The sequence below is a fragment of the Hemiscyllium ocellatum genome, chromosome 23, assembly GCF_020745735.1.
Source record: "Hemiscyllium ocellatum isolate sHemOce1 chromosome 23, sHemOce1.pat.X.cur, whole genome shotgun sequence".
Lineage (NCBI taxonomy): Eukaryota > Metazoa > Chordata > Chondrichthyes > Orectolobiformes > Hemiscylliidae > Hemiscyllium > Hemiscyllium ocellatum.
In genome coordinates, this window is record NC_083423.1 from 4,084,360 (window position 1) to 4,372,717 (window position 288,358).

Sequence of the window (288,358 nt, forward strand, 5' to 3'; positions counted from 1 at the left end):
TGTACTCTAGCTCTTCCTTTTAGTATTAGACACTCTCCCTTTTTAATCTTTATATCTTTGTTTTTGTGTAAGTGTGTGTTTAATGTCATATTGTGTTATTTTTCTCAAAATTAATAAACTATAAAATTCCTCTTTCTTTCACTCTGAATTTGCAACTGCACTGGCATTGAAATATAATATAGCCACATGCGAAAAACAATTTATAATCTTTGTTTTGCCACCTGAGCGGTTGAAAATGAGGAGCGTTAATTCACCCTTCCTCCCCCAAAACTATGTAAACAATAGCAATCAGACAATTCTGTGACAAGGATTATAGCACAGAGGCCATGAGTTAAACAAGTCAATAATAGTCTACAGGAATGGAGTTGCCATCTTTACTTGGTTTGTCTGATATGTGACCCTAGACCGACATTACATGCTTGATTGGTAACAGAATTGGTAACACAAAAGTGATGGTGGCCTAGAGGTATTATTGCTGGACTGTTGATCCAGAGACCCAGGCAATGTTCTGGGGGCCTGAGTTCAAATCTCTGCCATGGCAAAATTTGAATTCAATTATTAAAAAAATCTGGAATTGACAGTCAAAGGGTGACTATGAATTGATTGTTGGACAAACCAAACTTGTTCAATAATGTCCTTTAGGGAAGGATATCTGCCATTCTTACCTGATCTGGCCTGTATGTGATTCCAGATCCGCACAATGTGGTTGATATCTTCACTGCTTTCTGAGCAATTAGGGATGAGCGATAAATCCTGCCCATTCTTATCCTGTGAATAAGGTGGATCCCAATGACACCCCTCCCATCAGAATACAATTGCAAAATACCTGAATTGCGGTGAGAGAATTATTGTTAATCATGCTCTTATTCAAAAAATGGCTGAACTGTTGAAAATAAACAAAGAAGTGTTTATAACATTTCAGATGTGTAACCCTCTTCAGATCAATGAAGGGCAAGTTTTAATTTATATGCTACATTTCCACTAGTTGTAGTTTTTGCTCTAACGTTTTAGTGATTTATTACACTATTAGAAAAATCTGATTAGACTGCACAGTCTGTGTAACCATTTCAGACACATAAATCCACACTCCAGTTTCGATATGGCTTCGCTGGGACAATTGTCATTCACACAGCTGATACTTTGTAGGGAAGCAGTTAATGAGATGCTTTCTAGGTACCAGTGATCTTGCAGCAATTATCTAAATCAAATGGAATGAAAACAGAAGACACAACTTTACTAATGCAAAAAACAATTCAGTATCAGCTTTCAACCATTTCATCTTTCTCTTGATATATTACAGCATTGAATATTTAATTTTAGATACATTATAAATGTTCAGAGTGCTTTTGAAAAATGGTAAAGTTAAAATACATAAATATTCATATAATCTGCATGGATTTTTTTAAAACTAGGGACATTATCTTTGTCAAATAAATATTGTGCATTTTGCTTTCCTCTAAGGAATGCCAGAAAGACTTCCTGCTACCTTCACCCTGATTAGTATTAAATGCCCAACATTATCTGGTACATGACAAGTCTTGATAGTAGTCAGTGACAAATGTTTGACAATGAAAACTAAGGGCATCTTCCTAAGCATCCGGAGAATTTTTTAAGAAGTTCCAGAATGTCTTCGATGTAAAAAAACTTATTGCTTTCAGATCTCTTTCTTCATTTGGCTTTAAGCTGAGTATCCTGTTTATAAAGAATCAAATATTATGGCAAAATCATAAATCACTCCACCAACTGGTATAAATCTATAATTAACCTTTCACTCTATTATTAACAAACCAGTGTTTTCATTTATAATAGTACAGTGCTGTAGCAATCAATTGAAAATGAAGTCATGAGAAATCATAGTTGCCAATTTTGTGTGTGATAATGTTTTACAATCCCCATTTGTAAAGCAATTTTTGAATAAATTCATATTCTTAAAGTTGAATAGAGGCATGTTATAGAGCAAAGCATTCAATTGAATTGTTTATAGAAATTCATAAGAGTAAAATTAAACAAATAGACAGAAATGTGACCTAGTTTTTCTCATAGTTATTGTAAAGTATTGGGGGTAGAAAGGAGTGATTGTGCAGATCTGATTTAATAGGTGTGATTCAAATGATGTCCCAAATTAGGAAACAAATTCAAATGATTCTGCCAATTCATTAGAAACCCCGAGATTGAAATTCATTTTTGAATAAAAACCAAAAGAACTGTGGATGCTGTAAATCAAAGACAAAAAACAGAAGTTTCTGGAAAAGCTCAGCAGGTCTGGCAGCATCTGTGGAGAGAAATCAGAGTTAATGTTTCAGGTCCATGAACCCTTCTTGAGAACACTGAGGATCACTGGTCCTGAAACGTTAACTCTGATTTCTCTCCACAGATGCTGCCCAGCCTGCTGAGGTTTTCAAGTAAGTCCATTTTTGTCTTACATCTCAAATTTTGGTGTCATCTGCAAACTTACTAACTGTACCTCTTATGCTCGCATCCAAATCATTTATGTAAATGACAAAAAGTAGAGCTCCCAGCACTGATCCTTGTTGCACTCCACTGGTCACAGGCCTCCAGTCTGAAAAACAACCCTCCACCACCACCCTCTGTCTTCTACCTTTGAGCCAGTTCTGTATCCAAATGGCTAGTTATCCCTTTATTCCATGAGATCTAACCTTGCTAACCAGTCTCCCATGGGGAATCTTGTTGAATGCCTTACTGAAGTCCATATAGATCACATCTACTGATCTGCCCTCATCAATCCTCTTTGTTACTTCTTCATAAAACTGAATCAAGTTTGTGAGACATGATTTCCCACGCACAAAGCCATGTTGACTATCCCTAATCAGTCCTTGCCTTTCCAAATACATGTACATCCTGTCCCTCAGGATTCCCTCCAACAACTTGCCCACCACCAACATCAGGCTCACTGGTCGATAGTTCCCTGTCTTGTCTTTACCACCCTTCTTAAACAGTGGCACTACGTTAGCCAACCTCCAGTCTTCCAGCATCTCACCTGTGACTATCAACGATAACAAATATCTCAGCAAGAGGCCCAGCAATCACTTCCCTAGCTTCCCAAAGAGTTCTAGGGTACACCTGATTAGGTACTGGGGATTTATTCACCTTTATGCATTTCAAGACATCCAGCACTTCCTCCTCTGTAAAAAGGATATTTTTCAAGATGTCACCATCTATGTCCCTACATTCTATATCTTCCATATCCTTTTCCACAGTAAACATTGATGCAAAATACACGTTTAGTATTTCCCCCATTTTCTGCGGCTCCACACAAAGGCCACCTTGCTGATCTTTGAGGGGCCCTATTCTCTCCGTAGTTACCCTTTTGTCCTTAATGTATTGTAAAAACCCTTTGGATTCTCCTTAATTCTATTCACCAAAGCTATCTCATGTCCTCGTTTTGACCTCCTGATTTCCCTCTTAAGTATACTCCTACTTCCTTTATACTCTTCTAATGATTCACTCGATCTATCCTGTCTATACCTGACATATGCTTCCTCCTTTTTCTTAATCAAACCCTCAATTTCTTCAGTTATCCAGCATTCCCTATACCTACCAGCCTTCCCTTTCACCCTGACAGGAATATACTTTCTCTGGATTCTTGTTATCTCATTTCTGAAGGCTTCCCATTTTCTAGCCGTCCCTTTACCTGCGAACATCTGCCTCTAATCAGCTTTCGAAAGTTCTTGCCTAATACCGTCAAAATTGGCCTTTCTCCAATTTAGAACTTCAACTTTTAGATCTTGTCTATCCTTTTCCATCACTATTTTAAATCTAATAGAATTATGGTCGCTGGCCCCAAAATGCTCCCCCACTGACACCTCACTCACCTGCCCTGCCTTATTTCCCAAGAGTAGGTCAAGTTTTATATCTTCTCTAGTAGATAGATCCACATACTGAATCAGAAAATTTTCTTGTACACACTTAACAAATTCCTCTCCATCTAAACCCTTAACACTATGGCAGCCCCAGTCTATGTTTGGAAAGGTAAAATCCCCTAACATAACAAACCATTATTCTTACAGCTGGCTGAGATCGCCTTACAAATTTGTTTCTCAATTTCCCCTTGACTATTTGGGAATCTATAATACAATCCCAATAAGCTCGCGCAAACCTCCCTGCCAGTATATTTGTCTCCTTCTAATTTCGATGCAATCCGTCCTTCTTGTACAGGTCACCTTTCCTGATGCATTGCCATTGTGAGACAGTGTAGCAAGCAAGTGAGTTCTTAATCTCTTTCTAAAATTCTAAATTTGTTTGTCTTTCACATTTAATGCCTAAATGTAATTTACTATTGAAAATTCTAAATTTCATCCAAACTTAGGCATGGTTACAGAAACTATCTGATCACCTGATTCAAAGATGTTATTACACACCTCTGAAACATGTGGGACTTGAACGCAGGCCTCCTGGCCTAGAAGTAGGGACACTACCACTGCACCTCCAGAACCTTTTAGGCAGGTCTAGACAAGCTTTCTGTACTGAATAACAGCTGATGTTTTTAATTAACTAAACCAGATGAAACTGTTTTTTTTCTGTACATGACTTAATTGCCTCGTTAACCCAGAAACATACAAACAGGGACAATCCACTGCAATTTATCATGAAATACACAAACAGGATGGTGGCAATTTGCTGACCAAGGAACCAAAAAAGAAAAAATGCTGGAAAATCTCAGCAAGTCTGGCAGCATCTGTAAGGAGAGAAAAGATGTTTCAAGTCTAACTGACCCTTTGTTTAATTTATTACAGCATTCGCCGTAATTTGCTTTTATGCTGACTAAGGGATTTTGGAGAGGGAGGTACTCACTCCCTCTTCCCAACACTTTCACCGCCTAAGAACTGATTCTCATTCTACAAAAGAGAATAAATTAAATTGTTTGTTGCGAATCTGGTAAGATATTCTGAAGAAGATTCACACCAGACTTGGAATATTAACTCTGTTTCTCTCTCCACAGATGCTGCTAGACCTGCTGAGTTTCTCCAGCATTTCTAGATGTTTGTTTCAGGTTTCCAGCATCTGCAGTATTTTGCCTTTTATTACATTAGTTATGAACTAGTCTATTCCTAACATGTAAAATAGTACAGGAGGTGATAAGGTTGATTAAAAATAAAGGAAAGTAACTAAATGAATCAACTAGTTAAGTTGGTGTCACATTAGTAAGTCTGAGAACAGTGAATGCGTCTGAAAAATATGTTCACAGGAAATGAGTCATAGAAACATAGAAATATAGACATTGACATGTTGATGCACTCGAGAGACACACAACAAAGGTGATCTCAAATGGTACAGTCTTGCATCATAAAATCAAACATTTTATGGTTTTCACTGTGGATGGGAAGAATGTGAGAATGATCTTAGAGAGATATGAAAGATAATTGAAATTGGGAAGGCAAAATCCAGAAAATCATGTGACATTAGATTGTGAGTGTAAGACAAGACTCAAAATAATAAAAGGATCAGGTCAAATCAAATACGGCAGATGCTAGAAATCTGAAATAAAAACAGAAAATATTAGCGAAACTTAGCAGGTCTGGCAGTAATGAAGCAGAGCTTAAAAATGTGTTGCTGGAGAAGCACAGGAGGTCAGGCAGCATCAAAAGATCAGGAGAATCGACGTTTCAGGCATAAGCTCTTCTTCAGGACTTATGCCCGAAACGTCGATTGTCCTGTTCCTCTGATGCTGCCTGACCCGCTGCGCTTTTCCAGCAACACATTTTTAAGCTCTGATCTCCAGCATCTGCAGTCCTCACTTTCTCCCACTACTGAAGCAGAGTTAATATTTTGACTCTTCCTCATATCTGAAGAGAGATGGAAATGTTGATAAAAGGTGAAAAAGAGGTGGAGTCGCTGCTCTCCTTGGGGAGAAGAAAGGTGGACTGGGTGACCGCTTTGTAGCACACCACGTCCTGTCTGTCAAAAAGACCCTGAGCTTCCAGTTGCCTGTAACTTCAACATGCCACAGTGTTCCTGGGCCACATCTCTGATTCAGGCTTGCTGTAGTGCTCCAGCCGAGCCCAGCTCGGAAGAACAGCACCTCATTTTCTGCTTGGAAACTCTGTAACCTTTACAGCTTTGAGTTTGCTATGTTTCAGGCCTGAACATGTCCTTCCATGTTCTTTACACATTCCCCACATCAGGATTGTCATGACATGCATTGCTTTCAACACAGGCAATCCATTGTCACCTACTGAGAGTCCCCATTATCACCCACCTTGCTTTTCTTCTTCCCTGGCTAATCAGCTATTTCTTTGCCAACTACTTTCTCTCACTCTCTCTCTCTCTTTCCTGTGCTCTGTCTCCACCTACCTGCTCACTCCCACCCCATCGTCAACATAAACAACACCTTCTTCCTCAATGCTACCAGTTCTTAAGTAGTCACATTGGACGTAAAAACATTTACTCTGTTTTTATCTCCACGGGTGCTGCCAGACCTGCTGAATTTCTCCAGCAATTTCGGTTTTTGTTTCAGATTTCCAGCATCCCACAGTTCTACGTTTCATGATAGAGTTATATTTTGTGAAGAAAAGTGAGAAAAGCAAGTGGACCAAAAAGCGAAGGTCAGGGAAAAGTTAGACAGAAACATTAGAGGTCAAAGGTGCTGTGAAATAAAAGGCAAAGGGTTGTAGAGACGAAACCTTGGGTCAGAATGGGTGTTAATAGTAAAATAAAAGTCAGCTCAGACTGAAAGCAAAATCATGAATTCAACATACGGAAACCCAGATCACATTGACATGGAGGAAGGATATAAAATGGCATGGTGGCTCAGTGGTTAGCACTGTTGCCTCACAGTGCCAGGGACCTGAGTTCAGTACCAGCCTTGGGTGACTGTTTGTGTGGAGTTGCACATTCTCCCCGTGTCTGTGTGGGTTTCCTCCGGGTGCTCCCGTTTCCTCCCACAGTCCAAAGATGTGCAGGTTAGGTGGGTATTGGCCTTGGGACATTCCTATAGTGTTCAGGGATGTGTAGGGTGGGTTACTCTTCAGAGGGTTGGTGTGGACTTGTTGGGCCAAATGGCCTGTTTCTCCACTGTAGGGATTCTATGATTCATGGCCTGAAGTTTTTGAACTCAATGTTGAATCCAGAAGAAGGTGTACAGTGGCTAATCGGAAGGTGAGATGCTGTTTCTGCAGCTTGTGCTGAGTTTCACTGGAACACTGCTGATGGCCCCGGATGATTATGTGAAGATGAGAGGGAAATGGCAGGTGACCGGAAAGGTCGGGCCATGCTAACAGACTGAGTGGAGGTGTTCTACCAAATGGTCCCTCAGTCAGCAGTCGGTCTCCCTCACATAGAGAACACCACATTGTGAGCAGTGAGTAGACAGAATCATTATAGTCCTGCTCTGGTTCTGTTACCTCGTGCCAATCTCCTGCCCTGTCCCCATATCCCAGCACACCATTTCGGTCCAAATGGGGTGATAGATTTAAGACAGATGTCAGAGGCAGGTTCTTTACACAGAGTGGTAAGAGCGTGGAATGCCCTACCTGCCAATGTAGTCAACTCAGCCACATTAGGGAGATTTAAACAATCCTTAGATAAGCACATGGATGATTTTGGGATAGTGTAGGGGGCCAAGCTGAGAATAGTTCACAGGTCAGCACAACAGCGAGGGCCAAAGGGCCTGTTCTGCACTGTATTGTTCTATGTTCTATAACCCTCCAATGCCCCTCCTGAATGCTTCAGTTGAACCTGTTCACCCCACATTTCTGGGCAGTGCATTTCAGACCCTCACTATTCACCCCATGAGAAAGCTTTTTCTCCCATTCCTCTTGGTTTGCTCATCACTTTAAATCCATGTCCCTCTCAGTCTTGTTCCTTTTACAAGCGGAAACAGCTTCTCCCTATTTACTCCATCCAGCCAGCTCATGGTTTTAAAAACCACCATTAAATCTCTTCTCAGCTTTCTCTCCAACCTCTTCAATCTGTCACATCAAACAAGAAACTGGATGGCAGAAGTCAACAAATTGTTTCTCATGGAGAATTATCATGAAATTCTTCATTAAATAAAGACATGAGGAATGTATTTTCAGATACCAGAGAGGAGATACAAACCCTGAAATCAGCCAAAACAAATTGAATACTGCGCGATTTTACAGACATAGAGCAATGCACACATGCATTAAATTATCCATAAAACGATGGTTCCACTGTTGAGCTTTCAAATTGTGGATACTCAGAAAATGTGCTGAATTCAATTGTTCCTGTTGATGGTGTTATGTTTGACAGCTAGAGACAAAAAAAACTGCAGATGTTGGAATCCAAAGTAGTTCTTCCAGCCTTCTGTGTGTCTATTATGTTACACCAACCAGAGTTAGACTTTTTCTTACTTATAAGAAATTAGATAACACTAAGGCCTTGGAGTAACATCTCCCATTAAACTAGTTTGTTGCTTCCCAGTCCACTGTGAATACAGGAAAATATTCCTTTTGTATTCCGTGCACAGTACATTTTACTTCCTGAAAGTTAGTCAAAGCAATCAGGAAAGGACAATCAGGTTCACATGTAAAGGCTGTGCTATTTCAATTTCGCCAATTAAGCCATCTGTCTTATATATCACACAAGAATCACAAAGGCTTCTGCCACCCTTTGAAGTTCAAGTTAAATTTAAATCGTGCACAGATTTCAAGCTGCATATTATTTTGTTCCATTTGTCAATTGGTGATGACCGACAGCCACGCAATCCAAATATTTCTATTTTTCCTTCATTCAGCTGTGAAGGACATTTACAACAAGGGCTGTCCATTATCATGCAATAATTAAAGCATTGAACTATTTTATTAGTTATGTTGACAGATTTTCCATGGCTTTGCTTCTGAACCTCAGAAAATTCAAACAGTTTTCAGGTTGAAGTCGAATGTGTGTTCAACCAAGTTTTCTCTAAGAGCTTCCTTGAGAAAAATACAAACTTATTTTAAAAAGTGACTACAGAATGAAAGGCTTTGACAAAATGTATAATTTTTCCAGGATACTAAAGTAACTTTTATTTATTGTGGAACATTTAGTTTCCCTCCTCTGTTTCTTTCCTGCGCATTCTATTCCTGAAAGCCAGGCACTGAAGGTTAAACCTGCAGCAGAGTCCTCACCATTGTTCTGCCATTCTCACATTCCGATCACTTAATCTGAACTATCAACATCCTTTCTGTCCCAGCACACCCTCTCTTCTCCCACTATTACTTCAATGCTGCCCCCTGCCACACGTCACATTTGATGAGGAGTCACCTGGACTTGAAATGTTAGCTTGCTCTCTCTCCAGGGATGCTGCCTGATCCACTGTGATCTCCAGCATTTTTTGTTTCCGGCAGACTTCTCATACGTTTTATTCCCCAAGATTACAAACTATAAACATGCACTTTCTCACTATGAAAGTGTTTCTGTCTGTTCCTTTATATCACAGATAAGTGAATCCCCAGTTAATAAGCATCATCTGAGCTTGACATAACACTGAATGGTTGTACAATTAACAGAAGGCTTAATACTTGTCTCAATACTAGGTAACATCTTTGATAAGGTCCGGCATTGTAGCCTCAAGAGTAAAGTTAGATCACATAGGATTTGAGGAGACCTTGCCAATTGGATACAAAATTGGCTAGACGGAAGGAGACAGAAGGTGACGCTGGAGGATTGTTTTTGGACTAGAGGCCTGTGAGCAGTGGTGTTCCATAGGAGTCTTGCTGGGTTCACTGTTGTTTGTCATTTATATAAACTGTTGGATAAGAATTTAGGTTCGCAAGTTTGCAGATGACACCATAATGGGTGTTTAGAAGACAGTGAAGAAAACTATCCAAGATTGCAATGGGATCTTAATCGATTGGACCAAAGGGTTGAGGAGTGGCAAACAGAGTTTAATTTGGTTGAATGTAAGGTGTTACATTTTGAACAGGACTTATACAATTAATAGTAGGGCCCTGGGTAGTGTTGGTGCTCTGAGAGATGTAAGGGTTCAGGTACATAGTTCTTTGAAAGTTGCAGCACAGCTAGACAAAGTGGTTAAGAAGGTATTTAGCACACTTGGCTTCATTGCTCAGACCATTGAGAAAGGAGAAAGTGAGGACTGCAGATGCTGGAGATCAGAGTCGAGAGAGTGGTGCTGGAAAAACACAGTGATGCTGCCTGATCCATTGAGAAAGGAGTTGGGATGTCACGTTGAGGTTATTGAGACCACTTTTAGAGTACTATGTACAGTTCTGGTCAACCTGCTATAGGAAGGATATTATTAAATTGGAGAGGGTTCAAAAAGGGTGCAGGGGAGATTTACCAGGATATTGCCTGGACTGGAGAGTTTCAGTTACGAAGAGAGGTTAGACAAACTAGAGATGCCTTCCATAGAGTAGAGGAGATTGAGAGGGGACATGATTGAGTTATATAAAATTATGAGGGATAGAGCTAAGGTAGTCAGAAAGAAACTTTTCCCCTGGGCAGAGGGGTCAATGACCGGGGGAAGACATTGAAGGTCAGGAGGTTTGGAGGAGATGTGAGGAAAAGCATTTCCACCCAGAGGCTGGTGGGAATCCAGAACCCCCTGCCTGTAAGGATGAGAGAGGCAGAAACATTCATCAAATTTAGAAGTATTTAGATGTGCACTTGCAAGGCCAAGACAGTCAAGGCAATGGACCAGGTGCTGGAAAACTGGATTAGAATAGTTAGGTGGTTGTTTTTGATGGGCCAAAGGGCCTTTTTCTATGACTCAGGATTGCTTTGCACCTATTTTTGTTTGTACATTTTATTTCCAGTTATTTGCACATGAAGGAAGGCTGACTCCTTGAGTTCAGGACATTGTCGGACACACTTCAAGGTGGCAACATCGGGGAGGAAGGTAGAAAAAATTAAAATAAAATGCAAAATAACAAGGATTCATGCTCCCATTTTTACAGTTCAATATTGACACGTTATGTTATGGACAATTGAAATTTAACACCATCTTAGTATGAAAGGAACTTGTTCATACCAACCAAGTTTCCTAAATTAAACCAGCCCCACTTGCCTGCGTTTGGCCTATATTCCTCCAAACCTTTCCTATTCAGGTACCTGTCCAAATGTCTTTTAAATGTTGTAACTGTGCCTCCATCTAGCACTTCCTTTGGCAGTTCATTCCACATGAGAACCAGCCTCTATGTGAAAAAGATGCCCTCAGGTCCCTTTTAAAACACACTCCTCTCCCCTTAAAAATATACCTCCTTGATTTGAATTCCCCTACCTGAGGGAAATGACCTTTGCTATTCACCCTATCTATGCCCCTCATTGTTTTATAAATCTCGAAAAGGTCACCCCTCAACCTGCTACACTCCAGTGAAAAAACTCAAACCCTCTAGTCCTGAAAATATCCTGGACTGCGCCATCTCTCATCCTATCACATCCTTCCTATGATGTGGATTCCATAACTGGCGCAATACTTGTGCTTGTGGCCTACCCAATGTTTTATACAGTTCAAGCAGAATATCCCTACACTTAAACTCTTTGCCTCAGCAAGGAATCCAATACACCTTCTTAATCACTTTATCCACCCAATACCTTAAGGGACTGTGTACACCAAGCTCCGTCTAATTACTGCTGGTTCCCAGGGTCCTACTGTTTATGATCTTCCTTGCCTTGTTTGTCCTGCCCAAATGCATCTCCTCACATTTATCCAGATTGACTTCTTGTTGCCACTGATCAGTCCATCTGTCCACCTCCTCTCCAGCCTCCTGTAATCTGAAACTATCTCCTCACTATTTAACAACTCACCAATTTTCACACCATCCATGAACTTACTAATCAGTCCTCCTGTGTTCAAGTCAAAATCATTTATGTAAGCTATAATCAGCAAAGGCCCCAACATTGACGTCTGTAGAACCCCAGTGGACACAGACCTCCAGTCACAAAAATACCTCCCAACAATCACTCTCTGCTTCTTGTCACTTTGGATCTAGTTAGCCAATTTCCTTGGATCCCCTGGGCTACTTTTGCTATCAGTGTCCAATGCGGAGTCTTATCAAAATCCTTACTTAAGACCAAGTAGAATGCACTGACCTCATCTATGCACTGAGTCATCTGTTTGTGATCAAATTAGTCAGACATGACCCCTCTTAACAAAAGCATGCTAACCATTCTTGATTATGATTTGGAGATGCCGGTGTTGGACTGGGGTGTACAAAGTTAAAAATCACACACCACCAGGTTATATCCAATAGGTTTAATTGGAAGCACATTAGCTTTCGGGGTGACGCTCCTTCATCAGGTGATTGTCAATAAGGAGCATCGCTCTGAAAGCTAGTGTGCTTCCAATTAAACCTGTTGGACTATAACCTGGTGGTGTGTGATTTTTAACATTCTTGATTAATCTCTTTCCCCCCAAATTCAGATTAACCCTGTCCCTCAGAATTACTTGCAATAGTTTCCGAGGTAGACTGGCTGGCCTGCAGTTTCCTGGTTATTCTTTGCTCCCTTCTTGGACCACAGTATTGCATTGGCTGTCCTCCAGTCGTCCTGAAAATTATCGTCCCGAGAGTTTCTATTATGGTGCTTGCAACTTAAAGAGTCAAGCTGCCTTACACAATCTACATTGATTCACAGATGCTGTGTTATAGAATCATAGAGATGTACAGCACAGAAACTGACCCTTCGATCCAACCTGTCCATGCCGACCAGATATCCCAACCCAAGCTAGTTCCACCTGCCATCACCCGGCCCATATCTCTCCAAACCCTTTCTATTCATATACCCATCCAAATGCCTGTTAAATGTTACAATCGTACCAGCCTCCACCACTTCCTCTGGCAGCTCAATCCATACACGCACCACCCTCTGTGTGAAAAAGTTGCCCCTTAGGTCCCTTTTATATCTTTCTCCTCTCACCCTAAACCATCAATTTACTCGAGTGCTTTGGAGATGTAATGTTTCTTGTGGATAAAAGGGAACTGGTAAATGTATTGTACTTAGACTTCCAGAAGGCATTTGATAAGGTTACACATCCAGTCATTTTTTTGCAGAAAATAAATGCTCATGGGCTAGGGTTAACCTATTAGCATGAAGAATAGATTGATTACCATCAGGAACCCGACAGTAGGCACAAATGGACCATTTTCGGTTGGTAAGATGTAAGGAGTGGTGTACCACAGGGTTCAGTGCTGAATGTTTGCAATTTATATAACTATCTTGGTTGAAGGTACCGAAAGTATGGTTGCTAAATTTTCTGAACACACAAAGGTATATTTTGGAAAGTAAATTGTGAAGAGGCTATTAAGGAGAGTATGAAAGGATATAGAAAGGATTAGTGAGTGGACAAGGATCTGGCAAGTGCAGTGTTTAGTGAGAAAAAGTGAAATTGTCCATTTAGGCAGGAAAAATAGAAAAGAAGCATATTATCTAAATGGTGAGAGATTTCAGAACTCAGAGCCGCATGAGATTGTGTGTACTGCTGCAAGACATGTGGAAAATTAGTAAGCAAGCACATCAAATAATAAGTATGTTATCATTTATTGCGAGGGAAGTAAGGAGCACGCATTTCATTTCTAAAATTATAGAATCCGTACAGTAGAGAAAAAGGCCATTTGGCCCATCGAGTCCACACCAACCCTCTGAAGAACATCCCACCCAAACGCACTCCCCAATCCTATCCCTGTAACCCTGCATTTCCTATGGCTATTCCACCTGAATCTGAATCATTGTGTAGAGTATTGGTCTCTTCATTTACCCAGGGATTTAAACTTGTTGAAACTGTTCAGAGAAGGTTTACTAGACTGAGACGAGGAATGAGAGGGAAGCTTGTTCTACTAGAGTTTCGAAGATCAAGAGGTGACATGAGAGAAACAGAAAAGACCTGATTGATCCTGACTGGCTGGATGTGGGAGAATCCATTGTTAAGCAAAAAGAGAGATTCCTGTCAGCAGAAATGAGGAAGTTGTTTTCCTCATGGTGTCATGAATCTTTGGAACTCTCTCCCTCAAAATGTGGAGAAACAGATTGGGAAACAGATTTTGGAAAGGTGCAGAAGCCACGGGGTCGTAGTCATGGGCGACTTCAACTTCCCAAATATTGATTGGAAGCTCTTTAGATCAAGTAGATTGGATGGGGCGGTGTTTGTGCAGTGTGTCCAGGCAGCTTTTCTAACTCAGTATGTAGATTGTCCAACCAGAGGGGAGGCCATATTGGATTTGGTACTCGGTAATGAACCGGGACAAGTGATGGGCTTGTTAATGGGTGAACATTTTGGTGATGGTGACCACAATTCTGTGACTTTCACCTTGGTTATGGAGAGAGATAGGTGCGCACAACAGGGTAGATTTTACAATTGGGGGAAGGGAAATTACGATGCTGTAAGACAGGATTTGAGGAGCATAAGTTGGGAGCATAGGCTGTCAGGGAAGGATGTGGTGGAAATGTGGAACTTTTTCAAGGAGCAGATACAACGTGTCCTTGATATATATGTACCTATCAGGCAGGAAAGAAATGGTCGCGTGAGGGAGCCTTGGTTGACGAGGGAGGTTGAATGTCTAGTAAAGAGGAAGAAGGAGGCTTACATAAGGTTGAGGAAACAGGGTTCAGACAGAGCAGTGGAGGGATACAGGATAGCCAGAAGGGACCTGAAGAAAGGGATTAGGAGAGCTAAGAGAGGGCATGAAAAATTCTTGGCGGACAGGATCAAGGATAACCCCAAGGCATTTTATGCGTATGTGAGAAACATGAGAATGACGAGAACGAGGGTAGGTCCGATCAAGGACAGTAGTGGGAGATTGTGTATTGAGTCGGAAGAGATAGGAGAGGTCTTGAACAAGTACTTTTCTTCAGTATTTACGAACGAGAGGGACCGTATTGTTGAAGAGGAGAGTGTGAAACGGACTGGTAAGCTAGAAGAGATACTTGTTAGGAAGGAAGATGTGTTGGACATTTTGAACAACTTGAGGATAGACAAGTCCCCCGGGCCTGATGGGATATATCCAAGGATTATGTGGGAAGCAAGAGAGGAAATTGCAGTACCATTGGCAATGATCTTTTCGTCTTCACTGTCAATGGGGGTGGTACCAGGGGACTGGAGAGTAGCGAATGTTGTGCCCCTGTTCAAAAAAGGGAATAGGGATAACCCCGGGAATTACAGGCCAGTTAGTCTTACTTCTGTGGTAGGCAAAGTAATGGAAAGGGTACTGAGGGATAGGATTTATGAGTATCTGGAAAGACACTGCTTGATTAGGGACAGCCAGCACAGATTTGTGAAGTGTAGGTCTTGCCTTACAAGTCTTATTGAATTCTTTAGGAGGTGACCAAGCATGTGGATGAGGGTAGAGCAGTGGATGTAGTGTACATGGATTTTAGTAAGGCATTTGATAAGGTTCCTCATGGTAGGCTTATGTGGAAAGTCAGGAGGCATGGGATAGAGGGAAACTTGGCCAATTGGATTGAAAACTGGCTAACCGGTCGAAGTCAGAGAGTGGTGGTAGATGGTAAATATTCAGCCTGGAGCCCAGTTAAAAGTGGAGTTCCGCAGGGATCAGTTCTGGGTCCTCTGCTGTTTGTAATTTTTATTAATGACTTGGATGAGGAAGTCGAGGGGTGGGTCAGTAAATTTGCGGATGATACAAAGATTGGTGGAGTTGTGGACAGAGAGGAGGGCTGTTGTTGTTTGCAAAGGGACTTAGATATGATGCAGAGCTGGGCTGAGGAGTGGCAGATGGAGTTCAACCCTGCCAAGTGTGAGGTTGTCCATTTTGGAAGAACAAATAAGAATGCGGAATACAGGGTTAACGGTAGAGTTCTTAGTCAGGTGGAGGAACAGAGGGATCTTGGGGTCTATGTACATAGATCTTTGAAAGTTGCCACTCAGGTGGATAGAGCTTGTAAGAAGGCCTATGGTGTATTAGCGTTCATTAGCAGAGGGATTGAATTCAAGAGTCGTGAGGTGATGTTGCAGCTGTACAGGACTTTGGTTAGGCCACATTTGGAGTACTGTGTGCAGTTCTGGTTGCCTCACTTTAGGAAAGATGTGGAAGCTTTGGAGAGGGTGCAGAGAAGATTTACCAGGGTGTTGCCTGGAATGGAGAATAGGTCGTACGAGGATAGGTTGAGAGTTCTCGGCCTTTTCTCGTTGGAACGGCGAAGGATGAGGGGTGACTTGATAGAGGTTTATAAGATGATCAGAGGAATAGATAGAGTAGACAGTCAGAAACTTTTCCCCCGGGTACAACAGAGTATTACAAGGGGACATAAATTTAAGGTGAAGGGCGGAAGGTATAGGGGAGATGTCAGGGGTGGGTTCTTTACCCAGAGAGTGGTGGGGGCATGGAATGCGCTGCCCGTGGGAGTGGTAGAGTCAGAATCATTGGCGACCTTTAAGCGACAATTGGATAGGTACATGGATGGGTGCTTAATCTAGGATAGATGTTTGGCACAACATCGTGGGCCGAAGGGCCTGTTCTGTGCTGTATTGTTCTATGTTCTATGTTCTATGTTCTTTAAAAGGTGGTGGGAGCAGGGCCATTAAAGAGTTTTAAGGCTGAGGTAGATAGACTTTTGGTGAGCAAGGCAATGAAAGGTTCTCAAGGCGGGGGCAGGGTGGGAATGTGTAGCATTCAGATCAGCCAATGAGAAGATCTTATTAAATGGTGGAACAGGCTTGAGGGGCTGAATTGCCTCCTACTGTTCCTAACTTGTGCGTTTATATATTCATATGTTGTCATGTGTGACTAAGAATGTAACAAAGTGATAACCTGTCTAATTTGGAAAAAGGGGAAGTCATGTTGGAAGCGTCCAGAAATGATAGGATCTGAAGAAACAGATGAGCCAATGCGAGGACACTCCAACTAAATTTCCAGGGCATTGGAATGGTTCAGAGAACTAATCACATTATTGACCTGCTAATCTGTCTCTGATATTGAGCGGGAAAAGAGTCACTTCTGCTCAAGGAGTCCGAAGTTGAAATCATTGGAACATGGCGACAACAAGGACAAAATAGTCAAATTGTTCAGTCACCATGAGTAGGAGATAGCAACTGAAACCACAATCTGGCTGGGAGCCCAGGTAACATATAATCCCGGAAAAGATGAGGTTGTGGGGAACTTCCTAAATCTGTGGAGCCTCCCACATTAATTAACAAGTGAAATCATTGGAAACATCTTTCCCCCAGTGGAGTGTACAATTTCTGTGAAATTAATGTTAGAAAGGAAACTCCCTTGTCTAGATAATTTGCCTTCCACTTAATGGTTCTGGGTGACAGTAATGCTTTCGCCAGCTGTTAGAGTTGGCTTGACGATAACAACACCATCCTAGCAGATAGTGATCATCCAACTGGTAGTGTGCTACTTTTTACCTTGATTATGCGCGGTAATTCAATTCATCACTGGCATTGTTAGAAAACTCTTCTGGTGCTGCTTAAGATGTAATAATGATCAGTTCAACCAGAGCATGGCTTTGTCGGTTATTATGGTAGATTGCTTCTAATCAACCTGTTCAGAGATTATAACAGAACTGGAGTAGATGGGAGCTGAACCCAGATCTCCTGACTCAGAGGTAGGGGCTCTACCACTGTGCCACAAACTTGCACCACCACTCCCAAGTTGATTTCTGTTGACATTGACGTGACAACCTCCTGTGCACAACAAAGAAATCAGAATGGTTAGGCTGCCTTGGAGATGGCAGCTGACCAGCAGCAGTCAGTATAACTTCCATCATGTGTATGGCTGCCCTGTACACACAAACTCCAGAAAGGGAACAGAAGGGCTCCTAAGGACTGCTGACCTTGAGCAATGCTTTTGTTTGGTGCTAAACCATCTTCAGTACGGTGGACACAAAGCATCTGGTAATTCCAAGTCATAGGTTGATAACCACCTCAACACTAGAACATAGAACATAGAACCTTACATCGCAGTACAGGCCCTTCAGCCCTCAATGTTGTGCTGACCTGTGGAACTAATCTGAAGCCGATCCAACCTACATTATTCCATTCTTGCTCATATGCCTACCCAATGACCATTTAAATGTCCACAAAGTTGGCGAGTCTACTGGTAGTCATAGAGTTATAGAGATGTACAGCATGGAAAAGACCCTTCGGCCCAACCCGTCCATGCCGACCACATATCCCAAACTAGCCCACCAGCCCATATCTCTCCAAAGCCTTCCTATTCATATACCCATCCAAATGCCTTTTAAATGTTGCAATTGTACTAGCCTCACCACTTCCTCTGGCAACTCATTCCATACACACACCACTCTTTACGTGAAAACGTAGCTCCTTAGGTCTCTTTTATATCTTTCCCCTCTCACCCTAAACCTATGCCCTCTAATTCTGGTCCTAGGGAAAAGACTTTGCCTATTTACTCTATCCATGCTCCTCATAATTTTGTAAACCTCTATAAGGTCACCCGTCAGCCTCCGATGCTCCAGGGAAAACAGCCCCAGCCTGTTCAGCCTCTCTCTATAGCTCAAATCCTCCAACCCTAGCAACAGCCTTGTAAATCTTTTCTGAACCCTTTCAAGTTTAAAAAACTTTCCGATAGGAAGGAGACCAGAATTGCACGCAATATTCCAACAGTGGCCTAACCAATGTCCTGTGCAGCTGCAACATGACCTCCCAACCCCTGTACTCAATACTCTGACGAATAAAAGAAAGCATACCAAACTCCTTCTCACTATCCTATCGACCTGCGACTCCACTTCCAAGGAGCTATGAACCTGCACTCCAAGGTCTCTTTGTTCAGCAACACTCCCTAGGACCTTACCATTAAGTGTGTAAGTCCTGCTAAGATTTGCTTTCCCAAAATGCAGCACCTCGCATTCATCTGAATTAAACTCCATCTGCCACATCTCAGCCCATTGGCCCATCTGGTCAAGATCCTGTGTAATCTGAGGTAACCCTCTTCGCTGTCCACTACACCTCCAATTTTGGTGTCATCTGCAAACTTACTAACTGTACCTCTCATGCTCGCATCCAAATCATTTATGTAAATGACAAAAAGTAGAGGGCCCAGCACCGATCCTTGTGGAAGGAAGTGCGTTCCATGCCCCTACTACTCTTTGAGTAAGGAAACTACCTCTGACATCTGTCCTATTAAGAGCCATGGAATTGAGATGCCAGTGCTTACAGCTGGAACAGGAGTGAATCTTTTAAACATGCACCACAAGAGAACAATGACATTTGAGGTTCCCTCTGTAAGATTGCTTTCTCTGAGGCAGTCATGCTGACAATAAAAAGATTACTGTGTTGGGTGCTCCTTCCAAGTGTATGGGTTCTTTAGGGGCTGACCTGGTCTATACTTTTGTGTATGTTGCAAGTACTGTATACGTGCTATGTAATCTAAACAAGTTGAAACAGGTTGGTCAATTAGCATTTTGAAAAATGCAGTGCTAAATCTGCACAGTTGGTTAACTCAGTTTGCTGGACAGCTGGCTTGATTTGATGTGATTTGATTTTCTGTCACATGGACCTTGGCGGAAACCAAAGTGATAGTTTTCTTAATGCTAGAGGAGGTTCTGGCTTACATAGAAATATAGGACCAGGAGTAGCACCTTGACCTGTTCCCCCATTCAATGCGATCATGGCTGACCTATGACCTAACTCCATATACCTGCCTTTGGCTCATATTCCTTAAAGCCTTTGCTCAACAAAAAGCTATCTATCTTAGACTTAAAATTAACAACTGATGCAACATCCCCTGTCATTTGTGGAAGAGAGTTCTAAACCTCTCCCATCCTTTGTGTGTTGAAGTGCTTCCTAACATCGATACTGAATGGTCTGGTCCTAATTCTCAGACTATGCCCCTAGTTCTAGAATCCCCGACCAGTGGAAATAGTTTATCTTCATCTATCCTGTCTTTTTCTGTTAATATAGGCAAAACTTCAATCAGATCACACATTAGCCTTCTAAATTCTGGTGGAAACAGGCTTAATTTGTATAATCTCTCCTCATAACTTTGCCCCTGAAGTCCAGATATCATTCTTGTAAACCTACGTCGTACTTGCTCCAAGGCCAGTCCATCCTTCCAAACGTGTGGTGCCCAGATCTGCTCACAGTGCTCCAAGTGAGGTCTAACAGGGTTTTGTATAACTGCAGCATAACGTCTGCATCCTTATACTCCATTCCTTGAGATATAAAGGCCTGTATTCCTCATCCCCAATTTGATGTTGGAGAAGCAGCCTGCAAGGCATGATCGTGAGCTGGAGTCAAGGTTGGTGGCTGAGAATTAGAGCAAGGTTTCATCGACATACCTGTGGAGTTGGGAGAGGAGCAGGGTGTTCCCTTAAACAGCCCCAGTTGGAAACTCATCTTGACTTCAATTGAACTGAATATCCAGATTATCTTATTTTCGGTGCCTAAAATGATAATGCCCAGTAGATGCTATTATATAGAACATTCCCTCATAAACTTTGCATTGAACATTTTCCTATTATATTCCAGCACCTTTGCAGCAAACTAACAAAGCATGGCTTTACAGACATATTCATCAACATTCTTTTGACATTCCTAGAGCAGAAACCCAATTCAAGTTTATTGCAAACACTTTGTTCAGTCCCAGTGGAGTTAAAAATCTGTATCTGTTTGGGAATAAACACTTCCATTTATCGAGTAAGAAATGACAAAAGCCATATTCCGTGTGTCTGATTGGAAATCCTGGTCAATACTCATTACTGTAAGTGAACTGGAGTTGACAGAATTACAACATGAGTCTAGTCACCCTAGAAACACATTCAGTTCCAGTCCTATTATACACAGATTGTTCAGCAGGAATGACATAAGCTTGACTTACAAACATATTCATACAGCTTCCCTCATTTCACCTTGCACGAAGGAATTTTAAATGATCCTGATGATTAATTAAAAAGTAAACATTCACATCATTAAAAACCTACAAATGTTTAACCTCCTTGTGGTTTCCTCATTGTTGAATGCAAATTTCATTGTGACAACACTGAGCTGAATATAATTAAATATTTAAAGTATTTCCTTGGTTTAAGAAAATTGCAATATATTGAAAAACGACACTGTTTAGTACTAGCCGTCATTCCCTGTTATTCAGGGGAAAAAGGTACAGAATATCATGACTCAATTCTGTTGTAAGATTATCACTGAAGTATCAAATGTCAATCCACTGTCATGCAGTTTATATAGGGGCTTCACCAACATTTCTTGGGTAAAATGTTCTCTTATCTTTTAGCAGGGACCGTTTCTAAAATCCTAAAATTAAATAAAGTGAAGAATTAAGTTCAATGTGTGTTCAATACCAATGTCCGAATAGAACAGGTAAAACAAAAAAACTGTCTGAAGAACAGTCACTGGACTTGAAATGTTAACTGTTTCTCTCTCCACAGATTCTGTCAGAGCCACTGAGTTTCTCCAGCAATTTTTTTGTGTATGTCAGAATAGAACATTGGGTTGAGTTTTGGAAATTTAAATTATGGATCTCAGCAAAACAGTACACTGTTCATGCTAGGAATCAGGAAATAAAGTCAGAAAATGTTGCAACATGCAGTAGGCCTCTGAAATAGAAAAAGTGAGGGAGAAGATTTGTAGCTCGGGTGCTCGTTGTTGTGGTTCTGTTCGCCGAGCTGGGAATTTGTGTTACAGACATTTCGTCCCCTGTCTAGGTGACATCCTCAGTGCTTGGGAGCCTCCTGTGAAGCGCTTCTGTGATGTTTCCTCTGGCATTTATAGCGATTTGTACCTGCCGCTTCTGGCTGTGAGTTCCAGCTGTCCGCTGCAGCGACCGGTACAAATCACTATAAATGCCGGAGGAAACATCACAGAAGCGTTTCACAGGAGGTTCCCAAGCACTGAGGATGTCACCTAGACAGGGGACGAAACGTCTGTAACACAAATTCCCAGCTCGGCGAACAGAACCACAACAGAAAAAGCGACTTAAAAACAGTGCTTTCCAGAATTTATCCCAATGTAACTTTGCTTTAATGCTTCAGTCTTTGTGTGATCCCAGAATGAAAATTAGGAATTGGTAGAAGGGACTGGGTCTGGATTGGAGATTTGGAGCAGGTTTTGAGAGTAAGAGTGAGGGGGGAATTGGAGTTCAGGTTAATGAGCAGGGAGAGGAGAATTGTCAAGAGGGAAGAGTAGTTTGAGGTATTTTTTAAACAATTGTGGGAGGAGCAGCAATCAGGCCTCAGGGAGAAATGTATTATCCCATTGCCACCAGCAGAAAAGAACTGTAAAGATTAATGGAGGCCTCTCAGCTGTTAGAAATCTGTATTAACATTTCCATTGTAAACCCAGTATACCAGAAAGATTTCTATCCCAAACTATTAGCACAGGATCAGAGAACGTATTCAGACCTCTCTTCTTCTAGCCTGTGCTGGCTCTCTACAAAAGCAGACATATCTAATTCCATTCCCAATTCCAATTCTTTAATCATCACTTTTAACTGTTAAAGAAAAAATCAGGAGTTTATCCAACTTTCTTTTTTTTAGATTAGATTACTTCAAGTGTGAAAACAGGCCCTTCGGCCCAACAAGTCCACACCGACCCGCCGAAGCACAACCCGCCCAGACCCATTCCCCTACATTTACCCCTTCACCTAACACTACGGGCAATTTAGCATGGCCAATTCACCTAACCTGCACATTTTTGGACTGTGGGAGGAAACCGGAGCACCCGAAGGAAACCCACACAGACACGGGGAGATGTGCAAACTCCACACAGTCACCTGAGGCGGGATCTGAATCAGCCTCGGGCCATCCTTTCAGGTGGAACATTTTAGAATCTCTCTCTGTGTGAAATAAAAATCATGTTACGTTTGGTTCTTTCGTCAATCACTTTCATTCTGCAGCCTCTTTGCCAAAGGGAAGAGTTTCTGTAGACCTTTCCTTGACAGCCCTCATCACTTTTGTCAAAGTCCTGACAGGTTTTGAAAGTTACAGTACAACCATTTTGTTTTTAATTCAATGGCACAATGGAGTCCTTTGTGACTGGACTCCTGTCATTTGGAACTGCGTATTGGTTACTAACAAGTGGAGATTGTCATTCCACAATTCAAATCTGCCCCAAAATGTGGAAGGACAGATTGTTGTCCATCTTTACCAGATGCCCTAAAACAATTTGACATTATGTATTAAGTGTAATTGGCAAAAGAACCATTGATTTGGAGATGGAAGCTGAGAATGCCTAAATGTCCAGATGCCAGGATGGAACTTGACCTGAAGGAGAAGGCATCGTCTCTGCAGAATAACAGGAGCATTAGTCAGGTGACAGTTGCAAACTTTATTTCAGAAACAAGGGCAAACAGGAAGACCATTATTCAGTTTATAACCTGTGCCTAACACAACCACACCACAAACCACAGCTCATCCGGTTTCCAACTGTGTTGCAATCCATTTTGGTCTTTTTAAAAAAAATTACAAGCAAAATCTAATTCTCTATGAGTATGGTAAGTCAAACAGAATTACAGACTAAACCTACAATTGAATTTCTGATGTGACAGTATTGAATGTTTGTTAGAAGTGCACCATTTAAAGTGTATGGTGAACAATACCACTGTACTCCCAAGGTTGCTGGCTCCAGGACATAACGTGCTATTGTTGCTGCCTGTTAAAGCTCAGTTCTTTCTTTCTCTGTCTTGCTCATCAGTCAGTATTTTGCTGCTAACCCTTGTGTTTATTCTGCTTGTCTTCTCATTATCGCCTGTGGCTTTTGCTAAGCAGGAGCACTCACATGAAGAGGAGTTATCTACATTGCCAGATATGCCAGCAACAGTTAATGGGCCATTATCAGGTACAGTGCTCTCATCAACTTCCGTACAGAGTTGCTTCATTTGAATGTTTGTAATGTGCAGTTAGCAGATTGTTCCTCTTGCTTGCCAAGTCAAAAGAATGGATTATTGATTTTCAATATCAATTTTGGGACCTATGAATTCTCCCAGGGTGGAAATATTAGCCTCGAGATGGTCGAGCTTCTATCCCAATTAATAGCTTTGATGACAGCCTCCTCCTGCCACCTTAATCGGTTGGACTTTGATTCTAAAACGGGGAATTTCTGCAGGCATCTTCCTTAATCACCATCATTTTCTGAAGTTTGCATCACAGGCAGGCAGGGTGGTTAAGAAGGTGTTTAGCACATTTGCCTTCTTTGCTCAGACCTTTGAGTACAGGAGTTGGGACGTCATGTTGAGGTTGGACAGGATGTTGGTGAGACCTCTTCTGGAATATTGTATGCAGTTCTGGTCACCCTGTTACAGGAAGGATATTATTAAACTGGAAAGGGTTCAGGAAATATTTACCAGGATGTTGCTTGGAGACAGAAGGTTTGAGTTATAGTTGGTTTGGCTGGAACTTCTTCCACTGGAGTGTAAGGGGTTGAAGGATGATCTTTTAGTGGTTTATACATTTATGAGGGGTATAGATAAGGTGATAACTGTTGCCTTACAATGCCAGGGACATGGGGTTGATCCTGCTTTCAGGTGACTGTCTGTGTGGAATTTACACATTCTCCTCGTGTCTGCGTGGGTTTCCTCCAGGTGCTTCAGCTTCCTCCTACAGTCCAAAGATGTGCAGGCTAGGTGGATTAGTCATGGGAAATGTAGGGAGACAGGGATAGTGTCAGTGAGTGAGCTGCTCTTCAGATAGTTGGTGTGGACATGGTGGACCAAATGTCTAGATTAGAGTGGTGCTGGAAAAGCACAGCAGGTCAGGCAGCATCCGAGGAGAAGGAAAAATCAACGTTTCGGGCAAAAGCCCTTCATCAGGAGTGAAGGCAGGGAGCCTCCAGGGTGGAGAGATAGATGGGAGGGGGTGGGGCTGGGAAGAATATAGCCAAGAGTTTCAGGGCATGGTTGAAGAGCTTCAGGGCAGAGCTTCTTGTGGAGAGAGGAGGAGAACTTCTTCAAGGCAAGCATCCTTGCAAGAGGGTTACAGTAATGTTAAAATCAACTAGGCAAAAGTGAGGACTGCAGATGCTGGAAACCAGAGTCTAGATTAGAGTGGTGCTGGAAAAGCACAGCAGGTCAGGCAGCATCCGAGGAGCAGGAAAATTGACGTTTCGGGCAAAATGAGGTCATGATTGATTTGTGGCCTATCTCCATATACCTGCCTTTGGCCCATATCCCTTAAAGCCCATGCTTAACAAAACACCATCTATCTCTGATTTAAAATTAACAACTGATCCAGTACCCACTGCTGTTTGTGGAAGAGAGCTCCAAACCTCTCCCACCCTGTGTGTGTGGAAGTGCTTCCTAACATTTCTCCTCAATGGTCTGGCCCTATTTTCAGACTATACCCACTATGTTCGACAATCTGCAATCAGTGGAAATAGTTTATCTTTATCTATCTTTTCCTTTCCAGCTAGTATCTCGAAGACCTTAGTCACATTAGCACTTAGTGCTTCATCAGGCCTGTGGCCTAATCAATCTCCACAAGCCTTTCTTCTGATTCTCCATTGTACAATTAAAGGGAGAACATCAGATAATAAGGAAATTGAATGGATTGAGGCAATTTTCCCAGGTTTTCACAGCTCTTCTACAATTATGAGCCTTCTGGGAAAATGCATCCCCTCAGTCAATCCCACAACAACGTGATCTTGAGGCTATCGCATGATGATAACTTCAACTAAAGAGGAAGGAAAGAAATCCTGTGCAGAAAAGGAAGCTACTGTCACCTTATGGACTTTGACAAGTGGGAATATAACTGCAGGCAGTTTATTCCTGTGCCCAGTCAGCAACAGTGAATAGAGGAATCAGATTTTGAAAACTGATGATCCTTTTGCTATTGAGTGTGTCTCTTCAGTTCAACAGCATATGCTGTAGGCACAGGGACTCTTGTGGTGCTGTGGTAGTGTCCCTACCCCGATTCAGGAGGCCTGAGTTCAAGTCGCATCTGTTCCCGAGGTGCTATAACATCCCTGAACATGTTGATTATAAAACATCCACACCGTGGATCTGAAACCAATTACTTGGTTTACCAGGTAAAGTCCAAATGGGGGCACTGTTGTTAATTGAACCAATATTGAGCAGTTTATCAAACTGTTGTGAGCAAAACAGTGTATTCTTGCAGAATCTTTAAATATTTTTAAGGCAGAAGTAAATAAGTAAATTCTTGATGACCAAGGGGATGAAAGATTATGGGGTGATATGCAGGAATGTAGGGTTGAGGCTAACATCAGATGGGGCCTGCTGTGCTTTGACCAGCAACACATTTTCAGCTAACATCAGATGGGCCATGATCTTATCGAAGGGCCAAGTCGCCTATTCTGGTTCTTTGTATGTTTGCGTTCGCCACTCTGGCGAACTTGTAAAAGTCTGCAAAACCCAAGTGCAACATTTCAACAGCTTCTGAACGTAAATAGCACTGAGACAACTGAGCTTTGAATGTGTAGGCATTTAAGTAAAAATTCCCAGTAGTTCCAGAATAACGTTCAGGAGGAGGTGGGGACTAGTTTAGTTTGGGAACAAGATTCTGGATCAGTGGTACTGGAAGAGCACAGCAGTTCAGGCAGCATCCAAGGAGCAGCAAAATCGACGTTTCGGGCAAAAGCCCTTCATCAGGAATAAAGGCAGTGAGCCTGAAGCACGGAGAGATAAGCTAGGGGAGGGTGGGGGTGGGGAGAGAGTAGCATAGAGTACAATGGGTGAGTGGGGGAGGAGATGAAGGTGATAGGTCAGGGAGGAGAGGGTGGAGTGGAAAAGAAGATAGGCAGGTAGGACAAGTCCAGACAAGTCATGGTGACAGTGCTGAACTAGAAGTTTGAAACTAGGATGAGGTGGGGGAAGGGGAAATGAGGAAGCTGTCCACATTGATGCCCTGGGGTTGAAGTGTTCCGAGGCGGAAGATGAGGCGTTCTTCCTCCAGGCGTCTGGTGGTGAGGGAGCGGCGGTGAAGGAGGCCCAGGACCTCCATATCCTCAGCAGAGTGGGAGGTGGAGTTGAAATGTTGGGCCACGGGGCGGTGTGGTTGATTGGTGCGGGTATCTCGGAGATGTTCCCTAAAGTGCTCTGCTAGGAGGCGCCCAGTCTCCCCAATGTAGAGGAGACTGCATCGGGAGCAACGGATACAATAAATGATATTAGTGGATGTGCAGGTAAAACTTTGATGGATGTGGAAGGCTCCCTTAGGGCCTTGGATAGAGGTGAGGGAGGAGGTGTGGCGCAGGTTTTACAGTTCCTGCGGTGGCAGGGGAAAGTGCCAAGATGGGACGGTGGGTCGTAGGGGGGCGTAGACCTGACCAGGTAGTCATGGAGGGAACGGTCTTTGTAGAAGGCGGAAAGGGGTGGGGAGGGAGATATATCCCTGGTGGTGGGGTCTTTTTGGAGGTGGCGGAAATGTCGGCGGATGATTTGGTTTATGTGAAGGTTGGCAAGGTGGAAGGTGAGCACCAGGGGCGTTCTGTCCTTGTTACGGTTGGAGGTGCGGGATGTGGACGAGATGCGTTGGAGGGAAAGGTTAGCGTGAACTCCTTGGACCAAAGGGTCTGTTTCCCTTCAGTCTGACTCTACCACCTGTGCTGCCCCCAATTGGCAGTGGACTGTAACCTGTACCACTTACAATCTCATATCCTTGAGTGCCAGTGGTCAGAGTCCAGCACTATTTCCACTGTACTGCCCTGGGCTGCTGTCTCTGTTTGTATTATATTTCCTGAAGAGTCCTGTCTGTGCTTAACCCTGATAGACTGCAACACAGATACCACATCACCAAAGCAACAGACAGACACAAGGAGCAGGAATTTTCTGGCTGAGTAAACATGCAGTTACTTGTCAATAGAAACACGAGACTGTTCTGTAACAGACACTAGCCCATTCTGCTTTAAAAACAAAGGTCTTCCTTAGGTCAGTCTCAATATCTTCAGAGAGAGAATTTGCAGCAACAATTGGGTTTTGTTGCTGACTGGATAAATGTAATGGAATTGCATTGAATTGAATTTATTGTCATCTGTACCAAGGCACAGTGATCTTGTGATCAATACAGGCAGATCACAGAGTTCAGTAGTATAGATAGTAAACAGTGGCAAAAACAAAGACACAGGGACAGGTGAGTGTTAAGAGTTTGTGAGCCCATTCAATATTCTAACAACAGTAGGGTATAAACTGTTTCGAACCCGGCTGGTGTGTGTGTTCAGGCTTCTGTACCTTCTCCCCGATGGTAGAGGCTGTAGAAAAACAGGTAGCCCTCAAGGAGTGGGGAATGAGGATTCTGGGTGGTGTAAGGAAATGTTTACAACTGATTGCGTGGGAAGAACCTGGAATTCCAGGGCTCTACCTGAGAATGGAGGTGGAGTTATATTCAATTGTGGCTTGCAGAGGGGAATTGGCTATTGATCTGTGAGAACAGAATGACACAGAAAAGATGGGAGAGAGTTTGTAAAAATGTGTTTCTGGGATGGGGGCGTCATTGGCCAGCATTTATTGCCAAGTTAAGAGTCGACCACATTGCTGTGGGTCTGGAGTCACATGTAGGCCAGGCCATGTAAGGATGGCAATTTCCTTCCCTAAAGGACATGAATGACCCAGATGGACAGGAGTTACACGGTCACTTTCAGGCTATTTTTAATTCTCGATTTTTATTAGAACATAAAAACTAGGGTCTAGGAGCAGGAGTAAGCATTTCTGCCTCTGAAATCTTCTCTGCTGAAATTGGATTGAATTTGAGTTGAATTCAGATTACACCATCTGCCCTCCAAGCTACATGGATTTTACAGGAAGCTAACACAGTCACGATGGGCCGGAAAATCCTGTTTTGTGCTGAGACCCTTCAATGATACAGGAAGTAGGAATGGGAAAAGCTTTGAGGTGATGTATCAAACCCTTTGATTTGGACCCACTGCACAAATCACTAAAAATAATTTATCAGTTGGATATCAAACCCTCAGTCCTTCTACAATGGCTTGATCTCTGGTTTCAATTGTGATTTAGTACTACACATAAGCCATACAACACCTCTAAGGTCTATGTAACCATTACTAAAGTTACATTCTGCTGTGAAATTTGCTAAGTTGAGATGATGTTAATGATACAGTTATTGAGAGTGATTCAGAATGATTTAAGAAAAAATTGTTGTTTGCCAACGACCGCACAATGTTCAGCACCATTTGCTGCTCTCCAGATACTGAAGCAGTCCATGTTCAACTACAACAAGATCTGGATAACGTTCAGGCTGAGACTGACAAATGGCAAGAAATATTCACATCACACAAGTGCGTACCTCCAATAAGTGACAATCCAACTATTGTCCCATGAAATTCACTACATGTCCCACTATCAACATCCTGGGGATTACCATTGACCAGAAACTCAACGAGAGTCACCATATAGGCTACAGGGCGGCACAGTGGCTCAGTGGTTAGCACAGCTGCCTCACAGCACCAGGGACCCAGTTCAATTCTACCCTTGGGCAACCGGGGTTATGGAGTTTTGGTGTTTGTGGTGTCTTGGCTGTGTAGAGTTTGCACATTCTCCCTGTGTCTGTGTGTAAGGGTAGTCCAGTTGGGGTATGGATCTGGGTGAGATGCTCTTCAGAGGGTTGGTGTGGACTCAATGGACTGAATAGCCTGCTTCTGTAATCCTAACAGCAGGTCAGAGGCTAGGACCACTGTGGTGAGTAACTTATCCCCTGACTCCCCAGCACCTGTCCACCATCTACAAGGAACAAGTCAGGAGTGTGGTGGAATACGCATCCACATACCTGGATGCGGCTCTAATAACGGTTAGGAAGTTTGACATCAGCTAGGACAAAGCAGCCTGCTTGATTGACACTAACACTCTATAGCAACAGTGTGCATGATCTACAGGAAGCAGAAATTCACGGAAGATCCTCAGGTACTACCTTCCATGTGGAAGGACGAGGACAGCAGATATATAGGAACACCACCCTCAACAAATTTCCATCCGAGCCACTCACTAGGAAATATTTCAGTGGCGTTAGAGCAAGATCCTGGAATTCCCTCCCTCAGGGCATTGTGGGTCAACCTACAGCACATGGACGACAGTGGTTCAAGAAGGCAGCTCACCCCACCTTCTCAAAAGGCAACTAGGGACGGACAGTAAATGCTGGGCCCAGTCAGTGATGGCTACATCCCATGAATGAATAATATAAGACACAAAAAGTGAGACTGAAGCCAAATTAAAAGAAGAACATATTGGTCAGAGTTTGCCCCTTTCTTTGAAGAATGGAGGGCTGATGGGGAGCATGTTACATTGCAACAAACACAGCACCCACATCACTCAGTCAAGATGGCAGCAATGTTGGCAGGGCTGGGAGATGTCACTTGCCCGAGACTCATTTTCTCCCGCAAGGCTTCTTTCTTTTTTTGCCTTCTCTTTACTTCTTTTTTTTTTGTTTGTCTTTTCTATGGAGCGTTTTGCGGCTGGTTAGTTGGTGAAATTAGCATTGTAGCTAGAGTGGGCCGTGCATGGAATGGTGGCTCCTCACGGTGGTCAGTAGCGGCAGCAGCAAAGACAGAGACATCCTCCCGGCCTTACAGGCTGGTGGCATACCAGTGGTAAGGCTGTTCTGGTGATCTGGGGCAGCGGCAGCGGGTTTTTCAAGATGGCGGCAAGGTGATGTCGCAGAGAAGGGTGGCCGGTGCGGGACTCCCTAACCAATGGTTTTCCTGATGTGGAGGTGCCAACGTTGGACTGGGCTGGACAAAGTCAGAAGTCACATGACACCAGATTACAGCCTTCAGGTTTATTTGAAATCACAAACTTCTGGAGCACTGCTCCTTCGTCCAGTGAAATAACTTCACCTTATGAAGGAGCAGCACTCCAAAAGCTTGTGCTTTCAAATAAATCTGTTGGACTATAACCTGGTGTCATGTGATTAATGTTTTTTTCTGGATTTACACTCTGATCCCCCTTAGTAATAGAAAATCTTTAATGAAAACAACCCTTAAATCTTTCCAAAGTCTTGACTAAGAGCCTTGTTTGTGTAATTTATTTTCTCCATAATTTCTGGGTGTCCAGTTTATACTCCCTCAGGTACAGTGCCCAGAACAGACTCTGATTGCTCCAGCTATGGGATAACCAAGGTTCATACAAACAAAGCAGATTTCAACCAGATTTCCAAGAGTCATAGAATTCTTTCACATCCCAGGTTTTATTTATATCAGAAAATACTAAAAAAAAATCTGGAAAAATGATCAAAAATCAACTCAGACAAAACGTACACAGACAAAAATTCAGAAATCTGAGGTGCAAAGGGACTTGGGAGTCTGAGTGCAAGGTTCTCTGAAGGTAAACTTGCAGGTTGAAGGTAGTTAGGAAGGCAAAGACAATGATGGCATTTATTTTGAGAGGACTAGAATATAAAAAAGGGACGTACTTCTGAGGCTTTATAAAGCTCTGGTCAGACCACATTGAGAATATCATGAGCAATTTTGGGCCCTCTATCTCAGGAAGAATGTATTGGCTCTGGATTGGTCCCAGAGGAGGTTCATGAGAATGATCCCAGATGTGAAAAGTTTAACATATGAGGAATGTTTGAGGACTCTGAGTTTATAATCAATGGAGTTTAGAAGGATGAGAGGGGGATCTAATTGAAGTGTACAGAATACTGAATGGCCTGGACAGAGTGGATGTTGGGAAGATGTTTCCATTGGGCAGAGAGACTAGGACCTGAGGGCACTGCCTTAGAGTAAAGGGAAGACCTTTTAGAACAGAGATAAGGAGAAACTTCTTCAGCCAGAGAGTGGGGAATCCATGGAATTCACTGCCACAGAAGGATGTGGAGGCCGGGTCATTAAAAATATTTAAAACAGAGATGGATAGGTTATTGATTGTAAAGGGGGTCAAAGATTAAAGGGAGAATGAGGGTGAGCAACCTATCAACCATGATTGAATGGTGGAGCAGAGTCGATGGGCTGAATGGCCTAATTTCTGCTCCTATGTCTTATGGTCTAAGTAAACATGTTAACATTAAAATATACCCAAAAATAAAACAAAGAAGTAAAATTAGGGCCAATCAAGGATAGTAGTGGGAAGTGTGTGTGGAGTCAGAGGAGATAGGGGAAGCACTAAAAGAATATTTTTCGACAGTATTCACTCCAGAAAATGACAATGTTATCGAGGAGAATACTGAGATCCAGGCTACTAGACTAGGTGGGATTGAAGTTTACAAGGAAGAGGTATTAGAAATCCTGTAGAGTGTGAAAATACATAAGTCCCCTGGGCCGGATGAGATTTATCGTAGGATCCTCTGGGAAGCCAGGGAGGAGATTGCAGAGCCTTTGACATTGATCTTTAAATCGTCATTGTCTACAGGAATAGTGCCAGAAGACTGGAGGATAGCAAATGTGGTTCCTCTGTTCAAGAAGGGGAGTAGAGACAACCCTGGTAATTATAGACCAGTGAGCCTTACTTCAGTTGTTGGTAAAGGGTTGGAAAAGGTTATAAGAGATATGATTTATAATAATCTAGAAAAGAATAATTTGATTAGGGATAGTCAGCACAGTTTTGTGAAGGGTAGGTCATGCCTCACAAACCTTATTGAGTTATAGAGTCATAGAGTCATAGAGATGTACAGCATGGAAACAGACTCTTCGGTCCAACCCGTCCATGCCGACCAGATATCCCAACCCAATCTAGTCCCACCTGCCAGCACCCGGCCCATATCCCTCCAAATCTTCCTATTCATATACCCATCCAAATGTCTCTTAAATGTTAGAATTGTACCAGCCTCACCACATCCTCTGGCAGCTCATTCCATACACGTACCACCCTCTGTCCCTTAGGTCTCTTTACATCTTTCCCCTATCACCCTAAACCTATGCCCTCTAGTTCTGGACTCCCCCACCCCAGGGAAAAGACTTTGTCTATTTATCCTATCCATGCCACTCAAAATTTTGTAAACCACTATAAGGTCACCCCTCAGCCTCCGACGCTCCAGGGAAAACAGCCCCAGCCTGTTCAGCCTCTCCCAGTAGCTCATGTCCTCCAACCCTGGCAACATCCTTGTCAATCCTTTCTGAACCCTTTCAAGTTTCACAACATCTTTCCGATAGGAAGGAGACCAGAATTGCATGCACTACTCCAACAGTGGCCTAACCAATGTCCTGCACAGCCGCAACATGACCTCCCAACTCCTGTACTCAATACTCTGACCAATAAAGGAAAGCATATCAAATGCCTTCCTCACTATCCTATCTACCTGCAACTCCACTTTCAAGGAGCTATGAACCTGCACTCCAAAGTCTCTTTGTTCAGCAACACTGCCTAGGACCTTACCATTAAGTGTATAAGTCCTGCTAAGATTTGCTTTCCCAAAATGCAGCACCTCGCATTTATCTGAATTAAACTCCATCTGCCACTCCTCAGCCTATTGACCCATCTGGTCCAGATCCTGTTGTAATCTGAGGTAACCCTCTTCATTGTCACTACATTTCCAATTTTGGTGTCACCTGCAAACTTACTAACTGTACCTCTTATGCTCGCATCCAAATCATTTATGTAAATGACAAAAAGTAGAGGGCCCAGCACCGATCCTTGTGGCACTCCACTGGTCACAGACCTCCAGTCTGAAAAACAACCCTCCACCACCACCTCTGTCTTCTACCTTTGAGCCAGTTCTGTATCCAAATGGCTAGTTCTCCTTGTATTCCATGAGATCTAACCTTGCTAATCAGTCTCCCATGGGGAACCTTGTCGAATGCCTTACCAAAGTCAATATAGATCTCATCTACTGCTCTGCCCTCATCAATCCTCTTTGTTACTTCTTCAAAAAACTCAATCAAGTTTGTGAGACATGATTTCCCACGCACAAAGCCATGTTGACTATCTCTAATCAGTCCTTGCCTTTCCAAATACATGTACATCCTGTCCCTCAGGATTCCCTCCAACAACTTGCCCACCACCGAGGTCAGGCTCACCAGTCTATAGTTCTCTGGCTTGTCTTTACTGCCCTTCTTAAACAGTGGCACCACGTTTGCCAACCTCCAATCTTCCGGCACCTCACCTGTGACTATTGATGATAGAAATATCTCAGTAAGAGGCCCAGCAATCACTTCTCTAGCTTCCCACAGAGTTCTCTTCACAGGGTCTATAACACAATCCCAATAATTCCTATAAGCATGGCATTCCAACCGGAACTATATCAACAAACACATCGAGTTCGACTCCATCTACCACCTCTGAGAAAAAGCATAGGAAATGACATCACCACTGGAAATGACATCACCAACCCAAAGAAACACAAACATATAAATAGAAAGCAGGTATCATCAACAGGAGTTCTTTGAGAAGGTGACCAAAGAGGTAGATGAGAGTAAACCGGTTGATGTGCTGTATATGGATTTTAGCAAGGCATTGGATAAGTTTCCCCATAGTAGTCTATTGTACAAAATGCGGAGGAATGGGATTGTGGGAGATATAGCAGTTTGGATCATAATTGGCTTGCTGAAAGAAGACAGAGGGTCGTGGTTGATGGGAAATGTTCATCCTGGAGTCCAGTTAATAGTGTTGTACTGCAAGGGTCGTGTTGGGTCCACTGCTGTTCGTCATTTTTAAAAATGACCTGGATGAGGGCATAGAAGGATGGGTTAGTAAAGTTGCAGACGACACTAAGGTCGGTGGCGTTGTGGATAGTTACAAAGGATGTTGTAGGTTACAGAGGGACATAGATCAGCTGCAGAGCTGGGCTGAGAGGTGGCAAATGGAGTTTAATGCGGACAAGTGTGAGGTGCTTCACTTTGGTCGGAGTAACCGGAATGCAAAGTACTGGGCTAATGGTAAGATTCTTGGTAGTGTAGATGAGCAGAGAGATCTCGGTGTTCAGGTACACAGATCCTTGAAAGTTGCCACCCAGGTTGACAAGTTTGTTAAGAAGGCATACAGTGTTTTAGCTTTTATTAATAGAGGGATTGAGTTCTGGAACCATGAGGTTAAGCTACAGCTGAACAAAACTCTGGTGCGGCTGCACTTGGAGTATTGTGTACAGTTCTGGTTACCGCATTATAAAAAGGATGTGGAAGCTTTGGAAAGGGTGCAGAGGAGATTTACCAGGATGTTGCCTGGTATGGAGGGAAGGTCTTATGAAGAAAGGCTGAGGGACTTGAGGCTGTTTTTGTTAGAGAGAAGAAGGTTGAGAGGTGACTTAATTAAGACACATAAGATAATCAGAGAGTTAGATAGGGTGGACAGGGAGAGCCCTTTTCCAAGTATGGTGACAGTGAGCACGAGGGGGCATAGCTTTAAATTGAGGGGTGATAGATATAGGACAGATATCAGAGGTAGTTTATTTACTCAGAGAGTAGTAAGGGTATAGAATGCTTTGCTTGCAATGATAGTAGATTTAAGTGCATTTAAGTCATCATTGGACAAGCATATGGACGTACATGGAATAGTGTAGGTGAGATGGGCTTCAGATTAGTATGACAGGTCGGTGCAACATGGAGGGCCGAAGGGCCTGTACTGCGCTGTAATGTTCTATGTTCTGTAAAGAACTGCAGATTATAGAAATCTGAAACCAAGGCACAATTTGTTGGAAGAACTCAGCAGGTCTGTGGAAATTAAACAGAGTTAACATTTCAAATCCACTCCTTGTTTTCGTTAAAATATGCCCAATTCTTCCTCTACATGTCTCCAGGTTTTACAGCGATCACTCTACTTACATGAAACAGCAAGATTGCAGACAGAGTTGCACCTGAAAGACTATGTTCCATGGCGTGGGAAGAGAAAGATGAGGAAGGGAGATCTACGAGAGATTCTGTTTCTTGTTTAACTTCCTTTCCTTCAGGAAGTATTGGCACACTGCTCAGTGCTTCCCTTTTCAAACAGGGCAGACAGCTCATGTGGACACTCTCAGGAAGCAATGTGTGTTTTTTAAAAATTCATTCATGTCATGTGGGTGTCACTGGCTGGGTCAGTGTTTATTTTATATCTCTAAGAGTCAACCACATTGCTGTGGGTCCGGAGTCACGCGTAGGCCAGACCAGTTAGGAACAGATGATTCATTCCCTAAAGGAATTAGTTTAATGCATGTGCGAGATTATGTGTGCATTTGTGTAATTGTGTATGTATTTTTGCCATAGGTGCGTGTCTCTGTGGGTGAGACTGTGTGTGTGTTTGTGTAATTGTGTGTGTGTGTGAGACTCTGTGTGTGTGTGTGTGTGTGCTTGCAACCTTATATCGTTCACATTGCCAAGATATCCCCCTGCCAATTCTGTAACAGTGCCCTACTCAACCTTATTATAACAGCAGACATCAATCAAAACACCTGTTAACCTGCTAAATGCAAGGTTGACATAACATCCTCACCATAATTTAGCCCTTGGTATATAGGAGTCATTCTGGAAAATCTATATTGCATTCCCTTCCACTGTAATGGCCTGGGAAATCTATACTGCATTCCCTTCCATGATAGCGGCCTGGGAAATCTATACTGCATTCCCTTCCATTGCAGTAGCCTGGGAAATCTATACTGCATTCCTTTCATTGAAATAGCCTGGGAAATCTATACTGCATTCCTTCCCATGGTGGGTGGCCTGGGAAATCTATACTGCATTCCCTTCCATTGTAATAGCCTGGGAAATCTATATTGCATTCCTTTCCATTGTAATGACCTGGAAAGTCTATACTGCATTCCCTTCCATTGTAGTGGCCCGGGAAATCTACACTGCATTCCTTCCCATAGTGGGTGACCTGGGAAGTCTATATTGCATTCCCTTCCATTGTAATAGCCTGGGAAATCTATACTGCATTCCTTTCCATGGTAGTGGCCTGGGAAATCTATACTGCATTCCCTTCCATTGTAATAGCCTGGGAAATCTGTACTGCATTCCCTTCCATTGTAATGGCCTGGGAAATCCACACTGCATTCCTTTCCATGGTGGGGACCTGGGAAATCTATACTGCATTCCTTTCCATGGTAGTGGCCTGGGAAATCTATACTGCATTTCTTTCCATGGTGGGGACCTGGGAAATCTATACTGCATTCCCTTCCATTGTAATGGCCTGGGAAATCTGTACTGCATTCCTTTCCATGGTGGTGACCTGGGAAATCTATACTGCATTGCCTTCCGTGGTTGTGATCTGGGAAATCTCCTGCTTTGATATTCCCAGGTGGTTGGGGCTCTATTGAGCATTCTGCAGAGAGCTTCTGGTTATTGAATTATCTGCCCCCTGTACCACCTGCCCCCATGATGGTACAGCTCCACCATCTTGCACTCACGGACCAATGTGACTGCCCAGTTTCCCAAAGCCTGAAGCAAGAATTAAAATTATACTGAAGTTTGTGGGTTCCCTCATTACAATGTAAATGGTACAACTTTATTCTACCTCTTTCAATCCTTACCTGATGATAAGTGACGGTAGACAAAAGTGAGAACTACAGACACTGGAGGTTAGAGTCAAGATTAGAGTGGTGCTGGAAATGTAGAGCAGGTCTGGCAGCATCCGAGAAGCAGGAAAATCAACGTTTCATCAGGAAGTGAAGGTAGACCCCCAATCCTCTTTTCAACGTCTAATTGTTTCTGCATTTCTCCTCTAATCCCCTGAAGGTGATAACTCTTCTTGGGCATATAAAGTCATCGAATCAGAGATGTACAGCATGGGAAGAGACCCATCGGTCCAATGTCCATGCAGACCAGCTATCCTAAATTAATCTAGTCCCATTTGCCAGCATTTGGCCTATATCCCTCTAAACCCTTCCTATTCATATATCCGTCCAAATGATTTTAAATGTTGCAATTGTACCAGCCTCCACCACTTCCTCTGGCAGCTCATTCCATACACGCACCACCCTCTGTGTGAAACAGTTGCCCTTTAGGTCCCTTTTAAATCTTTCCCCTCTCATCCTAAAATTTTGCCCTCTGGATTTTGGACTCCCTTACCCAGGGAAAAGACGTTGACTATTCACCCTATGCATGCCCCTCATAATTTTTTAAAATTTCAGAAGGGAAAACAGCCCCAGCCTGTTCAGCCTCTCCCTGTAGCTCAAATCCTCCAACCCTGGCAACATCCTTGTAAATCGTTTCTGAACCCTTTCAAGTTTCACAACATCCTTCCAATAGGAGGGAGACCAGAATTGCACGTAATATTCCAAAAGTGGCCAAACTAATGTCCTGTACAACTGCAACCAACTCCTACACTCAATGCATTGACCAATAAAGGCAAGCGTACCAAATGTCTTCTTCACTATCCTATCTACCTGTGACTCCACTTTTAAGGAACTATGAACCTGCACTCCAAGGTCTCTTTGTTCAACAACAGTCCCTTTACCATTAAGTTTGTAAGTCTTGCTCTGATTTGCCTTTCCAAACTGCTGCACCTTACATTAATCTAAATTAAACACCATCTGCCACTCTTTGGCCGATTGGCCCATCTGATCAAGGTCATGTTATAATCTGACATAGCCTTCTTCGCTCTCACTACAATTTTGGTGTCACCTGCAAACTTCCTATACCTGCTATGTTCACATCCAAATCATTTATATAAATGATAATCTTTGTGGCACTCCACTGGTCACAGGCCTCCAGTCTGACAGGTAACCCTCCACCACCCTCTATCTTCTACCTTCAAGTCAGTTCTATATCCAAATGGCTAGTTGTCCATGTACTCCATGAGATCTAACTTTGCTAACCAGTCAACCAGGAGGAACCTTGTTGAATGCCTTACTGAAGTCTATTTAGATCATATGCACTGTTCTGCCCTCATCAATCTCATAGAATAGAATTGCTACAGTGTGGAAACAGGCCATTTGACCCAACAAGTCCACACTGACTCTCCAGAGATCGATCCCCCCCAGACTCACCCTCTACCTTCGCATTTCCCTAGCCATTCCTAACCTGCATATTTCGGACAGTGGGAGGAAACCTGAGCACTCGGAGGAAACCTCTGCAGACACAAGGAGAATGCGTAAACTCCACACAGACCCCCAAGGTTAGAACTGAACTTGGGTCCCTGGTGCTATGAGCTACCATGCTGCTCCTTTGTCACTTCTTCAAAAAACTCAAATCCGATTAGTGCGACACAATTTCCCACACTTTCCCATGTACAAATCCATGTTGACTATCCCAATCCCTTCTCATTCTGTTAGCATCAATAACCTTCTGGGCTGCAGGTGGGCAAGTGCTAGGAACAGCCATCGCCAAAGAGACAGACCAAGGAGATACATGGTTGACTCATTTTCCTCTTTCTTAAGTAATCCTGCCTTTCCTTGCTTTCTCTACAGACAGAAGTTCAAGATTGGGGCCACAGTGGGTCTCTGGTATCTCTGGTGGTTATCTATTGAGCAGACCTTTGACACCGTGACCACTTGGGTGAACTTGAAACTGTAAGGTGCACAGTGACAAAGACATTGGCGTGGTGGTGGATTGGTCAGATAGGTGGCAGATGAAGTTCAGTAGATATGGAGGGCAGGTCTTATGAAGAAAGGTTGAGGGAGCTAAGGATTTTCTCACTGGAATGAAGAAGGGTGAGAGGCGACTAGATACAGGTGTACAAGATGATGAGAGGCACAGAGAAAGTGGATAGCCAGAGACTTTTTCCCAGAGCGGAAATGGCTATCATGAGGGGAGAGTAACTTTAAGGTGATTGGAGGGAGGTTTAGGGGTGATGTCAGAGGTCAGTTCTTTATACAGAGAGTGGTGAGTGCAAGGAATGCGCTGTCAGTGGTGGTAGTAGAATCAGAGACATTAGGGACATTGAATTGATTGATGGATAAGCACATGGATGATAGTAAACTGAAGGGTGTGTAGGTTAGTCTGATCTTAGAGTAGGATACAAGGTCAGCACAACATCAAAGGCCGAAGGGCCTGAACTATGCTGTGCTGTTCAATGTTCTATGTATCAGGTGATACATTTTGGAAGGAAGAACATGGAGGGATAATAGAAAATAAGGTGTTTGACTCTGAAGTGTGTGTAGTAGCATGGAAACCTTGGTGTGAACATACATAGAGAGTAAAGGTAGCAGTACAGGTGGAGAAAGCAATTAAAGTGTACAGTTTCCTAAACTTTATTAAAAGGTGCAAGAATGCAAGAGCAAAGATGTTGTGCTGATTGTGGAGTAGGCATTAGTTTGGTCTCAACTGGAGTACTCTGCACCACATTTTAGGATGGATGTGAATGGATTTAGAGAGACTTCACACGAGGTTTACAATAATGGTTCCAGGGATGAGCATAGCTGAAAATGTGTTGCTGGTTAAAGCACAGCAGGTCAGGCAGCATCCAAGGAACAGGAAATTCGACGTTTCGGGCCAGAGCCCTTCATCAGGGCCGAAACGTCGAATTTCCTGTTCCTTGGATGCTGCCTGACCTGCTGTGCTTTAACCAGCAACACATTTTCAGCTCTGATCTCCAGCATCTGCAGACCTCACTTTTTACCCCAGGGATGAGCATAGGTCAACACAGATTGCCTACAGTGCGGAAAGAGGATATTTGGCTCATCAAGTCCACACTGACTCTCCAACCCACCAAGAGCCAACACCTCCACCCTATTCCCACATTTCCAACGGCCAACCCACCCCAATCTGCACATCTTTGGACTGTGGGAGGAACCCAGAGCACCCAGAGGAAACCCACGCAGACACGGGCAGAATGTGCAAACTCCGCACAGACAGTCGCCCAAGGGTGGAATCAAACCCTGGTCCCATGAGGCAGTAGTGCTAACGATTGAGTCAACCTGCCAGATTGGAAAAGTTGAGATGGCTTTCCTTTGGGAAGGGAAGGCTGAGAGGAGATCTTGAGGAAATGTTCAAAATAATGAGTGGTTTGAGCAGTGGAAACCATGAGAATGTGTTCCTGATTGTAAAAACCTTGAGAACATGAGGGCATGGATTTAAAGTAATTGTAAAAGAAGCAAAAGCGATATGAGTAAATACTTTTCCACACAGCGAGTCATTAAGGTTTGGAATGCCCTTTCTGGGAGTGTGGTTGCGATGGTTTCAGTGAATGCTTTTGAAAGGGAATTAGAGGATTATTTGAACAGGTATAATAGGCAGGCTCCCGGTGAAGTGGCAGGATAATGGCACAGGGTCAGATGCTCATTTGGAGTGCAATGGGCTGAATGGCCTCCTTCTGCACTGCAACAGTTCTCTGACTGGATAATAGTCACTGCTGCTTTCCATTAAATTTGATGGTCTGAAGTTTGACCTTAGGAGCCATGTTAGACACCTTCTTCTAGATTGCCAAGTGGCCCCAGCCGGAGGTGGACATTTGAGATACGCTTGTATGTTTGTTGCTACCTTTACTGAACTAGCCTGTCAACCATCCATCTCTTGCCAAGCTGCTGGAGAGGGCTGGACCAGTGGGGCCCAGTCTCCAACAGACACCTTCAGAAGAGGCGGGTGGGGGAGTGGTGGTGGGGGAGGGGGTTGCTGCAAACTGCAGAGGAAAGTGAGTAGAGGGAGAACCGATACGGCTCTTTTCAAGTAGCTGTCACCACTTAGTGTGGGCATTCCTGGGGATCAGGGAGTGCATGCCCACATTCTCAGCTTGTGAGTGTACAGGCCGATCCAAAGGGAAGGAAGGAAGAGAGGCAGCCACACTTTTGGAAAAGCAAGCAACACACTCAACAAAGGGATATTACAGCAATGAGAATGCATTGCCACTAGGAACATGCCTTGCTGTCTTTCTGATTTAGATTTGCTAATCCATCTCCTTTTGCAATTGTTTGAAGTCCTGACATGAATTAGAAGGAAAACACTTGGCTATGACTTTGTCAGATTGCAATCCATTAAAAAAAAGTATGCCGAAGTGGTCTTGGCAGGGTGTCACTTTACTACATAACACGTTGAATCGTTCCGTTTTAAGAGGTCATGGTCTCCAACAGGATGAGCTCCTGATCTTATCCAGGAGTTTGTGTGGGGAGATGTTTGCCAGATGTGGAAACTTTCTCCCCCAGCTCTTGCTGATATGTGTCACTGGGCGACTGCTTTCAGAAGGAGTCCTGTTCTGTTCTGGGTAAAGAAAATCACTGATATTTTGTTTTAGCCATTCATTGGTGCTGCTTAAATTTAAATATATATACATATATAATGAAAAGCAGCGTTTAACGAGCATGAGTGTTGATTGTTAAACACAGGTGTTGCTACTTTGCTGAAGAGATCTAAAGCAGATTACAACATTCATTTCATCAACAGCTGCAGCTTGTGCATTCCAGAAATACAAAGTTAAATCTGACCTAAAACATGCCTGATGTTGCCCCCTAAGATGTCAATGTAGACCTGTGCAACTAATCATAGGGGATAGAGTTCAAGAAGCAGCTGAACATAAAGAGGGAATACATAAAAACATTCATCACTGAAATAAACCCTTCATTTTCCGAAACAACTCAAAGGAAAATGGTCCTTTGAGACCAGGATGAGTGTTAAAAAGGAATTTGTGAAGGGATTGTATAGTAAGGGTATGCAGAACAAAAGGCTAAAGAATTACCGAAGGAAAATTAACAGAGAAAAGATGGGATGGCACTTCAATCTGACTGAAACTGTAAACCGTGGAAGAGAACAGCAATAACTGGTGAAAATACTCCGCACAGCATTCACCTTTAACACAAAGTTATTACTGCAGAAGGAAAGAATTACATTCCATTTACATCAAAAAACAATCAAATTCCCACCTCAAATTTCTCAATTAAATCTCCAGTCACCCCAGTATTTAAAGAACATTGAAGCATTGGAGGGAATGTGCAATGGATTTGATTGGGTGACATCAAACTGTGATTAGGACAGCACAAACAGCCTGGGTTACTTTTCCCTGAAAAGACATGGCTAATCGAGGCATTAAAACATTATAAACCATTTTGCTAGAGTATACACAGAGTGTTTCTCTTGTGAGGAAGAGAATAACTCAATGCCATCAGTATAAGAGAGTCACGAGAAATCCATTTGGGAATTCAGAAAAATGTCTTCTTAGAGGGCAGTGAGAATGTCAAGCTCACTTCGACAGAGTGTAGTTCGGGTGAATCGTACAGGTCACAGAAAAGGTATTAGATAAGCATGTGTCAACTGGTTAGATCGCTAGTGTGTCATTCAGTGAATCTGATTCCCATTCTGTCCGAGATAGACTTGGGATCAGACTCCTGAGAGGGAAGGCAATGGAATGTACTGAGAAGGGGACAGAAAGGAGCTCAGGGTGAGGCATCGACGAAACAAATTAAAACCCTGCTTCCAACAACAGCCACATGGAGAACGAAAGGCTCACAGGAGAGAAGCGAATCAAGCTGAACAAAGTTAGCTGAGGAGGTTTGAGCAGAGCCAATCAATACTGGGATAGATTGGCCAGGCGGGGTGCTTTGGTTCAGTGCTGTGTGTTTGATGTCATTGCATGCAAGTTCTATCTAGCGTTTTGACAAATTCTACTTAAGGCCAGTTGGTTGTAAGATATTGCTAGCTTGATGCTAGTATGCCACTTGTGTGGCATTATTTATAGTTAACATAATGATTGACTTTTACTCCAAAGTTGTAAGACTCTAGAATTGCAATAAAAGATCCACATAGTCATGGGTCAGTGCCAGTCTGTGTCTACGTTGAATGAATTCTTTGCTGAATCTGCAGTTAGGGCGCTGGAGAATATCCCTGTCCTTTGGGCAGCATGGTGTCTCATTTGTTAGCACCACTGCTTCGCAGCACCAGGGAACCTCGGTTTGATTCCAGCCTCGGGTGACTGTTTGTGTAGTATTTGTACATTCTCCCCGTGTCTGCATGGGTTTCCTCCCATAGTCCAAAGATATGTATTATCCATAGTGTGCAGGCTAGGTGGATAAGCCCTGGGAAATGTGGGAATGCGATGCTGTCTGGAGGTTTTGTGTAGGCTGATTGGCCTGTATCTGAGCTGCTGGGATTAGAGAGGGAAACAAATGTAACCAGTCATTTTACTGTATAATTTCAGTAAAATCCACCTCAACACCATTTTCCTTTTTAATCCCTCTAATGCTTAGTTCTAGATTAGACTTTTTACAGGGTGGAAACAGGCCCTTCAGCCCAACAAGTCCACACCGACCCTCTGAAGAGCAACCCAACCAGACCCATTCCCCTACATTTACCCCTTCACCTAACATTATGGGCATTTTAGCATGGCCAGTTCTCCTAACCTGTACATTTTTGGACTGTGGGAGGAAACCGGAGCACCCGGAGGAAACCCATGGAAACACTGGGAAAATGTGCAAACTCCACACAGTTGTCTGAGGCGGGAATTGAACCTGGGTCTCTCGTGCTGTGAGGCAGCAGTGCTAACCACTGTGCCTCCTTGCCACCCTCCTTTAAAAAATTCACACTGGCTGAGCTGGTATTTATTCCTATCCCCAATTGCTCCTTTCCCAGGGCCATTTCAGCAGGCAGTTAAGTCTCAAACTGTGGGTCTGGAGTCAAATGTAGGTCAGACCAGGTAAGGAAGGCAGATTTCCTTCCCAATATAGTCAACAATTTATTGACCTCTGTTCCGAAAAAATATTCAACAACATAGCATCCACAGCTCTTCAGTAACGGGGACATCCAGAGTTTCACACTCTGAAGAAATTTCACTTCCTCTTGGACAAAGCTCCTCATTCTGACACTGTCCTGGATGTTTCACCCGTGTAGGGGAAGACATCTTACCATACTCTGCCTTGTCAACTCCAGTATAAATTTTGTTTGTTTTGATTATATCAATCTTCTAGAGTCTACAAACTGTGAGCCCAGCCCATGCGATCTCTCCACATCAGACGGTCCTCTCATCTCGGCAATCAATCTGGTGAACCTTTGTCGCACCATTTCTAAGGCTGATTTAGAACATAGAACATAGACCCTTTGGTCCTCGATGTTTCACTGACCTGTGGACTTTTCTCAGCTCGTCCCCCTACACTATCCCAAAAACTTCTGTGAGCTTATCTAAGGATTGTTTAAATCTCCCTAATGTGGCTGAGTTGACTACATTGGCAGGTAGGGCATTCCATGCCCTTACCACACTCTGTGTAAAGAACCTGCCTCTGACATCTGTCTTAAATCTATTATCCCTCAATTTATAGTTATGCCCCTTGTACACGCTGATGTCATTATCCTAGGAAAAAGACTCTCACTGTCTACCCTATCTAATCCTCTGATCATCTTGTTTATCATTGCTTGGGAAAGGAGACTAAAACTGTGTGCTGTATTCTGGATTTAATCCCACCAAGCCCCCACACAATTTCAGTCAGTCTTCTTTGACCTTAGCTGGAATAATTGGAGACGAAATGTAGTGCCAAGATTAGAGCGGTGCTGGAAAAGCACAGCAGGTCAGGAAGCATCCGAGGAGCAGGAAAATCGATGTTTCGGACAAAAGCCCTTCATTTCCTGCTCCTCGGATGCTGCCTGACCTGCTGTCCTTTTCCAGCACCACTCTAATCTTGACTCTGATCTCCAGCATCTGCAGTCCTCACTTTCGCCTGACCAAATGTAGTGCCCCAACTCCCGATCTCATTGTTTGTAGCTTAATGCCAAGTGTGGCTTTATTAACCATAACTGAATCACTCACTGACAGCACAATTGGGTGCATTTTCACATGGTTTGGTAAAGCCAGTAGAGCTAAGGACACACTCATTATAGACTCACCTGGTTTTTATTCCAATACAATGAACAGGCCACCTATTCCACTAAACTACAAAAAAAGATAAAGATGAGGTTGACATAATCCTACCAGAGCATGGGGCTGCTCTCTTATTATGGAGAGACAGGGAGAGACAGAGATAAAGAGGCAGTGTGAGAGCGAGAGAGAGAGAGAGAGAGAGAGAGACAGAGATGAATGATGGTGGTTTAACCTGAGGGTCACCATGCCTTAGGATGAGAGGATGAGAAGGAATCCTTCGTAGTAACTTCAGCTGGTGAGCTGCATCCATACTGCATCATAGACCTGCTATCTAGCCACCTAAACAAACTGATCTCCAGGAGATTATCACTTGGGTGGAGAGGTGAAAATTCACTTTAGTGTTGATGGTAAAAATGACACATCATAACGATTCCAGATGCAATGAAAGATACAGTTAAGAACAAATTACGACTTCCTTCATCACACTCCCAAAGAAAACTGTCAAACTCTTTTTGCAAAAAAAAGTTCCCCTTTGCATTTTGCGTAATTCTAATTCTGTGAAATTCTTGCATCCAACTCTTAAGTGTCACAATTCAAAGTCAGAAGCCACACAACCAGGTTATGGTTCAACAGGCTTGTTTGAAATCACACGCTTTTGAATCAGTTCTGAGGAAAAGGACACTTGACCCAAAATGTTAACAGAGATACTGTTATCTGATGGAGGAGCAGAGTCCAAATAAACAGGATGAATTATAACCTGGTGTTGTGTGATTTTTAACTTTGACCACCCTAGTCCAACACTGGCTCCTCCACATCATCCACAGATGCTACCAGACCTACTGAGCTTTTCCAGCAATTTCTGATTTTGTTTCTGATTTACAATATCTGCATTTCTTTCAGTTTTTGTAAATGTAAGGACATCATGCTTCAAGTGTACAGGGCATTGGGGAGACCTCATCTCAAATATTTATCAAAAGAAGGATTTAAATGTATTGGAGATGGTTCAGTGGAGGTTTACAAGAATGAGATCTGGAATGACTGGGTTGCCTGTAGAGAAAATACTGGGGTGGGGGCATAGACTGGGCTTATCTCTCCTGGAGTTTATTAAAGTGAGGGGTAATTTTATTGATGTGTAAGATCCTCAATGGTCTTGTCAAGGTGAATGTGGGAAGGATGTGATCGGTCCAGAACTACGGGCCACGGTTTTAAATTAGGGGTCACCCCTTTGAGGACAGAGAAGGAGAAAGTTTATTTCTCTGAGTTAAAAAAAATCACACAAAACCAGGTTATAGTCCAACAGGTTTAATTGGAAGCACAGTTAACTGTGCTTCCAATTAAACCTGTTGGACTATAACCAGGTGTTGTGTGATTTTTAACTTTGTACATCCCAGTCCAACACTGGCTCCTCCAAATTATTTCTCTGAGAGTTGTCTGCTTCAGAAGACAGTGGAGGAGAGCTCTTTAAATAGTTTTAAGGCAGAGGTGGAGAGTCTTGAAATTTGATGATTTAATTGTCTTGCTTCTCTCTCGCTGTCAATATTCATTATTTTATCTCATTATTCTGCATGGAAATATAGTGTCTCATTGAACTGTTCTGTCAGTTTAACTCTTTACAAACTTTGGCTGAATCAGGGCAGACAACATGACTGATTCTGCAAATAATTGTACCTCTAGGAATAACTCTGCCTTAATATTGATTGAAGAGTACCTAGCACAGCTGACAAATATAATACCACATGACCTTTTGGTTCATTGCAAATGAAGCCTTGTTTATCTTAGTTTTTTGTACTTCATAACAGTTAAAAATATATTGTGAACTGAGTTGTGATAACACTCCATCAGAGAGTATCTGCAGAAGTGAAAGTTTCTTAGTTTAAAGGTTGTGAACAAACGAGTTAACACTCCCATTAATTCGGTACTGAGCCATTCTTATATATTTCCAGTAACTGAGAATAAAGCAGATTTATATAAATAATAAATGGGAAGAGCTCACTAGTTGGGAAAGAGAGCACGCCCTATTGAACTCAGGGAAAGCTCATATTTTAAATGTCAATTAAGAACCCATGGAAAAATAATTTTAATTATTAACAGAATTAATCTTGTTCGATATATATACAGGTCATTTACAAATGCTTTACACTGTACAGTGAAATGAAGATTTTACTTTATTCAAAACATATCCCACTTATACAAAGTTAAAACCAGGTCATTATTTTTTATCACGTCTCAGCATAACACAGTGATATTTTCTGGCCAGAAATGTTTGCACTATTTACCAGATGTTGGCATTGTCACAATCAGTAACATGCCAATTACCCTGTGCGGGGAAAGTCATTTTACTAGAAAAACTGATTCAGAGTTTCCTATTGAACTAATTAGACCAAACCCATCACAGTAATCCTCACAGACTGGGCCACTTGCCTGATCAAAGTTCACAGTTTACTAGAGGTTGCATGTGTTGCCAGGGAATGGGGATCATGTTGAAAACGATGACTAAAGCAGTTGTTTCCACTCAGAAGGGCAATCCAGTTCAGTGGAGAACAACCTTTCCAGAATACATACTTGCAGTACACAGCAAACCAACTGAAACCAACATCTACAGATTAAAAAAAATTCATTTACGGGAAAAGGGTCTCACTGGCAAGGCCGTATTTATTGTCCAGTTACGAATCAACCACATTGCAGTGGGTCTGGAGTCACACATGTGCCAGGCCAGGTAAGGATGAAGGCTGGAAGAGCACAGCAAGGCAGGCAGGATCAGGAGGTGGAGAAGTCAACATTTCGGGTGTAACACTCGAAAGTCGACATTTCGACTTTCCAAAATGTTGGTTTCTCCACCTCCTGATGCTGCCTGCCTTGCTGTGTTCCCTCTCCCTCCTGATGCTGCCTGCCTTGCTGTGTCCCCCTCCCTCCTGATGCTGCCTGCCTTGCTGTTTCCCCCTCCCTCCTGATGCTGCCTGCCTTGCTGTGTTCCCTCTCCCTCCTGATACTGCCTGCCTTGCTGTGTCCCTCTCCCTCCTGATGCTGCCTGCCTTGCTGTGTCCCTCTTCCTCCTGATGCTGCCTGCCTTGCTGTGTCCCTCTCCCTCCTGATACTGCCTGCCTTGCTGTGTCCCCCTCCCTCCTGATGCTGCCTGCCTTGCTGTGTCCCCCTCCCTCCTGATGCTGCCTGCCTTGCTGTGTCCCCCTCCCTCCTGATGCTGCCTGCCTTGCTGTGTCCCTCTCCCTCCTGATGCTGCCTGCCTTGCTGTGTCCCCCTCCCTCCTGATGCTGCCTGCCTTGCTGTGTCCCCCTCCCTCCTGATGCTGCCTGCCTTGCTGTGTCCCTCTCCCTCCTGATGCTGCCTGCCTTGCTGTGTCCCCCTCCCTCCTGATGCTGCCTGCCTTGCTGTGTCCCTCTCCCTCTTGATGCTGCCTGCCTTGCTGTGTTCCCTCTCCCTCCTGATACTGCCTGCCTTGCTGTGTCCCTCTCCCTCCTGATGCTGCCTGCCTTGCTGTGTCCCTCTCCCTCCTGATACTGCCTGCCTTGCTGTGTCCCTCTCCCTCCTGATGCTGTCTGCCTTGCTGTGTCCCTCCCCCTCCTGATACTGCCTGCCTTGCTGTGTCCCTCTCCCTCCTGATGCTGCCTGCCTTGCTGTGTTCCCTCTCCCTCCTGATACTGCCTGCCTTGCTGTGTCCCTCTCCCTCCTGATACTGCCTGCCTTGCTGTGTTCCCCCAGCCTCCTGCTTGGCTACTTTAGATTCCAGCATTCTGCAGTTTTTTTTGTCTCAGATCAGGTAGGGATGGCAGTTTCTTTCCCGAAAGGACATTAGTAAATCAGATAATTGACACATGGTCATCATTACACACTTAATTCTAGATTTGTTAAGAGTAATTCAAATTTCAGAAGGCTGCAACATTTTGAGAAGTATTATTCCAAATTACCTTCCACAACCACTGGACATCCCAAAAGACTTCTCAGCCAGGTGGTGGAGTTGAAGTGTAGCCAGGGTTGCATTGTAGGAAACATTGAAGTCAACTTTCATCACCACCGATGCTGTTTTGTGATATTGACCTGAAGATCAAAGATTTGCCAGGACATTGAGGTGAACTTATTCCCTACTTATGAACACAGAATATTTTTCATCCATTTGAGAGCAGCACAAGGAGTTGGCTAGCAGGTGCAGCAGGTAATTAAGAAGGCAAATGAAGGTATTGTGTCCTTCATTTCTAGAGGGATGGAGCTTAAAAACAGGGAGATTATGTTGCAGCTGTATAGGGTGCTGGTGAGGCCACACCTGGAGTACAGTCAGTTCTGCTATAATGCGGTAATTCCATTCTCAGGCAATCCTGTGTTATAAGACAATCATGTAATAGCAGTACCATTTAAACTAATGGGGCCAGAATTGCATTACAACTAATGCAGTCTTAGTTCACGCTTTAGAAACAGTGTCCCCAATTTGTCAGTCGTGTTACAATAAATCCGCATTAATGAAATGCACGTTATAGCAAAACGACCTGTACTGTGTACAGTTTAGGTCTCCTTACTTGAGAAAGGATATACTGGCACTGGAGGGGATGCAGAGGAAGTTCACTCAGTTGATTCTGAAGTTGAGGGGGTTGGCTTATGTGGAGAGACTGAGGAGACTGGGATTACATTCATTGGAATTTAGAAGAATGAGGGGGGATCTTATAGAACCATATAAAATTTTTAAGTAAATAGATAAGAGAGAAGCAGGAAAGTTGTTTCCAATGGCGGGTGAAACTAGAACTAGGGGCATGGCCTCAAAATAAGGGAGAGCAGGGTTCGGACTGAGTTCAGGAGGAGCTTCTTCACCCAAAGGGTTGCGAATCCATGGAATTCCCTACCCAGTGAAGCAGTTGAGGCTTCCTCATTGAATATTTTAAGGCAAAGACAGATTTTTGAACAGTAAAGGAATTAATGGTTTGGTGAGCGGGGGAGGGTAAGTGGAGCTGAGTCCATGAAAAGATCCGCCATGATCGTATTGAATGGCAGAGCAGGCTCGATGGGCCGGGTGGTCTACTCCTACTCCCAGTTCTTAGCTTCTCATGAAAATGAAGGGAAGGCTTTAGTTTAAGGTCTCACCTGAAAAATAACACTGTAATGAGTGCAAGACTCCCTCAGGACTGCTCTGGGGCAATCTCCTGGATTGTTGCAATCACAACCTGTAATAGAACTTGATGCCACACAGTCAGAGGTAAGTGTGCGTTGGCTCAACCACACCTGACACATAGTTGCTATGGATACAATCCATGTTCTCCCAGTGAACAGGAATTTTCAAGGGAACAATGACCTCTCCTGTTTAACCTTGACAGATAAGCTTTTTTGTTTAACTTGCACAATGCTGTCTACTCTTCTGTGAAAAGAATACATTGCTGAACTTTGTAAAATACATCCCATGGAAATCAAGTGAAAACAAAACTCCAAAAATATTCTCAATAAATTTTAAAATCCAGTTGTCAATAACAATGTGTCAGAATACTGATGGTTATATAGTGTAGACCAACCCAAGATGTAAACTAAACTGGCTCACTGCTACTGATCAAGTGACTACAACAGGAGAAAGTTTATACAGTGTCCTCTCGGAAATCTCCATACGATTTGATACATGTTAGTGTATGTACTTCACTTATCTCTTGTACACTTAAGTTGTATAATGTCAATCGAAAATGCTTGTGTTTCTTTCTTATGAACATATTGTCCAGCAGCTTAGGTGACAAGCACACTGAAAGTTTTTCAATTGAATGGTCATGTCTTGAAGGGGAGCAGTCCTTAGACAAGTCAAGAATGGCCTTTGTCAGCAAAGAACAAGAATAGGCCATTTGGCCCATTGAAACAGCTCTCCCATTCAACAAGTTCATGGCTGATCTGATTTTAAATTGAACTCTACATTCCTGTATATCTCCTGATAATCTTCCATCCCCGTGGTCATCAAAAATCTACCTACGTCTGCCTTCAAACTATTTAACGATTCTGCACGTACTGCCTTTTGAGGAAGGGAATTCCAAAGACTCTCAGCCCTCTGAGAGAAAATAAGTTTCCTCATCTCTGTTTTAAATGAGCATCCCCTTATTTTCAAACCAGATTCCCCCACAAGAGGAAACATTCTACTTGTGCATCCAGATTATAATCTTCATGAAAACTGACAATTAAGTCTAGTCTGCTGACAAATTCTGTCATATTCTTTCTAGGATCTTCACTTCCATCATTCTTTATTGTTGTCTAATGGGATTCATGTAATTCATAATGATACAACCAATCACATGACTCTGATATCAGTAAGAGTGATGACACCTGTCTTGAATGAGCAGATGAAGAGGGAGGTCTGTGACACTGCACTGGAGAGCTGCTGTGTATAGATAGAAATAAAGGCCCATTATAGAGCATAAGGATTTGATGAGCCTTACTTAGAGGATAAGGAGCAAACAGCCTTGGGGAATTTTCCCAAGCCCTAAAGCGGTAAATGATGAGTCATTTCAGCCAATATGGCAAGAACAGAAAACTTAGATTCTCATGTTGAGAGTAAAGCCTCCAATTTTGCATAAAATGTTTTAACAGTTAGTAGGAATCTTGCTAATGAGCAAGGTAGGGCCTATTTGCAGGCATTAACATCTCGCTTTGAAGTAATCTTGCCTCAAGATCACTTTGATATTTTCCAAGGCAGAGAGGATAAATGAGATAGTGCTAATTCCTAGCATAGATGTTAGGGCAGGTACCTGTTGACTCTTCCTGGTCTCCCTGTTGGTCAGCAGATTCCTCCCCACCCCCCACCCACATTAGGCACACTCCTTGAGCACACTCTTTCACCTATGGAGGTTGGCATCAGTCAAGCATCTAGGCATTGCACATCTCAAACTTCCTTAGGATACAGCTCAGCACTACAAAGCAGCACGTGGAAGGTCATTATGATTAGAATGCTGTTGTGAGGCTGTGTTGCATGCAGGACAGTCTCCCATGACAAATATTAGACCAAGGTGCACCCCCAGGGTTCTTAGTTTGCTCTCTTAGCGCTCACATCTTGCACCTTCTTGAATTCTTGCAGCACATCAGCCTTGTCTTACCCTTTTGTGCATTGCTGCCTCGTTCATAACTGAAAGGCTCACAGTCTTATCTTGCCTTCTCACACAGACCCAAAGGCAGCTTGTCACAACAGCATTACAATCAAAGGACTCATAATGAACTTGTAAGTGCTGCTTTGTAGTGCTGAGCTGTATGTTAAGGAGTTCAAGATGTGCCATGACGATATGATGAGTCTCATGTTTGACTGATGCCAGCAATGATCGGTCCATGGGGTTGATGTGTTTCTGCCCAGCAGTGTGCTTCATCAATCTCACTCCTGCTGCCTGGACCAGCAGCTCAGGTGACCCGCACACTGCATATTCTTCAAGCGAATGGTTGTGTCTTGAAGGAGATTATTCCTTATTCAAGTCAAGAATAGTTATTGTCAGTTAGTGTAGATGCAAACAATTAAGGGTATTGTCCAATTTCAGTCCAGGAGCTTGGACACCAAGGCTCCTCTAACGGTGCCTCCAACATCACTACCACCATCTATTAGGACAAGGGCATCAGATACATCATCCCATCCACATTCCCCTCGAAGCCACTCACCATTCTGACTTCCAAATTGTTGCAGAGGAATTTTAAAGAGGAGTCTTATTCCCGCGTTCATTGATCTCCTCGCCACGGAGCCTGGAAGACAGGAGATAGACTTTGAGACACTCCCTCTCTCCCAATAAAATACAGAATATTTATACATTCCTTGTTACAATGGTTACATGCAACATTAACATCAATGTGTGTCCCCTCCCTAGACATTTGCCAGCTGCATCATACTGGGTGGGTGTTGCTTGTTACATTGGGAAGCTGCGATTATTTTTCTGAAGTCAGAATGACAAAGTAATGTTATGCGATTGCTCCCTTACAATGTTATCTGTGCCTTTTCACAGGATTATCTGTTTATACTTTTGGTTATACGTCATTCATTCAGTCCTTGGTGTTTATATCATTCATCCTTCAATCCCACCCCCGCTAATGGGTGAGGGGTTTCTCTCTACTATTCACAGCAACTTGTCTAAATTCCATTGTATTAGTTTGTTAGTTGTGATTATAATTTCAGTGTACCCATGCTTATTACTTAAAAAGGCTTTGATTACGGTGGGATCAGACTTCCCCTTCTACACTTTACTAAATAACAAGTGTCCTTTTTCCCACAAAGATTCCTCTAAGGCACTTCATTATCTTATCTGGTTGCCATGGGTACGAAGGCCACATTCTGACTGCGGAAGCTACTGTGTCAAATAACGATTCGCCTTCCCCCATGGGCCACACCAACAGCAGGTTTTTCAGTGTCACTGAATCCTCCCTAATGGCAATGGGGGTCAACCCACAGCACATGGACTGCAGCAGTTTAAGAAGGCAGCTCATCCCCACCTTCTCAAGGGGGCAACTAGGGACGGGCATTAAATGCTGGGCCCAGCCAGCGACAACCACAGCCAATGAAAATGGTCAGCTGCCTGGGCCAGTCAGGGTCTTCCCAGTGGGTGCTGGACCACAGGCAGTCCTGCAGAGCCAGATGGAGACTCGCCAACTTTAAGGGCATTTAAATGGTCACTAGATAAACATATGGCTAACAATAGAATAGTGTAGGATGGATGGGCTTCAGATTGGTTTCACAGGTCGGCACAACATCGAGGGCCGAAGGGCCTGTAAGGCGCTGTAAGGTTCTATGTTCTGTATGTGGGAACTCAATCAGGATTTGGTCAGAGATCAGTCAAAGTCAGAGATCGGTCAGGGATCTGGTCGGAGATCAGTCAGGATCAGAAATCAGGATGAAAGGGAAGGCTGGTAGGGAGAGGGAATGCTGGATAACTAAAGAAATTGAGGGTTTGGTTAAGAAAATGAAGGAAGCATATGTCAGGTATAGACAGGATAGATCGAGTGAATCCTGAGAAGAGTATAAAGAGTAGGAGTATACTTAAGAGGGAAATCAGGAAGGCAAAAAGGGAACATGAGAGAGGTTTGGTAAATATAATTGTTGGAATATTAAGGAGAATCCAAAGGGTTTTTACAAATACATTAAGGACAAAAGGGTAACTAGGGAGAGAATAGGGCCCCTCAAAGATCAGCAAGGCGGCCTTTGTGTGGAGCCACAGAAAATGGGGGAGATACTAAGTGAATATTTTGCATTAGTATTTACTGTGGAAAAGGATATGGAAGATATAGACTGTAGGGAAATAGATGGTGACATCTTGCAAAAATGTCCAGATTACAGAGGAGGAAGTGCTGGATGTCTTGAAATGGTTAAAAGTGGATAAATCCCCAGGACCTGATCAGGTGTACCTGTGAACTCTGTGGGAAGCTAGAGAAGTGATTGCTGGGCCTCTTGTTGAGATATTTGTATCATCAATAGTCACAGATGAGGTGCCAGAAGACTGGAGGTTAGCAAATGTGGTGCCACTGTTTAAGAAGGGCGGTAAAGACAAGCCAGGGAACTACAGACCGGTGAGCCTGACCTCGGTGGTGGGCAAGTTGTTGGAGGGAATCCTGAGGGACATGATGTACATGTATTTGGAAAGGCAAGGACTGATTTGGGATAGTCAACATGGCTTTGTGCATGGGAAATGCTGTCTCACAAACTTGATTGAGTTTTTGAAGAAGTAACAAAGAAGATTGATGAGGGCAGAGCAGTAGATGTGATCTATATGGACTTCAGTAAGGCGTTCGACAAAGTTCCCCATGGGAGACTGATAAGCAAGGTTAGATCTCATGGAATACAGGGAGAACTAGCCATTTGGATACAGAACTGGCTCAAAGGTAGAAGACAGAGGGTGGTGGTAGAGGGTTGTTTTTCAGACTGGAGGCCTGTGACCAGTGGAGTGCCACAAGGATCGGTGCTGGGTCCTCTACTTTTTGTCATTTACATAAATGATTTGGATGCGAGCATAAGAGGTACAGTTAGTAAGTTTGCAGATGACACCAAAATTGGAGGTGTAGTGGACAGCAAAGAGGGTTACCTCAGATTACAACAGGATCTTGACCAGATGGGCCAATGGGCTGAGAAGTGGCAGATGGAGTTTAATTTAGATTAATGCGAGGTGCTGCATTTTGGGAAAGCAAATCTTAGCAGGATTTATACACTTAATGGTAAGGTCTTAGGGAGTATTGCTGAACAAAGAGACCTTGGAGTGCAGGTTCATAACTCCTTGAAAGTGGAGTCACAGATAGATAGGATAGTGAAGAAGGCGTTTGGTATGCTTTCCTTTATTGGTCAGAGTATTGAGTACAGGAGTTGGGAGGTCATGTTGCAGCTGTACAGGACATTGGTTAGGCCACTGTTGGAATATTGAGTGCAATTCTGGTCTCCTTCCTATTGGAAAGATGATGTGAAACTTGAAAAGGTTCAGAAAAGATTTACAAGGATGTGGCCAGGGTTGGAGGATTTGAGCTACAGGGAGAGGCTGAACAGGCTGAGTCTGTTTTCCCTGGAATGTTGGAGGCTGAGGGGTGACTTTATAGAGGTTTACAAAATTATGAGGAGCATGGATAGGATAAATAGACAAAGTATTTTCCCTGGGGTTGGGGAGTCCAGAACTAGAGGGCATAGGTTTAGGGTGGGAGGGGAAAGATATAAAAGAGACCTAAGGGGCAACGTTTTCACACAGAGGGTGGTGCGTGTATGGAATGAGCTGCCAGAGGACGTGGTGGAGGCTGGTACAATTGCAACATTTAAGAGGCATTTGGATGGGTATATGAATAGGAAGGGTTTGGAGCGATATGGGCTGGGTGCTGGCATGTGGGACTAGATTGGGTTGGGATATCTGGTCGGCGTGGACGGGTTGGACCGAATGGTCTGTTTCCATGCTGTACATCTCTATGACTCTATGACTCTATCAGTTAGGGATCTGGTCAAAGAGTGGTCAGAATCCGAGATTGTTTAAGGATCTGGTCAGAGATCAGTCAGAGTCAGAGATCAGTCAGGGATCTGGTTAGAGATTATTCAGGGTCAGGGATCAATTAGAGATCTGGTCAGAAAGCGTGACAATCTCATCGACTATTTCAAATTCAGCTCAAAGACGTGCAGGCAATGTGGATTGGCCATGCTAGGCTGACCATAATGTCCAGGGATGTGCTTGCTAGGTGGATTAGCCATGGGAAATGCAGGGCTACAGGGATAGAGTAAGGAAGTGAGTCTGGGTGGGATGCTCTTCAGAGGGTCAGTGTGGACTTGTTAGGCTGAATGGCCTGCTTCTACACTGTAGGGATTCTATGATATGATTCAATAGCAGACACGGAGCAGCGGAAACATCAGAAAGCTGGAAACTTGCATCTAAGTTCCACAATTCACAAACACACTCAGGTGACTTTGAGTCACTCACAAGGTACAGGAACAACGTGGAAAATAAATGTCTGCGTCGCTACCCGATGTGCACTGCTGCTTATTTCGGGTAATATAAGGATTTGAGCTGGGGGGAGGAGTCCTCGTTCCCCTGACCCCATTTACAACCTGCTGTTGTACTTTGCCAAATGTTTGATGTGGTGTGCATCGCAGTCAGGTCAATGGTGTAAATATATTCACTTAGGGCCACCCCAATGCCCTATTCGTCAGGGGGCTCCATGTCCCACTGTATAGAGGATGCTGTTCCAATGTGAGTGTGGCTGCAGACATTGGGATGATCCCATTACTAAGGAGCTGCTTTGATTCTGATATTGCCCATTGAGGATCATGGGAACTTCCCTTTTTGGATGAGGACATTGATGCTATGGTCGTCTTTGTGCTCATTAGAGTGAGAACTTCCAGAAGAATGGACAAGGAGCATCCATGTGTCCGGAAGAGCAGAGCCAGCAGTGAATGTGGAGCATCCACATGCTCAGGCAAAGCTGCCCTCATGATGCAGTGATAAAGTAGGTTCTCCACTGTCTCTTATTTTCCATGGAATGCTGTGCAGATGAGAGAGGGGGGGGTCACGGCTGTGTACAGTGCACAGAGGGAGCAGTCAGAACACCATGTCATGATGCCAATCATATCCGCAATGCAACATTTTCTTCCCGTGACTGCTGGGAGGGAGGCAATGTCTCCTGTGCGTCAGTTCCCCGTGCAGGCCAGCTCTGGGAGGGGGTGTGGCAATCCATTTCAGACCAAAGGTATCACTTTATCCTTGCATGCTTTGCTCTGGACTCAAGTGAACACAATGAGGGTAGAATAGATTTTAGTTTAGATTGCCTACAGTGTGGAAACTGGCCATTTGGCCCAACAAGTCCACACCGACCCTCCGAAGAATAACCCACCCAGACCCATTCCCCTTCTGACTAATGCGCCTCACACTACGGGCAATTTAGCATGGCCAATTCACCTGACCTGCACATCTTTGGACTGTGGGAGGAAACCAGAGCACTCGGAGGAAACCACGCAGATACGGGGAGAATGTGCAAACTCCACACAGTCAGTGTGCCACCGTGTCGCCCCAATATCTGATGAATGATGAGGATGAGCTTCAGTACAGCACTGGGGAGGAAATTGAGGGCATTCCTCAGAAGGATTATCACCTTCACATTCATACAGCACAGTGATATCATGCAAGGACTGCTCTGGCAACCACTTTCTCTGGATGTGAGATATGTCAGTTTATCATTGACAGTCTGAATATTTTGATGCTGCAGAGGTCAGTAATCCCTGTGTAATTCCATTAGCAAGGACCATTTACTGCATTGTTCTTCCTTCACTCTTCTTGTTGTTTAATAAAAGTTAAGGTTATAACCTGATGGAAGCCTTCACAACATCCAATGCTCCCTCGTTCCATCATGACAAAGTTTCATGGGTACAGTGGGGCGGCACAGTGACTCAGTGGTCAGCACTGCTGCCTCATGGTGCCAGGGAACTGGGTTTGATTCCAGCCTTGGGTGACTGTGCAAACATTCTCCCTGTGTCTGCATGGGACACCTCTGGGTGCTCCCACATTTCAAAGATGTGCGGATTAGGGTGGATTGGCCTTGGGAAATACAGGGGACAATGGGATTAGGGTATTGAGCTCCACATTCTGGGTCAGTGGTGCTGGAAGGGCACAGCAGTTCAGGCAGCATCCAAAGTGCAGCAAAATCGACGTTTTGGGCAAAAGCCCTTCATCAGGAATAAAGCTGAGCTCCACAATCATATGAATGGCAGAGCGGGCTAGAGGGGCTGAATGGCCTACACTTGCTCCTATGTTTCTACGAGTGCAAATGAAAAGAGAGGGAATTGAGTGATGTTGAGGAGGTAATGAGAGAGTGAATCGTGCTCAGTTGCTGGGAAATGGGGGTCTCGGGAGGCCCAGCAGGGAAGGTGTGGAACCTCTCTTTCTGTGCGGGGTGAGGAGATGGATGTTGGGTAGCCTTGTCTGCCTGATTAGAGTCAAAGTCCTAGCGGTTTACAGTGTGGAAACAGGGCCTTTGACACAACTTGTCCATGCCACCCAGTTTTCACAATTAATCCAGTCCCATTTGGTCCACATCCCATTCATCTACCTGTCCAAATGTTTTAGATCATTAAATTGTACTCAGCTCCACCACTACCTCTGGCAGCTCGTTCCAAACATTCACACACCTCTGTGTGAAACAAATTGCCCCCTGGACCCTTTTGTATCCCTCACCTCTCACCTTAAACCTATGCCCTCCAGTTTTAGACTCCCCTTCTCTGGGGACCAACTGCTGGCTATCCCCCTGTGGGCTGTCTCCTCCTGCAATGAGGCAGAATGAAGATTAAAATGAGATGAAAGTGGGCTGGCACAACCGGTGGTGAAGGTGTAGCTGTGGGAAAGCTGGTCAAATGGAAGAGCATTTGAAACAGGTTCATGATGACAGAATTATTCCGGTGTAGTAGGGGGCCATTCAGCCATCATTTCTAAACTGGCTCGGTGAGCATTTGGACACTGGGCCTGTTCCTGTAAGTCTTGCACATTTTTTTATTCCATATTATGATAACATCATCAAAAGGTACATTTTCAAAACAGATCTTTGGGTTTTTCAGCTGAATTTTGCAACAATGTCCTGGAAAATGAAGCAACATGCAACGCTATCACAACCGGATGTTGCAGCTGAGCCTTACTCTGGAAAATGGGGAAATGGAATTGCTTCAGCCTTTGAAATTCAAACAGTTGTCACCGAGGACAGAGTCGGATTGAGTGCTCCCATTCCAGCCTGATAAACATGCAAAAGAAACCACAAATGCATGATCATTTGTGTTTTTTCCGACCCTGTTGGAAGCAAACGGATGATTAGAATTACACGTGTCTGGGGAATACGAAATCGTGTTGTGTGATGTTGAATGAGAACGATTCAGGGATAAAACAATTAGATGATCATTTTAGTGATTTAATTTAGTTTTCTGGAATTTGTTTTTCCCTTGAGGGGGGATAGAAGCAATGTCCAGATTGACAGGTGTGTGTGTGTGTGTGTGTGTGTGTGTGTGTGTGTGTGTGTGTGTGTGTGTGTGTGTGTGTGTGTGTGTGTGTGTGTGTGTGTGTGTGTGTGAGTGGGTCTGTGTGTGACAAATCAAAACTAAAGTCAGGTTAAATGGAACCCAGAGAGCAATAAAATTATTTGTCATTTCAGTCAGTCTCTTTACTCAGCTCAAGGCCATGGGGTCGGGGCATAGGGTTGGGGTCGTCTGACCAGCAAGAAATTTTCACAATAACTTAAGAGAATTTTGATGGAGTAAAGTTTAAGAATTTTGGAATTGGGAGTAAAATTTATGAATTTTGATTGAGAGTAAAGTTTAAGATTTAAGAGAGAGGATTTTGAAGGCAGGGAGAACTGAAACGGTTCGGAGAGAGATTTCAGCATCACCATGGTGATGAACAAGAGACAGGGAAGTGGAGGAAGTGGCAGCTCAGCAGTAACTCGGAGTCAGAGAAGCACTGAGCACAAGTGGGGATTTAAAGTTAAAATGGTTTCATGCTTTCCTTTAAGGCTCAGTTTCAAAGGTGAAGCAGCAAGACAGAAACGATATGCATCACTTTCCCTCACCTCAGGAACCTGAACCATTGTAGAGCCAATGCTGTCACACTGTAATACAGGAACAGGGGCTGGAATCGGTGCCCAGCAAGTTCCAACACACACAATGAGCATTAATCTGTTTATGTGATGTTGATTAAAGGACTAGGGCTCAGGGTAAAAACAGCAACATGACATTTTCATTATAAGCAATGTTATACCACTTCTGAAGGAGATTACAGCAGCCTTACCTTCAAAGTAGAGCTATAATATAAACAAGGCCCCTTTGAAATATCTAAAACCAGGGAACACACTTTACAGAATACATCAGATTGCAGAAGTCAATTGATTTTGATCTGATTTGATTTATTATTGTCACATGTACCAAGGTACAGTGAAAAGTTTTGTTTTGCATGCCATACAGGCAGATCATACCATACAAAGTGCATTAGTGAGGAATACAATGTTATGGCTGCAGAGAAGGTGTGCAAAGAGCGAGATCAACATTAAATTTAAAATTTGAGAGGTATATTTAGAAGTCTGATAATAGTGGGGAAGAAGCTGTTTTTGAATCTGTTAGTACGTGTGTTTAAGGTTTTGTATCTACTGTCCCATGGAAGAGAATACAACCGGGGTGGGAGGGATTGTTGATGATGTTGGCTGCTTTCCCGAAGAAGCAGGAATTATAGCTGGAGTCAATGAATGGAAGGTTGGTTTGTGGGATGGACTGGGCTGTGTTCACAACTTTCTGTAGTTTCTTACAGTCCTGGGCAGAGCAGTTGCTGTCCCACACTCTGATACATCCAGATAGGATGCTTTCTATGGTGCATCTATAAACATTGGTAAGCGTTGCGGATATGCTGCTTTTCCTGAGCCTCCTGAGGAAGTAGAGATGTTGTTGTGCTGTCTTGACCGTCACGTCAACATGAGTGGACCAGGACAGATTGTGGGTGATGATCATTCCCAGGAACCTGACCCTCTCGACCATCTCCCCCTCAGCCCCACTGATACAGACAGGGGTGTGGCCTCCACTCCACTTCCTGAAGTTACTGACCAGCTCCTTCCTTTTGCTGACATTGAGGGAGAGATTGTTGTCTCTACACCATGCCAAGCATTCCACCTCGATCCTGCATTCTGTGTCATCATTACTTGAGATCCGACATACAACAGTGGTGTTGTTGGTGAACTTGTGGATGGAATTAGGACAGAATTAGACCACACAAGTCATGAGTGTACAGAGAGTATAGAGCTGAAAATGTGTTGCTGGAAAAGCGCAGCAGGTCAGGCAACATCCAAGGAACAGGAAATTCGACATTTCGGGTATGAGCCCTTCTCCAAGAATGAGGAGAGTGTGCCAAGCAGGCTAAGATAAAAGGTAGGGAAGAGGTACTTGGGGGAGGGGCGTTGGAAATGCGATAGGTGGAAGGAGGTTAAGGTGAGGGTGATAGGCTGGGGTGGGGGTGGAGAGATCAGGAAGAAGATTGCGGGTTAGGAAGGTGGTGCTGAGTTCGAGGGTTGGGACTGAGACAAGGTGGGGGGAGGGGAAATGAGGAAACTGGAGAAATCTGAGTTCATCCCTTGTGGTTGGAGGGTTCCTAGGCGGAAGATGAGGCGCTCTTCCTCCAGCTGTCGTGTTGCTATGGTCTGGCGATGGAGGAGTCCAAGGACCTGCATGTCCTTCCATACCTGCCACAAATTCACCTGCACCTCCACACACATCATTTACTGCATCCGCTGCACCCAATGTGGCCTCCTCTATATTGGGGAGACAGGCCGCCTACTTGCGGAACGTTTCAGAGAACACCTCTGGGACACCCGGACCAACCAACCCAACCACCCCGTGGCTCAACACTTCAACTCCCCCTCCCACTCCACCAAAGACATGCAGGTCCTTGGACTCCTCCATCGCCAGACCATAGCAACACGATGGCTGGAGGAAGAGCGCCTCATCTTCTGCTTAGGAACCCTCCAACCACAAGGGATGAAATCAGATTTCTCCAGTTTCCTCATTTCCCCTCCCCCCGCCTTGTCTCAGCCCCAACCCTTGAACTCAGCACCACCTTCCCAACCCGCAATCTTCTTCCTGACCTCTCCGCCCCCACCCCACTCCGGCCTATCACCCTCACCTTAGCCTTTTATCTTAGCTTGCTTGGCACACTCTCCTCATTCTTGAAGAAGGGCTCATGCCCGAAACGTCGATTCTCCTGCTCCTTGGATGCCGCCTGACCTGCTGTGCTTTTCCAGCAATACATTTTCAGCTCTGATCTCCAGCATCTGCAGTCCTCACTTTCTCCTGTACAGGGAGTATAGTAAGGAGCAAAGTGCACAGCACTGTGGGGCATCAGTAACTGGTTGCTGATGGTTATCGGAGGCAGCCTTTTTATTCTACAGGGAATTAACTGTCCATTTATAATTGCCAGCATCGAAAATGAGAGATAGAAGCAGGAATAGACCATTAGGCCCATTGACCTTGCTTCACCGTTCAGAACGATTGTGAACATCAACTCCACCTTCATACCTCATATCCTTCGATTCCCTGGGAGATTAAAAACCTACCCATCTTTATCTATCTCCACTGGGATGTCTGTGGGTGGAAGGGTTTAATAATAACTTAGCAACTCTTCAATAACAGATTGAGGATGAGATTTCTAAATTCTTGGAAGCTCAGGGTCGGATTAGAACAAGTCGGCATGGATTTGGTAAGGAGAGGTCATGCCTGACAAACCTGTTAGAATTCTTTGAAAATGTAACAATTGAGTTAGACCAGGGAAACTCAGTGGATGATATCTATCTAGACTTCCAAAAGGCCTTTGATAAGGTGCCTCACGGGAGGCTGCTGAGTAAGGTAAGGGCTCATGGTGTTTGAGGTGAGCTACTGGTATGGATTGAGGATTGGCTGTCTGACAGAAGGCAGAGGGTTGGAATAAAAGCTTCTTTTTCGAAATGGCAGCCGGTGACGAGCGGTGTCCCGCAGGGTTCAGTGCTGGGGCACAACTGTTCCCTTTATATATTAATGATCTGGATGAAGGGACTGGGGGTATTCTGGTGAAGTTCGCCAATGATATGAAGTTAGGTGGACAGGCAGGTAGTAGTGAGGAGGTGGGGAGGCTGTAGAAAGGTTTAAATAATTTAGGACAGTGGTCCAGGAAATGGCTGAAGAAATTCAACGTGAGCAAATGCGAGCTCTTGCACTTTGGAAAGAAGAACACAGGCATGGACTATTTTCTAAATGGTGAGAAAATTCATAAAGCCAAAGTACAAAGGGATCTGGGAGTGCTAGTGCAGGATTCTCTAAAAGTTGACTTGCAGATTCAGTCCTTGATTAAGAAAGCAAATGTAATGTTGTCATTTATCTCAAGAGGGTTAGAATATAAAAGCAGCAATGTACTTCTGAGACTTGATAAAGCTCTAGTTAGAATACCCATTTAGAATACTCTGTCCAATTTTGGGCACCACTCCTCAGGAAGGACACGCTGGCTCCGGCACATGTCCAGTGGAGATTCACACGGATAAATTGAAAAATGTGGTGCTGGAAAAAGACAGCAGGACAGGCAGCATCTGAGGAGCAGGAGAATCAACGTTTCGAACATAAGCCCTTCTTATGCCCGAAACGTCGATTGTCCTGCTCCTCAGATGCTGCCGGTCCTGCCCTGTTTTTCCAGTACCACATTTTTCAACTCTGGTCTCCAGCATCTGCAGTCCTCACTTTTTCCTAATTCACAAGGATGATCCCTGGAATGGTAGGCTTACATTACAATGAACAGTTGAGGATCCTGGGATTGTATTCATTAGAGTTTAGAAGGTCGAGGGGAGATCTAATAGAAACTTACAAGATAATACATGGCCTAGAAAGGGTGGATGCTAGGGATTTGTTTCTGTTAGGTGGGGAGACTAGGACACACATGGGCGCAGCCTTAGAATTAGAGGGGTCAATTTAGAACAGAAATGAGGAAACACTTCTTTAGCCAGAGAGTGGTGGGCCTGTGGAATTCATTGTCAAGGAGCACAGTGGAGACCGGGACGTTAGATGTCTTCAAGGCAGAGATTGATAAATTCTTGATCTTGCAAGGAATTAAGGGCTACGGGGAGAGCATGGGTAAATGGAGTTGAATTGCCCATTAGCCATAATTAAATGGCAGAGTGGACTCAATGGGCCAAATGGCCATACTTCCCTCCTCTGCCTTATGGTCTTATGGAATGCAGATTGCCCAAAGGCTGCATGACCTTTTTTTCTCAGTAGGGACATACAAGATGGGCCTAATGGCCTCAGCCTGAGACAGAAATTTCTATGATTCACGTATGCTGCATCAATAAAACTGTTAATGTTCTGACTAAATTGATCGGGAATACAGAGGAACCTCGATTATCCGAGTATCGGATTATCCAGCAAGATTGCAAGGTCCTGATGCTTGGCTAAACTATGTTATCCGGTATTCGATTATCCAGAATTTGGTTAACCGAATGAAATACTTCCCACCCATGTCCTTCGGATAATCGAGGTTTCTCTGGTATCCAGGAATCATTTACTTGGGAACGGGTATCTTTTCCTTCTCAGATAAAAATAAATTGCTGGAGAAACTCAGCGGGTCTGGCAGCACATTGGAAAGAGAAACAGGGTTAATGTTTCATGTTCAGTATGACTCTTCTTTGGAGTTTTTCATTCAGTTTATTTTCTTCAGGAAGTCCTTTCCGTGAGAAGTGTCTTCATTCAGAGAGAGTTGAGCTGTGGCATTCTCTGCCACGGAAAGTACAATCCTGATAAAGGACTTTTGCTTGAAATGTCGATTTTCCTGCTCCTCCAATGCTGCCTGACCTGCTGTGCTTTTCCAGCACCACTCCAAACTTGACTCTCATCTCCAGCATCTGCTGTACCCACCTCCGCTTGGCCACAGAAAGTGGTTGGCCACAACATTGAATGTTTTCAAGAAGTTCTTCAGGTGAAAGAGTCTGAGGAGGAAGTGGGAATAGGGGACTGAGTTGGATGATCAGCTGTGATCAGATTGAACAGTGCAGCAGGCTCGAAGGGCCGAATGGCCTACTCCTGCTCCTATTTCAATATTCCGATGGAAAATATGTTCAATGTTAGATATCAATAAAATGGTTTTACGCCATTTCCTACATTAAATTAGTTTGTAATTCCTCCCATTACTTTACAGTTTCTCTTCACAGACCCAGCCAGACGGAAATTGCTGGAGAAACTCAGCAGGTCAGTCAGCATCTGTGGAGAGAAAGCAGAGTTAACATTTTGAGTCTGGTGACTCTTCATCAGAACTGACAGCCACTCTGAGAAAAAGTGGCAAAGCTGAGGTTGGGGCATGTGTGTATGGGAAAGGTGAACAGATAGGTGGAGATGTAACAGAGCGCAGACAGAGAGAGAGAAATGAAAGGGATAGATAAACACGGGGATTATTGATAGTAGATTAGGACAGAAGAGTAGCTGAAGAAGTAATAATGAGAACTGAGAGTGGGTGAGAATGGGTAGGCCGTGCTGAAAGCAAACTGGAAACTTTGTAAGTTGGAAATTTGGACAGTTTGTGGGCACCAGCCACCTCCTCTTTACCATTGACATACAAGTCCTTTCCACATCCCTCCCCCATCAGGACGGTCTCAGGGGTCTCCCTTGCTTCCTGAAGCAAAGGCCTAAACCGTCCCCACCCACCACCACCATCCTCCATCTGGGCTGAACCCATCCTCACCCTGAACAACTTCTATTGTAACTCCTCTCACTTTCCTCAGGTCAGAGGGGTGGTCATGGGTATCCGCATGGGCCCTGCCTGTCTCTTTATGGAGTGTGTGAGACATTCCTTGTTCAGGTCCTATTTTGGCTCACACCCACAATTCTTTCTTCAATATAAATGACCTTATTGGTGCTGCTTCTCTGTCTCGTCTGGAATTGGAAAGGTTTATCATTTTGTTTCCAATTTCTAGCCTGCCCTCACTTTCACCCGGTCCATCTCTGACTCCTCCCTTCCCTTCCTCAACATCTCTGTTTCCATTTCTGGGATTAGGCTGACCACTAATATCGACTACAAATCCTTCGACTCCCACAGATAACTTGACTACACATCTTCACAGTCTGCCTCCTGTAAAGACCCTATTCACACTCTCAGTTCCCATTCCGAAATGTCCACCTTCTTCCTCAACCAAGGATTCTCTAGCACCGTAGTTGACAGGGCCCTTGGCCAGGATTGACCCATCTCTCACACTTTTGCCGTCACACCCCCCCTCCCCTTCCCACCACAGCAATAAGATACCCCTTGCCCCCACCTACCAGCATCCATATCCAAAGGATCATCAGTCACACTTCCACCATGCCACCACCAGACACATATTTCCCTTCCTTCCCTTGTCAGCCTTTTGCAGGGACCGTTCTCACCAAGACATCATGGTCTACTCTTCCTTCACTCCCAACACCCTCCCACAGCCCCACAGCACCTTCCCCTGCTACTGCCCATTTCCCTCCCTCCTCAGTATCCAAGGGCCCAGACACACCAGGTGAAACAGCATTTTACCTGCACTCCCCACAATCTAGTCTGCTGCGCTCACTGCTCCCAATGTGGTCTCCTCTACACTGGGCAAACGAAATACAGACCAGGAGATCACTTTGCAGAACACCCACGTTCTGTCAATAAAAATGACCCTCAGCTTCCCATTGCCTGCCACTTCAACACAGCACCCTGTTTCCATGCCAACATTGCTGTCTCAGGCTTGCTGCAGCTGGAAATACAGCAACATTAGTTCCACTTGGAGATCCTGTAGCGTCTAGACTCAACATTGATTCCATTCTTTTCATACTTTTTCCCCACCTTCACACCCAGTCCTGTTATGACTTTTAACACAGCCTATTCATTCTCTGCTACCCGTAGCTCTCATTATCACTTTATCTGCTTCTCTTATGTCCTGACCTATCTCAAAAATCCCCTTGTCTGCCTACCCCTTGCATACCTCTCTCTCTGGGCTCTGTCACCATCTATCTGCCCACCTCCTCCCTGCCCCCCGCTCCCCCTGCCCCCCACCCCCACCACCACCACCACCGCCCCCCCCAACAACTCTCAACTTTCTCCTCAGCAGAAATGCCACCTTTCAGTTCTGATGAAGAGTCACTGGACCCGAAAGGTTAACTTTGTTTCTCTCTCCACAGGTGCTGCCAGACCTGCTGAGTTTCTCCAGCAATTTCTGTTTTCATTTGTTTCAAATCTCTAACATCTGCAGTTCCTTGTTTTAAAACATAGAACATAGAACAGTACAGCACAGAACAGGCCCTTCAGCCCACGATGTTGTGCCGACCATTGATCCTCATGTGAGGTAAACCTAATGTACGAACTCTCAAATTACTGTGACCATGTGCAGTCTCTTAAATATCCCCAGTGACCTCGCTTCCACAACTGCTGCTGGCAACTCATTCCATGGTCTCATAAAGAACCCGCCTCTGACATTCCCTCTATACTTTCTGCCAAACAGCTTAAAACTATGACCCCTCGTGTTAGCAATTTCTGCCCTGGGAAATAGTCTCTGGCTATCAACTCTATCTATACCTCTCATTATCTTGTACACCTCAATCAGGTCCCCTCTCTTCCTTCTTTTTTCCAATGATAAAAGTCCGAGCTCAATCAACCTCTCTTCGTAAGATAAGCCCTCCACTCCAGGCAGCATCCTGGTAAACCTCCTCTGAACCCTCTCCAAAGCATCCACATCTTTCCTATAATAGGGCGACCAGAACTGGACGCAGTATTCCAAGTGCCGTCTAACCAAAGTTTTATAGAGCTGCAACAAGATCTCACAGCTCTTAAACTCAATCCCCCTGTTTTATTTCACAGCTTGTTTTATCACCTGTACTTAAAAATTCCAACTATTCTTTCAGCTGATACAATGTTATGCTGAGACCGTTATGCGTAAAAACTCAAAGAGCCGTTGACCATAAGAAGTACATAACGTTTTAAAAAGCTGCATCTGAAAGAAGCATCCATTTTCAGATCTGGCTATGGGAATGGGAGGAGCAGTGACTGACCAATTGGATGACTCGTAGCAAGCTGGAGTTTCCGTCTCCTTATTTATAAAAATGGTGAGCTACCAAACCAGGTTTCCTGAGCCCTCACTGACTAGGAATGGTAGAAGATTCTTTTTATAAGGAATACTGTCTCCTTTGAAAGACTTTTCTAAAAAAAACCATACATCAGTGTTACATTCCTTCCTTCAATTTTTGCTTATCTGGGAATTGGTTAGCTCAGTTGGCCGCATGGCTGGTTTGTGATGGAGAGTGACACCAATAGTATTGGGGTCCAATTCCTGCACTGGCTGAGGTTACCGGGAAGGGCTCTCCTTCTCAACCTCTCCCCTCACCTGGAGAGTGGTGACCCTCAGGTTAAACCACCACCAGCCAGCTCTCTCTAATGTGAGACAGTCCTATGGTCTGGGAAGACGGTGGGTGACTTGCTCATCTCAGTGAGGGCAGTGTGGTTGCCTACATTGGCTGTAGACAGATTGAGGATGTTCACACTGCTGCCTTACACATAATGTGTACTCCAAGTTCGGGGAATGAGTCATGACTGAAATGATAAAGTTACCAACTCAGTAGCTTTGTCTGCCCATGTTCAAAGTTACAGTTGTCCTTGTCCTTAAATCCGATGGGAGAATTTGGAAAACATGCTATTAGCTCATAGCGTAGCTATCATAATTAATCAGAAGATGATACAGAACAGGAAGTCACTTAGCCAATTCTGCCCAGCCTGGTCATTCAGTGGGCTCTCAGATTGATCCCACTCCTCTATTCTTTCCCCTGTAGCTCTGTAAACCTACTCAACCATATATCATTTAAACATTTAGAGATTAATTACTGACCGATTGGAGTATTTGGCCTATGCTTTGTGTGAAAAAGAATGGTTATTCAAGCCATCGTGTTTATAAATGTCCTTAAAGTGGAATCTGTTCTATAGCTTTTGCATTTAATTATTAATGTTTTTAACATATTTACCCTCATAATGTTCAACTTTCCTTACCAATACATCATCATGTTTTTTTTGCATTTTATTATAATTTGGGAATTTGTATATTAAAGAAGAGGTAAAACAGATCGATGATTTCAGTTCTATAAAAGTAACTTTCTTTTTAAGAGGTCAGAAAGTAGTTTGGAACAGTAAACCAAAGGCATAATTTCCAAGATAGCATGAGACTTATGTTAAGCACCCAGCAGGATATTTGTGAGTTAATAGATGACATGGTAACAATGCTGAAGTTTATAACATGCAGAAAAACAAATGGTCAGGGACCTCTAATAATTTGTGTTTACTTCAAAAAAATCAAGTTTCAGTTCAAAAAGACGGTGTTATCTGAGCAGAAGTGCAGTCTATCAGTTGTGTAGAAGTCTCCAGATTGGGAGATTTTAGTTTGTGAAATTTAGAGGTTGGTGAGCTTTTGCAGAAGTCTCCTTGACTTGAAAATAATCCAGGTCCTCAGGAATGGAAAGAAATTCCTAGGCCATTAAACCTGGAAAGCAACAGTTAACTAATAAAGCAAAGGGTTAAGTTGGGTGTGATGCTGCAGCAGGATTAAGTATCTGTAAGGGATATTGTGGGGAGCAAGGCTGAATCCATCTTTTTGCCAAATATGTTCAAATTTTTCTAATCTGTCATGGACAAGGATGTTGCCAGGGTTGAAGGGTTTGAACTACAGGGAGAGGCTGAATAGGCTGGGACTATTTTCCCTGGACTGTTGGAGGTTGAGAGGTGACCAAGAGGTTTATAAAATCATGAGGGGCATGGATAGAGTAAATAGACAAGGACTTTTCCCAGGAGTGGGGAGAGTCCAAAACTAGAGGCATAGGTTTAGGGTGAGAGGGGAATGATATAAAAGGGACCTAAGGGACAACATTTTCACGCAGAGGGTGGTACGTGTATGGAATGAGCTGCCAGAGGAAGTGGTGGAGGCTGGTACAATTGCAATATTTAAGTGGCATTTGGAATGGGTATATGAATAGGAAGGGTTTGGAGGGATATGGGCCAAATGCTGGCAAATGTGACAAGATTAATTTAGGATACCTGGTTGGCATGGATGAGTTGGGCAGAAGGATCTTTTCCATGTTGTACATCTCTATGACTCTATGACTGTATTTAGCTTTCTTTTGTAAAATAAACTTGCGTACATTTGTTCAGGAATTAGCAGTCACTCATGGGTATCTTCAGTGGGCGGATGTGGGTACTGCAGATGCTGGAGATTAGAGTCAAGATTAGAGTGGTGCTGGAAAAGCACAGCAGGTCAGGCAGCATCCGAGGAGCAGGAGAATCAATGTTTCGGGCAAAAAGCCCTATGAGCCACTCTAATCTGGATATCTTCAGTAACTAACCACCACAATAATGAGGCTGCAAAAATAAAACCTTTGGTCTATCAAACCAGATTTCCCACTGCAATCTGACCTGCTTAGCAGTACCATCCAATGGCTGAAATAGAAAATAAAACTGATCTGGAGCGATCAGAGAGTGAACACGGATGTATCCTACCGTCCTCATCATATTGTCTGCAATATGATGGAGCCCTGGAGTTAGAGTTTGGAAATGATTATGTATTCAGCTGAAGCGTAAATGTTGGCCAGAGGCCCATCTGGCAGCAGAGAAACAGACATATTGTAGAAGCTTTATGTTACAAAGAGCTCCACAGAGAGGGTTGCTAACTACATCAGGAGTCTCTCAACTTAAAATGGCATTGGTTACTGTCAGGAGTGTCTTAAACTACGCAACTGAAACATTTTGCAATCTCTACCGATCATAAATCCCCTCGTCAGAAGTACAAAAGGACTTTCGCCTAACCACAGTTTTTATACATAAACATGACCCATCATCAATAACTCGTTCTGTGTCTGTGCAAAATGATCTCCAGCCCATTGCATTGCCCCTGGGACACACACAATCCCTTTGATTTCCTCTTGCAATATGAATTAAATTTGAAGAGAGTGGGGAAAGGAAAGCTGGAGGGTGGAGTCAGTCTGAAGGCAGTCTAACTCCGTGAAATGCTGTTTGACACTGAAGCCTCACGTGACCCAACCTTAATCAACGTTTTCAAAGCTCCCCAGCCCTGGTCTTTTAACAGTAATAAGACCGGTGAACAGTAGGCACGAAGCAGCCTACATAAGGTACAGGCTTCAGGAGAAAGCAAGGCGCTTGCTAGACTTCCTCAGGGAGACAGAGACAGAGGGAACACATCTGCATTCACTCCAGGGATTCTTTTCTTTATAAGGTATGGCAGTTAGCTATTAAACAAAGACCTGCAGAGGTTTGTGAGTGAGACCTATAATGTGTATAAGCATTTATTTCCCTTTGTATTAGAGTCAGGGCTGGATGCAGTAGCTTTTTTGTGACACAGCTCTCGAAGTGTCCGTTCATGTATACTTGTCTGCAGCCTTTTCTTTTAACTATCCGAGAGAGGAATGTCGGCTGTTACACAATAGACCATTTCTGTGCAGAACTACTTCAGCCCAGTGTCTGGCTGTGTATGTGTGGAGCTGCCTCCGTACACATTGTACACTGCAACGTGACAGCGTCAAACAGTTGGGGCTTTCCATGATTTGTTTTGGCTTTATTTTTTGAAATATTCTCTCCTCTAAGACAGTCTGTGTTTAAAATAATGTAATCCACAAAGAGGAACACAATAGAGATGGTCTGATGCTGAACTGTACTGAATGAATTCAAAACTGATCCTTCTTTTGACTGTATTTGGTAATATGATTTTCTTGGTTAATCCAAAAAAAGATTCCTCCAATCAGATTTTAAAATGTGTATTTTTATATTTCCTGTGACTCAGAACAGCTTTCTAGAAAGTCACAGGAATCCTGATCTTTATCTTGTGAGTGCTGTCACTCACAGCACAAGGCAGTCTCACAGACTAGAGCTCTCTATGCTTTAACGTTGGAGATCTCTAGTGATCAATAACACCAGGGATCCCTGTGAATTTAAAATTGTAATGTCATATTCCCTGTTTCTTATCTGCTCTGGGAATTATGTCTCTGGATTTTGATGAGCGTTGACTGGAAGGTGGCATTCAATAAATGAGAGGAGTATTCCTCTTGAGGGAGAATGAAGCACTGGACGGCATAATCTCGAAGTAAGGGATTGCCCATTTAAAACAGAGAGAAGGAGGAATTTGGTCTGTCAGAGAGTTGTAAATCTGTGGAATTCTTTACTACAAAGTGAGGTGAAGGTTGGCTCATTGAGTGTAGTCGAGTTGAAGATGAACAGATTTTTAATCTGGAAAGGAAATAGGGAAAAGGCAGGAAAGTGGAGTCAAGGATTATTAGATCAGCCACAATCACATTGAATGGTAGAGCAGACTCAAGGGCTGAATGGACTACATCTGTTCCTGGGTTTTGTGGACTGTGTACAGAGTCTGTAGCTGTCTGTTTAGTCATTACTTTTGTGTTGTCTCTCTTAGAATATTCGATAGAATACAGCAATGGGATTAACTGACATTTTATTTTGAATAAGATGATCTGGAGTAAATATGTCAGGTTTATTTGGCAGCAAGAACACCTTTTTTTTGTCTGTATCAATCTAGAGGAAAGATGTTTACAGGGGGACTTCCAGCACATGCAGAAATTTGTGATTGTACAAAGAGTTTGTGTTTCTGTTGCCTAGTGGGGTAGATGTTGTGTTTTGAGAAGATTTGTAGCTCGGGTTAAGGTTCTGGATGCAGATTTGCTTGCTGAGCTACAAGGTCCTTCCACCTCTGAGAGCAAACCTATATCCTGATGTAGTGCATTACTGGGTGATTGAAACCAAGATCCCTGTGCTGCAACAGTTTGACTGATTTTGGGAGAAGTGACCTCCTTTGAAAGACTATTTTAAGATAATGCATCAAGTATTCAGTGATAAATGTGGCATGTGCTCAGTGACTGAGTCATACACATCCCAAGGTAATCTCCAATCTGTGTTCAATTACAGCACTCCCAAATTCATTATAATGGATGTCATTCTTATTATCCTCAAATGCAATCCTGTGAGAGCACTAAAATCCACAGTCCTGTCTTGTTCATCTCCAGTCAGATATTTCCAACACCTTGCCTGTGGATCTAGCAAGCTGCATTTCCCAGTTTCTTGTCGAATCCTTTCCTCCCCCCCCCCCAAGCTCCAATTGTCTATTTCCGTTGTTGTTCAACCGTCTCCACTGAGTCGGCATCCCTCGTGTGGCACTCTGTCCCTCCCTGTGAGGGACTTGAAGATCAGATGCTTGCACACCTGTAACTCTGCCCCAGGCCTTCAGGCAAAGTTGTGGTGAGAAGGAATGGGACAGGGACAGGAGAATAACAATGCATACATAATCACATTGTGTTTACTCATAGCTCAAAGGTTTCTTATAACCGGTTTCACGTACAGCGGGAGAGTTGTAACTGGGTTTGTTTATTGTCTTCTGACTGCTAGACGCAATGTGCCTTATACTATACAGCATAATTTTCTTAAAAATGCTTCATGACAAGGCAAGATAATAAAAATACCTCAGTAGTTCCTGTATGAGAGAGAGATTTATGCTGCAATTTGCCAAACTGTCAAGACCAGTCATTCTCCTTCATAAAGCAATAAATCACATTAACAGCAGATGGGATAAAGCAAGGTGGAAACAGCAGCTTCTTAAGGGTGTGGGGTGGTGGAAGGGGGGAGTGCAGCAGTAATTGATCTGACCAATTGATTTGTTTGGTTCTACTTACCATCCCACTGGTGTGTGGTGGAAAGGCACACAGTTATTGTGCAAACAGCTGAGGACAATCCACAGAATTGAAAACTAGGAATGGTTAGGGACCGCAAAGGTCAGACTGTCTTAAATGCTGTATGAAGGAACCTTTTGAAGAACAATCTGTAAGGTTTATGCCAAGGCTTAGGTACAACTGAGAGCAGCAGCAAAGCCTGTTCTGTCCACGCCTTACAGTATTTCTTTAACAAACATGTATCTCTTATAATTTTACTTCCCTATTTTCTGCTGTAACAGTTCTTTGCTTTTACAATAATGTTTGTGGTTGTTCTGGAAACCCTGCTGCTGACATCACGGTTTCAAATTGTAATTGGTAGGAGTTCCAAATTAATTGCGTGTTTGCTGTCTCCAAAGTGTTCTAATTGTTAAGTGGGTGGCTAACTTGAAATCCAAGCCTGAAACTATGATAACAAATTATTATGTTGCTGTCTCCATCACTGGTGAAAGTGACATACCAGACCATAAGGAAAAGTAAATCACCCAACCACACATTTGAGTGAATGAAATGTTAATCCCATCTCATTTCTTTTTAGCAAAATTAAATCCATTTCTTCAATCTTATTTAGATTCAGGGTCTAAGAGTTGACATTCTCTTCTTATTCTGGGTAAATGCAGCTTTCCAATTTTAATCATAATAACCATGTTGCTATGATTAAGAGAGACTCGCAACTATCATATATACTCACGCAATAATCAATCTTGTGTAAACATCTGTCCCAAACTTTGGCTAATTTTTTTTAATGTACATCCTGCAACTCACAACTATATTTTTAATGAAACTGTTCAGATGTTTTATCATTTTTGGGGCAGTAGGATTTGAACCTGCACGTGCTAACTTAGAGGGACACTACTGCAGAACCACACGCTGTGCATGTATTAGCTTACAATCTTTACCTAATAGGTCAAAGCTCCTTGTACCACAAACCTGCTCACTGCTGAAGTCAAACAGGCCCTGGGTACAGACCCACTTGTTCATAGAATCATAGACCAGCTCAACATTGAAGTGGCTGTTCAGCTGCCTGTGGCTGCACGCATGAACATGTGCTGTCAAGTTGACCCACCTCCCTGGTGTGTGTGTGCTGCATTCCTACCAATCTCCTACTCTAGTATCACAACATGACATCAAGAAAGAACAAATTCAGAGTCATTATAAAGAATGTGAGGAATTCTAATTGAGGTATATCAGATGCTCCAGGGGATTGACAAAATAGACGTAGAGAGGATGGTTCCTCATGTTGGGCAATCGAGAATGAGAGGTCATAGTTTTAGTATTGGGGACGGTAGACTTAAAACAGAGATGAGTGGAAATTTATTCTCTCAAAGGGTCATGAATCTGTGAATTTCACTACCCTAGAGTGTGGTGGATCGTTTGGACATTAAGTAAATTTAAGGAGAAGATGGACAGATTTTTTTTAATGAATAATGGGTTAAAGTGTTATGGAGAGTGGGCAGGAAAGTGGAATTGGGGCTGAGGTGAAATCAGCCATGATTGTATTGAATGGTGGAAGTGAGGGGCAACTCTTTTGATGCCAAGAGTGGTTCATGTGTGGAATGAATGGCCAGAGGAAATGGTGGATGTGGGTACACTTACAATGTTTAAAAGGCAGTTTGGATAAATAAGTGAATATGAAATGTTTAGAGGGATATGGGCCAAGCGCGTGCAGAGTGGGATTAGTTTAGTTTGGGATTATGGTCAGCATGGACTAGTTGGACTGAGGGGTCTGTGTTTGTATGCGGTATGACTCGCATGTAACCGCAATGAAAATGCACAGAATGGACTCTCTGTTCCTTTGAGGATTTATCCAAATTGCTGATGTAAAACCAACAAAAAAAAATGACACTGTACAGGCTTCAAAGCTAATCCTTTTTGGTGGACCCGGTTTATGAAGAGAAACCATTTTGTACTGTGATTAAAAACCATAATGTCACGGTGTCTCCCAGCAGACCTTGAGCTGCGGCTTGTTGCTTTTCCATGGTTTATAATCCAATAATGACAATAGCAATTTGCATGTCTTTGGTATTTGACACAAACTCATATCTGTCTCTGAGAATTATTATTTCAGAGACAAAGTTTACTAATAAAGTTACTTCTCAGTTCCAGTTTTGTCGGTTTTAGGGGCAGTGTCTGACCTGTACGATGGCTCATGTCTCACTATGTCTTTACAATGAAACAACAGGAGGGAGTGATTTTCAATTCTTTGCAAATATTGCTCATGACCTGCTGCTTGTGTTTAAAGGGGGCAGTTTTACACCTGACTAAAAGGACCCAGCAATGACCAGTTTTCATATCTTTTTTAAGCTTTTCAATATTTAATTCACCAGGTGATTTTATTGAATGAAGCTGTTAATAACTAAATTGATTTTCTAATATGAATGAAATAAAACTGCGATGGGAGAAAGGAGCTTGACACCAATTTGCGCACACCCACCAGTGAGTCAGCTAACTAGCAACGTAGATATTGTTAGTGAGGGACAAATATGAGACTGTTCCTTAATTTTGATCTTTCACTCAGACAGCACTACTTTTTTGCAACACAGCAAGACTGAAATGTCAGCCTTGGAGTCCTGGACAGAAGCTTCCAGACTCCAGACTTTATTCTCCAGCTCAGAATCCTAACAGAGCCAACTGATACAAGATAGATCACGAACTGAAATGCTAAGTTACTGATGGGTAATGAATAAAAATAAGGCAATCAAATGAAACAAAGAACTGTGGATGCTAGAGATCTGAAACAAACAAAAACAGAAATTGCTGGAGAAACTCAGCAGGTCTGGAGAGAGAAAAACAGATGGCATTTTGAGTTCAGTGAGCCTTCTTCAGAACTAGACAAACTAGCAATGAATTAATGAAGGAAAGCTGATTGTTGAATTGTTAGTTTCTATGACAGTAGCATTTCTGAAGACAACATCATGGAGCTGCACTGATCTTAACTCAGCAATATCCTCGGATTCTGTAAGGTGGCATTCTTACTTTTTCAGTTTTGTGTACATGGTCTTTAATGTGTTAGACAATTAAACACCGGGGGAATGTGAGGAGGAATTTCTTATGCAGTGAGTGGTAATGACATGGAACTTTCTGCTTTGAGATTGGTGGTAATAGAGGGATTGATGAGTTTGGAAGGAAATTAGATGAATACTTGAGGGAAATAAACTTGTTGGGACAGAGGAGAATGTGACTGACCAGAGTGCTCTTTATACACATTAGATGGGCAGAATGGCCTCCTTTGTACAGTAAGTGACCTGATGGCCTTGTGTATATTTAGAGCTGGGATAAATCAACGGATTCTTGATTAGTTAGGGAATCAACGGGTGCGAGGAGAGGGCAGGAACGTGGATGTGAGGAATGTCAGATCAGTCATGATCCTGTTGAAAGGCAGAGCAGGCCTGAGGGTGTTGTCTTTGGAATATTCTGTACAGACACTTAGATTAGTTTATTATTCAGAAAACGCAGTCACACGGGTGCTCATACACTACGAGACAACAAAGCACCTCGGATCAAACTTTTTGTTTCTTTAACTTGAGTATTTTAATAAAAGTATGCTTACACAAATTGAATTAACACTTTCCAAACCAGATTGACTGCCTGACAACAACATGTACCACATGTTCTGGTGAACTTGGTTGGATTGAATTCACCTCGCTTCATCAACACAGCATTCAGGGTCTTCTTGGTAGAAAGGTGAGTCTTCGTCGGTCCAGTCTTCACTGAGGGAATGGCCTCCAGGGAAACTAGGGAATACACAAATATAACACCCCTCCCTATTCTGCCTGAGAACAACTTAGGGTTTCAGGTCATAATGACTCTGTTGTTGTTGTTAAGGTTGGTTACCTCAGCTCAATATGTAAGACGAGTCTGGGCTGGTCTTTGTTGGTTTCCGACCTGTGGTAACCTTGGCATCTGCATTCCAGACCTTGCTTGCTGAAACTGATTCACCAATTTGATGTTGAGCCTAGTTGCTCAGGTTGTTAGTCACTTATCCAGAATACGCCAAATGGCCAACTCCTGTAGCTCTGTCTTATGGTTTGTGGCTGTATACAACACTGACTGGGCTGGCCTGGATGGAGGTCTAGAGTTTGTTTCCAGTGAACAGAAAGTCGAGATCTAATGTCATTGTTTCAACATGAAAGAGGTGACCAGTTCCACCAGGAGCCATCTCTGCCTCGAGCAGGAGGACATTTCATAATGCTGTACTCCAGAGAGTGTAGGATAGTCAGTGGTTGAGCATGTTCAAGATCGATGTGATAAATTCCTGGGCACTAAGGAAATCATAGGCTATGGGAGTAGAGTGAGTGCAGTGTATAGGATGTGACTGATCAGCCATTGTTTGACTGAATAATGGAGCAGGCTCAAGGGGCTAAATGGTCTGCCCGAGTTCCTTTTTCAAACACTGTTGACCCTTGTGTCAATGCAAAGTATATTGCTGTAAGATGATAAATATTAATAGTCAATAATATTGTCTGGTGGGTTTTTTTAGCCTTTCAGTTTCCCACCTGTTGATATGAAAATCAAGTTTTTATTTTTAGTGAGGTTAAAATCTCTATTTTTGTTCTTTTTAAGAAATACAGCTGCACTTCAAGTAGCAGCTATGATCAGGAGCCAAACTCACAGCAGCAGCAACATACTGAGCAGAGGCTGTGATCACTGCTAGTCCTGGAGATAAGCATTACCAAGTGGTTCACATGACTGTGTGTGAGAACGAGGCTATACTAGCTTTTCTGCGAAAAAGACTTAACTGAAATATTGAGAGTGATTTTTAACCGAATGTCCCAACAGAAGCTGGCAGGATTGAATCGGCCATTGATGTCGGTGGAAAGTGAGGTCAGGTGCTACACACAATGGGTACCCCATCCATTCCAAAACAAACAACTTTGGGGTTTTTATAAAGTGCCGCTAATGTGATTTAACATCAAAAAGATGTTTCCCTGAACGTAAAAGGCTGTAGGCTAACCTTGTAGGGGTTTATGAAATCATGAAGGGCATGCATATTCAAGGTCTTTTACCCAGGATGATGGAGTCCAGAACTAAAGGGCATGGGTGAGAGGGGAAAGACTTAAAAAGGACCTAAAGGGTAACGTTTTCACACAAAGGGTGGTACGTGTATGGAATGAGCTGCCAGAGGAAGTGGTGGAGGCTATTGCAATTACAGCATTTAAAAAGCATCTGGATGGGTGTATGAATAGGAAGTGTCTAGAGGGATGTGGGCCAAGTGCTGGCAAGTGGGACTAGATTGAGATATCTGCTCAGTGCAGATGAGTTGGACTGAAGGGTCTGTTTCTGTTCTGTATGACTCTGACTCTAAAGGTGATACTTGGGCCGATGAACAAAAGAAATAGTAAAGAAAAGGTTACCATGGTCTGATCCCTCATGGGGGTGGGGTGTGTGGAGAGCGAGAGACAACTAGTGGTGGTTTAACCTGATGGTCACTATACCACCGGTGAGGGGAGAGGACAAGGAGGAAAATCCTTCATGGTAACTGTCACAATTGTAATGGGGTCAGTCAGGTGGACCTCATAGAACATAAGTTCTGTGATTAGGGCTGTTAACCTGGTCCAATCAGGGAGCCCTGGCTGACATATCAACAGGAGTGTCAGGAGTTCTGCTCACCCTCAGAGCTGGCTCTGAGGGAGCTGAACCAGTGTCAAGAACTATGCGCATGTAAATAAAGGGTGACTCAGTGATGGCATATCAGCCTCTGTGGGATTATTTCAGTAAGTTCAGGTAATGTGCAGGAACTGAACCCAGGCATTACTTGCAAACTGGCTATCTAGCCAACTGAACTATAGAGAGGTTAAGGAAGGTAGCTCCTGAGCTTTATCCCTAGAGTTGTCCACTATGCAAGAGGTTAAGATTATTCACCTTGCTATAGTCAACAGGGCCAGGCTTTTGCTGTTTTTAAAATCCATTTCAACATGACTTCCTAATACAGACAGATTTCATTAACATGCAAGCTTGGTGATTCTTTTGGGAAAGTCTAACTCTTATTGTGATTGAAGTTAAGCCAGGTTAAGTCACTAAATTTCTCTTTAGGAGAGTGCAGTTGTCTGGTTGGATCCCTCTGTAGTAGCTTTCCTGAAGATTGACCAATGATCAAACCTAGTTTCAGAGGTGAGCCGCGATGACCAGCTGTATGGCAACTAATGGCCGTTTACTGGATTTTCAAGCTGCAGCTATTGGAAAGACCCAGTTTAAAATGAAATGAGTTGCTTGGTAACCGGGTTTAATGAATTAAAATGTTTAAATTGAAGCTGCTGGCTCTGAGGCTTATTCACTGAGAGCTGTCAGTTTGAGTCTCTAAATTTAGCATAAATCAAGATGAAAGGTTCTTTCTTTTAACTCTACATTAGTGATGTTTTTCAACCTTGGGGTATGGAAAACCTGTGGTCGTTTTTGAGTTTGAAATGTTTACTTTGCGTGCAAAAATTCAAACCCTAAATAATGGAATTTGGTATCTCAGAGAGCATCCGGAGATTGGGAGGGTCCAGGATTTGTATGGCTCTCTTGATGACGTCACTGTCCAGTGTAGCAGTGGTTATTGCATTGTTCAGGGAAGGAGCATGTGGAATCAGTGTTGAAGGAGAAAATAGAAAGAGAGTTCAGCTCCAAGGAATCCAACCGGAAAAACAACCTCTTTTTTAAAACATCATATTCATTCATGGAATATGAATGTCACTGGCTGGGCTAGCATTTATTGCCCTGTGAGACAGGTCAGATACCTCCTGAAATGCTGAATATTTCCAACACATTCAGATAATATTTCAGAGATCCAGCATCTACAATATTTTGCTTAATAATTAGATTTTACAACACTTACTGTCAGTTTAATATGTAATTACTTCAGTTTACAAATTCACATTTAATAGGTGACATAATATTTAAAAATTGTCACTCTGTTAATGATTACTTAATTATAATCAAATGTTGGCATTATGCAAAAACCTGAAGTGCCGTTATACATGTCTGCCCCTTCCTAGTCATTGACGCAGTGTAGTTTGTTTTGTACATGCTCCCCCTTGTAACATATACCACAAACAGGTTCTTAAGGTTAAAAATATACACTGATATGATATATCAGATATTGTCGAGTTAATATAGTTTTACATAGTTTATCTGACTGACTATCAACTGAAATAAATGCTTGCTAATAGACTAATGGACACATATATATGATTCTTATACTAGAGTGCCAGATGTTGTGCTGCTGTCTAGATGTCTTAAAGGCTTTTCTAAGCTCTGTGAAATAATAAAACAGACATTGAGTCACACAACACGGAAACAGACCCTTTGGTCCAACTTGTGTGTACCGACCAGCCAGGTCCATCTGACCTTGTCCCGTTTGCCAGCACCCGGCCCATATCCCTCCAAACCCTTCCTATTCATATACCCATCCAGATGCCTTTTAAATGTTGCAATTGTACCAGCCTCCACCACTTCCTTTTGGCAGCTCATTCCGTACACATACCACCCTCTGCACGAAAAAGTTGCCTCTCCAGTCTCTCATATCTTTCCCCTCTCACCCTAAACCTGTGCCGTCTAGGTCTGAACTCCCCGACTCCAGGGAAGAGACCTTGTCTATTTATCCTATCTACGTGCCTCATAATTTTATAAACCTCTATAAAGTCACCCCTCAGCCTCCGATGCTCCAGGGAAAACAGTCCCAGCCTATTCAGCCTTGCCCTATAGCTCAAACCCTGGCAACATCCTTAAATCTTTTCTGAACCCTTTCAAGTTTCACAACATCCTTTCTATAGGAGGGAGACCAGAATTGCAAGCAATATTCCAGAGGTGGCCTAACCAATGTCCTGTTGTAGTGATACTCAGTGCGTTATGTGAAATGAGTGCCTCTGAACCAGGAGGCTTGGGTTCGAGTCCCTCCTGCTCCAAAGTGGGTCATAACTCAACTGAACTGGTGGTTCCCCCCCCCCCCACACAGAAAAAACTGGTGCAGAACTTAGATGGAAAACCACAGCAGAAGTTGTTGACTGAAGGGGGAATTCCCCAAACACTTCTGAGTATTACTACAAGAAATGGGATGGAGAGGAGAAGTTGAGTACTTGATGTAGTCAGTTAATTTTAATAACTTCTCTCTTTTGTGAACTATTTTCCTTTTTTGTGTTCTGGAGGATTTCCTCTATCCCCTCCCAACCTATGTCAGTTCATAGCACCCCCCCCAACTTGCAGGTTCCATTTATTGCTGTTTCCTCACAGTGTTCACTTGGAACTGAGACTTACTATTCAAAGGATTGGGTAGATCTAGTCCTGCTCTCCCCCAGAATCTATCTAGTAGGCTGGGTCTGTGCACCAGGGTAAAAGCATCTGACTCCGCTATCTCCAGTTGCAATTATATCAACCATTAGCGAGAAAAAGAAATGACAGGAAATGGAAACCCAAACATATAAATAGAAAGCGGGCTACACCACCTGTGCTTCATCCAGAGGCTTACTGACAATGTTACCTAGAATGGTGAAAAAATGTCTGAAGACTAACCTTCCAGCTCAGCGAACATACCTGCATCCACAACGTCAGCCATTCCTTGCTGGGTCCAAAACTAACTCCTTCATAGGACTGCAGGTAGATATACATTACACAAACTGCAGTGGGGTAAGGAGGCAGCTCACCACCACCCTGCCAAGGGTGAGCAGTGAAAGTTGGCCTAGTCAGTGATCCCCACATCCCATACACAAGTAACAAAAACTCCATGTGTTAGGAATTTAATCACTGGTGCTGTCTAAACCAGCACCACTCTGAAAACAATCCCAAAATGTAAAGAACCTTTCAGAATGTTGAAGGCACTCTTCTGACTATGTTATTAGAGCCCTCTAAATGTAGGAGAGCAGATTTAGACTTTTCTTCACAAAATAAACATTAAATACAGTTCACATGCAACTTGTACTCTGTATGCAACAATTACTCACACAGCAAACAGTAAATCTTAGTTTGACAATTTAGTAAATGAGATTTGTTACTGTTCAAAAAAAGCCCTCCATTTCTGATTCCTGATTGGTCAATAATTTATAAAATCATGTGATGGGTTTTTCTTACCTCGGATAAACATGTGGAGTTCCTGCACACTGACCTGTGGATAAATGATAAAGGGAGTTCTTGACAATCCTATTGCTACGAATGTCCTTATTTACGAAAATTATACATTGAATTCTGTAGAGCATACTTCGCTATGTTCAGCAATGTAGAGTTCCTGATTCCATAATGTGACAAGGTGAAGCCATACTTGTACAGTTTACTCAACCTTAACCGTAAATTGTCAGGAGTGAACTCTCAGCATGTTCTTAATAGAAAAAAATCCCCAGGCATTAATAAGTAAAGTGATATTGAGGTTACCTTTGGCAATGATGTAAGGTACAGTCAGTCCCTTCCTCCCGGTCATAGCAAAGAAAGAATCAGGTTCACAAATCCATTGGCCATGACTTAGAGGGTAAAATTTGTATTGAATGGAAATAAGAACAAACTTCTTCAGCCAGAAGGTGGTGAATCTATGGAATTCACTGCCACAGGAGGCTACAGAGGCCAGGGCATTGAGTATATTTAAGATGGAGATAAAACGGTTTCTTAGTATCAAGGGTTACCGAAAGAAAGTGGGAGAAAGGGATTGAGAAACCTATCAGCCATGATTGAATGGCAGAGCAGACTTGATGGGCTGAATGGCCTAATTTCTGCTCCTGTGTCTTATGGACTTCAGATGACATCTATGTACTGTGTGATGCCTTGTCCAGGATGGGAAAGAAATCCTTTCAAGGTAGATTGTCCGATCAAAGCATATCACTTTGTTTGGCTTGAAGCAGATGCGCACAATTGTGTATATTAGGTCCTGAAACTTTAGTGGGTTTGTGTTTGTATGCAAATCTTAATGGTATTCTAATGAAATTGCTGTCCAGTTTAAGAGATTCCACGGTAGATTTTTCAGGGCTGTTCCTGAACTTTCATCTCCCCCCGACCCCATCACATTTCAGAGAATAGGTGTCATCACCAGGACGGGTTGTAGCTTTCACACTGTAACAATTATTGAGATGCCTATACTAATGACCTAGAGACATGAGTTCAAATGGCACTGCAGTGGCTGGAGCAGTTAAGTTCAGTTCATTTAAATGAAATGTAGAATTAAAAGGAACAATGACCATGATACTGTGGATTGTTGTAAAATCCTCTGGTTCACCAATGTCCGTCATGGAAGTAAATCTGCTAGTCTTACCCAGTCTGACCTAAATGTGGCTCCACTCCACTCCCATTGTATTCAAGAAGGAGCCTTACCACATTCTGTGTAAAGGTTAGGGGTAAGTGCCCATCCAGTTGAGGTGATAGTCTATTTGTATTATCACTAGACTATTAATCTAGAAATAAAAAATGAGGTCTGCAGATGCTGGAGATCACAGCTGAAAATGTGTTGCTGGTCAAAGCACAGCAGGCCAGGCAGCATCTCAGGAATAGAGAATTCGACGTTTCGAGCATAAGCCCTTCCTGATGAAGGGCTTATGCTCGAAATGTCGAATTCTCTATTCCTGAGATGCTGCCTGGCCTGCTGTGCTTTGACCAGCAACACATTTTCAGCTATTAATCTAGAAACTTAAGCAATGCTCTGAGGAATATGGGTTCAAATCCAGCCTTGGCAGGTGGTGGAATTTGAATTTGATACAAATTTGGAATTAAGCATTTAATGATGACGGTGAAACAATTGTCAGAAAAAAGAAATTTGCTTCAGTATTGTCCTTTCGGGAAGGAAATCTGCTATCCTTACCTGGTCTGGCCTACATATGACTCCAGACCCACAGCAATGTGGTTGACTGACTGTAAACTACCCCCTGGGTAATTAGAGATGGACAATAAACCTTGACCCAGCCAGCAACACCCACTCTGAGTTTTTAAATATTAATAACTGTTGGTTAATGATGCCCACATTCTGTGAATATTGTGTATAAAACAAAAGTCTTACCATCAATACCTTGTATCCATGAAAACAATGCAGAGAAATGGAATAACTCTCTGGTTATTATTTTTCTTCTATTTATTGGAATGTCAGTGTGAATCTGACAAACTCCTAGTTTTATGGGAGCTTCATTTTTTTTTCCCCTTCGACATGTGGGCTTATGCAGCGATGCTGTTTGGATGATAGCAAGTTGGCTCTCTGTGTGCTCACTCGCCCGTTTACACAGCTATACCCTGCTTTGTTAGGAAAGCAAAGTCCTGCAGACACTTGAGATTTGGAAGGTACTGGAATAACTCAGCAAGTTTGCTGCAGCTGGCGAGAAAGAGAGAGAGTGAGTTAACATTTTGAGTCCAAGATGACTCCTCTTCTTCAGAACAGTTCCCGTTAAATATCCTTTACATCCCCTCCAGTGCAGTCACATTATTCCTACAATATCGTGACCAGAACTGCATGCAGTACTCCAGCTGTAGCCTAAGTGTTTTATACGGTTCCAGCATAACCCCCTTGCTCTTACACGCTATGCTTCCACTAAAGACCAGAATCCCATATGCCTTCTTTGCTGTCTTACCATCTACCCCAGTACCTTCAGGGATCGATGGATGTTCACACCAAGGTTCCTCTGATCTTCAGTACTTTGCAGGATCCCACCATTCATCATGTGATCCCTTGCCTCATTTTGTCTTTCCCAAATGCGCTACCTCACACCTTTTTTCTGAGTTGAATTCACTTTGGCATTGCTCTGACCAGGTCTGTTAGCCTCCTCACTACCATCTGTACCATCCACAAACCTCTTCTGACCGTATCTCACTCTATTTAAATTCAAATCATGAATGCATATCACAAACAGCAAGGACGCCAGCACTGAGCCCCACTGAAACCTATTGGAAATGAAGTTCCGATCACAGAAACATCCCTCTACAATCACCCTCTGCTTCCTGCCTCCATGCCAGTTTTGGATCCAATGTGTACTTTGCCTTGGATACCATGGCCTCTTACTTTCTTGACCAGTCTGCCACAGAGGACCTTATCAAAAGTCTTGTTAAAGTTTCTGTATTCCATGTGACACATCACACCTCTTCAAAGCATTATTTCAAATTTGTCAAACACAACCTCCCCTTAACTGCAGGCTGACAATGCCTGATTAACCTGCATCTCTCCAAGTGAAGATATATTCTGTCCCTCAGAATCTTTACTAATAACCTCTCCACCACTAATTTAGGTCTGTACTTCCTTTGTCTGTTGCTTCCTCCATTTTCTAAATGACAGGATATTGTTAGCAGTTCTCCAGCCCCCTGGTGGGTTTGGTCAGAACTTGTGGTCAGAGAATTTTAAAATTTATTTTGGGACACTGGTATCTCCTTCTTTGCCTCCCTCAACAGCCTGGGCATGTGCATCTATCCATTTTTAAGGCTGCTAAACTTGCTAATACCTTCTTTCTCTCTCTGTTAATTTCTTCTAATATTTCACAGTCAATAATTTAAAATGTCAGACTCACCATTTTGTGTTTTTTATATTTCATGCTAGATTTTTCTCGTACCCTAATTTCTCCCTCTCCCTTTAGCAGTCCATTGTTGGTTCCAATATTTACTAATCTTCTGGCCTCCTACTAATACTCACAGTATTGTACATCTTTTCTTTCAATTTGATATTGTCCTTTAACTACTTTATTTCGCCAAGATGCTGTATTCTGCTCTTGAAAGAAAGATTGTATTTTTGATGAGAGTCTTGAAATATCTCTTTTTTTAAAAAATTATCTGACACAGTTTCTTTGTCAACTCAGTGTCTTCGTACCCTTGGAAGTTGTCTTTGTTTAAGACATTAGTTTCATACCCACAATTCTCCCCCTTAAACTGAGTATGAAATTCTAACATGTCCTTTACTATGAGGACTTTTATTTTGCAGTTTGTTACATGTGAACATGTATAAGCATGTTCTCAGGTTAGTTCCAAAGAAACTCCGCCAAATACACTGTATACTCATCCACTCACTTATCCTTGCCAATTTGATTTGTAAAACGTATATGAAGATTAAAATCACCCATACTTACTGCAGTGCCTTTCTTACAAGTTCTGATTATTTCTTTATCATCTGTTCTAAATTAATCATCATTGCAGACCAGGCTTTGCGTAGTTTTAATTCTGAGGCAGTTTTCCCAATTGGAGAGGGGTGATCATTTGTAATGAGTTGGGATTTTCCACTTCATCTGCTCAGTTCTGATGCACAGCCAGATGCCCCTAGAATCTTTTCTTTGCGTTCAGTTTACATGTTGCATTGGACACTGAAGGGAGGATCAAGTTTTGCATGTTATGGTCATGAAGACCACTAGCAGTGAGGAGCATTAGCAAGTGGGAGTACTGCTGTGACTGCCTATTCAGGAGTTTCTAGCCTTGCTATCATGGGCTGTACAATCTGTGTCTCCTTTGTATGGTGCACAGACTAGATGGTGTGCTGTCGGCCTGTCAGTATAACTATTGGCAGGAGAGGTATCAGGGACAGATTTGGAGAGCTTGTCTTGTTCTAGACTCAGTGAGCACAACTGTATATAAAAATCTGGGCTGTTTTCCATGTTGGCTCAACCAGCACTGATTAACTTGGAAGACAGAATGTTTATTTGTGTCATTCTCCAATTCATGAGCTTTTGAAATCCAGGATTGGCGTCCACATTTATTTTTTACCATCTAATCTCTACACGATTGGACTTCAGCTTGGTCGTTTTTATATTTTTCACCCATAAACAAAACTCGGCAGATTCTCTTCTGCTTCTGTTGTGTCAGGGATTTTAAGGATTGTAGTTTTTTTTATATCTGTACTCATGTTTAGAAATGTGAGAATTCTGTAAACATATCAGCCTATTGATAATCTCTTTTTATATGGGTGAGTGATGTCTATTGTCACCTTCATAACAATCTGGTACACTGTCAGTTTAGAACAAGGAGAGCAGAGTTAATCAAAAGGGAATAATTGCACAAAGGTTTACATTTTTGACCCTTCACAAAGTTCAAAGCCTTGAGCATCCGCCTTCCAAGGACCGTGATTAGATCAGGACTGTTAGTGGGCAAGATATATTCATGTTGATGGAAAAATCTATTTTGAAATTCCTGGGAAAAATAGGATTTTACTGAGATTAGAGCGCATGTTCAGTACAGATTAAGCTTGCTTTAATGAGTGACTGTCCCAATGTTAATGTAATATTAAGTTCTTGTAATTTAGTTTTGAAACTCATTGTATTATACAGACTGCACTTCTTCCTCCTTGGGATATAGTATGAATCATCTTTGGATGTTTTATTGAAATTTTTTTTGGAGGATTTCTCTGCTGGATATTTCCTTTGGATTATGGTGACTGGACTCCTGTAAGGAGAGCTCAGTAGCAGTTAGAACCTGCACTTGGCTTTTCGCTGCTTAACATCTAGAGAATGTGACAGAGCCCTGGACTCAGGGAGCCTGAGGCAGTGGACCCAAGTTTATTGGAAAATATGATGCGATGTCTATCGAACACAGACAATTCTCACCCCTTAATTCACATATCACTTATCCCCATGTTCCATGTGCTTGCTGAACATGGGTTATACTGTGAACCAGGAGACACTAAAGTTAAGCTGGATGCTGAAGGGGAGTGAGCATGCACACATTCCACTCCTTAACACTCGTGAAAAGACTTCACAGAAAACTGTGGGTGGCACGGTGGCTCAGTGGTTAGCACTGCTGCCTCACAATGCCAGGGACTTGGGTTCAATTTCTGCCTCGGGCAACTGTCTGTGCCTGTGGGTTTCCTTGGAGTACACTAGTTTCCTCCCTAATCCATAGATGTGTAGGTCAGGTGAATTGGCCATGCTAAATTGCCTATTGTGTTAGCTGCATTAGTCACAGGTAAATATAGTGTAGGGGAATGGGTCTGGGTGGGTTACTCTTCATAGGGGCAGTGTGGACCTGTTGGGCCAAATGGCTGTTTCCATACAGTAGGGCATCTAATCTTTTTAAAAAACCACTTGCAATCACACCTTAACTGCTGAATATTTCCAACATTTTCTGTTTTTAAAAAAATTCATATGAAACAGTACTTCATTTTACAGATTGATAGAGATGTACAGCACGGAAACAGACCCTTTGGTCCAACTTGCCCATACTGACCAAATATCCGAACCTAATCAAGTTCTATTTGCCAGTACTTGGTCCATATCTCTCCAAACCCTTCCTATTCATATACCCATCCGGATGTCTTTTAAATGTTGCAATTGTACCAGCCTCTACCACTTCCTCTGGCAGCTCATTCCATACACACACCACCCTCTGTGAGAAAAAGCTGCCCTTTTGGTCCCTTTTTAAATTTTCTCCTCTCACCCTAAACCTATGCCCTCTCGTTCTGGACTCCCCGACCCCTGGGAAAAGGTCATGTCTCCTGCAAAGGTAATCACTCACCGAGTTCTCTGACTGTCCTTCCTCCCTAATATCTTCAGTCTGTTTTGCACATGCAGCCGAGCATGAGGCAGAAATCTGTAACTCCTAGTTGGAAACATTAAAACCCAGGGAATTAACTGTTTGGAAGGAGGCCATTTGGTCCATCCTGTCTGTCTTGGTCAGTAAGAGCCATCCAGCTTAATGCTTGTAAGAGGCGTCTTGATTGAAACGTATAAGATCATGTTGAAAACAAATTTGGAGAATGCTGGAGAAACTCAACAGGTCTGGCAGCATCTGTAGAGAGAGAAACACAGTTACTGTTCCAAGTGTGGTATGCATCTTCTTCAGGACTGGAGGAGAAGTTTGTTTTGGATTTCCAGTGTTCAAAGATGATGTTAGGTTTTGACAGGCTGGATGTGGAGAAATTTCCTTTTTGGGAGAATCTTAGGGTCACTGTTTGAAGATGAGATGTCACCCTTTTAAAACCGAAATGAGGAGAATGCTTTCTCTCGGAGGGTCTTGTCTGTTTGGAACTCCCTCTCTTCCTCATCAGGTGGTGGAAGCAGAATCTTTGAATATTTTTAAGGCAAAGGGAGATAGGTTATTGGGAGTAGCGAGAGACGTAGAGTAATCTGACCTTATTGAATGTAGGAGCAGGGCTGAGGGCCAGACTGGCCTAATCCTGCTCCTGGTTCCAATGTTCACATGTTCCTCATGTTTCAGTTCCTGGTCTATAGCCCTGTGGATCATGTTTTTACAAAGGCATAATCAGGTACTTTTAAAAATACAATGAAGGTTCTGCCTCTGCCATCTGTTCAAGCAGTGAATTCCAGATCCCCAGCTCTTCCTGGGTGAGAAGGAAATCTCCTCAAAGTCTCTTTAATTCCTCCTCGACCCAAGCTTCCTGCTTACTGACCTCTGCCAAAGGCGATAGTCCTTTTCTATTTCCTCTTACACTGTTGTTCATATTTTTCTCCACCTCCAATTAAATCTCCTCCCAAAGAAACCAAGACCCATCTATCCGCCCATTTCTTATCACCACAGTTCTCCCTCCTGCGAACATCCTGAGCTCTCCTCTCCTCCTTTGGTCTCCTTGTACAAACCCTTTCCTTCCTGCCATGCAGGGAGCAGAATTACAGTACTCCAATATTTTATACGTCAAATCTGTCAATTTTTCCAGAAAAGGGATCTGTTAGCTCAGATGGCTGCACTCTCCTCCCCAACCTCTCTCCTTGCCGGAGGCACGGTGACCCTCCAGTTAAACCACCACCAGTCATCTCTCTCTAATGAGAGAGCAGCTCCATGGTAGGACTGTTGGGACTTTTCCTATTTAGAATCTATTGTCACCTGTACATTTTCATGAAAAATCCAGTGAGCGGTTTTATACATTGCCCGACCATGACACCTACATCAATGACAGAAGACCTACATAATTATGAAGAATAAAGTTAAGATAATGTTCTTCATGGTGCATTTGGGGTGGCTCAGTGGTTAGCACTGCTACCTGGTAGCACCAGGACCTGGGTTCAATTCCAGCCTCAGGTGACAGTGCAGACTCTACATAGACATGCTCCCTGTGTCAAAGTGGGTTTCCAGTCGGTGCTACAGTTTTTTCCCCACTATCCAAAGATGTGCACGGTGTGTCAGTGGTCAGCACTGCTGCCTCACAGCACCAAGGTCCTAGGTTCGATTCCAGCCTTGGGCGACTGACTGTGTGGAGTTTGCACGTTCTCCCCGTGTCTGCATGGGTTTCCTCCCACAGTCCAAAAATGTGCAAGTCAGCTGGATTGGCCATGCTAAACTGTCCATAGTGTTAGGTGCATTAGTCAGAGGGAAATGGGTGTGGGTGGATTACTCTGCGGAGGGTCAGTGTAGACTGGTTGGGCCAAAGGGCCTGTTTCCACGCTGTAGGGAATCTAATCTAATCATGTGCAGGTTAGTTGAAATAGCAGGGATATGCAGGGTTACAGGGACAATGTAGGGCAGTGAGTCTGGGCTGCTCTTCAGAGGGCCAGAGTGGACTCGATGGGCTGAATGGTCTGCTTCAACACTGTAGGATATCAATGATTCTAGTTAATGGCTTGGGGCTTGGGGAAAACTGATTAATGAACGATGGAATGCCCTGAAGATGCAGCCGGGAAGAGACTGCCATTCCGGGCTGCTGGAATACTGATCACTGGGCCAGAAGCCTCTGCCAGATGAGACCACCTGCTAGGCTTCTGGAACACATGGAAACCGAAGACAGAAAAGACCTTCATATGGAGAAAAGACCTCCTCGTTGTGAATACTGGCTACCTCTCCTCCTTTTTGATGCCCAGGCCCATCCGCAGACGCACAGCCTGGGCCTAGCCTGTGAGACCAGGCCAGGATCTGCTCCTCACTCACCAGGAGACCCCGGGCTGGGGTGGGGCTGAGTCCGACTTGTCCCAGTGTTGCTGCCAGAGGCCTCCTTCCTCGCCTGCTGCCCACCACGGCTAAGAAAAGAAAATGAAAATGAAAGAAAAACAACCAAAGCAGGAAAGCCAACATGAGCAGATGAGCCCCAGGGTTAGCCTTGCTGCACTGTTGACATCTTGAATAGACTTCAAAAGAATTATAGCCCAGGTCCTCTTTTTAAAAAAAAACTGACCTTGATCTTCAACTCACATTTGCCAGGAACTTAAACACACAAACATGGAGCTAGAATAGGCCACTCAACCCTTTGAAACTGCTCTGCTCTGCTATTTTATAAGATCATGGCCGATTTCAAGCTCAACTCTTCACTCCTCTCATTCTTTTTCATCCCCTTTTAATTTAATTTACTTTAAACTTTTAGGAATATTTAAATAGGAAGTGGGAGTCACTTGTCCAGTATTTATTTTCCATCTGTTGTTGTTGAGAGTCAGCTACATTGCTGTGGGTCTGAGGTCACAGGTAGGCCAGACCAGCTAAGGACAGCAGATTGTCTTCCTTTCATATTAACAATTTAAAAAAAAACTTTCAGGTTGCGAATCCTGCGGGAATTTATAATTTTGAAAAGCTTGATCATTTTCTAGGAAGCTGATGGATCTGACCTCAAACGTTTGAAATCATTTGTGATTACAGGAAACCGAGCCTTATCCAGGCAGCTCTCGGAGATAGCACAGAACTCGAGCATTATCATATTTGAACCTTGTTCTGCCGAAAGAACTACAACAATTATTAATGTGTTTGGCAGATTGATCTCTGCAATCACCGATGTTTTGAATGAGCTCACACTGTAATAATCTTTACAGTGTATACAATCTATCCACTAATAGGAGTCCGATCAATAACCTGCAAAGACAAAATCTTTTTTTTTGTCACCTCATACAAAATGAATATCAAAATTCTTCCTTTTTTCTTCAAATCCCTGCAGTGTAGAAACAGGCCATGTGGCCCAACAAGTCCACACCGCCCTCCAAAAGATAACTCACCCAGACCCAATCCTATATTTACTCCTGACTAATGCACATCCCTGAACACTGTGGACCATTTAGCATGGCCAATCCACCCTAACCTGCCCATTTTTGGATTGTGGGAGGAAACCCACACAGACACGGTGAGAATGTGCAAACTCTACACAGATAGTCACCCCAAGGCTGGAATTGAACCTGGGACCCTGGTGTTGTGAGGCAGCAGTGCTAACCACTGAGCCACCTCAGGTTGAGCACAAACTGTGAATCAAAATGGAGTAGAATGAAAACACAAATGCAAAGTACTGTGGTTGTGAGAAGTTAGAAATAAATACTTAAAGTGTGAGATTTTTTTCAACAGGTTTTGTGACATTGGTGGGGAGAGAAATAGGTTATTCACCTAAAACAAAACCTTTCATCAAGGCTGGTTATTGATTAGCACAATTAGCTCTGATTGGTTGTTAACTTTAAGCAATAACTCGGTGTCTCGCCACTCAGATGCCAAGAGACCTGCTGAACTTTTCCAACATTTTCTTTCTTTTTTGTGGTAAAACTGTGATTCTAATTAAAATTCCTCAAAGGGACATGACCAGTCTCCAACCATATCATGGTGATGCTTTAAGAAAAATGAAATAAGATTGATTTGGAAACTATGCTTCCTTTTATATTTAAAACAAAGGGGATGCGACCCTTAAATCTAGCTTTATTTTTAAGTCGGGTAAAAAGTAACTTTTTACTGTGACGTTTGTCAATTATTCATCCGACTCAAGGTCATGTTGTATCCAGGTTATCAACTCTGAACACAGCCTTAAGCACAATGGGATAGCTTTAAAGAAACACAATTACTTGGCCCCGTAAAACTATAAATACCAATCAAAAACACAAGCTGATGCGAGTCCAAGTAAACATTAAATAAATCACAAGTGTTCATAGCAGAATGTGAACTTGGGGAGATGCAAAAACAGGACACAATAGAACTGAATATGTAACCTAAAAATAACCAAACACAATAATGCTGTCAACCTTAATACAAATGTGCGGCGGCCTAAATCAGGGCGTTGCTAATGTGGGATACAACCTCTGACGGCTACATAAAACAATTCTGGCAAAGTGGGAAAGAATTATGGGCTAAAGCAGACAATTGGATTCAATTCAGTAATTCTCGTGGGCTGCTGGTTGTAGATTAGGGGGAGGCCTCATTTATAGAGTTCTAGTTGAGGGAGGCAGTTCATTAGATTACAGTTAGGTCCATTGAACATTAGAGTTATAGAGTCTTTCTATACGGAAACAGATCCTTTGGGCCAACCGGTCCATGCCAACATGTTCCCAAATTAAACTAGTCCCTCTTGCCCATATCCCTCTTAAATGTTTCCTATTCATGTACTGATCCAAATGTCTTTTAAAAGTTGTAACTGTACCTGCATCCACCACTTCCTCTGGCAGATCATTCCACACACGAACCACTCTCTCTGTGTAAAAAGGGTTGCCCCTCATGCTCTGTATTGTCATCAGTGTGAACCCCAAGACTCCATTTTCTCCTCCACCAACCAGTCATGCAATCTTCTGAGATAGCGAGCAAAGCACTCTGGGAAGCTGCTCTTCAATGTGAGCATGTTCAAACAGGTTCCAGATGAAACAAAAACAGAAGTTGCTGGAAAAGCTCAGCCGGTCTGGCAGCATCTGTGGAGAGAAATCAGAGTTAATGTTTCAGGTCCAGTGACTCTTCTTCAGAACTGATGGTAGCTAGGAAAATGTGGTTTTTCTGCAGCAGATAGGGTGGGGGGAGGGGATAAGGAGTAAATGGGAGGTGGGATAGAGCCCAAAGAGATGGAAGAACAGTTAGACAGACAATGCAGTGATAACAATTTGGCTAGGAGGGTGAATCGCTGTTAATGGGGACCGTTAACGGCTAACAATGGGTAATATATAATAGCAGACAATGTGATCCAAGGCCTGGAGTGTGGGTGTTGGAGTAAGGACTGGGGAGAACTCCAGCCCTAAAGTTATTGAACTGTGTGTTGAATACGAGAGGCTGCAGGTGCCCAAATTGAAAATGAGGTGTTGTTCTTCAGCCTGCGCTGAGCTTTCCTGGAGCACTCCAGCGAGCCTGAGACAGAGATGTTGGCCAAGGAACAGGGTGGGGGGGGGTTAAAGTGGCAGGCAACTGGAAGCTCGGTCTTTTTTTTTGCAAAAGAACACAAGTGTTCTGCGAAGGAGTCACCCAGTCTGTGCTTCATTTCCCCAGGGTAGAGGAAACCACACTGGGAGCAGTGAGGGCAGCAGACTAGATTGTGGGGAGTGCAGGTAAAGTGCTGCTTCACCTGGAAGGTGTGTCTGGGCCCTTGGATACTGAGGAGGGAGGAGGGAAATGGGCAGGTGTTACACCTTCAGCGGTTGCATGAGGCTGTGGGTGTTGTTGGGAGTGAAGAAAGAGCAGATCAGGGTATCCCAGAGGAAACAGTCTGTGTGGAAGGCTGACGTTCCAGATGAACATGTTGAATGGGAGACACATTTTCTTTTTATACCTGATGATGGAGGCAGCTGCCAGGAGCTTATCCAGCTTTCTACTGAATTCTTGCTCATTGACCAACTTAGACTAGGAGTTAGAACCTCTCTGTAAACTCCTTTTGACATCCAACCTAGTTCAATGCTTATGTGATAGTTGCTGATCTTCTATAACCCAGTTAACCCACAGAGCCCATGTTTGTATGTGGACCAGGTCTAATTCTTTTATTATTTTGCACATCTCAATCCGATCTCCTCAAAGTCTATCTCCTGTGGTGGGGCATCACTAGGTACAGGTATCAGACTGGTGACCCTTCTCCAAATATAGCCTGGTCACTTCAGACAGGTGCTCTGTGGAATTGGTGAAAATTGGAACAAGGCAGATAAATAATTTGGGATTTTTTTTTTTATTGGTTCAGCTCCTGCTTTCTGACAGATATCTAGGCTTAAAATTCCCTTCCTGAAGTGGGCAATTTGGACTGAGTCTTCAGCAGTTTGATGTGCATATTGGACAGCTTGCCTGTCATGTGGTAGCACAGGAAAGGTTGTAAGAAGGGTCAACAACAAAATACTATAGACAAGCTCTTTGGGATTTGAATTTGAAACATTTCATGGACAAAGTATCTCCCAGGATAGTAATGAGATTCATAAAACTGAAGGTCAGACATTTGCAATTACCATTGTTCTAGATTTCCTTTTGGATTATCAACTTAAAAAGGGCATTTGATAAACTCAGAATGTTAAATAATTTGAAGGCAACTAATTAATCAGCCTTCAGCTGCCATTCTCAGCTTAGACTGAGCCTTGAATTAATTAGTAAACATGCCTCATGTTTCTATCCCACTGATTGAACAAGCCATCAAAATTGTTGATAACTGATTGGAGAAGCCACACATCCTGTTATTATAATACTTTCGTAGTGAATAGTGAGTCATATCTCCATTGGATTTGGAACTTATGCTTTGTATAAACAACAGAATATAGACAGCTGGCAGTTTAAACCTTCTATAGTGGAGGACTGTATGTGATTGCCAATCTGCTGTGTGAGGGATCATGCTAATCTCTGCTCATTTCCCCATCTCCTCCTGCCATATAAAGAAAGATCTGCATTAATTTAGTGCTTTTCACAGTCTCTGCATGTTCCGAAGTGCTTTCCAGGCAGTGAGAAACTTACGAAGGGTAGTTGCTGTTGTAATGGAGGAAATGCAGTAGCCAATTTGCCCACAGCAATGCGAGAGCAGCCAGATTGTATCATCCGGGACCCTGAGGATTTCCACCAACACTCCCTTTGATTTTCTTCCTGGCTGCATCAGTCACTCCATGTCTATTGTTGATTTTAGACATTGAAGACAAACCAGTCAGCTCCAGGAATTAGCCACACTTCACTCATGGTGGCCACGAGTAAACTGTAGCCTCTGCTTCTCCCGACAATGTGTGGGCTGAATCTTCCCACCATGCAGTAGATACAGATTTCCCTTTTGTTTATCCAGTACCAGCTAATCACTGTGTTGGTGATGCAAATTCAGATGTAAATTCATTGCTGCTGCTGCTTAATATAGAACCATAAAGTCAGAGAGCATGGAAACAGACCCTTCAGTCCAACCAGTCCATGCCGAACGCCATTCCAAACTAAACTAGTCCCACCTGCCTGCTCCTGGCCCATATCCCTTCAAACCTTTCCTCTTCATGTACTGATCCAAATGTCTTTTAAATTTTATAATTGCACCCACATCCACCACTTCCCCATGAACCACCCTCCATGTGAAAAAAAATTGCCTCATGTCTTTTTAAAATCTCACCTTAATGTGCTCCCTAGTCTAGGCAAAAGACAATTATCATCAATCCTATCGATACCCCTCGTTATTCTTTGAGGTCACCTCTCAGCCTCCTACATTCCAGTGAAAAAAGTCCCAGCCTATTCAGCCTTCCTTTTATAACTCAAGCCTTCCTTATCCGGCAACATCCCGGTAAATCTCTCCTGAACCCTCTCCAGCTTAATAATATCCTTCCTATAAGTGGACAACCAGAAGTGAACACAGTAAATCAGAAGAGGCCTCACCAATGTCCTGTACAACCTTAACCTGTGACTTCCTATCTCCTGTACTTAAAGGCCTGAGCAATGAAGGTAGGTGTGCCAAACACCTTTTTTTTAATCACATGGTCTATGTGGTGTAAACACTGAAGGAATTATGCATCTGCACTTCTAGGTCCCTCTGTTCTACTCCACTACCCAAGGCCCTCCTGGTAACTTTAACAGCCTTATGTTTACATTTTGGTACAATAAACAATACCTCGCATTTATCCAGATTGAACTTCATATGCTTTTTTCTCAACCCATTGACCTATTTGATCAAGATGCCTTTGAAATCTTAGAAAACCTTCTTCACTGTTGACTTTTTCACCAACTTTGGTGTCATGAACAAACTTACTAACCCTGCCTCCTATACTCTCATCCAAATCATTTATATAAATGACAAACAAAAGAGGACCCAGAACTGATCCCTGTGGAACACCCCTGATCACAGGCCTCCAGTCTCAAAAGTAACCCTCCACCATTATTCTCCTTCTCCTGCTGTTAAGCCAATAATATATCCAATTGGCAAACTCACTCTGAATCCCATGTGACCTAACCTTTTACTAATTAGTCTATTATGCAGAACCTTATCAAAGACATTATTAAACAATATCTACTGCTTTGCCCTCACCAATATTTTTGGTAACATCCACAAAAAACTTAATCAAGTTTTCGAGATACAGTTTTGTGCAAGGAAAATTACGTTAACTATCCCTCATCAATTTTTGCCTCTCTAAATGTCCAGAAATTCTATCTTTTATAATCCCCTCCAGCAATGTCCCCACAACCAAAGTCAGGTTCACAGGTCTATAGGTTCCCAATTTCTCCTTACAACCTTTCTTAAACAAAGGTACAATATCAGTCACCCTCCAGTCATCAGGCACACTTAGTTATAGATAATGCAACTATTTCTGCAAGGGTCTCATAATTTCGTCTCTTACTTCCCACGATGTTCTGGGATATATTAGATCAGGTCCCAGAAATTTATCCACCTTTATGTCCTCTAAGACTACCCCTCTCCCTGAACTTCCTCTTCTGTAATGTGAACTGTTTTTAAAACCTCAAAGCTTATCTCTCTGCATTCTATAGACTCCATTTCTTTCTCCACAGTAAAAACTGACGTGAAATATTCATTTTGTATCTCTCCCATCTCTTGGGTTCAACACAAAGACGACCTCCTTGATCTTTAAGAAGCCCTACCCTCTCTCTCGTTACCCTCTCTCTCGTTACCCTCTCTCTCGTTACCCTCTCTCTCATTAGCCTATCTCTCATTAGCCTCTCTCTCATTACCCTCTTGCTCTTAATGTATTTGTAGAATCTCTTTGGATTATCCTTAACCTTACCTGCCAATGCTATCTCTAATCCCCTCTTTGCCTTCTTGATTTCTCTATTTAGAATATCCCTGCACTCTTTATATTCATTTGCTTTATTACAATGAAAATCTTTAATTTTTATGGAAGGCATATCCTTTTCCACAGCCATCTTAAACTAAAAGAATTATGATCGCTGGACCCAAAGTTTTACTTCAGTCACCTGCCCTGCCTTATTGTCCAAAAAAAGGTCAAGTTTTGCTTCTTCTGTAGTAGGAGCATCTTGAAAAAGAACATTTTCTTGAACATATTTAACAAATTCTTCACCATCCAAACCTTTAACACCACGGTATCCCCAGTCACTGTTTGGAAAATTAAAATCCCCATTACTACACTGGAGTTTTTTGCAGTACCTTCTTACCTTTCCGGACAGTCACCCATCAATCTGACTGATCCTGCAGTGTAATAACGTTTCTGAATCTACTAGCCATCTCACTCTGTATTTGATATATGCCCTTAATCGAGAGTCAGGAATAGTTTTATTTGTCATTTCTACCATATACAACTGTTACAATAAAAAACAAAGTTAAAAATCACACAACACCAGGTTATAGTCCAACAGGTTTATTTGGAAGCACTAGCTTTCGGAGCGCTGCTCGTTCATCTCAACCACCTGATGAAGGAGCAGCGCTCTGAATGCTAGTGCTTCCCAATAAACCTGTTGGACTGTAAAATGGTGTTGTATAATTTTTAACTTTGTCCATCCCAGTCCAACACCGGCTCCTCCAAATCAGTATAAAACGAGACCACATTCCTCCAGGACCAAGGTGCTACATGGATAGCACAGACTACACAAGAGTACTGTCATACACAGGGCAGCATAAAGTACACAAGAAAAGTGCAAAACACACAAAACAGTACAGTAATTCCTGACCAGACAAGACAATAGGCACAGTAGTGGACAAATTACAGTGTAATACCCTGCCTAAAATAGGATGTTTCAAAAACACCTTAACACTTTTCAATACCTACAGAGAGTAATGTTAAAATGGAAAAAAAATTAAAAATATATATGTTAAACATATAAAACTTAATCAGCTCAGTGGTTGATTTTATTTAACTGATTTAAAAAATTACTCCTCTTCAGTAAATTCCTTGAAGTGAAAGCAACTTCTCTCGAGCGGACCGTGTGTAGGACTCTCCAGAATGAAAATGCAACTCCTATTTCAGAAAAAGCTGGGTTTTTTAAAAAAAACCCTTTGGAATGTTAAAAGACTCCTTTTGAAACACACATTTTTTTTACATTTGAATTTAGAATAAAAGAAAACCCCTAGCCATTCACTATAAAGCTCGTATTTTAAAAAATGTTCATTTTTCAAAAATCACAATTTTCTTTTGGGTTTTTTTGACTGTTACTGAAACAAAATGAATGAAAATCTTCTATTTGTAAACTATAACAACTATAAAAAGCTATAATAAATTTTTAACTTTGCCTGCAATCCCTCTGATTGTATTTAGGGACAGTACACTTCCCAGATTTTATTAATGTCAAGTTGATGCTCCTTGTATTTCGTGCGATTAAAGCACATGATCCAAAGTCTCAGAATTATTGCAGCACAAAGTTAGCCCATTCGGCCCATCCTGTCTACACTGGCTCTCCAAATGGGCACTTCACCAGGTGCCATTCTCCTGCCTTCTGTCTGTAGCCCCGCATGCAGTTCCTGTTCAAACAACCATCCCATTCCCTTTTTGAGTGCGTCCATCAGACTCTCAGGCAGTGCATTGCAGACCTCATTCTAGCCCTAACCTGAACCCTATTGCAGACCTTAAACCACCTTCTGGTACTAGAGAGTTAGAATGTTGGCTCAGACTGAAATGGGTGTTATGTGATGTAACATAAGCTTTATTGATTTTATTTTGTTCTGTTTATATTCCCAACCCATACTAGAAACTAAAACAGAAGTTGCTGGAAACGCTCACCAGGTCTGGCAGCATCTGTGCAGAGAAATCAGCGTTTACATTTCGGGTCCAGTGAGTCTCCCTAACTCTCTGATTTCTCTCCACAGATGCTGAACTTTTCCAACAACTTCTGTTTTTTTGCTTCACATTTACACCATCTGCAGTTCTTTTAGTTTTCCTTACTGGAAACTACAGTTTGTGCCAACTCTTGGATCATTTTATTGGCTCGATTCATTCAGTCTGGGGTAACAGAGAAATCCTGAGCCCCTTGGGGCCCCTGAGCAATGATTATTTAAAACCCACACTCCAATATATTCCAACCTACGGACCTCAAAATCTGAAACTGCAGAGCAAACGATTGATCAGATGTTGAAACAGCCGGAGTGCAGGACAGGAACCGAGGTCACTGCTCTCCAAGCGAATTGCGGAGGAAGTGATCCCCTTTTTCTGGGCAGGGATTTGCAGTATTGTGTGAGCGTTTTAACTGGGATCACATTGCTAGGCCTGAGTGTGACTTATGCAAAGGAGCAATGACTGTTCCAGGCAGACACTGGGATGTGAAAAGGGTCAGAACACCATGCAGGGCAGTGGAAAGCAGCTGTTCATCAGTATGAGGGAACATTACAGCCTTTTGTGGAATCATGTCTGTAACTCCTTTGCCATGACCCCTAAATTGCAGATCAAGTCCATCAATTCTCTCGTGAAAAAAGTGATCTGAAGCACACCGTGTGATATCCCTCCCTGGATAATTTCTGTCTATTCCACATTAGCATCAGTGAATTCCGAGCATTCTGAAACAGTCACGCAGCACGGAAACAGACCCTTTGGTCCAAGCACTCCATGCTGACCATCATCCCAAACTAAACTAGTCCTACCTGCCTGCTCCTGGCCCATATCCCTCCAAACCTTTATTTATGTACCAATCCAAATATCTTTAAGTGTTGTAACTGCACGTGCATCCACCACTTCCCCCACACGCACTTCTGTGTGAGAAAGTTACCCCTCGTGCTTTTTTTCAAATCTGTCTCCTCTCTCACCTTTAAACATATGTCCCGTGGTTTTGAAGTCCCATCCCCTGAGTACTCCCAGCTACTTATTCATGAGCTGTGCCCTGCAGCGCTAGAATTGCCATGTCTTTGCTCTGCTCACTCGGATTAGCAGCACCAGGGTGAGGATGTTCCAGTATTAGGGCAGTCTGGTCCTTGTGTAACAGACACACCGCTGACCTAGTGATGCATAAAGAATGAACAAAAGAGATGAATTACTAGATTTTGTGCAGAGGTTTCAGCACTAGGCACGCGCAGAGATTTCAGTCGTAAGGTGCTGTGTAGCTGGAATCAGATATAATGGTATTATAATCGAGTAAAGATAACTACAAAGATGTGCGGGAGCTGGCCAGAGTGGATTGGAAGGGGAGCCAAGCAGGGAAGATGGTGGAGCAGCAATAGCAGGAGTTTCTAGGGGTAACTCGAGAGGCACAGCAGAAATTCATCCCGAAGAAGAAAAGATATACCAAGGAGAGGACAAGGCAATGACTGACCAGGGAAGTCAAAGACAGCAGAAGAGAAAGTATACAATGTGGTGGAAATTAGTTGGAATCCAGAGTATTTGGAAACCTTTAAAAACCAGCTAAGGACAACTGAGTAAAGTCAAAGTGTGGTGCTAGAAACACACATCAGATCAGATAGCATCCGAGGAACAGGAGAGTTGATGTTTTGGACATAAGCCCTTCATCAGGAATGTGGAAGTGGGAATGGGGCTGAGAGATAAATAAGGGGGTGAGGGTGGAGCTGGGGATGAGGTGGCTGGAAAGGCGATAGGTAGATGCATGTGGGGGTGATTGTGATAGGTTAGTGGGAAGGGTGGAGCAGATTGGTGGGAAGGAAAATGGACCATGAGGGTGGTGCCGAGTCGGAGGGTTGGATCTGGGCAGGGGGAGGGAAGATTTGGAAACTAGTGAAGTCGATGTTGATGCCATGTAGCTAAAGGGTCCCAAGCAGAAGGTGAGGCGTTCTTTCTCCAAGCATTGGGTGGCTTGGATTTGGCAGTGGAGGAGGCCCGGGACTTGTACAGAGGCATCGACTGTGTTTTCTAAATGGGAGAGGCTTCGGAAATCTGAACCACAAAGTAACTTAGCACTAGTTCATGATTCTCATGATGCAGGTTCGAGTTGGCAGTTAGGAAGACCAATTCATTTCAACAGGGCTAGAAAACAAGAGCAGGGATCTACTGCTGAGGCTGTATAAGGCTCTGGTCAGACTGCATTTGGAATACTGTGAGCCGTGTCTAAGGAAGGATGTGCTGATGTTGGAGGGGGGTCCCGAGGAGGTTCACAAGAATGATCCCGGGGTGAAGGGCTTGTCGTATGAGAAGCAGTTGTGGACTCTGGGTCTGTACTTGATGGAGTTTAGCAGGATGAGAGGGAGATCTGATTGAAACTTACAGAATCCTGAGAGCCCTGGACACAGTGAATGTGGAGAAGATGATCCCACCAGTGGGAGAGGCAAGGATCTGAGGGCACAGCCTCAGAGTGAGGGGTCAACCCTAAAAACTGAGATGAGGAAGAATGTCTTCAGCCAGAGGCGGGGTGAATCTGCGGAACTCATTGCTGCAGAGGGCTGTGGAGGCCATGTCATTGAGTGTCTTTAAGACCGAGATAGATAGGGCCTTGATTAGTAAGGGGGTCAAGGGTTACAGGAAGAAGGCAGAGAGTGGAGTTAAGAAATATATTAGCCATGATCAAATGGCAGAATAGACTCAATGGGCTGAATGGCCTAATTGTGGTCCTATATCTCATAGTCTTAGAGCTTTCAGCCACTGGACATTGTGTAGAGGTTGGATGAACCTTCCCATTGCTCGATGAGGAAACTCTGCCTCTTGTACAAAAACTGGACATGCTGATAATGATGTTTTTTCACAGCCCCAAGAAGAAACATAGAACATTACAGTGCAGTATAGACCCTTCGGCTCTTGATGTTGCACCTACCTGTGAAACCAATCTGAAGCCCATCTAACCTACACTATTCCATTCTTGTCCATATGCTTTTCCAGTGACCATTTAAATGCCCTTAAACTTTTGGTGAGTCTACTACTGTTGCAGGCAATGCATTCCACACCCCAACTACTCTCTGAGTAAAGAAACTACCTCTGATATCTGTCCTATATCTATCACCCCTCAATTTAAAGCTATGTCCCCTCATGCTAGCCATCACCATCTGAGGAAAAAGGCTCTCCCTGTCCACCCTATCTAACCCTCTGATTATTTAATCACCTCTCAATCTTTTCTCTAACAAAAACAGCCTCAAGTCCCTCATCCTTTCCTCGTAAGACCTTCCCTCCATACCAGGCAACATCCTAGTAAATCTCCTCTGAACCCTCTCCAAAGCTTCCACATCCTTCCTATAATGTGGTGACCAGAACTGTACACAAAACTCCCAAGTGCGACTGCACCAGAGTTTTGTACAGCTGCATCATGACCTCATGGCTCCGAAACTCAATCCCTCTACCACTAAAAGCTAACACACCGTATGCTTTCTTAACAACCCTATCAACCTGGGTGGCAATTTTCAAGGATCTGTGTACCTGGACAGTGAGATCTCTCTGTTCATCCACACTATCAAGAATCCTACCATTAGCCCAGCACTCTGCATTCCTGTTACTCCTTCCAAAGTGAAGCACCCATAACAGATAACATCCTTCAGCACAATCCACAACTCCACTGACCTTAATATCATCCGCAAACTTACCAACCCATCCTTCCACGCCCTCTTCCGGGTCACTTATATAAATGACAAATGCTTCCACATGTCACACCATAAACAGCGTGTACACTGAATAAAACTGATTTGTGATGTTCTGCGTTTAAACTCCCCTCACTTCCCTGCTGTTTTACCAGGGGTTCCTTCAGGGGGAAAGGCTGCACCTTCAAACATTGCCAACCAGGAGACAGCTGCTGATCAGAAAATCAGAGTCACTGTGAGGCTGAAGCAATAACACTGAGGGGTAACTGCACATACTGACAGCTGCTTTACCCATCAGCAGGATGACTGGAAACCTCTTTGATTCAGATGTGTCTTTATTTGCCCTAATGATCTTTTTCTCCGTTTCTGATTGATGTTTCCTTCCTTGCCGGGTCTGAGGTTTAACCTCGATTGTTTAAAACCCATGGCAAAATGAATGTGAACCCACCCCGAAACCAGGGAAGCTAAAATAATCCCTCGAGGCGGAACAAGCAGCCTTTTATAGTGTTCTCACTAACACAGCTGCATATTTCATGGAATTTAACTCCAGAATGATGACAGAGATATTCATGAGGATCTTCTTCGATTTACTCCAGTTGCCTCAACCTTTTGGATGTACATTTACAGTGTGCACGCTGTTATATAAGCTCATGGTGCTGAAAGGATTAATATAGGTGAGCTCGCATGAAGCTCTATCCAATCCAATAAAGTCATCTGGGCTTGGGTGGAGAGTGAGGATTACAATGGGGTTAGATGTGCCATCTCTGGCTCCTGATTGGCTAGTGAGACATGAATTACGAAGGTAATGTGCCTGTTGCTATCACGTAATAAACTACATCCTGCTGGTAAGACAAGTGTCTCTTCTTGTTAAGGCTCACTAGTGATTCATCCTCTCCCACAGTTCACCCAAGCAGGCCCTTAGACTCGATGTAGACAGGAGAACGGTTGGCCACACTACCTCCAACCATTAACTCGGTTCATTGGCAGCCCATGCAGCATACCCTGGTACTATAAGCTGCCATACAAGTGTGGAATTATTTATTGCCTGAGATTTCCTTTTCTTACATTAACGGTGGCTCAGTGGTTAGCACTGCTGCCTCACCACACCAGGTACCTAGGTTCAATTCCATCCTCGGGCGACTGTCTGTCTGTGTGGAGTTTGCATGTTCTTCCTGTGTCTGTGTGGGTTTCCTCTGGGTGCTCTGGTTTCCTCCAAGTCCAAGGATGTGCAGGTCAGGTGGATTGGCCATGTTGATTTGCCCATACCGTCCAGGGATATGCAGGCTCAGTGGGTTGGCTATGGGGGATGTAGGGCGGACATGTTAGACTAAATGGCCAGTTTCCACAAGGTTAGGATTCTACACAAAAAAACCTGCTTTGTAAACTCTTCCTTCCATGGGTGACAACAGCAAAGTCACATTGTGTTGCGTCTGTTTTGTGATCTTGCTCCAGGGGGTTTTGTTTTTGATCATGGTTGAAAAACTGTCCCACCCAGTGACACAGTGACGTCTGAAGCTTTATAACTTGAGGTTTATATCAAGATTTGAATGTAGCTTGTATCATAAGTAGAATCGGGGCGGATTATAATATTTAATCAGGTCCATCTGGACACGTAGGCAGCCGAGTCAGTAAATGACCAGTAAAAAAGAGCACCAGCACAGAGCAAGTGCTGGCTGCAGTAGATATGTTTGACTTTGCTGGCAGCGGGTTCAGGATAGAGAAAGGGTCATGGTTTGATTAATTTCATGGAGTGATTTGTAATCAAGAACATGTGTTTGAATGAAAAGGAAGTATTTCCAATGACTAGTGATGCTACAGGCAAATTTTAACTCCTTCTTTAAATATTAAAAACAGACATTTTTTACATTTAAATCTTTTTATTTTTTGAAAATGCCTTTCCATGAATTTCCCATCTGTCTCATTGACCTTTCCCACCTGCTTCTGTTTAAATCTGTAAGGTACCATTGACCCTGGCTGTGTTTCTGCAAGAGCTTGTTAATGTTGGAACCCAGTTAGGCACCACAAGCCCTCTCTATTTCCTTAAACGTCATGCAAATCCGCCAATGCTTGGGTGAAACAGTCCATGCTGTAACGAAGCAATCTGCATTTACCCACAGAAAGGCAAAGTAAACATCCAGGTTTTGACTGATAGCTAATATTTGGATCACACAAGTTTCCTGAGGAAGGGCTTATGCCCGAAACGTCAAATCTCCTGCTCCTTGGATGCTGCCTGACCTGCTGCGCTTTTCCAGCAACACATTTTCAGCTCACACAAGTATCAGCCAAGAGCCATCTCCAACAAAAGAGAATCTAACCATCATTGCTCCTTGACATTCAGGAGGTGTTACCATCACTGAAACTCCCACTATCAAGATCTTGGTGTTTATCATTGAGCAGAAACTGAACTGGACTTGCCATGTAAAAGCAGATCAGAGGCTGTGAATTATTTAACTCCTCTCCTGACTTGGGAAAGGCTGGTCCACCATCTAGAAGCAGCGTGATGGAGCACTCCCCATTCGATGAAGCTACGAAACCATTCAAGCTGTTTGACCCCACCCAGGACAAAGCAGGCTGCTCAACAAATACCCGTTTCACCACTTTAACTATTTACTTGCTTCACCACTGACACACACTGAGGCAACAGGCTGTTACCATCTATACGATGCACTGCATTAACTCGCCAAGTGTCCTTTCACAGCAGTTTCCAAATGTCATACCCTCCACATCCACTTCCATCCGGAGGAATAAGGCCAGCAGATACTTGGGAACGTCCCCCCCCTGTAAGTTCCTCTCCGAGCCACTCACCATCCTGACATGGAAATATATCGCCATTCCTTTGCTGGGTCGAATTCCTGGAATTCACTCCCTAAGGGCATTGTGGGTCAATCTGCAGTGGTTCAAAAAAGTAGCTCACCCCCACCTTCTCAAGGGGCAACTAGGGATAGGCAGTAACTGGTTTCGTCAGGGAAACTCAAACCCTGAATAAGACATCGTGTTAAATCCAGCTTCACTCATTGCAACGTGGACATTGAGGGCATCACTTGACAGGTCCATGCACCAGACTCTGCCCTCTGAGCCAGTGATGCCCCATCATTTATAAAACCCATGTTGTGCAGCCACCTGGGCAAGTGACTGGCAAGGAGCTGCCAATCAGATTTCAGAGAAGCCTGGCCTGGTGAGGGCACCGTTGTCTGTGAGTGTCAGCCCAGAGAGATGCAGTCTCTTTTTTGCCTCTGCTCATAGACTCATAGAGATGGACAGCATGGAAACAGACTCTTCGGTCCAATTTGTCCACACCGACCAGATTTCCGAAACTAATCCAGTCCCATTTGCCAGCACTTGGCCCATATCCTTCTAAACTCTTCCTATTCGTGTACCCATCCAGATGTCTTTTAAATGTTGTCATTGTATCATCTTCCACCACTTCCTCTGGCAGTTCGTTCCATATACGCACCACCCTCTGTGTGAAAAAAGTTGCCTCTTCAATCCCTTTTAACTCTTACCCCTCTCACTCTAAATCTCTTCCACTAACTTTAGGTACCTTTGCCTATACCGATGGAGGGTAGCCCCCAATATCCCTTTGTGCTCCTGGGATTTCTCCTCTGGCCTCCTGATACTCAGCATTCTGCTCTCTCTCCTCTCTCCAATAACCTCTATATGAAGACGGTCAAGCACCCAGACAGTTTTGACCCCAAACAGTGTATCCCCTGCTCTGATGGAGATGTTAACAATCCCTCGATTTCCTGATGGAGGGCTTATGCCTGACACGTCGATTCTCCTGCTCCTCAGATGCTGCCTGACCTGCTGCGCTTTTCCAGCACCACACTCTCGACTCTGATCTCCAGCATCTGCAGCTCTCACTTTCTCCTAGTTGATTTTAACCCCTCGACCTGACCAAGTTATTCACCCGGTCTCCTCGCTGATGTGTGACGGACCTCGCCCCTTTAGCTTCAAAGAAGTAAGCCCTCTAGCCTCCAGCAAGGCCAAAGGATTAACCGTTTCTGCCCTCTGCCTTAACTTGCTCCCAGGCAGCACCCAGTTAGTCTGCTTCACGCAGCTAAACCTGGGCTGAGCCAGAACCATTCCAAAAGCTCGGTGGGTTGGGATTTTAGCAAGTTCTCAATAACCTACCCTCTCAAGGTTAGATGTACAGATGAAATAGTGCTGGGGAAACTCAGCAGGTCTGTGGAGAGAAAAATAAAGCTAATAGTTCCAGTCTGGCATGACTCTTCAGAACTGAAAGGTGTTGGAAAATGCTGCCTTGTTTTCTTTTGAAGAGGTTTTGTCTTTATTTGGGGCTGTAGGTGAGTTTGTGAACTCTCCCTCCTGCCCTCATGAAGCTCAGAGACTCCAGAAATGGAGGTGGGATTTTTACCCACCTGATCACACCCCAAGGGTCTCTGTCAGGGAATCCAGTCCGAGTCAAAAGCTACACAAAGTCAACTTCCAAAACAGCTCATTCCATATGAGTTCTGTTCCTTTAAATGCTGCATGATGAACTGTGTGTATGTGAGCTGTACAAGGCAGGGGTGCTGCTAGTGCTGTCTCTACCCTATGCTAGAAGAGCCTGCTATCTCAGGGATGAGGAAGCTCCAATTTCACAGAATGTATAACTTAGAAACAGGCCATTCGGCCCAACATGTCCGTGCTAGTGTCTGTATTTCACTTGAGCTTCCTCCCGTTAGATCGTCTTTATCCAATTGTCCATCTTCTCATCAGAGAGAACTGTGTTATTGGTCTCAGTACAGACTGCCTAACTTCACATAGTCTCGGAATAAATTATCCATACGGACATCAGATGAGGACTGGAATGTGCTCAACTCTGATGTTCTTTATTGTCAAACTGTTCCCAATTTTTGCTATAGTTCCTTTGGGAACTCTGGGGAGATGGTCAATCCAAATTTGAAGCAATTTCATTCTTCCTGGAATAATTTGAACTCCTCTGGGCTTCAGATTTCAGGTTAATAGCTCTGACTTGGTGTTGTCCTGGCACAGGACTCTGTCCCAGGACCTGTCAGGTCAGGAACCCCAGTGTAGCACCTAACCCCTGGATTCTGGCCCAAACAGGCTCCTGTATAAAACAGCATCCCTGGTTCCACCTGCATTTCCTGAACTCTACAGAAGGAAGCTACTTACTCCTACTCTTGGATTGGTGTCCTGGCTTGGTTCAGAGTCTTCAGTGTTTTTTGGCCTAAATGTTGTCTTCTGGACATCTTTCATAATGGGTGCACAACTAAGAAAATTGAAGTTTATCAAGAGCTTTTCTACATCTCTTGCAAAGATGTTTCATGTTGACTGTTCTAAGTGCAATTTCTCACCCTCTTTCTCTGAATGTCAAAAGAAGTTGCCCAGCTTCCAGTTTTAAAGAAGAGTCCTTGAGGGCTCAAACTGTTCAGGCAGGCGATGCCCTAGTGGTATTATTGCTGGACTGTTAATTCAGAGACTCCGATAAAGTTCTGGGACCTGGGTGCACATCTCCCCACAGATGGAGTTGGAATTCCATCTTTTAAAAAGAAATCTGAAATTAAAAGTCATTGTTAATTATCAGGAAAAATGTAGCCAGTCAATTGATATCCTTTTAGGGAAGGATTCTTACCTGGTCTGGCTCACACATGACTCCAGACCCATAGCAATATAGTTTAACTCTTAACCATCCAATTAAGGATGGGCAATAAATCTGCCCTCACATCCTGAATGAATAAAACTAAGGAAATATTAACTTTTTCTCTTCCCACTGATGCTGCCAGATCTGCTGAGTTTCCTCAGCAATTTCTGTTTTTATTTCCACAGCTCTCTACACTTTCTTTTGAGCCTAAGAAGAGGTTTATCCCAGGATAAACCATTCAGAGTGTGTGTCTGTATGTGTTCCTGTCTGTGTGTCTATTTGAGTGTATGTATTGAATAACAACAAGACCAGACTTGAGTGTGACTCACCCCTCCTCAAACAGCCCCCGCTGACGGTCACAATTCTCACATCAATAGCGGTTTCTTGGCAAGGCACATGGGGTCAACATGCATCTGTGGAATCCCATTGCAACAATGCATCTACACCTTCAACAGACAAAGGTTTCATTCCCATGAAAGGACAGGAACTCTGTGCTTAATCTTCCCTTCCTAACACAGACACTGAAACTAATTTTAGTCCCAAACCCTGAATCGGCAACCTCGCTAAGTTTAGTTAATTCCACAATGACAGGACTGAAAACCTTCCTGATCTGTAAGGGAGCTACTGGAGCAAGTATTTCATCATGCACTGTTCCAATGGTAGAATCCCAAACTAGTTGGGATAATTCTTACATTTTGGGAGGCAGAAGTTCTTTACTTTTTTGATAAATAATAAAAATCTGACATTACTGCAATTAACACTCAGCTAACTCTCCTATTACCTGTCAAAACATTATTCTTTATCACTGTAATTTGTTACTTTTCACTGAATTCATGTCACACAATTAGTAAATGAATACTCCAACCCTTGTTTTTAAATTGTATTTTACATCTATACTAACATCGCAAGTTGTTCCCTTTGCATAATATATATAATTTGAAGATTTTGGTGCCAAATGTTTGACATGATAACTTTTAATTATTTTTGTATTTACAATTCCTATGGAGGTCAAAAAACTCTCAGAAAAATGAACTCATTAAAAGACCTCCGTGGAAGAAACTAGTTGATGGGTGTTTCATATCTCACCATTTCAATGCACAAGCCAAAAGTGATATGACTCATCTTGCAGGTTGCAATCAGTGGAAACTAAAAATTGTACATTTTAAGAAGCTGTAAAAATGAAGATAAACCTCCGGGCTTTGCTGGCAGTCCCTTTGCCACATACATCATGACATTAAACCACAAACTCTCCACTACTCTTATCTCCACCAGCTCCGGTTCAACTCCTTCTCGCACAGTTTTCCAGGACGTTAAGAACTGAAAGAACTAGGGATGCTGTAAATTGGAGACAGAAATTACTGGAAAAACTCAGCAGGTCTGGCAGCATCTGACGAGAGAAATCCGTTAACGTTTTGGGTTCAGTGACCCTTCAACAGAACAGCAAAGGCTATTGGACCCGAAACATTAACTCTGATTTCTCTCCACAGATGCTGCCAGATCTGCTGAGCTTTTCCATCAATTTATATCCTCAAGTTGTTATACCCAGGATTGGAAAGTTCAGTTCAGGTAGAGAGATTGGGAAAAGGTTGAAGTAATATTTTCCATTTGAGTTGTAGAAATCTGGAAGGGTGGAACTGAAAAGATGGCTGATTCCGGAAATCATTGGTAAACGGAGTGGAACAGATATCTGATGATGAAGAATTTAAACAAAAAATAAGGATGGTTTGGAGATGCTGGTGTTGGACTGGGGTGTACAAAGTTACAGATCATACAACGCCAGGTTATAGTCCAACAGGTTTAATTGGAAGCACTAGCTTTCGGAGTGCTGCTCCTTCACAAGGTGGTTGTGGAGGACACAATTATAAGACACCGATTCTATAAGCTCTTCTATAAATTGTGCATTCCTCCTCCACCACCTAGTGAAGGACCGGTGCTTCGAAAGCTAGTGCTTCGAATTAAACTTGTTGGATGATAACCTGGTGTTGTGTGATTTGTAAAGAAGTAGGGAAGTAGCCTAAACAAGGTTATTCTTTCAAGGAACCAGTGCAACCATAAGAGTGTGGCATCCTCCTGTGCTCTTCTCTAACACTGATTACCAGAGCATGGAGAAATCACAGCTTCAAACCCTGCTCATTTAACCAGTAAGATTCCACATCCTTTCATAGAGTCACGGAGTCCTACAGCACAGAGACAGACCCTTTGGTCCCAAACTGGTCCATGCTGACCAAAATGTCCATGTACACTAACCCCATTTCCCTGCATTTGATCCATACCCTTCTAAACCTTTCCTATCCATGTATTTGTCCAAATGCCTTTTAAATGTTGTTAATGTACCCGCCTCAACCACTTCCCCTGGCAGCTCATTCCATTCGCGTATTCCACTGTGTAAAAAAAATAGTTGTCTCTCAGGTTCCCTTTTATTCTTTTCCCCCTAACCTTAAACTGATGTCCTCAAATCCCCAACCCTGGGGAAAAAAAAGGAGTACATTCACCCTATCCATGCCTCTGATGATCTTGTACATTTCTGTAAGATCCCCCCACCCCCACCCTGTCAGTCTCCCTTACATGAAAGAAAAAATGTCCTAACTTGTCCAACCTCTCCCGATTTAACTTGGATCATTTGATTATATTGTAACATGCTGAGAGTGGTTTAGGGCATTGAATATCATTACTTCTACATAAGGCAGAGAGACAAAAGATAACGATGGAAGGAATGAGAAGGATATCCTTGAGGAATGTTAAGGTCTAGCTTTTCAGAGATTTAAAAAAAAATAAATTTCCAGAATTTTAGACATGGCTACTGGTGCAAAACTCTTTTTGTTAATGAAGTATCACAGAGATATTTTGAGAGTAAAAGTTGGCTTAATTTCGTCTTTTGTTTTGTTGGTTCTGATTACAAGAGCCTGACTTTTAGTCTGGGTGGACAGAGGCTGTTTTGTCGTTAATTGTGATTGAAGGCTTGATCTATATTTCTGTCTAACGGTTACTAAACTTTGTATTTAATTGCATTTTGAAACAGTACATATGCAAGAAATATGGGCATTTCCCTTTATTCTTAACTGTAATGTAGGCTGTTTTGGAAGAAATCTTTGGATAAAATACAAGTTTGCTTTTACCCAAATATGGCATACTCCAGTAATGGATTGACCGAGAACATACTGATGGAAAATAATAAAACAAAACTGATTTGCAGGAGTCTGAGTTATGGAAATATGCAGCAAGGAAATAGACCCTTCAGTCCAACTCGCCAACCAGCTTTCCCAAACTAAACCGTCTGCTTTTGGGTCATTGCTCTGTAAACCTGTCCAAATATCTTTGAAACGTTGTAACTGTACCTGCTTCTACCAATTCCTCTAGCAGTTCATTCCACATACAAACTGTGTGGGAAAAAATTACCCTTCAGGTCCCATTTAAATCTTTCTCCTCTCACCTTAAACATATGCACCCTTGCTTTGAACTCCCCCATCCTTGGTGAAAGACCTTTGCTATTCACCTTGTCTATACCATCCTGATGTTATAAACCTCTATCAGGTTGCCCCTCAATCTCAAATGCATCAGTGAAAAAAAGTCCCAGACTACCCAGCCTCTCTTTTTAACTCAAACCCCCAAGGCCAAGGAACATCCTGGTAAATCCTTTCTGCACCCTTTCCAATTTAATAACACCCTTCCTATAACAGGGCAACCAGAAATGTATGCAGTACTCCAGAAGTGGCCTCTGCAATGTCCTGTACAACCTCAACAACCCAACTCCTACACTCAATGGTCAGAGCAATGAAGGGACCCTCTCTCCCCATGATATTCTGTCCATTCCCAAATGGAACTGCTCCAGGCAGGGACCCCGGAGCCTGTGCAGGATGGAGGGATGAGCCAGAATGGGAAAATCAACACTTGGGTAATCCTTTTGGGTTCCTTAGGAACTAGCCCAAAGTAAGTTAATGTTAGTGTTAGAACCAACTTTCAGCAAGAGATAGCAAGATCAGCTATAACAAAATATTTGCATTTATGTAGAACCTTCAATTGAATAAAGCATTTAGTAATTGCAACAAGAATTAAGATCACACAACATTTACAAAGAAGAAACAAAGTGATAGATATAGGACAGATGTCAGAGGTAGTTCCTTTACTCAGAGTAGTAAGGGTATGGAATGCTTTGCCTGCAACGGTAGTAGATTCGCCAACTTTAAGTACATTTTAAGTCGTCATTGGACAAGCATATGGACGTACATGGAATAGTGTAGGTTAGATGGGCTTCAGATTGGTATGATAGGTCAGTGCAACATCGAGGACCGAAGGGCCTGTACTGCGCTGTAATGTTCTATGTTATTCAAGCAAATGAGCAAAGAAACAATCTTCCACTTCACGATTGCCAGAAATCCATATGTTCTGATGCAAACTCCAGGCTTGAAGCATTCTCTCCCTGTCTCACCCAGTTTTGAATATACTCAGCTGGCTGTGTGTTTAGTTACAGGTTTAATACTAATACTTGAAGCAAAACATATCCTCTCTGTTTCATTCAAATATTCAACCCCTGATCTGACTTCATAATGATTTAACTTTGGACAAGGCTGCATGGATAGAATTTCACAGAATCCCTACAGTGTGAAAACAGGCCATTAGGCCCAACAAGTCCACACCGACTCTCTGAAAAATATCCAACCCAGACTAGTTCCCCTACATTTACCCCTGACTAATGCACCTAACCGACACCTCCGTGAACACTACGGGCAATTTACCATGGTCAATCCACCTAACCTTCACATCTTTGCACTGTGGGAGGAAACCAGAGCACCCAAGGAAACCCACGCAGACATGAGGAGAATATGCAAACCCCACAGACAGTCACCCGAGGCTGGAATCGAACCATGGCACTGTGAGGCAGCAGTGCTAACCACTGAGCCACCATGCCGCCTTAATGGTGTGAATGACAGAAACTAATAGAAGCTGCAGAATTAATAGAAGCTCAAATGGAAACAAAAGCCCAAAATAGCCACCTGTAAATTGTGATTAAATTAAGTAAGATTGGAGAAAGAATGCTGGAATAAAAAGAAGTTGCTGGAGAAACTCAGCAGAGCTGGCAGCATCTGTGGAGAGAGAAACAGTTAACGTTCATATCTGATATGAAATATTAACTCTGGTTTTTCTCTCTCCATAGGTGCTGCCAGGTCTGCTGAGTTCTCCAGCACTTTCAGTTTTTATTTCATATCTCCAACATGCACAGTAATTTGTTTTTATTTCAAGAATATTACAATTGAATAAACTGATGGAAAATCCTTTAATTGAAGCCACCAGTAAACTTCTTGTTCTTCCTGCTGATCCAGAATGATCACAGACCTTACTGTGTGATATTGATTAAAGTTGTTGTTGGACAGATTTAAGGATTTACCCAGTCAATATTTCAACCTGAAAATACATGTTTATTGATCATTATGTCCTAGTGGCAGCATTAGTTCAGTTATTTCCCTTTGGCTTAAACCCAAATCAATCCTGGTCTCTGCCAAGAGGTTTTTGCTATTAGTGCCTTAGTTCCCATTACCTCTTCTTCTTTACAAGTTTAAGTGCAAGTTGCCAGCCAAGTCCTAGCACTGAGCATGTTGTTAGGTGGATTGGCATGAAGCCTGTAACAAATGTTTGTGGGCTATGTTGATTGACAGTGTGGTGAGCCATCTGATCCTGCTGACCACAGTCACACATTAAGTTCTCCTTTTAAATTCCACTTGAGAAGGATAGGCACTGTCTTGGATTTGGGTTGGATTTCAGATCAGACTGAGATGAAAGCCTCATCCCTATCCACAAGGACCTTGACTGAGTGTGTTGGCCCAAAACTGTTTCTAATTTTCCAGTGATTTCAAAGCTCCGCAGAGAGAGACTGCAAGCATGTCTACTTAGTCACATGCAGTACCAGGTGCTCTTCTGACATGGCAGTTAAACGTAGAAAGCTGGTGTAGGCCATTCAGCCCTTCAATCCTGTTCTGCCACTCCATACGATCATGGCAACTCAGGAGAAAGTGAGGACTGCAGATGCTGGAGATCAGAGTCAAAAAGTGTGGTGCTGGAAAAGCACAGCAGGTCAGGCAGCATCCGAGGAGCAGGAGAGTCAACATTTCGAACATTCCTGATGAAGAACTTATTCTCAAAACATCGACTCTCCTGCTCCTCAGATCCTGCCTGACCGGCTGTACTTTTCCAGCACCACACTTTTTGACTCTGATCACCCAACTCAGTCCCCTTTTCCTGCTTTCTCCCCCATACCCTTTTGATTCCTTTAGTCCTAAAAATTATATCTAACTCCACCTTTAAAAACATTAATTGTTTTAGCCTCAACTCCTTTCTGGGCAAGTAATTTCTCCTCCTCTCTGGCCTAAATGGCCCACCCTGAATCCTTAGACAAAGTTTTTGAAATGTCGTTTTCATTTAGAACTGGGAGATACCTTCTGTTTCCAGCTCATCAGACATCGAATCCCTGGCACAGCTCAAACAATCCACAAAAATGATCCTCAGCAATAGTTAGGAGTGTGCTTGTGACCTGGTCTCTGAGTATTTTGTGTCATATCCCAATCTCCTCCTGAAATTACACCCAACGCCTCTCCCACACAACATCTTGAAGCACAAAACTTACTATCACGTCTGTTTAATTTTTAACAGCTTGACCTTTTTATTCTCAATTTCTGCACCATAGCAGCTTGGGTTTATATCACAGCACTTGCAGTGTAAACCAGTCCACGATAGTCCGAGGACGGTTATAGAGAAGCTTTGACCTCCAACCGCATTGGGAGGTTTTGGGACAGCTGGTCAAAAAGATACATTTTAGTGAATGTTCTAAAGCAGGAAAGATGCTGGGATTTCAGAACTCAGTGTCTCAGCAACTAAAGGCATGACCACAAATGGTAGAGTTATTAAAATCAGGGTTACGCTGGAATTGGAGGAAAGCAGAGATGGTTTGAGAAGTGGAGGGAGTTACCGATTAAAGAGAGCAGCAAGACCACAGAAGGATTTGAAAACAAGGGTGAGAATTTTAAAATCAAAGTGTTTTTGAGCTGGGGAGTAAGGTGGGTCAGTGAGCATGGAGTAATAGGTGAATTTGAATTGATACAAAAATGGATTCGGGCAACAGATTGTCTTGAACTCTCTATTAAATATCTGTCATCCACAAAATTACTGTCTGTTTCTTCGGAAGAATGCTGTTTTCTTCCAGGTTAACCCCAGAAACATGGAAAGTCAGGCACAATCTCTTCGAGCTTGCATGAATTTCACAGCTAGCGTTTTTAGTTTTGATGTTGTCCAGTTGTTAAAGATCAGCACTGTTGGAAACGATCCTTCCAGTTTAGAGACTGACATACACGCATGCACACAGACTGCAGTCCGGGGACCCATGTGGGGTTATTGGCCTCAGTCAGTGTCTGGCCCTTCTTCAGGAATCTTATGCCCGAAACGTCAAATCTCCTGTTCCTTGGATGCTGCCTGACCTGCTGCGCTTTTCCAGCAACACATTTTCAGCTCTGATCTCCAGCATCTGCAGACCTCACTTTCTCCTCCTGTATGAATTTTATCATGTGCTTTACCATGTTATCATTCATGTCATGTAATTGTGTCCGTTCATTGTTGCCAATAGACCATAAGACCTAGAGGCTGAAGTAGACCTTGCAGTGGGCATGCTTCAGCATTCAATGAGACCGCAGCTGATCTGATAATCTTCAGCTCCACTTTCAAGCCTTTTCCCCATAACTCTTGATTCCCTTAGTGATTGAAAATCACACTGCCTTAAAGAAGGAAAGTGAAGTGAGGAGGTTTGGAGAGGATATTGCTGATCTTAGGGGTTTGACAACTGAAACGTGAGAGATTAAAATTTGCTGCAACTAGGTGTCAAAAGTGGAGGAGTGCCGATATATCGGAATGCTAGGAAAGATTACAAGGATGGGGAGTCATGTTTCCAACATTGTAGCTCTGGGGAGCAGAGATTCCTGCTTCTTGAGACTCCAGTGTAAAAGAACTGAGTTTTTATTATCCACCACCTGTGGGACCAGGAGAGTACTGATTGATCACTTTTTCCTTGTGGAGCAAGAGGTCCCCATAATCAGTGTAAAAAGACACACTAAGTCATAGAAAGGTAATACAGAGGGCATACACTTCACTGTTAGATTATTTACCGTGTAAATCACTGCAATAATAAAGCGACTTCACCTTAAATAAATCTTACCACAGAGAGCTTCTCACTCACCGCCTCACTGACCACTTGGACATCGCAGTAGATTTCAGCATTTGAGGAAAATTGACTCGAAATTGAATCAACTGTTGCTATTTCATGTGGCCATTCGATTCAACAACAAATATATTTACATTGAGGTGAATAAATTTAAAAAAAACACTAATAACCGGACAGAATAATATAGTAATCCTTGCGGTGTTTGAGATACATAATGTTTGCTGGTTTATTGAGACTCTTAGTTCATAAGGTGCTGTACTTGCATTTTGGGGGATTACGAAATCATTTCCACCATCTCATAGAGTCATAGAGCTGTAGAGTCATACAGCATGGGAACAGACCCTTCAGTCCAACTCATCTGCACCAACCAGACATCCCAATCTAATGTGGTCCCATTTGCCAGTGTTTGTCCCATATCTGTCTTAAACCCTTCCTATTCACATACCCACCCTGATGCTATTTAAATGCTCCAGCCTACATCACTTCCTCAGTGCCATAGTTTGAATAATGTGTCTTTTGCCTGGCCACCATCTGCAGGTCAGGAGTGTGGTGGAGTTTTCCCCACTTCCTTGGATTGGTGCAGCTCTAGCAACCTTCAAAAAATATGGAGCACAAAGCAACCCACTTGGGTAACATCCCATCGAGGACCGTACACATTCTCCGCTGTATTATGGATGCAGCAATTTCCTTCGCCATTACCCTCCAAACACACAACCACTCTAATCTCGAAGGACAAGGGCAACAGATACACAAGAACACGACCTCCTGCAAGTTCCCCCTCCAAGCCACTCAGCATCGGGACTTGGAAATATGTCATCATTTGTTCACTCTTGCTGGATCAAAATCCTGGAATTCCCTCCCCAAATAGCTCTGTCAGTATCCCTCCAGCACCAGGATTTCAGCGGTTCAAGAAGGCAGCTCCTGGAGCAGTTAGGGATGAACAATAAATGTTAGCTAGCTGCAACACCAACATCCTGCAGAAGGATGTTTAATAAATACTATAATCTATTAACCACCCATTAGGTTCAGGTGTAATTTGAGTGAAAGTCGATGATATGACCAAGATGTTGGCTGTGCCCTGGTGCAGCTTCATTCATCAATTCAAAAACACGGAATATCTCTTTAAAGCCAGTTTGAGTTATTGGAAAAGACGGCAGTGATGTTTGCTGCAGCATTAGTCACATCCCCTGGCAATTGTAAAAAAATTCACATTGGCTAACTCTGACCTTTAGCTTGAAGCTTTAATCTATTCCCACACAACAGTCTGAAAACAGACAGTGCTGCAACTCTGAAAATAAAAATGGATAAAACAGGGAAGTTCACAATGCATTGAGTAGCCAGTGATAGAAAGAAAAGACCGCTTTTCACATGAACACCCTCCATCGAGACCCTCCCCCAACAAAGCTTTTCGATGTCTCCAGTTCTGAGTTGTACAAGTTACAGTAGATTTTTGTTTGTTGGGAGTAAATGAATGTGGGATGACTTCTGGCAGGATTATAATAGTTACCATATTTACATTTCTCAGGGTATTCTTGCTTTGAAGTTTGTTATGGCTTTGTGCGCTGTGCTGTCTGATACCACTGGAGTTTATAATGTTTAAACAGCTTAGAGTTTCCTATTACTTCCTGTTGGTGCTGCACCATATTTTTGGCAAAGGGCCACATTCCAACACTGTGACAGCACTTGAATCACCGGCTAGCCTTAGTAGTTAAGGCAGAGCAGGAGCTCACCTCAGGAGGTCCTGGCCTGTAAATCATAAGAGCAACCCTGGGGGTTAGTAACTGAAATCTCCTTCGTTGTCACCAAGCGGACCTTTCAAACTTCCAAACAAATTCTTTTTAACACAGTTAGAAACACACCCTTCCTGTCCACTGCAATCCCGTGGGGTCTTATACTCACTGCCAATTAAGATGGTAATAGAAAATTCAAAATAATAGGAGGAAAAACAATTGTTTTCAAAAACAAACTCCTTGTCACTAGTTAAATTGTGAGACAAAAGCTGGTGTTATTCCTGTATTTCACAGAATTAATTTGATATGAAATATCACCAGTAAAATTTAGAGGTTTCAGTTCTATGCAGTTGTTAGAGTTTTCAATGGTGGCTCAGTCAGCGGTTATACTTGGCATAAGGGGATCAGTTAGCTCAGTTGGCTGCACAGCTGGTTTACATCAACGCCAAAAGCGCAAGTTCAATTCCTGAAGTGGCTAAAGTTCCCGAGAGCTTTTCAATCTCTCCCTCTCCCTGTACCTGAGGCAAGGAGACCCTCAGGTTAAACCACCACCAGTTATCCCCCTCTATTAAGGGTGTGTTCCCCTGGAATGATGGTGACTTTACTGCCTTCAGACAAAAGGTTGCATGTTTGAGGCCCACTTCAGTGCAAAAGTCGATGTCGGTTCTGCAGGATAGCTACATTTATTGAGTTGCTGGCTTTTAGCTGATAAGTTCCACTGGTCCCAATAACAGTTCCTTTTGCATTATTTTGAAGATCAGGGAAGTTCTGCCTGGTGCCCAGGCCACTATCCTTCAATCAACGTTACAAAATAATATTTGCTCATGATCACATTGCTGCTTATGGGAGCTTGCTGTGTTCAAATTGGCAGTTGTGGTTCCTACAAAGTACAACAGTGCCTACACTTCAAAACTATTTCATTGACAAGAATATGCTTTGGGATGACCTATGGATGTGAACAGTGCTATGTAAATGCCTGTCTTTCCTGAGTGTGTTCTGAAGCAAGTGAGGGTAAGGCACGTAGTACCAAAAACAGCTGTGCCCCATTGTGGGCACAAGTTTGCATTAAAATGACCAAGTTTGCTGTAGTTGTACAGCGGCCATGGAGCTGGCTTTGTCCTGATGCTGTAGGATTCTGGATCAGTGGTGCTGGAAGAGCACAGCAGTTCAGGCAGCATCCAAGGAGCAGCAAAATCGACGTTTCGGGCAAAAGCCCTTCCTATCTGATGCTGTAGGAGTTTGTTGTTTCAGGGAAGGGATACAGAAAGCTCTCACCTGAACCTGGCGTTACTTGATGTTGAACACATACTGATGGAATGAGCAGTGTTCATTGTTTTAATGTCTGTGTTCCTCATCACGATGTGCAAAACAAAACTAACTCAAAATGCTCTTCCACAGCATAAGAATGGCTTGGCTGTTAGCTTTACTGAGAAACATGAGAATTTACTTATTTGAAATCGACAGAGCCTATTACAACAATATTTTTGAAGCTTTGCATTGGGGAAATTGTTCTTTTTAGTGCATTAATGACTCAGTGTGCGATATCCTGACTACTGGAGGATGTTTGAATACTTTAAAGAGAGAATTTCGGCACATAAAGGTTTCTGCTGTTTCAGCCTCCCTTCTCCCAGCAGCCCTTCTGTTCCTCTGCTTCAGGTCTAAACAATAGGAGCAGGATAACCAAGCAGGCGTGGACTCTCCTGCAGGAAATGAGCCATCAGTCTGGATGAGAAAGAAAGCTCATCACTTTTTCCACTGACAAAAAAAATAACGCAAGGGCTCTTTTCCCTGGAGTGGCAGAGGCTGAGAGATGACATGATAGAGGTTTATAAAATTGAGGGGCATGGATAGAATAAAAAGCCAAGGTCTTTTCCCTGGGTGGGGGAGTCCAGAATTAGAAGGCATGGGTTTAGGGTGAGAGGGGAAAGATTTAAAAGGGACCTAAGGGACAACTTTTTCATGCAGAGGGTGGTGCATGTGTGGAATAAACTGCCAGAGGAAGTGGTGGATGCTGGTACAATTGCAACATTTAAAAGACATCTGGTTGGGTATGTGAATGGGAAGGGTTTAGAGGGATATGGGGCAAGTGCTGGCAAATGGGACTAGATTAATTTAGGATATCTGACTGTTTTCCATGCTGTACATCTCTATGACTCTGAGGTCCGATGTAATTCTTGGCACACGAGGTGACCAGACTGATGCGGGGACTGCCCAGATACTTACCTTCAATCAATTTCCACAACAAAAACAAAGTTACCATGTTTCAAATATTCATCCTGCTGACTTGTAAATCTGAAAATGTGAACACAAATCTATGACTTTATGAATTCACTTTGAAATAAATACGAAATGGAAGTAAGTCATCACAGACCATGGGCAGGCAGATGGGGTCAGTGTAGACATGGTAGGCTGAAGGGTCTGTTCCTGTGCTGTATGTTCTATGTTATGTGGAATATTAAATAATGGGCTACACTAGTTGCGCTGAATGGCCTGTTTCTGATGCTGTAAATTTAATTCAAGTCCGAGTGCATTAGACCCTAATCCCCGCATTTGATCAGTGGTGTTGGCAACCATGTTTCTCCATTATGTTAAGGTTGTTTACAGTTTACCTTCAGGTACTGAGCAATACAGATTAGCAGGGACCCTTTTAAAGAACATATATATTTGAATGCACTTTCAGCAGATGTGAATCACTGATAAAACCACTGCTACAAATTGTCAACCAGTTTTACCACATTTAGCTCCAGTTGACTGAAGAGAATGGTTTAAATTAGTCACAGAAGAAATCAGCGCATTTTATGGGCAGCTACAATGAACCTGCTTCTCTCTGATGGATCTGATAGAGTATTAAAAACTATCTCCTCCTTGGTACAGATGAAAATGTTCAGGATAAAAATTCATCACAGTCCTGACAAAGCAGAAATCTAATCCATGCGTTTTGTCCTGGGCTTAGCCCTTTCATGCTTTAATCATTTGGCATTTCCCAACTTTCTAAACCACCTGTTGTCTCTATAAAGGTCTGTGGCTGTATCGGGGGAAGTTTGTGCCAAAATTCAGTTCCTCACATTGGTCAGGGGAGCCAGATTCACAACCTTGATTCACCTGTTGCTGTGCTCATAGAATTGAGGAGATTTTGGTTCCTGAATGCAGCACCAATGTAGCATTGTGAACTTTTAAAAATATATGGTCAATGCTCATTTTAATAAGAGATAAGATTGTGTTAACACAATCTGCTGTGTGCTGATGTCATGCCACAATGAAACAACACCATCATCATGGATTCTATACCTCTGTCTCTCACTGTTGAAAATATTTCCCATAAACGTACCTCTTTGACCAAGCTTTTGACATCTGACTGATTATCATCTTACGTAGCTGAGTAATATACTTGCTTTATAACACTCCTGGGAAGTACTTTGGGATTCTTTGTGTATTCAACATACATTTAAATAATTTATTGAAACTTTCCTGAGTGCTTCATATGAAAGTTATTAAACAAGGAATGACACTCAGCATAGGAAGAAGATAATACGGCAGTTCATGGCATATTTTGAAGGAGGGCCTTAAAGGAAAGTGAGGAAAAAAGGCTGATGTAGGGGCCATATAAATGCAGCTTCTGAAGAACGGTCATTAGGCCTGAAACGTTAACTCTTTCTCTGCTCACAGATGCTGCCTGACCTGCTGAGTTTCTCCAAAAATTTCGATTTTTGTTTTAGATTTCCATCATCCATAGTTCTTTGCTTTATTATGTAAATACAAATTTTGTTATCCTTCCATCTAGATTTATCCAGAGTAAATACTGGATTTACTCAATATCAGTTTGATCAGTTTTGGCACGAGTTTGTTTTGGGTGTTGGAAGAAAAAGTCTTATCTGCGTCTCTCTTCTTTTGAGAACCAGATCATTTTAATTGACAGCATTTGCAATAAACAGACCAGGATGCTATGAATGAATGACCCTTTCAGCATTCCTTTCTCTCTCTGTCTTGATATTTTGAGGAGTTCTTACTGGATAAGGATAAGAAGATATGTTGAGTTTCAACAAGGTAGGAGAAAAGGTTCGGGTCTATAATCTGTGTGAACACATACTTCGAAGAACAGGAGACCTCTGTGTATCAACTGATGCCTTTGAACTTGGATTTCATATTGTCATTTTAGAAACAAAAATCTTGACTCTCACAGAACACACAAGTGTGTAAGTTAGTATCAGTCCTTCAAATCTGCTCTGCTATTCAGTAACATCGTGGCTGGTCTCCCCATACCCGATATCCTTTCACCAGCTTGCTTATCCAGAATCTATCCATCTCCATCTTTAAAGTATTCTAAGGATTTGCTTCTACTGCCTTTTTGAGGAAAAGAATTCCATGGACCCATGACCCCCTTTTTGGGAAAAAATCTGTCTTAGCTTCACACCCCATATTTTGAAACTGTAATCCATCGTTCTGGATTCTCAGATGTGGTCTTGCTGATGCCTAGTCTAACTAAAACACAACTTCCCTGCTTTCGTATTCAAATCTTCTCACAATAACTGATAATACTCTGTTTAGCTTTTCTCATGACTTGCTGTATTTCCATACTGACCATTTGTGATTCATGCAGTTGTACACCCAGATCCCTCTGCATCTCAAAGCTCTGCAATCTCTCACCAGGTTGATGAAATTTTATTTCTTTTCTCTCAAAATACAGAATTTCACATTTTCCCACATTATACTCCATTTGCTAGGTCATTGCCCAGTCACTTTGCGTACCTATGTGCTGTTGTATCCTCCACAAATCCTCCCCACAACTTCAACTCCAACCCGAGTTTGTGACAACAGCAAACTTAGCAAATCCGTCCCTTTATCCTCGTCATGGATATAAATTGTATAGATTGAGACTTCAATACTGATCCTTGCGATACACTCATTACATTTAATCAACCAGAACATAACCCATTTAGGCCCACCATGTTTCCTGTTAACTAGTCATCTGCTGTTCAGAGCAATGTTCTCCCATCCAGCACGAACATTTATTTTCCAAACTAACCTTGGTGGCACCTTATAAATGCTTTTTGGAAATTTGAGTACATTGCTTCACTGGGTGTACAATGTAAGCATGTGATGCACTGCACTGACTAGAGATTATTGGTTTTATTAAGTTCTCAAACGTAATTTGAAAATTAGAAAAAAACCAGAAGAACTGCAGAGATTGTAAATCAGCAATAAAGACAGAAATTGCTGGAAAAGCTCAGCGGGTCTGGCAGCATCTGTGGAGAGAAATCCAGAGTTAACGCTGCAGGTCGAGAACAGTTCCAAGAGTCACTCAATCCGAAACATTAACTCTGATTTCTCTCCACAGATGCTGCCAGACCTCCTGAGCTTTTCCAGCAACTTCTGTTTTCTGATTAACAGTCTCCGCAGTTCTTCTGGTTTTTCCTAATTTTTAACTTGCATTTGAGTACTTAATAAAACCAAGAATCTGCAAAGGAACAGCACTCTGAAAGCTAGTGTGCTTCCAAATAAACCTGTTGGACTATAACCTGGTGTTGTGTGATTTTTAACTTTTGTCCAGCCCAGTCCAACACCGGTTCCTCCATATCAACAATCTGTAAGGCAGTAAATATTACACTTGGTCGCCACATTGAATTCAGTGAGAAATTGTGTCAACAGCTGGGGCCCAGGGCACCAATCCTTGTGACACCCCACTGGTTACAGGCTGCCATTGCAGGATTGACCTGTTTATTCTGACTCTGCTTTCTGACTGTCAGCTGATCAGTAATCCATGCCAGTACATTGTCTCATAGCCATGTGCAGCAAAGCAAGTGATGCTGTCAGAATTCTTGACAAAACATGCACCTCTCAGGATTAATTTTTATATTTATTTACAAAACAGCACGATAACAAACGTCACTGACAGGCAGCCTGCATTCGAGTGCATTGTCAGGCACATTACTGTTGCACATTGTCTGCCTTGTGGTGGGAATGAAGCTGATGTAGTTGGGAGTATTTGCTAGCTGCATGTCTGAATGTAGGAAATGTCAGGGTTCACATTCCCATTTGTGCTTCATGTATCCCTGCTGGGAATGGTCCCACACTGAGGTGAGGATAGAAGCAGACTTGGCTTTACTGCTACAAACAGAAACAGAAATTGCTGGAGAAACTCAGCAGGTCTGCCAGCATCTGTGGAGAGAGAAACAGGTAGCTGAAACATCAGCTTTCTTCAGAATGGCTTTGCTGCTTTCTTGCTTTCAAAGAGCTGGTTGTCTAAGCTTGTGCACACCTCTGTGAGGCTGGAGAAGTTGTCATTGATCATGGGAGTGTGGCTCAGCTGGTGTCCCTGAAAAGCAGAGACAGAATTAAAGTAGGGAGCATAGCTACACCAACTGTTCCCCACCCCCAACTCCTGACGCACTGTCATTTACTAAGAACTGTGCAATAAAGGCGACTGACTGTGTGGAGTTTGCACGTTCTCCCCGTGTCTGCGTGGGTTTCCTCCGGGTGCTCCGGTTTCCTCCCACAGTCCAAAGATGTGCGGGTCAGGTGAATTGGCCAAGCTAAATTGCCTGTAGTGTTAGGTAGGGGGTAAATGTGGTGGTATGGGTGGGTTGCGCTTCGGCGGGTCGGTGTGGACTTGTTGGGCCGAAGGGCCTGTTTCCACACTGTAAGTCTAATCTAAAAAAAAAGCTGGGATCGAGTTAAGAATCTGAAACACTTGTTTAAAGTGTGTGCATTAAACATATTTTTGCTTGGTTGTCTGTATTCTAAATATTTTTAATCGATACATTCCCAATTAAGTGGACTGCAGGTACAAACAGTTCCTGCTGTAATCAGGAAGTGATTTCCAATAAATGTGATCTTCCAAAGAAATGGAAATAGATTAGAGTTTACTGCAAGATGATGATTTTTACATCCTCGTTTCATTTCCTTTTAGGCCTCTGTACTCATGAGAATTAACTCGTCCACATTCTGCTACTTACAGGAATTGATTCGGGGAGGCAGTATTGTGGTGCTCATGTCATTAGAGTTGTAATCCATGAACTCCAGACTAATGTTTTCATCCTGTGGGTTTCAACCCCACCTGTCAGACAGTGAAATTTGAATTTAACATAACAAATCTAGAATTAAACAATGTAAACACTGATTAAAAACTGCAGATGCTGTAAATCAGAAACAAAAATAGAAATGACTGGAAAAGCTCAGCAGGTCTGGCAGCATCTGTGAAGAGATATCAGAGTTAACAGCTTAAAGATCACTAGACCTGAAACATTTAACTCTGTTTCTCTCTCCACAGAAGCTGCCAGACCTGCCGAGTTTCTCCAGCAATTTCTGTTCTCGTATCTGGCTCACTAATATCATTCAGAGAATGAACTCTGCCATCCTTACCTGGTCTGGCCTGCGATAGGGTTAGGGTCTGGCCTACATGTGACTCCAGACCCACAGCAATGTGGTTGACTTTTAACTGCCCTCTGAGCAATTAGGGATGGACAATAAACGCTGATCTAGCCAGTTATGTGAATGAGTGAAATAAAAATTGATTAGGAATGAAGTACCTTGTAAATCTTCTACTTATTTATGACTCTTACTGGAAAAAAAAATTAAGTCAGATAAATTAGTTTTATGGATTTATTTTAAATCCATGTAAATGATTCCATTTAATTGTTTCAGCATCCGGGAGGATTAAACATTAAACTAGCTCATTTACATCCCCGATTTATAACAGTGGCTGCAAAAATCCTTTCCCCATCCTGCCTCTTTCTTGACTCCTTCTCACTCTCCGGGTTTGGTGACTACTATTTAATTTGCATGTGAAAATAACCAGGGGGTGTTTGTACACTTTGTCGATAACTGATGTGTTAGACACTGATGTGGAGCAATCAATACTTACTTCTGAGCATTAATTCTAACAAACCTTATTGACAAACTACAAGTTTCTGGAGTTTCAAAATGAAAGAGCACCAAATAAAGGCAAAATCGACTTGAGATTTAATGTCGATGGACCAGCCAACAGCAACAGTGCAGCACTTCTTATATTATATTGGAAAACTGCTCTGGTGACCTTTTTTTAACCTTTTTTTCTTTTTTAAAAGGAAAATGTGGAATGCAATAAATTTCACAACATCCTTCCTATAGGAGGGAGACCAGAATTGCACACAATATTCCAAAAGTTAGAAGCATATTGGAATATTCCCCACTTGCCTGGATAGGGGCAGCTCCTACAACACTCAAAAAGCTCGACACCATCCAGGACAAAGCAGTCCAGTTGATTGGCATCACATCCACAAACATCCACTCCTTCCACACCGATGCTCAGTAGCAGCAATGTGTACTATCTACAAGATGCACTGCAGAAACTCACCAAGGCTCCTTAGACAGTATCATGGCCACTTCCAACTGGAAGGACAAGGGTAGCAGATACATGGGAACGCCACCCCCTGCAAGTTCCCCTCCAAGCCACTCACCATCCTGACTTGGAAAGATATCACCGTTCCCTCACTATCGCTGGGTCAAAATCCTGGAATTCCCTCTATAACTGTGCTGTGGACAAATGTAAACCTCGGAACTTGCCAAACTTTAGGAAATCGTCCCAAGTAGTAACAATAATATTATATTCTCATAACTCCTCACACAATAATTAAGCTCCTCATTGAAACAGTTGTAATAACCTACAACAGTTGTACTTGAAACAGTCCCTGTCCAGTTGTCATTGAAACCACTGGAGATCTGCCAGTGTCTATATAAAATGTTACAGCTAATGTCGACTTTCCAACATCGGAATTTGGACAACCCGCAGTGTTGGAATTTGGATAGCCCGCAGTGTTGGAATTTGGATAGCCCGTAGTGTTGGAATTTGGACAACCCGCTATGTTACGTCACAGTTAGGCTTTGTATGTAAGTCCTGTGTGTAATTGTCAGGTTGAAACGATGTTTGGGATATCTTCAGGATGGGCAAGTGGGCAGGACAAGGGGAAAACAACACTTTCTTAAAAGTTCTTTCACAGGATGAGGGCATCACTGGCCAGGACAGCATTTATTGCCCATCCCTAATTGCCCAGAGGGCAGTTAAGAGTCAACTACATTGCTGTGGTTCTGGAGTCACATGTGGGCCAGACCAGGTAAGGATGGCAGTTTCCTTCCATGAAGGACATTGGTCACCTAGGTCTTTCCCCAACAATTGATCACACATTCATGGTCACCATTGCACTCCTAATTCCAAGACTATCATTGAATTCAAATTCTACCATCTACTATGGCTGGATTTGAACCCAGGCCTCTGAACCCAACCCAGAAACTACTTAGGTTTCTGGATTAGTAGTCTCATGAAGGGCTTATGCCCGAAATGTCGAATTTCCTATTCCTTGGATGCTGCCTGACCTGCTGTGCTTTAACCAGCAACGCATTTTCAACGTCACTCATGGCAAAACCACTTGGCCATCACCTCCTCATCAGGCCTTTGACATTTCCGTGTAAAATACACCCTCACCTGCCTGGCCCTACTGGTTGCAGGACCTGTTCCAGGACCATGGGAACAGCAGGAGGCTATTCATCCTTTCGAGAGTGTTTTACCATTCGGTGAGATCATGGCTGATCTGTGAACTGATACAGTATTCCCTTTGGAAAAAAAATTGATCTCAGATCCAACATCAACTTTTATCTTTAATCACCTGCTGTTTGTGAAAGGGAATGTTCCCCTTCTTGGTTAAAGTGTCTCCTAAATCCTGAAAGATCTAGTGTTAATCTTTAGCTTTAAAACCCCAAGCAGTAGACTCCACAACCAATGGATAAAGTTTCTCTCAATCGACCCTGTCTGTTCACCATTTAACATCTTGATCAAATCAACCTTTCGGATTCCAAGCTGTAGGGATTACAACCCAAGTTGATGCGATTCCTTCACTGTGCCTGAGTCTCTTTTGCTGACAGGACGAAGTGTGTGCAGTGATTTTGAGAAGGCAGCTCCCTGCCACCAGGCCAAGGGCGAGCAGACGTGGCCAATGAATGCTGGATCCAGCCTGTGGGGCCACCTCTCGTGAATGAACTTCATAAAAATAGCTCAGCTTGCATTTTAACCTTTGAACTCTGGCTTTCATTTTAGTGAAGCTTTGCTGCACAGACAAGTCACAGTGACAGAGTAAGGGAAAGTACGGGGATGTGCTAAGGTCCCCCTAATTGTCCCATTGTAGCCCCTTGCCCACCCCATTTCTCAGGCACTGAAAAACAGTCAGTCAATGGAGTGGCCGCATCACCCAGTTTCTTGCAAGCTCCTATGGACTGAGCTTCCCTAGGAGTCTGGAACATTTTGCCAGGGGTGGTGGTGGAGACAGATATAATAAGGGCATTTAAGGGGCTTTTAGATAAGCACATGGATATATAAGGAATGGAGGGATATGAACCAAGAGCAGGCAGAAGGGATTAGTTTAAATTGGCATCATGTTCAACACAACATTGTGGGCTGAAGTGCCTGTTCCTGTGCTGTACTGGTCTTTGCTCCCCAGGTGATTGAGTTGACAGCCACAGGACTGCTTGGAGAGGGAGATGTGGCCATATTCCACGTGTACGGGCTGCACCCAGTTGGCTTGGCAAGGACAGGGGTCATAGAACATAGGACATAGAAAAATACAGGCCCTTCGGCCCTCGATGTTGCGCCGACCAAAGTCTACCTAACCTACACTAGCCCAATAACCTCCATATGCTTATCCAATGCCCGCTTAAATGCCCATAAAGAGGGAGAGTTCACCACTGATACTGGCAGGACATTCCATGAACTCACAACCCGCTGAGTAAAGAATCTACCCCTAACATCTGTCCTATACCTACCACCCCTTAATTTAAAGCTGTGTCCCCTAGTAACAGCTGACTCCATTAACAGAAAAAGGTTCTCAGTGTCTACCCTATCTAAACCCCTAATCATCTTGTACACCTCTATCAAATCTCCCCTAAACCTTCTTTTCTCCAATGAGAACAGCCCCAAGTGCCTCAGCCTTTCCTCATTCGATCTTCCTACCATGCCAGGCAACATCCTGGTAAACCTCCTCTGCACTCGTCCCAATGCCTCCACATCCTTCCTATAGTATGGCGACCAAAACTGCACACAATACTCCAGATGAGGCCGCACCAGAGTCTTATACAACTGCAACATGACCTCAGGACTCTGGAACTCAATTCCTCTACCAATAAAGCCCAGTACACCATATGCCTTCTTCACAGCACTATTTACCTGGGTGGCAACTTTCAGAGATCTGTGTACATGGACACCAAGATCCCTCTGCTCATCCACACTAGCAAGTAGCCTAGCATTAGCCCAGTAATCCATCTTCTTGTTACTCCTACCAAAGTGAATGACTTCACACTTAGCTACATTGAACTCCATTTGCCACCTTTCTGCCCAGCTCTGCAACTTATCTATATCCCGCTGTAACCTGCCACATCCTTCTTCGCTGTCCACAACTCCACCGATTTTCGTGTCATCCGCAAACGTGCTCACCCAGCTTTCAAGCCCCTCCTCTAAATCATTTAAGATTGCTCCAGGCCTGGGCCCCAACCCCTGCTCCAAACCCTCCCCCTGAGCCGAGCATTGTGGGACCCAGTTACTGAGCTCTGATATAGCCACCACCCACTCTCCCAGCTGGTACAGACCCTGCTGCTGACTGTACAGACTGACGGCAGTGCAGGGTGTGGGGTCTGTCATGAGCTGGGGTAGGGGAGGGCAGAATCTACAATGGAAGTCAAACAGGTGGAACATTTCCAAATTGTTGTACGATGCAGAATATATTATACATTATTTTATGAAAACATACATTTGCTGTTCAAGCCTGGACATTATTTGTAGCATTTAATCTCTTGTTTCTTTGGCCACTTAGTTACTTTCTGCAATCACACGGCAGCCACCTTCCAGAGGCTTTTTGTCTGTCCTTATTTATCCACAGCTTTGCAAAATATCATGAGAGTTTCACAACACTGCAGTCTTGGAGACAAGGAGGAGGTGTCCCTGTCCCACAAGATGAAATCAATGTCTGACAGTGCACCATTGGGAAGTTTCAATGAGCAAGTCCCAGTAGCACAATACATTGCAGATGGGTTTTTGTCCTGTTTTGTCCTCAGTCCCTATGGTGGTGGGGTGGGGACAAGAGTAATGATGGAATATTTTCTGAACTTGATTCAGAATTCATTTGGGTTTTGCTGTTGCAGTTTGTAAGAGTATGTTATAATTCTCAGCCACACACAACGAAAGTTGACAGATGTGGGTCATATCTAAATTTATGTGATAAATATTTGTCCTGAGGTTTCTTTCTGAAGGGTCCACTGATTTTTGAATTTCCTGTGAACAGCTGAACATAGCAACATAATGTTTTGCCTTCATAACACAAACACCACCTCTGCAAAAATAAATCAATTTGAGAGTTGCCTGGAACCATTTCAAACCAAGTGCATTCAATGTCTCATCTTAGAGGAATATTAATTCTTTGCAAATGTTTTAAAACAATGTAAAACATTTTCCTCACGAAGCATCTTCTCACTGATCCAGCGAATTCATGAAACAAGCATCACATTTCGGAGTAGTGTAGGAGAGGCAAGTTGTGATTGAATTGTTTGCCCAGTGAGGAGTCTGCTCTAACTGCTGGAGAATTCCATCAGGCTGGCCAGGTTTCCTGGCTGTTTCTCTTTGAGGTTAAATTGGCAGCTAGTGCAGAGATGAGAGCTTCCAACCTGACTCCATGTTAGAGCGAGATATTTGATCAGTGAGGTTGGGCCAGACTGGAACATTTCCTCAAATCTCCTTTGTTATATCCCAACTACCACCCGCTCAGTGCCCTCTGACAACCAAAACAAACCAACCCATTGATCGATAAAGTATTGAAATGAAATGCAATAGTTTTTCTGTCATTTGCATCACTTCAAAACTAGATTTAAGAGATTTCTGTAATGCCCGGAGATGAGGAATTTCCTCTGAGGGTTGTGAATCTGTGAAACTCTTTCCCACAGAGGGCTGTTGAGGCTGGGTCATCAAAGCTGAGATACACAGATTTTTAAAATCAATAGGGAAATAAAGGGTTCACAGAATCCCTACAATCAGGAAGCAGACCATTCAGGTAAAAACAATGACTGCAGATGCTGGAAACCAGATTCTGGATAAGTGGTGCTGGAAGAGCACAGCAGTTCAGGCAGCATCCAAGGAGCAGGAAAATCGACATTTCGGGCAAAAGCCCTTCATCAGGAATACAGTATTTCTGATGAAAGGCTTTTGCCTGAAACGATTTTTTTAGTGCTCCTCGCTTGCTGCCTGAACTGCTGTGCTTTTCTAGCACCACTAATCCAGAAGCAGACCATTCAACCCGTTGAGACCATGCCGACCCTCTGAAGAGCAGCCCATCCAGACGAACCCCATACTTCCTATGGCCAATTCACCTAATCTAGGTGGAGGTGAGGACTGCAGAGGCTGGAGATTGGAATCAAGATTGGAGTGGTGCTGAAAAGGCACAGCAGGTGCGGCAGCATCTGAGGAGCAGGGAAACATCGATTTTCCTGCTCTCGGATACTGCCTGACCTAGTCATAGAGTCATAGAGATGTACAGCATGGAAACAGACCCTTCGGTCCAATCCGTCCATGCCAACCAGATATCCCAACTCAATCTAGTCCCACCTGCCAGCACCCAGCCCATATCCCTCCAAACTCTTCCTGTTCATATACCCATCCAAATGCCTCTTAAATGTTGCAATCGTACCAGCCTCCATCACATCCTCTGGCAGCTCATTCCATACACGTACCACCCTCTGCATGAAAAAGTTGCTCATAAGGTCTCTTTTATATCTTGCCCCTCTCACCCTAAACCTATGCCCTCTAGTTCTGGACTCCCTGACCCCAGGGAAAAGACTTTGTCTATTTATCCTATCCATGCCCCTCATAATTTTGTAAACCTCTATAAGGTCACCCCTCAGCCTCCGACACTCCAGGGAAAACAGCCCCAGCCTGTTCAGCCTCTCCCCATAGCTCAAATCCTCCAACCCTGGCAACATCCTTGTAAATCTTTTCTGAACCCTTTCAAGTTTCACGACATCTGTTCGATAGGAAGGAGACCAGAATTGCACAATATTCCAACAGTGGCCTAACCAATGTCCTGTACAGCCCCAACATGACCTCCCAACTCCTGTACTCAATACTCTGACCAATAAAGGAAAGCATACCAAATGCCTTCTTCACTATCCTATCTACCTGTGACTCCACTTTCAAGGAGCTATGAACCTGCACTCCAAGGTCTCTTTGTTCAGCAACATTCCCTAGGACTTTACCATTAAGTGTATAAGTCCTGCTAAGATTTGCTTTCCCAAAACGCAGCACCTCGCATTTATCTGAATTAAACTCCATCTGCCACTTCTCAGCCCATTGGCCCATCTGGTCCAGATCCTGTTGTAATCTGAGGTACTCCTCTTCGCTGTCCACTACACCTCCAATTTTGGTGTCATCTGCAAACTTATTAACTGTACCTCTTATGCTCACATCCAAATCATTTATGTAAATGACAAAAAGTAGAGGGCCCAGCACCGATCCTTGTGGCACTCCACTGGTCACAGGCCTCCAGTCTGAAAAACAACCCTCCACCACCACCCTCTGTCTTCTACCTTTGAGCCAGTTCTGTATCCAAATGGCTAGTTCTCCCTGTATTCCGCGAGATCTAACCTTGCTAACCAGTCTCCCATGGGGAACCTTGTCGAACGCCTTACTGAAGTGCGTATAGATCACATCTAATGCTCTGCGTTTCCAGCACAATGCACCTGATCTGCACACTATGGGTAATTTCCCATGGCCAAAACACCTAAACTGCACATTTTTGGATTGTGGGAGTAAACCGGAGCACTCAGAGGAAACCCACACAGACACAGGGAGAATGTGCAAACTCCATGCAGGCACCTGAGGCTGGAATTGAACCCAGATCCCTACTGCTGTGAGGCAGCAGTGCTAACCACTGAGCCACTGTGCCTCCTGTGAGGGTCATGGGGAACAGGCAGCAAAGTGGAGTGGAGGATTATCAGATCAGCCATTGAATGGAGAAGCTGAGTTGATGGGCTGAGTGGCCAACTTCTGCTCCTTCATCTATGGTCTTATGGCCTTATAACAGTGTAGCACTGAAATTGAAGGGAATTAATCTGACAAATATTTGGATCAGAGATATCTGTTCTGCTTGGCCGTCCCTTTTATTGTCAAACACTGAGGCATCTGTGAAGCTTGATTTGAGGTAATCGCGTTTGCCAGCATTATAATTGTGTTTTGGACATCCCTGAGGAATCCAAGTGAAAGCTGGTGACTGTCCTTTATGAAGTCATGTCTGTGTGGTACCCCAGTATTGTGGAACCAAATGTCTATGACAAAAAGAGCAGATTGTTCAACACTTGAAGCCTTAAATATGCAACACAGTTAACTTTTCTAGAAATAGTGCTGCAATATGAATGTAAAATCAAAATCTTCAGAGCCAGATATTAAATAATTTATCATTGTTTTTATTGTAGGTGTTACACTTTGTTGAAAGAGTTTTAAGCTGAATAGGGCTATTTACCTGCAGTATCCTTCTAATGTTTGGGTGGCATGGTGGCTCAGTGGTTAGCACTGTTACCTCACAGTGCCAGGGACCTAAATTCGGTTCCAGCCTTGGTGACTGTCTGCATGTTCTACTTGTGTCTGTGTGGGTTTCCTCTGGCTACTTTGCCTTTGTCCCACAGATCAGATATGTGTAGGTTGGCCATGTTAAATTGTTCATAGTGTCTGGAGGTATGCAGGCTGGGTGGGTTTCCCATGGGAAATGAAGGAATGGGGTAGGCTGCTCTTTCAGAGGGTCAGTATTGACTTGATGGCCCAAATGTCATGCTGTAGGGAATCTATGATTTTCCCTTCCAATATTTACTTCACCAAAGTCATTGGTTGTCTGTATTTCTGATATCAATTCCTCATAACCTGAGGGAACTGGAGATTTGCCACACTCTTGGATGGCAGGTATTTGATGATAGGACAGGCTGACAAATTTCCAGTATTTTATAGTTTAGGGAGAATGGACAAAATTGAACATGACACATTAACAAGCTTTGTAATGGCATCTTTTTAACTAGTCTGAACATTTAAACCTGTCTTTTAAAGTAAGTTATTGCCTGTCAGACCTTTTCTGTTGGAAAATCAGTAAAAATATAATTAAGTGTGCAAGGTCATCAGTTTTGGAGATATACGGTTTAAGGAGAAGTGTAGTAGTGTAGTGCAGAACCGTAGCTACCAGAATTGAGGGGAGATGAATGTTATATCGGGCAGAGAAATGTTAGATATGGTGTATCAAAAGGGGGCAGTGCTGTCTCTGCGTTTGTTCCTGACATACTGTGGCAAGGTGGTACTGCCACCAGCCTTGGAGTCCAGAACCTCAGGCTAATGTTTGAATTCCATGAAGGCAGATGATGAAATTTAAATTCAATAAAAAGCTACCCTACTGGTCACTTGGAGCCATTGTTGTTTGGAATATTGCGAGCAATTTTGGGCCACGTATCTAAGGAAGAATGTGCTGGCCTTGGAAGGTGTCTAGAGAAGATTTACAAGAATGATCCTGGGGATAAAGGGCTTGTCATATGAGGAGGGGTTGAGGACTCTGGGTCTGTACTCGATGGAATTTCGAAGGATGGGGGGAGATGTCATAGTAACTTAGAGAATACTGAGAGGCCTGGATAATGTGGACATGGAGAAGATGTTTCCATCAGTAGGAGAGACTAGGACCTAAAGGTACAGCCTCAGAGTGAAGGGATGACTCTTTAGGACTGAGATGGGGTGGAATTCCTTCAACCAGAGGGTGGTGAATCTGTGGAACTTATTACTGCAGAGGGCTGTGGAGACCACACCATTGAGTGGATTTAAAACAGAGATAAGTTGCTGCTTAGTAAGGGGGTTCAAGGGTTACAGGGAGAAGGCAGGAGAATGTGATTGAGAAACCTATGAATGGTGGAGGAGACTCAGCGGGCTGTGTGGCCTAATTCTTCTCCTGTAACTGGTTCACTAATGTCCTTGAGGAAGATGCTCTACCATCCTTACCCAGTCAGTTCAGTTGGCTAGAAGCTGCTTTGCAATTCCTGTGCTGGTTGAGGTTATCCATTTCTCAAGCATGCTCCTCATCTGACATGTGGTAATCTTCAGGTTAAACCACCAGCAGCCATCTCTCTCTCTCTAATGGGAGAGCATCCCTCTGGGATTGTGGTTAGTTTACTTTTAATAGAGGTTTGTAAAATTACTTGCATGTTGACAGAGTAAAGAGAACTATTGTATTGCAAAGACCATATCTTCTTATTTTTCTGTATCTTTGATTTTCAAATACACAGTTTACAATCAAGGGTTGTCACAATTTTAAAAAGCTAGCCCTTATTGAAAATGGTCTTTTTAACACTGTTGTTTGTTCAGTTGTAGACACACTGGCATCAGGGAGAGTGTGGGAGATGAGATTTAGCTGGTAACAAGGAGCTGATTGGTCAGTGGTGTAATGACCAATTGTCAATGACACATGAATGTGATTGGCTGCACAGTTTGTACAAGAAACGTTTAGGACTTCCACAATATAAACAAAATCCTACACGCAGTAAACTGTGGCTTTTAACCAATAAATCATAGACTTCATAAATTTGTGAACCAGTCACTCTGGGAGAGTTGCCAGAGAAGTGAGATCAAACAAGTCGTACCAAACTAAACGATCCTGTCAACCAACCCTGTGGAGAGGGACTACCCATCTCTCCCTCTGCCCATAACACCAATGTTTTTGTTTCATAGAATCCCTACACAGTGGAATCTACACAGTAGAATCCCTACACATTTGACTCATTGAGTGCTTCCTGACCTTCTGAAGAGGATCCCATGCAGAGCCACCCCATCTCTGTAACCCTGCATCACCCATGGCCAATCCACCTCACCTGTACACCTGTGGCTGTGGGAGGAAACCGAAGTAGCCTCACGCAGACACTGGGAGAATGTGCAAACTCCACGCAGACAGTGCCCAAGGCTGGAATCAAATGTGGATCCCTGGCGCTGTGAGGCTAACCACTGAGCCACCGTGCCACCCTATTTTCTTTGTGTTTCTGTTTCTATGTGTGTGTTTGGGTGAGTTTATCAGGGGGTTAGAGTTTTAACTAGTGGAGTTACATGTTGACGCATCATATCTTGGGCAGCACAGTAGCACAGTGGTTAGCAATGCTGTCTCACAGCGCCTGAGACCCGGGTTCAATTCTCAACTCAGGCGACTGACTGTGTGGAGTTTGCACGTTCTCCCCGTGTCTGCGTGGGTTTCCTCTGGGTCCTCCCACAGTCCAAAGATGTGTGGGTCAGGTGAATTGGCCATGCTAAATTGCCCGTAGTGTTAGGTAAGGGGTAAATGTAGGGGTGTGGGTGAGTTGCGCTTTGGCGGGTCGGTGTGGACTTATGGGCCGAAGGGCCTGTTTCCACACTGTAAGTCTAATCTAATATCAGTTTATCTGGAGCTAGAATCGATTTATTTATGATAGACAATTATTCTTGTTAAGTACAGAAACTTAGCTTTCTGTCAGCCTGGATTGAAGAAACCAGAGCATTTTGAGGACATTGATAAAATCTAAAACTTCTTTGATGATGCCACGAAAAGCAGGGCTGGATTTCCAGTGCATAGAAGATTGAAACTTCCCAATTTTTAAAGATATATTTCCTACCTTTACCAGTTTTCTTTAAATTTATTTTTTCATGGGACCTGGGGTTGCTGACTAAGTCAGCACTTATTGCTCATCCCTCGTTGCCCTGGAAATAAGAAGCTTGCTGGATCATTTCAGGGGGCAATAAAGAGTCCAACACATTGCTGTGGGTCTGGAGTCACATGGAAGCCAGACCAGGTAAGGATGGCAGTTTTTCCTTCCCTAAAGTACATGAGTGGACAAGATGGGCTTTTACAATGGTCGATGATAGTTTCAGGATCACTATTTTGTGAGTCGCCTTGTATTCATGATTTTACAAATTAAAAGTTTTAGATTCCAGAGTGGAATTTGAACTTGTCCCCAAAAGATTATTCTGGTCCAATGCCACTATGTCCCACCATTTACTTTGGGCTAAGTTTGTTCATGCAGCATTTTACTCCCCACTGTCCCAGCTATAGCTTTAGAGTAATGTGGGAGCAAGAGTAGACCATTCAACCCCTTGAGACTGCTCTGCAGTTCCATGTGATCATGGCCGATCATCAAGCTCAATCCCCGAAACCTGCCCTCCCCCCATCTTCCCTTTGATCTCTTTAGCTATAAGAACTAAATCTACCTCTTCTTGAAAATGCATAATATTTTGGCCTTAACCACTCTCTCTGGGCAAAGCCAGACAGTGAGAGACGATGTAATGTTCAGAGCCAGGTTGACATCCTGCCTGGGCCCAATGCCTACAAACAGAGTGCTTTGGATTTTCTACCCAGTTTCCTGCAGACAGATCATGGTGTGACAATCGTTTTAGTAAATGTCACCTTTTAAACCTTTTTTGAAGTGGGATCTGATTCTCGAGATTTAGAGTGACCACAGAAGCTAAACTGTGTTCATTGGCAGCAGACCGAATAGTTTGTGGAATTCTGTTCCTCATCTCCCACGTTGTACTCAAGAGAATCAAGTTGGCTTGGCATAGGTTCACTGGGGCCAAGTACCAACTGTGAATCATGGGACGAATATTCTTGCTGCAGTTAATCATAGAGTCATAGAGATGTACAACATAGAAACAGACCCTTTGGTCCAACTCGTCCATGCCGACCAGATATCCTAAATTAATCTAGTCCCATTTTCCAGCACTTGACCCTTATCCCTCTAAACCCTTCCTATTCATATACCCATCCAGGTGTCTTTTAAATGTTGTAATTGTCCCAGCCTCCACTACTTCCTCTGGCAGCTCATTCCATCCACGCACCATCCGCTGCATGAAAAAGTTGCCCCGTAGGTCCCTTTTAAATTTTTCCCCTGTCACACTAAAGCTGTGCCCTCCAGGTCTGGACTCCCCCACCCTGGGGAAAAGACCTTGTCTATTTACCCTATCCATGCCCCTCATGATTTTATAAACCACTGTAAGATTGCCCCTCAGCCTCGGATGCTCCAGGGAAAACAGCCCCAGCCTGTTCAGCCTCTACCTATAATTCAAACCCTTCAACCCTGGAAACTTCCTTGTAAATCTTTTCTGAACCCTTTCAAGCTCCTTGAGGAGGGAGACCAAAATTGCACACAATATGTCCTGTACAGCCGCAACATGACTTCCCAACTCCTATACTCAGTACTCTGCCAGAGAACTGCTCAGTACACTATCTGGTTGATCCTACTACCCCTATCTGAAACAGACACAAACTCAAAGACTGTTTGTCAATAGAGGTCAGATGTTACAGTTAAACTGCTCACCAGTGATGACCAGTTCTGAAACCCAGCTCCTTTTCAAGAACATGTTAGAATCTGGTGATTTGCAAGATTCTTCGTATGCCCAAGGGAAACTGCTCAGAGTTCCAATTCTGTTTATATATTTATTCATGGGATGTGGGCGTAACTGGCTGGGGCAGCTTTTATTGCCCACCTTTTGTTGCCCCTTGAGAAGGTAGTGGGGAGCCAAATCAGGTAAGGATGGCAGTTTCCTTCCCTGAAGGGCATTCGTGAACCAGATGGGTTTTTCCAACAATGGATTCGTGGTCATCATTCCATACTTTTTGAACACAAGTCCCTAGAACATGACCTGGGTCTCTGGATTAACAATTCAGTGATAATACCACAAGGCCATCGCCTCCTACAGGTAGACCACAATGCTGTTAGAGAGGTGTTTCCAAGATTTTGACCCAGTGACAGTAGAGGAACAGCGATATATTCCAAGTCAGGATGAAAGGAATCAAAGGAGGCTTGGTGAATTCTGCAGTGCATCTTGTAGATAGTGCACACTGCTGCTACTGAGTATTGATGGCGGAGGGAATGGATTTTGTGGATGTGGGGCCAATCAAGCAGGGCTGCTTTGTCCTGGACAGTGTTGAGCTTCTTGAGTGTTGTTGGAGCTGCACCCATCCAGGCAAGTGGGGAGTATTCCATTACACTCCTAACTTGTGCCTTGTAGATGGTGGATATGTTGTGGAGAGTCAGGAGTTGGATTACTCCCTACAGGATTCCCAGCCTATTCTTGTAGCATATTCTTTATTTTGTTAGTCCAGTGTCCAGTCAGTGGTGACTCCAGAGAGTTGATATTTGGAAATCAAGTACAAATGCACGTACACCACAGCCCATTTTGTTTCAATGGAGAACCTGTGTGCTTTCCATTGCTCAACTTCAACTATTCACTCCTTTGCTGTGGTTTGTTGGACAAGAATTTCCCCATTTCTTGAAACCTGCAGTTTTGCTTCACTTCTGGTAGAACTCATTCATCCCTTTAAGTCTGTAAGACCATAAGGGTCAGCTCATTAACTATAGTCCGTTAAGAGAAATGACTTTTCTGTCCTCATCAGTTTCAGCTCTGTCTGAGCAACTGAGTCTGCCTATTCAATGTGAATATTACCAAACGTGAGGTCAGTAGACAGCTTACCATTCACCAATACGTGATTTAAAAAAAAACAAATTACCCCATTTGTTGCGATGATGTCACTTATTTTGAGAGTAACAGGAGGAAGTTTGTGTGGATCCGCACTCTGACATTTAGCCAATATAACCGTGGGGTGTGTCAGAGGTTATCAGGTGATTGGCTGTTCAGGTGGAGTAGTGACACCAGCAAGACCTGTTAGTCAGACATAGAAAGAGAAAATAGGAGCAGGAGTAGGCCATTCAGCCCTTCAAGTCTGGTCCACAGTCTGATATGATCATGGCTAATCATCTCTCATGAAGAAGGGTTATACCTGAAATGTTGAGTTCTCCATTTCTGGATGCTGCCTGGCTTGCTGTGTTCTTCCAGCCTCCTGTTTGACAACTTGATACCTTTAGCTTCCAGAAATCTATTTGCTTCTTAAATATGTTCAGTAAGCTTGGGGTGTTGGTTAGCTCAGATGGCTGAACACTTGGTTTGCAATGCACAGTAACACCAACAGCATGGGTTCAATTCCCTCATTGGCTGAGGTGACGGTGAATGATTCTCCTTCTCAACTTCTCCCCTCGCCTGAGGGATGGTGACCCTCTGGTTAAGCCAACACCAGTCATCTCTCTCTCTGATAAGAGAGCAGGACAGTGGTGACTTTACCTTTATTCAGTGAGTTGACCCTCACTGCTTTCTGTAATCGAGAATTCCACAGGCTCACCACCCTCTGAGTGAAGAAATCTCTCCTCATCTCAGTCTGAAAAGGCCCACTGTAAATCTGAGTCTGTGATCCTGAGGAGAGCTGGGCTCTGACTGGCTGGTTATTTTCGAGCTGGTGATGACCAGAAGGAAAGGGAAAGTCAAAAGTTGAGTTCAGCGCAGGATTTGAAAGGAAATGTGCACTGTTTTGCATGAAGGTGAACACTTTAAAGAATTGTTTTTGGTTTTGTCCATCTGAGAATACCACCTGTGTGGGTACACATCATCTGCAAAACACATTGACACCATCGTTTTCCTGTTCATTCCCAGAAACATTGTGTCACTGGTTTGGAAATGCCGGTGTTGGACTGGGGTGGACAAAGTTAAAAATCACACAACACCAGGTTATAGTCCAACAGGTTTATTTGGAAGCACCAGCTTTTAGAGCACTGCTCCTTCATCAGGTGGTTTCAAATAAGCCTCTTGGACTATAACCTGGTGTTGTGTGATTTTTTAAATCTTGTGTCACTGGAGTACTTATCACTTTCACGCTCTGAAAATTGGAGACATCCTTGTAAAGACATGAAAGACATTTGACTGGCAGTTTGTGGGGGGACGTTCAATCAGAAGAGGATAAACTGTAACTCTGCCAGGTTTTGTAGATGTATAACCAACGTGACTGACCTGAGTTAACTACAATCACTGGGTGGCCTGGATCCACTGAAGGGAGAGATCCGTGTATTGAGGCTCAGGAGTATGTTCATGCACAGTTCAAGCTTGACAGAAGATCCATTCAAGAGGGATCACTGGAAGGTGACAGAAACAAACCAGCCCCTCCCTTGACGAGGATGCTGAAGCTAATTGTAGAGCCTACATCTCAGCGGAACTGAGCTGAATTGGATTAGCAAATATGTTAAATCAAAGCTGTGATCTCCTGGTCGAAACATCCTCTCAGAACCTGGGGATCTGCGGAACATTGAGAAATGTTCCTTTTTCATCTGCCTATCACTTATCTTCTCAAACTGACAAAAAAACATTGCATCTGCTTTTGATTTTTCTCTTTGGAAGAGCAGCTTAACTTATTAATTATAGTTAAAGGAATTAGCTCCCACAGAAATTGGAAGGTTAAATGGCAATTGTGTGGGATGGGGGTGGGGAGGGTGAGAGTGTTTGGTGTTGTGGTGAGAGCAGGCTGATATTTTATCAACTGAACCAGGTTGTGTGTTCACAGATCCTCCAACCTGGCAACACCCTTGTAAATCTTTTCTGAACCCTTTCAAGTTTCACACCATCTTTCTGATAGGAAGGAGACCAGAATTGCACGCAATATTCCAACAGTGGCCTAACCAATGTCCTGTACAGCCCAACATGACCTCCCAACTCCTGTACTCAATACTCTGACCAATAGCATACCAAATGCCTTCTTCACTATCCAATCTACCTGCGACACCACTTTCAAGGAGCTATGAACCTGCACTCCAAGGTCTCTTTGTTCAGCAACACTCCCTAGGACCTTACCATTAAGTGTATAAGTCCTGCTAAGATTTGCTTTTCCAAAATGCAGCACCTCGTATTTATCTGAATTAAACTCCATCTGCCACTTCTCAGCCCATTGGCCCAGCTGGTCCAGATCCTGTTGTAATCTGAAGTAACCCTCTTTGCTGTCCACTACACCTCCAATTTTGGTGTCATCTGCAAACTTACTAACTGTACCTCTTATGCTCACATCCAAATCATTTATATAAATGACAAAAAGTAGAGGGCCCAGCACCGATCCTTGTGACACTCCACTGGTCACAGGCCTCCAGTCTGAAAAACAACCCTCCACCACCACCACCCTCTGTCTTCTACCTTTGAGCCGGTTCTGTATCCAAATGGCTAGTTCTCCCTGTATTCCATGAGATCTAACCTTGCTAATCAGTCTCCCATGGGGAACCTTGTTGAACGCCTTACTGAAGTCCATATAGATCACATCTACTGCTCTGCCCTCATCAATCCTCTTTGTTACTTCTTCAAAAAACTCAAATCAAGTTTGTGAGACATGATTTCCCACGCACAAAGCCATGTTGACTATCTCTAATCAGTCCTTGCCTTTCCAAATACATGTACATCCTGTCCCTCAGGATTCCCTCCAACAACTTGCCCACCACTGAGGTCAGGCTCACCGGTCTGTAGTTCCCTGTCTTGTCCTTACTGCCCTTCTTAAACAGTGGCACCACGTTTGCCAACCTGCAGTCTTCCGGCACCTCACCTGTGACTATCGATGATACAAATATCTCAGCAAAAGGCCCAGCAATCACTTCCCTAGCTTCCCACAGAGTTCTCGGGTACACCTGATCAGGTCCTGGGGATTTATCCATTTTTAACCGTTTCAAGACATCCAGCACTTCCTCCTCTGTAATCTCCTCTGTCAGCTTTTCGGGAGGAAGGATGTCAGTACTGTTCTGCTTGAATCTGACAAAAAGCACATACACAATCACTAAAAACAATGCACACGGTTCCATCCTGCACTCAGCCCACATCGAAATACACATCTGACATTGCGGCAGTCCCTCAGCACTGACCCCTCCCCCCCCGACAGTGTGACACTCCCTCAGTACTGACTCCATGACAGTGCATCGCTCCCTCAGCACTGACCACCAAACAGAGTGGCACTCCCTCTGCACTGTCCCTCCAACAGTGCCTGCTCCCTCAGCAATAACCCTGTGACAGCGTAGCACTTCCTCAGCAGTGACCCTCCTACAGTGCGGGATTCCCTCAGCAGTGACCCTCCGACAGTGTGGCACTCCCTCAGTACTGACCCTCCGACAGTGCGGCACACCCTCAGCACTGACCCTCCGACAGTGCGGTACTCCCTCAGCACTGACCCTCTGACAGTGCTGCAGTCCCTCAGTACTGACCCTCCGACAGTGTGGCACTCCCTCAGCAGTGACCCTCCGACAGTGCGGTGCTCCCTCAGCAGTGACCCTCCGACAGTGCGGCACTCCCTCAGTACTGACCCTCTGACAGTGTGGTACTCCCTCAGCAGTGACCCTCTGACAGTGCGGCGCTCCCTCAGCAGTGACCCTCCGATAGTGCGGCACTCCCTCAGTACTGACCCTCTGACAGTGTGGTACTCCCTCAGCAGTGACCCTCCGACAGTGGGCACTCCCTCAGTACTGAACCTCTGATAGTTCAGACTGATGGTTGAAAACCTGGTTTTATCTCCCTTAGAAAATCTGTAGAACGCTGAACTGCCAGGGGATGGGCTGGCTAAGTATTGGGTAGGAGAACTGTTCTGCTTGTCCCACTGGCTGTACAGGTCTGACTATTGCCCAGAGACTGAGCTGCCTGGCCTGAGAGTCCATTGCTGCTGAATTCTGGGCCAGTTACACTGTGTCAGCTGGAGGTGTTTATTGGCTGAATTGTTAAACTCAACATCAAACAATCACTATTTCCTCAGCCATATGAAAACTGTTGGCTCTCTTTGCCCTGAGGAGGATGTGACATATGACATTATCACCGGACTGGTGATCAGAGCCAAGACTAATGCGACTCCCTATGTACCAGTCTAGCATAACAGAAGGTGAAATCAATAAAATCTGGCATTTTGTAAAAGAAACTGGTAGCAACATGTGACCATTGTCAATTATCATTAAAGCCCATCAGGTTCACTCATTTCCTTTAGTGAAGGAAACTGCCATCCTTACCTGGCCTGGCCAACATGTGACTCCAGACCCACAGCAATGTGGTTGACTCATAATAATGCTCTGAAAAGGCGGAGAGATTAAATCAGTTCAAGGGCATAGGACGTAGAACATTACAGCGCAGTACAGGCCCTTTGGCCCTCGATGTTGCACTGACCTGTGAAGCCAATCTAAAGCTCATTTAACTTACACTATTCCATTATCATCCATGGGAGATGGGCACCATAGACCCTGACTCTGGCTGTCGGGCCCACATTCTATGTAACAATAATGTTTAGAAAGCGATGTTTCCCACTTGTCTGGAAGGGGGCAGCTCCAGCAAAACTCAACAAGTTTGACACTAGCCAGGACAAAGCAGCCCACTTGATTGGCACCACATCTACAAACATTCAATCCCTCCATAACCGGTGCTCAGTAGCAGCAGTGTGTACCAACTACAAGATGCACTGCAGAAAATTACCAAAAGTCCTGAGACAGCACCTTCCAAACCCATGACCACTTCCGTCTAGAAGGACATGGGAGGAGGTACTTGGGAGCACCACTACCTGCACGTTCCCCTCCAAGCCACTCATGACCCTGACTTGTAAATATACCGCAGCCATTCCTTCACAGTTGTTGGATCAAAATCCTGGAATTCCCTCCCTACCGGCATTGTGGGTCACCCCACAGCAGGTGAACTGCAACAATTCAAGAAGGCAGCTCACCCCCACCTTCTCAAGGGGCAACTAGGGATGGGCTATCAATGCTGGCCAGTCAGTGGCACCCAAGTCCCACAAATGAATTAGAAAAACTGTTCATTTGGTTTTAGCTCATGGAGGGTTTTGCCTCATTGCATTAACAATTCTTCCATTTTTATCATTTTTCCAAAAACGTAATGGAGATGAGGAAATGTGTTTCTGAGAGATAAGAAACCACATGGGTGTTTTTAAATGAGGGTCCCAGTTCCGGTCTAGGCCCAGCAGAATAGTGTGACTTCAAAGAGTCAACAGGTAGTTCCTAATCTATTGGAAATGATTGTTAGCAGTGGGTTTGGGTGTTTTATTCAAGTTTTATTTGAATGCATCTGCTTATTTGCACAACATGTAACCAAGGTCGCGGCCCAAGGGAAGGGGACCAACTGAAGGTTTGGAAAATGTAGCCATTTGAAGTACATTCACAATGAAGCAACTTGGAACTAGGCAAGCAAGTCAGACGATGGATTACAAATAAATATTGGAAGAGAAACGGGTTATTATTTCTTGGGACTTTTCACTGTAGCTTACACCACCATATTCTATTCTGTTTTTTAAGGAAATGAACTGATTGTGAAAGTGAACAGAAGCCTAATAACCTGGGGAGTGATTAATTCTGGTGGAAAGATCGGTTTATATTTCCAGCTAGCTGGCCAAGCGATGAGAGCTTTTAAAATATTATAAACATTCACAACCAGATTATAAGCTTAAGAGGGGCAACCTATGAATAGATTTAATATTCAATCATTTCCATCCATTTACATGACATTACCAGGGTCAAATTCCAACAAAAATCATTTAATTGTCTGAAGTAATTAATTTAAGGATGTTTCTGGTATAAAATAAATAATAATGCCTTTTAATGTTCAATATCATAAAAGTAATGTATAATAGGATGAAGGACAGCAGAGGAAAAAATATTAAAACATCTTGCCTTCAGTAAAACAGTGCTCTGTTTTTTTGCCATGAGCAGGCACTGGGGAAACACGTAGTTTTGTTTTATTTTATAACTAACTGTCTTAATGTGATTGCAGGACCCAGAGATTGTAGTGAATGGATGAGGGATGTGGAGGGATATTTTAATACTCTCTTTTTCTCTCTCTCTCTCTCTCTCTCTCACACACACACACACATAACACACACACACACACACTCTCACTCTCACTATCTCACTCTTTCTCTCTCTCTCCAATAAATGTGTTTTCTGCTTTGAAATGGTAAAAGTTGACTAATTTAGTCAAAGATTTTCTCAGTTCCTGTTTGCATCTTCCCCAAGAGGTTTGATCTAAAATTTCCTGTGGAAACAGCTTTATTCTAATGCATTGTTGTGAAAACTAAAGGGAAAACCAATTATATGGCAGTGACGTCAGAATCATAGAGATGTACAGCACGGAACCATCAGAGATAAAGGAAAAGTTAGCTGCACTGGAGCTCTGCCCAATGGGAGAGGGAGGGGATATCGGTGATATGGCAGTCTGGAAATCTGAGCTATTTCAGTCACTGACGCAGTAGGAGGGCTGACATCTCGTATTAATCTAGACTGAGAATGTATCCAAATCAAGGATGGGTCAGTGAGGTGGTGGTGGACTAGTAATCCAGATGCCCAGGATAACCCTGCAGTGGAACAATCCACCATGGCAGATGGTGAAATTTCATTCAATTATGAAATTGCAGGACAAGAGCAGCTTTGTAAACCTGTGTCCAGTTCTGGTATCTGCTCTATAGGATTGCTCTGGAGGGGGTGCAGAGGAGATTCATCAGGATGTTGCCTAGAATAGAGACTTTAGCGATGAAGAGAGGCTGGGTAAGCTCAGAGTGTTTCCTTTGGAGTGGGGAAGGCTGAGAGGGAGACCTGAACGAGATGTATAAGACTCTGAGAGGCATGGACAGGGTGACTAGAAAGCAGCTGATTCCCTTGGTTGCAGGGTCAATAACAAGGGGGCATTATTTTAAGGTGTGAGCCAGATGGTTCAGAGGGGATTTGAGGAAAACTGCTTTCACCCAGAGGTGCTGGGAGTCAGAAGCTTGGCTGAGCACTTGAAATATCATAATATTCATGGCAATGGGCTGAGTGTTGGAAGGTGGGACTGATGTAGATGTAATGCAACTTTGGCAGTACAGATTTGATGGGCCAAAAGGCCTCTTCTGTACTGCAGGATTCCATGATTCTATAAGAATCTTGTTTTTGTCCTTGGTCAACCTGCTATCTGTCTTGAATAATTCTTCTAAAGTCAAGTGTCTTTATTTTCTTCACCAAACCTTTTATGGGGCACTTTTTAAAGTGAAACCTTCATTTAATTCCCCTCCTTCCTATCTTGTCACTTCCTCAAATGACTCCTCATTAAGTTTGCTGGGCCTGCTTTTACAAATCAGGGTCTTAAATCCATGAAGGATAAATGTCAGATATTAGCAATCTGGATCAAGCCAGGAGATTCAGGAAGCGCCAAGCCCTATGAGGAGATGAGAGAATTTGTGCTTCAGGTGTAGATCCTTCACCTGAACCGTTCTTATAAACAACGCTGCTGTGAGATCCTGCCCAATCTGTAGAAGTTTCCAGAATTTGAGACTTTCTGGAAGTGACCCACATGTTCACAGCTGGACATTGGTTTTCACCTTGGAATCTTCAGGATGTTTCCAACAATACCAGTGTGGACCTGATAATCATACTGTATCAGAAAGTAGCACTGATTGGTTAGCAAATGGATTCTGATTCAGTCCTGAACAGTGACAGTTCTATCTCTGATTCTCCCCGAAGGGTAAGGTATCTGAAAAGGCTGGAGTGAGCTGTTTCAGTCTGCAGCTATGTAGTCACAGCCCACGTGGTATTCGCCACAAACAGAATGCTGTAGTCAAGCCAAAAGCATTCTGCTTGTCCTGCCTGGGTCATTTGTGATATGAATTTCAGTACGAGTGTGATGCCAGGTTTGAAGGCATATGGAACGAAGACTGGCAGATCAAACAGCTTATCACTTTAGCTGTTTGCAACAAGCCAAGTTCTGCCCAATATCTAACCAGCCTGAGCTGGTTAGATAAATCACACTGTCCAACTTTCGATCTTCTGTGATTGGACAGCATTTCTAACTAACCTTCAGAATTACATTGACAATCTCTCCAAACCTCCTGTCGAAACACCACCCTCCTCCCTCCTCTCTCAACTGCACCCCCACCCTCCTGTCTCAACCGCACCCTCCACCCACCTCTCTAAACCCCACCCTCCACCCTCCTCTCTAAACCCCGCCCTCCACCCGCCTCTCTAAATAGGCAGGGTATGGGGACCCAGCCTTAAATTGTTCAGTCACTTCAGAAACTACAACTCTCATTCCCGTCCCCGAGGGGTTGCTTAAGGAGGGGGAAGAAGGAGATGATCACTATATCTACTCCTTGAACAAAGCTGTTACATTGGCAACCTTCCAATCATCTGCACCACCTGGAGGGGTAACTGTTTGAAATTCCATGGTCTTTGTTATCTCCTTCGTCATCTCTGACCAGGGTCTGGAGCATCAAATAAACCCAGAAGCTGTCACTAAAGGTGAAAGGGTGAAGGGGTTGACCATTGGTTCCCAACGTGACCCCATTTTACTACCTCGGACGTCCTGAGACCCCAGAGTAAAACTCAGGGAGGGGGTTTAAAACTATTGTGTTCATCCAGAAAAACAATCCTTTTCAAAGGCTTTGGGAGTCATTGCAGTGGGGCCCAGAGAACAGATGATTAAGCCACTTCGACTGACAGGAAAATACCCCAAACATTTAAAGGATGTGTCAGAGCTCCAATCGGATCTCTCCACAGTCACCATTTCTGTCCCAAAATCTCTTCCTGTGACCCCACTGAGCGGGTCGGAATGTGGGCATGGAGCAGCAGATGGACAAAATGCAGAAGGACCATAAAATGTTTGTTGAATTGGCAAATTAATTTCAGTGTAGGGAGCTGTGAGCTAGTCCCTCATGGCGGGAAAAATAAGGAAGCAGTGGATAATAACAATCCAACCGGGATGAGGAAAAGAGGGAACTCGAGTTATGGGTACACAGATCATCAGAGAAACCTTGCATATTAATAAGGTCATTAAGAAGAAACTAACCACTGGGATTTATTTCTGGAGGGACACAATTGAAAAGCAGTCATGGTAATGTGTCTTTCCCTCATTATGTTCCACCAACTTGCAATAATTTCTTGTCTGATTGCTGCTTCTCTTGTACCTTTCTATTCCCACTCTCGCTCTCTGGCTTTGAGGAGAAGGTAATGGGATTTCCATGTCCTCTGTGCACACTTTATAACCCCACTAATTACCCTCTTGTTGTCTTTTTCATGTGTTCAAGCAATTTGTTATTATTTTCCTTTTTGTTCTTGATTTCTTTTCTCATGACCCTTTATTCCTTACTTCACTTGAATTTCTTTGTAGTTCTTTTGAGACCTAAATTGATCAAATGTCTCTTTTTTAATGCTAATTTTAATTCTAATTTCTGTTCATCAAAGGAACTTTAGCTTTTGCTGCCCATTTTACTTATGGGAATATGTCTTGTCTATATTCTGTTCTTGTTTGAAAGTTAGTCCAAAACATATCTTCCAGTTTTCCTTGCCTATTTACCTTTTTCATCAAATTAACATGTATATTTCTTGTGATGTGAATCCATAATCAGCCAGGCCACATAACCAGCCAGGCTCCAGGACCAACCAGACTACATAACCAGCCAGGCTCAGTTACTAGACCATGTAACCAGCTTGCCCCCAGAACCAGCCAGACAGACAAGAAGGAGGTTGGAAGAACACAGCAAGCCAGGCAATATCAGGAGGTGGACAAGTCAACGTTTTGGGTGTAACCCTATGGGTCATGCTAAATTTGTCCATAGTGTTCAGGGATGGTTAGGTGCATTAGTCAGGGGGAAATGGGTAGGGTAGGGTATAGTCATAGGGTAGGGGAATGGATCAGATTAGATTGGGCTTACAGTGTGGAAACAGGCCCTTCGGCCCAACAAGTCCACACCGACCCGCCAAAGCACAACCCACCCATACCCCTACATTTACCCTACCTAACTCTGCGGGCAATTTAGCCTGGCCAATTCACCTGACCCGCACGTCTTTGGACTGTGGGAGGAAACCGGAGCACCTGGAGGAAACCCACGCAGACACGGGGAGAACGTGCAAACTCCACACAGTCAGTCGCCTGAGTCGGGAATTGAACCCGGGTCTCAGGCGCTGTGAGGCAGCAGTGCTAACCACTGTGCCACCGTGCCAGGATGGGATACTCTTTGGAGAGTTGGTGTGGACTTGTTATGCCGAAGGGGCTGTTTCCACACTGTAGGGATTCTATTGATTCTATGATGCTGCCCAGCTTGTTGTGTTCTTCCAGCCTCCTGCTTGTCTACCTTGGATTCCAGCATCTGCAGTTTTTTTTGTCACTCACCCAGAACCAGCCAGGCCCGAGGACTAGCCAGGCCTTGGCAGGTAGAGTAAAAGCTGTGGCCTGAGGAGGAACGTGAATGTTTCACTGACTGCCTGAGAAATTGCCCACCTCCTGCCACCTCGTTCCTCCTGTCCCCACACTTACATCATGTCCTGATAGACCTGTCCTTTTAATCACCGGACCCTCTCTTGACCAATCCTGGTGGCGTCAACCATTCATGGAGTTTCTTTCTCAACTCGAAGTAAAGATTGTCAAAGATTTGCCCAAGCCAATGACACCCGCATCCCATGAATCAGTAAGGAAACCATTAACAAGCAAATGGGAAATGGACTGGAGATGAGGTAGATCTTTGGTCTTGCTGATTGTGTTGTATGATGGATCAGCTCCAGAGGGTGAATGATCTACACTGGCTATTATTTCTAAATTCTTATGTATGTTGATATCACCCACTCCGCATCTGCTTCCAGCCAGAGATAATCAGCGTTGTCAGTATTGGTTACATTTAATGTTAGCAATGAGCCGATTGGGTGATTTGGTGCTTTGGCAGCAATCACTAAACATAGAGATATAGAAAATAGGAGCAGGGGTAGGCCATTCAGCCCTTCCAGAATGCTCCACCATTCGATATGATCATGGCTGATCATCCAAATTAGTCCCTTGTTCCTGCTTTTGCCCCATTCTTGAGAACATTCTACAGGTTCCCCACTCTCTGGGTGAAGACATTTCTCCTCATCTCAGTCCTAAATGGCTTATCCATTATCCTTAGACTGTAGCCCCTCAGTTCTAGACTCCCCGCTCATCAGGAACATAATTCCCCTGTTTACTCGACGATATTTTAAAAGTTTCCAGCTACTGCAAAGTTGGTGTAAGATTTCATCCATGAACTGCCCCATACGTTGCTGAGTGAACCTGTATCACAGAACAGTTCAGTGTCGAGTTTATATTAATGTGGTGTTGAAGCACACCTGTAATATTCCAAAAACTTTTGATAAGATACTGTCTTTGTATTCTGTGCTTTATTAGCAGCTTATAATTTCAAATATTTATTAAAATAGAATTCTGTCTAAAAGCTTCTATTACAACAAGATTTATGTGTTGTTTTTTAAGATACACATTGGATATACTCTTATTATGAGAATGTTATTGCTCACAAATATTTGTAATGCCATTAGCATGTGTAAAAAGTGGGTAGTGAAGTGTTTAAGGATCAGATGTCTGGCAGATGGTTGTCACATTAATGTGAGTCAAATCAAATCTTAACTTGTGCATCTTGATGTAATGAAATCCTGTATAAAAGGAGACCTTGAAGAACAAAGTTAGATTTTAATCATTTGTGCAGCCGAAATAAACATAGCTTTACCTGATCGAAAGAGGTTTGTAACAGCTAGAAACTTGGAGACACTTTGGTCGAATTTCTGTATGTTCAGCTCCTGCGGACACGTTTGTGCTTCAGTAGAAAAATGAGAGTGGACAAATTATTAAGAGCATCATTTAATGTTTACGTTTGTGAGCATATAGTGAGTGTATAAACTTAGAGTTATGAAACAAATACCGATATTTAGAACTTTAAACAAAAGCTTTTGCTGAATTTTCCCCACTTTTGTGTGATAACTGAGCTAGAATTTTGTAGGCAGTTGTGACCTGTGAGTATATCCTTGGGGAATTCTGGTTTAGCAGGAACTCTGAGTGTTTGCAGGCATAGCTGATGGTCATCATAGTTTCCATATGGCTGGAGACGGAGGCACTGGGTAGCAAACAGGAGTTAACCGCCAACTGTTGTGGGTACATCCCCATAAGTTACCTTTACTTCTTCAATGTATTAATTAATCTCACAAATAATTAAGGACTGAAACAATGATTTTAAACTTGACTAGATGTGGCAACCAAAACAAGACCCCTCAAGTAAGCAAGTTCAGCCTCACAACCCAACTTACCTGATTAATTTTGGAGTTTAACACAGTTCTTACAACATCAGAATCAGGCCATTCAATTCATCTGCTCCATGCTGCTGTTTCTATCCACACAAATCCCCATACCACCTCCCCTCTCCACCTCACCTTATCAGAATATTTTTGTATCTGTGGACAGACTCACTGGACTTAGAGTCATAGAGATGTACAGCGCGGAAACAGACCCTTCCATCCAAACCGTCCATGCCGACCAGCTAACCCAACCCAATCTAGTCCCACCTACCAGCACCCGGCCCATATCCCTCCAAACCCTTCCTATTCAGATACCCATCCAGATGCCTTTTAAATGTTATAATTGTATCTGCCTCCACCATTTCCTCTGGTAGCTCATTCCATACACGTACCACCCTCTGTGTGAAAAAGTTGCTCTGTAGGTCTCTTTTATATCTTTCCCCTCTCACCCTAAACCTATGCACTCTAGTTCTGGACTCCCCCACCCCAGGGAAAAGACTTTGTCTATTTGTCCTATCCATGCCTCTCATGATTTTGTAAACCTCTGTAAGGTCACCCCTCCAATGCTCCAGGGAAAACAGCCCCAGCCTATTCAACCTCTCCCTATAGCTCAAATCTTTTCTGAGCCCTTTCAAGTTTCACAACATCTTTCTGATAGGAAGGAGTCCAGAATTCCACAATATTCCAACAGTGGCCTAACCAATGTCCTGTACAGCTGCAAAATGACCTCCCAACTCTTGTTCTCAATACTCTGACCAATAAAGGAAAGCATACCAAACGCCTTCTTCACTATCCTATCTACCTGCGACTCCACTTATTACCTTTGCCTGACTGTCCGTTTATTCTGATTGCAAGTTCCTTTCTCCCTCGTGCTTATCTAGCTCATTAATACATCTACACTGTTCACCTCAACTGCTCCCTGTGATAGTGAGATCCAAATTCTAACCACTGTCTGGGGTAAAGATGAATTTGAATTCCCTGTTCGATTAATTAGTCACTATTTTATGCTTAAGGTCTAGCTTTGATCCCAACACAAATAAAAACATGTTATTTGTTTTTAACCAGGCATAGGTCTGCGATTTTCCTGGAATTGATGAGCTGGGAGGGGCAAACAGCTTACTCTATTCATGTTTTTCTTGTTGTCATGTAAACAAAAGAGAAAGCTTCCAATCCCAATGCAGCTTGAGTTCTGCTATGACATATTCAAGAAAGGAGGTGGGTTTGTATAATGTTGACTCCTTCCCAGATAAGGACGGTGACTCGGTGACTCAGTGACTAAGTTCCTGCAGTGTTTTAGTAATCAGCCGGAGGATTTGGAGTTCTCAGGTCGATAGTGAAGCACATGTTGGACAGAGTGTTCCCTGGCTTGGCAAAAGGCAATCAGCTGGGCCAGCAACTTGAGAAGCCGATCAGCAATGGAATCAGAGCTTTCTTTTGCAGAATGAGTACACGGTATTTTGAGAAATATTTTACTGCGAGAGACCTCTTACCTGGCAGATAGACAAAGTGGCAGCAATATCCAGATACTAACTACAGCCCAAGGTTCAAGGTAAGCCATGTGGAGCTGTTTAAAGGAAAACCACGCTGTGTTACAATTAGATACTCATTCAGATTGGCAGCACCAGGGCAGCATGCAACACCAGGTCACCAGCATAACCAGAAGGCAGTTCCATTTGCATTAATTCTCATAGGAAGGTTTTAATTTGTGACAGTCTTGTGTGATTTTGCTGCTTTGAATAATTATTAACAATTATTTGCACACATCAGACTTGTGACTGTTGAACCTGTTATTCAGAGAGAAAGTGAGGTCTGTAGATGCTGGATTCCTGAAGAAGGGCTTATGCCCGAAACATCGGATCTCCTATTCCTTGGATGCTGCCTGACCTGCTGCGCTTTTCCAGCAACACATTTTCAGCTCGAACCTGTAATTCAGCCTTGCTCACTGCAGTCTTTTCTGTCAAAGTACATCTTTACATTATGTGAAGCTATGGACATAGTGATGTAACAATACAGGGGGCCACCGATCTATGAACATCTGACTTAACTGTTTGTGTTTCCAAACGTGATCCCATACCGGGGTGTAATTTTAAAGACCTGACGTAGAAATATTTCTAGTATTTGCAAACAGCTGTTTTCCATTGACCTGCAAGGCACTTTGATTTGCTTATAAATTAACTTGCGAATGGATTCCACAACAGAACTTTTGTTACCTGTGTGCTGTCTGTATAGATAGCTATTAAGTAACAGAATTTAGCTGCCAACTGGCATTGGAATATGATTAGAAATTAGTGTAATATGGTGCCAGCCATTTATACCTGTATTTTGCACTGTGATTGGGACAGTGCTTTGAACTGAAAATAGTGCCCTCGATTTTTCTTTCCCTTCCAATGAAACCCTGGAGATCAAAGACATTAGTTTGTATTTGGTTCGTGTCTGTAGTTATTGAGGTTATGTCATTATAAGCAGCCTGGTCTATGGATGTACACCATTAGTGCAAAGAATGATAGTCAAATCCTGTAACCTTGCCATGTCAATGGTGAAATTGACCGCCTCCTAGTGGCAGTTAGGGGGGCCGCAGTTCAGCCAATGGATGATGTTCTCCAGATTTCCCATAACCAAGAGACATAGCCATTTATTTTGGATCCTACGTTTCATGCTATTAAAAACTCTGACATCGCTCCATTTGCATTAGGTGCTATTGTATGGTGATAGCTATGACATGGAGATGACCAAATTAGCCTTTCTACCTCTATTCACAAAACAGTAAACTTAAAACTTTCATAGACCCTCAAAATTGACCCCAAAGGTTCCTATCCAGTCCTTTTGAATAGTTCCAGACTCTGTGAGTAATCAATCCTCAGTTCTGAGGAAGGGTCACCAGACCTGAAATATCAACTTTGATTTCTCTTCACAGATCAGCTGAGCCTTTCCAGCAACTTCTGTTTTTGATTCAATTCTCAACATTGGGGTATAGCTTAAACAAAAGATTTAACACTTCATTCGCCAAACAGCAACATTAGCAGAACAAAAAATTAAACAACAAAGTTATCTGATCTAATTGGCCTATGCTTTAAACCAGGCAGCTTTTGTTTTCCTGCTGCATTCACACAGAGAGACAGACAGGTAGGCAAGCACAGTTAAGGGATAAATCAAAGAAAGTAAAAGAAACATTGACCAGGTTACTTATGAAGTGGTCTTCACAATGTGTTGTTCCACAAGCAGAGATAATGGTTTCTTAGCTGATTTTTAAAGAAATCAACGGGGTCACCTATACTATTCACTCAGATAAAGACAGTAACATTTATAACTTAGTTTTCTATTCTCTGAGCTTCCAAGAGCTACTCATGGGAGGTGAGGCAGGGACCTGAAAAATCTTCATGATATTGCATCAATAACTGGATTTCTTTTTCCTGAAAACAGTCAGAAACTCAATCGAAACACTGGCCCCTCCATGACAGACTGACCATCTCTTCCACAAACTCCAAGTTACCATCTTATGCTCAGGCAGTTGCAGGTCATTTCCAGACTTGCTGGAACCAATTCCCAGTAACACAGCCAAACCCTCCTAGCTTGCACATCTTTGGACTGGGGGAGGAAACCCACACAGACACAGGGAGAATGTGCAACTTCCCACACAGTTGCCTGAGGCAAGAATTGAACTCTGGGTCCCTGCTGCTGTGAGGCATCAGTGCTAACCACTGAGTCACGGTGTCACCAATACTGCAAAAGAGAGAGGGAGATGGAAAAATAGGAAATCATTTTCCTCAAAATAAAAATCAGACTTCAGCTAACCTTCCAAGGCCTAAAACAATGTAGAAATAAAACAACTGCAGATGCTGATGATCTGAAACAAACAAAAACAGAAATTTCTGGAAAAACTCAGCAGGTCTGTTAGCTTCTGTGGAGACAAAGCAAGAATCAATATTTCAAGTCCAGTGACTCTGCTTCAGAATAGTTCTCTCGGCAATTTCTGTTTATGCTTTGTAAATATATATTTTGTATTAATTGCCATAACGTGAGGTACAATAATTAACTCAATAACTTTTAGCTTTTCTAATGGATGCTTCATACCTTTGTCATGTCAAGTGCAGAAAATTATTCTGAAAATAACTGGGTGGGCCATTCAAAATCTCTGAGCGTTTCTGTGGATGTCTTTACAATTTGTATCCTCAAACTAATTGGGACTTTTCTGAAGAATTTGGCATTTTGTTACAACTCTACAGTTGCCCATCACTGAAATCTGACCTGGATCGAACCATATACTGAGTGTTGGTAGGGTTCAGAAACATAGTACTGCTTATAGCACAGGCATTTCAAATTTAATGTTCTTGGATTCCTCACTTTTTTGTGTAACGTTAAATGAATTGTCACGTTGACTAATTTAAAATGAAATTGACTCTGAACTTCAAGATCTCTGTGCGTGAGTTTTCCCCACACTCAGCCATGTCATCAGTTTATTGAGTCACGAATCTTGAAAATTCCTCCATAAACCTGTCAAATATTCACAAAATAGTTATGAAGCTTGACTTTGAAACAGGAGAAAGTGAGGACTGCAGATACTGGAGACCAGAGTCAAAAAGTGTGGTGCTGGAAAAGCACAGCAGGTCAGGCAACATCTGAGGAGCAGGAGAGTCGACATTTTGGGCATAAGCTCCTCAAGAAGGGCTTATGCCTGAAACGTTGTTTCTCCTGCTCCTCGGATGCTGCCTGACCAGCTGTGCTTTTCCAGCACTACACTTCTTGACTTTCAACCAATCAACTGAATAAGATTGGCACGCACTGTTATGGCCAGATACTTTGTTTTTCCTGGTTATATGTTAATTGTTTTTAAAAAAAGCTCTCTGATATAAGCTAAAACGTAAAGAGGGATCTTCTCGAAAGTTTAAGAGGAAGTAGGTACCAGCTTATCTCAGCAGTAATTGTTTTACAGTGACAGAAAGGTGTGCAGTTATACATCAGGCCCAATGAGCTTATTCTGCATTTACATAACCCCCAACTAGCCAATTTATCCACATTGCTGTCTCTGCAGCCACACAGTTATTTATCACTCAAGCTTGACTTGACTAACTTTCCTGATAATGTGTACCACAAGTTACGTTACTCTTTGGATGAATAAATCCCACATTTTTCCATTCGCAATCCTAATTTCCTGATGACTTTGTATGGTGTCCAACTGGTAAGGAAGGAGGACCTGCATTTATGTAGTACTTTTTTTACAACCTTGACATGCTAGTGATGCACCTTTTCTGAAGTGATCTTACTGTTGCAAGGTAGGGAATGTGACAGCCAGAGTGTGCACAGCATGGTCCCAGACGCAGTTGTCCAATGACTAAATAATGTCTTTTTGTGATGTTGACTGAGAGATGAGCATTGGTCAGGGGACTGTGGCAGACTCCCTGTTCGACCTCAAAATAGTGCCTTGAGATCGCTAATGTCCGTCTTGGAGGTTGGGCAGGGTCATTTCTGAATGTTTCACCCAAAAATAAAAGGTAGCTCCAAATGTGCAGCCAGTTCTATGAGATTGAGGAACTTGCAGAGGGAGAAATGATAAGGGCATGGAGAGGAAAATGTAAAAGATTTAAAAACATTAATTGTTTCAAAGTATTCCTTTCAAAGTGGAAACGGAAAAGATCCAATTACTCTTCTGGCTGTTTTTAATAGCAACTAAATTTGTTAAATGTGTGTGTGTGTGGTTTTAGTTAAGCAGAATAAGGGATATAATACAGGCTATGTGGCAACCAGGGTTCAGAATTTCAGTTTATCTGTTGCCAACTCCAGCTAGTCTGGATTTATAAACCTCTCCTGGTAAGTGCTTCTTTGTTTACACACTGTTCACATCGAGTAGCTGCAGCAGCCAGATTTTTAGACCTTTTCAATTTCAACATTGCGCCATCCTATCAGACATTCAGGGGTATCAAGTAAAAATCACTGTGCTGAACAGGAAACCCACTTGGACACATTATTGGAGAGGACTCCGCAACTGAGGCCTATCTAATTCTAAACACTTGAGAACTGAGGCAGTGAGGAGCATTTCCAGCATGTTTCCTGTCATAAAAACAGAACATGAAAAGGGAGATGAAGGTTGTGGTGGTGGGAACGATCAATGGTTTCAAATGAAGATTGGAGAAATAAGTTTACAGGATGACAGGGTTAGAGTGGTGAAATAGGACAGTCTAGATTGCTTTGCAGAATTATTACCCATTTGGCCCATTATATCTGCATTGACCCTCTGACCATTTTAATCTAATGCCAATTTTCTATCTTTTCACCATAAGCAAACACATTTCTAATAAATAACTGTTCAATGCCCTCTTGAACACCACAATTGAGCCTGCCTCACCCAGACTTCCAGGCAGTAAATTCAATACGCTGACTACTCAATGTGTGAAAAGGTTCTTTTTCCCTTAGCTCACATTTGCTTCTTTTGCAAAACGGTGTTCTCTGGTTCTCAATCCGTTTACCAGTGGAACCAGTGCTCCCTGTTCTCTTTTCCCAGAATGCTCACAATTTTGAAAACCTCTAACAAATCTCCCCTCAGCCATTCCTCTCCGAGGAGAACAGTCCCAGTCTTTCCTCGTACTGGTATCTGATCCATTCTCGTAAATCTGGCCCAGCCTGTCTCAAATACAGTCACAGCCTTTCTACAGCATGGTGTCCAGAACTCTGCATAATACTGCAGTTGAGGTCTAACCAGCATCTTATATAACATGTTCACCATAATCTCCCTTCTCATGAACTCTATGCTGCTATTTACGAAGTCAAGAATACTGTATACTTTATTAACAGCTGCTTCGACCTGTTCTGTCAACTGTAATCACCTGTGTACATATACACCCAGATCTCTCTGCTCCTACGCACCCATTAGTATAGCACCGATTATTTTATATTGTCTCTGTGTTCTTTGTACCTACGTACACACTTCTCTGCATTGAACATTATCTGCCACCTACCTGTCCACATCACAGTCCTTTCAAAGCTCTCCATTGTCATACCCAGAGTTTATAGTACTCCCAAGTTTTATGCCATCTGCAAATATTTGGTTGGCATGGACGTGTTGGACCGAAGGTCTGTTTCCATGCTGTACACCTTTATGACTCTATGTTCCCTGCAAACCAAGGTCTAGATCACTTACTTATATATCAGGGAAAGCAAGAGTCTTCACCCTGAGCTGACCAAGGACTGGCATGAACCCAATGGGCTGAATGGCCTCCTGAGTTGTTACGACTCTTAGGTTCCTCAGAAGTTTGTTTTAAAAAAAAGGAATCTGCAGTTGACGCAGTTCACTGTTTGATTAAGCAATAACCAATAAATTCTTCAAATTTTCCAAGTTGTCTGGAAAATTCTATTCTCATCTGCATTTGACATGAGGCAAAATTGTAAAAATTGTTTTCAAAAATTGTCAAGAATCAAACAGACCATCCAACTTTCCTGTTGGCGTCTTGAAGGCACATTCTTGCACCAAGTTGATCCAATAAATTTCACTCAGAGTTTCTCATATTTCCACATATTTTCACACGTCCTTTACATACATAATGTTTTAAACGTGGGAAGATGTCATCACTGCTCCTTTTGGATAGAATTATTAAATAATAATCTCCTGCTGAAACTTCATTCACTTTGCGGAAAATATCAAAGATTATTCCTTAATGTTTTCTGACTGTTACCAGGCTGTTTGCGTCACATATGCTAAGCTTTTTTCTGGAATCCCTGATGATCTGTTTTCTCAAATCATCTGCCTACTAGCTTCCCTGCTAGAGAGAATAAAAGATTAATTTATACATTCAAGTATGGTTTTATGGGTATCTGACTGCGAGGTTCCATATTTTATTCTTTGGGTTGTGGCATGCTGGTGAGGCTGCCTTAATTGTGTTTAAACTGAGTAACTAAGGGTGGCACGGTGGCACAGTGGTTAGCACTACTACCTCACAGCGCCAGAGACCAGGGTTCAATTCCTGCCTCAGGTGACTGTGTGGAGTTTGCACGTTCTCCCCGTGTCTGCGTGTGTTTCCTCCGGGTGCTCCGGTTTCCTCCCACAGTCCAAAGATGTGTGGGTCAGGTGAATTGGCCATGCTAAATTGCCCGTAGTGTTAGGTAAGGGGTAAATGTAGGGGAATGGGTGGGTTGCGCTTCGGCGGGTCGGTGTGGACTCGTTGGGCTGAAGGGCCTGTTTCCACACTGTAAGTAATCTAATCTAATCTAAACTTGCTCAGTCACTTCAAATGATAGGTGAGAGTCAATCTCATCAATGACCGCCTTTGAATCTTGAAGTACATTATAATATGGACTGAGCCACATCTGAGTGGAATTGCAGCTCACCTGATAGTGCCTTTAACTCCACATTTCTGTCTGCCCCCGCATAATCATTAGTTCCCTTCTAGATACAAAGATGGATTGATTTGAGGTTTGCTCAATCCAGTTACTGTGGGGAGGTGGCAGTGGTAGTAACACTGTCACTAGATTATTAGATTTTACTGCTCCTCGGATGCTGCCTGAACTGCTGTGCTCTTCCAGCACCACTAATCCAGAATCTGGTTTCCAGCATCTGCAATCATTGTTTTTACCTATTAGATTATTAATCCAGAGCGCCAAGTTTAATGTTCTCAAGAAGTGAGTTTGAATTCAATAAAACCTGGAATTATAAGCGAGCTGAATGGTGACCATGTGTTTTTCAACATGAGTGAGCTGTGCATTTGCTCCTGAGCCTCCTCATTGCAAAGTGAAACAGAGAGGACATCTTCCAATTGCCTCACCCAGTTTTATTGTATTCATTCATGGAATGAGAGCACTGCTGACTAGACCAGCATTTATTGCTCATCCCTAATTGCCCAGGGGGCAGTTAAGAGTCAACCACATTGCTGTGAGTCTGGAGTCACATGTAGGCCAGACCAGGTAAGGATTAGAGACAAAAAAAAACTGCAGATGCTGGAATCCAAAGTAGACAAACAGGAAACTGGAAGAACACAGCAAGCCAGGCAGCATCAGGAGGGGGAGAAGTTGACATTTCAGGTATATTCCTTCTTGAGGGAAGGATAGCAGTTTTTTCCCCTGAAGGGCGTCAGTGAACCAATTGGGTCTTCCCCAACAATTGGCAATGGATTCCCATCATTAGGCTCTTAATTCCAGATTTTTATTGAATTCAAACTCCACCATCTACCCTTGCAGGGTTCAAACCCAGGTCCCCTGAACATTACTTGGGTGCAGCAATAATCACACGAGACCATCACCTCTCCCATTTACTTGCTCATTTAGAGAGATTCTGAATCAGAGCTGAGTAGCAAGTTTATCTTCCAGCCTTCCCATTCCTGCGCTAATCAAAGAGAATCATTTTAAAACAATTTGAGAATTTGCTTCCTATAGCAGCACATTGTTTCAAATAAAGCTGGTTAACCATTGTTCTGAAGTAGAATGCAGCGGAATTTAACATAAACCCATCAGCTACAGGAAACAAAGATTCCCATTTGCTGTGTGCTGTCCAAAAGCAATAAAACTGGCTGGAAATTTATTCACATTTTGAGTCAATTTTTATTTGGATCTTTTCTTTTCAGAAAGTGACAAACCGAAGTTGGAACCTGAACTGCCAGATTTTAAAATGAGTGCAATGGCTGAACCAGACTATATGGATGATGGAGACAGTGCAGAGCTCATTAAGCCCAGGAAACTGGTCAACCCTGTGAAAACATCCAAAAATCACCAGGAACTCCACCGAGAGCTGATAATAAACCAGAAAAGGTAGATGAATCAAAATCCCTCATTAAAGCTTCACAATTTCCATCCTCATTTACAATGCTCGCAGAAATTTGCCCCATGACCAGGGTTTTAGTTCCCCATACTAATATCTCATTATGTAACTTAGTATCAAGTTTTGTTCAGTTTCACTGCTGTGACTGAGGGACCATTCAGAGAACACTGACAGTGTGGAACAGGCCATTCGGCCCAAAAAGTCCACATACTGACCCTCCGGACAGCATCCACCCAGACTCACCCCCCCCATCCCTGTAACCTTGCATTTCCCATGGTTAACCCACCTAGCCTGCACACCACGGGCAGCTTAGCGTGGCCGATCCACCTAACCTGCACATCTCTGCACTGTGGGAGGAAACCAATGCAGGCAGTCACCCTAGGCTGGAATCGAACCCAGGTCCCTGGTGCTGTGAGGCAGCAGTGCTAACCACTAAGCCACCACACTGCCCCAGTGTTAAAGGTGCTACATAATGACAAACTCTTGTGGTGCCTGTCTTTGTGTCCTTCCACTATTAAGTGTCATGGCCATACTTTGATCCCCAACTAATCCTGCCATGTAATAGGATTTCTTCCTGCTGTGAAGGAGGTTTCAGGAACCTCTGTTCCAATTGGAAGGTAATTATTCACTGGAGGCGATTCTGTCTGATGGCTCAATGGGTATATTAAGGTGAGAAGATGAAGAGGAATGTCTTCACCCAGAGAGTGGTGAGTCTGTGGGATTCTTTGCCACAGAAAGCAGTTGGGGGCCAAAAAAGTGTTTTTCAAGAATGAGTTAAATGTAGTTCTGAGGGCTACAGGGATCCAAGAGTATGGGGAGACTAGGTTGGAGGATCAGCCATAATCATATTGAATGGTAGAGCAGGCTGGAGTCCAGTCATAATACCACTTGGCCATTGCCCCCCCCCCCCACTCCCTCTCCTATGGACACTAAATTGCCCATAGTATCCAGGGATACACAGGTTAGGTGGATCAGCCATGGGAATGCCGAGTTACAGGGAAGGGAGGATGGGTCTGGGTGGGATGCTATTTGGAGGGTTGGTGTGGACTCAATGGGCCGAATGACCTCACGTCATGGAGGCTTATATACTAGTGATAGGGTCACGGTTAGAATTAGATGTAAGGGTCAGGGTTTGGGTCAGAGTCAGGGTTAAGGTTAGGATTAGGCGTTCTATCTTGCTTCAGTTTTGCTATACCACGTTGATGTATTTGGGAAGGTGAGTGTGGAGACTGTTGGTTTGTTTGCGATTCAATTGCTACTGATCTCATTATGTGGTAACATCAGGTGGTGCTGTTCAGTGCCAGGAGTCACCTATCTGCTTCCAGCTGCAGGCACCAACTTGTTTCAGTGCCTTCTGCTGTCTCCCTCTTTCCCAGAGGGAGATTGTGGGCAAGGGATAATTAGCAAAGTCTGGGCTTCCGTCTGTGTCTCTGCTTCCAGCTGGAGCTGGAGTCTACACCCTTTCCCCTGGGTCACTGCTTTATTTAAAATCCTTGCACCCTTCCCAGGAAGTGCCAACTCCCTTCTCTCTTTTTCAGTAAACAACAAACAAAGAACTGTGCAAGTTGGAAATGAGAAATTGCTGGAAAAGCTCAGCAGCTCTGGCAGCACCTGTGGAAAGAAATCCAAGTTAATGTTTCAGGTCTGGTGACTCTTCCTCAGGCGAAGTTGTTCCGTTCTGAAGAAGGGTTACTGGACCCGATACGTTAACTCTGCCTTTCTCTTCACAGGTACTGCCAGAACTGCTGGGTTTTTCCAGAAATTTCTGATTTTGTTCCCGCTCTCTTTTTCCTCTAAGTCTGTCTCCATCGAAGCCAACTGTTACCTCATAGTCTGGACTGGCTTTAATTCCCTGAGAGGATCAGGCTGGAATTTATTGTCTAATTTTCCCAATGTAGGTCTTTTTTTTCATTTCTCCCAGTGATTCCACGCAGATAGAGAGGGCTGTGTGGAAAAAGGCAGGGCTGGGTGAGCAGGAGAAGGGCAGTGGGGTTAGGTATTGTCATCTGTGGATAGGGCACCATTGAGGGTGGTTCAGGTTTGATATGATATTCATCATGTTATTGTACCAAAGTACAGGTGCCAATGCTGTGGCACCATGCAAGTTTTGCTGAGCACATGACTGTGCCAACTGTGTAACAGTGTGTTTCAACCAGAGTGGTTGATCTCCTGACAATGTCAGACTGAACCCTTCTTGCTGGCTCTTATTAAGATCTTGTTCACAATGACTCAGCCCCATGTCACAGAGTCACTCCCAACTCAACCTTCCAGCAGCTACCTGACAGAGGACACATCATGGAGGCTCATATACCTGCGATAGAGTCAGGGTTAGAATTAGGTGTAAGGTTAGGGTAAGGGTCAGGGTTTGGGTCAGAGTCAGGGTTAAGGTTAGGGTTAGGATTAGGATTAGGCTCACGATCAAGGTCACAGTAAAGGTTAAGGTTAGGGTTAAAGTTAGGCTCAGGGTTCAGGTCACCTTTAACTGATTGCGTGGGTGTGACTGGACTCTCTCCTGACATTGACCATCCTCTATCTCCTCAATATCACCCAATCCCTGCTTCACCCTGAAGCCTCGTTTATAGAGTTCCTCACAGCAGTCTCCTATGCCCAGCTCCCTTTAGCTGCTTTATGACTTGCCCAAAGATTGGAAGTGACACTGTGCAACCTTTTAATGAGCAGTGTTCAGTTATGTTCATGAGTTCTGTGTCCAAGTGAGCAAGATCTGGACTACACTCAGGAATGGACTGAGAAAAGCAAGTATCATTTGAGATGATTGAGTTCCATATTTCTTCCTGAGGAAAGATCATGTTAGATTCAAAATGTTAACTGTCTCTCAGTCTGTCACTCACTCTCTTTCTCTCCCTCTTTCGCTTATTCTCTTTCTTACACTTTTTCATTCAGTCTCTCTCACTCTCTTTTTCTCACTCTGCCTCTCTCTCACACTCTCTGTCTGTCTGTGTCTCTCTCCACGTGTTGCCAGACATGTTGGGTTGGTCAAGTTAATTCTGTTTAATACACCTTACTTTAACCTCCCACCACCCCCCATCCCCACCGTGGCCTCTGCCCAGTGGCTGTCAGTTTGTGGGACACTATCTCATTGGACATGACAGCTAACTCCCCTCACCAGTCCTCTCCCCCTGAGGGGTGGCAGCCCAGTGTGAGAGCAGGCCCCTCACCAGTGTCACTGTTACAGTGGTAGCCATTGCAGAGGATGCAGGGAAAGGTGCCACAATGTGAGTTAAGCCCAATGAGCAGTGGGTGTGATCACGGAGATCCAATGTCAAGTAGGCAGGCTTTGGTCAGTGGGTTTGGCCTTGAGGTACACTGGTGCTCCATTACCAAAGGGGCAGACATACCACCTCAATGGCTCATGGAGAACCCACCAAGTGGACATTGCTTCCTGCTCCCCTCCAGAACCCACTAGGGGGGTGCCAGTGTTTAAGTGGTCCTCCCACTCCCCCCACAACACAGAGAAACCACTCCAGGGGCTTGGCATGAGCCCTATGTTGGCCAAATAAACAATATAAGATGGCTCAGGAAGAGGTGGGGCTCCTACTCCCAACCTATCACCAATAAACCAGAAAATTCAGTCCAAAGAAACAAGTTCACTTGTGTGGAAAAAGATTCAATGTTAAGGTGGTTCTAGTTTTCAAAGAATTGGGTATTAAGCGACATTTGGCTGAGATGTTGATGTAGTGGGAATGTAACTGGATTAGTAATTCATTTTAAACCTCTGGAGATATGGGTTCAAACCACACCATAGCAGGTGAAAATGAGGCTTGTAACGGTAAAACAATCACCAATTATCATTTAAAACCCCACTATTATCCTTTAGGGAATGACATCTGCCATCCTTACCTGGTCTGACCTACATGTGACTCCAGACCCATTGCAATACTGTGGACCTTGACTTATCCTTTGCAATAATCCAAGACCCTTCCTACCCCTGTTGTACCCTGTTCCACCACTGAGCAGCAGATACAAAAATTTTAAAACATGTACCAACAGATTCAAGAGCTGCTTTGTCCCTGCTGTTATCAGACTTATGAACAGACCTCCCATATATTAGGGTTGATCTTTCTCTGCACCTCATGTAACACTGTATCCTACATCCTGCTTTATTACCCTAATACACTTATGTAAGGTATGATTTGTCTGGAGAACACGCAAAGCAATATTTTTCACTGTATCTCGGTACATGTGACAATAATAAATCAAATCAGATCAAAAATAGCTAAGAAACCCTCAATTCGAGGACAAATAGGGACAGATAGAAAATCCTGTTCCAGCCAATAATGCCCACATCTCAAGAATAAATAGAGCAAAACACTGAAGAGGGTCACATCTATTCCTGATCCCATCTGATTTACCTCATTCCTTTTAGTCAAAGGCATGGATTAGCGACATGCTCTCCTGCCTAATGAATCTCTCTCTCTCAATCTGTGCCCAGGCTAGGCAGCGATGAGAAAAAGCTATTCTATCACCTTTACATTTCCAATGTGTGCATTTTGGATTTTTAAGGACAGCATTGGGCTACTTTGAGTTTTGAAAGAACGAATGAATTTGTTCAAGTTTTGATTTTAAAAGCTGCAGAGTTAGAGAAGGTGTGCATTAAATCCAGATGAATTCATTTAATAAATATCACAGCTCCTGGTTGAACTGAGGGCTGTTTGTCTCACCAGATCCATTAATCAGCCCCGCCTGCACCCTATCCATCATTTTAGAAAACAGAAGCAGATGTTTTCTTTAAAGTTCTTCTCCTGAGGGGATGAGAGAGAAGTGATTGGAGTGACAGGCTGCTGATTGAGTTACTCAGTGGGATAGCAAGTCTAAGACTGAGTACCCCTCCAGGAACTTGGAAACAGGACACAGGGACACGTTTTAATGCAGAGCTCACAAGGGACTGCAGTCTTCAGATCTGGCCATCCACAACCGAAAACTCAAACCGACCAGGTCATCCTTCAGGGTTGGAAGCTGGCTAAATCAGAAAGCCAGGCTGATCAATCAGCCATCAGAATGTTTCAAACATGCAGAATTCCTACAGGGTTCGACAGGGCAGGTGCAGGAAGAATGTGGCAAGTGGTAGATGTCTAGGATCGGAAGGCATAGTCTTGGAAAAATCAGCCCCTTATCTCTTAACTATGACCTCTCGTTTGAGATTGTTCCACAGGAGGAACCATCCTCTCTACGTCTACTTTGTCAATCCACTTTAGCACCTTAGACCTCTCAGATCTCTCGTTTTTCTAAACTTCAGAGAGTATTGGTCTAACCTGTTCAGTCTCTCCCCAGAAGACAAATCCCCGGAATTGGAGTCTAGTGAACTGAAATTCCACGATGTCTATGTGTTGTGCTGTGAATTGTTTCTGCTTCTGTCCTGGCAAAGACTGGAGAGGCAAAGATACAAAGTTGCATTGGAAATTCCACCATCTTGTTCAAACCACTAAGCACAATGCAACCTTTCCTGCCTCATTGTACCCAAGGGTATCCTGGGTAAACCCGAAGGTTACAAATTGATGGGAGTGAATTTCCTCGACCTTTACACTTTGACTGTACAAATGAGGCCTTTCTGCTGATACTATAGTGGCAGGGTCCTGAACTCTTAGGGAATCGTATCTTTGAGTTTTATAGATAGATTTAAGCTACTTCAACCTTGAGGTTCAGTGGAGGTCCTTGAAGGTCAGTGCCCAGAAGCTGGCGTTTGGCATATCCAATGCTCCATTTAGATGTCTTATAGCCAGAAATCATGGAGCAGTTGTCAGCATGAACAGCCTAATTTAGTGGCAGTTAGGTTTCCGAACTGAGTACAAAGATGGGAATCATGTCGCTATTGAGACCATTCAGCCCCTTCACCGTTGACTGAAAGTTCTGAAATTTGGTTTGAAACAGTAACCCTAAAAAAATACATCCAGGCTCAGGATTCCAGACAACTGGAAAAGTGAACTGAGAGGAACAGTGTCAATAGCAGGAACCAGTTTATTACTCACCAGTCTATCAGCAACAGCAAGATAAGGTAGCTGCCTTGATTAATTACTGGTCGTTTAGTGATTGTTGGGGCATTCTTCAGAAGGAACAATAAGTTCAATTCTTTCCGGACTCTATAGATCATAGTCCTCTTTTCTAGTCAAGGGCGCCGGAGGAGGTTCCGAAACGGTTTGATGGAATAATTCCAGAGATTAAAGGCTTTTTTAAAAAATTCATTTACGGGATGTGGGTATCACTGGCTAGATCAGTCTTTATTGTCCATCCCTAATTACCCAGACAGCAGTTCAGAGCCAACCACATTGCTGTGGGCCTGGAGTCACACACAAACCTGACTAGGGACGGATGGCAGCTTCCTGCCCTAAGAGGCCTTACTGAACAAGATGGATTTTTCCTGACATTGGCAATAGTTTCTTGGTTGTCATTAACTCTTAATCCCAAATTTGTGCTGAATTCATTTTCCACCATCTGCCATGGCAGGATTCAAGCCCAAACATCACCTAGGTCTCTGGATTAATAGTCTGGCAACAATTTAAATTAACGACATGTTATCATGCATTATTTAAAGACCCTACACTCCTTAACCGTCCGCACCAAAAAACAAACGATAATCACAAGTTGGATTAAGCTCTTGCATGAGAAGTTCCTGTTGCAACATGCTGCTATTTTTGCAAGGAATTAAGGGATATGGTGAGAGTGCGGGTAAGGAGCATTGAAATGCCCATCAGCCGTGATTGAATGGTGGAGTGGACTCAATGGGTCGAATGGCCTTACCTCCATACCTATTCCTTATGGTCTTAATAATACCATTAGGTCTTCACGTCCCCTTCATATAAGTCGCTCCTTTTGTTGCTGAACGGAGCAAGGGTATGAAACTCCTCAAAGGCCCCCGTTAGACTCAATCTCACACAGCCTGGTTTACAAGAGCCACTGAGCTATGGAGACTAAAGTGAAGGGTGATTGAGCAGTTTAGGCCTATACTCACCAGAGTACTGAAGGATGAGAGAAATATAAGGTGCTGAAGGAAATTGATGAAGTAATCATAAAGAAGTGTTTCCTCTTGTGGAACAATCTAGAACGAGAGGTCATAGTTTAAGGATAAAGGACAGATTTAAAAGAAAGATGAAGAGGAATTATTTCTCTCAAAGGGTCATGAATCTGTGGAATTCGGTCTCCCAGAGTGCGAGGGGTGCTTGGACACTGAGTAAATTTAAAAAGGAGAGAGACCATTTCTTTAAGGGTTGCAGGTCATGGAGAGGGCAGTAAGAAAGTGGAGTTGAGGCCAAGATAAGATCAGCCATGATTGTGTTAAATGGCGGAGCAGGCTTGAGGGGCTGAATGGCCTCCTCCAGCCCCAGCTCTGATATTCTTAAACAATCATATAGGTATAAGGCAGCATGGCGTTTTACAATTCAATAAAAGAGGTTGTACTTTGTGATTAAGGTCCTGCTGAGAGTTAAAACACAATCTATGACGTTATCTGATTAGCAAGCACTTTAAAAAATATTTCAAATTTTCAATGTTAAATGAACCATAATTGTTTCTCCCCAATTGGGTGATCCCACAGTACATTTAAAAAGAGCAGGAATGTCTGGTTAAAAATTAAACACTTCTGTCTTCCTGTTTTATAATTGGTTTCACTGTGGTCAAAGAGTGAGTTTTGGGTTTTGTTAACTGTTCCTGTAAAGTATAGGAGTGAACATTTTGATGGGAGAGTTTGGATTTAGATTCTGGTCAGATAATAGATTAGTGATTTATTAGTTTAAATGATCAAACTTCTCATTCCAAACTCTTAAGGCACAAATAGTCAAGGTTAGTTCTGTAATTATCGTCTGAAGGCTGTAAGATGGGGAGTTATCTGTATGTAGTTAAGGCTGTTATTCCATGTTCAAATCATTGGTTTAAGCACTCAATCATTATAAAACCTTGAGAATGATCAATGACATTAAGCCACAACCAACGATTGGGTAAGAGTTAGAATTGCAACATTAAACCTTAATTCTCTAGGACACATTCCCTTCAAGCAGGTTAAAAGTTGGGTTCATGGAATTTGAATTTTATCTCTTTCTTGTCACCGTTTTGTGCTGGTTTGTTACCTTTACTGCAGTCTGTGCCTTTGTACCTCCACAAAGTTTTCCTTATTGACAGCACTGTCAGGGTATCTGGGCTATAGACCGCAGTGGGTTGGATGGTGATTCACCACCACCTTATCCCAGACACTTCAGGACGGGCACAAAACGTTGGCCTAGCCGGTGATGCCTAAAACCCAATAAAAAGAATAAATAGTTTGACCATCCTGTTAGGGGCCATTAATTTTCTCTCCATGGAAACACCTCAAACTCAGCTCTACAATAACATCCTCCCAACAGTTTCGTCATCCTACAGAATCTTGAACACTCATTCACTCCCAGGATTAACCTGCAAAGTATCAGCCTTCCAGAACATACTTAATATTGCAGCCAATGTAATCAAAGACCCCTCCCTCTCTCTTCCATCGGGCAGAAGATACAAAAGTTTGAAATTACATCCAAAAGATTCAAGAACAGCTTCTTCCCCGCTATTATTAGACTTGTGAATGGATCTCTCATATATCAGAGTTGATTGTTCTCTATATCTACTCTGTAGCTGTTGCACTATGTAGAGGAACCTCAATTATCCAGCTTTTGATTATTCAAATATCGATTTTCTGGCAAGACTGCAAGGTCCCGATGCTTGACTAAACTATGATATCGACATTCGATAATCTAAAATTCAATTAACCGAATGAAATACTCCCCACCCATGTCCTTTGGATAACGGAGGTTCCTCTGTATTCTGCATTCCGTCCTATGACCCTGATGTATTTATGTACGGTATGATTAGTCTGGTTAGCATGCAAAATAATACTTTTCACTGTATCTCTGTACATGTGACCATAATAAATTAAATCAAAATCAAATCTATTTTCTTGCACCCCCTCTGTAACTTGTCACATGTTTTGTGTTTTCAGGGGCATTGCTCCTCAGAACAAGCCAGAGCTGCAGCGAGTGATGGAACAGAGAAAGAGAGATCAAGTTGTCAAACAGAAGAAAGAGGAAGAAGCTCTAAAGAAATCTGACTTGGAGCAAGAGTTAATGAAACGTCAACAGAGGCTAGACCAGGTGCTTAAGTCTAAAAATGACAAAGAAAACAGTTTAATAGCTACCTTAATGATATGAGGTCCATGTTGATGAAATTGACTTTTTGTGTTATGGAAAACATCCCTATTTTAATTATCTCAATTTGCACTTAATTGCTTAATTAATGTTGTATCAGTGCCAAAGTGTACAAACTGAATCCATGACAGCTCTTTTTATATGTCTGTATATATTTAGAATTTCCAACACAATTCAACAAGATAGAATTTCCATGCTAGATTTATATTGAGAATGCAAAGATGGAATTAATGAATTTCCTTTGAACTTTTTTTAGGTAAGTTATATCCGAGTCCAGATGCCAGGCAGAGTGGAAAGTATTGCTTAATTGTTTGCTTCTCCTTTTTGTTACCAGAGGCATCATTTGTCTTTTTATGATGGCAAATGACGTCCGTTGTAGGAGTAATCGATTTCCTGCCAAGAATATCTCCTAGCCAGCTGTATGTTTCTTCAATTAAAAACAAATACAGATTACTTTCAAAATGAAAGTATTGCCAGAGGATTGGACATTCTGCAATAAAAACTTCATTAGGAAGAAGCAGAGCTGATAAAGTCCAAATTGTGGGTGGAGCGGGATTTTGATGTTAGTTCCAGATGAAATCCTTCCCGTGTGTAACATTTGCACAGAATAATATTTTTGCTCAGGCTGGTGAGGGGGTGGAGGGTGAGGCGGAACAATGCTGCTTTGTGAGATAATGCTGTTTTTTTTTGTGCAGTCAGCCTCAGTGAAAATCCAGAAATAAAAACTGGCAAGGAGCTGCACTGAGGGAAATCAGCAGCTAGAGGAGAAAGATGTGGTTGATTTGGGATCCTTCAAGGAGAATTGAGAATGAAAAGATTGACCTCCACTATCAATCACTAGTATTAGATATTGGCTCATTGTAATATTTAGCTCCCTATACTTTTCTGTTCTATAGCAGTCTGTCTGCTGTGTAGGGTACACCCCTCCATGTTGGAAATATTGTTGGAAATCTCCCATTCCCCTAGAGGTCTCTGCACTAGATGTGAAGCTGGAAAAGTACAACAGGCCAGACAGCATCCAAGGAGCTGAAACCCTGAAGTCCCTGCTCCTCGGATGCTGTCTGACCTGCTGTGCTCTTCCAGGTTCACATCCATTGACTCTGGCTCCCAGCATTCCGCAGTCCTTCCTGTCTCCAAGGCTTCTACACTCTTCTCATTCTGGCTCTTTCCACATCCTCCATTTTGATAGTTCCGCCATTGGCTGCCATGACATCAGCTTCCCTGCAATTCCCTCCCTAACCCTCCACTGTCCCGTTCCTCTGCTCCTGAGGAACACTTCTTCAACCTGTCTCTCTGTCCAATACTTGGGTCATCTGTCCTTAATATCTCCTTGGGTACCTCCATGTCCAAGCCTTGATTGAACACGCTCCTGTGTTGGGATGCTTTACTGTCAAATACAAAATGACACTGAGGCATTTTGAAGCAGAATTGCATTTGTGGGAGCTAGCCCTGTTGGCTGGATGGCTGGCTTACAATACAGAATGATATCAATAACATTGGGTTCAATTCCTACACCAGCTGAGATTCTCATGAAGGCCTTACTTTCTCAACCTCTCTCCTTGCCTGACACATGCTGACCCTCAGATGAAACCCCCACAACATTGCTGCTTTCTCTAATGAGAGAGCAGCCCTCTGGGTCTATGGTGACTTTACCTTGACTCTGCTGGAGGTTAGGGTTGAAGTGTGTGTGTGTGTGTGTGTGTGTGTGTGTGTGTGTGTGTGTGTGTGTGTGTGTGTGTGTGTGTGTCTCGCAGACTGTAGTGGGTGTTACTGACTTGTCAATGTGATTTCAGATTGAGCAGGAAAGGCTGAACGCAGAGGAGAAACGGGAGAATGCGCCTGAGTTTGTCAAGATGAAAGATAACCTGAGGAGAACCAAACACGAGGGCGGAGACGTGCAGGTCTCTTAGAGAAGGACAGTACACGTGGAACTCTGGAGTTTGTGGATTGGGTTTCTGTTTTTGTGGCCATGGGAATTCGGCACCCTGATTATTATGGCTTTGCAACAAACTCCAGCAGCACATTTTTATTGAGCGCTCCCTTGGTCATGGCGTACTGCCCATCTGCAGACTGAAAGGGTTAATTTTGTGCAGGATAGCTTTCAGGGCAATGACTAGAGTGATGCTCAGTGGGCTCACTCACTGGGCTGGCTTGATTTGAATAGGATTCTAAAGCATTGAGAGACTGTTTCTTTCATCCTCGGGATAATGATCAGACATTGTAAAAAGACAAAGTGTCACAAACAGTCAAGAGTGAACCATTGATACCAACCTCACTGTGGATGAATTACTTGACCGGCTTGCTTGCATCTAGAACCAGCCAATCTGCTCCATGCACCCAGGGATGGTAGTGAGATTGGTCAATTCCATCAATGACATAAAACAGACAATAATGGATTGGGATCATCCCGGAGACCCCCAGCTGATGTCGATGACTGACTGACTGAATGAAGAGAGCTTCGGGCAGGATGTAAAATCCCTGATGCCCTTTTAACTTCACCAGACCTGCAATAACATCAATGTCAAATTTTCCATCCTTTTGCTTTTTGCTGTTGCTCTGCAGGACATTGGTGCTTCAGTGTCCACTGGAATGAAGAGGTAATTCGAATGGGGGGGTGGAGAGGAATGTCACGTGAATGCATGGAGCTCTGTTTGGTTAAAATCCACACTAGCAATTTCTAAGCTATGGCTAAACAATGATTGGGTGGGCAGGGGAGGGAGGGGGGAATCAATTTTTCCAGATACAATAGTGAAGGATAACACCACTGTCCTCCCTGGATCTCTATTGGCCGTACTGAGATCTGCCCTTCCTCCAACCAGAACCTGAGCATCCTTTCAATGTGGGACCCCAGTGAAGAGGATGTTGAACTGTTTACAAACAGAACAATATGCAACAAGAATATGTTCAGTGTGATTTATTTCTTCATCGGTCAGCCCTGCATAGTTCATTACAAATCTGGTGTGAAAGCCTTCCAAAGTTTGATAAGATTTTGACCTTTTTTTATATTAAGTTTGCTATGTGGTGTAACAAATTCTATGTAATCTGTAATGATTGATAATATTAATGCAGTGCTTGATATGTTGTCAGACTAGTGTGCAAGGTTAAGTCAAGTTTTATATTGCTGATCCCGCCCTGTTTATTTGCATGCCCCTACATTATAACAGTGGACTGTTGTGAAACTGCTCAGCTGACCTGAACAGTTAAGACTGAAAGAGTGATGTGTCATTTTGTGGATACTGCTTGGAGATTACTTTACTTTGCATTGATTTCTGTCACTCAAATTTTGCAAAGTTCTCTCTTTCCCAAAAATGAAGTTAATTTGTCCATTTCCTAATTGGATATAGTTAATGTCAAAGATTGTGTTTATTGTGGTCCAAATGCCTTTGTCATTTAGGCAATTGGTTTTAGAATAATAGACATTAGAATCGCTACAGGGTGGAAGCAGGCCACTCGGCCTGTCGAGTCCACACTGACCCTCTGAAGAGCATCCCACCCAGACTCACCCCATCCCTGTAACTCCACATATCCCACAAGTAATCCACCTAGTCTGCATATCCCTGGACACCATGGGCAAACCCCATGCAGGTAGTCACCCGAGGCTGGAATCTAACCCAGGTGCCTGGTATTGTGAGGCAGTAGTGCTAACCACTGAGCCACTGTGCCACCTCACAATCAGATAGAACCAATTCTCACACTCTTCAAATCTTACTGTCTTGTGTCAGGCATGAATCACACTTACAAATATCCAGAAGAGGATGAAATGTCACATTTTTCTGGTTGGTCAGGAACCTATTCCTGGAATCTCCGTGATCCTGATCCCAATCCCACACAAGGACAGTGGTAGTGATGTAATGGAATTCTCCAAGTGGCATTCTCTAACTGGCCTGGAGTGGGGGAGATGTCCAAGGCTGTGAATGTGAACCTAAGTGGGGAGGTTAATCAGGGAGGAATGAATTAAAAGTCAAATGGCAGTAGTTACTGAGCTTCACATTACCTTTACCAAGAGCTGAGCAGTGAGGACTGAGGGGCAGCAATGGGGTGGGCAAGCATTCAAGAGGGCATGCATTCCTTTTTGCCTCCCCTGGGAACCTCATCAAGGCTATGGCAGACCAGAGAGTTTGATGGTAGCTATACCAGAGGAGATACAGCGAGAGAAAGTGAGCTGGTATCGCTGAAGCTCTGACAGAGACTGAGGGCCTCATCTTCCCCATTAGAGTCCAAACCCAGTCTTCTCCCAATATCAAGCCTCACAGCTTCATTGACATCAGCTCCACTGTCCTCTTTGTTCACACAGCAGACTGAGCACAAGTAACTCCTCACCGTGTCCTCGACAGCTTTGCTCACACTGCTCCGTGTCTCCCAGATGAAAATGACCAAACGTTGCTCATCGTACTCATAACGAGTTTGTGTCGGGGTATGGGGAAGGTGGTGGGACTTTTGTGCGGAGACAGAGGATCAACTTTGATCACATTGAATGGCAGAGCAGGGTCAATGGGCCAAATGGCCTCATCCTCTTTTTTTCTAATGTTTCTACACCGATAATCATCAAGCAATTTATGGAACTGTCTCAGTTGCCAATGCCAGCCTCCCTGAAAACCCACAGGCACCAAGGAGCAAGCGGGAGTCTGTGCCACATTTGGGGGGCTTGATGATCCCACTCCTTCTGCATTGAACCTGCTATCCATCCCACCATGACCCTAACTGCCCACCCTCACATGACGCTGCTTCCCCAACCATGAATACCCCTCCCCACACTGAATCCTCTTTCCCCCATCCCTAATCCCCCCCCCACTGAATCTCCTGTCCTTCCTAAACCCCGAATCCCCCTCCCCCCTGAATTCCCCTCCCCTCCAGACTCAGAAACCCCTTCCCACCCCGAATCCCCAAACCCCAAATTGCCCTCCCCCACACGCCAAAACCCTTACATCCCAAACCGCTCCCCCACAAATCCCCCCTCCCACACCCTGAATCCCCCCTGAAGCCCCCCCCCCCAATCTCCCTCTCCTGCCCCATTGAAAATTCAGCCCCTGTCTTCACGACCCACCTCCCTGACAGCTCAAGACCTTCCACTTTGTGGTACTCACCTGGAACATTGTGCAGGTAGGTTGATGAAGCTGTTTGTAAAGTGACTTTTTATCTTGAGTGACGTGAAACAAGCAGCTGTGATTTTGTTCAATTGACCGAAATAGTATTTTGCTTTTCCCAAGTCTGCCCCACCCTGCTCCCCCCCAACCCCAGTCCATTGAAACAACGTCGTCACGACCACATGAAAAGTGCACATTTGCTGTTGTTTGATTTCATCTTGACAAGACAAACTGATAAAATGCAATGTTCAAACCAATGTTCCAACAGGAGTTTCTTTCATGTGGCTTTGGATGGTTTTTCTGCTTGCATTACAGCCACACAATAAGGGGAGAGGTGGTGCTTTTGATATATTCATGAAAAACCCTTTGCGCAGCTAATTGTGTAAGGGAGGGATGATGGTAGTGAGCACAAAAACCTTCTCTAAGGTTGGACTGGAAGCCAATGGTCACCGTGCCTGCTCCATTCACAGCTAGCAACCACTTCTGACAACTCTGACCACCTACTTCCCAGTCAGGGAGTCTGTTGGAAATCTGCAACAAAGAGAAATGCTGGAGAAACTCAATGGATCTGACAGCGTCTACGGAGAGACAAACAGAGTTAATATTCCAAGTCTGGTATGTCTCTACTTCAGTCTGTTGGCTGCTGTCAGGGTCCCTGTGTCCTTTGTCCTGCAGGGAGTTTTTTTTTGGTGGGGGATGTGGGTTCAGACTCATCTTGCCACTGGCTGTCCCTCCGTTGAGCACAGGGAACATGAGCAGGACGGGGTGCCACCAATCAGGCAAACAAGGTGGGCTTTCCACTTGGCATAGCCCTCCCCTCTCCCCATTGGGATGAAGCCCTTAAGTGACCTAGTCAGGAGAGCCAAAAAGTTCTGGAACCCTCTCTAACATTAGTTGTTCCTCTCTTTCTTTCTCCACCTCTTTCTTCCATCATGATTGACTTACTTAGCTCCATTTAAGCATATTCAAGAGGGCTAGAACACAATAGCAGAGAATATCCTACTGAGACTGTATAAGGCTGTATTTTGGACGGCACGGTAGCACAGTGGTTAGCACTGCTGCCTCACAGCGCCAGAGACCCGGGTTCAATTCCCGCCTCAGGCGACTGACTGTGTGGAGTTTGTACATTCTCCCCATGTCTGCGTGGGTTTCCTCCGGGTGTTCCGGTTTCCTCCCACAGTCCAAAGATGTGCAGGTTAGGTGAATTGGCCAAGCTAAATTGCCCGTGGTGTTAGGTAAGGGGTAAATGTAGGGGTATGAGTAAGTTGCGCTTCGGCGGGTCGTTGTGGACTTGGTGGGCTGAAGGGCCTGTTTCCACACTGTAAATAATCTAAATCTAAAAGTAATCTAAAATCTAAAAGGCTCTCGTCGGAACGCATTTGGAATATTATGAGTGGTTTAGGGTCCCATATCTCAGGAAGGATGTGCTGGTGTTAGAGGGGTCCAGAGAAGGTTTGCCAGATTGATCCCAGGGTGAAGGGCTCCTCATCATATGAGGAGTGTTTGAGGACCATAGCTCTGTACTCAATGGAGTCTGGATGGATGAGGGGGATCTGATTGAAACTTACAGAATACTGAGAGGCCTGAATTGTGTTGACGTAGAAATAGTATCTCCACCAATAGGAGAGACGAGGACCCGAGGGCACAGCCTCAGTGAAGAGATGACCCTTTAGAACTGAGATGAGGAGGAATTTCTTCAGCCAAAGGGTGGGGAATCTGTGGAACTCATTGCTACAGAGGGCTGTGGAGGCCACGTCACTGAGTGTGTTTAAGACAGAGGTTCTTGGTTGGTAGGGGGATTAAAGAGGAAAGGTTTGAGAAACATATCAGGTTCTGGATTAGAGTGGTGCTGGAAAAGCACAGCAGTTCAGGCAGCATCCGAGGAGCAGGAAAAATTATTTACACCATTTTCCTGCTCCTCGGATGCTGCCTGAACTGCTGTGCTTTTCCAGCACCACTCTAATCCAGAATCTGGTTTCCAGCATCTGCAATCATTGTTTTTACCTTGAGAAACATATCAGCCATGACCGAATGGCAGAGTAAACTCAGTGGGCCGAATGGCCCAATTCTGCCCTTTATATTATGGTCTTACTTCTTTGATGTCAACATGGTTACTCTGAAATTTCCATTTTGCCCATAACCAGCGTGCTGTGATATCCTTCTTTCATAAATTTCCTTCGTTTTGAAATCGAGAAGTTCCCATCATCTTCTGAAGCAGTTTCTCATTTTTTCAGATGTAAAAACTGGTCAAACTATTGCCTCAACTGGTTTTCGACTGATCTGTTTTTTAAAGCAATGTTGATGATGATGTATTATTTACACCATTTTCTTTTGGAACTGAGACAGCAATCTTACCAGCCTTCCCCATAAACATTTGCATTTTTTATAAAGCTGCCAAACATGAAGTTACAAAGAATGGAGAAATGTGATCTATATTATTTTCCATGAGTTAAGAGGGCCATGCGTCATTTTGCGAATAAACTCAAACAAATTATGGAAGTAGATTCACTGGGGAAATAAAGATGTTTTTATAGTCCACAATCGTTCTCAATGATATCATGGAGCAATTTCAGTTGCCCTGGATGGGTGGAGCATATATCAATGTGATACAAGTGTTATTACACACCTCTGGGTACTGGTTTCTGTAGGTTCCATTACTGTTTCTTCCAAACTGTAAAGAGTGAAATATGCTGGGCAACATGGCTAGATGTATCACTCTCAGTCTCTATCATGTGGTCTGCATTCCTCCAAGCTCAATCTCTCTTACAAATTTACAGAAACAATTACAGAATAGGTAGCAACTTCTCTCAGAGTTGCAGTGGTTCTGGATGCCTTACATATTCACATGTGAAAAAGATTTCAGAATTCTTCCGTTCCTTCTCCAGTGTGACTCCTGAAACCAATTCAACAAAATTATTTCATAGCAATGCATATCCAATTGCTGGGCGATGTTTTGTATGACCATAACTGTGATATACCATTAATGCAATGCAGGAAATAGCCAGCAGCTCAAGCAGCATCTGTAGAAAGGGAAACAGCATTAACATTTCAGGCTGGTGAGTTCCCAACGGAACACGGTTGCAGTATTTTACTTTTGTGTAACGTCAATGTTCTTCAAGTCATCCAACACCACAGATCAGACCATTCCAGAAAGTCATAGAGTCAGAGAGATGTACAGCATAGAAACACACCCTTCGGTCCAACTCGTCCATACCAACCAGATATCCCAACCCAATCTAGTCCCACCTGCCAGCACTTGGCCATATCCCTCTAAACCCTTCCTATTCATACACCCATCCAAATGCCTCTTAAATGTTGCAATTGTACCAGCCTCCACCACTTCCTCTGGCAGCTCATTCCATACACGTACCACCCTCTGTGTGAAAAAGTTGCCCCTTGGGTCTTTTGAATTTTGGAAACCAGGATTGTGACGTTCGGAATATGCGAAAGAACTAAGTGACATTGCGTACAGAATGTGCTTTAACCCCTTCCCCAGCAACTTTTTTTGGAGAAAAAGTTTCATTTTCAGATGAATTTTTGTGTTGCTTTATTTTATAGTGTTTTTAATGCTTGCACTCTCATCTGATATATCCAAGCTTCTAATAGAAGGTTCATACTCATTGTCATCTTCTGAGCTCGACATCTGGGCGTAATTTGTTCAAAAAAACAGAAAATACCGAATGACAGCGTGTGCCCAAAAGCAGAGCGTCGATGCTTCTTGCAATGCCTGAGGCGGAAGAGACACAGCTACCAGACGTATGAGTCACCGAGTATACTCGTTTCTAAATGAGAAGGGCCCAGAAATGCTGAGAATAGATGTATAAACTCGTCTGTGGCTGTTTTTGAAATTATATGTTTTGGACGAGTTTACTCGTCGCACTCTGAAAAAGACACATTGGGTGAGGACAAGTGAACTCATCTTTGCCGGGTAAGGGGTTAATATCAACATTAATAAAATGTGTGAATTCATAATGAATTCATGCCAGCTTTGAATTGAGATGCAGATAATCTATAGCTCAAAAGGTCTTTCGAATTTATTAAGTCAACAAAATTCCAAGTTAATTTGATTTAAATTCAAAACTTGACAACATTTTCAATTCATCCAACACCTTGTTTACTGAGAACTGAAGGGTAATCATTGAGGTGTAAGGAATGTACAAATCAGTGCACATGATGAGACAGAATCCCCTTCACTGGGGGAGTAGAGACCTGGAGTGACTGGTGAAATATTGCAAAAACCATGCTTTCCATGTTCTTTTGTGATAGTTTTATGAAAACAATCACTGTGATTATTCATCCGAAAACTGTATAAACGTAGTGTTTCGTAAATTTACTTTTATATTTCTTGTGTGTTTGTTGCATCTACACGGATGGTTTTAGGTATTACATGCAAATTAGGAAGTGAGAGCAGTGAATGTTTTTTTGAAAATAAAAAGGATGCTTCTTTTGCATAGAACACACTGGTGCTTGTTTGTTTATTTCAGACTGCATAGATTTCTGTCATAACAGCAACTATTTTGTGACAACCTGTGGAGGATGTAATTGCTATCATGCAAGTTTAAAGAGATGTTTAAAACCAAAGCAGTTCAATGGATACCCCTGTACCTCAGCGGGTTAAGGTACTGTTTGGATATTGACCATCCATTTGCAGTTGCTGCTCCTAAGGAAGTGGATATATTAGGCCATGGGGACTGCTGGTGTAGGAGAGGGTAAATAAGCAATTCCCCCTTTTAGTCAGTTAGAGGAACATAGGAGCAGGAGTAGGCCATTCGGCCCTTCAAGCCTGCTCCACCATTCAATAAGATCACTGCTGATCATCCAACTCAGTCCCCTGTTCCTGCTTCCTCCCTCATATCCTTTGATCCTTTTAGCCTCAAGAATTATATCTAACTCCTTGAAGACATTCAAATATTCTGGTTTCAACTGCTCTATGTGGTAGAGAATTCCACAGGCTGATCACTCTCTGGGTAAAGACATTTCTCTCCATCTCAGTCCTAAATGGCTGACCCCTTAGACTATGACCCCTGGTTCTGGACTTTCTGGTCATGGGGAATATTCCTCCTGTCTTTACCCTGTCTACCCTTGTTAGAACTTTATAGGTTCCAAAAGATTCTTTTGAATTCCAGTGAATATGGTCCTAACCAATCCAATCACACTCCAGTGCTGCCATCCCAGGAACCCAATGACACTGATCATGTCCCATCACATTGAGGGAGATGGTGATAGAGTGGTAATGTCGCTGAGCTGATAATGCAATAGGAAGCAAAGAATGCTGGAGATTACGTCAGATTGAAAACGTTGGCTTGTTCTCTCTCCATGGATGCTGCCTGACCCGCTCTGATCTCCAGCATTCTTTGTTTTCAGTTCAGATTCCAGCCTCTGCAGTAGTTTGTTCCTCGTAACATAGTAGACCGAGCTTAAACACCTGAGAACACAAGATCAAATCCTATCAGGGCAACTAATGGAATTTGAACTTAATTAATAAAATGGTGATAGTTGTCGTCAAAAATTCAGGAAGGAAATCTTCTGTCCTTACCCAGCCTGTCCTAGATGTGACCCCAGACTCACAGTAACATGATGTCAACTGTCCCCTGAAATGACCAAGCCAGCCACTCACTGTCAGGGCAATTAGGGATGGGCAACACACTCTAACCTTGCCAGCAACACCTACATCCCATAAATGGAACACAGAAAAATTAAAATGCTGCCCTTTGCCAGTGGGAAAGGTGGCCGTGCTGTAGATGTGCTGCCAGTTTTGTGTTGTCAGGTGTCAGAGAGGAGCTTCAGTGATCCTCCTGTGGCCAATAACAACACTCCCTAACACTTGGGAAAATTACTTTTATCAACTTTTAACCACTTCCCTGGACATTAAACTGAATGTGTAACATGCTCCATGGTATGACGAGAGCACAGGATCCAGGCCTCAATTCAGTCATAACCCAACCTGCCCTCACACCAAACTATACATTTTGAGATTCTTTTTAATGCTCAACTTTATTCCCACGACGTTTGTCCTCAATCAGAGATGTCGAGTAAGATAAGGGTCATTAAAGTTTGTTTGATTAAATGAAGACTATGAATAAAAATATTTTCTTCAAATGTGCTATAGATGTTGATGAATTAAGGAACAGGATGTAGACTCATCAAGTTGAATACTGCAAGTTTACAGGATGTCCCATTGTACTCTCTTGATTTCTAAATCAACATAGTACATCCTGCCTCCATCTTGCAGCCTTTAATTAAACCGCAATTTGCTTGGCATCTAATGCCTTTATATCTCAAAGATCAGAAGGTGGAGAAGTCAAGTCAAACTTTAGTCATTCAAAACAAAACAGAAATTGCTGGAGAAACTCAGTAGATCTGGCAGCATCTGTAGAGGGAGAAACAGAGTTAACGTTTTGAGTCCAGTTCTGATCATTATCCCAGTTCTGAAGAAGACCAAGACCAGATTTTAAAAGTTAACTCTGTTTCTCTCACCACAGATGCTACCAGACCTGCTGAGTTTCTCCATGACTTTTTCTTTCAGATTTCCAACACCTGCAGTATTTTACTTGTTTTTAGCCATTGAAAGCCCTCGTTCGCCCACACTGGAGAGGTTATGGTCATCTTAGAGGCAACACACAGTGCAGATTTACCAGAATAACACTTGGATCCCCAAAACAAAGAGGGACATCCTGTAAACTTGCAGTGTTTAACTTGATGACACAAAATAAAGTTGTATTCCCTGGAATGTAGAAGGCAAAGGGGTGATTTGATTCATGGTTCTCAGATATAAAGGGAAACACGTGGTGTGAGATAGAGAGACAGTTTCTTCTGGGGAATAGTCTGGGATTAGGGGCAGAATCTTAAAGCATTCTGGGATCAGATTAGGAGACATATCTTTACACAGAAGGTAGTCTAAATTTTTATTACATCTTAGATCTGTTGTTAACTTTGGAACTGACTTTGATCAATTTTTGTTTGCCAGAAATTTCAAGAGGCATCGAGTTAATTCACAGATCATCCACAATCTCATTAAACAAGGAAGCAAGCCTGATGATTTGAATGTTCCTCCGGTTCTTACTTAAGCACAAATGCAAATTCATAAAGTAAAATAAATACAGTCAAACAGCAGTACTGTCCCCAAAATGATTCATATGCTTTTCCTGAACTCCAAGTAGCAAACAATTGCAGACTTCATTGACTGGATCTTGCATTAATATACCATGAGAATCTTACCTCTGTAAAGGTGGGCTTTGCCGCTGTCATAGCAGTCACTGAGCTGAATGAAGGGTCACACAGTAACCAGCTATAGGAATGATAGCTCCTGGTTCAGTACTGTACATTGTACTGTTCTATAGACAAAATCAGACCTTTTAAAATAAACAGTGTCCTTCTCAACGGCCTGGTAGGTGTTCTTAATTATTGCTATTTTTCTGTTTAATTTAGAAAAAAGGAACAATTGTCTTCACACAGACAAGACATACAGACACACAGCCGTACAGGAGCCCCCCCGCCACACACACACACACACACAATCTCTGTTGAACTGCCTGTTTTGTCAGGATATAGCCCAAACCGCTGAAATTCTCTCTCTGGGCATGCCACCTCTCAGCTCTCAGGGAAACATTTTACATCAATAACCCATTAAATGTGACATAGTCTGGAGAGGATGTTTGTGCTATTGACATGAAATACATCAGACAAGAGATCAAGTCATTAGTAGAACCAGTTGTCATGGCTACATGTTTTTAACCGGCATTGGTTTAGCTAGAATTCATGCAAACGTGTTTATATTAATATAGTCATATTTGTTGATTTGGCCAGATTTTGAAAAGTGATGCAGGATGAAGATTGCATCCATCAGGAGGAGTGTTAAAAGAACTAGCAGAGTCAAAACATTTCCCCTACCAGGTCAAGCAGGTTACAAATAAAACTTCAACAAATATTTGAAATTCATCCGACAAGAAGGTTAGAAGTCACGTGACACCAGGTTATAGTCCAACAGGTTTATTTCAAATTACAAGCTTTCGGAGCAACACTCAGAAAGGTTGTGATTTCAAATAAGTCGAGTTATTCCTGATGAAGGGCTTATGCTCGAAACGTCGAATTCTCTATTCCTGAGATGCTGCCTAACCTGCTGTGCTTTGACCAGCAACACATTTGCAGCCGTGATTTCAAATAAACCTGTTGGACTGTAACCTGCTGTCATGTGAGTTGGTTGATTGATTTATTGTCACATGTGCCGAAATACAGTGAATAGTTTTGTTTACAGGCAGATCATAGTAAGCCAGGACATACAGATCAGAGGTTGTAAAATAGTTAGACAAGAGGCATATAAGTTACATGGCAGGGTGTGCACCCCAGTCCAACACCAGTACCTCCAAATCATTATCCTGCAAGAAATAAATTGCTCTGCCTGGTGGGGTGGATACGTTTCAAGTGAGGACAGTAACTAAATAAAAGCTGATGCTTTATTGGATTAACACAGAATTGTCTCAGTGCACATTAGTCATGCCAACAGCTCAGCCAAGTTCCATAACCTCTGGTTTAAATATTGCTCAAACAGAGAGGCACCTGGAGGTGAACACTGTCGATAGAAAGACAATCCACACATGAGCCTTCCGTTAAGCCTTAAATCAGATGTGAACAGAAAAATCCACGGAATGTTAAACTCAGCCACATTAGGCAGATTTAAACAGTCCTTGGATTACACATGGATGATGGTGGGATAGTGTAGGGGGATGGGCTTAGATTAGTTCACAGGTCGGCACAACATCGAGGGCCGAAGGGCCTGTTCTGCCCTGTATTGTTCTATGTTCTATGTTTGTGTCAGCTCCTTTAACTAACATATAATCACCGAGCAACATTATTGACTGTTTTCACATAATTTATAAGGAAACAGCATTAAACTATTTTCTAAGAATTGTTACCAACAAGAGGTCAAATATATCGCACGTGTTTCAACAACAAAATAGTTGAGTTGACAGCCATTCTCTGGTTCATTTTTCAGGGCAATGTCTTGACCAATAAGAGTCAACCTGCCTGGTTTAAAAAGTAAACTAAGCCTGGAAGTTAACTATCACTCAGCATTAACAGGTGCAATCTCCATGGCAACGCCTACCAATCAGAATCTACTTACCAACTAACCAGCACTCTCCTCTCATATCGGATAAATTTTGGTTTTCCCCTTAAATGGATATTCTTGCAAATTTGATTTGATTTGATGTATTTATTGTCATGTGTATTTTGTTACAAAATACAGTGAAAAATGTTGTACAGTGTCACCACTCTCCGGTGCAATAAAACACAGAAAAATATACCAAAACATAGAATATAAAGGTTAAAAAAAAAGAAAGAAAGAAAAAGAGTTCAACTTGACAGTCTTTCTTGTTGCGTGCCTGGTCACAGGCCTGGGCCTAGTAGGCAGGCACGGGTTCCCCTTTGCCACATCACTGCCAGAACGATCTCATTGCCATTCTTTGGGCCATCTTGTCTCCACCACGCCCTCAGGCATTATGGGTCCTCGCTGAACCTCGCCAATGCAAATGCCATGGATGTTTCCAGGTACCACAACCGCCCCGAACTCAACATCACTGCTACCATGAGTCCACTTCAGTCACCTCCCAATGCAGCCGCTGCCAATGTTGCGCGATCTCATACTGGGCATAAACCTACTCCACCGCAGCAGCCATGAGTTGGCTCTAGGACCGCTGTGTCAATGCAGAAGCCACTGGGAACCCAAACTCACCTCTGACACTGCCACCTTAAGTCCACACTGGGCCTACACGCGTCCACACTGGGTCCACTTGAATCCTGCAGTCGGCTCACTCAAGTCCACACTGGGCCTACCCCTGTCTGCCCTGTCTGCAGTGGACCCACTCAAATCTGCACTGGGCCCACTCAAAACCACACTGATTAGATTACTTACAGTGTGGAAACAGGCCCTTTGGCCTAACAAGTCCACACCAACCCGCCTAAATGCAACGCACCCAGACCCATTCCCCTACATTTACCCCTACATCTAACACTAAGGGCAATTTAGCATGGCCAATTCACCTAACCTGCACATTTTTGGACTGTGGGAGGAAACCGGAGCACCCGGAGGAAACCCATGCAGACACGGGGAGAACGTGCAAACTCCACACAGAGAGTCACCTGAGGCGGGAACTGAACCCGGGTCTCTAGCGCTGTGAGGCTGAGTCCACTCGAAACCGCAATGGGTCCACTCAAAACTACACTGGGCCCATTTGAGTCCACACTGGACCCACTCGCTGCTGAGCTATTCAACAAGAAACATATAAAATCTGATTGAAGATTTGTAGCTCGGGTATCCGTTGTTGTGGTTCTGCTCACCGAGCTGGAAGTTTTTGCTGCAAACGTTTCGTTCCCTGGCTAGGGAACATCATCAGTGCTGTTGGAGCCTCCTGTGAAGCGCTGCTTTGATGTTTCTTCCGGTATTTATATTGGTTTGTTCTTGCCGCTTCCGGGTGTCAGTTTCAGCTGCAGTGATTTGTATGTGGGGTCCAGGTCGATGTGTCTGTTGATGGATGTTCTTGCCGCTTCTGGGTGTCAGTTTCAGCTGTAGTGGTTTGTATATGGTGTCCAGGTCAATGTGTCTGTTGATGGAGTTTGGGGATGAATGCCATGCTTCTAGGAATTCTCTGGCTGTTCTCTGTCTGGCTTGTCCTATGATAGTGGTGTTTTCCCAGTCAAATTCATGTTGCTGGTTGTCTGAGTGTATGGCTACTAGAGATAGCTGGTCGTGTCGTTTTGTGGCTAGCTGATGTTCATGGATCCGCATCCATGAAGAAAAGCAACAAGAAGAGAAGTGGAGGGATCTGAGGAGCCCTACTCCACCGCCATCAGACCAGAAACTGTCCTGATGAGTGCACGATGATAAACTTTGAGGAAATCTTCCTCTATTTCAGCCATGCTACTGTCATGAAGCTTCACAGCTCAATAATGTGCTAAGATTAAAAGTAATCTGTGAATCTTGAGCATCTCAAAATAGAAAACAACTTGACAGGCAATGGAAAATCAGTCAGTCACTGAGAGAGTCACAAGAGGAGGGTGTTGCTGGCTCAGTCAGGGTTTACTGCCCATCCCTAATTGCCCAGAAGCCAGTTAGGAGTCAACGACATTACTGTGGGTCTGGAGTCACATGTAGACCAGACTAGGTAAGGACTTCTCTCCCTAAGTGACATTAGTGAAACAGGTTCTAAATCATTCGTCTCCAAATCATTAGTGAACCAGATGGGGTTTTCTCCCCAACAATTAACAATTGCTTCATGGTCATCATTAGATTCTTAATTCCAGATATTTTATTGGATTCAAATTTCACCATCAATCATGATGATGTTACTCGGGTCTCTGGATGTTACTGGGGTCTCCGGATTAAAGGTCCAGTGATAATACCACTAGGGCCATTTCCTCTCCATTTTCGGTACTTTATCTTCTGGCCTTGAGCTGCCTGTAACCTACACTCTGCCTGTAACCTACACTCTGCCTGTGACCTACACTCTGCCTGTGACCTACACTCTGCCTGTGACCTACACTCTGCCTGTAACCTACACTCTGCCTGTAACCTACACTCTGGAAACCCCCCACGTCAATCTGTTTATCTCAATACCTTTCTCTTATCCTTCAAGACCCTCCTGAAAAGCTAACGCTTTAACCAAGGTTTGGCTCATTGGCTTTATATCTTTTCATTTGGTTCCATGTGATCATCATGCAATGCCTTTCTGTGTGAAGCTGGTTTTATAAAGGTACTGTGTTGCAATTGCTTTCCAACTGTTTCCATGCTGTACATGTAAATGACTCTATGACTCTGATAGCCAATATTCATCCATCATGTAAAATCTTACCTTTACTGGCATCAAACTCAAAGACAATCTGTAACTCAAGCACATTAATGTTGAAATCAGTTTAGTCCTGCCCTTGTTAGAGTTTAGAAGAATGAGAGGAGATCTAATTGAGGTATATCAGATGCTAAAGAGGATTGATAAAGTATACTTAGAGAGGATGTTTCGTTGTGTGAAGCGACCTAGAATGAGAGGTTGTAGTTTTAGAATGGTGAAACAATTTTAAAACAGAGATGCGGAGAAATTACTTCTTTTACCGAGTTCTGAATCTGTGGAATTCACTCCCTCAGAACATAAGACCAGAAGAAATAGGAGTCCACTCGAGTCCACTCTGCCATTCAATCATGGCTAATGGACATTTCAACTTACCCACACTCTCCCCGTTGCCCTTAATTTCTTGTGAGATTAAGCATTTATCAATCTCTGCCTTGAAGACATTTAGCGTCCCGGCCTCCACTATATTCCATGGCAATGAATTCCACAGGCCCCCCGCCCTCTGGCTGAAGAAATGTCTCCTCATTTCCACTCTAAATTGACCCCCTCTAATTCTAAGGCTGTGCCCACGGGTCCTAGTCTCCCCGCCTAACGGAAACAATTTCCCATCCTTTCTAAGCCATGCATTATCTTGTAAGTTTCTATTAGATCTCCCCTCAACCTTCTAAACTCTAATGAATACAATCCCAGGATTCTCAGCTGTTCATCGTATGTTAGGCAAGGTGGATGCTGAGACATTGAGAAAATTTAAGGAGGAGATCAGCAGCTTTTCAATGAGTAACAGGTCAGGCAGCATCCAAGGCACAGGAGATTCAACGTTTCGGGCATAAGCCCTTCTTCAGGAATTCCTGAAGAAGGGCTTATGCCCAAACCATCGAATCTCCTGTTCCTTGGATGCTGCCTGACCTGCTGCGCTTTTCCAGCAACACATTTTCAGTTCTGATCTCCAGCATCTGCAGACCTCACTTTCTCCTCCAATGAGTAACAGGTTAAAGGGTTATGGAGAGTGGGCAGGGAAGGAGGTGACACCAGCCAAGATTGTATAAAACGGTGGAGCTGGCCTGAGGGACTGTGCTCTCGGGTCTTATGAAACCATGCTGGGCAGTATGAGGTCAAGGACATTCACCTCATTGTGTGCAAATCGTTCCTCTGTTGGTTGAACACAAGTTAAAACAACTCCGTGTTAAAATAACTGATAGAGGAATTTGTTTATTATTGAACTTTCAAAGGTCATTTTCAACTCCATCTACAAAAAAATGGATTTACAATAAATCCTAATTGACTATGATGCTTAAAATGTATGATTTAGAGCAGTTTTATCACCCGTATTGACGAATGCAGTTATTTTCAATCCACTCACAACGTCAGCATTCATCAGTATCAACACTTCATTTTACTAGAGGGTAATTTTCCACAGTTGCAAAACCCCAAGCAAGTATTTACAAGTCAGGACTGACGGACTCTTATGGAATCCACTTGTCATTTTTTTTCCATTATTATACCAAACAAACTATTTTGGTTTGCAAAGTTTGTTCAGCCTTTAAAAAGCACACTTGATATGGGCTAGAGATGGTTTTGGCACAGTTCTGAATAACTTTATAAAATGTATTCATTTTAATGCTAACCTAATCCCCAGAAGAAATCTGCATTTAAATAAATGACCGTATTTGTGCAGCAGCTGCTTACTCAGATATTCTTGTCACATTAAATATAATTCTGTAAACATGTGGGTGAATGGAAATCAGGTCATCCTTGGAACAGGACTCTCCTACATTCCAGCTCCACGTGTCAGCCTGGCCTTCTGTCAAAAGAATCCAAATCAACTTGTTGTGTCTCTCTTTTCTTCAGTTCCTGGGTTTGACTGTTCAAACTGATGGAGTTGATGCCTCAATTCCTTTATCAGCTCCCAGTGCTGCCACCAAACGCCATCTGATTGTTCTCAATTTCAAAGCATCACAGGGAGCCTCAGACCCGAATCCTCCCTGCCACTGGAGCACACCGCGTGGGGCACAAACAATAAACAGTCATTATTTTTATTCTTTAAAACAATTAGTGAGCTTTCTCGGTGGGAATTCTTGTTACAACTGGGATTCGCCATCTGCTCATTTTTCCCGGTAGAACATTCCAGATGGTGGGGATGGGGGAACTGTCTGCTCATCTCCATTGGTTCATTGTTTGTTTTGTCAGTGTTGTGGGGCAGGCTGCATTGGTGATACAAGAGCAGGAGTTAGAGACTGAAGGAGACAGGCAGCAATACATTGATTCCTCTTTGTTTCATCAGAAGTTAAAAGGGAAAATGTGCGGCTGAGAGAGGAACAAGAGGTTCATATTTCAGATTAACTTTGTCAGAACGCTTGACTAGATTCTAATGATGAACTCTCCTTTGACTTTGAGGATAATGCTGATGAGAGCTCTCTGGGATTTTCCGTGCTTATTTCACCTTAATCTGAAATTCCTCCTTGCTTTCTCCTTTGCTTTGTTTGACACAAATAGCTGGTCAACCATTAATATGTAATTGTGATTAGATATCCACAGTTAGATAACATGAGGCATTAAATTCCAGAGCAAAGGAACTAATTTAAAAGTTAATTAAACAGTAATGCATCAACATTAACAAGCTTCTGTACTATGTTTACGTACTTTTAAATCATTTTGAACCAGCAATTCAAGAGGACAAAACAGCAGGACAACACAGGAACAGGCCCTTCGGCCCTCCAAGCCAGCACTGATCGTCATGCCCTGACTAAACCAAAAAAACAAACCTTCTGCCCTTATTCAGTCCGTACCCCTCTATCCCCTCCCCATTCTGTAACCAGCCAGATGCCTCTTAAATGTTACCAATGAAACCTACATCTCCATTCTGTGTGTTTAAAACTTAACAGCAATCTAGGTTTATTCAATACATTGCGTGAGTTGTATGACAATTTGATCTTTTACTACAAATTCTGTGTACTATGATCCTGCCCATTAGCTACCTGACGAAAGAGCAGCGCTCTGAAAGCTAGTGCTTCCAATTAAACCTGTTGGACTATAACCTGGTGCTGTGTGATTTTTAACTTGGTCCAGCACCGTCACCTCCACATCATTTCAATCATGTAACAGTCAGATTAGAGCCTGGTTCATCTCTGAGCACCATGCATCACTGCATTTCACCTTAATGTATAATATAGTGATCTAAAGAAACCCTAGATGGAAGTTCAACCCTTGACCTTGTTTAATTTTCGACTGTTCTGCCTGGAAGCCAACATCCTGGGTGTAGGTGTGAAACCACATGATAAATCCAAGGGGACAACAGAGGTACAGACCAAACCAGCTGGAGAGGAGAGGGGGCTGGGCTAGTAGTCTAGTCTCTTTTTCACGATCACTCTCATCTTAACCTGCTGGATCCCATCCCTCGTGAAAATATTTTAAAATTGTTTATCCAGTAGTTTCTCTCTCTGCTCCTCACACAGACAGCTCTTACACAGTAACAATTGAAATTCCAATTGGAATGTGTTCAGCACCTGGGAAATGGCAGATTACTGCACACACAGACCCCCAGACTATTGAATACTCCATCTTTTTGCTGTTGCTAATTAAAAAAACATTCAAATCCTTAGAAATCTTAGAAAGAAACATGTTTGTTTTCCTGCTAAGCGTTAAATCTTCCAAATATGTTTCTTCTGGGAAATGAACTGTTGCTGCTGGGTGTGGATAATTAAATGTGTTTGGGATAAACTTCTTTAAGTTATATAATGTCCTGTGTGCACCCTGACTTCTTTGGTAACTATTGGCCTTATTGATCACTGACAACGTGGATGTTTGTAGTTAGCTGGGTGATGGTCTATGACACAGCGATGCTAATTGTGTGGGTTCAAATCCCACACCGGCTGAGGATGGAGGATTCTCCTTCCCAGTACTCTCCCCTTGTCTGAGGCATAGCGACTCTCTGGTTAGATTACCATCAGTCAGTCTCTCCCTGTAATGAGGCAGCAGCTCTATGGTTCAGTTCAACTGCTCTGACTTGGCCTTGTGGTTGCAAACCCTGAACAAGTGGAAAATGTCTCCCTCATGTGGATGGACCATGAACTACAATGTGTGCAAATCAGAATGATCCAACATTTCTCTAAGCTTCAGGTTCAATACTGGGAAGTGCAATGGTATTGTTGGATGGATAAATTCAGCACATGGCCATACTAGCCTGAAAACATCTGAAATTACCTGATCTTGGGAGCTAAGCAGAGTCAGGCCTGTTAGTAGGTGGATGGGTGACTGCCTGTGTATACCAAGTTAAAAATCACACAACAGCAGGAAAAGGAAGGGTTTAGAGGGATATGGTCCGAGTGCTAGCAACTGAGACTAGAATTTAGGATAGCTTGTTGACATGGAAGAGTTGAACCGAATGGTCTTTTTCTGTGCTGTCCATCTCAGGGACTCTCTGACTGTATGAGAGGTGATCTCGTAAAGACCAATACAATTCTTCAATGGAAAGGCATTATCAATGAAGGAAAGATGGCTCCTATTGCTGAGGTCTGGACAACTGGAGACACAGTATCTTTTCTTAATCATTCACAAAATGACGGCACCACTGACTTATTCAGCATTTATTGCCCATCCCTGAGAGGCAGTCACATTGTTGTAGGTCTGGAGTCACGTGTAGACCAGACCAGGTAAGGATCAAAACCGAAAGAACTGTGGATGCTGTAAATCAGAAACAAAAACACAAATTGCTGGAAAAGCTCAGCAGATCTGGCAGCATCTGCAGAGTGAAAGCAGAGCTAATGTTCGAATTGAGTGATCCTTCCTCAGAACATCAGGTAGGGATTGCAGTTTCCTTCCCTAAAGGGCACTAAATATGTCTCAGAATGAAAGGTAAGTCACCTCAGACTGAGATGAGCAGGAATCACTTTTCTCAGACTGTGGTGAATCTCGGGAATTTTCTACATGAGAGGGCTGGGGAAGCTTAGTCATGAAGTGAGTTCCAGACAAAGATTGATTTCTGGTTACTAATGATATACAAGGATTTGAAAATTTTACAGGAGAGTAGCATTTAGGAGATGATTAGATATGATCTAAAATGGGGGATTTGGCTGAATAGCCTCCTCCTGGTGCTATGTTCCTATAGAAGGTCTCTCAGGAAACATTAATGAAGACCTGGTTGTTAGTGATGCCATTGTAGGAGCAGGATACACTGATACAGTCACCGAATCTCTGCTTTAATAACGACAAGTGCCCATACTGACACCACCAACACGCAAGAAGCTCGACTCCATCCAGGGACAAAGCAGTCCCCGTTTGATTGGCACCATATTCACAAACATCCACTCCCTTCACCACTGAGGCTCAGGAGCAGCAATGTCTACTGTCTAAAAGATACACTGCACTTTCCAAACCAACCACTACTTCCATCTAGAAGGACAAGGGGAGCAGATACATGGGAACACCACCAGCTATTAGTTCCCCTCCAACCCACTCCCCAACCTGACTTGGAAAATGTCACCGTTCCTTCACTGTCACTGAGTCCTGGAATTCCTTCCCTAAGGACATTGGGGGTCGAGCTACAGCACATTGACTGCAGCGGTTCAAGAAGGCAGCTCACCCCCACCTTCTCAAGGGGCAACTAGGAACAGGCAATAAAGGCCATGCACAGACAGCAACATCCACATCCCATGAATGAATTTTAAAACACAGTTATCAGGTAAATAACAATAAGCACAATGAGAGATTTTTTTTCCCTGGATGTGGGCATTGCTGGCAGAGTTGGCATTTCTTGCCCATCTTTAATTATCCCTGAACTGAACAGACACGTAGTCATACTCGCAGAGTCATAGTCATACAGCATAGAACTAGGCCCTTTGGTTCAAACTGACCATATTCCCAAACTAAATTTGTCCCACTTGCCTGTATTTGGTTCATACCCCTCCAAACCTTTCCTATTCACGAACTTATCTAAATGTGTTTTAAACATTGTAACTGTTCCTGCGTCCACCACTTCCCCGGCAGTTCATTCCACACACAAACCACCTTCTGTGTAAAAATGTTGCCCATGATGTCATTTTCAAATTTTTCTCCTCTCCTCTAAAAACACATCTCCTAATTTTTAACTCCCTCACATGAAGGAAAAGACTGTTGTCATTCGCCTTATCCATCGCCCTCATGATTTTATAGATCTCTATAAGGTCACCCCTCAATCTCCAATGCTCCAGTGAAAAATGTCCCAGCCTAACCAGCCTCTCCATATAGCTCCAGCTCTCCATACTCGGCAACATCCTGGGAAATCTTTTCTGAACCCTCTCCAATTTAATAATATTCTTCCCATAACAGGGCGACCAGAACTGGACACAGTATTCCAGAAGAGGCCTCACCAACATCCTGTACAACCTCAATGTAACGTCCCAACCCTTACACTCAAAGGACTGAACAATGAAAGCAAGCGAGCTAAATGTTTTCTGAAGCATCCTGTTTACCTGTGACACGAATTTCAAAGAATTATATACCCGAACCCCTCAGTCTCTCTGTCCTACAAAACTCTCCAATCCTACCATTAACTGTGTAAATTTTGCCTTTGTTTGTTTTATCAAAATGTAATACCTCACATTTATCCAAATTTAACTCCATTTACCTATTCCTCAGCCCATTGACCCAATTGATCAGGATCTCTTTGTAATCTTAGATAACGTTCTTCACTGTCCACTGTCCCACCAATTTTGGTGTCATCTGCAAATTCACTAACTAAGCCCCCAAATTATTTAGATAATTGACAAACCCCTCTGAGGTGGACCCAGCACAAAACCCTGTGGAACAGATCTCCAGTCTGAAAACCAATCCTCCAACACCACCCTCTGTCTCCTACCATCAAACCAATTTTGCATCCATCACCCTGAATCCCATGTGATCTAACTTCACCAGTCAGTCTGCCATGCAGAACCTTGTCAAAGGCTTTACTAAAGTCTATGTAAACAATGGGTAAAAACAATGATTGCAGATGCTGGAACCAGATTCTGGATCAGTGGTGCTGGAAGAGCACAGCAGTTCAGGCAGCATCCAAGGAGCAGCGAAATCGACGTTTCGGGCAAAAGCCCTTCATCAGGAATAAAGGCAGAGAGCCTGAAGTGTGGAGAGATAAGCTAGAGGAGGGTGGGGCTGGGGAGAAAGTAGCATAGAGTACAATGGGTAAGTGGGGGAGAGGATGAAGGTGATAGGTCAGGGAGGAGAGGGTGGAGTGGATAGGTGGAAAAGGAGCTAGGCAGGTAGGACAAGTCCGGACAAGTCATGGGGACAGTGCTGAACTGGAAGTTTGGAACTAGGGTGAGGCGGGGGAAGGGGAAATGAGGAAACTGTTGAAATCCACATTGATGCCCTGGGGTTGAAGTATTTTTTTAGATTAGATTACTTTAGATTAGATTACTTACAGTGTGGAAACAGGCCCTTCGGCCCAACAAGTCCACACCGACCCGCCGAAGCGCAACCCACCCATTCCCCTACATTTACCCCTTTACCTAACACTACGGACAATTTAGCATGGCCAATTCACCTGACCTGCACATCTTTGGACTGTGGGAGGAAACCGGAGCACCCAGAGGAAACCCACGCAGACACGGGGAGAACGTGCAAACTCCACACAGTCAGTCGCCTGAGTTGGGAACTGAACCCGGGTCTCTGGCGCTGTGAGACAGCAGTGCTAACCACTGTGCCACCTTGCCGCCCGTGTTCTGAGGCGGAAGATGAGGCGTTCTTCCTCCAGGCGTCTGGTGGTGGGGGAGCAGCGGTGAAGGAGGCCCAGGACCTCCATGTCCTCGGCAGAGTGGGAGGGAGAGTTGAAATGTTGGGCCACAGGGCTGTATGGTTGATTGGTGCGGGTGTCCCGGAGATGTTCCCTAAAGCGCTCTGCTAGGAGGCGCCCAGTCTCCCCAATGTAGAGGAGACCACATCAGGAGCAACGGATACAATAAATGATATTAGTGGATGTGCAGGTAAAACTTTGATGGATGTGGAAGCTCCTTTAGGACCTTGGATAGAGGTGTGGGAGGAGGTATGGGCACAGGTTTTACAGTTCCTGCGGTGACAGGCGAAGGTGCCAGGATGGGAGGGTGGGTTGTAGGGGGGCGTGGACCAGACCAGGTAGTCACGGAGGGGTGTACTGCTCTGCCCTCATCAATCTTTTTTGTTACTTCCTCAAAAAAAACTCAATCAAGCTTGTGAGACATGATTTCCCTTAGACAAAACCCAACTGCTTATTCCTAATCAGTCCTTGCCTCTTCAAATGCATGTAAATCCCAACTTTCAGAATCACCTCCAACAACTTACCCAACACCAATGTCAGACTCGTAAGTCTATCATTCCCAGGCTTAGCCTCACAGCCTTTCTGAAATAAAGGCACAACATCAGGCACCTTTCCGTCCTCCAGTACTTCACCCACGGTTCTAGATGATACACCTATTCCTGCTGGGGGCCCGCAATGTCTTCCCTCATATCCCACGACATCCCACAACTTGATCAGGTCCTGAAGATCTCCCCACCGTTGTGTTTTCTCAGACTTCCAGCACTGCCTCTACTGTAATGTAAACTGCTTTCAAAACACAAATATTTATTTCGTGAAGTTCTCCACAGTAAAAACTGACACAAAATATTCATTTAGTATCTCTCCTAACACCTGAAACTTGGCATATAGACAACCCCATTGAGCTTTAAGGGACCCCACGCTCTCTGTCTCTAGTTGATCTTTTGCTCTTAATGTACTTGCAGAATCGTTTTAGATAAGCCATTGTCCTTATCTACCAAAGCCGTCTCATATCCCCTCTATGCCTTTCTGATTTCCCTCTTAGGAATGCCCCTACTCCCTTTATGTTTTTCAAAAGATTCACTTGATCCCAATTGTCTATATCTATTATATGGTTGTTCTTTTATTCTTTGCTAGAACCTCAATATCTTTATTGGTTCATTGTTCCCTACTCTTACCGCTCTACTTACCCTTCACTCTAACAGGAACCTAACGCCTCTGAACCTCGTTATCATTCTGTTGAAAGCTTCCCTCTTGTAAGCCATCCCTTTACCTGCAAACAGTCAACTCCACTCAACTTTAGAAAGTTCTTGTCTCATACCATTAAAATTTGCCATACTCTGATCAAAAGCTTTAACTTTAATGGAAGGTTTATCCTTTTCCATACCTTTTAAAACTGATACAATTATGGTCACTTGACCCAAAGTGTTCCCCTCCTATCGCTTCCTACCTGCCTTACTTCCCAAGAGAAGGTCATGTTTTCCTCCTTCTCCAGTAAGTATATTTACATATTGATAAAGGAAGTTTTCTGGTCTAATGGGCTGAGGAGTGGCAAATGGAGTTTAATTCAGATAAATGCAAGGTGCTACATTTTGGGAAAACAAATCTTAGCAGGACTTATACACTTAATGGTAAGGTCCTCAGGAGTGTTGCTGAACAAAGAGACCTTGGAGTGCAGGTTCATAGCTCCTTGAAAGTGGAGTTGCAGGTAGATAGGATAGTGAAGAAGGTGTTTGGTATGCTTTCTTTTATTGGTCAGAGTATTGAGTACAGGAGTTGGGAGGTCATGTTGCAGCTGTACAGGACATTGGTTAGGCCACTGTTGGAATATTGCATGCAATTCGGTCTCCTTCCTATCGGAAAGATGTTGTGAAACTTGAGAGGGTTCAGAAAAGATTTACAAGGATGTTGCCAGGGTTGGAGGATCTGAGCTACAGGGAGAGGCTGAACAAGCTGGGGCTGTTTTCCCTGGAGTGTCGGAGGCTGAGGGGTGACCTTACAGAGGTTTATAAAATCGTGAGGGGCATGGATAGGGTAAATAGCCAAGGTCTTTTCCCTGGGGTCGGGGAGTCCCAGAACTAGAGGGCATAGGTTTAGGGTGAGAGGGGAAAGATATAAAAGAGACCTAAGGGGCAACTTTTTCACACAGAGGGTGGTACGTGTATGGAATGAGCTGCCAGAGGATGTGGTGGAGGCTGGTACAATTGCAACATTTAAGAGGTATTTGGATGGGTATATGAATAGGAAGGGTTTGGAGGGAAATGGGCTGGGCGCTGGCAGGTGGGACTAGATTGGGTTGGGATATCTGGTCGGCATGGACGGTTTGGACCGAAGGGTCTGTTTCCGTGCTGTACATCTCTATGACTCTATGAGATTTAATTAATTTCTCACCTTCCAATGCAATGGCAGTCCCGATTAATATTTGGAACATTAGAATTGCCTACTATTGTAATCCTATTATTCCTACAGATATAGAACATAGAACATTTCAGCGCAGTACAGGCCCTTTGGCCCTCGATGTTGCACCAACCTGTGGAACCAATCTGAAGCCCATCTAACCTGAACTACTCCATTATTATCAATATGTTTATCCAATGACAATTTAAATTCCCTTAAAGTTGGCGAGTCTACTACTGTTGCAGGCAGTGCGTTCCACAACCATACTACTCTCTGAGTATAGAAACTACCTCTGACATCTGTCCTAAATCTATCACCCCTCAATTTAAAGCTATGTCTCCTCATGTTAGCCATCACCATCTGAGGAAAAGGGCTCTCACTATCCAACCTATTTAACCCTCTGATTATCTTATATGTCTCAATTAAGTCACTCTCAACCTTCTTCTCGATAATGAAAACAGTTTCAAGTCCCTCAGCCTTTCTTTGTAAGACTGTCTCTCCATACCAGGCAGCATTTGTGGGCGGCACGATGGCACAGTGGTTAGCACTGCTGCCTCACAGCGCCAGAGACCTGGGTTCAATTCCTGCCTCAGGTGACTGACTGTGGAGTTTGCACGTTCTCCCTGTGTCTGCGTGGGTTTCCTCCCACAGTCCAAAGATGTGTGGGTTAGGTGAATTGGCCATACTAAATTGCCTGTATTGTTAGATAAGGGGTAAATATAGGGGTATGGGTGGGCTGCGGGTCGGTGTGAACTTGTTGGGCCGAAGGGCCTGTTTCCATACTGTAAGTAATCCATATGTTTATCCAATGACAGGCAGTGCATTCCACAATCATTTCCAAAGCTTCCACATCCTTCCTGTAATGCGGGGACCAGAACTGTACGCAATACTCCAAGTGCGACCGCACCAGAGTTTTGTACAGCTGCAGCATGACCTCATGGTTCAGAAACTTGATCCCTGTACTAATAAAAGCTAACACACCGTACGCCTTCTTAGCAATCCTATCAACCTGGGTGGCAAATTTCAGGGATCTATATACATGGACACCGAGATCTCTCTGCTCATCTACACTAACAAGAATCTTACCATTAGTCCATGACTTTGTATTCCTGTTACTCCTTCCAAAGTAAATCACCTCACACTTGTCCGCATTAAACTCCATTTTCCACCTCTCAGCCCAGCTCTGTAGCTTATCTATGTCCCTCTGTAACCTACAACATCCTTTGGCACTATCCACAACTCATCTACGCCCTCATCCAAGTTGTTGATAAAAATGACAAACAACGGTGGACCCAAAGCAGATCCTTGTGGTACCCCACTAGTAACTGAACTCTAGGATGAACATTTCATATCAACCATCACCCTCTGTCTTCTTTCAGCTGGCCAATTTCTGATCCAAACTGCTAAATTGCCCTCAATCCCATGCCTTCATATTTTGTACAATAACCTTATCAAACACCTTACTGAAATCCATATACACCACATCAACCACTTTACCCCCATCCACCTATTTGGTCACCATCTCAAAGAACTCAATAAGGTTTGTGAGGCACGACCTACCCTTCACAAAACTGTGTTGATTATCCCTAATCAACTTATTCCTCTCTAGATGATTATGAATCCTATCTTATAATCTTTTCCAACACTCTACCCACAACCGAAGCAAGGCTCACCGATCTATAATTACCAGGGTTGTCTCTGCTCCCCTTCTTGAACAAGGGATCAACATTTGCTATCCTCCAGTCTTCTGGCACTATTCCTGAAGAGAATGACAACATAAAGATCAAAGCCAAAGGCTCAGCAATCTCTTCCCTGGCTTCCCAGAGAATCCAGTGATACATCCCATCCAGCCCAGGGAACTTATCTATTTTTACACTTTCCAGAATTGATAACACCTCCTCCTTATGCACCTCAATCCCATCTTGTCTCGTAGCCTGTATCTCAGTGTTCTCCTTGACAACGTTGTCTTTTTCTAGAGTGAATACTGATGAAAAATATTCATTTAGCGCTTCCCCTATCTTCTCTGACTCCACACACAACTTCCCATTTCTATTCTTGATTGGCCCTAATCTTACTCTAGTCATCCTTTTATTCCCAATATACCAATAGAAAACCTTAGGATTTTCCCTGATCCTATCCACCAATGACTTCTCATGTCTCCTCCTGGCTCTTCCTGGCACTCTCTTTAGATCTTTCCTGGATAACTTGTAACACTCAAGTGCCCTAACTGAGCCATCGCATCTCACCCCAACAAAAACCTTCTTCCTCCTCTTGACAAGAGATTCCACTTCCTTAGTAAACCACTGCTCCCGCACTCAACAACTTCCTCCCTGTCTGACAGGTACATACTTATCAAGGACCCACATGAGCTTGTCCTTGAATAAGCTCCACTTTTCAACTGTGCCCACCCCCTGCAGTTTCCTTCCCCATCCTATGCATCCAAAATGTTGTCTAATTGCATCATAATTGCCTTTTCCCCAACTATAATTCTTGCCCTGCAATATATACCTATCCCTTTCCATCACTGAAGTAAACATAACTGAATTGTGGTCATTATCATTAAAGTGCTCACCTACTTTCAAATCTAATACCTGGCTGGGTTCATTCCCCAGTACCAAATCTAATGTGGCCTCGCCCCTTGTTGGCCTGTCTACGTACTGTGTCAGAAAACCCTCCTGCACACATTGGACAAAAACTGACCCATCTAAAGTACTTGAACTATAGTATTCCCAAGCAATATTTGGAAAGATGAAGTCCCCCATAACAACTACCCCATTACCCTCGCTCCTATCGAGAATCATGTTTGCTATCCTTTCCTCTACATTTCTGGAACTATTCGGAGGCCTGTAGAAAACTCCCAACAGGATGACCTCTCCTTTCCTGTCTCCAACCTCAGCCCATACTACCTCAGTAGGTGAGTCCTCAAACGTCCTTTCTGCCATCGTAATACTGTCCTCGACTAACAATGCTACACCCCCACCTCTTTTACCATCTTCTCTGTTCTTACTGCAAAAACCATTCCTGTCCCTGCTGTATCCATGCCTCCAAAATGGCCACAACATTGAAATCCCAGACACCAACTCATGTTGCAAGTTCACCCACCTTATTCTAGATGCTCCTGGCATTGAAGTAGACCCACTGCAAACCACCTTCCTGCCTGCTGGGGCACTCTTGTGACCCAGAAACCTTAGTTTTGCACCTCCCTACTCTCAACCTCCCCTATACTCAAACGACAATTTAGTTTCCCATCCACCTGCCGGATCAGTTTAAACCCACTTGAAGAGCATTAGCAAATTTCCTCCCCAGGATATTGGGATCCCTCTGGCTCAGGCGAACCTGAGATCCCTCTACATATTTACTTCTCAATTTCCCTCTGACTATTGGAGGGCCATCAAAGTGATCATCCTTTTCTTATTTCTAATTTCTACCCATAGCGTTTCACTGGACATTCCACCAGAATATCACCGCTATTTACAGTCATAATATTTTCCTTAATCAAAAAACACCACTCCCCCTCCTCTCACATCTCCCTTTCTATCTTCCTATAACATCTAAAACTCGGAACATTGAGCTGACAGGCCTGTCCTTCCCTCAGTTACGTTTCTGTAACAGCTATAACGTCCCAGTCCCATATTCGTATACGAGCCCTGAGCTCATCAGCCTTACCTGTTAGACCCCTTGCATTGAAATAAATGCAGTTTAATTCATCAGATCTACCTCATTCTTTGACTTGCTCTTGTCTGTCTTTTCTAATTAACCTGCTCTTTTCATACTTAGAACCATTATCATCTGTCTTCTATACTTACTGCTACTGAGGAACCCGCTTCCTCACCTCTCTCTCTTGACTAGTCTAAAGGATCCTGAAATAGAACTAACAAGTCTCCCCATCGGGATATTAGTCCCTTTCTAGTTCAAGAGAAATTCATTCCATTTTGAGCAGGCCTTCTCTACCCTAAAAGATCCCAATGATCCAACAATCTCTTCAGCTATTGATCTATCTGCCCTATCTTTTTATTCCTACTCATTAGAATGTCAGTGAAACACGATGCTGTAGGGCTGGAGTCACGTGTCCTTCCCTAAAGGACAATTGTGAAGCAGATAGGTTTTCCAACAGCCATTAGTAATTAAGACAAGCTGCATATTCCAGATCTATCATTGCATTCAACTTCCATTAGCAGCTGAGATAAGATTTGAACACTTATCCCCATAGCATTAGCTTGGCCCAATTGGTTTACGAGTCCAGTGACATTATCACCTCACCACCTTCTCACCTGGTTTGACTCTGTCCCCTTTTTCCAGTTCCGTAACTTTTTTCCCCTCATCTGTTCTCCCTTTGAAAATCACGAGTGAATCTCCCTCCACCCCACTCTCAAGGCATGCATTCCAGACCCTAACCACTCGCTGCAGAACAATATTTTTAATGGTAAACCCGTTTTGCTGATCACCTTGAAACTTTCTGGTTCTTAATATTTCCACCAATGGGAATTGAAGCTCCAAAAGGGGATTGGTAAGTTCCAATGACCGACAGAGCCAAAGTAATTTGAGCTTTTGTAACACTGCATGAACTTTACCAACGCAGCATCATGTCACTCAGAATGAAAAATGGTCCCAATAATTCTTCAGCAATTAACAGAGAAGTCATAGAATCTCTACAGTGTTGAAACAGGCCCTTCAGCCCAACAAATCCACATCGACCCTCTAAAGTGTATCCCACCCCATACCCCTACCCTATTACTCTACATTTACCCCTGACTAATGCACCTAACTTACACAACCCTGAACACTACAGGCAATTTAGCACGGCCAACTCACATGACCTGCACATGTTTGGATTGTGGAAGGAAACCAGAGCACCGAGAGAAAACCCACACGGACACGAAGCAAATGTATAAACTCTACACGGACAGTCACCCGAGACTGGAATCAAACCTGAGTCCCTGGCGCTGTGAGGCAGCAGTGCTAACCACTGAGCCACTGTCAATGAAGGGCTTTTCACTGTGTCTTGATACATGTGACAACAATAATTAAAGCAATCAATCAATCACTCCATCCAGCAGGAACCCCAGTACACTGCCTGCAAAGTGAGGTGTGATATGGCTCTGTCTGCCATGCCAGGGTTAATGAGTGCGGGCAGCTGCCATGGGCAGTGATTTTCCAAGTACACCCCAGGCTTTGAGAGATAGTGTGAGGATGCTGGTTAATCCAGGGATATCCTGCCTATTGTTCTGGGAGTGGAGGGAAAATGGATCAGAGCAGTAGCACTGTGGGTGGATGTGGGGAGAGGCGAGTAGTTAATGAGGAGCGTTTGGAAAGATGTGCCGTGAGGCCCCACTATGCCTCAAGGCAAGAAACCCTCTAAAAATCTCAACACGCCTGATACATAACCAAAAAAACCCCACAAGATTCATCAGAAGAACCTCAGATGAGCAAATTTGTTTGTTTTCAATTCACTCCAGAAAGCACCTGAGCTGAGTTCAAAAGCCAATTTAGTTTCTAGAAGGAGTTCAGGGCAGTTCAGTGACCAGTTGCCCCAGCAGTAGGATTTATTTTTTTTTAAACTTGCAAACCAGGAGAAGCTTGGTGAGAAACTTTCAGATTATTCTAACAGAAGAAGTTCAGGCTCTGAGATTCACAGAAAAAGTTCATGTCGGCAGATTTTGAAAAGGCTTCAACAAACTAGCTCCACTGTCTGTGGGAAATACCTGGGAATATCAGTCAAGTAGAAACCATAGAAGTCATAGAGATCTACAGCACAGAAAAAGGCCCTTCAGCCCATCAAGTCCACCCCAGTCAAATACAACCATCCATCTATTTGAACCCCATTTTTCAATACTTGGCCCCAAAGAGTTCAGGGCGTAATTTCACTGGAATTTAATCTTCTGTGATGGATAGAGGCAGGAAATAGCCTAAAACATTGTTTTTTTTCTGTGGTTTTGATCAATCTGACCAGCATTAATATTTAGATAGCTTGGGTTTTTAAATAAAAATATTTTGTGCAATCAACTTCTGTTCTTTGGTTAAAGAAAATCTGCAGCCTCTCACAAACTCCTGCTAACCAACCAAACCGAAAAAGATCAGTGAGGAGACTTTCCTTTTGGGGATCTGAGATGTTTTGTAGTTCTATCAGCTCGACCCCCAGGCTCTGCTCCATGTAACCTGCAGGTGGACAAAGTTAAATATCACAGAACACCAGGTTGTCGTCCAACAGATTTATTTTGAGGTACAACCTTTCGGAGCGCTGCTCCTTCAACAGGTAACCACTAGAGAGGGATCATAGAACATGGAATGTATCGTAATAGATCGCTGTTAAGTCTTTAATCACTTAGAATAATTCGTGTTTCAGGTTTCGATTTATTAATATATAAATTCCAGAACTTCTTTCAAGTCACCAGTTGGACTGTAACTGGTGTTGAGTGATTTTTAACTTTGTCCAGCCCACTCCAACACCGGCAACTCCACATCAAAACTGCGGGAGAAGAGCCACCATCAGTACCATCGCAATGAAGGAAACAGCCACAAGATGGGGGTATGCCATCACTTATTGCCTTTGGTCTCTGGTGACTCCTTCCATTCAGCTCATTGGCAATTTCTGAGGATAAACTAATCCATTTTGCAAATTTGCAATCCTATTTGACCCTGAGATGAACTTCAGACCTCAGGTCTGCTTCATCATTTCAAACATCTATTCCCAATTGTAGTATCATCACCTGTCTCTGTACTAGACTCAGCTTCTCTGGGGAATATTGACATCCTGATCAATGCCTTCAGAACCTTCAGACCTGGGAATTCTAACCCATTGTTGGCTGCTCTCCCACTCTCTACCCTCCGTAAAGGTCAGGCCACAGAAAACTCTGCCGTCTGGATTGTCAGTCACATCCTGCCCTGTTTCCCTATCGTCCCTGTGTTCACTAACCATCACTGGCTCCCTGTTATAAGCAATGCTTTGGTTTTAAGATTCTCATCCTTGTTTTCAAATCTCTCCATGGCCTCTGCCCCCTCCCTATCTCTGGAATCTCCTTCGGATCTATGCACGGTTCCCATCATTTATCTAAATTGGCCTTCTGAGAATTGCAATTTTAATTACTCTGCTATTGGCTCGCTGCAGCCTGGGTCTTAACTCTGGAATCTCCTCCTTAAAACCTCTTCATGTCCCCATCCTCCTGTGGGAAAAAATCTTCCTCCACAAACTGATCAACTTATCAGCCATGATTGAACAGTGGAGCAGGCTCGATGGGCTGAATGGCCTAATTTCTCATCCTATGTCTTATGGTTTTATAGTCTTACGGTCTTAACTTTCAGTAATGTACAGAAATGGGCTGGGGTCACATTGCAAATTATCATGTTAATCTAATACATTTACTTCAGCAAAGGACTGAAACTAGTCTCCAATTGGCCATAAAAATAATCAGAAAATTAACTCCTTTAGTTTTTCCGCACACTTATTTGTGCTATCGTTACAGCTCACCATGGTAACAGAAACCTCACATAGTAATGTAGGCTCACATTCATAAAGAGAATAATTGAAACACTATCCAATTTTAACCTGTTAACACCCTGTGCTATTTAATATTTCTTTCTCAAGAAACTCCCTTTTAAAATATTTATGGGCCTTGTCTCAACAACAATTTGTTGCAGTGAATTTCACATTCTGAGCTGAGGTGGCATGGTGACTCAGTGGTTTGTACTGTTGCCTCTCAGGGACCCGGTGTTATGAAGATGTGGGTATACCTTTATGAGAGTTAAAAGCAGCAGACCTACCAGACCCAGCACCAAGTGTACTCAAAAGTGGTGACAATGTAACACTGGGTCGAACCACTGGATTAGTTCATTGCTTGGAGGCAAAAACAAATTCGAATTTGGCCAATCAGTTTAAAGTATACCCCAAAACATCTCAAACTCCAATCAGGTGTGAATTGAGTATATTGTCAATCATAAACACCAATGCAATGCTTTGGAATATAAGACAGGGGAAAATTGAAGAGTTGTGAGGAGATTCACACGGATCATCCCTGGAATGGTAGGTCTAACATACGAGGAACGGCTGAGGATCCTGGGACTGTATTCATTGGAGTTTAGAAGATTAAGGGGAGATTTAATAGAAACTTACAAAATAATACATGGCTTGGAAAGGGTGGACGCTAGGAAATTGTTTCCGTTAGGGGAAGAGACTAGGACCCATGGACACAGCCTTAGAATTAGAGGGAGTCAATTCAGAACAGAAATGCGGAGACATTTCTTCAGCCAGAGAGTGGTGGGCCTGTGGAATTCATTGCCGCAGAGTGCAGTGGAGGCCGGGACGCTAAATGTCTTCAAGGCAGAGATTGATAAATTCTTAATGTCACAAGGAATTAAGGGCTACAGGGAGAATGCGGGTAAGTGGAGTTGAAATGCTCATCAGCTATGATTGAATGGTGGAGTGGACTCGATGGGCCGAATGGCCTTACTTCCACTCTTATGGTCTTATGGTCCGAGCATGTAACAGACTGCTTGAAACAATATCTCTCTTAAAAGTCCCTTTTCAGTCAGTAACCTGCAACACAGAAATTCCTAACGAGGAGAAAGGAAGACACAGAAAGATCCAAAGACAAGAACCTACAGCTGCTTGGTTTTGAGATAAGAAGTGTTGTTTTTGTAAATTTTAATTGGGACTTTTATTGGGCTAGTATTATAGAAGGGAAGGTCGAAGGTAGGTTAGAGGAAGATGTTGTAAATAGTGGTTAGTTAATTATTCTGTTATACTTTATGAAATAAAGTTGTTAATTTTTACTTTAAATAGTTCTTGGCCACTCAATGTTTACAGATTACTGCACAGGATAAATCGTTTTGGTGTTGCTGGTTTTAAATTAACCATATCGTAACACCTGGGTTCAATCCCACTCTCGGGTGACTGTGTGGAGTTTCCGTGTTCTCCCTGTATCTACATGGGTTTCCCCTCACAGTCTAAAGATGTGCAGGCTAGGTGGATTGGCCGGGGGAAATGGAGGGCTATAGGGATGGTGTGGGATGCTCTTCAGAGGGCCAGTGTTGACTTGATGGGCCAAATGGCCTTCTTCCACACTGTAGGAATTCTAAACAATTCCTTGTGTCAATTCCTTTTTCTAACCTCACCCATTATATTTTGTCTGATTATTAACCAGTTAAATCCTGTCAGTATTCTCTCACTAATCAATATAAATGGGCTATCATTCTTTATAAACAGACAAACAAGGAACCGTGGAGTCACTCTGCCATTCCAGTCTGATCCCCTGTTCAGTCAGATCATGGCTGATCTGATTTTAACCTCAAACCTACATTCCATCTTATACCTGATAATTCAAAGCACACTACAGGCCCTTTGGCCCATCAAGCCTGTGCTGACGCATGACACCTTTGCAAACTAAAAACCTTTTGCCTCTACACTGTCCGTATCCCTCTATTCCTTGCCTATTCATGTATCTTTGAAGAGAAAGTGAGGACTGCAGATGCTGGAGATCAGAGCTGAAAATGTGTTGCTAGAAAAGCGCAGCAGGTCAGGCAGCATCCAAGGAACAGGAGAATCGACGTTTCGGGCGGGCTTATGCCCAAAACGTCGATTCTCCTGCTCCTTGGATGCTGCCTGACCTGCTGTGCTTTTCCAGCAACACATTTTCAGCTCTATTCATGTATCTGTCAAGATGCCTCTTAAGCATTGCTGTTGGATTGCCTCTAAGCATTTACCATCCTCTGTGTAAAATACCTGGCTCTCATATCTCCTTTAATTTCGTCCTTTCACCTTAAACCAATGTCCCCCAGCAATTGACACTTCTACCCTGGGAGAAAGGCTCTGACTCTCCAGTTTATCCACATCACTCATCATTTTGTAAACCTCTTTTAGGTCGCCCCTCAGCCTTTGAAATTCAAGTGGAAACAACTGAGTTTGTCCAATCTCGCCGCAAAGCTAATACCCTCCAAACCTGGCAACATCCTGCTAAACCGTTTTGGTACCTTGCCATCCTTATCCTTCATTTTCTTAGGAACATGCTGGCCCTGAACTCTAATCAACTAGTCTTTAAAATATTCCCACATGCCAGGCATGTACTTTTCAATAAACAGCAGCCAATCTACACTCCCCAGTGCCCACCTAATCATCAAGGGGATAGATACAGGACAGATGTCAGAGGTAGCTTCTTTACTCAGAGAGTAGTAGGGGCATGGAATGCCTTGCCTACAACAGTAGTAGACTCACCAACTTTAAGGGCATTTAAATGATCACATGATAGGCATATGGATGATAATGGAATAGTGTAGGTTAGATGGGCTTCACATTGGTTTTGCAGTTCGGTGCAACATCAAGGGCCAAAGGGCCTGTACTCCGCGGTAATGTTCTATGTTCTAATCCATCAGCCTCTACTTTAACAATATTTAAGGATTCTGCACCCACTGCCATTTGGGGAAGGGAATTCCAAAGACTCACAGCCGTCTGAGAGTCACAGAGATGCATAGCACAGAAACGGACTCTTCAGTCCAACTCATCTGCGCCAACCAGACATCCCAATCTGACCTTGCTCCATGTGCCAGCACTTGGTCCATTTCCCTCCAAACCCTTCCTATTCATATACCCGTCCAGATGCCTTTTAAATGTTGTCATTGTACCGGTGTCCACCACTTCCTCTGGCAGTTCATTCCGTACACGCACCACCCTCTGTGTGAAACATCTGTTCCTCGGGATCCTTTTAAATGTTTCCCCTCTCACTCTAAATCTATGCCCTCTAGTTTTGGACTCCCTACCCTGGGAAAAAGACCTTGGCTATTTACCCTATCCATGCCCCTCATGATTTTGTAAACCTCTATAAGGTAACCCTTCAGCCCCTGACCCTTTAGAGAAAATAACCCCAGCTTATTCAGCCTCTTCATGTAGCTCAAACCTTCTAGTCCTGGCAACATCCTTGTAAATCTTTTCATGCCCGTCTCAAGTTTAACAGCATCCTTACTTTAGACGGGCAGCCAGTATTGTAGTTTTCCAAAAAGTGGCCTCACCAGTGTCCTGTGCAGCCTAACATGACCTCCCCAACCTCAGGAATAATGAAGGGCTTTTGCCCGAAATGTCGATTTTCCTGCTCCTCGGATGCTGCCTGACCTGCTGTGCTTTTCCAGCACCACTCTAATCTAGACTCCCAATTCTTATACTCAATGTTCTGACCAATGAAAGCAAGTGTACCAAACACCATCCTCACCACCCTGTCCACCTGGGACTCCACTGTCAAGAGTGCACCTGCATCCCCCATGGTGCCTTTGTTCAGTAACACTCCCCAGGACCTTACCATCACGTGTATAAATCCTGCTGTAATTTGGTTTTCCAAAATACAGCACCTCACATTTATCTAAATTGGCCCATCTAATCAAGATCCCATTGTAATCTGAGGTAACCCTCTTTGCTGTCCACTACACCTCCAATTTTGGTGTCATCTACAAACTTACTAACTGTACCTTCACATCCAAATTGTTTATGTAAATGATGAAAAACAGTGGACCCAGCACAGATCCTTGTGGCTCACCCTTGGTTCTGTTCCTCTCTACTTCTTTGTATTAACCTTTATTATCCCTATTAGCCCTTCATAACCCAGCAGACTTGCCTTCATTTCTCAGCTCCAGTGAAAAGCACAGTATCTTCTCAAGGATCACGACATCATGTCACCACAGCCTGTACCTCATCAATCTATTCTGTATCTGTCCCATTGCCTCTGTATCCCTCTGCTAACCATGCACCCCAACTGAAGTCCAATGATGTCCTTGCACGGATTCCAACTCAGCTCCTGACTTGAGGTCATGTGGTTAAAATGTTTGAGTTCCACTTGCCAAAGCAAATCATCTTCACCCAGCACAAGGAAAGCACTTGGATGGGAGGAGGAGAACGGAAACGTTTCAAAAATTTCCTGAGACTTGCCACAACACCCGCAACCTCAATATTACCGCGTGATAGACCCTCGTTCTGAAGAACCCTAATTGGAGGAAGCTCCTGTACAAAGGGACACACTTCTTTAAGAACACCGATCAGCACGAGGGAATACGGATAAGGAAGAGGGGAAAGGACTGCCAATGACCTCAAAGCCAACAAACAACCTCACCTCCCGGAAACACCTGACAAAGGATCCAGGATCATCAGTCCCACAGAGAACCAGGCCCAGTGACACGGAATGTCCTCAGTGGACAATCAGACCTGGTACTGAGTGATGCCGGGACAATGACGATCAAACTAATGACTTTCCTTAGACCATAACACCATAAGATCATAGGAGCAGGAATTAGGCCATTTGGCCCATTGAGTCTGCTCTGCCATTTGATCATGGCCAATAGATTTTTCAACCCCATTCTCCTGATTTCTCCCCGTAACCCTTAATCCCCATGATACTCAAGAATCTATCTATCTCTGTCTAAATTACACAATGACCCGGCCTCCACAGCCTTCTGTGGCAATGATTTCCATAAACTCCCCACTCTCTGGCTAAAGAAGTTTCTCCTTATCTCTGTTCTAAAGCCTTTACTCTAAGGCTGTGCCCTCAGGTCTCTCTGACCAATGGAAACATCTTCTGAACATCCACTCTGTCCAGGCCATTCAATATTCTGTAACCTTCAATTAGATTCTCCTCCATCGTTCTAAGCTCCACCAAACATTCCTCATATGTTAAGTCTTTCATTCCCAGGATCATTCTCGTGAACCTCCTCTGGACCTGCTCCAGGGCCAGTCCATCCTTCCTGAGATATGGGGCTCAAAATTGCTCACAATATTCTAAATGTGGTCTCACCAGAGCCTTATAAAGCCTCAGAAGTACATCCCTGCTTTGAAATTCTGGTCCTCTCAAAATGAATGACAACATTGTATTTGCCTTCATAACTACCGACTCAACCTGTATGTTTACCTTGAGAGAATCCTGGACTAGAACTCCCAAGCCCCTTTGCAATTCAGATTTCTGAATATTCTCCACATTTAGAAAATAATCCATGCCCCTATTCTTCCTACCAAAGTGCATGACCTCACACTTGCCCACATTGTACTCCATCTGCCACTTCTTCGCCCACTCTCCTACCCTGTCTAAATCCTTCTGCAGCCTCCCCACCTCCTCAATGCTACCTGCCTCTCTACCTATCTTTGTATCTTCTGCAAACATAGCCAGAATACCCTCAGTTCCTTCCTCTAGATCATTAATGTATGAAGTGAAAAGTTGTGGCCCCAACATTGACCCTTGCAGAACACCACTTGTCACTGGCTGCCATCCTGAGAAGGACCCTTTTATCCTCACTCTCTGCTTTCTGCCAGACAGCCAAGCCTCTATCCATACCAGCACCTTACCTCTAACTCCATGGGCCCTTATCTTACTCAGTAGCCTCCTGTGCAGGATCTTATCATAGGTGTTTTTTTTAACATTGAAAAGTGTTTTCGACTCTGCCTCTCCAGCATCTGCATACCTCACTTTCTCCTAGTGTCTTTTTAATGGTTTTCTTTACAAATGTCACCATCCTTAATAAAACTCCACAGGTGTCTCTGAGATTGTGAGCGATAACTTTGTTACCCCCATGTGCTGACAACTGAAGCCTTGAGAGAAAGCTAGTTTGACTCCTGCACAGAATCTAAATGCAGTTCCCTCTTGACATTCTGCCTCCTGGAATGTGAGTGCACCAGGGATTGGTGCAGCTGATCTAGATGTTGATGTGGCAGCTGTCGAGATGGGGATGATTACTATGGTGGAGTTCTGCTGCACCATTCACCCGTCATTACTGGGCACCTTTCCACCAGACATTGCATTACCGAAGCTTTCAGCACCCCCCCGTGTTCCAGTTAACATGATGATTCTATATATTTACGCTGAATGCACTTTGTTCCATTTTTGTTTCGCTTGAGAGGTGGAGTGATGTTTGGTGACAGGTCATTATTTGTGTTTTGCAGTTAAAAGTGTGTAATGGATTGTAATCTGACCGTATCCCCTGGGGTGCAGTAATATTATGTTCCTGATCACATTTACTGATGATAATGGTCACTAAGGTAAGGACAGATAATTACTTCAGTGCCTCTTTTACATCAGATCATCAATAAATACATATTCTTCCAAGTAGTTGTTAAAAATGAGGTAATATATAATCTTACTTCCAAAATCACTCCATTTATAAATACCTGGATTAAGTTAAGTTTGACATGTATTGCACAAGATATTTAACAGTATGTCAGAAAATATTATTTCTCTAGATGAGAACACACGGGGAAGGGGAGTGGTGGGGATGGGGGAGAGAGGATTGGTGGGGAGGGGTAAGGGCTGTGGTGGGGATGGGAGAGAGAGGATTGGTGGGGAGGGGTAAGGGGAATGGTAGGGATGGGGGAGAGAGGATTGGTGAGGTGGGGTAAGGGGAATGGTGGGGTATGGAGGAGCTGAGGCAGTTATGGTTCCTTTTAATCAGGGAGAATATTAACTGGAGGATACAAACTTTACTTTATCATGTGAAAATCCAGTTGCCTATTGAAAGGCGACACAGGCTCAAGGGGCTGAATGGCCTAATTCTGTTCTTATGTCTGATGGTCATGTGGATTTTCACACAAAACCGCAAACCATTGATCTTAACCATTGGAAAGATCCTGCTCCTGATCAGAGCTCCTTTGGAAATGTGGAGCTGTACTTCTGTTTTCATAGCACCTTGCTGCATAGAGCTGTCAGGGGTCTGCAGAACTGCCTCCCCCATTTTAAAGTGATCAGTTGTCTTATTCTGTAATTAAAATGCCAAACACCACAGCCCTCTGCATTGACAGCACTTGTGAAAGGGTGTGAATGTAAGGGGAAGATGAGGCTACAGTGCTGGGTGGGTAAGGTGCCAGATAAGTAGAATGCCAGGTGGGGTAAGGGTAGGATGTCAGTTATATATGGTGTGCTATAAGTAGAATGCCACGTGGGTAGGTGCTGTGGAGCCTGGCAAGTAGCATGCCAGGTGGGTAGGGGTTAGTGAGCCAGGTGGGTAGGGGTTAGTGAGCCAGGTGGGTAGGGGTTAGTGAGCCAGGTAGCTTAGGGTTCCCTGGTGCAAGGTGGGAAAAGCACCATGTAAATGATGCTGTGTTTAGGGTAGGTTGGGGTGATCAGGAGATAGTGGGTCAGGTGGGTAGAATGCTGGGGGTAGGGTTGGGTGCTGGGAGGTGGGGTTAGGTGCTGGGTGGAGTGTAGGTTGGGTGCTGGGTGGGGCTGGGGATGGATGCTGCCTGGAGGGTTGAGGTGGATGCTGGGTGAGGGATGTGGTTGGGTGCTGGATGAGGGGTGAGGTTGGGTGCTAGGTAGGGGGTAGGGTTGGGTGCTGAGTGGGGGGTGGGGTTAGGTGCTGAGTGGGGGGTGGGGTTGGGTGCTTGGTGGGACGTGGGGTTGGTTGCGGGGTGGGACTTGGGGTTTGGTGCTGGGTGGGGGGGTGAGGACGGGTACTGGGTGGAGGGTTAAGTTGGGTGCTGGGTGGAGGGTTGGGTTGGGTGCTGGGTTGGGGCTGGGGATGTGTGCTATGTGGGGTGTGGGATTGGGTGCTGAATGGGGGTGGGGGTGGGGTTGGGTGCTGGGAGAGGGTGAGGTTGGGTGCTGGATGGGGGTGGGGATGAGTACTGGGGGGAGGGTTGGGTTGGGGGCTGGGTGGGGTGAGGGGATGGGTGCTGGGTGGGGCATGCTTTTGGTTGCTGGGTGGGGAGTGGGGTTTGGTGCTGGGTGGGGGTGGGGATGGGTGCTGGGCCGGGAGTGGGGTTGGGGCTAGGTGGGGGTGGGTTTGGGTGCTCAGTGGGTAGTGGCATTGGGTGCTGGGTGGGTGGGTCAGGTTGAGTGCTGGGTGGGTGGTGGGGTTGGGTGCTGGGTCGGGGTGGGGATGGGTGCTAGGTGGGCGGTGGTGTTGGGTGCTGGGTGTTGGTTACTGGGTGGGCGGTGGGATTGGTTGCTGGGTTGGGGGTGGGGACGTGTGCTGGGTGGGGAGTGGCATTGGGTACTAGGTGGGTGGTGGGGTTGGGTGCTTGGGAGTGGGGTGTGTCAGGTCCGGGTGAAAGGGGCAGTTTGGTTCAGCAGCTGGGTCAGGGGTCTCACCTCCAGGGTGTGGTCGGGGACTGTACACGAGTCACAGGGTGGAGGGGGTGGGGGGGAATGCTGGGGTGGGTCAGGGTCGGTTGAGTGTGAGGGATCCAGCAAAGGTATAGTCTAGGTGGGGGTGGGGGCATTTGTGTTAAATTGTGATGGGGCAGATGAATAGTTACTCTGGAGTTTGTCTAAGTATTCAATTGTCTGAATTTCCCTGAGTCACTATTCACTAAAGTGCAATGGAATCCATTGAATTCTCTGAATTAAATGGAGACTTTCAGAGTGTTCCTGGCTCAGAATCTCCAATTTCCCGGGAAATTCTCCCAGAGCCTACTATGTTGGAGACTCTGCAGGGTCTGAGTAGAAACATGGAAACGTAGAGGATAGGTGCAAGAGTAGGCCATTCAATATGATCAAAGCTGATCATGCAATCTCAGTATCCCATTCCCGCCCTCTCCCCATACCCCTTGATCCCCTTAGCTACAAGTGCCATGTCCAACTCCCTCTTGAAACTATCACGTGATGAAGGAGCGTCGCTCCGAAAGCTAGTGTGCTTCCAATTAAACCTGTTGGACTATAACCTGGTGTTGTGTGATTTTTAACTTCGAAAATATCTAATGAACTTCTCCACCACTTCCTATGGAAAAGAATCCTATAGGTTCTATGGAAATTCTTCCTCATCTCAGTCCTGAAGGGCTTACTCCTTAATCATAGACTGTGATCCCTAGTTCTGGACTTCCCCAATATTGGGAACATTCTCCCTGCATCTAGCCTGTCCAAGCCCTTCGGGATTTTATATTTTTCTATGCACCCCCTCCAAACTTTCAAATTCTAGCGAATACAAACCCATCGATCCAGTCTTTCCTCCAATGTCAGTCCTGCCATCCCGGGAATCAGTCTGGTGAATCTTCACTGGACTCCCTCAACTGCACGAATGGGAGATGAAAGTTGCACACAATACTCTGGGTATGGCCTCACCAAGGCCCTGTATAACTGCAGCAAGGCAGCCTTATTCCAATACTCAAACCTTCTCGCTATGAAGGACCGCATGCCATTAGCTTTCCTCATGGCTTGCTGCACCTGCGTGCCAACGTGCAGCAACAGTTCCACCATGACACCCAGGTCTCATTGCACCTCTCTTTTTCCTAAACTGTCACCATTCAGATAATAATCTGCCTTCCTGTTTTTGTGATCAGAGTGGATAACCTCTCATTTATCCACATTATAGTGCATTTGCCCACTCAGCCAAGTCACCCTGCAGCCACTTAGCATCCTCCTCAGAGCATCCACTGCCACCCAGCTTAATGTCGTCATTGGGGATATGGCATTCAAATCCTTCATCCAAATGATTAACGTATATTGTGAACAGCTAAGGTCCCAGCACTGAACCCTACGGCACCCCACACATCACAGCCTGCCGCTCTGAAAAGGACCCATTTATTTCAGCTCTCTGCTTCCTGTCTGCCAACCAGCTCTCTATCCATGTCAATACAATACCTCTGATACCACAAGCTTTAAACTTCCTTTCTAATCTCTTGTGTGGAACCTTGTCAAATACCTTTTGGAAATCCAGAGACACAACATCCATTTATTCATCCTTGTCCACTCATTTGGTCACATCCTCAAAATATTCCAGAAGTCTGGTCAAACATGATTTCCCTTCAGCGAATCTGTGCTGTCTAGGATCAATTATGTCGCCACTTGCTTTCAAAATGTTCAGTTATTACATGCTTAAGAATTGAGGCCAGCATTTTGCCCAACACCGATGCCAGGCTGATCAACCCTTAATTTCCCGTTTTCTTTCTCCCTCCTTTTTTAAAGAGTGGAGTTACATTAGCTAACTCCAGTCCATTGGAACTCTTCCAGGCTTTATTGATACGCACCTCTCATCTACAATGTAGAAATGATTATCTCCATTCGAAAACCTGGGCTCATTTTTCTCTCTCTCCACTCCTAGCCTCTCATTTTATCCATTCTGAAGCATTTTCCCTCTCTCTTCCACCTGACAACTTAATGTAACCATTTCAAACCTTTTGCAATTGTTTGCACTGTTTCGCTGGTACTCATACACTCAACACACAATTGGTTCTGGACTAAGAAAATTCCCAATGTCTGTTTGGGAACTTTGACTCAAACGTGAAGGAAAATATATTTTAATTTTCATCTCTGCAAAGTTGGCTTGCTTTTTAAGTTAGTCAGAAAATTATTTTTTAGATTGGTGCTGGGTCCACTCTTTTTCATCATTTATATAAATGATTTGGATATGCACATAAGAGGTATAGTTAGTAAGTTTGCAGATGACACCAAAATTGGAGGTGTAGTGGACAGCGAAGAAGGTTACCTCAGATTACAATGGGATCTTGATCAGATGAGCCAATGGGCTGAGGAGTGGCAGATGCAGTTTAATTTAGAAAAATGCGAGGTGCTGCATTTTAGGAAAGCAAATCTTAGCAGGACTTATACACTTAATGATAAGGTCTTATGGAGTGTTGCTGAACAAAGAGACCTTGGAGTGCAGGTTTATAGCTCCTTGAAAGTAGAGTCGCAGGTAGATGGGATAGTGAAGAAGGCGTTTGGTATGCTTTCCTTTATTGGCCAGAGTATTGAGTACAGGAGTTGGGAGGTCATGTTGTGGCTGTACAGGACACTGGTTAGGCCACTTTGGAATATTGCGTGCAATTCTGGTCTCCTTCCTATCAGAAAGATGTTGTGAAACTTGAAAGGATTCAGAAAAGATTTACAAGGATGTTATCAGGATTGGAGGGTTTGAGCTAAAGGGTGAGGCTGAATAGGCTGGGGTCGTTTTCCCTGGAGCATCGAAGGCTGGGGGAAGACCTCATATGGGTTTATAAAATCATCAGGGGCATGGATGGGGTAAATTGACAAAGTCTTTTCCCTGGGGCTGGGGAGTCCAGAACTAGAGGCCATAGGTTTAGGGTGAGAGGGGAGAGATATAAAAAAGACCTAAGGGGCAACTTTTTCACACAGAGGGTGGTGCGTGTATGGAATGAGCTGCCAGACGGTGTGGTGGAGGCTGGTACAATTGCAACATTTAAAAGACATCTGGATGGGTATATGAATAGAAAGGGTTTAGAGGGATATGGGCCAAGTGCTGGCAAATGGGACTAGATTGGGCTGGGATATCTGGTCAGCATGGACAAGTTGGACATGAAGGGTCTGTTTCTGTGCTGTATATCTCTATGACTCTAGCAGTGAACCAAAAACAGCAGTTCTAAGAAAGTATATGACTTAAGTTAAATGACCTGATCAGCTACCTCGGAATTAGTTAATAGTTGAATGTTTATACATTGAGTTTTATGATACAGAAACAAATGCTTTGAAGCCACCAGTTTTTTGAGAAGAAGTGAATTCATTCTAGCAGAAGGACAGATTTATTAATTTCTGGAAGTTTCCCGGCTGTGAGCATTGTAAATACCTTCAGGAATTCAGAATTAGAAAGAAGAATCCAGAATATCTGAGCTGGGGAAAAAATTAAGCTCCTTTAACAATCCAAGAAGAAGGTTAGAAAATCATTTGAGAGTCAAATTTAGCAAGTTAGGATAAAGGTGATGTTTCATTGAGTACCTGTAAAGGGTATTACTGGGAAAAGGGTTGAGTGTTTCCTTTTACTGTTTTTTTAAGATCTTTCAATATAGCCTTCTACAGCAAGCCTTGTTTTAACTGGTACCTTATGAACCAGCAATCTTAATAAACTCCAAAAATTATATACCTCAAATATTGTAAAGTTTACTATATTATTCTGCCCAATTATTGCAGTTTTAAAATTTAATGTACCTCAATGTAACTATTCGCGCCAAATGAAATGTTAACAATGAATTCAACTTTGAGCTAGTTTCCCCTTAAATATCATGATCTCAGAGTAATCAGTTGAGGGTGTAAGTGAGAAGACTTTCTGCCAGTAAGTTTTAATGAAGACAAAGTCGCATTATTATTTAAGTGATTGATACTGTAAATAAACTATAACAGTGATGCGTATACCCCCTGCAATATGTTTCTATTACTTACAGTGTGTTTTTACATTGATCATGTGGCTCTCTTGATCAACTGGTACCTGGGCCCGTGTGCTGGACAATAAAATGTTTGTTGTATATGCAAACCTCTGCTTATTTTTCTTGCATTTAACAATGCCATTCTGGAACATACATAACAGGAGGGATGTGACAGTATTGGAAAGGGGCAGAGAAGATTTACTTGGAGGTTACCTGGACTGGAGAGTGTCAGTTACAAAGATAAATTGGACTGACTGAAGCAAGGGAGACTGAGGGGGAAATGGGGGCGGGAATATGATTCAGATGTACATGAGGGGCAAAGACAGGGTAGATAGGAAGAAACCTTTCTCTGAGGTGGAGGGATCATGGATTGAAGGTAAGAGGCAAGAAGTTTCGAGGGGATGTGTGGAAAGTCCTTTCGCCCAGAGGGTGGTGGGGAATCTGGAACTGACTGCCTGTGAGAATGGGAGATGTAGAAACGCTCCTCACACTGAAGAAGTATTTATATGTGCGCTTGTGAAGACAAGACCGGCAAGGCTATAGGCTAATTCTTAAATATGGGATTAACATAGTTAGGTGAATGTTTTTGACAATGCAGACTTGAGGGGCTGGAAGGCCTTTCTCTGTGCTGTACACCTTTAATGATCTATGACTAACCCTGTGATCGCTTGCTAAAAGAACACTGGCAGCCTCTTGTGAAAATGTGACTGATCTCCACTGTGACCAAACTGCAAAAATAAAACGAAATCTAATAGCTCAGGTTTCACTCTGAGATTTGATTTGTTTATTACAGGTACAAGATCCTTTATCCAAAATGCTCAGGACCAGCTGTTTTTGTAATTCGTAATTCAGAATTTTCAGTTTTCAGAATGTAACAATTTAATGGTGAAATTTATAAAAACCTTACCAGAGAAGCAGACTTATAACTGAGAACGTGCTTGCCCATGAACCACCCCCACGTCACATCTGAGTGACACACGTCTAGCGGGTGTCGACCTGGGTTAGCTATTTGCTCGCCAAAAAACCTTGTTAATGAAAAAAAAACTTCACAAAAAGTCCTTTGGATTTTGTAGCTTTTCAGTTTTTGGATGTTCAGATAAAGGATCTTTTACTTGTATTACCAGCAACTGGCCTTATAATAACAGTTTTGTTGTAATGCAGAATATCAGACTTGAAATACAGAAAACATATTGCAGCTTAAAATCTTGTAAAGTGAAGAAAATAAAATATCATTGATGTTTTCAGAAGTAAATTAAAGGATTGACACAGCATTGATTTACTAAAGGACTATAAATTTTCAAGCCAAAAATATAGCAACATTTAGAACCACAGATTTTAAAACATCTTTAAATAAAAAATAAATCATTGTTTTAAGAAGGCACAACAGAGAAAATTATACTGTTGCAAAATTTTAATTGAGATAAGCCAAATAGAACATAAGATTGGACATCTTAAAGAAAACAGTTTCTTTTATAAAATAAAGAATTGCTTACAGACACATGGAATATGATAAGGACTAGATCATTTGGTACCCTGATCAAGGCTGATCCGATTTAAACCTCAAATCCACATGCTTGCCTTCCCCTATAATCGTTCACCCCTTTGTTTACAATCTAACTGTCTTTAAAGAGCTAGAAGACTTTGCTTCCACCACCTCTTCAGGAAGAGAGTTCCAAAGACTCACAGCCCTCTTTGTTTTAAATGGTCAATCCCAATTTTTAAATGGTGATCCCTAATTCCCAATTTTTCCAGGAGAGGAAGCAACCTTTCCATATCTATCCTGCCAAGACCAATCAGGGTTTTATCAGAATTGAATACAAAACCTAAATCTGACCAAGTAAAAATATCATCATAGTCAATTAGAGCTGTGGCTGACAGTTTTGCAAATTAGTAAAGTATAAAAGATACTTTTGATTATGGTCTACAAGTTTTTGATGATTAGTCTGAGAACAAATAAAGTTCTTCAAAGAACAAGATTTCACAGAAAAGTCCACCTTCAAAGTTCACCAGCTTCAACAGTTCAAAGATTTAATTCTGCAAAAAGCTTTTCAGATTTTGCTGGAAGCAGATGTAAGGAAGACTCACCGAAGATCATGAGAGGAGAAAGAGAAACTTAACACAACACAGAACCAAACATAAAATCAAATCAGCCTTCTCATCCCTGTATTCAGAACACAGTCGAATTAAAAACTTCAAAGGCCCTCCAAATTGACCCCAATAGTTCCTAACTAGATGTTTTGAATAACCAATCCCTTAATGAACAATCAATTCCAGATCCTGGATTTGTAGGTTAAAAAAAAGACTTAACATTTTATTAACAATATAGTCGATTTAGCAGAGAAAAATTAAACAACAAAATAAGCTAATTGGGGTCTATGATTTAAACCCAATTGCCTTTGTTTTCAGTCCCATTCACACAAATGACAAAAAGACAAACAAACTCAGTTGGATAATAAATTAAGAAAAAAGAAAACAAAACTTGTCAGGTTATTTAAGTAGTTTTCACAAAGTACTGTTCCATAGGCATGTATGGTTGTTTCTTGGTTGCTTTTATGAAGATGTCAGTCAAGGTCACCTTTTCCAGTTCAATCTGAGGAGGTTTCAGTAATACCTATAACTTAGATTCTATTCTCTGAACCTCCAATGACAAATAATGGGAAGTTAGGCCATAAGCTTGCAAATCTTCTGCCAAACTCCTTCTGACCCAAGCATAGTCCAAGAACCAGTTCAAACTATGGCTCCTCCCTCTGTTTGATCACCATGCTCCCTTCCAGACTTGCCAGCACCAATTCCCAGATACCAATCTTAGTACTAGCCAGAGATCTTTTAGCTGGTTAAGCATACTGCCCTCCTGGTGTCAAAGAGCATCTAGAATGCTTTGAACAAGACCATTCTGCAGTTGATTTCCAGGCCTGGCCTCACAAACAAACAACAGCTCATTTGCTCCTTTTTGTAAAAACACAAACTGCAGCCCAGAGTCCAAAAGCCATCTTCAGTTCACAGATCCAAACCAAAATTGTTTAAGAAAAACAAAGTAATGAAAAATCAGCCAAGGTTCTAATGCAGGAGTGCAGGAGAATCCATCCACGTCAGTGTGTGTAAGTATTCTAAAGACATATGGAAGAAGCCAAAACAAGGACTAGATGTAATAGCAGAGAAATGACAAATGGAGTTTAATATTGATAAGTGTCCAGTGTTGTATTTTGGAAAGTCACATCAAGGTCGGAGTTTCATGGTGAATGGTAGAGCCTTAAGGACAGTAGTGGAACAGAGGGATCTTGGAGTTCAGGTGCACGGTTCTCTGAAAGTGGAGGCCCAGGTAGACAGGGAGCAAAGAAGGCTTTTGGCACACTGGCCTTCATCAGTCAGGGCATTGAGTATAGAAGTTGGGAAGTTATGTTGCAGTTGCATAGGACATTGGTGAAGCCACACTTGGAAGATTGTGTTTAGTTTTGGTCACCTTACTATAGGAAGGATGTTATTAAACTGGAAAGTGTGCAGAAGAAATTTACAAGGATGTTGCCAGGACTTAAGGGACTGAGTTATCGGGAGAGGTTGGACAAGTTAGGACTTTTTTCTTTAGAGTGTCAGAGACTGAGAGGGGGTTTTACAGAGGTGTATTAGATAATGAGAGGCATGGATAGGGTCTTTTTCCCAGGATTGGGGAATTGAAGACTAGAGGGCATTAGTTAGAAGGGAAAAAATAAAAGGGATCCTAAGGGGCAATGTTTTTACATAGAAGGTGGTACGCATATGGAATGGTTTGCCAGCGGAAGTGGTTGAGGCGGGTACATTAACAATATTTAAAAGGCATTTGGACAAATACATGGATAGGAAAGGTTTAGAAGGGTATGGGCCAAGTGCAGGGAAATGGGGTTAGTGTGGAGGGACATTTTGTTCGGTGTGCACCAGTTTGGGCCAAAGGACCTGTCTCCATGCTATAGGACCCCGTGACTCTATGACTCTCATGGGTCATTGTCAGCACTGGAGACAAAGTGCCCTTAGGGACCTGGCTGTGTATCTGGGTATGAGTTGCCTTGATTTGCACAGACTTAAAGCCAGAATGCAGTAGGAGGGAGATCATAACCAGCTCTCCCTTCAAAACCATCATTTCTCCACTCCAAGTCTAACCTGATGCCCCACTGCCATTTTTCATCAATCCTTGAAAAAATATCTCCCTACTCTCTCGTTCAAACATCATTGTTTAACAGGCTCACTTCCAGCCAATCAGGCAACCGTGTGGAAAGACAGATGTACCTTAAAACAAAATGACACCAGAGATTTGATTAAATCATGGCCTGCATAGTCAAGGTACAATGTGGAACATTATTGTGAAACCGAAATCAATGTGGGATTTCTGAGTCATTCAGAACAGATATGATCTTTTCACACTGGGGGCGTGAGAAACACACCGACTTTTTATCGTAAAGTATTTCTGTAAAGTATCTTCAAAATGATGTGGGGTCTTCAAACTCCACTCTTGGCAGTTCCTTCTCAGAGAACACACAACTCTGTTTGTGAGGTGCTGGAACCTTTCTCTTCAGAGGTTAGTGCCGTTGCTGAAAACCTGATTAAACACATTAACAAAGACGTTTGGAAGGTAACAACTTAATTAATCATTAGGGTATCGGTGGAATTTTGGTGAAAAATACTTGACTACTTTTGTTAAAAAGAAAGAGGAATTAATTCTGCTGTTTCTAATGGCCAAGTGAAATTAACGCTGCAAAGAAATATCATGTCAGCCTGGAAACATTAACTCTGTTTCTTTCATCTCGGATACCACCAGACCTACTGAGTTTCTCCAGCAATTTCTGTTTTTGTTTCAGATCTCCAGCAATATTTTGCTTTTATTTCAGCCAAGGGAAATAATTATATTAACTGTCAATTAACAGGAGAATTCAGAATGGATTTTTAAAAAATAATTTTGCCTGAAAATGCCTGGTTCTGGAGAAGAGTGTTATCTTTCCAGCCTCTTCAGCACCTGTTGAATGTAATTACTCAATCATTGTCAGTTATGTCTCCAATTGCTGAGGTCCTAAAATCTGAAATTCCCTCCCTATACATCTCCTCTTCCTCTTGTCTCATTTATATAGGTGACCAAGCTTTAGGTCTTTGGAACTTGAGACCACCCCATCACTGTGAAAATGGGGGAGCCAGACATCATAAATCCTGCCTCCAGAACATGGCACTTACCATTTTTCAGGAACAGGAACTGTGTCAGTTGGGATTTGCCCTTGTTTGATTCATACAGGCAGCTGGGCATCTAAGCACCAGCTGCCTCCACTCCAATGAGACATGAGTAGCCTTTGAGTGTGAAAACCCAAGTGTGCTGAGCGAAACTGGATAGTGCAGGTCTGAACTTAGTGCATTGCTTTAAATAAGCAATGTGCCTCTTTAGAGAGTCTGGGAGGGACTCAGGTGATCTTTGGGGTGGGTCAGGCATCTTTTGGAATTTTTACGACTAGACATATATGTGTAAAAGGTGCAAGAACTCATCTGTGTAAAACGCATTGGAATGGTCAATGGACATGTCAAGATCAACTGTTAGAACTGTCAGATGTTTCCATCAAAGGGACCTGACATGAGGATCTATCAAAAACAGAGGGGGCTGCCAAGGCACTTAAATGGCCTAACTTTTAAATGTTTAGAAAAAGAATCTGAAGCATTTAAAAAAATGAACTTGCTCACTATCTCACTCAGTATGTTGATATTAAGCCTGAGGGATTCAATTACAGGGTTAATGCCGTATGCCTGACTTAACAACTTTCCATTATCACCTGCCAGTTCACTGTTTGATTGCCCACTGCAGGTAGTCACAGACACTTTGATGCATTGCTGTGCAATTGAATGTTGATTCCAGGAATTGTACACTGGATTGAATTATTTGTTATTATAAATCTCTATTGAGATGGTGGAATGGAAATGTAGGAAATGCATCTGCATGAATCCATGTTTCATTCAACATACAGAAGGTTGCAACAATGTTAGAAATGTTATATGTTATAGAACTTTGAGCACTTTGGTGATAGTGACCACAATTCGGTTATGTTTATTTTAGCGATGGAAAGGGATAGGTATATATTGCAGAGCAAGAGTTATAGCTGGGGAAAAGGCAAACATGATGTGATTAGGCAAGAATTAGGATGCATAGGATGGGGAAGGAAGCTCCAGGGGATGGGCACAATTGGGCACAGCTACTGCGTGTCCTTGATAAGTATGTACCAGTCAGGCAGGGAGGAAGCTGTCGAGTGAGGGAGCCATTGTTTACAAAGGAAGTTGAATCTCTTGTCAAGAGGAAGAAGAAGGCTTATGTTAGGATGGGATGTGAAGACTCAGTTAGGGCACTTGAGAGTTACAAGTTAGCCAGGAAAGACCTAAAGATAGAGCTAAGAAGAACCAGGAGGTGACATGAAAAGTCATTGGTGAATAGGATCAAGGAAAACCCTAAAGCATTCTATAGGTGTATCAGGAATAAAAGAATGACTAGAGAAAGATGAGGGCCAATCAAGGACAGTAGTGGGAGGTTGTGCGTGGAGTCAGAGGAGATAGGGGAAGCACTATATGAATATTTTTCGCCAGTATCCACACTGGAAAAAGACAATGTTGTCGAGGAGACTACTGAGATATAGGCTACTAGTCGAGATGGGATTGAGGTCCACAAGGAGGAGGTGTTAGAAATTCTAGGAAGTGTGAAAATAGACAAGTCCACTGGGCCAGATGGAATTTATCCTAGGATTCTCTGGGAAGCCAGGGAGAAAATCGCCAAGCCCTTTGGTTTGATCTTTACGTTGTCATTGTCTACAGGAATACTACCAGAAGACTGGAGGATAACAAATGTTGTTCCCTTGTTCAAGAAGGGGAGTAGAGACAACTCTGGTAATTATAGACCAGTGAGTCTTACTTTGGCTCTGCGTAAAGTGTTGGAAAAGTTTATAAGAGATAGGATTTATAATTATCTAGAAAAGAATAAATTGATTAGGGATAGTCAACATGGTTTTGTGAAAGGTAGATAATGCCTCACAAACCTTATTGAATTCTTTGAGAAGGTGACCAAACAAGTGGATGAGGGTAAAGCGGTTGTTGTGTTATACATGGATGTCAGTAAGGTGTTTGATAAGGTTCCCCATGGTAGGCTATTCCATTATCATGGGATTGAGGGCGATTTAATGGTTTGAATAAGAAATTGGCTAGCTGAAAGAAGACAGAGGATGGTGATTGATAGGAAATGTTCATCCTGGAGTTCAGTTACTAGTGGTGTACCACACGGATCTGTTTTGGGTCCACTGCTGTTCGTAATTTTTATAAAATTCCTGGATGAGGGCATAGAAGGATGGGTTAGTAAATTTGCAGATGACACTAAGGTTGGTGGAGTTGTGGATAGTGTCGCAGAATGTTGTAGGTTACAGTGGGACATAGATAAGCTGCAGAGCTGGGCTGAGAGGTGGCAAATGAAGTTTAATGGAGAAAAGTGTGAGGTGATTCACTTTGGAAGGAGTAACAGGAATACAGAGTACTGGGCTAAGGGTAAGATTGGTTGTGTAGATGAACAGAGAGATCTCAGTGTCCATGTATATAGATCCCTGAAAGTTGCCACCCAGGTTGATAGGGTTGTTAAGAAGGCAAACGGTGTGTTAGTTTTTATTAGTAGAAGGATTGAATGTTGGAGCCATGAGGTCATGCTGCATCTGTACAAAACTCTGGTGCAGCCACACTTGGAGTATTGTGTACAGTTCTGGTCACTGCATTATAAGAAAGATGTGGAAGCTTTGGAAAAGATTCAGACGAGATTTACTAGGATGTTGCCTGGTATGGAGGGAAGGTCTTATGAGGAAAGGCTGAGGGACTTGAGGTCGTGTTTGTGAGAGAGAAGAAAATTGAGAGGTGACTTAATTGAGATGTATAAGATAATCAGAGGGTTAGATAGGTTGGACAGTGAGAGCCCTTTTCCTCGGATGGTGATGGGGAGCACGAGGGAACTTGACTTTATATTGAGGGGTGATCGATATAGGACAGATGTCAGAGGTAGGTTCTTTCCTCAGAGAGTAGTAGGAGCATGGAATGGCCTGCCTGCTACCGTAGACTCGCCAACTTTAAGGGCATTAAATGGTCATTGGACAGACATATGGATAAGAATGGAATAGTGTAGGTTAGATGGGCTTCAGATTGGTTCCACAGGTCGGCACATCGAGGGTCGAAGGGCCTGTACTGTGCTGTAATGTTCTGTGTTCTAAGTTCTACATAACTTTATTTCTTTCCCAGTGCTGCAAGAGTCTTGCTCATACTGGAAATGTTGGCATGGGGTATGTGTTAGTACAAACGGTATAGGGTGGTGGATGAGTTAGCATGAGTTGGCACATGACCATTGGGATGGGTGAAGGCACAGGTTTGTATGGAGAGGGCAAAGGGATGGACATATCTCAGCATGAAGACTGTAATGGGGGTTGGAATCATGGTACGGCATCAGTAGGCATAGCCGGGGATGGAGAATATGTTGAGTGAGTGAAGGGTATTCTGAAGGAATGTTTTATAGTTTATTCTTCCTTATGTAAACCTCAGACCCAGTATCGGATCCCCAAAATAAACATTCCATCAAGCCAATCTCCACACCTGGCAACATCCTTCACTCCTTCGATGTCACCACTCTCAATTTCTAATCCAGTCCCTCCCTCCCTCCCTGGGGTATGCCAGTGGCTCCATTTAAAGGCCAGATTTATGCAGCCAATAATTCTCCCATATGCACACCTGATCCCCAAAATGAAAACCTAGGTCAACATCTCCCTTTGTGAATTGATGTCAAACAATAACCACCCTGTGGGCTAAAAACATAGAAAGAGAGAAAATGGAAGTCGGAGTCAGCTCTATGCATGGATGCTGAAACCAAATCTCCTTGGCCAATAGCCAGTTGTGAAGGATTGCTTCTCTTATTGTCTGTAGATGTCTGTCATCACAACCATAAATATATAGCCGTTCAGGTTCACAACTTTAACATCTCTTTTCTTGTCTCCTTAGAGATAATGACTTTCTTTACTTTGTGTAAGACTCCATCTTGGGCTGTCTCCACCTGCCCTGTACCCTCTGATGTTGCTTTCAGGCCATCCTTTCATCATGATGTCCTGCAGCATTTGGAGAGTTACATTCTGAGGCACAGTTTGCTTGATTCGAGTAAGACGCTTGACTTTCAGATTCGACCATCGTGCTGGGTCAGCGACTTCTAAAACAAGACAAGCTGCTGCTCCTCACTGAATCTGGATGATTTTCCATTGTATCTTAACATCCTCAACTGTCCCCCTAGAGAGTGCTGCTCATGACAGCATCTCAGTAATGTACAGCTGTTTCCCTTGCTGGTCTGTCACATCTAGAAAATGACTCTGTAAACAAAGTAATTTGTTTTATTCTTTCATGTGATGAGGGTGTCTCTGGATTGGCCATAATTATTGCCCATTCTGAATTGCCCGGGGGGGGTGACCTTGTAGAGGTTTATAAACTCATGAGGGGCCTGGATAGGATAAATAGACAAAGTCTCTTCCCTGGGGTGGAGGAGTCCAGAACTAGAGTCAACCACATTGCTGTGGGTCTGGAATCACATGTAGGCCAGACCAACTAAGGATGGCAGCTTCCTTCCCAAAAGGACGTGAGTGAACCACATGCATTTTTCCCCAATGATCCACGATAACTTCACTGAGAGCATTAGACACTTGGTTCCAGATTTTTATTGTATTCAAATTCCACCATATACCGGAACAGGATTTGAATCCAGGTCCCCAGAATGATACTTGGGTGTTGGGTTAATAGTTTAGTAACAATATCGCAAGGCCATTTCCTGCCCTTTGTGGATAGTAGATACAAGCAATGTGAGGAAGATGCTTCAGATTACCTAGTTATCATTCTCCACTCTCTCCCACATAATACTGATTGAAGTGATCATAAGCAAAAACAGAAGCCAGTCACTCTCTCTCTCTTTGACTGGTGAAGCGTTGTTCAGTTCATATTAATGCCCTACATACAGATAGGACAGATTGGTCATTGCTGCAGGAGAGCTGTTCTCAGTCCGGCCTCACTAGTACCACACTGCAAGGTGACTCCATCATTCACATTGTGGTACTACCTCAGCACTGGCCTTTCCATCACTCATTGTTTGAGTCTAGTGAAAGCTGTGACCCAATACCATTGCATTTTCATAAGAGAGAGCTCAGTGAGCATTGCATTAGGGTGAATCAGAGAATTGGCCAAATAACAGGTGAAAGAGGAGTCTCACCCTCGGTGAGTAGTGGCCATATGATCACATAATGTTCAATACTATCGTGTGGAGGGCTATTGTAGGTTGCAACGGGACATTGACAGGATGCAGAACTGGGCTGAGAAGTAGCAGATGGGAATTCAACCTGGGAAAGTGTGAAGTGATTCGCTTTGGAAGGTTGAATTTGAATGCAGATTATAGGGTTCTTGGCAATGTGGAGGAACAGAGGGATCTTGGGGTCCATGTCCGTAGATCCCTCTAAGTTGCCACCCAAGTTCATAGGATTGTTATGAAGGCGTATGTGCGTTGGCTTTCATTAGGAGGGGGATTGAGTTTAAGAGCCATGAGGTTACGCAGCAGCTCTATAAAGCCCTGGTTCGACCACACTTGGTATATTGTGTTCAGTTCTGCTCACCTCATTATAGGAAAAATGTGGAAGCTTCAGAGAGGGTGGAGAGGAGATTTACCAGGATGCTGCCTGGACTGGAGGGCATGTCTTATGAAGAAAAGTTAAGGGAGATAGGGTGTTTCTCATTGGAACAAAGAAGGATGAAAGGCAACTTGATAGAGGTGTACAAGATGATGAGAGGCTTAGATAGAGTGGATAGTCAGAGACTTTAACCCAGGGCAGAAATGGCTATCATGGGGGGATATAATTTTAACGTGATTGAAGGAAGGTTTAGGGGAGATGTCAGAGGTTAGTTCTTTACACAGAGAGCGGTGGGTGTGTGGGATGTACTGCCAGCGGTGGTAGTAGAGTCAGAGACATTAGAGACATTTAAGCAACTCTTGGATAGGTACATGGAAACTAGTACAATGAAGGGTATGTAGGTTAGTCTGATCTTAGACTAGGATAAAAGGTTGGCACAAACATCAAGGGACAAATTGCCTGTACTGTGCTGTACTACTCAATGTTCAATGTTCTAATATCATTAAGTACAACTAATGGAGGGAGCCTGGTTCTAGTTGGAAAGGGAATGAGGCACTTTTATTGTACAGAAGTAATGTCCCTACCTCTTATCCAGGAGTCCTATTTGACAATAGTTTATTAAACAAAAATAGAAATTGTCAGAAAAGCTCAGAAGGTTGGGCAGCATTTGTGGAGAGAAATCTGAGTTAGTGTTTTGGATTGAGTGATCATTCTGAGGAAGGGTCACTTGATCCATAACATTAAATCTGATCTCTCTCCACGGATGCTTCCAGACTTGCTGATCTTTTCCAGCAATTTCTGTTTTATCATTGGAGTTCTTTCGGTTTTTATTGATAGTAGTTTCATGGTCACCACAACTGAGATTACATTCAATTCCAGGTTTGTTTTAGCAATTGAATTAGACAATTAGACCGATGATATTACATCACCTTCCTCTCACATGATGTCTCCCTAGCTCTATCCTAGTATTCTCCAGTTACCCCAGCAGGATGTAGAATACTTCTGGCTGGAACAAACCTAAATATCTAATCCTGTAAACAATAAAATGGAACAATGCCTCACTCCAACAATTTCATTTTTCTTTCCCAACTGTTGGGCACCCAATAAGAATGTTGCCCAAAGAAATTAGTTTTGTTGCACTATCATTTACTAGTTTGGGGGAAACACAGAGGGGTGAACTTCAAGGACAGGGAAAATATGGCAAAATAAGGACCTTTTCTTTTCAACTCCACTTATGTGCATTGTAGAGGCATCCTAACCAATTACTAGATCAACAATGGTCATTGGACTAGTAATCCTGAATCCTCTTGACTAATGCTCTGGTAACGCGCATTCAATTCCCATCATGTTATAAGATGAAATTTCAATTTGTTAAGATTGGGAATCAGAACCAGCCTAATGGCAAACATGAAACCATTGTTCATTGTGGTAAAACCTTAGTTCACCCACATTCTCTAAGAAGGAGATCTTCGACCCTTACCCCGTGTGGCTGAGAGAGACAGACTTTTAACTAGTGATGGTATCAAGGATATGGGGACAAGGCAGGACAGTGGAGTCAAGGATTATCATGTGAATGACAGAGCAGACTCAATGGGCTATATGGTCTACTTCTGCTCCTATGCATTAGTGTCTGATGGTCAAAGTAGACTTCTGAGGAGACAGAAATATCAGACCTTAGGAAATGATAGGTATGAATCGAGATGCTGAATATAAGCATGGATTTGGGGCCAAATTTGACAGTTGGGTATTTGACCATAGAAGCAGGCCAGCTGGTCAAACATATACCAAAGAGGCAGCTAGATCTTGATGCTCCAACATTGTTGATTTCCAACCAGTGAGCTTTTTGGCATCAAATAAGTATCATGTGCAACTTGCTGCTTAAGACTGGTCACGAGATTGCTGCCTCTCTCCTGGTCTCCGTGTAGCAGAGACGCTGTGAGTGAGGAGAAATCATTCCCATCGGTACATTCTGTAGTTGACTTGTTAAAGATCCTTTACCAATGAAAAGATTCCACAGCAGATGGAATGGTTGCATCAAGCAGGTTGTACATGAGGAGGTTTCATGAGGAGCTGGTCCAATGGGTTAAATTGCCGGCCATGTCTTTTTTCATCCTCCATTGCCTTTGCTCATTGAAACCTGTCTTTAAAATTACACCGTCTTAGTAAAAGAATTCAGACATATCATAATCCTGTGTGTTTGTGTATCTGTGCTTGTGTGTATGTAGGTATGTGTGTGTGTGTGTGTCTCTCTGTGTGTGTGCGAGTGTGTGTATCCATGTTTGTGTGTGCTTGTGTGTGCATGTATGTGCATGTGTGTGCCTGTGTTTGTATGTGTATGTGCTTGTGTGCATGTGCGTGTGTATGCATGTCTGTGTTTGTGCATGTGTGTGTGAGAGTATGTGTGTGTGCGTGTGCATTTGTGTCTGTGTTTGTGCGTGTGCATGTGCACGTGTGTGCATGTATGTATATGTGTGCCTGTGTGTGTGTGAATGTGTATGTATATGTGTGTGTGTTGTAGGTGTCTATGTTTGTTCGTGTGTGTGTACATGCGTGCGTGTGTGTATCTGTGCCTGTGTGCATGTGTGTGTCTGTGTGTGCACGCGTGTGTGTGTGTGTGTGTGTATAAGTGCATGTGTGTGTGTATCTGTGCCTATGTGCATGTGTGTCTGTGTGTGTCTGTGTGCACGAGTGTGTCTATGTGTGTGTGTGTATCTGTGCCTGTGTGTGTGTCTGTGCCTGTGTGTGTGTCTGTGTGTATGTGTGTGTCTGTGCCTTTTGTGTGTGTGTTTGTGTCTCTGTGTGTGTCTGTGCCTCTGTGTGTGTGTGTTTGTGTCTCTGTGTGTGTGTCTGTGCCTGTGTGTGTGTCTGTGCCTCTGTGTGTGTTTGTGTCTCTGTGTGTGTATCTGTGCCTGTGTGTGTGTGTCTGTGCCTCTGTGTGTGTGTGTCTGTGCCTCTGTGTGTGTTTGTGTCTCTGTGTGTGTGTCTGTGCCTGTGTGTGTGTGTCTGTGCCTCTGTGTGTGTGTGTCTGTGCCTCTGTGTGTGTTTGTGTCTCTGTGTGTGTGAATTAGGTTGTGGGTGATTGTTCAGCATCCAGCTCATTGATCAGAGAGATAACATTCAACAAACCACAGTAAATATAAACTGGGTGATAGATTGACTAAAGACTGAAAGAATTGCGGATGCTGGAAATCAGAAACAAAACAGAAGTTACTGGAAAAGCTCAGCAGGTCTGGCAGCATTTTTGGAGAGTAGAATAATCAGAGTTAAGGTTTCAGGTCCAATGACCATTCTTCAGAACTGATGGAAAATGTTGTTTTTTAATGGAGAAAATAGGGTGGGGAAGGGTATAAGGAGGACGAGATAGGTGGAGGTTGATTGGTGGGCTGCAACTTTAACACCCCACCCGCCCTGTTCCCTGGTCAGCATCTCTGTCTCGGTCTTGTTACAGTGCTCCAGTGAAGCTCAGCGTCAGCTGCAAGAACAGCACTTCATATTCACTTGGGGGCCCTGCAGTCTTCTGGACTCAATGTTGAGTTCAACAATTTTTGGGCTTGAAGCATCTTCTCCCATGTCCTTACCCCAACCCCCCACACACAGACCTTGTAATCATATAGTCTGGTATTACACATTATCAATTGTTAGCCCCCATTAGCTACTATTCATTCTTTAATGATTTGGAGGTGCCGGTGTTGGACTGGGGTGTACAAAGTTAAAAATCACACAACACCAGGTTATAGTCCAACAGGTTTAATTGGAAGCACTAGCTTTCCGAGCTCCTTCATCGGGTGATTGCATGGTTGGACTATAACCTGGTGTTATGTGACTTTTAACTTCATCCTTTTATGCTGATTATTCTCCACTCCTTTGTCTGTCCAATTATTCTTCTTTCTCTTTGGGCTGTAGCCCCACCTTTACCTGTCCCCCCAACCCACCCCTTCCTTTCCTACCTTCTGCATAAAAAAAATAACTTTTTTCTAACTACCATCAATTCTGAGGAAGGGTCACCGGACCTGAAATGTTAACTCTGATTTCTCTTCACAGATGTTGCCAGACCTGCTGAGATTTTCTGATAATTTCTGTTTTTGATAGATCGAGTAGATTTCTTCAGAAAACTAAACTTTTCTTCCCCATGTCCTATTTTGGTAAATTGCTAGAAATAATATTTAGCATTAATGAAAATATAGATGAGACCTAACAACGTTTAAGAAGCATGTTCTGCCTGTGTGGCATTTGGAAGTGGTGAGTCCCCTGCTGTTACTAATCGTGTATTATTCCAAACATTATTTAACTGTTTTCTGTGTGGAAACAATTGAAGTTGGAGTTAATCAAGAAAGATCATTATCTACAGAAGCTGTGCACTCCAGTAATCTCCACTGACATGATGAACTCTCAAAAAGATTTACTTTGTCAGACCTGCATCAATTATTCTTGCTGTCAGAGGTTGAACATAGCCCACAAAACACATGCTGGGATCTCTGAGAATTCCTGACATAATGCCTGCATGGGAATTGTCCAGAATTTTAAACTTCCAATGGACAATTTCTTGCATCTCCTCAAAAACCTTCCAAAACATTTCTTGCTGTGAGTTTCTGTTTGAGATCTTCACATCTTCTGACACACTTATCTGGAGTTAGGAGGTCATGTTGCGGCTGCACAGGACATTCCAATATTTTGGAATATTGCATTCAATTCTGGTCCCCTTCCTTTAGGAAAGATGCCGTGAAACTTGAAAGGATTTAGAAAAGATTTACAAGGATGTTGCCAGGGTTGGAGGATTTGAGCGAGAGGGAGAGGCTGAACAGGCTGGGGCTGTTTTCCCTGGAGGGTCAGAGGCTGAGGGGGGACCTTATTGAGGTTTACAAAATTATGAGGAGCATGGATAGGATAAACAGACAAAGTCCTTTCCCTGGGGCGGGGGAGTCCAGAGTAAAGGGCATATGTTTAGGATGAGAGGAGAAAGATTTAAAAGGGACCTAAAGGGCAACTTTTTCATGCAGAGGGTGGTACGTGTACGGAATGACCTGCCGGAGGAAGTGGTGGAGGCTGGTACAATTACAGCATTTAAAAAGCATCTTGATGGGTATATGAATAGGAAGGGTTTGGAGGGATATGGGCCAAAGGCTGGCAAATGGGACTAGATTAATTTAAGATATCTGGTTGGCATGGATGAGCTGCACCGAAGGGTTTGTTTCCATGCTGTATATCCTGTGACTCAATGACTGTATGGTTGTATGCTGGACCATTTCAAACCAGTTCTATCATCCTCCAATCCTTTGACTCCTCCCCCAACCACACACAGACCTTTCGACTCCTTCCCAACCCGTCAGTTACCCTTGACATTCCCAGCTCACTGAACCAAATGCCCTAAATGCCCCAACAATTCTCCCACCATCCAACCAGGACCAACTCTCCAAACTGTGCCCTGAGGTCCCTCAGTGCCCAGTCCAACCCAATCTAACTACCCTCACTCCACCCAACAACAACTCTGTATGACTAACCCCCCCCTCCAACCACCCAATGACACAACTCACCTGACTAGCCCTGACCCACTCAATACAAATGACCGACCTCCCACACCACTCATTACCCACCTGGCACATTACCCTTTCCTGTTGAAGAGCTTTGGCCCGAAACATCAATTCTCCTGCTCCTCGGATGCTGCCTGACCTGCTGTGCTTTTCCAGTACTACTCTAATCTTGACTCTGATCTCCAGCATCTGCAGTACCCACTTTCACCTTACCCTCTCACCCAGTTGGCACTTTAACCCCTCACCCACTTCTCTATTTGCCATCTCACCCATCTAACTCTTCACCCACTTCCTAATTTCTGACTCACCTGATGCCTCATCTATGTGCAATCCCTTAGCCCCAAACCCCAGGTGACATCTTACCCCTTACTCACCTGCCAACCTCCCAGTTTAACCCCTTGCCTTGAACACATGATTGCTCTTCATTGCTTCACAAAGAGCATTTAGGATTTTTAATGATGTTTACCGATCAAAATACACCAGGAGCTAGTGCCATAAAAATGGGGCATGGTTTCAATAAAGGTTCTGTGAGAACTCGCATAGTCGGTCAGCTCTTTAGGATTAACCAAGGTTCAGCAGACTCTAGTCTAGGCCAACAGGACCGACGTATGTAGAGGGACTGGATCATTTAGGACTATGTTTATTGGAGTTTAGAGGAATGAGAAATTTATAAAATTCAAACAGGTCTAGACAGGGTAAACACAGTAAGGATGTTCCCAATGACCATGGAGCCTACAACCAGGGCCTTCTGTCTCAGGATATGGGGTGGACTGAAATGCGGAGAAAAGTCTTTTCCCAGAGAGTGGTGAGCCTGTGGAATTCTCTGACTCAGAAAGTAGGACAAAACACTGCATGTTTTCAAGAAGGAGTTAAATATGGTTTTTAGGATGAAAGGGATCAAAGGGTATGGGGAGAAAGCAGGAACAGGGGACTGAGTTGGATGATCAGCAGTGATCGTATTGAATGGTGGAGCAGGCTTGAAGGGCCGAATGGCCTACTCCTGCTTCGATTTTCCATGTTTTCTATATCAATGATCCTTGACTGGAACATGACCCACGAATTGGAGATATAACTTGTTTACATTTTGTCTGATCTGAACAGGGGTTCGAAGATTTGAAGATTTAATCACATCCTCATAGAGATGTACAGTACGGAGACAGACACTTCTGTCCAACTCGTCCATGCTGACCAAATATCCCAACCCAACCTAGTCCCATTTACCAGCATTTGGCCTATGTCCCTCCAAACCCTTTCTATTCATATCTCCATCCAGGTGCCTTTTAAATGTTGTAATTGTACCAGCCTCCACCACTTCCTCTGGCAGCTCATTCCACATATGCACCATCCTCTGCATGAAAAGGTTGCCCCTTGGGTCCCTTTTATATCTTTCCCCTCTCACCCTAAACCTATGGCATCAAGTTCTGGACTCCCCCAACCCAGGGAAAAGACTTTGTTTATTCAGGTGAGACTGAGGACTGCAGATGCTGGAGATTAGAGTCAAGAGTGTGGTGCTGGAAAAGCACAGCAGGTCAGGCAGCATCCGAGGAGCAGGCGAATCGACATTTTGGGTAAAAGCACTTCATTAAGAATGAAGCTGTGAGCCAAGGGGGTGGTGAGATAAATGGGAGGGGGTGGGGCTGGGGGGGGAAGGTAGCTGAGAGGTAGCGATAGGTGGATGGAGGTGGGGGGTAATGGCGATCGGTCGGAGAGGAGGGTGGAGCGGATAGATGGAAAGGGAGATGGACAGATAGGACAGGTCAGAAGGGTGGCGCTGAATAGGAAGGTTTGAACTGAGATAAGGTGGGGGGAGGGGAAATGAGGAAACTGGTGAAATCACATTGATGCCTTGGGGTTAGAGGCGTTCTTCCTCCAGGCAATGGATGGATAGGGAGTAGCGATGGAGGAGGCCCATAACCTGCTTGTCTTCAGTGGAGTGGGATGGAGAGTTAAAGTGTTTGGCCACAGGGTGGTGGGGTTGGTTTGTGCGGGTAACCTGGAGATATTCTCTGAAGCACTCTGTGAGTAGGCATCCTGTCTCCCCAATGTAGAGGAGACCGCATCGGGAGCAACGGATACAATAAATGATGTGTGGAAGTGCAGGTGAAATTTTGGTGGATGTGGAAGGTTCCTTTGGTCCTTGGACAGAGGTGAGGAGTAAGGTGTGGGTGCAGCTTTTGGGTGGTGGGCTGGTGGGGGATTGCGGAGGCAATGGTCTTTATGGCAACTGGATAGGGGTGGGGCGGGAAATATATCTCTGGCACACTGACCTCTACACCGCTGAAGTCAGGCGCCAACTTGAAGACATCTATTCCTACCGCCCTCTCGATCATGACGTCACCTCCCATCACCAAATCATCATCTCTCAGGCTGTACACAACCTCATCACTTCCTCCAGATGAAAGGGGTAGCCATGGGCATCCATATGCCTGTCTCTTTGTCGTCTACGTAGAACAGTCCATCTTCCGTAGTTACACCGGCACCACTCCCCACCTCTTCCTCCGCTACATTGATGTCTGTATCAGCGCCACCTTGTGCTCCCACAAGGAGGTTGAACAGTTCATCAACTTCACCAACACATTCCACCCTGACCTTAAATTCACCTGGATCATCTCAGACACCTCTCTCCCCTTTCTGGACATCTCCATCTCCATCAACAGTGACACACTCAACACTGACAACTTCTACAAACCTACTGACTCCCACAGCCACATGGACTACACCTTTTCCCACTCTACCTCCTGTAAAAATGCCATCCCCTATTCCCAATTCCTCCGCCTCCGCCATATCTTCTCCCAGGAGGACCAGTTCCACCACAGGACACACCAGACCACATTTTCCCTTCCCATGTGGTCGATGATGCCCTTCAGCGCATTCATCCACTTCCTGCACCTCCACCCTTGAACACCACCCTTCAAAATGCCACAAGGACAGACACCCCCTGGTCCTCACCTTCCATTCCACCTACCTCAGTATACATTGCATTTCCACCACCTACAAATGGAACCCACCACCAGAGATATACATCCCTCCCCACCCTTATCCACTTTCTGTAAATACCATACCCTCCGCGACACACCTTCAAGTCCATGCGCCCTCCACCATCCAGCCCTCCCCTCCCGGCACCTTCCCCTGCCACCTCAGGAATTACAAACCTGGGACCACACCTCCCCCTCACCTGCGTCTGATGACCCAAAGGAACCTTCCACATCCATCAAACTTTCACCTGCACTTCCTTACATGTCAGTTACTGTATCAGTTGCTCCCGATGCGGTCTCTTCTACATTGGGGAGACAGCACGCCAACTCGCAGAGCGTTTCAGAGGACATCGCTAGGACACCCTCACCAATCAACCCCACCATTCCGTGGCAGAACACTGCAACTCCCCCTCACTCTCTGCCAAGAACATGCCATTCCCTCACCACCTGATGCCTGGAGGAAGAACACCTCATCTTCCGCCTCGGGACCCTTCACCCCCTGGGCACCAAGGGGAATTTCACCAGTTTCTTCATTTCTCCTCCCCCCACTTTATCCCAGTTCCAACTCATCAACTCGGCACTGCCCTCTAGACCTGTCCTACCTGTCCGTCTTCCTTCCCACCTATCCGCTCACCCTCCTCGCCGACCTATCACCATTACCCCCCACCTCCACTCACCTATCAAACTCTCAGCTACCTTCCCCCAAGCCCCACCCCACCCCCACCCCCATTTATCTCACTGTCCTCTCAGCTCACAGCCTCATTCTTGATGAAGGGTTATTGCCTGAAATGTCAACCCTCCTGCTTCTTGGATGCTGCCTGACCTGCTGTGCTTTTCCAGCACCACACTCTCGACCCTTGCCTATTTACCCTTCAGCCTCTGACCCTCCAGGGAAAGCATCCCCAGCCTATTCAGCCTCTTCCTACAGTTCAAATCCTCCAAATGTGGCAACATCCTTGTGGGCGGCACGGTGGCACAGTGGTTAGCACTGCTGCCCCAGAGAGCCGGGTTCAATTCCCGCCTCAGGCGACTGACTGTGTGGAGTTTGCACATTCTCCCCATGTCTGCGTGGGTTTCCTCCGGGTGCTCCGGTTTCCTCCCACAGTCCAAAGATGTGCGGGTCAGGTGAATTGGCCATGCTAAATTGCCCGTAGTGTTAGGTGAAGGGGTAAATGTAGGGGAATGGGTCTGGGTGGGTTGCGCTTTGGTGGGTCAGTGTGGACTTGTTGGGCCGAAAGGCCTGTTTCCACACTGTAAGTAATCTAAAAAAAACATTTTCTGAACCCTTTCAAGTTTTGTTGCTCCGATAGGAAGGAGACCAGAATTGCACGCAATATTCTAACAGTGGCCTAACCAATGTCCTGTACAGCCACAACATGACCTCCCAACTCCTGTACTCTATGCTCTGACCAATAAAGGAAAGCATACCAAACACCTTCTTGACTATCCTATCTACCTGTGACTCCACTTTCAAGGACCTTTGAAGATCTTTTTGTTTATTTAATGTTTTTGTGATACTTTTCAATGAAAACAGTGCATTGCATCACATAAATAAATTGAATTTAAAACTGCAAAGTGCTGCAAGGCATAGTCAACAGCCTCTTTAACTTAGTGCAATGTATTTAGGTTCCTCAGCCATGACTGATACCCAATTTGAGCAGAACACAAACTTGATTTAAATAATTTCTTTTTATTCTTTTTGTAACTCAAAATGACAATGGATTCTGGAGACAAAACGGTTTTCACGGTATCTTCCTAGATAAATGTGACAATAAACCATTCATTCATATACCTGGCATACTTTTGGAGTTTACAGATAATTTACATACTTATCTTGTTTTCCTAATTCTTGAGTCAAATGAAGAAAAGGCGCTGATTCACATATGCAAGTGTTTAATTCCAACCTTTTAAACATTTGCTGAAATGACATGATGTATTCTTTAAAAAAATAATCGAACCATTGAACACCAACTCATCAGAAAATGTTACATCTGAAAAAGCAAATATTTTACACCTTATTTCAGTGAGACTTTACCATCTATTGTAGCAAAGTAACTCGTCTAGTCTTTCTCAAGGGCAAGTAGAAATTGGAAGCAAATCTCCCCAGCACCGCCCACATCTCATGAGAGTAATTCTTAACAATTTCGTTTTTACAAACCTTCTCGGGTTTTGTGTTTTTGATGTTGAGTTAAATTTCTGAACTGTGCAGAAAGTTCTGACAGCGTTGAGGAGCGTGAAGGAGTGAAGGAAGGTTCACATTTAGCAGTTACGGACGCAGCATTGCAGAACACAGCTGGAACTTTCTACAAGTTGGAGAAAGTGAAGATTGCAGATGCTGGAGACCAGAGTCGAGAGTGTGATGCTGGGAAAGCACAGCAGATCACACAGCATCCGAGGAGCAGGAGAATCGACATTTCAGACGTAAGCCCTTCATCAGGAATGTGCTTTTCCAGCACCACACTTTATACAAGTTTGTCTGGATTATCACCAGCCCTCCACCTGATTTGGATTATGAACTGATCTTTGACAAGTTGAATGGTTCTTTCAACGAGATGTTATGCCTCTGGGATTTGGTTGAATCAGCCAGTGATGTGGATGAATGACTCCTTGGTTTCCTGGCTGACTGAAAGGGCAGCAGTTGCACGAAGCTCTCCCTGAAATAACAATCGAAGACCAAGTAGACAATTGGGTTGACGCAGCTATTGAAGAAGGCCAGGCAGGTGGAGACCTTGAGACCTTTACTCATGGCTTCATGGGTGTCACACGAAACATTTATAGTCAATATCTGGACAAACACATCCAGGGTCTTTAAGACATTGTAAGGAAGCCAGGACAAGACGAACATGGTGATGATCCAGAAGCCAATCTTGATTGACTTCCTTTTCTTCCTTTGCTCCTTGGTCCTTCTGTCGAAGTGCCTGTAGAGTTTGAAACCCACCGAACAGTAACACACGGTGATGATAGCCAGGGGCAAGACAAAAGATATGAACCTAATCACAAGGGTGAAGACATTCTTGGAGAGGGTGTTTTCCTCAGAGCAGATCCACTTGTCATCATATTCCAGCAAGTGTCTGAATGAGAGAGTGGGCAGTCCCAGGATCATTGAGAGAAGCCAGATCACCAAGCTGGTAACAATAGCATACCTCCTGTTCCTCAGATAGCTGTAGTTCAGGGCAAGCACAATGGCCAAATACCTGTCAATGCCCATGCAAGTCAAGAAGAATATGCTGGAGTACATGTTGACAACCAGAATATAGCTACAGATCTTGCAGAGGCTCTGTCCAAAGGGCCAGTGATAGTCCAGGGCTGTGGAAGCTACCCAGAAAGGTAATGTTAGAAGGAAAACCAGGTCTGCAACTGCCAAGTGGGTAATAAATACATCAGCCAAACGGTTCGACTTTTTCTTTGATCTCATAATAACAATCACGACAATGTTCCCAAAGGTGCCAAAGATGAAAACTAGGCAGTAGGTTAAAATGATGAATGTCTTTGCATAGGTCACATCCTGAAGGTCACAGAACAGACCTGGGTAGGTCTGGTAGTCGTACTCAGCGGTGGGTTCTGGTGAGGTGGTCATCGCTCTTGTGCCCCGAGACAAACCAGCCAGCTCTAACCAGCCTGCTGTACAACTGTGCTCACAATCTGCAGCTTCCCTTTTGCAGCATTTACAATAAACCCAGAGCAGGTTCCGTTCCTCACCCACTGTGGGGGTTGATTGGCAGGCAGTATACGGTATGTGGTCACTGGTATTGAAGTGGCATCATCTCAGAGCTCTGAGATGCTTCATGAGGTTAATTTATTTGATGCTGTATCTCTGTCCATTTGATGAATTGCTGTGTTTAGCAACCACTCCTGACTTTGCAAGCTTAACAGTATGCAATTGTTTTTTTTTTAAAGAAATGTCCATTCTATATTAAATCTACACTCTTTCAAAACTTCCATCTGTCTGGAAGAAAACCTCTAGTTTCTGTCACATCTTGACTCTGATAAATATCTTCAATGTAAAGAGAATCATCTGCTTCGATTTACACCTTCTGGTATCTCAAACAGAATCGTTCACAACTCTCATCAAGGTAAATCATCCCCGTACAGCAGCATACCAACTGATTGCAGTCTGGAGAAATATTCTTAAACTTATCCCATGCTTGTTGAGCTCCATTGTGAGGCCAGAGTGCAAGGAACAATTTATCTGCTGTTGGACCCAGGGCAGATAGGAAAGCAGACTATTCTGCAAGGCTAACAGCTGAACGATTGCAAAATAAACATCAAGTTGTGAGAATCTTAAAGCTGTAAGTTTCACAAAGAATATTCTCACATCCAATCTTGAACAAGGAAAGCAGAGAAGAAGACCTTCTTCAAAGTATTGATACATATCAGCTGTTCACAAACAGATATCTAACCTGTAAACATCCAAACGGATGGTCAAGGTCTTACCTTGGCAAAACTGACTGAAAATCACACTCGCTTCATCTTTTAAATGTGATGAGACATGGGCCATGTCTATCCTCACTATGCACAGAATAAACAAAAGCTCACGATATTCATGATCAAAAACATTAATTCTGTTTCTCTCTCTCCACCAGCTCAGTCTTTCCAGCATTTTCTGATTCTTCATTTTCCAATTTTCAACATTCTCTGCTTTCGCACATAAAGTTCACGTTTAATATTGAAAAAAAAATTGGGAAAACTACAAAAGTCTGTTCAGTCGCACTCAGTGTTAAAGGTTTCTCATAATGACAGCTAACGAAGTCAATCAAAATCATTCAAACTACTTTGTACTATTAAGGAATGAGGACAATTCAGAGTAACACCATGTGCATTCTGAGAATAAAAGGTTTGGCTTTTCTAGTGAAGACATGATACTATCATCCCACTATCTGCAAAAGTCTACCACCACAGATGGTTTGTAATTGTATCCCTCATGAGATCTTTGTAAGTTGTTACCTTCCGTGACTGAAATAGAGTGAAACCTGCACATTTTCTCAAGCTGTTTTGTGCTTGTTTCCAGGGAGCTGTACTCGACCATTGGTGAATATCGCTTCAATTGTCACACCTTTCTGATAGTATCTTGCAAGTTCTGACATTGTCAATCAGCTCTGAGGAATGCACCCCAGTGACCTCCGTAAAGCAGAAGTATAATGCTCCAATTAACTGTATTCTAAATATGACAACATGCTGTGGAGGTGCCGGTGGATAAAGTCAGAGTCACACAGCACCAGGTCATAGTCCAAAGCGCTGCTCTGAAAGCTTGTAATTTCAAATAAACCTGTTGGACTATAACCTGGCGTTGTGTGACTTCTGACATTTTTCTCAATACCCTGGTATTATTTTACTTTATGAAATATTCATTTGTTTTTAGCTGTGTCAGAAGATTGGAGATTTCAGATCCAGGGGTTAGTAAGTAGTGAAATTCCTTTTGCTTTCTTTGAAGAAAACCTGGGAATAGGTTCCTTCATTTTGATTTAGTTAATTACATTTTCATTAAACTGGGATAACTGCAAGCTAAAAAGAACTAGAAAGTGTTTGCTGTAACTGACGGTTACAACAATCAAAAGGTTTCTATGCCTCACTTGAACAAGCTACATCTTGGACCATAAGAAATAGGATCAGGAGGAGGCCATTCGGCACTGCTCTGCCGTTAAATACAATCATTGCTGATCTGACATTCCTCCCACCCATTATCCTGCCCTTTCCCCATAACCCTTTATTCCAAGGGTTATAAAGAACCGATCGATCTCAGCCTTAAACATACATGTATGATCTGGCCTCACAGCTCTGTGGGGCAGGGGGTTGCAAAGACTCTCAACCCCCTGAGAGAAGAAATTCTTCCTCATCTCTGTCTGAAATTGGTGCCCCTTTATTCTGAGACCATGAAATCTTGTGGTTTACCCTAATATCTGTCAAGTGGAATGATAAAACAGTTTTGAAAATGAAAATTCTAATTCTGACGCACTTTGAGTTTAATTAATGTTGGAAAGCAGGTGGGTTTCCTCAACAAAAGGGATAATGGTGCAAAGGTCAAAGGGCATGGTAATGGGTGTACAAGTAGGCAAACCAGAGACCACTGGCAACTGAGAGGCAGCAAAGTGAATCTTATGTTTATGTACAGTGGACAGGAACAGAGTAACTGCACAAAGGAGTAGGCCATTCAGCCTCTTGAGCCTGGTCCATCATTCAATGAGGTCATGGTTGACATATTACATTGACAGTCTAGATTAGAGTGGTGCCGAAAAAGCACAGCAGGTCAGGCAGCATCTGGGAACAGGAAAATCGACATTTTAGGCAAAAGCCCTTCATCAGGAATGAGCTTTTGCCTGAAACGTCGATTTTCCTGCTCCTCAGATGCTGCCTGACCTGCTGTGCTTTTCCAGCACCACTCTAATCTATACTCTGATCTCCAGCATCTGCAGTCCTCACTTTTGCCTATGTTACATTGACATCATGTTCCTGCACACTCCCTTATCCCTCAGTGTCATTAATACCTAGAAACGTATCAACATTTGCCTTGAACACACTCAACAACAGGGCCATGCCTGCACCTGGTGCAGAGAATATAAAATATTCACCAATATCTAAGGGAAGAAATTCCTCTTCATCTGAGTCATAGAATCATACAGCATGGAAACGGACCCTTCGGTCCAACTTGTCCATGTCAACCAGATATCCCAACCTAATCTAGTCCCATTTGTCAGCACTTGGCCCATATCCCTCCAAGCCCTTCCTATTCATATTCCCACCCAGATGCCTTTCAAATACTGTAATTGTACCAGCCTCTACCACTTCGTCTGGCAGCTCAATCCATACATGCACCATCCTCTGTGTGAAAAAGTTGCCCTTAGTTCCCTTTTAAATCTTTTCCTTCTCACCTTAAACCTATGCCCTCTAGTTTTGGACTCCCCCACTCTGGGGAGAAGACCTTGTCTATTTACCCTATCCATGCCCCTCATGATTTTATAAATCTCTATGAGGTCACCCTCAGCCTCTGACCTCTTACTCTGAGACGATGTCTTTGATTCTAGACTTCTCCCCCACCCCCACCTCACTGAGCTACAGGGAAGGAACCATCCTGCATTTACCCTGTCCAGCTTTGAAAGAACGTTACAAGTTTCAATCAGATCATGTCCCATTTTTCAAAACTTGAGACAGTCTCTTCAATTCTCATAAGACAGCCCTGCCATCCCGGAGATTATTCTGGTGAATGTCTGTAACCATCTCTCTATGCCACAGAAATCCTTCCCTCGGCAATATCCTTAAATATATGACATCGACTGATTCCTCTTCATCTCTTCTGCTTATTACAACCGCAAGATGTATCTCAACAATTTTGTCAAATATTTTCATAAATCCATGTTGACTCTCCCTGATTAGATTATAATTTTGTATGGAAAGATTATTTATGGCCCACATCTAAATCATCAATATCTATTGTGAATAGCTGAGGCCCAAACATGATAGCCATGGTACCCTATTAGCCACAGCCCACCAAAGTGAGAATGACTTGATTATTCCCACTCTCTGTTTTCTGTCTCTTAACCAATCCTCACACCATGCTGGTATATTGCCCCCCAGCCCCTATGATCTAATTTTACTTCCTAACCTCACATGTGTGACCTTATTGAAAGTCTTCTGAAAATCCAAATATACCCTTCTCATCTATTCTGCTGGTTACATCTTCAAAATGTCACACATTTATTAGTCGGGGCATTGAGTACAAATGTCAGGATGTCAGTTTGCAGTTTATAAGACATTGATTGGACCACACTGAGAGCATTGAGTTCAATTCTTTTCACCACATTACAGGAAGGATTTGGAGGCTTCAGGCAGGGTGCAGAAGAGGCTTACCAGGATGCTGTCTGGATTAGAGACTATCAACTATAAGGAGAGGCTAGAGAAACTCAGGTTGTTTTCTCTGGAGCAGCAGAGGCTGAGGGGAGACTTGGTAGAAGTCTGTAAAATCATGAAATACATAGACGGTCAGAATCTTTTCCCCAGTGTTGAAATGTCTAACAGCAGGAAGCATGTATTTAAGGTGAGAGGAGGAAAGTTCAAAGAAGATGTGAGGGACAAGTGTTTTACACAGAGAGTGGGAGGAGTGTGGAACACACTGCCTGGGGTGGTGCTGGAGGCAAATATGATAGAGGCTTTTAGGGTGCTTGCAGATTAGCACCTGAATATGCAGGGAATGGAGGAAATTGAACCAAAGGCAGGCAGAAAGGTTAGGTTAATTTGGGGTCATGTTCGGCACAGCATTGTGGGCTGAAGGGCCTGTCCCTGTGCTGTTCTATGTTCCATCATTTCCCTTTGATATATCCACGCTGACTGAGCCCACTCCCACCACGATGCTCTAAGCCTGGATATTATTGGGTTCTGAAATTTGAGGCGTAGGTTCCAGTAAGATGCCGCAAAAGCCAGATGAGCTCTCATTGTATCTTGGAAAAAGATACCTGACTCACAGGAATGAGTGAAATAGCGACCAGAATCGTAATTCACAACATAGGTCAGACAAGGTCAGCACTGTACCGTGAGAATGAGCTCTGTGAACTCACAACTAATCTTCAAATTCATTTCAGGTCTGGCGTTCTTAGAATTAGTTGTTGATACTTTCTTATGTTAGAGGGTGTTCTTTGTTGACGGTAATAAATACACAATAAACACATCGAACAAATATGATTTCATTATGGATGGACCACCTCATTTTGTCATGGTGAAAATATGATTAAAATGAATACATTTTTCCATTTACAAAATTATAATCGTCTGGGGAAATTACATTGGGGATTCCATCAGGAGGAAGGTAAGATATTTAAATATTTAATATTTTAATTCTCTGTGCAACCTCAAACGTTACAAATTCACCATACAATGTTACACAATTCATTCCCAGACTTTATAAAAACATTCAGGAAAATACTATTCACTGTGCACACTTCAACTCAATCATGTGTCTTCTAAGACATTATTTTTCACGGGTTGGAGATGTTTCTCAGTCAGTCTGAGTAGTGGCAGTACAAATCGGCAAATGTCCAATCAATCAACAAAACGCAGATTGACCAGTATAATAGTGCTCTGAAAGATAGATATTCTTAGCTGTTGTTGTGTTATATTTGTTTTTAATTACTCTGACTGTTTTACCCAAATCGTGGAACATTAAAAAAAATCATTTAACATATTACACCTGTGTTCGACCTTTGAAAAAAACCTCCAAGGTGGATCTGCATTTCCCTTTATGACCCCGTTAATGCTCTTCAAGTATGAGACCAATGGCCATTTGAAAGTTCTCAAATTTATACTTTAAACCACAAACACCTGATCTTCAGTTGTAGGAGGGACCAGTTTGCAATGTTTTTAACACAGAAAAATTCATGTTTAATGACGGCGCCCAGATTGCCGAATAATAATTGTACTTTATACCTGACTTGGATGGCTGGAACCACGTGGAGGTAAAAATCAGAATTTCTGTTTGAACCCTATTAAGGTATCAGTGGCCGTTTCTTACCTCTTTAAAATTTCCTCACCTTGGAATAAATTTCACTAAGTTTTAAGCTGAATCTGTAATAAATATATCACCAGGAGTCAACTTATGTTTTATTTTGTTGAAGACTCTTAAAAAGATGAAGGAAACTAATGTTTTTCCAAAATGCATTTTTTGTTCAAGATAAGATTAATTAAAGACAAATATACAATGAAATGTCTGCTAGCGGATCGATCCTAGTCAGATTAGAGAAAAAGTATATATTGGGTCTTAGATTGAGCACCTAAGTTAGTATTTATTTGTATGATATATTTTCATTTCAGACTTCCCATAGATATATCAAATCCATTTCAGATTCTTCACAGTTCCAAGAATTGGCCAAAATTCAGAATTATCTTTTTTATTTTTCTTTTTTAAATTTCAGTTATAATAAGAAGTAATTTTATTTTGGTAATGTAATTTTTTCTTTTTTTTAACAAGTACAGTGTTAGTATCAATTTGGACAATCATTGTTTGGACAATGGAAAATGAATCTGTGTTCTATTTTTCTGTAGGTTCACAGCCTGCTTATGCTAATAGCAACATTAAAATATTAAATTTTATTTTTATAGCTATGACTATGTTTTGTAAATTCTGCTAACCAGGTTAGACACTTAGTTAATCTAATGTCTTAACCATTTGTCTTTCATCCTTTTAATATATGATTCTCAAACTGCTCTGACAACCTTGGATCAAGTGTAAAATCTGATTTTCTGGCTAGTAACTGATCTGATATAACTGCAACTCTGGAACCAAATATGATTATTTTAATATGATTAAAACTTTAATTTAATTCAGGCACGACTTTTAAAGAGTTGATTATTTTATTAACACAATCCTCAAGTTCATGTGGAAATTGTCTGATCACTAATTTGTGGCAAATTAGCTTGTTCTACCTTGCCAAATATTGCTTTTTTTTTCATAAATGAAATTGCCCCTTTCTTCGCTTACAAAGTTGTGGTTTCCATTAGCTTTAATCAATTATTCATTTAATCTTCAAATAAAGTTCTGTAGAACCGACATATTTGTTCAGTTCTGCCGTGCAGAGATGAATGGGTTTCCCCGGTTTAGGCAGGACTTATGCAAAGCCATTGTGCTGAGCTGCAGACTTATCAAACATTTATAGCGCACACGGAAATATTCAACAGCTAATTTATGTAATTATTTCAACTGCAAATAGCAGTACTCTGAATGCAGTAGTAATAGCGTGTGCATTTCTTATTAACATCATACTCTTTGCTGGATTCTAACCTATCTGCATTCTAACTATTTCAACCCTTTAGCATGCAAAACTATACAACCAATTCTGATTTCACACTCGCAGTCCAGTCCAGACTTGCAGATCTCAATTTGAGATTGATTGCTTCCTAGATTTATTGATAGCTCCTTATTCATCTGTTATAGTACTATTCTGTTTGTCTCTCTAATTTGCTCAGTATTCAGTTTATGTATTTTGTCATCATTCATCCTCATTCTTTATAGAACTCAAGCTACAGAATAATTTGAGTGATTTTCTTTGAACTGCTTTTTTAAGTTTGTCTAACGTAACGGTATACAGCCGTCTCTTACTTTGAAATTCTCCTGTGTAACTCAGGGATGGTACCTGGTCGCTGCTCCTGCTCTTTCTCCTGGTCCAAATGTATAAGTGACAAAACAACTTTCGACTGAATTGCAGGAGTGGGCAGGATGAAGGCTGACTGGGTGTCTTCAGAAAGGCAGTGGTCAGCGGTGTGTTAGCTGAAAAGTTGCACTCCAATTCTCAGTTCAGAGAACCGAATGCTGAAATATTGTCTGGATTAATTACCGTTAAATCACCTTACGATACAAGTGAGTCATTCCTGGATTCATTGTGATTAGCTTGAATGTGATATTGTGTCATACCAAAGTTTTCTGAAATTGCTGTAATTATAGCCACCTCATTTTTATTACTCTTTTATCTCTTAACATTTAAAATAAAAATCTTCTGGGGTCATAAAGATAGTTTATTAATTCATTACACTGGCTCTGTGCTGCCTCACAGAACCAGGGACCCGGGTTCGATACCACCCTCAGATGACTGTCTGTCTGTGTGGAGTTTGCACATTCTCCCCGTGTCTGTGTGGGTTTCCTCTGGGTGCTCCGGTTCCCTGCCACTGTCCAAAGATATGTAGATTTGGTGAATTGGCTGTAGGAAGTTGTTCATAGTATTCAGGAATGTGTAGGTTAGGGGGGGTTAGCCATGGAAAATACAGGGTTAGGGTATGAGTCTGGGTAGAATGATCTTTGGAGAGTTGATGTGGACTCGATGGGCCAAATGGCCTGCTTCCACACTGTAGGGACTATATGATTAGCAATCAACAAAATTAAACTGACAATTTTGTGTAAGTTACCAAACATCTACAGTTTGGAATGTCAGATTCTGCACTTTTTAAAAAAAAAAAATTTTCATTCAAGCCATATGAGAATCACTGCTGGGCCAACATTTATTACCGATCATTACTTGTCCTTGAGAAGCTGCCTTCTCAAACCAGTGTAATTATTGGGGTGTATGGGCACACACCGTGCTGTGACAAATGGAGTTCCAGAGTTATGACCAAGTTACAGTGAAGGAACAGCAACGATACAGATCCAAATGAGGGTCAGGGGAAGTTGCAGGATGTGGTGTTCCCATGCACCTGATGCCTTTGTTCTTCTGAGTGGTGGAGACTGTGGGTTTGGAAGGTGCTGTTGGAGGAGCCCCAGTGATTTCAGCAATACATCTTACAAAGGGTATACACTGTGGAGAGAGTGAGCAGGAAGAATGTCATAGATGGGGTTTTGATCACGCAGGCTGCTTTATTGTGAAGATTGTGTTTAGCTTGATTGTAATTGGAGTTGAACCCATCCAGGCAAGTGGAGAATATTCAATCACGTTCCTGTGCTGTGTTGTTGATATGGAGAGGCTTGGGGAGACATGTGATGAGTTACTCACTTCACTGCGGAGTACTTAGTCTCTGACCTGCTGTTACAGTCACTGTATTTATAAGGCTAGTTCAGTTCAGTTTCTGGACTATGCTAATAGTGAGAGGTTCCATGAAAGTAATGTCACTCCATGTCAAGGAATGATGGTTAGATTCTCTCTTGTGGGAGATGGTCATTATCATTTTAATGGTAAGTAATATTTGCAGCCCAATTCACTCAGGTCTGGAGGTAGGTCCAGCGTTGTCAATGGTGAACAGGCACTGGGGAATCAAGAGGTGAGTTACTCACTACAGAAATCTCCCAATCCCTAACCTGCCAAGATTTAAGAAGATAGACAGTCCCAACTCATGAAGCAGAGAGTCTTAATTTTACTGGCATCAGGACTTCTCAAACATGAATGGTAATTGAAGTGAAGCTTGGAAATCAGAGTAATTTCATGGAATGAAGACTGGAGTTCAAATCCTTTATCTGTCTCTCCTCTCTTTATGATGTCTCTCCATAACCTTTCCTCCACTGAGGGTCTGCTAATGTCTTGAGCTCTCCTACATGGTGCCCTGTCCCAACATCGCCCCCTGTTGTTTGAGGCCCTGTTTTACATCTGTTCCAAAGTTGCTTTCAGTACTTTGAACCTGTCCTATAGAATACATGTTGCCTCTTAGAACGTCAGTCACCATGTGAAGGAGGTGAGGGTGAGTGCATAAGATGGATTGTCAGTAGACACTTCAGAAAGGATTGAGGGCACTCCTTCCCAGAGCGAGAGCAAATGTTGGAGGAATCAACACTATGTTGTGCTCAGTTACACCCAATTCTCTGTATGCTGAGGCAAACAGTATTCCAGCTGTGTATAGACTGGCTGGTGGCTCAGTGGGTAGCATTCCCATTCCTCTCATTTAGGAGGCTATGGGTTCAAGTCCAACTTCAGCATGAATCTCTAGCCTGATGTGTGTAGACAATACTGAGGAGGTGTTGTCTTTCCAACACTAACCAAAGATTCCCTCTTGCCTCTCAAGATCCTATGATGTTAGTGGGGGAGTTATTCTAGTGTTGTGAATAATATTTACCCTTTGATCAAACATTCTGGATGAAGAGTTTATGCTCGAAACATTAACTGTCCTGCTCCTCTGATGCTGCCTGACCGGCTGTGCTTTTCCAGTGCCACACTTTTTGATTTCGATCAAAGTCTTGTAAGCGGATTAGCTGGACATTGTTGTGGTACAGGAAACACAAGCAACAGTGACCTTACTTTAAAATGACCTCATTGATTGTAAAGCACTCTGGGATGTCCGATAGGCATGGAGGGTGCTACACTAATGCAGGTCTTTCATTTCTCCTTTTTTCTCAGGAAGCAGGTTCTCAATTTGTACAGAGCAAGAATTGAAGTGTGTCAGGACGATTATTTATATTGTAAGTGAAGGTGCCAACTTGTCATCACATTATATGAAACTGCTGTGGCCTGCCAATGTGTCTGATCTTATTGTGGGTGTCACTGTGCTACCTTCGGGCATGAACTCTGCATTTGGCTCAGCCAGCATTGTGAGACAGACAAATCGGTGATCTCCCACACTCTGAAACCCATCGCTGGCCTATGTCTCAGATACTCAGACTCATTTTCAGAGGTAAAATCCAGGGCAGCTCTCCACCATGGGGCTGCACCGAAAGTACAACGTTCAGTCAGTATTTATTGCTGCACAGAAGCCAACACCTTTTCATTTAGAGCAGGTTTCCACCTTGTCCAAGTGTTAATAATTCAGGCAAAAATAAAATGAAGAACCGTGGATGGTGGAAATCTGAAACAAAAACCAAAATTGCTGGAGAAACTCAGCAGGTCTGGCAGCAAATGTGGAGAGAGAAAGCAGTTAATGTTTCAGGTGCAGTGACCCTTCAGAACAAATCCTCCTGTATTTTCTTGTTCTGAAAGATCACTGGACCCAAAATGTTAACTGTTTCTCTCCCTACAGGTACCGCCAGACCTGTTGAGTTCCTCAGCACTGTCTATTTTTGTGTTTAATAATTCACTGTGTCTGTGGTATCTCTTCACCAGGGGATGGGGAGAGAGGGGTGAACAGTGACTGCGTTTCCTTCTCCTTATTCAGCTTTTATTCATGTCTTTATCACAAATGGGGAGGGGAGGAGGATGTGAGCTGCTGGATATCTGTCTAGAATGTGGGCAGGTTCATTTCAAATAAGACCAGGCCTCATTGAAGAATGTCATGTAACACCCAAGAATCACCTGAAATCTCCCAAAGAAACTGTTGATGTTAATTTGGAGCAGGATTCAGTGGGACAGGCTGATAGGGTGGGTGGTGAGCTGAGGGGGCAAAATGAGCACCAAAATTCACCCTGATTTGGATAGCATTTATCTTCACCACCCCCACCCCCTGCTCCCCCCCCGCCCCTGCCAGTCTCATCATAGTTGGCCATCGGAGTGCCCCAGATGCAGCATTCCGAATGAAGGGCTTATGCCCGAAACGTCGAATTTCCTGCTCCTTGGATGCTGCCTGACCTGCTGTGCTTTAACCAGCAATGCATTTTCAGCTCTGTCAGTTCAGGCAGTATACTTGCCAACATTTCAGTGGTGTAGGGGGGGTAGTGAGCTCTCCAGGTGGGTCACACATTTGAGATGAGCTCAGTGAAGCACCTCAGGGTGGGAGAAACAGAAATTTTCCTTGTGTGCTCTGGGACAACACGTCTGTGATGACCTGAATTCTCCTCTTGGGTCCAGCTCTATACTGGACGGTCTGTTCCCAAGAGATGGAGTGAGGAATCAATCTGACAGGAGAGTTGATTCTGAAAGGAGAACAGCTTTGTGCATGGGAAATCATGTCGCACAAACAAGATCTTTGAAGAGGATTGATGAGGGCACAGCGGTGGACGTGATCTATGTGGACTTCAGTAAGGCATTTGGCAAGGTGCCCCATGGGTGATTGGTTAGCAAGGTTAGATCTCATGGAATACAGGGAGAACTAGCCATTTGGATACAGAACTGGCTCAAAGGTAGAGGACCAGAGGGTGGTGGAGGAAGGTTGTTTCTCAGACTGGAGGCCTGTGACCAGTGGAGTGCCACAAGGATTGGTGCTGGGTGCACTACTTTCTGTCATTTACATAAATGATTTGGATGCGAGCATAAGAGGTACAGTTAGTAAGTTTGCAGGTGACACCAAATTTGGAGGTGTAGTGGACAGCAAAAAAGGTTACCTCAGATTACAATGGGATCTTGACCAGATGGGCCAATGGACTGAGAAGTGGCAGATGGAGTTTAATTTAGATAAATGCAAGGTGCTGCATTTTGGGAAAGCAAATCTTAGCAGGACTTATACACTTAATGGTAAGGTCCTAGGGAGTGTTGCTGAACAGAGATCTTGGAGTGCAGGTTCATAGCTCACTGAGAATGGAGTTGCAGGTAGATAGGATAGTGAAGAAGGCGTTTGGTATGCTTTCTTTTATTGGTCAGAGTATTGAGTATAGGAGTTGGGAGATGATGTTGCGGCTGTACAGGATATTGTTTAGGCCACTGTTGGAATACTGCATGTAATTCTGGTCTCCTTCTTATCGGAAAGATAGATTAGATTCCTTACAGTGTGGAAACTGACCCTTCGGTCCAACCAGTCCACACCGACCCTCCAAAGAGTAACCCACCCAGACCCAATTCTCTCTGACTAATGCCCTATGGGCAATTTAGCATGGCCAATTCACCCGACCCGCACACCTTTGGACTGTGGGAGGAAACTGGAGCACCCGGAGGAAACCCATGCAGACACAGGGAGAATGTGCAAACTCCACACACACAGTTGCCCGAGGCTAGAATCGAACCTGAGACCCTGGTGCTATGAGGCAGCAGTGCTAACCACTGAGCCACCAAGAAAGTTGTTGTGAAAGTGTTCAGAAAAGATTTACAAGAATGTTGCCTGGATTGGAGGATTTGAGCTACAGGGAGAAGCCGAATAGGATGGGGCTGTTTTCCCTGGAGTGTCAGAGGCTGAGGGGTGACCTTATAGAGGTTTATAAAATCATGAGGGGCATGGATAGGATAAATAGACAAAATCTTTTCCCTGGGGTCGAGAGAGTCCAGAACTAGAGATCATAGGTTTAGGGTGAGAGGGGAAAGGTATAAAAGAGATCTAAGGATCAATATTTTCACGCAGCGTGTGCGTGTGTGGAATGAACTGTCAGAGGAAGTGGTGAACGCTGGTACAATTACAACACTTAAAAGGCATCTGGATGGGTATATGAATAGGAAGGGTTTTGAGAGATATGGACCAATTGCTGGCAAATGGGACTAGATTGGGTTGGGATATCTGGTTGGCGTGGACAGGTTGGACCAAAGGGTTTATTTCTGTGCTGTACATCTCTATGGATTTTTTTGTCTACTTAAGGCAGAAGTGAATTTTAAATGTTCATTAAGATTGATCCATTCGTAGGAAAGGGGTTTTTGCAACATAATTATGGCAAGAACCATAATGGGTTGTGATTAGCAGAGACAGTAGTCCTGTATGACAGAAACAATTCCAAAAAGGCTTAACAGCAAAGGAATAAAATACACACTTCTTATCAGGTGATTATATAAATCTTGGAACCTTTGTTTGAGATAGTAAAATATTGCTCTTAAACTATTAAGTTACTGTTGAAATATATACTCGATATGCAACATATAACATTCAGAAAAGTGATATCAACATTTAAAACTGCAACAATTTTGAGTCCTCATGGATAAGTCAGTAAAAACATCAAGCCATATTGTAAAAGAAAGACTTGCATTTATGGATCAGCTCATGTATCATGACCTCAGGATGTTGCAAAACATCTGAATATTCATGTCATTGAAGGTGGCAGGACATGTAGAGAAAGCTGCTAATGAAGCACATAGTGGCCTTGGTTCTATTAACTGGGGCATAGAATACAAGGACAAGAGGGTTATGATGGACTTGGAGAAGCACTGGTTAGATCTCAGCTGGAATATTGTGGAGAGTTCCAGGCACCACACTATAGGAAGGACATGAATGCATTAGAGAGTGCAGAAGAGGTAAGGGTTAGGTCTTTCACGACTGTGATAAGGAGAGACTTCTCCACCAAGTGATTGGTGAGCTTGTAGAATTCTCTGCACAGAAAGTAGTTAAGACCAAAACTTTGAAAGTTTTCAAGCAAGGGATAGATATATTTCTTGGGGTTAGATGTATCAAAGGATATGGGGAGAAAGGGAGAACAGGGAACTGAGTTGGATGATCAGCCATGATCTTATTGAACAACAGAGCAGGCTCGAAGGGCTGACTGGCTGACCCCTATAACCTAAACTCTTATCTCTGTTCATCTAGTTTTGCCGATACAGATAACTTCTGCACCACAGCTAACATCACGCAAAAATTCAGAAATTATCAAAACAGGATGTGCATGTGAAGGACATGAGAACTATTTATTGTTGAGATCTGTCACACCTCTGCCCATAATATTAATGTCAAACATTTTATAGAATTTCTGTTACTTGAAAATTTCTGTAGTTGTGTCTTTTACATTTAGAAAACGAGAGTGCACCTGAAATGATCACTGACAAAGTACAAAACTAAAACTGAGGTGTAAGCCAAATTGGTCAAGTCCACTTCCTTTCTGATGTTACAATTTAAACAGGTCCACTACTGTATCACCGTTTAAATCTGGGTCAGGGCTGCAGGACAGCTGATTTAATTGTGCTGAATAAACAGAAGGATGCACGAGGGCACTTCAGTATCATTGCACCAAAACCGCAGATGTGGGTTCTGATACTAAGCATTCTCTTCTCTCTGCTTTCCTTGGTAGCAAGAGACTTTAGGGATGTTGGTTGCAGATTCACTGCTGTCAGTATTAGTTATTGTCCAACTCTCCCACGTTGGGTGCAGGTGAAGCTGCAGTTACTGCCCAGGCTACTCTTTCTCTATCATGCTGGCCCTGAGCTTAATCTGAAAAGTGACTGTAACTCCCCCTGATGTAGCATCTCCAAGTATCAGAGTCCACGGGCTGCACTTCCAACTGGCGATGGTGGATGTGGTGCATAGAGAGAGACATCTTCAGGAAGTGTGTGAAACATTTGTGAGGGGCTCCTCTGTCTCATTTACTCATGCTCAGCTCTCTGTCTCTTCCCACCCCCCACACACACATACCTTTCCCCAACACACATGGGTTTCTAGGAGGGTGGTGTTATTGTTGGTTCTTTCAAGGACTGCCGGGTCCTGTCAGCTCTGCCCACGTCCCAGGGATGACTAAAACAGCTAACTCCTCCACTTTCTGTTTCTCTGTAACATGTCACCCTGCTGTTGAACCCATGTGGTTGTTACCAATAGCATTAATTCAGAAATACGCTTCAGTTACACATTCACAATGCACTTTTGCCAACAAAGAGGGTGTTATGGACTAGGCCAGACAAAACATTTGTAAGCGGGCAACCCAGACCATAACTCTGCAATTTGTTTTGGTAAATGTACAGTGAGAATTACCCGGAGTAAGTTAGCGAGGTTGACTACCAGGTTTTAAAATAGACAAAACCTTATTCACAAAATTACACAATGAAACACAAAGATCAGAATAAAGAATCCCTACAGAAGTCAGTCTATCCAAACTTGACTTAATTATTCTGTTCCAAATAGACACAATAGTCCCAATAAGCAAACCCCCTTCAACACATTAAAAAAAGAAGGAGCAGATGCTTACAGGTTGATGTTGGAAGGGAAGAGAGAGAGAGAGCCTGTTCACACAGCTCTCTGCTGAACTCCCAACTAGTTCTGGACTGAACTGCTCAGCTAGAGAGCTGACCACACCCCTTTCCATTATACAGGTCACTTTTAAAACATGACCACTTTGGCCTGAAGTCTTATCTGTTTACCTATAAACAAAAGGCCTCTCAATGCCCTTTAATCTCCGCACTATAACAGTCTAATCAGAGCCAGGCCCATTTACAACCCGTCTGAAAAAAATCAAGGACACAACTGTCCTTGAGAAAAGGAACAGCTTTTAGAAAAAAGGGACCAGCTTTATGACAAGGGGGATGGCTTATAATTCAAAGATTCACTTGTTTCCATGGAGATAGGCAGCTAATGCATGGCAGGATTGGAAAGGAATAGGCAAAAATTGAAGTTTGCAGTTTCTGTCCCCGGAATCCCCCCAGTGTGGACTGTTACTGCACAGAGTGAGCGGGAGCAGGAAAGGACTCTGTCCGAGGGGATAAGAAATGGTCGATCAAGGCCAACAGGAAGATGTTGTGAAACTTGAAAGTGTTCAGAAAAGATTTACAAAGAAGTTACCAGAGGGCGAAGCTGAATAGGCTGGGGCTGTTTTCCCTGGAGCTTCGGAAACCTTACTGAGATTTATAAAATCATGAGGGGCATGGATAGGGTAAATAGACAGGTCTTTTCCCTGGGGTGGGGTGCCCAGAACTAGAGGGTTTAGGTTTAGGGTGAGAGGGGAAAAATTTAAAAGGGACCTAAGGTGCAGCGTTTTCATGCAGGGGATGGTGCGTGTATGGAATGAACTGCCAGAGGATGTGGTGGAGGCTGGTACTATTATAACATTTAAAAGGCATCTGGATGGATATATGAATAGGAAGGGTTTAGAGGGGATTGGGCCAAGTGCTGGCAAATGGGACTAGATTGATTTAAGATATCTGGTCAACATGGATGAGTTGGACCAAAGGGTCTGTTTCCGTGCTGTACATCTGTGACCCTATTTACTCAACCAGTTATAAACGAATATGGAGAGGCTTCTTACCATCAATGCCAAATGGATATCTAAGCAATTAACAACTCAGAAAGGAGATTGAAAGTGATTGATAAAAGAACCAGAGAAGGCCTGATGAAAAATTGATCTTTTGGATTTTTAGGGTTTTTAGGATTTGGAATGCAATGCCTAATACTGATTCAAAACTCATCTTCAAATGGGAATTGGCTAAATGTGGAAAGGAGCAAAGGTTACAGGGATGTGGGGATAGAGTGTAGGAGCGGGACAGTGCTCTTTGCAAGATAACAGTGAAGTCCTCAGTCCCAGAGAATGAGAGACGACTGCTTTTGTTTGAATCTCCAGCTCACCGTGCCTCAGGTGAGGGATGAGGTTGAGAAGGTGGGATCTTCATCGTGACCTCACTGTAAACAGGAACTGAACTCACTCTGTTGCTGTCACACAACTGGCTGTACAGCCAAGGTTAGAGTGGTGCTGGAAAAGCACAGCAGGTCAGACAGCATCTGAGGAGCAGGAAAATTAACATTTCAGGCAAAAGCCCTTCATCACGAATGAGGCTGTATAACCACCTGAGCTGTATGACCCCAATAACCAGCGTAGATGTAATGGGGTGACTGTTCTGTCTTGCACTATTTCATGATTATATTCTGTTTTCCACTCTTAGCTATACCCATCCACCCTCTTTCTTTGTAGTGGCTCTGGATCCTGCAAGCTGCTTTAGCAACAAGTAAAGTTGTCTCAAATGTGGCAGGAGAGGGAAGAAAGAACATAATGAAAGTTGACCTCCCAGCTTTTAAACAACGTGTTTACAATTCTGACAAAAAAAACCTACAATATCAAAATGAAAACCAAGTCAAAGTAAGTGACTGCTCCAGCGTCTGATAAGCAGCTGAGCTTCAGAGCAGTAACCTTCTGCATGAGCTGGACATTCTGCTGTCTGACCTGAGGGAAAGCAGCCTGTATCCTCCTGATCTCCTGTCCTGATTGTGAGATATTGTTAACATTTGGTGAACTTTGCCGTTTTTGTTCCAGTTTTCAAGATAGTACACTCCGGACTAATCCTGTCTTCAAATGTTTACTTTGGGAACTTAAGCTGGAATGGTTTGGAGTTCTGTCCTGAAGTAATCTGAAGCCATTCTGTCAATTAAGCACAAATTTTCAGAGAAGTTAGAAGTACATAATTGTGAGTGTTACCAGCAGCACGCTGCTGGTGTGTGGTGTTATTATTATATTGAAACTGGGTCTTTGTACTTACTGCCAGAGGGGCTACCTAAGCTCCATTTAGATGCCTGCGCTGTGTATAATGCTGTAAGCCTCCTCCCCTTCAAATTACACCAGTCCTTTCCTCCCCAGCATGTATGTAATAATGAATGTTATAACTTGGTTGCTACTGCAAAAGATGTGACCTTCACATTGTCGATGAAACAATCTCTTCAGGTTGTTGACCTGATCCCATCAGTTAAACCTACTGCTCCAAGCAAAGGATTTAATTCGGTTTCAGTGACTGCTTCATATCTTGGCACCTGTTCTGGCAAAGTTCACTAAATGTTAACATTTCAAAATTGCAGCTAAAGAGCAAAAAGGTGAAAAACCTGAGGCTGTTTTCCCCCCATCTCGGGCAGCAATCTGTCCAGCTGATTGGAAGGTTGTTGGTCTGAAGTTCAGCTGTTTATTAGATGCTGGGGAGTCAATTATTTTGAATATAATTTGATTTTGGACACGGTGTTTTTTGTTGGAATTGCGAATGTGTTCTTTAAACACCTGGAGGTTGATTTTAATTCTGTTTTCCCTTCCATATCCAGCCCTGATTGAGGTAAGTACCCACTTTGCCTGCTGCTGAAACCAATTGTTGAAATGAGAAGCCGTCACATAGAAACTCAAAGACAGAAACAGAGCTTGGGCCAATAGGTTTGTGCTGAGCCTACCCCATTCTAATTCCACCCCCACCCCCATCCCCACCACCCTCCGATCCCTTCCTTCTCTGATAGAGCCCCCTTAAGTATAGTGTTACCAACTACTTTAACCACTCTGTGAGGCAATAAGTCTACGTTCCCAGCACTGTCTGTGTGAAAGATCTCATTGATCCATTGAAGGATATTTTGTATTTATGTCTCCTCGTAACATAAATCTTTTTGATAGAGCGTACTTAGAATACTTAAGCAGGATAAAATCCCTGCTGACTCCTGTACAGTGAGCATGTTTATTAGGTTGGTGAACTCCGGCCTACCAAACCCTCACCAACTCCCCTCGTGGCCAGGCCCGGCTGTGAGATAAATTCATAGTTATTATATTTTATGTTCATGAAAGATAAAATAATATTCCTCTATGTTCAACCATGTAAACAATCAGAACAGAATGAGTTGTGCTGTCTATCCACCCTCAGTCTCTATATCTCTATGGTCACAGCTGCAGGTTTCTTAAGCAATCTGTCCTTTATCCATATCCCTCTTAACTGAAGCATGATGTGATCTCCTCACTGATTGTAACCTCTGTTTGATATTCCCTCCATCCAGTGACTCTGAGACTATAATCTAAGTGTCTGAAAAGTGTGAATCAATCTCTCTTCACTTTCTGTCACTGTTGACCTGAATCTTGCTCATGCCTCCGGATTCCTTTGGCAGGAAAACATTGCACTTCACACAACCCACCTGGAGCAATCAAAATATTTCTATCCATTGTGAATCTGCTTTGGTAGTCTTATTCTCCTGCCCCTCTCACACCAACCAGGTTTGAAGGGGTGACAAGTAGGTTAGACCAGGGAAACCCAGTGGATGTGGTCTATCTAGACTTACAAAAGGCCTTTGATAAGGTGTCACATGGGAGGCTGCTGAGCAAGGTGAGGGCCCATGGTGTTCGAGATGAGCTACTGGCATGGATTGAGGATTGGCTGTCTGACAGAAAGCAGAGAGTTGGGATAAAAGGTTCTTTTTCGGAATGGCAGCCGGTGACAAGCGGTGTCCCACAGGATTCAGTGTTGGGGCCACAGCTGTCCACATTGTATATTAATGATCTGGATGAAGGGACTGGGGCATTCTAGCGAAGTTTGCCAATGATACGAAGTTAGGTGGACAGGCAGGTAGTACTGAGGAAGTGGGGAGGCTACAGAAGGATCTAGACAGTTTGGGAGAGTGGTCCAGGAAATGGCTGATGGTATTCAACATGAGCAGATGCGAGGTCTTGCACTTTGGAAAAAGAATAAAGCATGGACTACTTTCTAAATGATGAGAAAATTCATAAAGCCAAAGTACAAAGGGATCTGGGAGTGCTAGTCGAGGATTCTCTAAAGGTAAACATGCAGGTTGAGTCCCTGATTAAGAAAGCGAATGCAATGTTGTCACTTATCTCAAGAGGGTTGGAATATAAAAGCACCGTTGTGCTACTGAGACTTTATAAAGCTCTGGTTAGGCTCCATTTGGAGTACTGTGTCCAATTTTGGTCCCCACACCTCAGGAAGGACATACTGGCACTGGAACGTGTCCAGCGGAGATTCACACGGCTGATCCCTGTAATGTTTGGTCTAACATACGAGGAACGGCTGAGGATCTGGGATTGTATTCATTGGAGTTTAGAAGATTAAGGGGAGACTTAATAGAAACTTACAAGATAATACATGGCTTGGAAAGGGTGGACGCTAGGAATTTTTTTCTGTTAGGCGAGGAGACTAGGACCCGTGGACACAGCTTTAAAATTAGAGGGGGTCAATTCAGAATAGAAATGCAGAGACGTTTCTTCAGCCAGAGAGTGGTGGGCCTGTGGAAGTCATTGCCACAGAGTGCAGTGGAGGCCGGGATGGTAAATGTCTTCAAGGCAGAGATTGATAGATTCTTGTTGTCTCGAGGAATTAAGGGCTACAGGGAGAATGCGGGTAAGTGGAGTTGAAATGCCCATCAGCCATGATGGAATGGTGGAGTGGACTCGATGGGCCGAATGGCCTTACTTCCACTCCTATGTCTTATGGTTTTATGGTCTTATGGTGATTCCTTTAGGTGGCCCCATCAATTGTCTCATTTAGAGTATTAGAGATGTAGCAATGTACAGCATAGTGACACACCCTTCGGTCCAACCCGTCCATGCCAACCAGATATCCCAACCCAATTTAGTCCCATTTGCCAGCACTTGGCCCATATCCCTCCAAACCCTTCCCATTCATATACCCATCCAGATGCCTTTTAAATGTTGTATTTGTACCAGCCTCCACCACTTCCTCTGGCAGCTTATTCCATACACGTACCACCCTCTGTGTGAAAATATTACCCTGAAATGACTGGTGTAATTTTTAAATCTTTCCGCTTTCATGTTAAACCTATGCCCACTAGTTCTGGACTCCCCCCAACGCTGGGGAAAAGACCCTGACTATTTATCCTATCCATGCCTCTCCATGATTTTATAAACCTCTGAGGTCACCCCTCAGCCTCCGATGCTCCAAGGTAAACAGCCCCAGCCTATTCAGCCTCTCCCTATAGTTCAAATCCTTAAACCCCGGTGATATCCTTGTAAATCTTTTCTAAATCCTTTCAAGTTTCACAACTTCTTTCCTACAGCAGGGAGATCAGAATTGAACGTAAAACTTTACTGCAAAACTTCAAAAATTGCAAACTGATAAAAATGACTGAATAATCACATTTTGCTTTGCTTCAATAAATTCTTTGGTGTCAATAGATTTCTTTGAAGAAGATCAGACCAGTATAGGATTGTATCACATGTATGAAACACAAAAATATTTTCTCCATATATGTAAGAGTATTCAAAAAGCTAATTGTTAAATATTTAATTCTGGTTATGTATTATTTCTTTGACCATAATGGCTCAAAATTTACCACTTTCTTTGGATGGGTCACTCCGGAATCACCTCGAGACCAGCGAGCCACGCTGAGGCCACATGGGACAGTGAGAGACCACCATGGGCAGCCAAAAGACTGACATACCAGGCCGAAAGTCTGCTATGCTTGGCTGCTGACAGGCTGAGAGACCACCACCCTGGGGACTTTTTATTTCTGTATTGTTCTAATCTTTTTCTCCCCAAGAACTAAATGGCCTGCAGTGTTCAGGGATGTGTAGGTTAGATGTATTAGTCAGGGAAATGTAGAGGAATGGGTCTGGGTGAGTTACTCTTCAGAGGGTCAGTGTGGACTTGTTAGGTCAAATGGCCTGTTTCCACTCTGTAGGGATTCTATGATTCCATGATTCTAAATTGGACTGAAAAATCTATGCCTCAGTACTTGTACCTAAAATGGTGCCATGAGTGGTGACACTGTACTGGTAGTTATTCAATAACGCAATGGTTGCGTTCGTGTGCAACACCGTATTTTTAAACAAATCATGCTTTAGAAACAGCACTTAGTGTTGGTGATGTGATCGCGTTACAGCCAACACATGTTATAAATGTTCGCACTTTAGAAACAGTGTCCCCATTTTGTAAATCACGTTGCAGTGAATTCGAGTTGCTGAAATATGTATTATAGCAGAACAACATGTACTCATAGGAGGAAGTGACAATAAAGCTAATTCAATCACAGAAACTCCAATTCTTCAGCACCTTCGTTCTCAATAGCAATCCTGTTCTTGCGTAACTAATTTTGTACTTTCACTCTTCATGCTAACAAGGAAGACGTAAATCAGTGATTTGAGATTTGTGTTTAATGGTGCATATAATACATATAATGGTTCTTTGCTTAATTTAGTGACAATTTATTTGAAATGTCTCAGTATGAATCTGTTGCATAGAAAATTCTTATCAACTTGAAGTTCTACATGTATTGCACCGATTTCAATTCATCAAAACAAGTAATAACTTTTCTCCACCTAATTTCTCAAGACATTGCCCTGATTAATCATATACAATATGCCTGGTTTAAATTTAAACAAAATTTGCAAATTGACTAGCAAGTTCTGAAAAGATTTGTAGCTTAGGTTTAGGTTCTGGATGTAGGGTTGCTTGCTGAGTTAGAAGGTTTGCTTTCAGACGTTTGGGTACCATACGAGGTAACATCTTCAGTGAACCTCCGAATGAATCAATGGGAATTGACCGTCAATCATCATCAGCTGATGCATTCTGCATGGAAATACCTCTATCAGATTCCACTTACTAACCAGTTAGAAGTCTCTCCTCGTACAGTGTAAACTGTTCCTTCCTCTTTACGTTGGCATTTATTGTAAATTGTCCTCATGAGACAACAGAGAAAAAGCTTCAGTGAAATGTATCTGATTTCAGCAACTCAAGTTCTGCATAATTACTTGTAATATTAAAAAGTATAGGTCACAAGACAGTAATTGGCATTTCTGTTTACAATATTTAATTGGAATTTATTTATATTATCATTGCCATCTGGTATTGCAAATCCAATATTCCAAATTTTGTAAATCAAGCTGTCTTGTTGCAATTGAGATCTAAATGTGATTTAGGAATATTTGTTCTGGAAAAATAAATGGAAATAATTGATGTACAACTACAGGGAATACTTGCTGAAAATGTGTTGCTGGAAAAGCGCAGCAGGTCAGGCAGCATCCAAGGAACAGGAAATTCGACGTTTCGGGCACAGGCCCTTCATCAGGAATGAGGAAAGTGTGTCCAGCAGGCTAAGATAAAAGGTCGGGAGGAGGGGCGATGGAGATGTGATAGGTGGAAGGAGGTCAAGGTGAGGGTGATAGGCTGGAGTGGGGTGGGGGCGGAGAGGGGAGACAGGCTGCCTACTTGTGGAACGTTATCAGAGAACACCTCTGGGACACCCAGACCAACCAACCCAACCACCCCGTGGCTCAACACTTTACTCCCCCTCCCACTCCACCAAGGACATGCAGGTCCTTGGACTCCTCCATCGCCAGACCATAACAACACGACGGTTGGAGGAAGAGCGCCTCATCTTCCGCCTAGGAACCCTCCAACCACAAGGGATGAACTCAGATTTCTCCAGTTTCCTCATTTCCCCTCCCCCCACCTTGCCTCAGTCGAATCCCTCGAACTCAGCACCGCCTTCCTAACCTGCAATCTTCTTCCTGACCTCTCCGCCCCCACCCCACTCCGGCCTATCACCCTCACCTTAGGGCGGCACGGTGGCACAGTGGTTAGCACTGCTGTCTCACAGCGCCTGAGACCCGGGTTCAATTCCCGACTCAGGCGACTGACTGTGTGGAGTTTGCACGTTCTCCCCGTGTCTGCGTGGGTTTCCTCTGGGTGCTCCGGTTTCCTCCCACAGTCCAAAGATGTGCGGGTCAGGTGAATTGGCCATGCTAAATTGCCCGTAGTGGTAGGTAAGGGGTAAATGTAGGGGTATGGGTGGGTTGCGCTTCGGCGGGTCGGTGTGGACTTGTTGGGCCGAAGGGCCTATTTCCACACTGTAAGTAATCTAATCTAATCTAAACCTTGACCTCCTTCCACCTATCACATCTCCATCGCCCCTCCCCCGAGTCCCTCCTCCCGACCTTTTATCTTAGCCTGCTGGACACACTTTCCTCATTCCTGATGAAGGGCTTATGCCCGAAACGTCGAATTTCCTGCTCCTTGGATGCTGCCTGACCTGCTGCGCTTTAACCAGCAACACATTTTCAGCTCTGATCTCCAGCATCTGCAGACCTCACTTTCTCCTACAGGGAATACTTGTCATTTACTACACAAATTGAGTCGACCAGGGAAAGGATCATTTTCCCATTCTCAATGGGACCCTCTTTCTCTGTAGGATTTTTCTCAACTAGATCCAATCAATCTCAAGAAGCATCCCAGATCCTAACATCCCATGATTGGATGCTCTCAAACAAAGACGCAGGAGGTATTTATGGAACCTGGTCTTGTAGATGTACAAACATTCTGCGGAAGAGGAGGCTAGCTTCATTTAATCTTGACCACTTGGTTCTGAATAAAAATGACTCCATGCAGAGAAACCTTTTGTCTGGTGATATATAATAGTCCAAATGATGAATGGTCATATGGACTTCCTGATCAGTCTTGGGAACTGAGGTTTGAAACTGAAATTGGGCCTGGTGGTATTATTCATTCCTGATGAAGGGCTTTGGCCTGAAACATCGATTTTCCTGCTCCTCGGATGCTGCCAGACCTGCTGTGCTTTTCCAGCAATACACTCTCAACTCTGATCTCCAGCATCTGCAGTCCTCACTGTCTCCCATTTGGAATTAGGAGTCTAATGATGACTATCAAACTGTTGCAGATTGTCAAAAAGCCCACCTGGTTCACTAGAGTCCTTTAGGAAGGAAATTGCTGTCCTTACCTGGTCTGGCCTACCTGTGACTCCAGACCCACAGCAAAGTGGTTGATTCTTCACTGCCCTCTGGGCGATCAGGGATGGGCAATAAACGCTGGCCTAGTCAGGAATACCCACATTCTGTGAGTGAATAAAAACAAATTGTCAGGCCACATGGATTGAGATAAATAGGATGAAAGTTACAGGTGTCATCGAGTCATTTTAAGGATGTTTTTTGTCTTAGGATTTGCCATGAAGAGTAACAGACTGATGAAGGCAAATCTGAAAAAAACTTGATTAAATTTATTTAATTACTTAATAGTATTTTTTCTTTTCGCTTTTTCTGAAGTGCCAATGTTATGAATGACACTGTCATCAGAGAAAGTTGGCCATTACCTTGTTTATGTTTATTTATTACCTTTTTTTACCTTGTTAATTGTAAGTGATCTCCCCATGAATTTTTGATATGTACAGTTCACCCCGTCAGCAGCGTGCATTTCAACATTATCCCCAATAAACCTCCTGTTCTCTCAAAGCAAAGATGTTATCTTCTTGCCTGGGAAGCTCCAGTAGTGACATCAACTACATTTCTGATTATTTCAATGAGTCATCACATTGAAACTGGGTCAATAATGACCTCGACAGGAAAGTTCCCTATCTGAACTACATGATGTTCAGGAACCATGCATTAGAGGGTAGCATCAAAAAACGTGGTGCTGGAAAAGCACAGCCAGTCAGGCAGCATCCAAGGAGCAGGAGAGTCAAGAGTTTCGAGCATAAAATCCTCATCAGGAATCCCTTCGAGGGTAGCCGTCCTGTCTCATCAGAAACAATGGCTGACCATCGCCACCTACAGTGCATCTGCCAAACTTGCTTCTTAGCTCAAGCCACCACCGTGTCCCATTGGGATCTGAGGGACTAAAGGCAGACATGACAGTGAGGAGTCCCCTGAATACATATCACATTAAGGCTGCCTTACAGAGAGGATATGTAAACTAGTTTAGCTAGAGATGCCTGAATATAAAAATAATTCGGGAAAAGATGTCAAGAGATTTACAAGCCTCAAAAGATTTAATGAACTAAAGAGGTGGATTTCCCATTTCAAATGAGCACCATCCTAAAACATAAGGCAGTGATGAAACAGAGTGATAAATAATATAATCACGGACTGGCCTACCCTTTCCCTGGTTAATCCTCTTGACAACACAGTTTTTTTTTTGAAAAAAACAATTCAATGAAATAGCTGTTGTAAGGGATTTTGCAAGCTTAGATAAACATAGTCCGTACTGTAAATTAGATTAGTTATAATGATATAATCCTGCCTAGAAGGGATGGAAACTGATAATGTCCTCTCAAGATCTTAATCTGATGAAGCAGTTTGGTTGAAGTACATTTTGGAAGTGGTTATAATCTGGACACGAGGACAACAATTCCTTGGAGCCCACTCTAAAGGTCATGGATGGGGATACTGTCGGGACCAATCCAAATTCATTTTTAACTCCTCCTGTCCAGGGGAAAACAGTGGGACGTTCTCTTCAATATTGATCAGAGAGACTTTTGGCATCACTCATGAAATCTGGCAGGTTTATGATTGCCTTTGACAGGAGCATTAAAGTCAGTATCGAGACCAGCCCAAGCTTCCAGTTGTTGGCAAGTCCATCAGGGGCTGGGCAAACCTTTATTTCCTCAGGCATCCTTCAACAAGGAATAATCTGACCCAAGCTTTGATAAAACAGGTTCTATCCGAGCTGAGGTGTTTCTCTTTCTCGCCTCTGGTCTAGAAGGTCATGGGCTTAAATCTCATTCCAAGAACTGAACACAGAATCTCAACAGAAACATCAATGCAGCATTGAGGTGGTGCTGCCTTATTAGAGGTGGTTGACATTAATTGATCCAATACTTTATCATCCCGTTAAAGTTAATGTAAAGATGCAATTTAACAGAAAAACCAAATTAACTGATTATTTACCCATTTCATCAGAAAGCAGCAGTTACTTCACAAGAAGATAGGAGGAGGCCATTCAGCCCCTCAAGCCTGCCTTCCCATTCTATAATATCAAAGCAGACCTGCCCCAGGCCTCAACTCACCAATATTTCAAAACTCTTATCTGCCTCCTGTAAATACTTTCAGTGATCTAACTGCCCCAGCTATCTGGGATAGAGAGTCTAGACATTTGTTACCCACTGGATAGTCTGCGAATGAGGGCCAGGGCGCTAAGGAGAAATGTTCAGAAACATTTCTACACACACAGGTTGGGAGAGGTTTACAACTCTCTTCTATAAATAGCATTTGATGCTGGATTAGTTATTAATTTTGTGAAGCAAAGGTACTAAGGGATGTGGGCAAAAGGCAGGTTTATGGAGTTAGGCCACAGATCAGCCATGATCCCATTGAATCACAGAACAGGCTGGAGGGACTGAATGGCCCACTCCTGTTTCTATATCCCTATGTTGCTCTGGGAGAAGAAATTCCTTTGCATGTCCATTTTAACTGAGTGTCTCCTTAATCTGTAACTATGTCCCTTTTTTGAGACTCCCACATTAGTGGAACCTCCTCATCATCTACCATGTCAAGCCCCCCCCCTCAGAATCTTGTGTGTTTCAATAAAATGGCCTTTTATTCTTCTAAACTCGATTGAATAAAGGCCTCGCCTGTTCAACTGACCTCGATGAGCCAACCCCTTCAGCCCGGGAATCAGCTGGGGGAATCTCTCCTGAACAGTCTCCAATGTCACTATGTCCTTTCTTAAATATCAGAACCAAAACTGTACACAGAGCAGCCAGTGCCTCACCAACACCCTGTTACAAGACATCCCAACTTTTAAACTCCAACCCCACTCAGAATAAAAGCTAAAATTCCATTTCCCTTCTTGCTGTATTTCAAAATTGAAATAGATCTGAAGTGTTTTGAAGAAAATCACACTGTTGTTATCTTGTCAAGGCAAGTTCCTTGCATGGTATGAGATTCTGTACAGCTTGTGTTAACATCCTCACTCAACGTGGATACATTAGCTAGTAAGTTATCATCCGATGAATACCTTAAGAGCTCTGATCTGAATGTTCTTTTCGATCTTTATAGTTTATGTCTGTTTTGGAGGAGGAGTTCTTCTCCTGTTCTTCATATCTACTTTCAGATTAAGAAATGTTAAACTAGGCAGTGCAATAACTGCCCATGTTTTAAATTATTTAATCAAAGTTTTTAATCAGCCTGTTCAGAGATGTAATTATATATCTGAAGTAGGTGGGACGTGAACCCAGGCCTCCTGGTCCAGGATAGGGACACTATCACTGCATCGCAAAAGAGCCCTCATTAAAATTTCAAAGCAAACGTTTCCATTAAAATCACGTATGGATATAAACGATTGTTCAGCTGATATATCCACACTAATCAGAATCTTTGAAAATTTCTCGGTTAAGTAGAGATGAGAATTCTTGGTACTCCTCATTGTCGGCAGAGAATAGTTTTAGCTGGTGACAGACTGAGATCTGAAAGGTTCCGATTCCTGGAGACTCCAAAATTAAGATGCCAACAGTTCATTCCATGAGAAAGTTTTAGGATTACAAATTAAAACAAAACAGAGATGCTTAAAAGCAGCACCGGGTCAGGTGTAGCACTCGGATACGTTGAGTGTAGCTGATTACTAAACAATACACTGCAGGAGCAATTTGTTAAGAAGATGTGAACTGTACACCGGGTTAATGACTACTGTCGGCACAGTCTCACCATCAGATTAGCTATTGTCTGAACGTAAATTAATGTTAAATCTTGTCTAAGTGCAATGGACAAGAAGCTACGGTGTATCTGATGACCATGTATAAAACAGTTTTTGTCAACACCTACAGTCCATTTTCCAAAATAAAACTATTTCAGAGGTGTAGAATTATTAATTGCGTTCGGGAAATTCCTTTTCCACAATAAATAGTACAACCGTTCTCAGGATGTCTAGATATCTGTTGGATAGTTGTAGTTAATCTCACCCACAACCTCACAGTCAGTACAGTGATCCTTCCCTATTGCAGATGGGTCAGAAAGCAACCAGGGACAACACTCCTGCCGTGAGTTTTATCAGATTATTAGAACACAACTGAGACCAATCTGGTCCTCCCTTGGCAGGAACCATTGCGGTATGGATAGGGAGTGGTCAGTGAGGGAAAGCCAGCTGATGGCAGTATTCCACTGAAGTCTCCGTTAAAAGCAACCACCTCAGCACAGAGAGAGAAATGAGAAGTCATGTCCATTTAATCTGTAAAGTCACAGCTACTCACTATTTCAATGGGTGAAGCAGCAGGGAGTCCTGTCTACGTCTGTCCTGCAGAACCTCTCTATCTTTTTGTGAAAAGGCAATATTTTTCCTTTTAATAAGATGATTGAAACCTTTCATATTGGGTGACATAACTCTGATAGAGGTCGTTCTCTGTAAGATGAGAATCACTGAACCAGTTAAAGCAGTTACCATGTTTGTGCACACTGGGAATTAACTTGTCCTTTCCAAAGGGCATGGATTGAAGTTCCTATCATTGCTAATAAACAACACCACTGAACCATGATGCTTAATGCTTTAAACTTATTTCGAATGTTTTCCACAATCTTTCCTTCTTTATCCATCCTCTCCTTCCAAACACTGTTGAATTTTCTACTATTTTATGTCCTCCTCTCAATTCTTGTTTTATCTAACACACATGAAGACTTTGCACACATTCCTAGACACATAGGTGGCTTATGTGTAACTTATCTTGAAGCTATCTGTGTTGCTTATCTATCTTTACCATCGCATAGTTAAAGCCATGAATATGTTAAACTGCAAAGCAGAAAACAGAGAATGACTTTAGACAGCAGGAAACAATGTAAACCATCTAATGTCTTTGCCATGCTTTCATAGCCATTTAGAGAGCAAGGAACTATTAACTTTGACTTGGGATCTTTAGCCACAATATTTACATCATGGCACAGTGGCTCAGTGGTTAAAATCAACGAGGTAAAAACAATGACTGCAGATGCTGGAAACCAGATTCTGGATCAGTGGTGCTGGAAGAGAACAGCAGTTCAGGCAGCATCCAAAGTGCACCAAAATCAATGTTTCAGGCAAAAGCCTGATGAAGGGCTTTTGCCCAAAACGTCGATTTGGATGCTGCCTGAACTGCTGTGCTCTTCCAGCACCACTAATCCAGTGGTTAACCCTACTGCCTCCCAGTGCCTAGAATCCAGGTTCGATTCCACTTTTGGGTAACTGTCTATGTGAAGTTTGCACATTCTCCCTGTGTCCGTGTGGGTTTCCTCCCACTGTCCAAAGATGTACAGGTCAGGATGAATTGGCCGTGCTAAATTGCTACAGTGTCTAGGGATGGACAGGTTAGCCATGGGAAATGTAGGCTTAGAGGGAAAGAGTCAGGAGAGGTTTGGTGTGATTGGGATGCTCTTTGGAGGGAGAATATGGACTCGATGGGCTGAATAGCCTGCTTTCCCACAGTAGGGATTCAAGAAAGCCAGAATCCCTGCCTGCTGATGTCCTTTAAATATTTTCCTTATTTTAAAAAAAGGGAAGTTACTTTGACATGGAGAAATGTCAAATAGAGACAAGATACTCAAAGTTTGGGAGAAGATTTGTAGCTCGGGTGCTCGTTGTTGTGGTTCTGTTCGCTGAGCTGGGAGTTTTTGTTGCAAACGTTTCGTCCCCTGTCTAGGTGACATCCTCAGTGCTTGGGAGCCTCCTATAAAGCGCATCTGTGATGTTTCCTCCGGCATTTATAGTGGTTTGAATCTGCTGCTTCCGGTTGTCAGTTCCTGTTCGCTGCAGTGGCCGGTATATTGGGTCCAGGTCGATGTGTTTGTTGATAGAATCTGTGGATGAGTGCCATGCCTCTAGGAATTCCCTGACTGTTCTCTGTTTGGCTTGTCCTATAATAGTAGTGTTGTCCCAGTCGAATTCATGTTGTTTGTCATCTGTGTGTGTGGCTACTAAGGATAGCTGGTCGTGTCGTTTTGTGGCTAGTTGGTGTTCGTGGATGCGGGTCTCTCTCAACAGCCACTCTCAGACAACAACACACCAGAACGAAGGACCCGATACCCAGCATGAGCAAAACCAATGTAGTGTACAAAATCCCATGCAAGGACTGCACAAAACACTACATAGGACAAACAGGAAGACAGCTAACGATCCGCATCCATGAACACCAACTAGCCACGAAACGACACGACCAGCTATCCTTAGTAGCCACACACACAGATGACAAGCGACATGAATTCGACTGGGACAACACTATTTTATAGGACAAGCCAAACAGAGAACAGCCAGGGAATTCCTAGAGGCATGGCACTCATCCACAGATTCTATCAACAAACACATCGACCTGGACCCAATATACCGGCCACTGCAGCGGACAGCAACTGACAACTGGAAGCGGCAGAGACAAGCCACTATAAATGCCGGAGGAAACATCACAGAAGCGCTTCACAGGAGGCTCCCAAGCACTGAGGATGTCACCTAGAAAGGGGACGAAACGTTTGCAACAAAAACTCCCAGCTCAGCGAACAGAACCACAACAAAGACAAGATACTTCCCAGAGCATGACAGAAAACATGGAGGTGATTTCAGGGTAGCGATGGCAGAAGGGTTGGAAGCGAAACCTGTTTTACAAGTGGAAGAACATAACACAATGATTTAGTGACAACACTTACAAAGTAATTTCTTCTTTATTATTGTTTGTTGTAAATCAGCATGAGAAACTCCAATTTGGAAAAGGAAATGGAGAAAATTCCACTTTGGTTTCAGAACTAATGTATTTTTTAAATGTAATTTAATTTGTTGCTTGTTATTCTGATGTGGACCTCAATTATTCTGCATTCTGACCTGGATTTAGAGTTGCATATTTTATTCTATTCAATGTGTCTGAAAGTATCTGTGCACCTGGGTAACTGAGTACAGTATTCAACTTATTGTCGTAATTACTGGCAGCTTTGGAGGAATTGACACTTCATAGTCACATTGCGTGGGGAGGGGGTGAAAAGGCAGGAGATTGGCACTAGATAATAGAAGCAGTGCAGACACAGCGGGCCGAGTGGCCTCCTGCTACATCATAATAATTCTGTAATTCTGTCCACAAAACTATTCCAAGCCATTTTTTGAAAATGGTTGTCTACAATGTTAAACTTCTTGTGCTTTAGACTGGGAATAATCTGCCTCTTCTGTAAAGAGTTCCCTGTGTTCTCAGTGGTTCAAGTAATTAAAGCAAAGTTCTGCAGATGCTGGAAACATAAAGTAAAAGCAGAACGCACCACAAATACTCAACGCCTCGGGGAGCCTCTGTGGAAAGAGAGAGAGAGACTGAGTTAATGTTTCAAATCCAGTGGGTCAGTACTGTCCTTTCAGCCGAACTGTTCTGATCAGCTTAAAGTCAGTCATTTCCATTTTAGATAATAAAAATCCTAATTGTTTCAAATTTCAAATCTCCTACCTTGTGTTTATAATTAATTGTTCTGCAATTGACTGCAATAGTCAAGGTGTCATTTATAATTATTTTTATTATTCCTTGCAGTTATTGGCAATCTTGAAATGCATTACCACTTGTTTCCTGTTCCCAGTATTCTTTGGAAGTTGCATGAAATGTATTCTTGCTGTACAACAATACCCAGGAGCAGTTGTATCCATTTATTGTATGTATATCCTGATCACTTCAGACAGCAAATCCCTGAAGTGGTGGAACAGCCTCCACCCATGTTACACCAAAGTATAAATAAAAACGTTGCTTTGAGAAATGATATTTATGCTGAATTTGTTTGGAGGTTTTTACCTATTTACTGGAGTCATGTGGGTGGAAACTCAATTTCAAAATCTTTTCCTAATGAGCCATTTTCATGTGACATATGAAAGCCTGGAGACATTGGAAATTGTTGCCACAGTTTCTGCCAAATGTATATCCTTATTAAAGATTTTTCTAAAATGTACAGTTCTTGAAAGTCACCAATGGACACGCGCTCTCCTCCTGCAGAACAAACACTGATTACTTCAATGGCCTCTATTGTCAAGGTCATCTGTCCTGAAGACATGTTCTACTCATTGAAGTTCCCGAATGTGACATGATTTTTAATTGACCTCTCAGAGACAAACCTGTGTACCTTAGAACTCCCATTCCATGCGACAGATTGCCTTTTCCAATCCATGTTTATCTGACTCCAGCCCGAACAGACCTGAGCTGTTGGTTAAACTGTTTAATTTCTGAAGCCTTATTGGATTCTGGAACTGGATAGCCTAATCCAAGTTAATCTGCTGACAGTGATTTCCTGTGAGACTATGAGCATGTCGTTTGCTTTATGTGAGTGTCCGGGGAAGAGTAATGTCAACCTTGGGACGTTTTAAATGTGGGTATTGCATTCACCTGACAGATTAAAGAAATTGAGGGAGTCCTGATGGTATACATTGTACATGGCCCATTCAAATAACTGGAAGAGATAAAAAAACTTCACATTTCTCAATGTTCTTTTTTTATATCTTCCTAATGTAGAAAATAGAAACAGTCTATTCAGCCCTTCATGGCAAAATGAGGACTGCAGATGCTGGAGATTAGAGTCGAGAGTGTGGTGCTGGAAAAGCACAGCAGGTCAGGCAGCTTCCGAGGAGCAGGAAAATCGACATTTTGGGCAAAAGCCCTTCATCAGGAATGAGGCTGGGAGCCTCGGGGGAGGGGGTGTGTTGAGAGATAAATGGGAGGGGGTGGTGCCGGAGGGAAGGTAGCTGAGATTGCGATGGGTAGATGGAGGTGGGGGTAAAGGTGATAGGTCAGAGGGGAGGGTGAAGTGGATAGGTGAGAAGGGAGATTGGCAGGTAGAACAGGTCATGGGGACGGTGCTGAGCTGGAAGGTTGGAACTGGGGTAAGGTGGGGGGAGGGGAAATGAGGAAACTGGTCACGTCCACATTGATGCCCTGGGGTTGGAGGGTCCCAAGGCAGACGATGAGGCGTTCTTCCTCCAGGCCTTCACCAGTTTCCTCATTTCCCCTCCCCCCACCTTACCCCAGTTCCAACCTTCCAGCTCAGCACCATCCTCATGATCTGTCCTAGCTGCCCATCTTCTTCCCACCTATTCGCTCCAGCTTCCTCTCTGACCTATCACCTTTACCCCCACCTCCATCCACATGTTGCACTTTCAGCTACCTTCCCCTATGCCCTACGACCTCCCTTTTATCTCTCCGCCCCCTGCCTTGGTTCTCAGCCTCTTTTCCGATGAAAGACTCTTGGCCAAAACATCGATTCTCCTGCTACTCGGATGCTGCCTGACCTGCTGTCCTTTTCCAGCAACACACTCTTGACATTTGGCCCCTCAAGCCTGCTCCAAATTCAATAGGATCATGGCTGATTATTCAACTCCAGACCCTGTTCCCATATCCTTCGATCCCTTTAGACACAAAAAGTATATCCAACTCTTAACTCTTAATGGCAAGATATCTTCAAGATTCGAAACTAAATTTGAAGATGTTTTTATCTTCACAGTTGCTTGAAATGAAACACGTTTATCAGCGTTAAGGCCAGGCTAGACAGGCTTGTAATCAGGAAGGGAATCCAACCTTATGGAAAAAAGGTAGGAAGGTGGCATTGAGGATTGTCAAATGAATGGCAGACTCGATAATGTAATTTGGCTACTTTTGCTCTATAGTCTTTATAGTCTTACAGTCTTATCCACGTTGGTATCACATACTGAGTGGAAAATAATTTTTGTACAGTATTTTTATTCACTCACGTATGTGGGTGTTGCTGACTAGGTCAGAATTTATTGCCCGGCCCTAGTTGCCCTTGAGAAGGTAGTGCTGAGCAGCCTTCTTGAACAATTGCTGTCCGCGTGGTGCGGGTAGACCCACAATAGGGTTAGGGGGGGAATTCCAGAATTGTCAGCCAGTTTTTGACACTGGAGGAGCAGCGATATATTTGATAGCATTGTGACTAAAGATGCTTCCTTGACCAGTTGGACACTGAGACCAAGGTAGGAATCCAGGCAATGTAACTGAAAGGTTTGATGGAACAAAAATGCATTTCAAAGCACAATGTTCCAGAACTTCCTAGAAATGGGATAGAATAAGGGAGCACAGAAAACACTCGGCCAATTGTTGCACAGCAAGATCCCATGAATTTATTCTGAAGAGGCTCATGCTTGTGTCTATTTCCAAAGCTGGAACACATTTTTGGCTTGTCCTAAGGGGCTGCATTTTGTGCTACTCTGTAACAGAGACTCTGTCTTTCCCATTGATGCTGTAGACACAACATAATGATTTGCAGATTGATTAACAAGCAGACTTGCCATATAATGACCTTCATGCTCATCAAATGGGCTGACAAGTGACAAGTGGCAATATAACATTTGTGCCACACCAATAAGTGACAACCTAATCACCGCTCCTTGACATTCAATGGTCCTGTGATCACCTAACCCCCCACTATCAACAACCTGGGAGTTACCATTGACCAGAAACTCAACTGGACTCACCAAATAAACACCATTGGACTACAACAATGGGTCAGAGGCTTGGAATATTGCAACTAGTAACTCCCCTCCTGACTCCCCAGATCCTGTCCACCATCTACAAGCTACAAAACAGGAGTGTGATTGAATACTCCCCAATTGCCTGGATGGCTGCAGCTCCAACAACACTCAAGAAGCTCGACACCATCCAGGAGAAAGCAGCCCACGCTTGGTTGTTATCACATCCACTCCCTCATCCACTGACGCTCAGTTGTAGTAGTGTGCATTGTCTACAAGATGCACTGCAGAAAATTACCTAAGATCTTTCAAACCCATGATCACTTCCATCGTGAAGAACAAGGACAGCAAATACATGGGAACACCTTCCCCTGCAGGTTCCCCTCCAAGTCAATCACCATCCTGACTTGGAAATATATCACTGTTTCTTCAGTGTCACTGGGTCAGAATCCTGGAATCCCCTCCCTGGGGCCTTGGTGGGTCTACCCATAGCACACGGACTGAAGCAGTTCAAGAAGGCAGCTCACCCCCACCTTCTCAAGGGGCAACTAGGGGTGGGTAATAAATACTGGGTCCAGCTAGTGACCCCCACATCCCACAGGTGAATTTTAAAAATCCTGAAATGGGAGGTGAACCTGGAGTAACAGACCCAAAGGACTCATCGCCATGTTGTAAGAGTTCTACAGCGCTGCTGTACAACAATGAGGTAAGAGACAAAGTTGTCTGTTTTAGGGCTTTCAGATGTTGAGAGAACTGTCTCACAGTTTTTCAGACTGCTCCATTGATCTTTCTGACCCCACTCGCAAGAGCAGACAATGCTTCAGTTTTAATAAACTGCTGCAAATGTGTTGCTGGTCAAAGCACAGCAGGTTAGGCAGCATCTCAGGAATAGAGAATTCGACGTTTCGAGCATAAGCCCTTCATCAGGAAATAAAACCCAGCGTTCTTAATAATGCAGCACTCCATCAGGTCAGTGCAGGGAAACACTGACCCACAATCTCCTCATTCAGACTAGGGCTATCCTGAGCCAAGACGGACAGGTGAAGGAATAGTCGTCAAAGAGGCTTAACCTAGACACCTGTTTTTTAAGTAGATTAACAGTATATCTCTTTCCTAACTCTTTTCTTCACAATTTACCTGTTCAATGAAGTAAATTCGTAAACAGCTACCTCTGGTGTAATGATAATGACCAAGAGGTGGTGATTCTGACTTGGAAGTATGATACAGAGTTACTGTGGTACTACCTTGCAATGTAAAGGCCCAAACTGATGACTTGATGATACTAAATTCAAATTTCACTGTCGGAGCTAGAGAATTTGAATTCAGTGCATTGAATAAACTTGGTAAACAAAGTTATTAGTAGTGAGAGCCATGAAAATACAAGATTGTTAAAACCCATATGACTCACTAAATCTTTTTAAGGAACTTTACCTGCTTTATGAAGTCTGGCCTGTATGTGACTCCAGACCCACGGCAATGTGGTTCACTCTTAGCTGCCTATTGAAATGGACTCGCAAGGCACTCAGCTGTATTCAAGAGGGCAGCTCAGGATCGCCCTCTTGAGTATGGGTTTGTCACCAACACCCGTGTCCCCTGAGTGAATAAGAAAAGTATTTGATATAAAATAAAGGGCTGCAGATGCTGGAAATCTGAAACAAAAAAACAGAAATTTCTGGAAAATCCCAGGAGGTCTGGCAGTGCCTTTGGAGAGAGAAACAGAGTTAACATTTTGAATTTAATGTTAACTTTGCTTTCTCTGTCAGACCTGCTGAGATTCACCAGCAATTTCTGATTTTGTTTCAGCAAAGAATTTACCCTGATCCACATAAGAATTGTTGTTGGCTTTGAATTAAAAAAGGAAATCTGAAATTGATCACTTACACATCCTGCATTAAGCAAACGAACAAAAGAATATTAAACAAGCAGTCTGAGTAAAATGCAGCATTAGCTAAACGAAACTTAACTCTGGTTTTCCAATTCTTGGTTTTTTTGATAACCATACGAAAATGACATCTTCAACATTGCAATATGTCTTAATTCAACCCAAGTAACTTGTCTATCAAAGCAATGATCAATAACAGTGCAGGCTGAAAAAGATCACAGCAGGCTCTGAGTTTATCTCTCAGTTCATCCTTAAACAGTTGGTCTTAGTGACACACATATAGCAATTCTATGTTTGTTTAATTCTATATGGTATTAGTGGTTTACAGACATTGCAACTTCAAAATTGCTTGCTAAGTTTAAAACTATTTGTATAACAATCTGGTTCTGTCTATTTGTCAGTCACTGTCTGCAATGTGAATGACAATTAAACAGTGCTGTCTGCAAATGCTCCATGATCACCTTACATTCCTGGATCCTCAGCAATGGATTATGTTTTGTAAGCTTTAACCCACAAATGTGTCAATGCAGTATCTCAGTGAGACACAGACCTATGTCACTGGGTCACTTATCAAAGCCCCCAATGACATCTCTCTGAGCTGAGTTGTGTAATGCCATCTCTGTCTTTTTCTCCTGTGACTGGTAATAATGAGACAAACATTTGCTAGATGCATTAGTTGGGGGGTAAAGAAAGAGTAGGGGAATGGGTCTGGGTGGCTTACTCTGCGGAGGGTCAGTGTAGACTTGTTTGGTTGACGAGACTGTTTCCAGACTGTAGGGATTCTTATTCCAATTCTAATAACAGTGTTTCTTATATTTACACAATCAAAATAATGCTAGACTACTAGACCAGTCAATCACTTCCTCAAGTCTGCAATAATTTATTTCAAATCAAATGTATTAAAAATCTTACATTTTGGTCGTTAATGAATGAGACTGTCACATGGTGCCATTTTCTGAGACAAGGATAATTTAGTCTTTTTAATTGTTCGTTCAAGGGATGTGAGTGTCGCTGGCTGGGTCCAGCATTTATTGCCCGTCCCTAGTTGCCCCTTGAGAAGGTGGGGGTGAGCTGCCTTCTTGAAGCACTGCAGTCTGTGGCTGTGGGTCGACCCACAATGCCCTGAGGGAGGAAGTTCCAGGATTTTGACCCAGCGACAGTGAAGGAACGGCGATGCATCAAGTCATTCAGCTCCTGGTTGAAGGGAAGTGAACTGGCTCCCTTCTTTAACCAGCCCTTATCCCAACCCTCAGCTGCTCACAAGGTTAGTTTAAAAACTGATCCCTTCCCTTGTGGATAAGTTCCTCTTGGAACAACTGGGTTTACATTTCAAAATGACTGATTTTATCAGGCTATCTAAAGTTAATGAACGAGTGACATTGTTAGTTACGAAACAGGAGAAGAGATAAAAATGCAATACAGATTAGGAAGAAGCAGGAAGCCCCTTCTGAAAAAGGTAAAAGTTTAAAAACTCAATATACAGATTAGTGACAGAGTCATTCATGAAGAGTAGACAGTAGAATGTCATAACTGTTGGATGATATTGATCATTGAAGAGTGGATTTTGAGATTCTTGGCTTTGCAGTTTGATTAAAATCATTTTGCCTGTGTTACCTTCAACAGTGAAATAAAACGAAGAGAAAGCAAAGTTAACGTTTCAGATCTAATGACCCATCTTTAGTCTATTGTTGAAAATGTGTTGCTGGTTAAAGCACAGCAGGTCAGGCAGCATCCAAGGAATAGGAAATTCGACGTTTCGGGCATAAGCCATTCATCAGGCCCTAGCATCATTCACAAAAATCTACTGAATAAGGTTAATAATTCCTGTTGCTATGGTTACTGCCTGAGATACACGAATAGTGTAAAGTAAGTACTAAAAATGGTAACAAATTCAACAATAGGTTTGTTGGGTTTTGGTTTGGATTGGGCGGAAGTGTCCAAATTGAACTGTAAATAAATGAATTTGCTCCATCACAGTCTCCTGTACATTTTGTTTGATAAACATTGACACCTGGATCCCAAAAATTATTTCGGTAAAAGTGAGGACTGCAGACCTGGAAACCAGAGTTTAGATCAGAGTGATGCTGGAAAAGCACAGCAAGTCAGGCAGCATCCAAGGAGCAGGAAAATCGATGTTTCGGGCAAAAGCCCTTTATCGGGAATGATTCCTGATGAAGGGCTTTTGCCCGAAACGTCGATTTTTTTTTTTCCCCCCTGCTCCTCGGATGCTGCCTGACCTGCTGGTGCTTTTCCAGCATCACTCTGATCTAAACTCCAATGTTTATGTGTCTATCCCTATTGGACTAACTGGATCAAATAGGACCAAAGTCCTGGAATTCCCTCCCTAATTGCATTATGGGTCAATCCATAGCACATGGACTGCAGCAGCTCATAAACTCCCTACAGTGTGGAAACAGGCCATTTGGCCCAACAAGTCCACACCGACCCTCCGAAGAGTCACCCACCCAGACCCATTCCCCTATCACTCTATATTTATCCCATACGAATGCACCTAACCTGAACACTATGGGCAATTTCCCATGGCCAATTCACCTAACCTGCATGTCTTTGGACTGCGGGAGGAAACCAGAACACCTGGAGGAAACCCACACACAGATGGGGAGAATGTGCAAATTCCACACAGACGGTCACCTGAGGCTGGAATTGAACCCGCGTCCCAGGTGCTGTGAGGCAGCAGTGCTGACTACTGAGCCACTGTGCTGCCCCATGTCAGCTCAAGAAGGTAACTCATCCCCACCTTCTCAAGGGGCAGCTAGGGATGAGCAATAATTGCTGGCCCAGCCAGTGATGCCTACATCCCATAAATGAATAAAAAATAGAAGACCTCAGTGGACAATTAAAAATAAACCACATTGATATGGGGCTCCAGACTGGGTAAAACTGGCAGCTTTCACTCCCTGAACCATGAGGGAACCCTTGGGTTTTTTTTGACAATCCCATATTTTCATGAATTGTGAGCAAAATCCCAAAGCTCATGTACTTGTGACTTCACTAAATTGTTGGTAGACCATGTTAATGGTTAGGGTCTTGTGATGAAATGATGTGACCTTCCAATTAGACCTGAAGATCTCTGTTCAGTCTCAACTGCTTCTGAGGTGCGTTATAACAGGGCTTTTTTTTTTAGCAATTTGTTTTATTATGGTGTGTTGAATCTGAAAAAGAGAACTTAAGAAACACTGAAATGTGGAATCTAGGAGCAGGAGTAGGCCATTCAGCCCTTCAGGCCTGCTCCACTGTTCAATATGGTCCAACTCACTACTGAAATAAATCCACAGAGTCTGGTATTCCGTCACCAAGTCACCCATGTGCATTATACTTGACATTTATCCAGCTCCCTCAGAGAACCCCTGACATTCCTATTTATATCTATCAGCCAGGGCTCCCTGACTGGATCAGTTTAACAGCCTGCATCAGGGAACTCATATTCTAGGAGGTCCACCTGGTTGACCTGATTAGAATCACTACAACTACCTTGATCCTACTTTTTCCCACACTCTTTGATTCCTTTAGCCCCGAGTTGTAGTTATTGTCTCATTGTTTTGACTAAGATTCTCATGCAGACACGTGGCCCACACATAGTGAAGCCTCTACAATAGAACGCTGGATGATATCAACCAGAGAGACCCTTCTGAATGAGTCAGATGTTTATTTGTGCTGTCACTATGACCCGATTGTTCAAAACAACAACATGTTTGGCAGGAACAAAAGATAACCCCATTCCAGCCGTGCCTGTCAATAGTTCAGCCTTAGTCATAATTAGTCTTTAACATTTTATATGTTAACTAAACTGAGCCAAGCACCTCCTGAACAAAGACAGATGTCCTCGATATTATTGTCCTAAAGCCAAATCTCCAGGGTACCTCCTGTCCTGACTGAGATCATCACAGACTGTGCAAGCCCAATTCTCTAAGTCTGTAAGTTTCGGACACTGTACTGGGAAATATTACATTGCAGATCACAAAACACATTTCTGATGCAAATCCACCTGCATTATAGAACAAAAACAAATCAAAAGAACTGTGGGTGCTGGAAATCAGAAACAAAACAGAAATTGCTGGAAAAACTCAACGGAGTTCTCAGGAAAAGTCACTGGACTCAAAGCAGTAACTCGGGGATTTCTCTGATAGAGCTGCTGAGTTTTTCTAGCAATTTCTGTTTTTGTGCACTACAGAATGCTCTTTAAAAATCACGCCATGCAATGAAATGAAGGAATATTTTTGTTGGTGCTGAGGAGAATTCATTTTATTCATGAATTGCATGCCTTCAAATGGGAAATATGTGTGCATCTATCAATCTCACGCTATATACACTTGGCAAATTTATTAAACAAAACCAAAATAAAAATGCATTTTGTTTCTACATTAGATGTTTTATTCAAATCAGCAAACAGAGAGAATCGGTGCAGGACGAGGCCATTTGGCCCTTCGAGCCTGCTCCACTGTTCACTCTGATCATGAAATCTCAGTCTCCCATTCCCACTTTCTCTCCATATCCTTGGATCCTTTTAGCTGCAAGGCCCTCACCCACCTCCCCCTTGAACATATCTAATAAACTGGCACCAACAGCTTCCTGGGGGTGTGAATTCCACAGGTTCACAGCTCTCTGAGTGAAGAAATTCTTCCACATCTCAGTCCTGGTTTAACCCTTATTCTTAGGCTGCGATGGTTTTCTCTGTAAGATTCTAACTATGTCACTGAGACTCTTATGTTTGCAACGCAATCGTTGCTGATGTGTGAACAGCAGTCTGATAGCTTACTGTGTAATCCTGTCTGTAAACACCACCCTCAGCTCGGTTTATATATGCAATCATAAAGCAACACATGCTGGTGTAATCCCCTCCCCAGATAGCTCCACATCAAACTCTGAATCAAATCAATTTGCACAACAGGCACTACAAACACTTACTGACAATGACCCCTGGGCTCTATCCCAGTTACTCTGATACAACAGATATTGTTCTGATGGCTATCCTCTGTATCCTGTTGCACACATCATCCCCAAGACATTGGTGCCCTAGGCAACATTTACAATGGTCTGTCCATCAAACACTCAGCATAATAATAACAGAGTTCAAATAAAGTTGTTCTGTCTGTGGCTGTTTTTAAACTCAGTATGAATCGTTCATGTTCCTCTAGAATGTGAGTCAAATCCATTTGGACATACTTCTGTGAAATTCTATAAGATATGTCCATCGAGTGCTGTCATTATCATCTACTATTTTATCATTACAGGTATATAAGTGGTGATGACCACATGTTCCACACCACCTGTCATTTGAAAAGCACTGACACATGAGTCCATTCCAGCTCTGTTTTATCACATAGTTCCAGCCACATCCACACACTTTTATTATCTCATATGAAACACTTGCAGTGCCTATGTAAGTGAGGAACGTAAAAGAATACAAAGAGATAAGGATTGTTGTAACAATTCTACTGCAGCATCAAAGCCTGACTAATCAAAATGCCAAACCTTTAATCATCACAACACCTACAAAATTCTAACATCATTATGTTCCACACACTTACTTCCCCAACTTCTACTGTAAACATGAAATAGAAACAAAATAAAGATAATCTGCACATACCCTGTGCATGTAAAGCAGCAGGTACAGTATGCACTAGAGGTTACATCAACCTGAATATGGGAATATAGGAACAGGAGAAGGCCATTCAGCCCCTCAAGCCTGCACTCAGAGACACAGAGACAAGACTGAACATGCGACGGTTATCATGGCAGAACAGGTGAGCAAACATCGCTTTAAAGCACGACTCTGACGTCTTGTAGTACTCCTGCTCTGAGGTTTATACTGTCCCCTATCTCTGGTACAACTCGATGTTAATACCTCATTAAAATCCCCAGCTGAAAATGCGAGGGCTGGCACAGTGGAGATTCAGCATCGACACCAATTTATACTGATTGTTACAAACAATTCAAAACCGCAGTCTGATTTTTGACAATTTGGTTCTGATCACTGGATTGCCATTTAAAAAATGAATGTGCATTTATATAGTGCCTATCATGGCTTTAGGGAGTTCCCAATTGCTTAATGGCCAAGGAGGTACTTCCAAAATATTATGTTGGAAGCATGGCAACCAATTTGCACACAGCAAGATCCCATAGGTCACAATGTGCTCATCTAATTAAGAGGTCACCACTGAATAAAAACTATTGGCCAAGGGGGACACTGGATGCCTTCTCACAGAGCGCTTTAGGGAACATCTCCAGGACACCCACACCAATCAACCCCACTGCCCCATGGCCCAACATTTCAACTCCCCCTCCCACTCTGTTGAGGATACACAGGTCCTGGGCCTCCTCCACCACCGCTCCCTCACCCCCCACCACATCTTCCACCTCGGAACATTTCAACCCCAGGGCATCAAAGTGGACTTCACCAGTTTCCTCATTTCCCCTTCCGCCACCTTACCTCAGTTCCAACCTTCCAGCTCAGCACCATCTTCACGACCTGTCCTACCTGCCAATTTCCCTTCCCACCTATCCACTCCACCCTCCTGTCCGACCTATCACCTCCATCCCCACCTCCATTCACCTATTGTACTCTTTGCTACCTTCTCCCAGCCCCACTCCCTCTCATTTATCTCTCCAACCCAGAGGCTGCCTGCCTTCATTCCTGATGAAGGGCTTTTGCCTGAAATGTTGATTTTTCTGCTTCTCGGATGCTGCCTGACCTGCTGTGCTTTTCCAGCACCACTCTAATCTAGACTCTGATTTCCAGCATCTGCAGTCCTCACTTTTGCCCTGTTGTTGTTTGTAACATTTTCATGGGAGTTCTTATTCTCACTTTGTGGACAGCTCAGTTTATCGCTGCCCCTGAAAGGCAGTCCCTGTACCTATCCAATGAACAATCCCCTTAGGATTACACTGATCACAGTGTGACAAAGCTGCCCCTTTAACAAGGTTATGTTGCCTTTGATTTTTTTTCCAAGAGGGATTGTAAAGGTTCTGATATGCCTGGACATATCTACTTGAAAAGGCTTTTACGTTTCTCTTTTAAAACTCTTAAACAATGAAAGGGGAGTGGCCAGTACTCCCAGTTCAGGGTTTTATTCTGGTTTGGTTTAGTTTGGTCTTTGCAAACAGTCTGTTTTGAACCTACTGGTCAAGTTTTAGCTGGTGGCCCACAGAAGGAGCTCCATGCTGATCTCTCTTTCTAACATCTCGCTCCTGTAAGAGCCTGTGTTTGAATATACCTTTTTGCCAAGGGGTGGTGTTATGGGATGTTGCAGGAAACAGCTCTTTGTTAAATTGTGTTTTACTGTTGGGTGATAGGTTTTCAGATCGGTTAAGTCATTCTAAATTTGGTTCTCTTTTATTGATCTGAAAATGTGTTGCTGGTTAATGCACAGCAGGTCAGGCAGCATCCAAGGAACAGGAAATTCGATGTTTCGGGCCAGAGCCCTTCATCAGGATCTGCAGCATCTGCAGACCTCACTTTTTACTTCTCTTTTATTGATGTCTTATTCAGTACTCTGTAAATAAATTCTGTTTTGTTTAACACTGAGAGGTTGGACTAGCTGCATCCCTCCTGGAATATTCACTTGGCACCTTCTTATTACAACTCGCAAAGCCAGGGTCTGGGTTACCTTCCTGAAATATTTTGAGTCGGGGGGGGCCCGGCCTGGTCCATAATGACAGTCTAAGATTCCTTCAGGGTTACACTGGGTCACAGATTGTTATTCCCTTGGGGTGACGCTGGGTCACAATCTGGATGGCTGTGCTCAACAATGTGGAATGGGATTCGATCTCAGTAATCAATGAGCCACAACTGATGCAGCTTTTTCCTAACAATCTCTTCAGAGATGTTATGACATGCCTTTAGAGTTGAACCTTGGTCTCCTGGCTCGGAGGTAAGGACATTACCATTATGCCACAAGAACCCCACCCCCGACCACCCCGGCAGCTGATGCACCTCAGTGTGTTAATGGGATGCTGCTGTGTACTATTTACAGTGTGTAATTGTTTCAAACAACAGGTATTTGCTTACACAGTGCATCTTCAAAGGAAACAGAGGAAATGCCAAAGTTAACTTTCAGAAATGATTTTTCTCCTTCATGTTCCTTTCTAAATTTAGTTCACAATATGTCGATTATCCAACCAACACAGAAACCCCCTGCATTCTGCTACAAATGCTGCCTTTGATCCATCTGTCTCGAGGTTATTTGCAAGGTCAAGTCGGATAACATTTTCTGATTCCCTTCCTCAGGGAAATGTACCATCCTGTTCATCCTGGGGGCTGTGCTAGCAGCTCACTTGGCAATTAACCTTTTAAATCTGGATATTAAAATTCTGACAAAACAGCTTCCCTATTTCAAAAACCTCTATAGTTAACCGAATCAGTTCAGAGGCAAAGACATGGGTTTGTTCTTTGAATAAAATCCCTTTGGTTTTGCAATATGTCCAAAGGGTCAGTGAAAAGATTGCTGCTATATAATGTATGCAGATTTCTGAATGTTGACAAGTGTTTTTGCAATTTCCTTGACATGTATGAGTTTTATGCTCATGTAAAACAGCTACTTGCTGATTAATCAATAACTCACAGCTTCTGTACTGTTTAGTACTGAGAAAGT

The 288,358-nt window shown here is 43.3% G+C and overlaps 2 protein-coding genes across 4 annotated transcripts; one reads left to right on the plus strand and one right to left on the minus strand.

Annotated features, from left to right (window-relative positions):
• Nucleotides 1-23,309: 23,309 nt before the first annotated feature.
• Nucleotides 23,310-179,749, plus strand: fam107b (family with sequence similarity 107 member B). Of its 3 annotated transcripts, XM_060842605.1 has the most exons (5): nucleotides 23,310-23,339; nucleotides 23,614-23,683; nucleotides 163,403-163,586; nucleotides 172,565-172,715; nucleotides 174,563-179,749. In XM_060842605.1, the coding sequence occupies exons 1-5, from the start codon at nucleotides 23,331-23,333 to the stop codon at nucleotides 174,677-174,679; spliced, it is 531 nt and encodes a 176-aa protein (XP_060698588.1). In that variant the 5' UTR covers nucleotides 23,310-23,330; the 3' UTR covers nucleotides 174,680-179,749. The 3 variants fall into 3 exon arrangements, with proteins under 3 accessions (XP_060698588.1, XP_060698589.1, XP_060698590.1); XM_060842606.1 differs by lacking the exons at nucleotides 23,310-23,339; nucleotides 23,614-23,683 and adding an exon at nucleotides 71,379-71,552; XM_060842607.1 differs by lacking the exons at nucleotides 23,310-23,339; nucleotides 23,614-23,683 and adding an exon at nucleotides 155,169-155,406.
• A 61,284-nt stretch (nucleotides 179,750-241,033) lies between these two features.
• On the minus strand, nucleotides 241,034-242,788 carry LOC132826831 (apelin receptor-like). The gene has a single exon (XM_060843078.1). It carries the CDS (start codon nucleotides 242,635-242,637, stop codon nucleotides 241,570-241,572), a length of 1,068 nt encoding a protein of 355 aa, XP_060699061.1. The 5' UTR covers nucleotides 242,638-242,788; the 3' UTR covers nucleotides 241,034-241,569.
• Between the last annotated feature and the right edge of the window lie 45,570 nt (nucleotides 242,789-288,358).

Coding starts and splice junctions, on each gene's coding strand:
- fam107b (XM_060842605.1), top strand. Junction 163,587..172,564: donor CTGATAATAAACCAGAAAAG/GTAGATGAATCA, acceptor TTGTGTTTTCAG/GGGCATTGCTCCTCAGAACA. Junction 172,716..174,562: donor GTCAACAGAGGCTAGACCAG/GTGCTTAAGTCT, acceptor ATGTGATTTCAG/ATTGAGCAGGAAAGGCTGAA.
- LOC132826831 (XM_060843078.1), bottom strand. CDS start 242,637: ATGACCACCTCACCAGAACCCACCGCTGAGTACGACTACCAGACCTAC.